A 288,358-nucleotide genomic window follows, 5' to 3' on the forward strand; every position below is an offset into this window, starting at 1 on the left:
GTAGGTAGACCATTACGTTGAAGCTAGCTAAAAATTTCAAATTGCAACTCTGTTGCATGTTATATATTTAAACAATTTGTGGGAGCAGCTGGATAGATGCACACTGGCAATACCACAATTGGAGACAATAAATTTATTAATCGGGAATTTGACATTGCGATTAGGTTTTTAAAGCACTATAGAATTACAAAGTTGGTTCTCTCTGCTACATTCAGAAAGAGGAGGAAGGGCCTACTATGTGATAGGATAGAGACAACAACAAGTACTACTGCAAGGCAGAGTCCACTGCAATGTATTGAGAAGTAGTAAACACAATATTCTTAAACCACAATTCAATCCATGTCAGTAGTTGCCATGAGTAGATGTCACGGATCACTGAAATACTCGTACGTTTCACGCGCTCATGTTCTGCTGTCCACACGTAGTGTCCAGGCCTGAGACTAAGACAACACTAATTGCCGCCCTGTACGCGCGTCTCAGCGATCATGCCAGGTCAGCGGCCAGGTTCGGCCTGCTGGAGAGGAACAACCGATCGCGTATGGCGGCCAGGGATGATTGGTGTGGTAGGAATTCGGATGTTATCAATACCTCCAGCGCCAACACTAGTGTTGGTGCTGGTGGTATTGGAGGGACTTATGTACCCAAGTCACTTGCACAGACTGATGTAAGGTTTGTCGCCCATACTGTAGGAGGACCAAATCCCATACACTATCAGTGACAAGAGAGGGTTCCTCTGTCGTTCCTTCATGAATAGTTTGGTACTCTGTTTTTCTGCTGTAAAACATTGAAGCAGTTAATGACTATAGCTCTGTACACGACCATATGCTTTGTTTTTCTATCACTTCGAGATCTGTGTCAAGTGGTAAACCAACAGGAACACTTTTCAATCCATTGGCTCTCACAGAAAGCTGGTCATCACGTGGTGTAAACTATGTTGCTCCTACATTTCAGAGGATGGTCGAAATAAAAGACAGAGGCAGTGTTTCTTATTGACAAAAATGTGGAGGACATCGCGACATATGGAAACTGGAAGAGTTTGCGGTATTGAGGAGCGTTTCCAGACAGCTATCTGAAAGTGATAATCTGTACATTTAATCTTACTTTCCACAGCGATGGGGTAGCAGATGCCTCAGTATTCCGTTTTTCGAAGAGGCTCTGTGCATTCACTCCTCATATTGGTGGTGTAAATTGCACCCAGGTATATGATCCACGTTTTACTGTCCTAGGCGGCAGTCATCCTGATCTTCAAATGTTTGGACACTGTGTTTTTCGTTTTCATGACTTATAGTGCATAGCCACATGTGAAACAAGGGGATATTCTGCAAGTCTTAAACGCATAGAACACGGATAAGCACTATCAGTTGTCAATCTCACTGGTGGAGGAATAGAATGCTTTCCATACACTAAGGCAAGTATGTAAGTACCTTTTTTGTCGTATCTTCATCAGTCTTCCATATTTCCATCAATTTTCGAAACTTTATCAGGTTTTCCATGATTTCAATGCATTTTACTTAATTAGTCGAGGTGCAAACCATCACTCTCGACGAGTTGTCATATCAAGAAATGACTCATTTCATCGTTCTTATGATGCTATCAACCAAAGACATTGCATGATGGATCAGTTCCTGTATCATTTCTAAACCGCCCTCTCCTTTAGCTTGCAAGAGTTATATACATGTGAAGAGGGGTTGTAATGAGGTACGATTTAATGGTAGACCAATGATGCACTCTAAAGAGAGAGATGTTGTGGCTGGTCATTTATCATGCATTTAATCATTTTTCCCATTGTTTTGCGAGGTATATCAGTTGTGTGGTATAACATGTGGTTGACTTGTGCATGGCTGTGTGTTCTGTGTGTGATTTAGATTGCCATCTACTTGCAATCTTTAACAGCAAACCTGTCCATACGACTGTCAGCAGGGGATTTCCAAAGCATGTGTTATGAATGATGCCCATCGATGGAAAACCTGTTACAACACCCTTGTATATATGAATGAAGATGTATGTGAAGTACTCCATTTCTCTGTCAAATCATACACATAAATTGTGTCTTGAGTTTCATAACTGCAGTGACTCTATGTTAGTGACAGGGGTTTGTGAGGGACTGCAATCCCTATGTATATGTTTCATTGACAAAATTTTTGTGTGTGAAAGAGAGTGTGTTCTTTTCATGGAATTACTGCAGCAAGGCATGTAATTTCACATATCAAACACCGTTGCTATGTGTATGTGTTTATGTTCTACAATCATTTCTCCCTCCCCAGCACCTTCTTGGTATGGAAAGCAGACACTACAATAATTCTACAGAATTGATAGCACAAGTGATTTATGTTAAAATGTTTGAAACTCCTTCCATCTGGAGCTCCAGCTTGCATAACTCAAATTTTTATTCTTCTTCTCTATCTTCTTCTTAATCGTCTGTCACATAATCACAACACTCTCAAATGTATCAGGCTCATATCTACTATACACCAGTCAGGAGTACTAAACTCCTCAGCACACAAGCATCTCGAGAGACCGTGCATAATGGGATGCATGGCGTGAGTAAGATTGGTATGGACAAGTCTTCACAGAATGGCAGTCATAGTATTGGAACGAGAAAACTGGTCTATATCACTGGCACTGGTCAATACAGGTGTTATACTCTTTGTGAATGTAACGGTTGTAGTACCCTCCTAGTTCTGATCAGTTTCAAATTAAATTGGAGACAGTGTTATAGGGGTTGCTTAAAGACAGAGGAAGAGTTAAGAGATGCATAGAGAGAGGCCATATTGAATTTTGCTATTTGTCCTTAGACTATTGGTTGAATGAAGCGATAGGTTGTTTCGAAATAGAGGGCAAAGTGCTATAAGTTTGGATTATCGACTTTATCGCATAAATTCAAGAATACTTTGCGACTCCACACACATAGGGGAAGGTGGCAAATCGTAATAAAATCTTACTGAATTTATAAAGTGCTTCGGCTGAGGAATGTAGTTTTTGCACCTCCTCTCTGCTGACGACTATTTCCTACACTAAGAAACAGTATTTGTGTCATGTGATGTAGGCTGTGTAACAGGGTTTGCTATGTGCCCCCATGTATACAGGGTGTACATACAGTCCGGGAAAACTTTCAATTATCTATTGCACAAGAACTGAAGGTTGTATACATGTCATACATATTGCATTTTGAAGAGAAACTCTGAAAGTTTTTTTACAAACATTCGATATGCGAACCATGAGTGACTCGGCAGATGTCAATATGGTAATCGAATTCCTGCCATATCCATCCCAGCATGGCATCGTCAACTGTGGCGGTCGCTTCCTGTGTTCTCTCTCAGAGCTCTGCTACATCAGGTGGTAGATGCACTACACACACCAGATGTTTAATGTGTCCCCACAGAAGAAAGTCACACAGAGTGAGATCTGGTGATCAGTGAGGCCATTTCATGACACAGCTCGCTGCGCACCTGAACTCGCCATGTTTGCGACTAGCACTGACTATCGGCAAATTACCAAACTACGCTGTAGCGGTATACATGAAAATAAAACTTTCAGGATTTCTCGTCAAAATGACATATGTACGATGTCTGTACAATGTTTGGTTCTTCTGCAAAAAATAATGGAAAGTGTTCCCAGTCTTTATGTACAACCTGTATAAGCCCTGCAAAGTAATGGAGAGGGTAATTTAACAATAATACAGGAAGTGATAACCATCCTGCAATGTCTTAGGTTGATAGCATCATAAGAACGATGCGATTAGACTTTTCTTGACTTGACAACTCGTCGAGACTGATAGTTTGCACATCGAGTAATTATGTAAAATGCGTTGAAATCATGGAAAACCTAGTAAGATTTCGAAAATTGATGAAATACGTAAAATCGATGAAGATACGACAAAAATGTGGAGGGATGAGGGTACTTAATGCTCGCCTTACTGTATGAAAATCATTCCATTCCTCCACAGGTGGGATTGACAACTGTTGGTGCATGCTCTCCATGCTCTATGGGTTTAAGACCTGCAGAATATCCCTTTGTCTCACATGTGGTTATGCACTGTAAGTCATAAAAATGAAAGATGCAGTGTCCAAAGATTTGAACGTCAGGATGACTACCACCTAGGACACCGAAACATCGATCATATACCTGGGTGCAGTATGCATCACCAAAATGAGAAATGAATGCTCAGGGTCTCTTCGAAAAACGGTATACTGAAATACCTGCTACCTCATCACTGTGGAAAATCAGATTAAATGTATAGATGATCACCTTTGAACGGCTGTTTGGAAATGCTCCACAGTACAATATGTCGCGATGTCCTACACATTTTTGTCAATAAGAAACACTCTCTCTATCTTAGGTGTGGCAGCAGCATAGTTTACATCATGCAATGTCCAGCTTTCTGAGAAAGCCAATGGATTGAAATGTGTTAATATCAGTTTAGCACCTGACACAGATCTCGATGTTGTTGTAGAAAAACAAAATGTATGGTGGTGTACAAAGCTGTACTCATGCTTTGCTTGGATGTGTTACAGCAGAAAAACAAAGCAATAAAATGTTTATGAAAGAACAACACAGTCATTGATAGTCTGTGGGATGTGGTCCTTCTACAGCATGGGCGACAAAACTTTATACTGTTTTGTACAAGCAACTTGGATCACTGGACACCTGCTCCAATGGACCAATAGATGTGTATGTAATAGGATTGTAACATATGCTCGATGTCAGCACACAGATGGTATTTGTTTTCATTATATCGAAAGAGAGGGATGTGGTAATATCTTATGACCAGATGATGTTGAGGAAGTTTTTATAGTTCATAGTTCTTCTCTGTTGGATGCCACAAAGTAACGAGCAGGGAGAAAATGTTTGGGTGACAGACATGAATGCACCCTAAGAGATATAGATTTCATTTAGACATGTATCTGTATGTACTCAGTTTCAAAACATACCACAATGCAGTAGCAAAATCATCGTCCTTCTTCCAGTTCCCGTATGATGTGAAGTCTTCCTAATTTTCCCTAAGATACACCACAGTAACTGCTTGCACTGTTTTTTCTACTACCTCTTGCTACAGGAGAAAACTTCATTTGGTATATGCCTTACGCACTGTACATGGTTGGTGGAGCTATGACAACATGTTAACATTTCCACCAAGTGGTCAAAACAAGGTCCTGTCGCATTAACTCAGTTCACCCTGTTTCTCCACGGCATGCAAAAGGTAGTAGATATAATGCTTTCCGACTTCCACTCAGTTTCAACTCAAACTGGAAAATCATATGGACAATGCTGCAGGGGGTATGGGGCAGAGACTGAGGAACAGTTAGGGAAAGAGACTGTCTAAAACATTGCTGGGTTATGCTGTATGGAATCTTTAGCAGATAGTTTCAGAAAGGTGACTTGTTTCAAGATATGAGAGTGCCATGATTAAACAATGGCCATACTCATTAAAAGACACCTCCATGGCATTCGATTAAATTGTGTGGTTGAGTGGAGAGAGTTAATTCTAGATTGCAGACAGAATTTCTACCAGAAAGCGTAACACTATAGATCTGGAAGGCTAGTGTATTGGCCATAGGCTTTTGTACATTTCTTATGACTTCAATACAGCGTTGCATTTTCTAAGTGGTTCCTCACATAGCATACCATATACTGTAAGTGATCATACTCAATCAACCATTGTCCTCCCTCAGCTATAACTCCATGGATATTTCGCAGAACCTCTGTTACACTGTCTACATGACAGTCAGATAGTATGCTTTACAAATATTATTTAGTAGTGTGTGAAATATCTAGCACTGACATGAGGGAGTTGAAAATATCGGCTTAATGCCACGTTGCTTAGCCGAATCACTTTCTAAATTTGGTGAGAAGGGTGATTTTATTAGGAGCTTACACTGCTGGCGACGTGCATCAGCACTTTCGGTCTGTTAATACACACCCCATCTACATTCAACGTCGCAGTATTCCTGTGGAAGACCACTTCATTTAGAAGCAATACCATACCTCGATTTGTTAAGCATGTACTGTTTTTAACGTGGATATTGTTAGCAACTCTTTTGTGTGCCTGTAGAACCAAGACCGCGTTTCATGCAGGGTGACAGTAAAATAGTCGTTGCAATCGTGTTTTTAATAGCTGGTCGCTTATAAGACGATTACATCTCTCTTCGCAAGACACACTGCCGGGCTTTGTGCCCAAGCGGTTCTAGGCACTTCAGTCTGGAACCACGCGACCGCTACGGTCGCAGGTTCGAATACTGCCTCGGGCATGGATGTGTGTGATGTCCTTAGGTTAGTTAGGTTTAAGTAGTTCTAAGTTCTAGGTGACTGATGACCTCAGAAGTTAAGTTCCATAGTGCTAAGAGCCATTTTTGAAAAGAGGAAGGCTGAAAGTTATATAAGATATGGCGGTCGACTTTGTACCAACGATGCGACAATCTATTACCATCAATCTAGAATAATGACATTAGTCAGAGATAGACTTACAGTTGGCCCCACATATTATATGTTGGTACCCTCTATGTGCTTTACATAAACGGTCCCTCCACAGCCTGGCACCCAGTCGTTGACCCACCTCGGAAGATGTTGCCTGCAGTTGGTAACAAAATGTCAGGAAGAAGTTATACAGATCGACCATGGTCTCTCAGCCTGGAAGTTTTGACTAATGGGGTTAAAATACCCATTTTGAACAATGCCGGTACGATGGATGCAGGCATACATCTGTACGCTGCCTATTCCTGAAACAAAAGGGTGAAGATACAAGAATTAACAAACTGAAGAGCTTATTTCTTACTTTGTTTCAGACAGATATTTAACAATGTATCGAAACGTTATCCTTGCCACAAAACAACTAGTTAATTTACTTTTGGCGGTGTCTTTGGTTTATAGCTAATTCAAATATCATATAGCTTATATATAAGAAAAGAAAAGAAAGAAAATAATATGATTCAATGGGCATGGTCTTTCAAGAATATTCATTTGAAGTAATGCACATAGCAGGAAAACAAAATATTGTAGCTCATCCATGGTATAGACTGCCACAAGATCAAACCGAAAATGCAGAAACCCTATAACAAGTAACAGACTATCGCTATCTTACTCATGAAAGACAAACACTACCGATGCAGTGTATTGACTGTTCCAGAGTAATATCAAGTGCTGGCACGTCGGCCAGGAATATTACAGCAGAGAGGGCTGTGAGAAGACATCAGCCAGTTGTAGGCTGATTGACCCCTCTCTAGGGCTACAAAGAGATGGTAGCACAATCTACATGAAGAGAACATCAGCGTCGCCCCGCCTGACTGTCTCCGAGATGAAGTCTTGCCGATCTAAGAACTCTACAGCAGTGACTTATGAACATTATTAGTGGACTTGTTTTTGGAGTTGTATATACTGAAGAGATTGCTTATGTTTCATGTCGCCCTTTGCTTGTGACATCCCATTGTAAATTCACAAAGTTAATTATTGTCAATTATCTTACTGTAATAAAAATCAGTTAATACTGTTTGCTTAAATTGTTGTCTGACGATCCGAGAAGCAGGTTGCCTAGGCAACTCATATTAGATAAGTGGGCAGAACACAACATCGACAGGTGCAGGAACATGAAATAACTACAAGAAGCAATTCCACTTTGGCGCAAGGTGAGAAGGCAGCTGAAACAGAATAGTGCAAGCAGTTTGGAATAATGTTACACCTTGTTGTATATGAAATCATCTGAAAATGTAGATAAACTTATTTGCTATACACATCATGCCTGAGGACATTACAGTATGACAAAGTGTGTAAGGAAACTTAACCTATTTTGCTAGTTTCCCAAAATGTGACGAAAAGAGGAGTACATCGATTACTAAGCACTTGTGTCACCTGTCAGAAAGCAAAAGCCATCAATCAAATTAATAGGATTGAATTGCGCTCTATTTTGCCTAGCAAAACACTTGACATATTTGCTCTTGAAGTTGCCTGTCCATAAATTACTGAATTACGTGATGTTTTTTCAAAGTCTGTAAAGTTATATACTGCTACAGCCCCTTTGCCCAATGAACTAAAACACATGAAACATCACAATCCTGATGCTCATTCCAAAACAGCAATGAGCATTTTATTTGCAATATGTGTACACATTAGTGAACCACGATCTATACTAGCAGGAGTCGTATTTATACATTTGCATGTGTAGACTTGTATTAATATGAAGAAGATGTGCATTGCAACAACTCAGTATTATCTATGGTTTTTCCATGTTTATTATGATACTAATTATTTTCACCTGTATAGGTATAACGTCGTTTTCTCTGATTGCAACGGTGCATCTCAGACTTCCACGTTGCTGAATACCTTCTATGTTTAACACGTTTCAATATTATGACACTTATTTTGTTGAAATAGTAAAGGATGGTCATGAAATGATGAAACTCAGCAAATAGCGAAACACCAGAGAATGATGTCCCATCAATAAGTGAAAGTATTTATACAGATATACTGTATTGTGTGCCATGTACATCCAAATGTAACACAGTCACATGTCTTTACATAAAGTACTAGCCTATTCATAAAATAAACATCAGCAGTACACCCTTACGAAATGAATGGTAGTGTACTGTTGATGCAAAACTTAGAACTAGAAGTTTTTTCCTCTGGTCCTTTTTGGTGAGCATCAGGCACTGTGCTATTTGCACTCACATACTTCAGGGAGTGGTGTGCTGTAGTCACTGAGTTGACTTTTATGTGTATATAAGAAAATGAAATATTAGCTTCATGATATATGAACCCTACACCCAGATTCTAAAGTATATTTTAAAAGACTGGAACTAGGATAGGTGAAATTTATAAAAAATATGTGACTGGTTAAAAAACGGATTTAGTAGATGGTGTAACTTGGGCAGAAAATCTTTAAATATTGTATAAGAAATAACTTATGAAAATACCTGAACTTCTATTATAGTGAAAAAAAAAGACTAGTAGTGTTTAAGTGATAAACAATGACCAATTGCATATTGGGGTAGGAATTAGTGCATTGTGTCTAATCCTGAACTCTGGACGGGTGCTAAAGGAACATTAGGACTAGAAAACAGCATTTCTGTCAGATTCTGAAGTACCCACTTGCCACAAGGAAAAACTGAAGCTACATCCTCCAAGAGGGTGTGCTACCAAAGAGCAATGCACATTACTAGACATTCAAATACACATGCTAAAACATGTATATGTAAATGAAGATGGACACACTAATATTCGTGTCAACTTATCAACTTCTAACTCTTGTAGATAAGTGGCATATTATAACGATAAAAAAAGGAGAAACGAATGTTTAATTTCGTCTGAATTCAAACTGTGCTTTTACGGTGGGCGATGTCAAAGTTTCTTCATTAAGAAATAACTCATATTGTTCATAGTATGGAAGTCCTAAACTCATGTTACTGCTCAAACTTTACCTATGGTATATGTATTTATCTCCATATTTTATCTCTGTATGCACTGTAGAAGTGCATCTTTTTCAAGAGACAGATAGCATGATACAAATGTTTCATTTATTCTGTAACTTTGGAACTGTTGCATGAGAGTAAGCAGACACTGGGGTGAGAAGCAGTAAGACAGTACTGTGTACATGGGCCTCAGATGTACTAAGGAAACCAAACTGGCTGACCTGACGTCGCCTAGGTAACGATAATGCAACCTGTGCCTAACGCCACAACCTACTCCTGAAGTCACAATCCACGTCTGATGTCACTCCTCTGATAGACTTACAGCCAGCATTGTGTCATGTACACAAACCCACAAGTGCTTAGAATCAACGAACATCCTCATAACAACCTGTTGCTCATTTATGTTGTTGACCATAATCCTTTGCCAAGGATGAACGAACTGAAAATTTATTGAAACGTTTCTTATCGAACAAGTAACATAAATACATAGCCATTAGATTAACTATTCTTTCTAGATATATAAAAGTTGAATGACTGCTCGAAATAAAGCAACCCACCGTTTTGTAGTCATTCAAGGGGGCACTATAAGGACTCCTTTATTTGAATTATTTTGTGTGCGTGTGAAAATTTCATGTGTCGATTAATAGTCAGAGATTTCTTGTTTAAATACTTCTGTAATAAAAGAAAACACAGCCTTCAAAATTTTAGATAGCAACTAGAGAAGCCTGGCTATCTGTGTTTGTCTATTTCCAGTCATTAGAATGTAAGCATTGTGGGCCATAGTTATTAAGGATTTCTGATATAAGCAACTGATTTTGAATTACTGAGTGTTGTATCTTTATTCATCCTCCAAATCACATGTTTATGTCAATATTTATTGTATTACAAATTTATTTTTCAACTTTTCTCGGACTGTTTCAATGTGGCACCAATCTCCCATTAGTGTGATTTTATTACAAACGTACAATGTCCATTTCTGCCTATTGCACATCTAGAACCTGTAGTCATTCACAGAAGAAATCCGAGATGTTTTCAATCAATCATACAGCATAGAGTGGTTATCAATTTGCGATATGCAATGTGCATTTTCTAAAATTCGATCAGTCCGTATCTCTAGTGTGTCACTCCCAACACCAATCTGTGACACTTACAGAATTGATTTCACATAAGTTTTTAAAAAAAATGTTTTAATGAGCAGAGATGGAAGCCAACTCGCAACACCATAATCCAATATTAAGCACATTAAACACTTCAACCAATATTAATAAGGCACTAAACAGAGTCTGTTTACATTAGCCATTTTTCCTTATGTATCTAATAATGTCGCAAATAACTGTATTTTTTTGGTTCATTAGAGTTGACTTATTTGCTTCAAATGTTATTTAATAAAATTGCATCATCAACTTATGTTCTTATTTATACACAGTGTGGGTATTATATCTGCATCTGTTATTGTAAAATCTAAATCATTTTTCGCTTTCAAGTATCTAACCTCGCTTGTGGAAGAACACTCAATGGAAAAGTATCATAGTCGTCATGGAACATTTGCAATATGCCACGAAAACAAAGCGAAATAATAAAAAAAAATTAAAATGACCAAAAAACACGAATTCCACCATTCCACTACTATAATGTGAGTGTGTGCGATGAAAATAGGTTAACGTCCGACATAGGCAGACGATGACACCATCGAAACTTTCTTCCGGAGAAAATTCGACAGGAATTGGCATGACATGACGTGACGAGTCTGTCCGTTGAGCGTTAAGGAATGTTTTGACATGATGTGATGTGAGATGATGTCAGTGTGAATTGGCCTTTAGCTGTAACAGTTAAAAGTACAATCGGCACTAGATCCTGCTGACCATTTCACTACCAGAATGTACGATTTGCAAATTGTAAGCACAGGGATATGACAATATTGTATGGAAATTTTTGACTGAGTATAGATGCAAGTAAGCATTATCACTAAAATCAAAGGCTTACACTACATGTCAAATAAAGCATATCTTTGACTCTATTACAGATTTTTTCACTTCTAATGATGTTTAGGTCATTCTACATATTATCAATTTCACTTGAGAATTTTAGAATTTTATACATTCTGAAATGCATATTTTGCCAGCTGGTGTGGCCGAGTGGTTCTAGGTGCTTCAGACTGGATCTGCGCGACTGCTACAGTCACAGGTTCAAATCCTGCCTAGGGCATGGATGTGTGTGATGTCCTTGAGGTAGTTAGGTTTAAGTAATTCTAAGTTCGAGGAGACTGATGACCTCAGATGCTAAGTCCCATAGTGCTCAGAGCCATTTGAACCTTTTGAAATACATATTTTAGCAATAATTTTAGCTTACCATTACAATCAGCAGTGCACATATATTCAGTGCTGATGTCTGTAAAAAGGAATTTCAACAAAAATGAGTTATACACTTAAATTATTGTTTTATATACAACAAAACAATACTCCAATGCTTTGTGAAATTATATCTTTATTTCATGTACACAAAACAAAATAATCTTGCAACTTATTAACTGGTGCACTTTATCACAAATCTAGCTCACTACCCTTCAAGTAGAACTAGATTGTTGTAGTTGCATTTGCTTTTGTTTATGTGAGAAAAGACTTCCAGTATTCTCACTGCATGAGTCTTATTAAACTATAATACTGAGTGATTATCAACTGACCATTGATGTCTCGAGTTCAGAAATAGAAACTTGTTTAAACATTTACTCATACCAACCATTAAATCAACAGAATTCTGTTGACTTACACATGGCACCACTAGTGAAAGCAGGTGCCCCATTTTGCTATCACTTATTGTTCTAGGATGTGGCAAGCAAGTATTAAATATAACCCTGACATAATAATATGCCCTTGTAGAATAAAAGTTAAGGTTTGATGCATAAGACCGTCAAGTTGAGTAATATTTTGTAGGAATGACAGAATATGTTGTCTTGGCAAACTGATGTGATAACTCTTACACTGGATACATAATTAAGCACTGAAATACCATTCATCTATGTAGTTCTTCTTCTGCAAGACCTTTACCACATGAATCAAGTAACTAGTTTGCTGCCTGAGGCAATAATTCGCCTGCTGAAGAAGCTGGATTTTCTTCATATTTTGCACATTTATTTCACACATAATATCTCGATATGAACGACAGTGTCATGAGGTGGTGCACCTGGATTGCAGAAAACAACTTTTGACAACACCAAAAAACAAACAAATGCCCATGTCAGTGTTTTTGATGCACAAAAATTGTTATTACTTTCTGGAGCAGTTGTTCTCAAAATAGAGAAAACTATTTCAGCACGGCAATCAGTGCAGTGCAGAATGATCACATATGCAAAAAAAAGTATCAATATGTTGAAGTTTTTAAATGAATAATTTGTTTTCTAGTCACAACATTCACTCAGTGGGTTATCTGAAATGTAAAAATTTAAGTAAAGTATACAATACATGGACAGCTGCTGTAACACCAGCTGGCAACAGCAAAGGTATACAAGTTGAACATCAAATTCTGTCAAACAAATAGGTATCATACACTTGAAACATTAGAATTATTTACGAAAAATGTTGTGCAACTTACCTTCTACATATGATTCTTCAATTTCTCCAGGCATATTTTATGACGAAATAAACCTCAGGTGAACAGCCTGGTATGAGTGTAAATAGGAAACAATATTTCGGTAAACGACCACCTGATGATGGCAACGTGGTCGATTGCCGAAATATTGTGTCCTATGCACACTCATAGCAGGCTGTTCACCCGAGATTTATTTCGTCTTACCTTCTACTTGTATGAAAGAAACGATGAAAAAATACAAGATTCTGACACGAACATATGATGTTGATGTTCGATCAAACTGAGATTTATGGAAAAGCTCTGATTATATTGTGCTGTATTTAACTGCGCTGTCCTTCCCAGACATACATATCATAAACATTAATGTTTGTGAGTAAAAACATCGAAACATATAATCCATATTTAAACCAAGAGAATCATTTCAGCTACAGCATTTACTTGTAAAAAGTAACAGCAGACATTCTGCTTCTCTTTGTCCATCCAAAGGTAACACAAGCAACAATTTTTACACAAATCTGCATCTGTTTTTCGTTGAAAAATATTACAGCATGCACACGCTACTCACATTGTTTTGGTCTTCAACATATGGTGGAGGGCATATGTTGCTGGCTTCATGTTTATAGCGTTAGGGAATCTCCATAGATTCCAACCTCCTGGGGAAAAGTCAAATATCAGTTTTTTCTCCTCATACTAATAATTCATATACATAAAGAAACGATTCAAGGTCTTTGACATTGAATGAATAAATGCAGAATAAGAGGAAGCCCATCTAGTGGCAGCTGCTGAAGCTCTTGGGCGGTGGTGGGGTTAGTTAGTTAAAAATATGTTATCTGTTAATGCCATATGTGCACTTGAAACTGAGCCAGTAGTGCGGAATGACACACACTGTTTCAAATAAATTGACTACCTATGTGGAAAAAGACAGTTCGTTTTTGTCGATTAGTAAAGGCCAAATTACATTAACAAATTAACAAAATTAACTTCACTGTTCATGATGACGTTTTATGCTCGATCTGCTATAATAATAATAATCTAGTGTGGCTCAGTGTCTGGGTACAAGTCTTTCTGCTGGATACCACTTCGGTGACTTACACATCCTGAACATACACCAGTGATCTGACCAGGGAAACGGAATCGACAGTTTAATGTGGGGACCGAACTATAAGTTGTTTCTGGGGACTCTTCATATCATTGAGAGGTGAAGGCTAGGCTAAAACTAAAACTGAAGAATCCGTGCTCGGAGTGACGTTTTATACTTCAACCTCTCTCTCTGTTTACAGGCGCACATTTTACCGTCAGATCATCAAGCCCGACGTTTGAACTGCTAATATAGTGAAAATAGTCTTCTGTAAATATGAGGATGTGTTTTATTCCCCTTGATAGCTCTGCCACAGAAATCTGTTTTGTTTTCATTTTATGTGAAAGGTGTGTGTGAAGTAAAAACAGAAAACAGGAAAATAATGATATATACATAACTTAATCATAGCTAACACTTGGTTTAAGAATCATGAAAGAAAATTGTATACATGGAAGAACCCTGGAGATACTAAAAGGTATCAGATAGATTATATAATGGTAACACAGAGATTTAGGAACTAGGTTTTAAATTGTAAGACATTTCCAGGGGCAGATGTGGACTCTAACCACAATCTATTGGTTATGAACTGTAGATTAAAACTGAAGACACTGCAAAAAGGTGGCAATTTAAGGAGATGGGACCTGGATAAACTGAAAGAACCAGAGGTTGTACAGAATTTCAGGGAACAATTGACAGGAATGGGGGAAAGAAATACAGTAGAAAAAAATGGGTAGCTTTGAGGGATGAATAGTGAAGGCAGCAGAGGATCAAATAGGTAAAAAGACGAGGGCTAGTACAAACCCTTGGGTAACAGAAGAAATATTGGATTTAATTTATGAAAGGAGAAAATATAAAAATGCAGTAAATGAAGCAGGCAAAAAGAAAAACAAACGTCTCAAAAATGATATCGACAGGCAGTGCAAAATGGCTAAGCAGGGATGGCTAGAGGACAAATGTAAGGATGTAGAGGCTTATCTCACTAGGGGTAAGATAGATACTGCCTTTGGAGAAAGGAGAACCACTTGTATGAATATCAAGAGCTTTGATGGTAATCCAGTTCTAAGCAAAGAAGGGAAAGCAGAAAGATGGAAGGAGTATATAGAGGGTCTATACAAGGGCGATGTACTTGAGGACAATATTATGGAAATGGAAGAGTATGTAGATGAAGATGAAATGGGAGATATGATACTGCGTGAAGAGTTTGACAGAGCACTGAAAGACCAGAGTCGAAACAAGGCCCCTGGAGTAGACAACATTCAATTAGAACTGCTGACGGCCTAGGGAGAGCCAGTCCTGACAAAAATCTACCATCTGGGGAGCGAGATGTATGAGACAGGTGAAATACCCTCAGACTTCATGAAGAATATAATAATTCCAGTCCCAAAGAAAGCGGGTGTTGACAGATGTGAAAATTACCGAACTATCAGTATAATAAGTCACAGCTGCAAAATACTAACGCGAATTCTTTATAGATGAATGCAAAGACTGGTAGAAGTCGACCTCGGGGAAGGTCAGTTTGGATTCCGTGGAAATGTTGGAACACGTGAGGCAACACTGACCCTAGGACTTATCTTAGAAATAGATTAAGGACAGGCAAAATTACGTTTCTAGCATTTGTAGACTTAGAGAAAACTTTTGACGATGTTGACTGGAATACTCTCTTTCAAATTCTGAAGGTGGCATGGGTAAAATCCAGGGAGCGAAAGGCTATTTACAATTTGTACAGAAACCAGATGGCAGTTATAAGAGTCGAGGGGTATGAAAGGGAAGCAGTCTCTATATTGAGCAAGCAATAAAGGAAACAAAAGAAAAATTCGGAGTTGGCATTAAAATCCATGGAGAAGAAATAAAAACTTTGAGGTTCGCCGATGACATTGTAATTCTGTCAGAGACAGCAAAGGACCTGGAACAGCAGCTGAACGGAATGGACCCTGTCTTGAAAGGAGGGTATAAGATGAACATCAACAAAATCAAAATGAAAATAATGGAATGTAGTCGAATTAAGTTGGGTGATGCTAAGGGAATTAGATTAGGAAATGAGACGCTTAAAGTAGTAAAGGAGTTTTGCTATTTTGGGAGCAAAATAACTGATGGTGGTCGAAGTAGAGAGGATATAAAATGTAGACTGGCAATGGCAAGGAAAGCGTTTCTGAAGAAGAGAAATTTGTTAATATCGAGTATAGATTTAAATGTCAGGAAGTCGTTTCTGAAAGTATTTGTATGGAGTGTAGCCATGTATGGAAATGAAACGTGGACGATAAATAGTTTAGACAAGAAGAGAATAGAAGCTTTCGAAATGTGGTGCTACAGAAGAATGCTGAATATTAGATGGGTAGCTCACATAACTAATGAGGAGGTATTGAATAGAATTGGGGAGAAGAGGAGTTTGTGGCACAACTTGACTAGAAGAAGGGATTGGTTGGTGGGACATGTTCTGAGGCATCAGGGGATCACCAATTTAGTATTGGTGGGCAGCGTGGAGGGTAAAAATCGTAGAGGGAGACCAAGAGATGAATACACTAAGCAGATTCAGAAGGATGTAGTTTGCAGTAGGTACTGGGAGATGAACAACCTTGCACGGGATTGAGTAGCATGGAGAGCTGCATCAAACCAGTCTCAGGACTGAAGACCACAACAACAACAATAAAATTAGTTACGTTGCGAATGCCCTTTCTCACCCAACCCCCATCCTCCCAAAAATCTCATACAGGTGTACTGATGCGCAAACTTGGTAGATGGGTGCGTCAGAAAATTTTTTTTGGGTTGGTTCTGGCTGCTTGCTGCTCACTGTTTAAACGGCTAACAGCCACACTCCTAGTAGCCAGAAGTTGTAGCAGTTCTTGCATAGATGTGACTTCGGCCATGCATATGCAAGTGAGCCCACTCGCAGGTGCTTCAATGGACTTATCACACAGTGCCATGAGCAAGTAGGGTGTTTTCAGAGGCCCATTGTCTGCCTAGTGTGGCAGAGGTGGGAAGCTTCTCGTCGCCCTTGGGAATACAGCTTTAAGGCAGGTTTCCACATGGATGAATTTCTTACAAGTGCATCTCCCCCCCAGTACATTACATGCAAGTTAGCGTTTCGACAAGCCGAATATGGAAATGCTACTTACATGATTGTTAAGTCGATGACAGCTGAAATTATTTCTATGGCAGTTGTACTGCTTTTTGCTGTAGAGATTATATAAATGTCGCTGAAGTAAAATGGAACTACAAATGTCTGGTATGGAAATGGGCATCTCATAAGAATCATCAGGGAACATCCAAGTCCCTAATAAGGGAGTTATCTGCCGAGGACGACTTTTAGTTCGAAAATTGTTTTTCAGTGTGTAAAATCAATTTTGAAATCTTTTTGAGCCGTATTTGTGACACTATACAAATGTCTAACAAATATGTATACATGTGTGAGATGCTGTGCAATTTTGCATTTAATTATGAGGGCTATCCAGAAAGTAACAGACGTTTTGGTCTATCGCAGACGTAGTGGGGGCTGCAGTCCCATAACCTTCCTATACTCAGTACGCATCCAGCGATGGTAGCGTGTGGTCTGTGTCTCTGCTACTTTGCTTTCTATGTTGGGATAAATGTTTGTTGCATGATAAAATTCCGACACTTGTGAGGTGCATTCTGTGGTTTTTTGTTGGCAAAAAGTTGCAAACCAATTGAAGTTTATTCTTACCTTTGTGATGTGTATGGAAAAGAAATAATAAGTGAAAGCCGAGTGAGACAATGGTGCCTTGATTTTAAAAATGGCGATACCAGTCTTCAAGATGAGGTACACCAGAATGTAGGGTTTTTATCTCGACATTGCAGCTTTCTTTCTATTTTCAGAGTTAATCAAGGTTCTCATAAGTCACAGGCGCTGTAAATACACACTTGTTTTACCAGTACAGTACTCAATTTTGTAACCATTTGATTTGGTTTCTGCAGGATGACAAAAACAACAGTGATCTTAGATGACTGTTGCCTGCATTGAAACTGAGTTTATTGTGCCTTTTTTCTCCCTTTAATTCTACTAAAGCCAAGTTATGCCCTTCAGAAGTAGTAGGAGACCCTCTCCTGGTTCCTTATTAGAAATTATTTCTTCATGCCCTATCAACAAGAATATTCAATATCATTTGCCCTCCAGAGCTTCAGTCTGGAGGATTAAATGTGTTGTGGCTATATTCTTCCTCACCACATAGACTACCCTTTGGGGCTGCTTCCTCTACATCCATTGTGTATGCTTGTTCCTTACAGTTCCTATGATCAGTCATTAATCCTTACACGAATTGGAACTGTTTCCTGTTCAGATTCAGAATTATATGGCTTTGGCACCATTAACTTGCCATGCATTTGTTTTTGGACTGTAGTCCAATATTCTACAAGCACATGTTGCATCCTAATCCAGCTACATAGTTCTGATTTTACCATCACCTTGTGACGGTTAGGATAGGTTCTGGCCCAATAAATGGAGTCGTCGCACCTGTACTGGCCAGTCTATCAGCTTGTTCATTGCCACTAATGCCTCAGTGAGCAGGGATCCACAGCAGCTTTATCCTGCTGTTTTCCCCTTTACTGGTAGAGTTTCATTGAAGACTTTGAGATTCCAATATTTGTGTTAGATCTGGTTCCCCATAAATGGTACTGCAACAGATTTCTTGGGACTGACCCTAAGATACTGTTTTCTGCACCACTTTGATACAGTGTCTAATGCATATTGTGCCATCGTTCTGACAGTACTACTAAATTTGTCAAGTATTATTATGCCTAAATCATCTTTGTATCCTAGGAAAAAGTAGCCTCTAGTACTGAACTCTTCAATGAGTTCATTCACCAATAGCTTCCACAGTAGTAGTTTCAAGACTCCCTCCATTTGGATACTCCCTGGTGGTGTTGATAGAGATTTTTTCATTCATCGTGGTGGGTCCTACCTTTCGTCTACTTAGCATGGCCTAAATGCATCTGCATATGGTGGTCTCTGTGCCATGCTCTTCAGTAGCTCTGACCACAGTTCCAAATGTCATGCTACTAAAAGCTCCCTAGACATCCAGGAAGAAACAGAGAGCTATTTCCTGAAGGTGCAATAATTTTCCCACTTTCCCTACAAGCTGGTGAAGTGTTGTTTCACATGCTTCACCTGGGTGATATGTATGTTGGGTTACATTTAGAAGAATCACAGTTAACATCTTCTCCCTAATGTGCACATAAACCAAGTTGTTTAATGTCTTTGAAAGAAAGGCAGACAGACTGGTTAATCTCATATCATTGGCCTTGGTATTATCAGTTCTTCATGGCTTCAGAATGAAAGCAACCCTCTCTGTCCTCCAAGCATTGGGAGTGATTGCTGCTGCTGGTCTGACTCTACACAATCTACAAAGGAATCGAATTACATCCTCTCCTGGTGTTGTAGCACAGCTGGAAAGATACTTTCTGGGCCTAGTGACTGAGCAATTGAAATATCCTCACTACCCACTGGATTTTTTAAAAATCAGCACTTTCTCTGGCAGATTCCCTGTTATCCATTTGATTACCTGTAAACTGGTGTCTTCATTGACTCACTCCTGACCTGCGTTCTCTGTCAGCTTGCATTGAGGGAAGTGAGGCTTGAGGAGCACATCCAGCATCTCATTCACTGTCCTTGTATACTGACCATACTTCATCCATGAAGCACCTCTTGGATTAGTTGGTATTCTAGTGAGGATTTTTTTTTTTTGCAAGGCTGAACAGTTTTCTTACCTGCTTCCTGCACTCTTCCAGATTGTTGTTCCACCAAGGACATTCCTGTTTGTGCACTTCTTGGTGATAGGACAGTCTTCTAAATGTGGGGTCGTAATGGCTGACTTCACTGCTTTGCCATCCCCCCCAGAATCTACTGGATTCCTTATCGAAGTTCTGACTCTAGATAAGATTGAGTTTATGTCTTTCCTATAGGAATCCCAGTCTGTTTTCTCAGGGTTCCTATAGGTTATGGTCTACTTAACACCATTTTCAACCTCAAACTTAGAATATATGTTGTCACATAAGGGTGGCTCCTTCACCATACTGTGATCTGTTTACATAGTATTTTAATGAGGGTCAAGAGTAGTTTAAAACCTCTAAAGTCACAAATAAATTTCAGTTTCACCATAGTATTTACTCTCAGTGACTGAAGCAAGAAATTGTTATCATTGCAACGGGATAAAAAATATTGTAGGTGATGGCGGACGAAGCAATATTGTGTAAGTCGGGTTTCCAAAGCCTGAATTTCTTACACATGCATCATTCCACTGCTACACTTAAATGAAGATTAGTGTTACCACACGCCAAACTTGTAAATGTTACTCACGTGTCTTTTGGGGTGATGACAAGTGAAATTATTTGTATGGGAATTGAGCAGATCTTAGCTTAAGTGCCTATAGTGGCGTTGACGAAGATAAAACGTACCCACAAATACTGGATATGGAAATCAGCATCTCATAAAAATCGTTCGGGATCTTCCAATACACTAGGGAGGGAGTTATCTCCCTAGGACTATGTTTCAATCAGAAGTCATTTTCAAATGAGTAAAATCAATTTTGAAATCTTTTTGAACCATATTTGTGGAACTGTACGACGAAATATCTGGCAACTGGAGTCCCTGAAATAGAAGTATTGCGTTCCAAACAGCAGTATTTCTAAATTTTTATGTTATTAACAATACACTGAAGAATCATCGGAAAGTGAGATTTTTGTCTCCACAGTTCAGCTTTGTTTTTGTTTATAGAGTTAGGCAAGGTTATGACAGATCCTAAGTGCTGTAATTATATGTTTGTTTTACTGGTACAGTAGTTAATTTTGTAACCAAAATTTGTGCTACTGTGCAGAACACTCATTACTCAAACATAACTCCAATTCGTACATTGTTACATTTAGGTAGGATCATAATGAAGGTCAAGATTAGTTTTAAATCTCTATAGCCATGAATAAGTTTCCATTACACTGTGTTATTTACACTCAATAACTAAAGCAAAAATTTATGATCATTATTTAAAAAAAAAACACATTTACATTACTGGCTGTTCTGCAGTAATTCGAACCTCAGCAAGTTCGCTCTTTCAGGTACAATACTTTTTATCAATTTCATCGCTTCAAACCATGGCATGTTACTTTATGACAGATTAGTAATAATAAGAAGTTGCTGAATATTAGAATGATATTTATATCACAGCACTGATGAACATTTTGCTACTTGAGAAAAGATTAATTTACATAGTTGTAGACTAAGCAGGTTATTTTGGCATGACGCTAGCTTTTACGTGCATAAACAAACGATTCTAGACCTGTGCTGTCGAACGAATCTGAGCAGAATGACAGCTGACCCATCCACTGGTCGCTGCCGAAGCTCGTGGGCGATGCTGGGAGTAGCGCCATTATGCAAGAAAGTAGAGCACTTTTTAACTTTCGTAACTTACGTGTGAGTTGGCATGACTGTGTGCAAATTGAGTTTCTCCACATATACGTTGACTTACAGTACCTATCCAAAAGGAGGTGGAGGTATGCACTTTTAAGGAAGTCATGCCGGTGGAAACCTGGCTTAAGAAAGTTAAAGCACCTTTCAGCTTTCGTAACGTGCACATGACAGTGTGCAAGCAGGCTGCTTTCACATGTTGCTCGTCTTACCCAACAGGTTGTGAAGTTAACGTGCGTGCAAGTAATACATGCCTATGGAAGCTAAGCTTTTCTATAAGAATGTGATTAGTATCTTTGCGTTGATAAAGTTAAATGTATCTATTATCTGTGTATTTTGAAGTGTCGCTGTCAATGTTGCATGGTTATATGTAACACAATACAAAGGCCATGGAGGAATTTACAGAGGAGGATTTAAAGCTGCCGCCTGTGAAATATGAATGTGAGTGAAGACCATTGTGTCCGAAAATGATCAGTCGTCAGTGGCTGGTGTGTAACAGCATTTCTATTTATACTGACAATGCAGGTGCAGTCTGGATTTGGCTGCATGTTAGTGTTTCAATTTTGAAGTGTTACTAATAGGAGGTAAATATAAACATGTTATGATATGTTTTGCGCTGGGAAGAGAGTCACGCACAAGCATCTTTATCATACATCACAGATGTATTTGTATGTCGTCTGTGATGGCAGCCCTTGAAAATCGCCGTAGAGGCATGCCTTGATAGAAGAGGCACTTGCCTTCAGAATACGTGCCGTGTTGCGTGAGTACCAGATTGTTGTATTTGTATTGCAATTACTTATTTTATGTAATAAATTGCAGCCAAATATCCATATACAGTTCCTTTGCTTAACATTTTACATTTACATTTTTACATATTCATTTGTCGATTTCGCTCTTTCACTGCACAGTTCTATGTGATATCGTTCACAGGCTTCGTTACACAGTTAACATACACATGTTGTGGTTGGGTTGTGATAAGTTTTGTTTTTGCAGATTAGATGATGAAAGCCGTGATTAGAAAGTGTAGTTTCGACATGTCGCTGTTCGAACTTTGGTGCTGTCCATGAGCGGTTCGTCATTGCTTCGGTGCCATATTTTTTCTCGTTTGCCCTCCTTGATATTCAGTTGCTTTCTGGAAGCCCTGGTGTGTGGCATAATATATCGAAGTATGATGTCTTCAATTAGGAACGTCTCACTCGGTAGCAGGTACACCAGTCTAGGTTTTGTTGTCTATGAGAGACCTAGTGCTCTTTTTAGATAAGTCGATTTTACCTTTTCTAGTGTTTCTAGATTTTTTTTCTGTCAGGTGGTCCCATATAACCTCCATCTCATAGGCCAGGATTGGCAAGATTTTTGTGTTGAATAATTTCATGGCTGTTTCTAGACTGAGTAGGCGGATGTTTTTGATGTCCTGTATTGCTATTATTGCTTGGGCTGCACGTTCTGTTGTATGTTTTGTGAAGCATTTGGCTGTTGGTTGCAATGTCACTCCTAGTTATTTAAAGTCTGATGAGATTTTTATTTTTTGTCCTCTGATGCTGATTTCCGCCTTCTTGGGTGTTTTGCCTCCTTTTTTGAAAATTACCATTTCTGTCTTTGTTATGTTTATCTGTAGTTTGTGTTCCCTGCACCATTTGTCTATTTTTTTCAATGATTCTCTGCAGCTTCTGTATATCTGTTGAACTTAAGGCTATGTCGTCAGCGTATGCATACGCATATACATATACATCGTCTTCACTTTCTCCAGTTCGGAGTACTTCAGTGGCAAGAATGTATAGCAAAGGGCTCATTGGGTCACCCTGTAAGACTCTGTTCGATTGCAGAACGGGGTTCGAAAAAGAGAGGTTGTCTGATATTGTGATTAAGTTGTATTCGAGGATTGACTTGATTATTCTTGCCCATACACTATCTTCTCCCATTGTGTTTTCCAGTTTTCGGTTATGAGATCTCTTTCCAGTAGGTCTAAGGCTTTGGTAAAGTCTATGAACACTGTGTAGAACATTTGCTTCTTTTGTAGCGCTTCATCGATGTTGTTTAGAAGAAGCCTGACTGCCGTAAGTGTTGATCTTCCAGATCTGAAACCCATTTGTCGTTCTGGGAGATGACTGTCCGCAGAGGCTTGGATTTTTTGTGTAATTATCTTTGAAAACATCTTGAATTGAGGTTTTTCTAGGGCTATGCCTCTGTACTTCTTTGGGTCCATTGGGTCTCCTCTACCTTTGTAGAGAACTTTTATTGTCGAGTGTCTCCGTTGTGTCGGAATTCTTCCAAGTTCCAGGCATTTGTTAAATAGTTTGGTCCATATGTGTTGGAGAGCCTCTTTTGCATCTTTTATATGTTCATTATGGGTCGACAGAAGTGTCCGATCCCACGCGTCGGCTTTGACTCGTGACGTAAGGGTTTTGTCGTGTGTAACATCATGACGGCGCGGAGTTTGGTTTGAGTGTGGCTGTCTCCAGTTCTGTTATATCTTATTTTATTTACTTTTCTGATCTGTTCGTTCTATCTCGTGAGATTTTTTTTTTTAATTTAAAAACACTTATTACTTATTTTAATTATCTGTTTCCTCGAATTTCTGTTTTAGTTTATTATATTTATCTTTCTGATCTGTTCGTTCTATCCCGTGAGATTTTTTTTAAAAAGACAAACACTAATCAGCTACTGAAGCATCTTTATCTTCTATGGTTTGCAGGGGTTACGACCCTGGGGAAGTGGGTGGGTATTCATGCATGGCTGTCTTCACTTACACGTTGTAGCTACGCAAGGCGTCTAAATTTGTTTATATTTATTTTGCCCCCCACCCAAAACACCCCATTTCCCGCGCTTGTCCCGTTAATGTCATTAGGCTTCTTGTGGAAAGTGTGTGTGTTTGTTTTTGTTTCCGCCATATTTGTGACATCATGGGTCAAAGCAGACGGGTGGGATCAGACGCTTCCGTATTTCCGTTCATTATATATATTTTTGGGTCCTGTTCCTTTCTTGTTCTTCAGTGCTTTTATTACTTCTTTCACATCTTCTTCATTTAGAGGTTCCCATATATTGTCTTTTTCTTTAGTTTGATGTTGTTTCTCTTTCTTTGGGGGTGTTTTAATTCCTCGTTTGTTCGGTATCTTACTGAAGTGGTCTTCCCATTCCTTCATGTCTATATTTGGTGTATGAGCCATTTTTCTTGGTCTTGCTGCTATGTATGGGTCTTTCTCTGCTTCATCCACTTCTCTTTTTGCCTCTCTTTCTATGTATTCTTTTTTCTTCTCTTCTATTAGTTTTTTGTAGATTCTCCTCTCTTCTGCGTACAGTTTGTATGTTTCCTTGTCGTGCTGGTTTCTTAATCTGTGGAGCGTTCCTAGAACAGTGTTCCTTTTGCTGTAGCATTCAGCATCAAACCATCTTTTTGCTGTCCTTGTTTTTGGGTTTGTTTGTATCACTGAATTTTTTAGGAGGTCTTCTATTTGGTCTGTTGCTTTTTCAAGGTCTCCTTCCTCTATTACAGTTTCTATATGTGTTAATTGTTCTTGCTGGTTTGTTAATTTTTCTGTATCAATTTTTCTTTGTGTGATTTGGTGGGTCTTTCTTACTGGTGGTAACGTGACGATATTTATTTTTATCTTCATTGGAATATGCTTTCGTATAGGAGTAATGGAGTCATGCCGTTTGGTTGAATACTTCCTTCTATTTCTCCTCTTGTTAATACGATATCAATGGTGCTTTTCCCATTGTGGCATATGTATGTAAGTATCTGTCTATCGTTAAGTAGGGTGATACCATCTTCTTCTAGGGTTTCAATGACTAGTTTTGTTTTATAGTTTTCTGAGTCTATTCTGCAGTTGAGATCGCCTGCAATAATGGTGGGTTTGCTGTCGCAATGTTTGATGAGCGTGACTATTTCGTCAATTATTTATACAGCATTTGTGTGCAGTTTAAAATAGGCTGCAGTTATATTTATGTTTGCTGCTTCTACTAGCATACTATTTTCTTGTTTTATGATTTTTTTGGTGTTGGTCATCCAGGGTTTCAGTAGGTTAGATATTCCTCCCATGGGTTGTCCTCTTTCTCCCTTCTTTGCCATTAGGTGATGATTGTAGAAATCTGTATGTTGCCAGCTGTCTATCAGGAAGGTTTCTGTTAGAATTGCCAGATCTGAGTTTTGCAGAATGTCTGTTGGTGTTAGATTAAGAGCACTTTTTACTCCCTCTGTATTCCACAAGACTGCTTTTATTTCTTGCTCTTCTGGTTTTCTTCTTAGTGGAGTTGAGCTCTGCTCCCTCTTACATTGATCGTCTTGGGAAACGAAATCGACGTACTTTTATGTTTTCTGGCCAGAATTCTGGTTCTTGTGTGATTTGTAGCTTTTCAAACGGAATGCCTACTTTGAAAGCTTTTTTGTCGCCCAATGTGCGCAGTTCTTCACATTCTAGTCGTCCCATTTTATTCTTATTACTTATTTTATGTATCTTCATTATCCCCATATTATATGTACATATGATTCATACTGTGTACGTAGTTTGTCAAAAGAAATATTTTCATTCATGAAATACCCCCCGCCCCCCCCCCCCCCCCCGCCCCCCCCCCCCCCCCCCCCGCCCCAAATGAACCATGGACCTTGCCGTTGGTGGGAAGGCTTGTGTGCCTCAGCGATACAGATAGCCGTACTGTAGGTGCAACCACAATGGAGGGGTATCTGTTGAGAGGCCAGACAAACATGTGGTTCCTGAAGAGGGGCAGCAGCCTTTTCAGTAGACAGTCTGGATGGTTGACTGATGTGGCCTTGTAACACTAACCAAAACAGCCTTGCTGTGCTGGTACTGCAAACGGCTGAAAGCAAGGGGAAACTACAAGCCATAATTTTTCCCGGGGGCATGCAGCTTCACTGTATGGTTAAATGATAATGGCGTCCTCTTGGGTAAAATATTCTGGAGGTCAAATAGTCCCCCATTCGGATCTCCAGGCGGGGACTACGCAGGAGGACATTGTTATCAGGAGAAAGAAAAGTGGCATTCTACGGATCGGAGTGTGGAATGTCAGATCCCTTAATCGGGCAGGTAGGTTAGAAAATTTAAAAAGGGAAATGCATGATTATATGATAGCGGAACAAACACTGGTAGCAGTTACTTCTGTAAAATATCTGGGAGTATGCGTGCGGAACGATTTGAAGTGGAATGATCATATAAAATTAATTGTTGGTAAGGCGGGTACCAGGTTGAGATTCATTGGGAGAGTCCTTAGAAAATGTAGTCCATCAACAAAGGAGGTGGCTTACAAAACACTCGTTCCACCTATACTTGAGTATTGCTCATCAGTGTGGGATCCGTACCAGATCGGGTTGACGGAGGAGATAGAGAAGATGCAAAGAAGAGCGGCACGTTTCGTCACAGGGTTATTTGGTAACCGTGAGAGCGTTGCGGAGATGTTTAACAAACTCAAGTGGCAGACTCTGCAAGAGAGGCGCTCTGCATCGCGGTGTAGCTTGCTCGCCAGGTTTCGAGAGGGTGCATTTCTGGATGAGGTATCGAATATATTGCTTCCCCCTACTTATACCTCTCGAGGAGATCACGAATGTAAAATTAGAGAGATTAGAGCGCGCACGGAGGCTTTCAGACAGTCGTTCTTCCCGCGAACCATACGTGACTGGAACAGGAAAGGGAGGTAATGACAGTGGCACGTGAAGTGCCCTCCGCCACACACCGCTGGGTGGCTTGCGGAGTATAAATGTAGATGTAGGATAGGTTAAAGTTAGATATAGTGGGAATTAGTGAAGTCTGGTGGCAGGAGGAACAAGACTTTTGGTCAGGTGAATACAGGGTTATAAATACAAAATCAAATAGGGGTAATGCAGGAGTAGGTTTAATAATGAATAAAAAAAATAGGAGTGCCTGTAAGCTACTACAAACAGCATAGTGAACACATTATTTTGACCAAGATAGACACGAAGCCCATGCCTACTACAGTAGTACAAGTTTATATGCCAACTAGCTCTACAGATGATGAAGAAATTGATCAAATGTATGATGAGATAAAAGAAATTATTCAGATAGTGAAGGGAGGCGAAAATTTAATAGTCATGGGTGACTGGAATTCGATAATAGGAAAAGGCAGAGAAGGAAACATAGTAGGTGAATATGGATTGGGGGGAAGAAATGAAAGAGGAAGCTGCCTGGTAGAATTTTGCACAGAGCATAACTTAATCATGGCTAACACTTGGTTCAAGAATAATGAATGAAGGTTCTATACATGGAAGAACCCTGGAGATACTAGAAGGTATTAGATAGATTATATAATGGCAAGACAGAGATTTAGGAACCAGGTTTTAAATTGTAAGACATTTCTAGGGGCAGATGTGGACTCTGCCCACAATCTATTGGTTATGAACTGTAGATTAAAACTGAGGAAACTGCAAAAAGGTGGGAATTTAAGAAGACGGGACCTGGATAAACTGAGTAAACCAGAGGTTGTATAGAGTTTCAGGGAGAGCATAAGGGAACAATTGACAAGCATGAGGGAAAGAAATACAGTAGAAGAAGAATGGGTAGCTTTGAGGGATGAAGTAGTGAAGGCAGCAGAGGATCAAGTAGGTAAAAAGACGAGGGCTAGTAGAAATCTTTTGGTGACAGAAGAAATATTGAATTTAATTGACGAAAGGAGAAAATATAAAAATGCAGTAAATGAAGCAGGCAAAAAGATATACAAACGTCTCAAAAATGAGATTGACAGGAAGAGCAAAATGGTTAAGCAGGGATGGCTAGAGGACAAATGTAAGGATGTAGAGGCACATATCACTAGGGGTAAGATAGATACTGCCTACAGGAAAATTAGAGAGACCTTTGGAGAAAAGAGATCCACTTGTATGAATATCAAGAGCTCAGATGGAAACCCAGTTCTAAGCAAAGAGTGGAAAGCAGAAAGGTGGAAGGAGTATATAGAGGGTCTATACAAGGGCGATGTTCTTGAGGACAATATTATAGAAATGGAAGAGAATGTAGATGAATATGAAATGGGAGATATGATACTGCGTGAAGAGTTTGACCGAGCACTGAAAGAGCTAAGTCGAAACAAGGCCCCGGGAGAGGACAACATTCCATTAGAACTACTGACAGCCTTGGGAGAGCCAGGCCTAACAAAACTCTACAATCTAGAGAGCAAGACGTATGAGACAGGCGAAATACCCTCAGACTTCAAGAAGAATATAGTAATTCCAATCCCAAAGAAAACCGGTGTTGACAGATGTGAAAATTACTGAACTATCAGTTTAATAAGCCATGGCAGCAATATACTAACACAAATTCTTTACAGACGAATGGAAAAACTGGTAGTAGCCGACCTCGGGGAAGATCAGTTTGGATTCCGTAGAAATGTTGGAACATGCAGAGGCAATACTGATCCTACGACTTTCTTAGAAAATAGAGTAAGGAAAAGCAAACCTACGTTTCTAGCATTTGTAGACTTAGAGGAAGCTTTTGACAATGTTGACTGGAATACTCTCTTTGAAATTCTGAAGGTGGCAGGGGTAAAATACAGGGAGCGAAAGGCTATTTACAATTTGTACAGAAACAATATGTCAGTTATAAGAGTTAAGGGGCATGAAAGGGAAGCAGTGGTTGGGAAGGGAGTGGACAGGGTTGTAGCCTATCCCCCATGTTATTCCGTCTTTATATTGAGCAAGCAATAAAGGAAACAAAAGAGAAATTCGGAGTTGGAATTAAAATCCATGGAGAAGAAATAAAAACTTTGAGGTTCGCCGATGACATTGTAATTCTGTCAGACACAGCAAAGGACCTGGAAGAGCAGCTGAACGGAATGGACAGTGTCTTGAAAGGAGGGTATAAGATGAACATCAACAAAATCAAAATGAGAATAATGGAATGTAGTCGAATTAAGTCGGGTGATGCTGAGGGAATTAGATTAGGAAATGAGACACTTAAAGTAGTAAGGGAGTTTTGCTATTTGGGGAGCAAAATAACTGATGATGGTTGAAGTAGAGAGGATATAAAATGTAGACTGGCAATGGCAAGGAAAGCGTTTCTGGAGAAGAGAAATTTGTTAACATCGAGTATAGATTTAAGCGTCAGGAAATCTTTTCTGAAAGTATTTGTATGGAGTGTAGCCATGTATGGAAGTGAAACATGGACAATAAATATACAAGAAGAGTATCGAAGCTTTCGAAATGTGGTGCTACAGAAGAATGGTGAAGATTAGATGGGTAGATCACCTAACTAATGAGGAGGTATTGAACAGAATTGGGGAGGAGAGGAGTTTGTGGCACAACTTGACTGGAAGAAGGGATCGGTTGGTGGGGCATGTTCTGAGGCATCAAGTGATCACCAATTGAGTATTGGAGGGCAGCATGGAGGGTAAAAATTGTAGAGGGAGACCAAGAGAGGAATACTTTAAACAGATTCAGAAGGCTGTAGTTTGCAGTAGGTACTGGGAGATGAAGAACCTTGCACAGGATAGAGTAGTATGGAGAGCTGCATCAAACCAGCCTCTGGACTGAAGACTACAACAACAACAACAATGAAATAACTTTGTGTACACAATCTGACCATAACCTACAGTAATCTTTTAACGTTATGACACGATTACAGAATCGGAGTAGCTTGAAGAGTTATAGCTATTACTGTGCGTAGGTCTTTACCACATCAGATGCATTTTCAAAAGAATATAACTTCATCCATTCACCATAAATCATTTTGTACCAGAGGAAGATTGGTGATTGTCGTTAACAAGTTTCGCAAGAGAGGAAATTTCCCATGCTCTTCTGAGCTGGATGATGCAAGTTACACCTGCAGAGATTCTACCCTATATGAGTGAGCTTGCTGTATGGTCTATGGCCAACCTTTCACCTTGTTTCCATTCAACTAATACAGCTAAGAAAGCCAACTTCGATTCTTTGCCATCTCTACAGCAAATCTCATGTGTAGGTGTAACGTTTATGTGGTCAATGAACTGCTGCAGCACACTATTGTCCTGCAGCCAAGTTAAAATGCATGTTCTTCATGATTGAAGATTCCTGGTAAATGGAGTGGAGCTGTGTTGAAATCCTCCATGAAAAAATTAGCAGCTGGTGACAACAGGAAAGATATTGGTGTTCTGTCAGTTATGAAATGATTGGCCAGTAAATCTTTCTTCTACTGGTTCTTTGATAAATAGGAAGGAAATCGTGAAGCTGACTCTGGCTTCACCCAGGCTGTTCTTAGCTGCTTTTAGGTTCTTGAAACATTTTAGAATTCTTGGCATTTTCACAGTGGCAAATTGTAAGTGTCAATAATTGACTTACGTGCAAGGTTGGTGGATGCATACTGACCTATATGTTTTTTGCAATGCTACAGTGAGAAAGTTAAATCTGGTCTTGAATGGGCGCCACATCAGTCCTGGCTTCCAGCCCCGAAGAAAAATTAAATGGAAATGTTGTAACCTGTAAAAGATCTCTGCCTGAGGGTCCTAGTGATTTCGCACATTGCAGCAGTTATGTTAAGCAGCTTATGTGGAGTATTGCTGAGCTGAAAAAGCATGTCAGAAACTGGAAAAAGTGTTAACACATTGGAGTTTTATAGTCATTGTTTTAAACTGCTGAGAATCTGTTTGAAATTAGATTGTGGGGAAACTGTAACAGAGACACAGGTCATACACTCAGCAGTTCACAGTAGCAGGTGTTTGTCAAAGGAAACTCACAGATGAACGATCCTGAAGTTTACTGTCTGTTTTGAATGGCACTACAAGTCGCACTAAGCAGCAAGTGCAAATGTAATCTGTGTGCACTGGGGGGGGGTTTGCATTTTGTGTGATGTCTTGACATTATAAGCCAAACAATATGGTGTGTTCCTTGAGCATAAAAGTGGAAGCCTTACTAGTGTTGAAAATGTCAGATATTGCCTTGGAGGTAGCTGAAGGTGGATGATAGGGACTGTCGTCAAGAGCTTGCTATTTTATCTAAGGGCTCTGTCACAAGAGACTTCATAAATATCTCTACATCATATTCTTTAAGTAAAACAATGTGGGGTGGTACTTGTCTCAAGTCAAATATCTTCAGTGTCATTTCTGATACTTTATGACCTAATTATTCAAATTGTGTGTTTGTTGCAGTTTGTCACTTTTGCGTATCTGTGGCAGTATCTGGAAAACATGCCACAATAGTTTCCAAGAAGCCTTGGGAACTGAAGTTGTGCCCTCACTGCGAACGATTCATGTTGAACACCCGAGTGTCGAGGTGCAGAGTCTGCACGTTGACAAGAGAATGTGGTATAACATTGTTAATAGTCATGTTTTTAATTGTGGAAGAAGGTAGGTGGATCAATGATTTTTAATTAAATTGTGGGACAAGATAAGTGGATCAATGTTTAATAAATATATCAAATATGTTACTCTATTTTTAATAAACATTGATCCACCTACCTTCCCTGTAATTTAACTAAAATCATTGATCCTTTTACTCAGTGTGCCTTGACAGTTTGGCATTCAGTATGTATCACCCGCAGTGAGGGTGCTACTTTGATACCCAAGGTGTCTTGGAAATTACCCATGACACAATGAGTGTGGATGATTGGGGCATGTGCCAACATAAAATTCCTCTGATCAAGAATGAATATTTTTGGCAAAACTGTTAGGGCTCAAAGGTAATTGTACCAAATGCCTCTTAGAGATTCTAATACTTTGTACACAAGATGAATTTAGGAAGTATGATGCTGGAAAACCTTAAAATGATGTACATACCAACAAAATGTCTGTTGTATGTGGTATGCAATTTTCATAGCAACAGCTGAACTGTTATCAATTTTGACAATTCCCAGTGATATTTTGGACCGGAGAGGCATGGCAAAGTTGTTATACATTGTTTTGAATGACTTGTAGGAACGATAGACCTGCTGATTGTATACCATATTCCATTTCAAAGGTTGTGAAGTTTTCCTCACTTCCTCTGGTTTTAAACTGATTTCTGTAGTAAGTTTTTAAATTTGTTCGTAGTGATTTTTTGAAAAAATGTATGTCACTCAAAAGTGCTCTTTATAGTCATGTTCTTCTGTACTAAAAACTGTAGCAGTAGTAGTAGGTGTACTTTATGGTACATTTCCACTTCTGTAAATATTCAAATAGCAAAGTGAAACAAAGAGAACAGGAAATAACAAGACGTAGTGAGATGTAAGTGTAACTTCACACATGTACATACTGTTGGTGGGTATATAAGTGAATGGGTTGCAATTCACTCTCCCATGTAGAATGACCACTGGAGTACGTTTAGTGTTGTTCATATTTACATATTTAGTGGTGTTACCCGGCCTGTTAGGGTATATAAGGAGCATGAACAGCTTCACTTGTTGATTGATCAATGTGAAGGACATGGAGATGCTGTGTACTCGTGTGAGACCATGTTATCAGCACCTGGCAGTTTGAAAGGGGTCTCACTGTGGGTCTCCATTTTGCTGGCTGGTTGACTCGTGCGATATCGAGACTTTTGGAAGCATTCTGGTGTGACATTGGCCTGGTGTTGGACTGCGTGGGAACCTGAGGGCAGACATACTCAAGGTTCTGGTTAACCATGTCTGACTACCACAAGGGAGGATCATAGTATTGTGCACCAAGTGCCTTGTAACCCCTTCACATCTGCACTTACCATCTGAAACAAGTAATGAATTCTTTGCAACATTCTGTCTTCCCACTCCATTAGTCAAAAACTAGCAGCAGCCAAAGTAGAGAATTACTGTCCCATGTGTAGGCTGCTATAAACACCACAGCACAAACAGCTGCGTTTTGTATGGTGCCATGACATGGAAGTGTGGTTTGATAAATGATATCATGTTGCGTTCAGTGATAAATTGTGGTTCTGCACTATCACGGATGACCATAGTCAGTGAGTATGGCAGTGACCTGGGGAGAGGCATAGCAGTGTTACGCCTGGTGTCATGGTATAGGGAGCCATCAGGTGTGATTTCTGGTCATGGATGGTAGTGGTTGAGGGATCTCTCGTGATAAATAAAGATACATCATGGACATCCTGCATCTTCATGTCACTTGTTGTGCAACAATATTGTGGGCCATTTTTCAACAGCACAGTGGTACAGTGATCTTCCACAAATGAGAGCGTGTCTATGAAATGAAATGTTTGCGTGGTGTTGAGGTATTCGCATGACTGGTGTGATCTCTGAAAGAATTACGGGTGGGACTAGATTGGATGTCAACTCAGTCCCAATGCCAGTATCTAGGATATCGAGGCCCAGTTACAACATTTAAAGGAGAGGATACAACAGGTTTCCCAGCCAAATCAGTTCATGCATACAGGTTGGAGGGACTGCCAAATCATTGATAAGTGGGTCATACCTCTTCCGGATGCTTGACTTATTTTGTCAAGCAGTCTGTATTCACTGAGATGACAAAAATCAAGGCTTAATGATACGCACATATGCAGATAACAATAGTATCCCATACACAAGGTATAAAAAGAGCAGTGCATTGGTGGAGCTATCATTTGCACACAGGTGATTTATGTGACATGATTATGGCCACACAGCAAGAATTAAGTCTTTGAACATGGAATGGTAATTGGTGCTAGACTCGCAGGACATTCCATTTTGGAAATAGTAGGGAATTCAGTATTATGACCAAATTTCAAGCATTATCTCGTACCATAGACAACACAGTGGCAGACAGCCTCCATTTAACAATAGAGAGCAGCGGCATTTGCGTAGAGTTGTCCATGCTAACAGACAAGCAACACTGCATGAAATAGCTGCGGGAATCAATGTACAATGAATGTAACCATTAGGTCAGTGTGGCAAAATCGAGCATTAATGGTCTTTGGCAGCAGGCGACTGATGTGAGTGCTTTTGCAAACAGCATGATATCATATGCAGTGCCTCTTGTGGTCTCATGACTGTATCGGTTGGACACCAGATGACAAGGAAACCATGACCTGGTCACACGAGTCCCAATTTCAGTTGGTAGGAGCTAATGGTAGGGTCAGTGTATGACACAGACCCCATGAAGCCATAGACCCAAGTTGTCAACAAGGCATTGTGCATGCTTGTGGTGGCTTCTTAATCATGAGAGTTGTGGTTCACATGGTATGGACCAGATCCTCTGCTCCCACTGAACTGATCATTGACTGGAAATGGTTATGTTTGGTGATTGGGGACCATTTGTAGCCATTTACGTACTTCCTGTTGCTGAACAACAGTGGAATTTTTCTGGATGCCAATGCGTCATGTCACTGGGCCTCAGTTGTTCGCTATGGGTTTGAAGAACATTCTGGACAATTGAAGCAAAAGATTTGGCCACCCAGATCACTCAACGTGAATCCCATTGAACATTTATGGGATATAATCGAGAGGTCAGTTCATACAAAAAAATCTTGTGCCTGCAACACTTTTGCAAGTGTGGACAGCCACAGAGGCTCATGGGGTTTCCAATGACTTGTTGAGTCCATGCTACATTGGGTAGTAGCACTAAATCGGCCAAAAGGAAGTCCAAGCAATATTGGGAGGTATCCCATGATTTTTGTCACTTCAGTTTATGTGCCACCACGCAGCACCTTGTGAGTGGTTCAAGATTTTAGTATTTTGCCTGCAATGTCAGCAACTCCATTGAAGTTTTCATTTTGAAGATAAAGAATTTATTTTCTTCTATTCACTGACTAAAACTGGTTGTTTGTTGTGCTGCTCTTTGCATATGCTGGAGTCCTGTTTTTACCAATATTTTTTATCCACCTGCTGGTAGATTTTTCGGGCATCTTGTTTTTTGATGCAGCACAAATAATATTTTTCTTTTTTTTTTCAGATTTGGATCACACTGCAGATGTACAGTAAGTACATATTAATTATATGTAAAGTAATTCCATAAGCATGTAGCTAAAGTATAAGTTCCTCTGAAATGCTGAGTCATGGAATGCACCACATTAGGGAATGTCATGTGTTCTATTTGGAAAGGAAAAAAGAAAAAGAATCCTAGATAATGGACCAAAGATGTCATAAGCCCATTATTTTAAAAATGGCATAAACATTAATCAACAACATTGGAAGTATACTCTTCCTATCATAGACTGGAAATAATGGAGTTGTAGAATAAAGACCAGAAGATCTTGTGCAACTACAGTTTGAAGATATGTAATATAACTACGCAACATACGTGGCTGCAACACGATTGGTATTCACAGTAAACGTGAGATTCCAATGCGATGGCTGTAATGACAGAAGCTGTATGGCAGCATCTGTGCACCTATCCAGTGACATTCCATTACTGTAACTGAATGCAAGCCCTTCCAGTGGCATGTATGTAGTCACGCGACACCAGACAACAAAATGGCCACTTTGGTCACATGCAGCTTTAGTGTCATTCGACAGGCAATGGATACTGCTGTGTGGCTTGTCACTACAGCTATTGGATTGTAATTGCACCTTAAAGTTGATTGTCAAGATTGCTAGGAGGGTGGCCGGCCGGAGTGGTCATGCGGTTCTAGGCACTACAGCCTGGAACCGCGAGACCGCTGCGGTCGCAGGTTCGAATCCTGCCTCGGGCATGGATGTGTGTGATGTCCTTAGGTTTCTTAGGTTCAAGAAGTTCTGAGTTCTAGGGGACTGATGTCCTCAGAAATTGAATCCCATAGTGCTCAGAGCCATTTGAACCATTTTGATAGGAGGGTGGAATGAATTTTTCCTGCACAATATTTAAAATGTTGATAAACATACAAACATAATTGAAAGCGGAAATGCATTATATATTTTAACATCGAAAATACACCCCTACATGGTGGGTGAGAGAATCCTTGCCAGTGACTCCTGGGTAGCAAGAAAGGAACACAGTGAGAAGGGCAGCTGAGAAAGTGGTAGCAGGGGAGAAGATGAAATGGATGGAGGAGTGGACAAAAATGATGATGAGGGCAGTGAGGGTAGTGGGAAGGCTTGGTTAACAGTAAGAAGAGGTGCATGATGGAAAATGTCAGGATGATCACTAAAGAAGGAAAGTAAGTTAAGGTATTAGCTAAAAGTTCAAAGTCAGTATTATGTACTCACATTGTCTCTATACACACTCCTATCATTTTAATATTATTTGTCATATTGAAATTATTATTTCTAAGGTAACTGTAATGTAAAAAAAGTACTGTGTGTCAAGCATGGTCTGATGTAAGAGAGATCAGATCAGATTAAATAACTGAAATAAAAGCCAATGGAAATATGAAATGGACATGAGCAACCTGGGGATGTAAATCAACAGATATCAAAATGAGCCTAACATGGATAGAAGTAGAGGAGCTATAAAGTGTGTGAAAGCACGGTAGGCAGCTGGACTCAATAAAATACATGTGCAAATAGTGAGAGCAGCTGGCATTGTTGGATTGCAGTAGTTTTGTGAGGTCATGAGAACAGTATGGAAGGCAGTAACTGAAGAAAGAAAAAAAAAAGGAATCAAAGGTATTTGAGAAGATCTTGGAAAAAAGCATGTGGTAGGTAGTAGACTAACAGAGGAACATTATGGATTTACACCAGGAAGGTTGACAGTGGATCTGAGTTTTAGTGTAAGCCAGCTACAAGAGACTATGGATGTGGTAAGTGTGGAAGAAAGCAGGCTCTTGGAAACCCATAAGAAAAAGGTGATTGGAAGGCTGATTATGATGAGAATAAAGGAAAAATTTCAGAGAGGTGTGTGTTACTTAAAAATCTTAACTATAATCTAGCCATAGGACCCTCTAACAAAACAAAGTGTGCTCAATAATTGGAAGAAGCGCAGGTCGTAGCTGTCTACACGAGGCTAGCAGAAGTGATCCACAAAACTTCTGTCCAGTATACTTGACATCTATTTGTTGTAGAATCTTAGAACATATTCTGAACTCAAACATAGTAAGGTACTTCAAACAGAATGACGTGCTCTATGCCAACTAGCATGAATTCGGAAAAATATTGATCATGTGAAACCCAACTGTTTTCTGACGTGACATGGATCAAGCGAGTCAGGTACATTTCTGACTTACAAAAAGCGATTGACAGTACCACACCTACACTTAAAGTGTGGTTGTATGGGGTTAAGTGAAATTTGTCACTGGATTGAAGACTTTTATGGTAGGGAAGACGGAGCATGTTATGTTGGATGGAGAGTGGTTGACAGAGGTAGAAGTAACCACGAATGTGCGCCAAGGAGGTGTGTTGAAATCCTTTCTGTTCATGTTATACACTGAAGTGCCAAAGAAACTGGTACAGGCATGCATATTCAAATACAGAGATATGTAAACAAACAGAATGCGATGCTGCTGTCAGCAGTATCTATGTTAGACAACAAGTGTCTGCTGCAGTTGTTAGATCGGTTACTGCTGCTGCAATGCCAGGTTATCAAGATTTAAGTTAGTTTGAGTGTTGGGACAGAGCATCTCTGAGGTAGTGATGAAGTGGGGATTTTCCAGTACGACCATTTCACGAATATACGAATAGCAAGAATCTGGTAAAACATCAAATCTCAGACATCAATGCAGCCAGAAAAAGATCCTACAGGAACGGGACCAACGACGACTGAAGAGAATCATTCAGTGTGACAGAAGTGCAGCCCTTCCACATATTATTGCAGCTTTCAGTGCTGGACCGTCAACAAGTGTCAGTGTGTGAACCATTCAACGAAACATCATTGATATGGGCTTTCGGAGATGAAGGCCCACTCGTGTACCCTTGATGACTGCATGACAAAAGCCTTACACCTTGCCTGGGCCCAGCAACACCGACATTGCACTGTTGACGACTGGAAACGTGTTGCCTGGTCGGATAAGTCTCTTTTTCCAATTGTATTGAGTGGATGGAAGTGTATGGGTATGGAGACAACCTCATGAATCCATGGAACCTGCATGTCAGCAGGGGTCTGTTCAAGCTGGTAAAGGCTCTGTAATGGTGTGGGGTGTGTGCAGTTGGAGTGATATGGGACCCCTGATAAGTCCAGATACAACTTTGACACGTGGCACATTGGACTTGGGCAATTGCAGCAGGAGAAAGCAACACTCCACATGTCCATTGTGCATTCTGGTGGACGTAGGCAATTCTGGCAGGAGAAAGCAACACCCCACATGTCCAGAATTGCTACAGAGTGGCCCCAGGAACACTCTTCTAAGTTTAAACACTTCCACTGGCCACCAAACTCCCAGGCATGAACATTATTAAGCATATCAGGATACCTTGCAACATGCTGTTCAGAAGAGATCTCCACCCTGTCATGCTCTTATGGATTAGTGGACAGCCCTACAGAATTCATGGTGACAGTTCCCTTCAGCACTAATTCAGACATTGAGTCAATGCCACATCATGTTGCAGCACTTCTGCATACTTGGGGGGCCCTACACGATATTAGGCAAGTGTACCAGTTTCTTTGGCCCTTCAGTGTGTATTAATGACATTGCAGTCACTATTGATAGTGACTGCAAATTGTTTAGGTGGTGCAGTTATATGTGAAGTACTGGCTGAAAAAAAAGCTGCACAAGTATTCAGTTGGAGTTGAAAATTTTTAAGTGGTGTAAAGATTGGCAAATTGCTTTAAATGTTCAAAGAAATGAAGTTATGCAACTCACAAAATGAAAGGACATATCGTATGACTAAAAGACCAATGAGTCACAGGTGGAAATGGTCATTTCGTACAAATACCTGAGTGTAACTATTTGTGGGATATGAAATGGAACACTCACATAGGCTCAGTCATATGTAAAGCAAGTGGTAAGAGTCCAGTTTATTAGTAGAATAATAGGGCAGTGCTATCAATTTATATAGAAGGTTGCATAAAAATCACTCGAGCGGCCCATCCTAGAATATTGTTAGAGTGTGCAGGATCCATACCAAATACGACTAACAGGGGACATTGGAAATATACAGAGAAAGGCAACACGCATGGTCACAGGTTGTTTGACCTGTGAGTGTGTGTCACAAAGATGCTGAAGAAATTGAACTGGCAGACTGTTGAAGAGAGATGCAGACTGTCCCAAGAAAACTACTTATGAAGTTACAAGAACAGTCTTTAAATAGTAGTTGTAGGAATATAGTAACAACCCCTACATATTGCACTTGTCGGGATTTTGAGGACAAGATCAGATTAATTACACTGCACAGAGAGGCACTTGAGCAATCATTATTCCTGTGGAATTGAAAGAAGCCCTAATAACTGGTATAATGGGAAGTACCATGTGCAATTGAGTTCAGTGATTCACAGAATAGGGACATAGGTAGAGTAGTGACTTTCACTGTTTATTTCTTGAGAGACTGAAAACTACTCTTGACCTGAAATAAAATCTCATTCACACAACAGCATTCTTATTGGCACAGCTACAATTCGTTCTGCACAATGGTACAAAGTTTGGAGATGATAATGACGTATAGGAATAGTTATGTATACAAAATCGGTGACCCCTCGCACTAAGAATAAAAACAAAACTGTTCTTAATTTCAGATATAACTTCAGAGTAATGCAAATAGCAGCCAGAAGTTCACAAAAACACTAAGAAAATGTGCTGTTAGGAGTGCAGCAAGTCCATGCAAATGTTATATCAAGCATATTACACTCAAATTACACATGCATTGGCAACATGGTTCATGAAGAAAAGGCAGGTGAGCAAGATTCAGGGTCACTGCAAGATAAAAGTTCAAAGAAACATGCTAGGAATAACAAAAATGGATATAGTAAGGAATGAGATGGTAAGAGAAATAGTGAATGAGATGCCATTGCAGGAGACCATAGAAAAGACAAGATGGTATGAATGTGTTAAAAGAATGGGAATTATTAGGGTATCAAGACAGGCTCATGAAATAACAGGACGCAGGAGACCTAGAGAAAGACAGGCAGGGGATTATGTAAGTCTGCAGTCTTTCATATTGGTTGTTATTGATAATAAAAACTTCTGAGTCAATAGAACAAGTCATATCCCACTTCAGACTTCTTCACAGCATGATAGTTAAACCCCTTTGCTGGGATCTTCTTCATGATTCCACCAGTGTCCCTCTACGATTGAACACTATTGAAAGACAGTGTTGCATTAACTTATAAAAGACTACTTTCCCGGTTACTATTGGTGGACAGCCATTTATTGGGTAAATACTGAAAGCATATACTGACTTGTGGTATCCAAAATATTTTTTATTGTGCCACTGTGGTTGTTTCCTGGTAACAGTTTGTTTCTTGCTTGTTGTGACTTGATATTAACTTACTTGATAGCGGGTAGGCACAAAGAAGCCTGTAGCTGTCATCCGTGTTGAAACTGTACTCATTCATCATTAGTATTACTGCTTAATGGACTTTTATTCTATAAACATTAGTTCCTCTGGCAACAATGGTATGTTTTTAAAAATCCATAACCTGGTTATATTCTTCTTGTGCTCCATTTCTGCTGATTTTAGCTTTTGTCTAAAACATGAATGGACTTTGTGTTCTTTAATGTGTCCTTCCAGATCTACAGAAGACCTGACAATACTCTAGGGCACAGTATTTGCAGGAAACCTACTTACATACAGGTATTTAGATACCCCTTTGCATCACCAGCACCCAGTCCAGTAGTAAGCTGCTCTGAGCACTTGGTTTTTTGCAAGCATACCACATTAGTGACAGTAGGCAGTTGTGATCAAAGCTAAATTTTCTTAGAGAAGCATTAATGGCCAATTGCTATGATCTTTCCATAAATAGGGTCTTCAGATTACAACAACAACAACAACAACAACAACAACAACAACAACCACCTGCTGCACGTTCTGTAAGGTTACTGTTTGTGTCTAGAGTAACTGACAGCATAGGCAGATCCATACGGAAGAATGGTTGGAAGACTATGTTCTTCAGTCTACACTAGATGAGACTGTTATCTTGTGTCGACTGAAGAACATAGTCTTTCAACCATTCTTCCGAATACATCTGCCTATGCTGTCAGCATAGGCCTAGCCTACAGCAGATGTGCTTCATAGTCTCTACTCTTTGGGGTTATATGAAGTTATATGAAATGGTGTAAAGGTGTCATTGTTGTCTGGTGAACTCATATCAGTTCCCATTTCTCCAGTATTTTCTTGCAGTTCAGGTGTGGTGACGCTTTAGACAGCTTCGGAAACCAACCCTGGTTTGAAACATGCGGCCAGACACAGCCATGGCCTTCACCCTCTGTCTGCATTGAGGGTAGAGGGCATGGCTGGGTCTGGCACAGTTTGCACCTCTTGATATTTCCCATTTTCCAGTTTTTACATTCCTGCTCAAAATATAAAACAGGAGCTGAAGTAGTTGTGTGCCAGTGAGTACGATCCTCTGATACGGTGCACCAGTTACTCATGTCAGTGGCTGCTCCTTAAGTTCTTATTGAACTGATCCTTCCAGCCCTTTGGATGAGTACCATGAGACCTTCTACTTGTGCTCGCTTCACTATAAAAAATTTGATGAGAAGGTATGCTATTCCTCATCTGACTAATCACATTGGCTTCTATACTGTAAATCTTTGCTTTCTCCAGAACAGTTGCGTGATATGAAATCATCCCATGTATCTCAGCTTCTGTTGGTTGAAGTGTTGTTTCTTAACATCACGGCGATGTAGCATTCAGGTTTCACAATGGTAGAGCAGGGTAAGGACAAAAAGTGCTTGATACACCGTTAATTTGGTGCATAGTATCATACACCATTCATTTTGTGCATAATATCGGAACTTTATTAAGGAACACCCTAATGTGTGAGACATCTAAAAGTAACATGAGCAGTACATTTTCTGTTCTCTGCATCCATTTCCAACAAGAAATTAGTTGGTAATCTAGTTACTAGATAAAGAAAGTGATCTATTTGTTCCAAAATGTGCTGCAAATACAGATACTGAAATCCAGAAAGGCTAGATGTATAGAAATCCAGAAAGGCAGTTCCATTAGCAAGTACCTTCTTTTTTGAGGTTTTGATGATTAGGTGAAAACATTCATATTTGTGTGGCAAGAATATAGCACTGAAACCGGGACAGTAAAAGAATACATTGAAGAGCACGAACACCATACACATTGTAAAACAAAAAGGTAAAATTGGGAATTGCGGAACACCAAGGAGAATGTAACCAGGTTATTGACTTTTAAGAACAAGCACATGCTTGCCAGAGGACATACTATTTGTAAAAGGAAAGTGAGTGAAGCAGTCAAAATAACAAATAACAAATAACAAGTACAATTTCAATAGAGATGATGACTGCAGGCTTCAATCTTTGTGGTTACCATCTATCATAGAAGTAAACGCGGAGCTACAGTAACTGAGGAACATACGGAGACCAGGAAACAAGCAAGGCTGCACAACAATAACAATGTTTTGGGTTTCTCCTTCCCCTCCCCTTCTTCCCCATCAGTATCTGCTTTCAATATGTATGTAATGGATGACATTTCATCAATAGCAGCCAGAAGATGTTTACTCGATAACTACACTTTGTAACTGAGCTGACATGCCTCTAACAGCTGCACCTCTGTTGCTGGGTGAAAAGTAATTGGTGAAAGTAGGCTATTTCAAATGATGATGCTCACACCAGGTTTACAGTTCAAAGCACTTTGATATTAAATAACCTCCTGTTTATGACCAGATTGAGACTCATTCACTGTAATTTAAGCACAGATAAAGGATAAGTCACATACTGCACTTGATTGATGTCCTATAATGATGATTTTTAGATGGCAGTAATTTAACATTGAAATGACAGAAAAGTTTTTGTGTGGAAAGTAAATCATTAACACATTCTCTAATTACTCCTTCAAGTATAACAGTCATATCAACACGAAAATCAGTGAACACAGTAAATAGCATTTAGAAATAACACAGTTCATGATCCAAAACTATCAGCAAAGTTAGCATTACTGAAGATTAACACAGTTCATGAAACTAATATTCCATAGCCAATCATTGTCAAACGGTCACTGTACAAACTCTTGGACATGGAATTTAGATAAAACCTGGCACATTCTTATGACTTGTGATTTGTGCTAACTCTTCTGTGTACATTGCGCAATAATTTTTGAGCACAGAACTTGCTCACATCATACCCTTCCAGAGACTGACGCAAATGGCTCCCAGCAGCCTTCCTTTTATAAGATGACATTGATTAAAAGTATATTTCTCTATTGCTTGCTGGAATTTTACAAGTTACAATTATACGTATGATTCTGAACAAATGAATGGTAAAGAGAGATTCTTCTAAATGTGAACTTTTAGGTACAACAATAATTGATTTTGTACTATGCTGTCTAGTTTGCCAAAATATAGGATTCTACTTCAGTAACAATGTTTTAGATAAAAATTCTATTTACTCTAAAACTAAATGACTGCAAAAGTTGATAACATGTTTGCAGCATCATCTGTCTAGATACTTCAGTTATTTGTGTTTGCTTTTGAACTACTACTTCTGAAAGTTAGCAGTAGATATATGTTTACATAAGAACAGTGGTAATGAAGTTTTATAATACTGATATTTGTAATTAGCACAGTTTCTAGGTAAACTAATCACACCAATGGCCTATAATTAACCAAATGAATGTGATGGATAATAGTAAAGTTGGCTTAGCCCTGAGTTAATAATAAAGATTTTGGGTACCGTACAAATCATAAAAATAACACTATTAGAGATATTTGCAAAAAATAAAATAAATATAGTTTTGGGGGAAGAAAAATGTAGCATGGAAAGAATCCACCTGCTTTGTTATGCCTGTGAAACAGCACAGGTTTTTATAAGTGGATGTGAAACTCTTTCATCAGTATTCAGCCATCCAGGGACAGCAGGGGACTCCTGAAGAAGTCATAGCAGAGGGGTTGAACAGTCAAGCATTGAAACTTGAAGAGGAATAGGACATGGCCTGATGGCTCCGGTGATTTTATCATCAGAGACACATTGATTATTGGGCTGAAAGATTTTGTGAAGAAAAGAGGGCGAGACTGTGACAGGGTGTAGAGGGAAGCATGGTGAGATGACAGGAAAAGTTGGTGAGGTTTACATTCCGAACAGACCCAACCATGAGCTGAAAACTGTAAATGATTGTCAAGACACTGTTTAAGTTATAGCAAAGAAGGTGAAGTAGTTAAAAGCATTGGTTTGAATTCAGACCACTACCTATCACTAAGTTCAAGGTTAGATAAGTGTTTATAAATAAGAACTAATATCACCCAAAAAAGCTGGCCATATAGAAGTTTGTCTGGAGGAAATGATTTCAGTAAGCTTTTGGGAAAAAAACACCTAAGTGTGGGGAACAACTTCAAATAGACAACATTCAGACTGCAGAAGAAACTATTCATTTTAAAAAGAAAATGGAAACATGGTCAGTGGAATGATAAGTGTTAAGAGTTAATTTTAAAGAGACAATGAGCTCAGAATCTGTGGACACAAATAAAAATAAGAACAGGGAAAATTTTATAGAAACTGGGAAATTTGCCTAAAAAGGTCTCAAAAAGATCAGAGTACACCATATAAAAGATAAACTGTCAATTGAACCAGATTTTAAGCAGAACAACTCGAGGGACATTTATTTATAAAATATTAAAAATAGATTAAAGAAGTCCACACACAAAGCTTACAGTTTATAGATCCAAAAACACACAAGACTGCATATAACAAATATTGGGAACTGAAGAATGTTTGTGGATCACTTCAAAGAACTACACAACTATGATCCACCAAAAGAAGAATTTAATTTCTGTAACATAATCAAAATATGATCAGACCAAAGCCACCATCAATAAAGGAATTAGAGAAATTATGAAAAAAACTTTAAAAACAGCATCAAGACTAAACATTATACTCGGAGGTGACAAGTCATGGGCTCATTCCTTGTAAACACAGCCCCCACCCTTATGGAGCCACCACCAGCTTTCACATTGCCTTGTTGACAACGTGGGTCTATGACTAAATGGGGTCTGTGCCACACACTAACCCTACCATCAGTTGTTACCAACTGAAATCTGGACTTGGGTGACTGGGCCATGGTTTTCCAATTGTCTAGGGTCAACCGATGTGGTCACTAGCCCATGAGAGCCGCTGCAGGCGGTGTTGCGGTGTAAGCAAAGGCACTCGCATCAGCCGTCTGCTTCCACAGCCCATTAATGCCACATTTTGCAGCACTGCCCTATCGGATATGTTCATTGTACATTGATTTCTTAAATGGAGGTCGTCGGATACTGTGTAGTCCATGGTGAGAGGTTATGCCTGAAATTTGGTATTCTGAGGACACTCTTGACATTGTGGACTTTAAAATATTGAAGTCCGTAATGATTTCCAAAATGGAACATCCCATGTGTCTAGTACCAACCACCATTCTGTATTCAGTGTCTTAATTCCCTTTGTGCTCCCATAATCACACCAGAAACCTTTTCACATGAATCACTCAAGTACAAATGGCAGCTCTGCCAATGCACTGCCCTTTTATACCTTGTGTACATGATACTACCACCACTTGTATTTGTGTGTTTCACTGTCCTAAGACTTTTGTCACTTCAGTGTAGTTGCTGAATTAGTGACATCTTAGCTCCAACAGAAACTTGGACAACAAATAGCTTACCATTAGAATGAACATTGACACTAATACATCCACAACATAAAAAAGGAAGAAAGCAGATCCTGACCATTATGATGTAAAAGATGTTCTCCATTGCACGTTTGAAGAGTGCTGAAGGAATACTCAACCCGAAACTAAGAGAATATTGAGCAGGATTTAGGAAGGTAAGGTTTTGTCCAGAGCAGATACTAAATCTAAAGAATATTATAGAAATTGAGGAGGTGAAGACAGTGAAATAAGTGATAACTATTGTTGATTTTAAAAAGATATGTGACTCAGTTGATAGAAATGCATTAATCATCATCATAAAGAAATTTGGACATGATAATCAGAGATCTTCAAAAACTTTTAAAAGTTGAAGGAGGAGTTCTAAGGAAACTATGGGAACCGAAAAGTAATAGTAATGCTGAATACAAATTAGGACCAGAGAGCTCTATTTAATAGTGGAAAAGCTAACTGACATATGAGGAAAGGAAGACTATAGTTTTAGGGGCACAAACATTGAATGGAAAGCAAAAGATTGGCAAAGGATATGTCAACTTATTGAATAGCTGCAAAAACTACATAGCTCACTGATATTAACAAAGTTACGGAAAACACGAATTAGAATGGTCATAGTTGATAACAGGATACTTTTTAGAGAAGCAACACAAAAGGCAAGGTTTCAGGAAAGAAAAAAAAATAAGGAAGTGGACCCAGGAAGAAAAGGAACAACAGTCGTGAAGGATGAAGTAAGTCTGGGAGCAGTGAAAATTAAACACAAAGAAGCGAAACCAAAGTTGAATTTTTGTGCCCTCCAAAACGGTTAGTCGATTAACATAGTAACTAAATAAATAAATAAGTGAAGTAAGTTAAGGGATATTCAGAAAGTGCGTAACAAGGGAGTGTTCTGTTGCCACTTTTCATCCCTTCAAAGAATGAAGTTATGAAAGCAAAGAAATAAATAGTAGAGCACAATTGTGAGTCCAGTTTTATCACCTAATGAGGAAGTTATTGAAAATGAAAGTGCACTTATATGCAGTCAATTTACAGCGTTCTTTGTTGGGTTGTACGACTGCATTTTAAGTGTAAAATTTACTTTCGGTGTAGTTTTCTTTATATCGGGCCACTTTGCCAACTTTTTTTTCCAGTGACTGAATTCCACACCTGAAATGCAGAGTCTGATCATCAGCAAGCTACCCATCTGTGGTTACCATAACATCATCTTTAGACTCCAAACATTTTTGCAGCCACAGATTTCTTAATACATGGTTAACAAAGTGAGACAATTACATGTTTAGAGACAGCTTACATAGGGATAACCAATGGGACAGTGAACTTGGACTACCTTTGTACACTGTTGTCATATCCTCTGGTGCATAAGGTGCTAGTTAAGTCAGTTGCTCATAAGTCAGAAGCAGCATGTGCCCAGCTGATGGATGCTGTCATCAGCACCTGACCAGTGTTGTTGCAGTGGTTGATCTCAGAGGTTGTGGTTGCCGAGATTGTTCCCCCACACATCTGCTGCTCTGCATAGCAGCAGTCAAACATCTCAACATAGGACAAGCTTTGGTGTGCCAGGTTACACTGTGGATTCTAAAACTGGAGAGATAACACAGAACCAGGCAGTTGAGAGTTTGCTACCCTTTCAGTAGTGGAAGAGAGGGTGCTCATCTCCAGGCTGAAGCTACAGCCCAGCAGGAGGCCTGCTGGATGAAAGGCACTGAATTCACCACATTGGCCTTGGCACAAAGTGCAGTGCTGCAGCTAGCAGCACTGAAGTCCCCATGGTGGGACTTGCAGTTCCATATAAATTTGTATTTGTTACACACGTAGGCAGCGTGCCGTCACAGGTTCCCCCTTGTAACTGGATGTCTGCTGAATGAATTCATCTGTGAATCAGGGGCTGATTTGGGACCATTGGCTGTTGATGACTTAATTTGTTGTGCTCTTCTTGTTTGCCAGAGCTGTAACACTGTCCAACTTCACCCTTAAGAAGTGCTAGCTAACTTATTTCCCTTTGTCAGATTCCAGAGTGAGCCTTGTAGCAGTGTAAGTCAGTCTTACTTCTTAGTGCAGGGTAACCACAATGATGGCAACTCTCTCCCTGTGACATGTTTTTCCATTGATGCCAGATGGTTCAGTGCCCCATAGTAGGGTGTTTCTCAGCACTCTTACCAGGCTTCTTGTGTTATCAGGAGAAGCATATTTTACCCAGCACAGCGTTTGAAGTGTAGCGACTGAAGCTCACAGTGAAAGCCCCATATAAGATAATGAGATTAAGATCCTGCAAAGAAAATCCAAAACTGCAGTCTGGCGGAGAACTGATCAGCTGTTGCTGCCACAGCCATGTTTCACATTTTGGTAAAGGGGAACAATCACCCCCTTCCATGCTCAACTGTCAGTGATTTTATTATAGTATTAGAAAGTTACTGTTTTACTATTTGAGAGGAATACAGTGAGAAGACTTACCTCTTGCTGTCCAAACACCACTTGCTGTAACCTTTGAGGCAGATTTTCACGCAGGACTATCTTCAGCCAACTGCTTTGACAATAGCTAAATTTCAAGCATGTTGTAGTGGACCGAGGCCTCATTAATAGTAACAAACCTGCACATAAAATCACTTTGATTCTTTCTAAGTTTCTATAACTTGGCCATTAGTGCTCGTTCTTTCCGCGCGCTATACGAGATTGGAATAATAGAGAATTGTGAAGGTGGTTCGATAAACCCTCTGCCAGGCACTTAAATGTGATTTGCAGAGTAGCCATGTAGTTGTAGACTGTTAACATTTATAAATGCAGTCCAGAGACCACTGCTAGTAACTATTCTATATTAGCCTGCTTAAACTATTTTATTTATGCAATGTGTTTGTTGCTTTGGAATGCCTTCTGTACACTTTGGCTTTGTTTTGCTGTTTCTAGACAAAAGTTTGCAGGATGTATACGACCCGGGACAACCAGGAGATCCGGGAAAAACCCGAAAATTTTTTCATCCGGGGGAAAACTGGGAAAACCCAGGAATATTTTAGAATTCTGGGGAATTTTTCATTGTTTTAGTTTTCAATTAAATTTTTGTATCTTTGAATGATAAGAACCGATAGTGTAACAAAGGATATTGCTTTATTTCTCTACTGCAGAATAATACTGTAGCAATAAAACATGAACTAGAGAAAAGAAAATGAAAATAAGACTTAGGTTGCAAAGGAAATGCGCCCTGTACAACATCAAAACACAGTGCTCATACAAGCATCTGCCAACAGCAAAATGTGTCAAAGGCGTTAGGAAGACTGTGCAGTGCCTTATGACAACAAATTGCCTCCAATGAGCGTGACGTCACAACTGCTTACATTAGATTCGTTTGAGGAATTGCGCAGTAGAGTCGTGCACGAGTACCTTCTCCTGCTTCTGGCTGCAGAATGGGGCAGTTAACTGTATAAGCAATAGCAGCAAGCAGCCAGATGCTACCCGGAAACATTTTGCTCACGCGCATAAGCTGGCAGATTAACGCAGGCCCAGATCTAGGGGACGGGTGGCAAACCGGGATATCTGCCCCGGGTGGTAATTCCGCGGGGGAGGGGGGGGGGGAGGGGGCAGATTAATCAGATTCATATTCTCGACGAAAAAGACTGTTTCCCAAAGCGCCTAGCATCCAGCGCACGTTGGTCTATCGATTGCTCATATGATTTTGAAATGGATCCCTGCAGGATTTTGAACATTTTTGAACAAATTCTAAGTTGATTTCTGAATGAATCATAAGTTGATTTTTGAATGCGTGCATAGTATATGGGATGTCTCTGCCAGGGGAATCCCCATCGCATCTGAATAAAGCCGAACTGGTGAATGCCAACCGCTGTTTATATGGTTGACTGGGAATGCGAATGATCCATGTTGTTAGGGTTACTAGCTAAATCCACAGGTTGAGACTACCAGAGTGGAAATAAACGAGTTGCAGGAATAAGAGGTAAGAAAGATTAGATATTATCTTCTCGGTGTATCCAAGAAAATGAAATTTTGACAGAAAAGTTTTAACCAGACCTTTACACTAGTAAGGGCCAGTTGTACAGTCCCCAGCTAGCAGCCGCTAAGGCCGCTATTACACATTCAAATTTCTTTGTCCAATATCTTTGTCAAAGATATTTGATAGTGTAATAGGGACTTTGTCAAATGACGTCCAATATTTGATCAAAGAAATCGCTTGTCTTCTGTTCACTGCAATGTGACATGTAACCACATGGAGCGCTAGCATCGCTGCAGCGTTCTGTCGTCTGTAGTGTTTTTATAACCAGTGCCGGTAAATACAATTGGTGTGTGCCGACAACTACAAAATTAATAGAGATGTCTGAAGCTGATGAGGCACTTTACAACGTGAGGCACCCTGAATACAAAAATAGATTAAGAAGATTGGAGACCTGACCTGACCTTACCTAACATAACATAACCCTCTCTTGTAGCAAGGATTCGGAGTGTTACAGTGAGCCTGTCTTCTGAAGACGTAGCAGTTCTTAAGTGAATATTGTGCTTTGTGATATGAGGATACACTTCACTGAGCACATACAGAGATGTATGCTCATCCATTCTTAAGTAATTGATGTACGACTTGACGTCTTCCACTGTAAGCTCACGTAACAAGTTTTGTTGAATGCTTTTATCGTGTCGTCGTAAAACCCACGGCTTCACCCAGATTAGATTAGTTTTTCGTTCCATAGATCCGTGCTGAGGAGATCCTCGTGGATGTGGAACATGTCAATTTTTTTTAAGCTGAAATAACAATACTAATAGTATGAATAAATACAATACATCATTTGTTTCTATTAAAAATTTTGCCAATGAAGTAGGAGTTGGCCACTAGTAAGTCTTTCAGGCTCCTTTTAAACCGATCATTATTTCTAACTAAATTTTTTATGTTTGCTGGTAAATTATTTAAGATGAGTGTTCCTGAGTAGTGGACCCCTTTTTGAACTAAAGTAAGTGCTTTTAAATCCTTGTGCAGATCCTTTTTGTTCCTGGTATTGTATATATGAACTGAGTTGTTTGCTGGAAAAAGAGATATATTATTTAGGACAAATTTCATTAAGGAGTAAATATATTGAGAGGCAGTAGTTAGTATACCATTCTTTGAAGAGGTTTCTGCAGGACGTCCGTGAATTTACTCCACAAATAATACGTATTACATGCTTTTGGACTCTGGAAACTTTTGTTTGACTTCAAGACTTACCCCAAAATATTATCCCATATGACATTATGGAATGAAAGTAGGCAAGGTATGCAAGCTTTTTCATTTTATGTTGCCTATGTCTGCTAACACTCGAATTGCAAATACAGATTTGTTAAGGCGTTTCTGCAGTTCTGTGGTGTGCTCCTCCCAACTGAATTCATTATCAAGTTGTAATCCCAGGAATTTAAGACTGTCAACCTCGTATGTATGGTTACTTTTTTCCCCCCACTTCTTTTCCGCATGTGCACACAATGCAATTGCGGTACGTGCAACTGCTGCGGTTAATAAGAAGTTGTTGTCAGCCATCTTGAACTTTGACGAAAAATTTGATGACAGTGTAATACCGACACCCCCGGGATAACAAGGCCGTCCAGCAGTGTTAGTGATGTCACACTAAGCGGCCCATAGCCGACGCAGCAGTCCACGGACACCTCCGTACAGACGCGCCTGATGCTAACGATCTTCTGTCCGTCATACAGAAAGGAGCGAACTGTAATTCGAACCAGACCAAATCATATATATTCTTATAAACAGCATAAAGGTTCATAACGAAATACCGATTACATATACGGGCAGGAATAGGTTCTAGAACTCCTCTGAAAAGTATTTATCTTCAGTACCAGAATGAACATCAAATTGTCAGGTTTTCTAAATAGAAAAGCACTTTGTTAGTAACAGACAGCAATAATGAGACTTGCAGTTGGTGATTTCTATGTGGAAAAGCTGCAGAGAGATTGAAAATGGTAAGTAAGAGAGCCTCAGCCTTTTGCTCACATTCTTACATGTAATGCACTTGGTTGTTTTTCATTTCCTTACCTTTCATAACATGTTTAATATTGTTTCAAGAAGTGTATCTTCAATAGCAGAGTGAACTTCAAATTGTCAGGCTTTTCTTAAAGGAAAGAGCAGTCCCTTAGTATCACAGTGCAAGACAGAATCTTGTGTTCAGTGATGTCTATGATAAAAGGAGAATATTTGATATCTATCTTTTGTTTCCATTCTTTATTACTGGGGATACACTTGTAAAAATTCTTGAAAAGAGCTGTCACCATGAACATATGAGTAAATTCACAATAGTCATGTGTTTTATGAGATAAAGCGAACTGTTGTTACCTAATTGTAAACGAAAGTTGTGAGGGTTTTGCTATGTATGACAGTGTTTAAGATAATTTACTTTCAGTGTAATAGCTTGAAAATGTTAAGTCCTGCTGTCAGTTGGCATTTGTCACCACCCTTATGCGAGTTTTAAAGCTAAATAGTGTTCTGACAATTATAAAATAGTGGCAAAGTTCCTAAATCGATTAAACTTATTCCTGCCCGTATATGTAATCGGTATTTCGTTATGAACCTTTATGCTGTTTACAAGAATATATATGATTTGGTCTTTGGTTCGAATTACTGTTCGCTCCTTTCTGTATGACGGACAGAAGATCGTTAGCATCAGGCGCATCTGTACGGTGGTGTCCGTGGACTGCTGCGTCGGCTATGGGCCGCTTAGTGTGACGTCACTAACACTGCTGGACGGCCTTGTTATCCCGGGGGTGTCGGTAATACCCCTTCTAGCACTACGTCAAAGATCTTTGTCAAATATATTTGACGGAATATTTGATCACATCTTTGATCAAATCTTTGACAAAGAAATTTGATAGTGTAATACCGGCCTAAAGTTGTATTCTGGGAGTACGCGGAAAACGTTGTGTACAAACATGTAATAACGCCTAACCGGAGAACCAACGTGGGATAACTAAGCCGGGTTATTGTGGCAGGGTTAGTGAAGTTAACCGGAGAATAAGTTTTGACACTGGCAGGAATAGTTAAAGAATTAGTGATGACAAGGTTGTTTGTTAGGATGAGGAAGGAGAAGAAACGGTGACATCACACAAATTATCGAAAAATATGACGATTGGAAATTTATATAAAAATTTCGTACTACTACTTTTCGATCTAATGCTTGAGAAGCTGGATTGTGTGAATGAAATGTGAAACTATTTCCTAACATAAAAATATTTGCTTGTAGGTGGCCTCATAGGCATTTGATATCGGTACTTCGTGAATTATATTTTGTGGTGTTATAAAAATGCCAAAACAGTCTTGTCTATTTGGCGTGTATTACAATTGCTGCCATATGAGGCAGGCCTATTTCGTTTTATGTAGCAGACAGTAACAAATACATTTAATCAGATGGAGAAACCACACCAGTCTTGGTTACTACTTGCATTAACAGCTTTTACAGTGTTAGACAACGACATTTCGTTTTTTCAAGTAGTAAAATGTTTGACGAACTTTGATGAGGTAATAGATTCTTTACCAGAAAGGAAAGCACGCCATGTAAAGCTGTAGCAAGAGCAGAAAAAAAAGCTAGGTCTTAAGGTTTGTAGAAATGTGTACTCTCTTGCTTGTCTCTTGTTTTTACTGGTTTTATGTATCCTATATTTAATTTTATGTCACAAAACAGTAAGTTATTAGCTAACAAGCAATGAAAAGTGCAAATTTTCTGAAGAGTTATTGTTCTTCCGGTTACAAATAATCCCATCCAATATTAATTGCGAGTTTTTTTTTTTTTTTTTTTTAAGAGGGGCAGGATGTCAAACCAGCCGACTGGGAGCAGGAGAGGCACCACAGGACATTTTAATTTCCACTGTCTAGAATATTGTTTGATGGCATCCATTACAAAAATTATGTTTGAATTCCATAGAGCGAAATACAGTGACATGTGATAGAAAAATGCTGTGTGAAGAGACGTGGCACTGCACTTTGGCACACATACGACCAAATAAAATGTCTCCCATTTCCTCGAACATGTATGTTTCGTGTATCAGATTCTTCAGAAAGATGGGTACTACAGAATGAACATATTTTTTGTTAAGTCGATTTCTTTAAATTAATGGCGCCCTAACTCAAACGCTCAAGTGGGAAGGGGTGGGGGGGGGGTCGCCACTATCTTGTATTGCCCCTGTTCGGAAATATTGTCGGTTCGGAAATGTCGTCGATCCCGGCTGATGCACAGAGCATACTGAGTTGTAGTGGGGAGGTGGGTAGTCTCCATGTGACCCGTGTTTACGTTTAGTGATTTTGCTGTTTCCTCTTCGTCTATTGCTGTCACGTCAAATGAAAACAAAACAGATTTCTGTGACTGGGAGCTATCAAGTGAATTAAAATATATTCACATAATTACGGATGGCTAAAATATGTTATTAGTTTGACTATTTTGTTTCCACCTTCTTGACAGTCAAGCATTAATGGCCTTGCAGAACAATGAAGTTATTGTTGTCGATTTGCTAAAGAAATTTGGCTTTTATTAATCTTTTCCGCTGAGGCAGTCAATTCATTTGAAACGAAGTGTGTAATTCCACATTATTGGCTAGTTTTAACTATTCGCTGAATGTCAAGTGCACGTTTTCATGTTCTAGCATGTTTGGCATTATGCCATAACAAAGAACCAAACATGAGATAGTACAGTACTGGTACTCCAAGATTATTTACATCTGAATCAGGACATGTGAATGTGCACTTTAAGCCGAATTATGCATTTTAGTATGGTCAAAATATCCATGGGTGTACTGCCGGTCTACAGTGTCCAACGGGCACAATATTTGGGCGATCATACACGTCGCCATCATCAGGTGAACTGACGGACTGAGCTCCTTCCGCTGTCCGCGCCCCGCGCCACGGTCGCGCGGTGGAACAGATTGCGACGGCGTCTGAGATGACGGTGTGATGGCTCTGTCCGCCGTGGTCGTCACAACTATACGTTTGACAGAGCCATCACACCGACGCCATCTCAGACGCCGTCGCAATCTGTTCCACCGCGCGACCGTGGCGCGGGGCGCGGACGGCGGAAGGAGCGCGCCGCGGGCGGGAGGATATTTAAATCGGCCGCCACCGCGACCGAACCTAGTTCCTTCTGAGCAGCCATAGCGTACGGATCTCCATGCCGTCACGTTCACGGGAGCTCAGTCCGTCAGTTCACCTGATGATGCCGACATGTTGTTGTTGTGGTCTTCAGTCCTGAGACTGGTTTGATGCTGCCCTCCATGCTACTCTATCCTGTGCAAGCTTCTTCATCTCCCAATACCTACTGCAACCTACATCCTTCTGAGTCTGCTTAGTGTATTCGTCTCTTGGTCTCCCTCTTCGATTTTTACCCTCCACGCTGCCCTCCAATACTAAATTGGTGATCCCTTGATGCCTCAGAACATGTCCTACCAACCGATTCCTTCTTCTAGTCAAGTTGTGCCACAAACTTCTCTCCTCCCCAATCCTATTAAACACTTCATTAGTTATGTGATCTACCCATCTAATCTTCAGCATTATTCTGTAACACCACATTTCGAAAGCTTCTATTCTCTTCTTGTCCAAAATATTTATCGTCCATGTTTCACTTCCATACATGGCTACACTCCATACAAATACTTTCAGAAACAACTTCCTGACACTTAAATCTATACTCGATGTTAACAAATTTCTCTTCTTCAGAAACGCTTTCCTTGCCATTGCCAGTCTACATTTTATATCCTCTCTACTTCGACCATCAATCAGTTATTTTGCTCCCCAAATAGCAAAACTCCTTTACTACTTAAAGTGTCTCATTTCCTAATCTAATACCCTCAGCATCTTCCGACTTAATTAGACTACATTCCATTATCCTCATTTTGCTTTTGTTGATGTTCATCTTATATCTTCCTTTCAAGATGCTATCCATTCCATTCAACTGCTCTTCCAGGCGAAATGTATGATCGCCGAAATATTGTGCCCAGTGGACACTGTAGACCGGCAGTACACCCGTGAATATTTTGACTATCAAATACCCCGGGAGAAACTCAAAAATCACATTTTAGTATGGTTCACGAAATTCTGATGCTCTTGGAGTATTCTCTAATGTCTTATTTCTTTTATGACATAATGTAAGTTCTTTTAATGTCTTACACATAGGAACTTTCGGGCTTCCTGCGGTGACGCCTGATATCATGCGCTCTCTATCATTCGATTTCACAAAAACTATTTGGCCCAAAATTTTGATTTTTACACCTCTTCTTAACTGATGCCTTCCCCCCATAAATGATATAATTTTGTTTCGATGTCCAACACAGTTATTATGTAGCATTAAATGTAGTAAACCATTGCACGAAATTTTGAAGAGTTTGCAGAGGTAAAAGTCCATATCGTATACTTTCCGTATGGTCGATTTTAGTTGCCACAATGTTGAGAATGAAATGTGGACAAGATACCTAAATTTCATATAATTGTTGTTTTGACAAAAAATTTAGAACACAAAAAGTCGTCACTGGAAACATCTTAAATGAAAACACTTATTCCCAACCGGAACAAAGTGTGTGGATGATGTGACTTAGCAAACGAAAGCGTTGGTATGTTGATAGACACACAAATAAAACCACATACACACACAAAATTCAGGCTTTCGCAACCCACGGTTGCTTCATCAGGAAAGAGGGAAGGAGAGTGAAAGATGAAAGGATGTGGGTTTTAAGGGAGAGAGTAAGGAGTCATTCCAATCCCGGGAGCGGAAAGATTTACCTTAGACAGGTATACACTGACGCGCGCACACACACACACACACACACACACACACAAGCAGACATTTGTAAAGGCAAAGAGTTTGGGCAGAGATGTCAGTCTGGGGATGGGGATGTCAGTCTATACCAACGCTTTCGTTTGGTAAGTAACATCATCTTTGTATCACTTTTAACAGTCCTTTTCACAGAACACACTGCAACTGTGTCAACTGGCAAATTCGTCACAAAAACACAGAACTCACTGGATGGTCTTAGGTTTCTTAGAAGCCTCTTCAGTAAAGAATTTAGCACTGAACACCCACGTCAAAGAAACTGACAAGAAACTATAGCAGTGTAAGAAATAACTGCAACAAAGAAAGAGACTAGAAATAACTGCAACAAAGACAATATAAATAAACACTGTAACAACGAAATTAGTAAGAAATAACTTTAATAAGACATACATTACCCTTGAAAGTTGAAAAAGAATGATTTTTTAAAAATAAAAACTGTCCAGCTTAAAAGTGGAAGCTCTCCTTTACAAGAATATAGTACTATATGTTATTAATCAACAGAAAAGAAATGTAACTTTTCTGTATTGGCATTTTTGAAGAAAAAAATTTTTCTGTCAATTATAAAAAAATTCAAAAGGTGACAGCAAAAGAACTTTGATAAATATGTCCAAATGGAGGATACCATTGTAATCATAAAGCAATTATCTTTCAAATAAAAGAATTCTTAACAAAACATCTAGAACTGATGGAGATACAGCATTTTTAAAAAAAATTCTGAAATTTGCATCTTCAAAATGGTGTTTGCAGTGTCGTCTTTGGAGGCCTGTATCTCGGGGCAGGAATTTTTTTGGGGAAAACAAATAAGTTTTTCTTGCTTACTCCTGAATTTTTACATATGCTAAATTCAATAACATCAGAGTCTATGGAGGTAACCTCCCTGCCTGAAGTTATACGGATTATGCCTTACAGTAGTGTCATATATGCTTGAGATCACACAAGTATGAGGATGATGTAGAGTAGTTTGAAATATAGAAGTAAAAACTTAAACAATGAAGATTGCTAATTATAATTTTATGATGAGACAATGGACACTCAAGGTAAGAAGTATCAGCAATGTAGGAAAAGAGCGATTTTGCGCACACACACATGATTACCGACTCCAGCAGTTTGGGCCTGGGCTGCCGGGGTTTGTGGTCATGTGTGCGTGGGGTTGGTTTGCTTGCGTGTATGAATGGTGTGTGTTTCTCTTTTGCTGGTGAAGGCTGTGGCCGAAAGCATTGTGTGTCTTTTAATTGTGCCTGTCTGCAACTTAACATGTTTTCTTTATTGTAAGTAGCAATCTGCTTTTCCTACATTGTTTGTTTATGATGAGTTTCGGCAAATACAAATTGCCATTTTGGGATTTGTAGAGCATATGACTTAAATACAAGCATAATGATGTCAGATTTTCAGTTGTCTTCATTGTAAGTGAAAATGAGCTTGTGCAGTTGGTGCAACATGAATCAAATTTTACATAAATCTTGTGTTATTGACGTGCTGGGGTATTACTTCCTTCATGTTCCTGGAATGACTTATTACAACTTGATATTATATATTACACGTACAATGTAGATTTATTGATGTGTATTTGAATAAGGTACGCTGTTTACAGGATGTCCCAGAAATGTTGCGACAAACTCCTAGGGGAAGTGGGGCATATCATAAGGATTGAGAATTGCATAGCAGTCCATGGCTGCAAATGTTGTCACATGGTGCTCGATGGTGCTGTACATGAAAGTATTGGAGGGGAATGTGAAGATTTCCTTATTCGAATGCTAGCCAGCGTATGAGGAGCCTGGAATGGTATACGAATGGTGAGCTTGCAGGCATGACTTAATGTATGGAATAGCTGATTGCAATGGACAAGCCACTGCCTGCATTTATCAAGAATACTTCCCATACAGATGTCAACTACGTAAGTTTGTTTGCACATCTGTATCTTGCTCTGTGCGAGTACAGGTCATTAAGTGGAAGGGCCAGTCAGGGCAGGCCACTGTCAGCACATTCGGTTGTTAGCGAAGAAAGTGAGCTGGATACCGTAGAGACCAATCAGAGCACCAGCATATGTGTCATTGTCTCGAAATTAAGAATGTCTCGTAGCAGTGTCCAGCATATTTTGAACAGAGTCCTTTTATCTCCAAAGGATGCAGTTACTGCACCCTGATAACCATCCCACACATCTGCGTTTTTTACAGTTGGTTTCTGCTACAAAACCGGCAGAGATGTGCATTTCTCACCTTATGTGTTGTTCATTGATGAGGCCCCATTCACTAGTAATGTTGTATTCAGTCACCACAATGAGCATTTGTTAGCACCAGAAAATCCTCGATACGTGGCACCTCATGGCACAACATGACTGCTTAGTTTGACCATACCTTTTACAATTCCGCTTGACCGCTGCAAATTACCAGACGTTTCAGGTTCTTCCCAGTGTGCTTGAAGATGTTCTAGCAAATGTGAGCCGTAGCATGTGGTTCCAGCATGATGGGGTGGCTGCTCATTTTGGACTGAATGTTCGTAGACATTTGAACAAGTCATCCCGCATCAGTGGGTTGGGCATGGTTGACTGATTCCTGGCCCCCATGCTCAAAGGATTTTTCGAGCCTTGAATTTCTCTCTGTAGGGAGCCATGAAATCTCTCAAGTATCATGATCCTGTGAAATGGATCTTCTTGCTAGAAATGTCTGTGCAGCTGCTACACACAAAGAAACTTCTAGTGTGTTTGAGTGTGTCAAGATGTGCTTGGTGTCTGATGTTGCAAACTTTGAGCCTCTGTTGTACCGTTAGATTTGTATTCACATTGTACACCATGTGTACTCATTTCATCCAATAGTTCTTTCAAGTGAACAACTCTCTTGTTTAGTTTCTGATCTTTGGCCCCTGCTATCACTTGCCCCTGACATTGTGGCCATGGGTTGCTATGCAATTCTAAATACTTACGTGCTCTACCTCACCTAAAGTTTTTCACAACATTTCTGGGACACCCTCTATATCCATGTTGTGCAAATATGTAGCCCATCTATTAGATTCGACCTGATTATGCTTGTATTTTTGAGCTATATGCTTCACAACCCCAATGACAGCAATGTAAATTTGCTGGAACCGCTCATCTTAAATAATATTATAATTAGTGATCTGGCTGTTGCAATCTTAACTTTGGTATTGAACAAACAATGTGTTGTTAGTGTACTTCTTGATATTGCAGACTGTGGCTAACAGAATCCAGAGTACCACAGTGATGGGAGGAGGAGAATTTGCTAAACTAAGATTAAAAATTACTAGAGTTAAATCTGTGTTTTTAAGTTCAATGTCGCTTTGTATTGATGTTTGTCTGAAGGTGAAAAGTCATACATTGAAATACGGTGCAGGAATAAAGTGATGCAAGCAAGATAACAAAGAATTGTAACAGGTAGTAGGTCCCAATAAAAGCTATTTCAGGGTGTATACATGGACAAGGGAAAAAAATTCCTGGATTTCCCAGTTAAAAACACTTTCTCCCCTGTGAGTTAAATCACAGTATACTTACCCTCGGAACTGTAAAACATATCAATCCTTTGAATGGTTATGGTTTTATAACCAGCGTAGAATTTCCTGGCACTTTGGAAAATGAAACTCAGGGGAAAAAGAAAACGGGTTTTTTTTTTGGAAAGATCTTTGATGTGCAGCAACATGTATGCTGCATATTTTCATATTACGAAGTATAAATTCGAATTCCACCAAACACTGCATGTTACTTTCTGAAGTGTTGTAATTGAGATTGCAATGCACTTTTGTAACTCAGTCATAGCTCATGTCATGTGATCTCGCCAGCTGATGACAGCGGATGTTCAGAGCATGGAACACATGATGTAGTCAGCCAATAGCAACATCACTGTTAAGTAGCGCGAAACACAAATAGGAAATGTTAATGGTTTAAATTAATATACATAGTGTTACTACAAGAAAAGAAAAGCTTTCACACATTAGTCTCGAAGACTAATAAACTGCAATAGAAGCTAAGCTTTCACATATAATGTTGATTTTTTTTTTTTTTTTTTTGCACGTGTTACACTATAAGATACATTGTACAAATGTGCCAGTAAAATTTTTAATGACAACATAAATGTCATGGTCTTTCTGAAAGAGTTGATTTTTAAATGAGAGCCAAATGCTCTGTGATTCAAGAAATTCATCGTTCATTCTCGCACACAGTTCATCTTGTGTCAAAGGAAACTAACTTTGAAAGCAACGCTTTTCAAACCACCATTCCAAATATTTTCCCGCAACATGTTAGCAATAGGTTCATTTCAGCAGTTACTAGACAGTGCCGGATAACAGGCATCACTGAGCTTGCGTAGCTACAATGACGTTAGGAAGCCCATTCGTACGTGTAAAACATTAAAAGATCTTACAGTATGTCATAAAAGAAACAAGACATCAGAGGATACTCCAAAGCATCAGAATTTCGTAAATCATTCTAAAATGCATACATTCGAATATCCACATTCCCAATGAAGTAGGCATTGGCCTGATATTAAGCTTTTCAGTGTAGTTTTCGAGACATAAATTCTCTTGGAGTACCAGTACTGTATTCTCATGTTTGGTTCTTTATGCTGCCATAATGCCATACATGCTAGAAGATGTTAAAGTGCACTTGAAATGCAGTGGACAGTTGAAACAAGCTAATAGTGTGGGATTAAGTTCTTCGTTTCAAATAAACTGACTGCCTCAGTGGAAAAGATTAATAAAAGCCAAATTTCTTTAGCCAAATGACAAAAATAACTTCATTGTTGTGCAAGGCCATTAATGCTTGACTATCAAAAAGGTGGAAATAAAATAGTCAAACTAATAACATATTTTAGCCTTCCGTAATTATGTGAATGTATTTTAATTCACTTGATAGCTCTCAGCCACAAAATTCAATTTTGTTTTCATTTGACGTGAGAGCAGTAAACGAAGAGGAAACACCAAAATCACTAATTGTAAACTACCCACCTTCCCACTACATCACAGACTGCTCTGCTCATCAGCCCTGGCTGTACAATATTTCTGAACCAGGGCAATACTGGATAGTGCCCCCTCCTCCCTCGAGCCTTTGAGATAGGACATAAAAAAAAATTGACTTTTCAAATATACGTTCATTTTATAGTGCACATCTGTCTGAAGAGTCTGGTACATAGAACATATATGTTCGTGGAAATATAAGACATGTTATTTAGACTTAAGCATGCCAACGTGCAGTGCCACACCTCTTCACACAGCATTCTTGTACTGCACGTCACTGTATTTCCCTCTGTGGGACTCAAACATGTGTATTTTGTAACGGATGCAATCAAACTATATTCAGGACAGTGGAAATTAAAATGTCGTGTGGTGCCTCTCCTGCCCCCAGTTGGCCGGTTTGACATCCTGCCCCTCTTAAAAAAAAAAATTTCTCGCAATTAATACTGGACGGGATTATTTGTAACCGGGAGAACAAGAACTCTTCAGAAAATTTGTACTCTTTATTGCATATTAGCTAATTACTCTCTGTTTAGTGTGACATAAAATTAAATATAGGATACGTAAAACCAGTAAAGACAAGAGACAAGCAAGACAGTACACATTTCTTCAATCCTTAGGTCCTAGCATCTTTTCTCTCTAATCTTGCTACAGCTTTACATTGTGTGCTTTATTTTCTGCGAAAGAATCTATTACCTCATCAGAGTTCATCAAATGTTTTGCTACATTAAAAACAAAAATGTCGTTGTCTAATACTGAAAAAGCTGTTAATACAAATAGTACCCAAGACTAGGAAACAGTTTCACATTTCATTCATACGCTCCAGTTTCTCAAGCATGAGATCGAAAAATAGTAGTACGAAATTTTTATATAAATTTGGAATTCTCAAATTCTTCCATAATTTGTGTGATTTCCCCATTTCTTCTCCTTCTTCCTTCTAACAAACAATCTGGTCATCACTTATTCTTGTAACTATTTCTGCCAGTGTCAAAACTTATTCTCCAGTTAACTTCACTAATCCTGCCACGATCAGCTGGTCTACTTATCCCATGTTTATTCTCCGGTTAGGCATTATTACATGTTCGTACAACACATGTTCCGTGCTACTCGCAGAATGGAACTTAAGCGGCTGCTAGCTGGGAACTGTACAACTGACCCTTACTAGTGTAGGGCTCTGGTCCAAGATTTTCTATCAAAATTTCTTTTCTTGGATACATCGAGATGATAATTCACATGCTTTCTTACCTGTTATTCCTGTGAGTCGTTTATTTCCACTCTGGTAGTCTGAACCTATGGATTCACTACTAATTATAACAACGCTGATCATTTGCAAACCCAGTCAACCACATAGACAAACGGCGATTGGCATTCATCCGTTTGGATTTATTCCACTCAGCTCGTATAGCCCCATCCCCATTTGTATGCAGGAAAGTTTTTTTCTAGGGGCGATGAGTATTCCCCTGGCAGAGACATCAAGTACACTTTGCTCGCGTTCAAAAGTCAACTTAGATTCATTCAGATATCAATTTAGAATGTGTTCAAAAAGCTCAAAAGCCAAAAGGGATGCGTTTAAAATCACATGAATAACCAATAGACCAAGTGCGCTGAATGCTACGTGCTTTGTGAAACAAGGTTTTTTTCCCTCAAAAATATGAATTTGGCACCCCCTCCCCACCCCCACTCTACCTGCCCCCTGAGATCCGGGCCCGCTGCACATGCATGAATCTGACAGCTTGGGCACACCAGTAAAATTTTTCCGGGTAACATGTGGCTGCTTGCTGCAGCTGCTTATACAGCCATTGGCCACATTTAGAATATCAGTTATTACCAGTCAGAGTTACAAAAATTTAACTGAAAACGAACAATGAAAAAATCCCGAGTTTTCCCAGTTTTCTCCCAAATGAAAAAATTCCCAGATCTCCCGCTTGTCCGGGGTCGTATACACCCTGTATTTATTAAAATTAAAAACATTACTGAGAAGTTTTTCACATTTGCTTTTGCCCAGCATTCAAAAACAGTTTTTCCATATTTACGTACTTGCTGATGTCCAGTACCACATTGTGCTTTACCTCAATGTATACATTCATGGTTACAATTTTGAGCCTTGTTTCATGTTTATCACCTTCAAGGAAACACTATTGATAATGGAGCAGGTGTCTTGTAGTCCTCCTCTGGGTTCAATATAATTTTTGTTTATGATAATCCATTTTAAGCAGGCTATTTTATAATTGCATGGTATTCCAGTTTAATGAAATGCAGCAGGGCTACTCCAAAAGCCATATAAAGGAAATCATATATCATATTGAGTGTGAGAAATTTCTGTCCAATATGTATCAGCGGAAAGGAAATAATTACTGATACCAGTACACTGCTGTTTTTCACTTCTGATGTTCTCTCACTCAGCTGCCAAGCGTGTGCCATTTTGCAACTTCTTGGCAAATTAAAACTGTGTGCAGGAGAAAGACTGCAACCTGGTTAATGTCTTGGCTTGGTATACAGTTTTAATCTGCTAGGAAGTATCTTGACTTGTTTTACCACCTTTAGGAGCACTCCATGTAATTTCCACAAAATAAGCATTAAATGTATGCATATTAACTTGTGTAAAATGTCAAGGTATGCGAAAATCCACAAAGGGAACAAAGCACGGGCAAACATTGTGAGTGATGAGTGGCACATAGGTGTACTTGTGATCAGAGATAGGGTGAGGATTGCCTGGGGATGTGATCTAGTTGAGGCTTAGGCCATGGGGATGCAAGAATGAGGACTGTAGGGACAGTTTCCATTGGTGCATGCTGTAAATGTTAACTCTCGAGAACTTGCACCTAGGTTACATGATCGTGTGTGTGTGTGTGTGTGTGTGTGTGTGTGTGTGTAGCATTTTTTCCCCTCTTACTCAGCAAGCAGTCTGCAGTGTACATAAGAGTAAACTCGTGAGTTTCTTGTTATTTTTGTAATAAGACTCATATTAAAATATTTATTTGCAATTCAGAGCAATCAGCATATCTATATTGTTGGTAATAATATTAGGATAATTAAAACTGCGTCTTCTAAGGCACATATAAAACAGAACTGGAAAAAAGTATTTCTTTTTATTTAACTTTTGTGACTTAATCTTTATCATGCATCTGAGCTTTGCACTTCACATTATCACAGCATGTTCATTACACAAATATTTTTGACAATTAATACATGCCTTTTTTGTCTTCTAATTTTTGCATCGTGGATAGACTTGACATATACCACCGAGTTTTTCAATGTCAGAAACTTCAGTTTAATTGGTAACTTGTTGTAGAGGATCAGACAAATTTTCCATTGTACTCCTACACACAGTTTGTGGTTATGTTAGCACCAGGTATTGTCTCCCAGTAATAATTACATTTGTTTTTTCTTTATATATTACTTGGCTATTTGTGATAGTATTATTTAAAATTGAAGAAAAAAAGTCTCGTAGACCACCTACATGATACTCAGATGCTCCATCACATTGACATTTCTTGTTGTCTGATTATAATATGTGACGATTTCGGGTTTTGCATGTTCCCTTGTTGTTGGATCAGTCTGATCAGTATCATAACTGCATGTCAGAGGAGACTTACCGTGTGTGTGTGTGTGTGTGTGTGTGTGTGTGTGTGTGTGTGTGTGTGTGTGTGTTTTCTGCCACCGCTTTATGAATAGATTTTTTTATCTATACAATTAAATTAAACTATAGTTGTTGTTGGGTCATCAATTCATCAGCCAATGGAACTGAGGTGAGCTTTAATTATCACCTGTTATATTTCTACCTGTATATATTATATCTTGTGATAAACGTTTCATGACAGCAGGTGCAGCATTATCAAATTTGGTGGACCATTTGGTTGCTAGCCCTAGTAAATATCTGCATTACTTTTTGTAAAAGGAATTTGGCTCATACAAAGCATATACCTTAATTGAACAATGTGAGTATCAGACTTTATTCAATGCAACAGATCTCACAACAACATTGCTTTACTAAGCAATGATGAGAAGAATTGGGAATGAATTGTGTTAACTTGGAGAACTTATCAGAAAATATTTTTTTATTGGTATACAGCATATAAATAACTTTTAAGAGCTCACATTTTGCATTTAAAAATGCTTGAGGGCTTAAATAATAATTTAAAATACTTTAAAGTGGTTGCAGCATTGCAGTTTATGCTCAGTTCCAGCCATTTTAGTGTAGGAAAAGGGTATAGGGGCAGACAAACCAACACCAAGGAAAACACCCTGAAACATCATCAGAGGAGAAACGCTCAAACCATCTGATCAGCATACCTCAGACATGCATGTTTCCATGGGGGAACAAACGAGTCTCAATGATCCCAAATTTTATAACTCTGTGGTGGTGTGAAAATATAGTAATCACAATGTGCATTAGATCCACAACAAACTGTTTTTCTCATTACAAAACTACATAAAGCAACTTATCAAAAGAATAATCAGGTATGTCTCATTCATAACGGGTATCTTATTTTGTAATATCGTCTTCACCCTGGCCGTCCTGTAAAGGTATGACCAGCTGCGTGGGATGACGCAGTGTATGGCCATCTGGTGTGTGGAGGATTTTTGTTTTTATCTTCTCAGCTCTCCCAGGTAGTAGTCTGTCTTTATGCCCTTTCTCCACATGGGTCATGTATGCTTGTCTTTGTGTAGCAGAACGCTATCCCCAATGTGGAATATGACAAATCGTCCAAGTAGATCTCCAACTTCATGGAAGTTCCTCAGCTCCAACAGATATTCTTTTGCCCAGTGCTTCCAAAAGCTGTTGGAGAGTTGCTGTATCAGCAGGAATCCTTTTACTAGGTTGGTGTTTAACATACACTGTGGTCCTATTGGAATTGTTAAAGGTACGTTTCCAAGGTGCGACAGTGACCTGCATCAGCGACAGGACCTATTCCACGCTTAGAGGGGCTGCCTGCTCGTGCATGCGCAGTTTGATTTTGGGCTGAGGCGTGTGGCTGGTGCAGCTGCCACCCACTGCTCTGCTGCTTCAGTGACAATGAAAAAAATGGCTGACATCGAAATAAGTGTCCAAGGAATAGAAAAGCAACTGGAGTCACTAAATAGAGGAAAGTCCACTGGACCTGACGGGATACCAATTCGATTCTACACAGAGTACGCGAAAGAACTTGCCCCCCTTCTAACAGCCGTGTACCGAAAGTCTCTAGAGGAACGGAGGGTTCCAAATGATTGGAAAAGAGCACAGATAGTCCCAGTCTTCAAGAAGGGTCGTCGAGCAGATGCGCAAAACTATAGACCTATATCTCTGACGTCGATCTGTTGTAGAATTTTGGAGCATGTTTTTTGCTCGAGTATCATGTCGTTTTTGGAAACCCAGAATCTACTATGTAGGAATCAACATGGATTCCGGAAACAGCAATCGTGTGAGACCCAACTCGCTTTATTTGTTCATGAGACCCAGAAAATATTAGATACAGGCTCCCAGGTAGATGCTATTTTTCTTGACTTCCGGAAGGCGTTCGATACAGTTCCGCACTGTCGCCTGATAAACAAAGTAAGAGCCTACGGAATATCAGACCAGCTGTGTGGCTGGATTGGAGAGTTTTTGGCAAACAGAACACAGCATGTTGTTATCAATGGAGAGACATCTACAGACGTTAAAGTAACCTCTGGCGTGCCACAGGGGAGTGTTATGGGACCATTGCTTTTCACAATATATATAAATGACCTAGTAGATAGTGTCGGAAGTTCCATGCGGCTTTTCGCGGATGATGCTGTAGTATACAGAGAAGTTGCAGCATTAGAAAATTGTAGCGAAATGCAGGAAGATCTGCAGCGGATAGGCACTTGGTGCAGGGAGTGGCAACTGACCCTTAACATAGACAAATGTAATGTATTGCGAATACATAGAAAGAAGGATCCTTTATTGTATGATTATATGATAGCGGAAGAAACACTGGGAGCAGTTACTTCTGTAAAATATCTGGGAGTATGCGTGTGGAACGATTTGAAGTGGAATGATCATATAAAATTAATTGTTGGTAAGGCGGGTACCAGGTTGAGATTCGTTGAGAGAGTGCTTAGAAAATGTAGTCCATCAACAAAGGAGGTGGCTTACAAAGCACTCGTTCGACCTATACTTGAGTATTGCTCATCAGTGTGGGATCCGTACCAGATTGGTTTGACGGAGGAGATAGAGAAGATCCAAAGAAGAGCAGCGCATTTCATCACAGGGTTATTTGGTAACCATGATAGTGTTACGGAGATGTTTAATAAACTCAAGTGGCAGACTCTGCAAGAGAGGCGCTCTGCATCGCGGTGTAGCTTGCTCGCCAGGTTTCGAGAGGGTGCGTTTCTGGATGAGGTATCGAATATATTGCTTCCCCCTACTTATACCTCCCGAGGAGATCACGAATGTAAAATTAGAGAGATTAGAGCGCGCACGGAAGCTTTCAGACAGTCGTTCTTCCCGCGAACCATACGCGACTGGAACAGGAAAGGGAGGTAATGACAGTGGCACGTAAAGTGCCCTCCGCCACACGCCGTTGGGTGGATTGCGGAGTATAAATGTAGATGTAGATGTAGAAGTGTTGAGGCAGTAGCCCTGTGACTGACGCATTCCACAGTCTTGTCGCAAGATTTGTAGCTAAAGAATACTGCAGTGAGACACTCACAGAAATACTCTGTTAGCCTCTCAAGGTCAGTGTTTCTATGATTTAAAGCATTGTGTGTACCAGGATGTTTCCTTCCAGCAGTGTCACAGTTAGAAAACTGCCATTTGGTTAAAAATTCCTTTGCATGTTCTGAATGTTTCTCTGTTAAAGGAACTGGGAAATAAATAGGAGACCAAATTTCTGTAACGTATTCCATAGAGATTCAGTAGAAAAATACTGTAGATGGTTAAGATTCTCCTGTTGGTAACAACATGAAAAAAAATTTAATGAAGCTAGTATTATTTCATTTTTAATAAACCTGTATTTCATGGCATTTTAAACAATATTTTCAAGAAAATGTGTGGAAACATTAAGGACTCATGTCAGAGAAATAAAGAGAAAGCAAGCTTGGAACAGGATTTAATGTCTCATCAAAACCGAAGAAATGGATTCCATATGATCACTCGGTTTTCCTGGATATAGTTCATTTTAAGCATACTGCTGTCTTCTGCCAATAGTGTCTGCTTCTTTGCCTTTGGGACCAATAAATTTGGCCTATTATGGTGCTTGAAGAAAATTTAAGGACAGGTCTGTATCTTGTTGAATCTGCATGTATTCCTAAAGTAACAGGATTTTGGTCAATATTGTACATGACATTATTAGTCATCTTCATTGTGGTTTTCGGTTAAAATTTCACTACTCTAACTTTAATACAGAGAGACCTTCAGAGGTGCTGTACACACCCGTACCCCTAATACCCATTAGCACGTTCTCTTGTGTTGATGCATGCTTGTGTTTGTCATGGTATACTATCCACAAGTTCATCAAGACTCTGTTGGTCCAGATTGTCCCACTCCTCAACGGCAATTCGGTGTAGATCCCTCAGAGTGGTTGGTGGGTCATGTGGTCCATAAACAGCCCTTTTCAATCTATTCCAGGCGTGTTCGATAGGGTTCATGTCTGGAGAACATGCTGGTCACTCTAGTCGAGCGATGTCATTATCCTGAAGGAAGTCATTCACAAGATGTACGCGATGGGGGCACGAATTGTCATCCATGAAGACGAATGCCTCGCCAATATGCTGCCGACATGGTTGCACTATGGGCCGGAGGATGGCATTCACGTATTGTACAGCTGTTACAGCACCTTCCACGGCCACCAGCGGCTTACATCGGCCCCACATAATGCCACCACAAAACAACAGGGAACCTCCGCCTTGCTGCGCTCACTGGACAGTGTGTCTAAGGGAGTTTGACCGGATTGCCTCCAAAATACGCCTCCGATGATTGTCTGGTAGAAGGCATATGTGACACTCATTGGTGAAGAAAATGTGATGCCAATCGTGAGTGGTCCATTCGGCATGTTGTGGGGCGCATCTGTACCATGCTGCATGGTTGCAAAGATGGACCTCACCATGGGCGTCAGGAGTGAAGTTGCGCATCATGCAGCCTATTGCGCACAATTTGAGTCGTAACACGACATCCTGTGGCTGCACGAAAATCATTATTCAACATGTTGGCATTGCTGTCAGGGTTCCTCCGAGCCATAATACGTAGGTAGTGGTCATACACTGCAGTATTAGCCCTTGGACGGCCTGAGTGAGGCATGTCGTAGACAGTTACTGTCTCTCTGTCTCACCTCCATATCGGAACAACACCGCTTTGGTTCGCTCGGAGATGCCTGGATATTTCCCTTGTTGAGAGCCCTTCCTGCCACAAGGTAACAATGCGGATGCGATTGAACCACAGTATTGACCATCTAGGCATGGTTGAACTACAGGCAATGTGAGTTGGTTACCTCCTCCCTGGTGAAATGACTGGAACTGATTGGCTGTTGGATTGTCTCCGTCTAATAGGTGCTGCTCGTGCTTGGTTATTTACATCTTCAGGCGTGTTTAGTGACATCTCTGAACAGTCAAGGGGACTTTGTCTGTGATACAATATCCACAGTCATTGTCTATCTTCAGTTCTGGAAACCAGGGTGATGGAGAACTTTTTTTTGGTGTGTGTACTTTTGGAGATTGAATGTTTTCCATTATGTAAGAAAAACTAAAAATCCTGTTTTTTTTCTGAATAAAATGTTTGCTTCCTCAAAAATTGGTAGTCCTACAGCTGTGAAGTTGGGGAGTTTGATAGATGGCCGTATGAGTGGGTACTTTTTTTTCCAAGTTGTATTATTTTTGTCATTACTATGTTGTAATGAAGTGGCATTAAAATTTCATAGATATAGAACTAGCAGTTTTAGAGAAAGAAAACATGTTAGTCAGAGAAACGGGTTTCTTAGCTCTGTTTACAAAATGGAATCTCCAAATGTATTAGAGCCAGAGCAGCAAAATTTTAACTACAAATCTGAGGTGCTTTGTTTCGTCATAGCACATATGAAAAGAGGAATATGTGACATGTGCATTTCTCTTTCCACATTGATGAATAATGGCTCACCAGGTTCTATCCCTGTTACAGCAAATGGTTTAGCAGACGTAACTTGTTCAGATTGTAGGGCTGCTTCAATTTGTTGCCCTTGTGGGTTCTTCAGGATTTTACATGCAAAGCAAGAGTGTAGCATTCCTTTTGCCAGTTGAGTTCTGAGGCTCTAAAGCTCAGTTTGGAGTTTGGACAGTACAGAATGAATGCCAAAGTGATGGATGTAGATGTACCTCTCTCTCAAATAACCAGTTGTATGGAATGATTGGAACCATCAAGGAGCACCAGATGGTTTTCTTCCCTATTGATGCTAGTGCTCCTCCTAGGCATATCTGTACATCTCCAATGAAAGGGTTGTGTCATTCAATATTTTTACTCTTGACAATGGTAAATTATTTTGAAGTGCATGTAGTTCTCTGGCAAAGGATTCTCTCTGTGCTACTCATATTCAGTATATTCAGGGAGCTGATAGCTAAATGGCTGCAAGCTCTCCCAAAGATTTCTCCTTCTGATGAATGTTGCTTAGAAAATGGAGAGTACATAATGTAGTCTGAAGAAGCCTCCAGCATGATCTGAATGTAGATAGGTTCATGAGGCTGGTCAGTGTAGGAGTAAACAGAACTTGGCTAGGGTTTTTCTTTGTTTTCTCCTCAGGAGGTAATCAATCCACTGTCAGAGTATCAATTGGTCAACACTCAGGAATGCAAGCTGAGGCAGTCCATGACACCAAATTTCCAGGTGATGTATTTGATCTCAGAGAAGTCCTTATGAGAGATCAGATGGGTTGTCTTGTCCTGAGCAGTCTTCATTGTGTGGGGGTCGTGTAAGTTTGTATCTCCATTACATGATTACAAATGGACATCTTCAATTTGTTTGAATTGCAGTGAATCCAACTTAATGTAACTGTAGCATCCATCCACAATATTGCATGAGTGACTTTAAATTCTGTTGCACAGCAAAAGTCACATAGTAGTTGGGTTCCTACTACTGAAGCGAAAATTGCCATAGCACATTATTCTCTAAAGCTGTATGAATGTACAGAGCTGTTCCGTATGCGTTTTCGGATGTCTCTCAGGATGCGTGTACCTGAGTGTATCTTGCACGAGTTGTGTCTGACCATTCTGGGGACACATACCTGTGACAACGATGGTAAGTAAGATACCCAAGCGCACCATGTGCTCCTAGGTCCTAGGGCATGAGTTCATCCCTGGCAATTCCCTGGTGTCGTGTGTCCAGGAGCAACAATTTTCCAACAAGAGAGGGGGGGGGGGGGGTGAAGAAAAATTCAAGTTGATCATAGAACCTAGCTATACAGCGCAAGAGCCATCATTTGGTGACTGGCTCTTCTGATGACTTGCTGGGAATTACATTGGTATTGTTGGTATTGTTGTCTAAACCCAAAACTTGGGTGTGCGTGGGGTTCTTGCCCTTCAGCCTTCCAGATAGTTTAAAGTTGCCCTGAGATGCTGGCCCATTGGGTTTTTCAGTTTTACTAGGGTTAAAAGTTCACAGTACGAGGGTGATTCAAATGAAAACCTGAAAAATGCTATAACATTTTTTAAATATAACAATGACCAAAACACTTCAAATTCATTTCTTGTTGTAGTCTCTCTGACATTCAGTGCATGTATTCCACTGCTAGATACCACAATGAAATAATTATTTTGGTTTTGTGTGTGTGTTCGGGGGGGGGGGGGGGGGGCAATCGTACACTGCAGTTTTCGTCACTTCTAAAATGCCTGCCTCCCATTGCTTCTGTGTATGAACCGAAAAATGAGTCACTAGGAAAAGGTCTGATGAATAAGGAGACTGTACCAGACATTCAAATTTAATTTCCTGAATAGTCTCAACTGTCTTGGGGGCTGTATGTGATTGGGTGTTGCCATGCTGTAACAATACTCCTGAAGTCGGAAGTCCTAGTTGTTTACTCCTGATTATAGGCCTAAGTTGATTTTTCAGTATGCCTGAGTAAGAAGTACTGGTTACCATCACTTCCCTCTCCATGTAATACTTCAAAATTAATCAATTTACCCCAGAAGAGAATGAGCATGACTTACCCAGCAGTCAGTTGAGTGTGGAATTTATTTGGTTTTAATGATGAGTTGCAGGGCCATTCCTTGCTTGACATTTCATTTCTGGTTGGTGATAGTGGACCCAAGTCTTGTCACCTTTAACACTTTATCCCAGAAGTGTATCACTTTCGAAATGGAAACAATGCAAAAGTTCTTCATAGTCATCTATGCGATTGTCTTTCAGTTCAGCAGTCAAGTGACATGGCACTCATCTTGCAGATGCTTTATTGAAGGGCAGTGAATTGTGAACAATATTCTGGACTGAACCAACACTAATCTTCAAATTTAGGGCTGTTTTGTTCAAAGTTAGTGTATGCACTCCTTAACAATCTCCTCCACTAACATAGTATTCTTGTCTGTCACTATACGGTGATCCTGTCCTGGTATTGGAGTATCCTCCACAGAAGTTAAACTGCTTTTAAACTTCCTACACCACTTGTGGTCATTCTTGCGATGAATTTCATTTGGTTGGCACCATTAATCCACAAAAAACGCATTACAGATCCCTGCTCAATTGCGGTGTATGTTGATGGTGGGGTGGGCATTTTGTTGTAGATGATGTTGCCTTCTCCTGTGTTGTAGCATCACTCTGCCACCTGTCGGTCACTTTCTGATCTGCAAGGGACACTACTGCCACGTATAAACTTCATCACACAACTTTTTGAAATTTTATGGAGCTTTTAAGATTTTCATTTGAATCCTCATTTATTGTGATCACCAAATTATGACTTTCTGTGATTACAAAGTCTGTATTGCTGTTTATAAGATGTCCCATGGTGGGAAATCTCTTACAGTTGTTGGCGTGTTCTCTTAGAGTAATGGAGTATAAAAATGGGCTGTAGGTCAGGCTGAATGGGAGCCTAGTGAAGTGCGATATTATATTACGTAGTTTGAAGGTCTCCCGTTTTACTCTGAACCAGAAGAATATGGTCAAGTCTTCGTCTTTTTCATTCAAGACCTGTTGAAGGGACTCCTGCATGATGTCCATGACAGTAACGGTGGTACGCAGTATCAATCACAGTAAAATCTCTAGGATCTCGAGTAAGTAGATTCGTCCTGCCTTTAGTCTCTCATCCAGAGAAGGTGCACAGCTTTCATGAGAGGACACATCTAAGACTATTGTCCACTTAGTCTTCCAATGTTTCTCTTGCCTCTCTACATGATGGGGAGAAAACAGTGCCATCCCTGAGAACTGGGCAGGAATAATCTCTATTTACCCCATCTTAATCTAGTCCAGGATTAAGTTATATTACATTTGCTTAAAGACTTCTGGACATTGAAATACTGTTCTCAGTTGGCAGAAGAGATTCTCTATTGAAGGTGAAGGAACACTCGTTGCTACAGCTTGTGCTGCGGGGATATCGGAAATATTTAAGCTTGCTGCAGATTTTGTGAGCTGTTCCTCTATTTTGTGCAACATTTGAGAAATAGCATGTTTCGCAACATCTATATAGCCTTCACATTTTTTGAATGTCGGCCTCATCTTTGTCATCATCTAACAGGTCTAGAATCCCTTCATCTAGTTCTCTGAGCTGGTCCAAAACATATTGTTGTCACTTCTGCGACAAAGCATTTAATCTTTGACCTGCCTCTCATGTATTTCTTCTTTAGGCCGTGTAATTGTGCTTCTGAATTATTGCCCGCCATGTCCAATCCACCACATTTCTTGGAAATGTATGAAAAGCGTCAACTCGCAATCAGCGGTTCCTGAATCTGTGTTATCTGAGGATCACTACTCTGAGTAGTGCAAGGAACAACAGTCTAGTGGCAGCACTAGTTAGTAAACAGCTGTCAGGTGGCAGCAGTAGTCATATATGCATTTGCAGTAACATTTCTGAATAGTGCTTATTATCGTTACAAGTGAGACAACTGATTTAAACGGTGACGGAAGCACACATTCACAGGCAATATACAGCATCCCTCTTATGTCCTGAGCATCAAATTAACTCATTACTTCCATAGAGCGTGTAGGAGGTATTACACATTTTACCAATTTGCATTCTAGTAGAAATGTGTGCCTTTTCTTGTTGTCCATCTCGTCTTTGTAGTATTGTGTACTGCATCCACAACAAACTTTATTTCTTGTTGCAGAACTACATATATCAACAAGTTGGATACTTACCCAAAGAATAATCAGGTAGTCTCTCACTCTTAAATTATCTCTTTCTGTGGCAAACCTTAGCACAGAGAGACAGCTGGAGAAGAATTTTATTTTTACAATACATTCTATAACTCAATAAAATATGGGCCTACAAAAAACAGCAAAAAGTCACTTTAAAAAAAATACACATTCTGTTAATTTTTGCGAATTTTCATAATGTTATCATTATTTCATACTGGTTTTTCCGTTGTTTCATTCATTTTGTTAAATAGTTTTCAAACCTTTTAAGACACATTGCAGTAAGTTTATATCCGTAGTATGATGCTGGGTGCTGACTGTGACATGAAGATAGATAAAGACTTGAATTCTTCGGAAACAAGCAATGTAGCTCCTATGTTGCATGAATTGCATTCAAAAATGATGACCGTTGTCGGACCTAGAGTGGCTGCTTCTCAGAATGTATTCCAACATATTCCTTAAGTTTGTCATCTGTGTAAAGATACTCTATGATGTTTTTACTATCACAAAAAATATTTCTCTCTCCTATTGGTGGAAAAAACAATAGAGAAAACGCTGTGTGCTACTTGCTTGGCTATGTTCACGTACCCCTCATTGCCATGTGTCGTGCTACACACAAAGCAAATGGCTTCGACTGTTATTGTTGCTTACTTTGTATTCATTTTCGAGGCAGCCTTACAATACAGTACTGAAAACTAGTAAAGATATAATTGCCCACAAACTGAAAAAAAAATGAACTTCCATTTTGCAGATAAGACCAAGGAAGAAACTAGAAATGTATTTATTTTGGCGATAAAACACTCAAGATTACGATTAATGTCAGAAGAAAATTCGGAATTATAGAGAAGATGTATTGTGGATTATAATAAATACAGGGCCGGTGGGGACCAAAGCTTATCAGCTAATGGGCTACTACCCTTTTGAGAGGAAGTGAATAAAGTGGTGGAAGAATGCTTTTTTCACATTTTTATGACAATGGTTGTAAATTTGTATATTTCATACAAGAAATTGAGGCATACTAGCAAACATTTTCTTGAATTTGTTGCTGGTTGGTAGTGGTTTTTATGAAGAAAGGCCTGGGTGAATTCAGCTTCCACTCAGAGTAGTTCACATGTAAACAGACTCAGTGAAAAACATTCTCCTAAATCGCTTCCAGCTACAGAAATGTGAGAATGCTCTCAGAGGATATGAAAGATTTGTGCAGAATGGAGCAAGACAAAATCTGCCAATGTGGCAAGAAAAAATAACAGGTAGTGTTGTGAAGAATATGACATAGGACATTGTTCTCCAAAATCCTTCAAAATTTTTCATACTAAGGCAAATGCAACTAAGTAATTTTCAATGAGAAACTAAATTTTTAAACAATATTTAGTACCAACAGCATCTAATTCTATTTCCATTTAGGAAACAAGACAAAAAAATGTTGCTGCAAAAACAACATGTTCCAATGAAATAAACTGAAGTTCTGTGTGGTAAAATTCAGAAAAATCATGAGGCAGCACCTTCTCTGCCAGTTGAGGTACACCCTAGCTGCCAGTTACTAAATTGTGAATATAATGCCGTGAGTAATGTTTATATGAGAAGTTGTGTAGAATTTTATCTTGACAATCAGTATATTTTTTTATGCATGGTAAAAAGTGAGTGATCAGTGCCAGTTACCTATCACAACGGAAGCTGGCAGGGGATACGAATTAAAATGCCACCCACTCTTGCAGGAAGTATCAGAATTATTTTTTCAATACAACTTGCCTTATAAACATTACTTATGGTCACATATTAGTCTTTTTATCTATCTTCTTGTTACATCATCTCACTATCGAAATAAACCTGTAACTTCCATGTGCATAACAGGAAGATCTGCCAGAAAAGTTGGAAAACTAGTTCACTCCCAGATGTGAATGTTTTACCCATTAACCTTCCGCATGTGTGGAAGATTGCTTCCTGGCAGAAAATGTTATTTTGTAGATACACAGTGTGATCAAAAGTATCCGGATACCCCCCAAAACATATGTTTTTCATATTAGGTGCATTGTGCTACCACCCACTGTCAGGTACTACATATCAGCACCTTCAGTAGTCTTTACACATTGGGGAGAGCAGAATAGGACACTCCGCAGAACTCACTGACTTCGAATGCGGTCAGGTGATAGGGTGTCACTTGTCATACATTCTTACACGAGATTTGCACACTCCTACACATCCCTAGGTCCACTGTTTCCAATGTGATAGTGAAGTGGAAACGTGAAGGCACACGTACAGCACAAAAGCGTACAGGCCAACTTTGTCTGTTGACTGACAGAGACCGTCGACAGTTGGAGAGGGTTGTAATGTGTAATAGGCAGACATATATCCAGATCATCAGACAAGAATTCCAAACTGCATCAGGATCCACTGCAAGAACTATGACAGTTAGACGGGAGGTGAGAAAACTTGGATTTCATGGTGGAGTGGCTGCTCATAAGCCACACATCATGCTGGTAAATGCCAAACGATGCCTTGCTTGGTGTAAGGAGTGTAAACATTGGACAATTGAACAGTGGAAAAACGTTGTGTGGAGTGACGAATCATGGTACACAATGTGGCAGTCCGATGGTAGGGTGTGGGTAAGGCAAATGCCCAGTGAACGTCATCTGTTAGCGTGTGTAATGCCAACAAACTTCGGAGGCGGTGGTATTATGGTGTGGTTGTGTTTTTCATGGAGAGGGCTTGCACCCCATGTTGCCTTGCGAGGCACTGTCACAGCACAGGCCTACATTCATGTTTTAAGCACCTTCTTGCTTCCTACTGTTGAAGAGCAATTCGGGGATGGCGATTGCATCTTTCAACATGATCGAGCACCTGTTCATAATGCACAGCTTATGGCAGAGTGGTTACACAACAACAACATCCCTGTAATGGAATGGCCTGCACAGGGTCCTGACCTGAATCCTGTAGAATGCCTTTGGTTTGTTTTGGAATGCTGACTTCGTGCCAGGCCCTCACCGACTGACTTCAGTACCTCTGGTCAGTGCAGCACTCGGTGAAGAATGGGCTGCCATTCCCCAAGAAACCTTCCAGCACCTGATTGAACAAATGCCTGTGAGAGTTTAAGCTGTCATCAAGGCTAAGAACAGGCCAACACCATATTGAATTACAGCATTACCGATGGAGGGACGCCACGATCTTGCGAGTAATTTTCAGCCAGGTGTCCGGTCCCCCAGTGGGTCTGGGGGTTAGAATAGGCCTGAGGTATTCCTGCCTTTTGTAAGATTACATGGTGCGTAGTATCCCTCATGCGCTGAGACTTCTTGCATCCTTCGTTGACTTGTATCTGCACTTCTGCCCATTCTCCAGCTGTTGGTTGATGTCACCCTCCTGGGTGCATTTTCCTCCATCCTCTGTGCAGTATCGCTTTCTGCGCTGTCGATCACAAGACTTCTTAGTTTGTTTGCGCCTGATATCCAGCACAGTAGCCAGTCCATTGTTGTGGGGTTGCCTTGTAACCTGTTGGTTGTAGCCCCCTGACCACACAGGGATTGCTCTGCTGATGCCTGCGCTGTTAACTCCCCACATATGCCAAGGAGTAGATACCTGTCACCCTGGGGCATCGGGACTCCCGGCAATGGCCATCCTGCCAGGTGGCCTTTGCTGTGGGTGGGTGGCGCCTGTGGGGAGGACCTCTGGTCGGAGTGGGTGGCATCAGGGCAGATGACTCACCATGAAGTGTAGTAAATCATCTCTTGCTGTTGGTCAAACACCAACAGTCTCTAAGCGGTCAAGACCTAACTTCAATGCTAAGAAATACAACCCCTCCCTGCCCCCCTGGCCATACCATGGGAGGAACACTAGGCTAGGGATGGCAGCGAAGCTTATTCACCCCGGTACCTTGGATGTACGTGAGTTGATGGGGAATCTTTCTTGTCAGTGAAACCTCAGTGTTTTGTGGAGCATTTAGAGGACAAGTTTGGGGAGGTGGGGGGCTTGTCCAAAATGCAGTCAGGGTTGGTCTTGATCAAAACAGCATCCTCTGCCCAGTCATGGGTGCTACTTGCTTGTGACAAGCTGGGGGATGTTTCTGTTTCCATCACACCCCATAAGATCTTAAATATGGTCCAGGGTATCATATTTCACAGGGACAATGAGCTGCATGCCAATTTTGAGCGGCGAGGTGTACATTTTATCTGGCGCATCCACGGGGGTCCAAAGGATAATCAGGTTGCCACTGGTACTTTCATCTTGGCCTTCAAGGGTGACACATTACCCAAGAAGGTCAAGATGATGGTCTACTGCTGTGACCTAAAGCCATAAATCCCTCCCCCGATGCAGTGCTTTAAGTGCTGGAAGTTTGCCCATATGTCTTCCTGTTGTACTTCCAGATCACCTGTCGGGATTGTGGACGTCCTTCACATCTCAATAGCCCCTGTGCCCCGCCTTCCATCTGTGTCAACTGCAGAGAGCATCATTCACCATGCTCCCCAGACTGCAGGATTCTCGAGAAAGAAAGGAAAATAATGGAATACAAGACCCTGGACAGACTGGCCTAAACTGAGATTAAGAGGAAATATGAGAGCCTACATCCTGTGCATATGACAACAACCTACACTGCCGCTGTGACAACAGTGCTACCATCTTCCGTTTCGTCATGTAAAGTTGGCTTTCAGAGCTGTCAGACTCCACCTGCCCCCTTGATGGTGGGGACACTCCCCTACCTGTTGCTCCTGCACAACCTACTTCAGGAGCACCAAGAAGGGATCCCTTGCGTCACTCCCTTCCCAGGTTCCTACCAGTGGCAAAGCTGACACATGCCAGTGGCTTAAGCAACCATAGGTATCTGGTCGTAAGGCTTCACGGTCCTCCTCAGTCCCTGAGACTAAAGCAGTGAAGTCCTCCCAGCCGGGCAAACCTAAGTAGTAGTGAGAGAAACCTAAAAATAAACAGACTCTCAAGAACTAAGGCACTGAGGTGGCACTCTCACCACCACTACCTACAAACTCTGTGTCTGAGGATGAGGTGGAGATTCTGGCATCCGCTGAGGTTCTAGATCTTGCTGGGCCCTCAGATACAATGGACGTCAATTGCACAGGCAGCAGGTGACCCTGAGGCGTAAACTGCCTCATTGAATGTTCCATGCCTTCCCAGTCTCACGATGATGTCATCCTCCAGTGGAAATGCGGCAGTTTTTTCCACTGTCTGGCTGAGCTATGGCAACTGTTAAGCTTTACGCCTGCTTTCTGCATTGCCTCCAGGGAACCTGGTTCTTGGCAATGCGGACCACTGTCCTCCACGGCTATAAGGGATACTTAGGAACCGTAGCGACTATAATAGTGTGTCAGGTGGAGTTTGTGTCAATGTCCTGAACTCAGTATGTAGTGGACCTGTGCCCCTTCAAATGCCTCTTGAAGCTGTGGCTGTCAGGATAAGGACGACACAGGAAATAACTGTCTGCAATGTATATCTTCCTCCAGATGGTGCAGAACCCCTCAACATATTGGCTGCACTGATTGATCTCAACTCCCTAAACCTTTCCTACTTTTGGGAGATTTTAACGCTCATAACACCTTGTGGGGTGGTGCCGTGCTAACTGGCCGAGGTTGGGACATCGAAAATTTACTGTCGCAACTCGACCTCGACCTCTGCCTCTTAAATACAACTGCCCCCACGCATTTCAGTGTGGCACATGGCACATATTCGGCCATTGATCTCTTGGTCTGCAGTCCTTGTCTTCTCCCATCTATCCACTGGAAAGCACATGACGACCTGTATGGTAGTGACTGCTTCTCTATCTTCCTGTAACTCCCCCAGCGTCATGCCCACAGATGCCTAACCAGATGGGCTTTAAACAAGGCAGACAGGGCAGCCTTCACCTCTGCTGTCACCATTGAATCTCCCCCACATGGTGCCATCGATGTTGTCATTGAGCAGGTCACAACAACAATCGTTTCTGTGGCAGAAAATAGATTATCTCGTTCTTTAGGGTGCCCCCGGCGAAAGACAGTCCTTTGGTAGTCACCGGAAGTGGCTGAGGCAGTTAAAGGGCATTGGTGAACTCTACAGTGACATAAGCAGTTCCCTTCTCTAGAGCACCTAATAGCCTTTAAGTGGCTCTGTGCCCACATTCACCAGCTTATAAAATGATGGAAACAGGAGTGTAGGGAGGGGTATGTGTCGACCATTGGGTGCCATATGTCACCTTCCCAAGACTGGATGAAGATCAGATGTCTTTTTGGGTACCAGGCCCCAACAGGTGTCCCTGCCATTAACATCAATGGCATGTTATCTACTGACGTAAACGTGATTGCCAAGCACTTTGTTGAGCACTATGCTCGAGCCTCTGCATCGGAGAACTATTCCCCAGTCTTTCGCACTCTCATACGGCGGATGGAAAGGAATGTCCTCTCGTTCACTACACGCCACAGTGAACCCTATAACACCCCATTTACAGAGTGGAAGCTCCTCAGCGCCGTTGCACATTGGCCAGACACAGCTCTTGGGCCTGATCGGATCCACAGTCAGATGATTAAACATCTCTCGTGTGACTACAAGCGACATCTCCTGGTCATCTTCAACCGGATCTGGTGCGATGGTGTCTTTCCATCACAATGGCAGGAGAGCACAATCATTCCAGTGCTCAAACCCGGTCAAAACTTGCTGGATGTGGATAGCTATCAGCCCATTAGCCTCACCAACATTCTTTGTAAGCTGCTGGAATGTATGGTGTGTCGGTGGTTGGGTTGGGTCATGGAGTCACGTGGCCTACTGGCTCCATGTCAGGGCGGCTTCCGCCAGGTTCACTGTACCACTGATAATCTTGTGTCCCTCGAGTCTGCCATCCAAACAGTCTTTGCCAGAGGCCAACATGCTGCCTTTTTTTGACTTGCGTAAAGCATATGACACGACCTGGCGACATCATATTCTTGCTACATTGTATGAGTGGGCTCTCTGGGGCCTGCTCCCAATTTTTATCCAAAACTTCCTGTCGCCCTGATTTTCCATGTCCAGGTTGGTGCCTTCCATAGTCTCCCCCCCCCCCCCCCTTACCATATTCAGGAGCATGCTGTTCCGCAGGGCTCTGTTCCGCAGGGCTCTGTATTGAGTGTATCCCTATTTTTAGTTGCCATTAACGGTCTAGCAGCAGCTGTAGGGCCGTCGATCTCACCTTCTCTGTATGCGGATGACTTCTGCTTTTCTTATTGCTTCTCCAGTACTGGTGTTGGTGAGCAGTGCTTACAGGGAGCCATTCACAAGGCTTCCAGTTTTCAGCTGTGAAGTCATGTGTCGTATCATTCATCCAGAACCAGGAATTTACCTTAATGATGATCTGCTCACAGTATTGGAGACATATCGATTCTTAGGACTGGTTTTCAACACCCGATTGAATTGGTTACCTCACCTTTGTCTGCTTAAGTGGAAGTGCTGGCAACATCTCAATGCCCTCCTCTGCCTGAGCAACACTAACTGAGATGCACATCACTATACGCTACTGCAGCTCTACAGAGCCCTTGTTCAATCCCGCCTTGACAATGGGAGTCTGGTTTTTGGTTCAGCAGCGCCATCAGAGTTATGTTTACCCGACGCAGTGCACTACTGTGGCGTTCGCCTAGTGATGGGAGCTTTTAGAATGAGTCGGGTGACCTGTCCTGGTGGAGGCCGGAGTTCCACCATTGAAGGTTAGTCGTGCACAACTGCTAACCAGTTATGTTGCACACTTTCATAGTTCTTCTGCGCATCTGAGTTACCGTCTCCTTTTCCCGACCATGATGGTTCATCTCCCATATCGGCGGCCCAGGTTAGCGCTTATGATTCCAGTTCACGTCCAGTCCATTATATCTGGACTGGAGTCTTTCCCATTACCACCTCCCCTCGAGGTCCATTCACGTACACCTCCATGGTGTACACCTAAGCTGCAGATTCATCTTGACCTTTCACATGGCCCTAAGGACTCCGTTAACCCTGTGGGTCTTCGCTATCACTTCCTCTCAATTCTTACATGTACTGGGGCCATGAAGTGGTTTACACCAACAGCTCGATGGCTGATGGTCATGTAGGCTTTGTGTATTTTCATGGAGGACATACTGAACAGCGCTCCTTGCCAGATGGCTACAGTGTTTTCAATGCAGAGCTGGTGGCCATATCTCGTGCTCCTGACCATGTCCGCTCATGCCCTGGCGAGTCATTTCTCCTGTGTACTGACTCCTTGATCAGCCTACAAGCTATCGACCAGTGCTACCCTCGCCATCCTTTGGTAGCGTCCATTCAGGAGTCCATCTATGCCTGGAATGGTCCCGTCATTCAGTGGTGTTTGTGTGGACTCCAGGACACGTCGGAATCCCAGGCAACGAACTTGCCGACGGGATGGCCAAACAGGGTACACGGAAGCCGCTTCTGGAGATAGGCATCTCCAAAACTGACCTGCATTCTGTCTTATGCTGCAGGGTTTTTCGGCTTTGGAAGACGGAATGGCGTAACAGTATGCACAACAAACTGCGTGTCATTAAGGGAACTACGAATCTGTGGGAGTCTTCCATGTGATCCTCTCGGAGGGAATCGGTTGTTTTCTGCCAGCTCCGCATTGGCCATATGTGGGTAACCCATGGCTATCTCTTCCGTCGCGAGTACCCACCTTGGTATCAGTGTGTCTCAAAAATGATGGTCGTCCACCTCTTGCTGGTCTGCCCACTTTTAGCTGCTCTCCAGTGGACTTTTAACTTTCCCAGCACCCTACCTTTGGTGTTGGGCGACAATGCCTCAACAGCAGCTTTAGTTTTACGTTTTATTCGTGCGAGTGGGTTTTATCATTTGATCTAAGTTGTAACACATGTCCTTTGTCCCTCTGTATCTTCCACCCTAGTGCTTGTAGGGTGGAAGTTTTAATGTTTTGCAAAGTGGCTGGCTTCTCTTTTTTATTCTCATGGTCAGCCTGCCATGGTAATCTGCTCTTTTGTTTTGATCTTGTTTACATGTTTCTTGCGTCTTTCTGTGGTTTTCTTGTCCGATTTTGACCATTTTAGTGTTTGTTGCCCTTCTATAATTCTTATGGTTTTCTCCTTTCTTCCAGCTGTGTTTTGTATGTCTCGATTATTTTACTCCCACCCTTGTGGAATCATTTTAATCGGAACGAGGGACCAATGACCTAGCAGTTTGATGTCTGGATACTTTTGACCACATAGTGTAGTTAGGTTTTTCCTCAGACTTTGTCCAACATCTCAGTAGCATATTCGCGGTGAAGCTGCAAGTCATTTCGCTTCAATCCTCACACAATTTGAAGTTAGTTAGCACCCAAGTCAAGTCATTTATTCAAAATCTTGTGAACTGTTGAGTGAGGTATGTGTGTGTCTCTTGTGATGCTTGGCAAATGTACTTTAATGGCTATCTTTGGATGGTCTCTCTGATTCCCTCTACCATTTCATGAGATGTGTGTTTTCTGCCATAGCGTGATTGTCTGTTTACATACCTAGTTGTTAGGAACTTGACCTACAAAGCCTTAATTACCTTAATGTCTGGCAGCTCTCTTTGAAATTCACATTGGAAAGTTCTTTGGATTGCTAGAGGTAATTTCATTTCCACTAACCACACTACACATTGGGCTGTCTTGAAGTTCAGTCATTTCTGGTAATTATTTAGCACCTGACTGAAAATGAAAGGAATTGGTTGGAAATTTTTTTTTACACGAAACTGTGTTGCTGTACACAGTGGTACAAGCTGTAAGTATTTGTGTTTGTATTTTTATTTTTTTTTATTTAATTTTTATACAAATTGCATTTGGAAATAAAAGTTTTATGTGGGCATCTGTTGAATTGACAGCTGATGTGTAAACTGTGCCTTTCCAATGGAAATAAATCAGTAGAAAGATAAGAATATTCTTGGAAATCTTTCCTCTTTCTGGAAATGAATATGAGTTAGAAGAGGTGTTGAGGAGACAACAGATGAGCCTTTAGGCTCGAAAGTGTCATAGACTCCACAGAGGCCGAAGATTCCCTGCAAAACGTAGGAGTATTCCTGACAAAAAACTGATGGGTAGCTCTAACCTCAATGGCATGAGAGGCCAGGAGGCACTGTGCATTCTGAATGTTCCAACTATTTAGAGGTGCAACTGTCCTATCATAAAAAAATTACTTTGTTCAGTTTGGGGATGAAAATAGAATTACCCTTGAGTCTACAGTGTTGTTTCTCCCACAGAAGATGAGCTTGCACATTGCTAATGGCAGTTGAATAGAAATTAATCTTTCTAGAAAAATGAGTTACTTTTAATTTTTATGACTTTCATTAACTTCTCTGTATCATGTTTCTATTGTGTGTAAGTAAAGTGGGAATTTGTATGAGACTGAGCATGATGATATTTGTGAAATAAAACAATGGAAATGCCAGGTTGGAATATCAACAGTATAAGGAAAATTCAGCAGACAGGAGAATTTGGTTGAATTGTCAGGAAGTTATATTTCTTTGAGGAGGCCCATTATTTTCATATTTGATATGTTTGCAATACAGTGTAAGAATTCAGATTGAAACTCCTAGTGCAGATATTGCGCAAACACTCTCATCACCAATTTTCTATTACTGCACTCTCTCTCTGCATACTAAAGTGACCATCATAAGGCGTAAGTGAAAGTGGAACATAGTGTGTCTGGTTATTGGCTTAAATATCCAGATAATGAGGCTGTTCAAAACACATGACAAACATTTGCAAGTTGCTGATATGGTGGATCGTGGTTGGGGCCCAAACAATTGGTAGCAGATAACCTCCAAGTCACCGATCACCCCTAGTTGTTTGAAGCTTATGAAGTAGCAAGCAGAGCTGTGTCTGGGTGTGCGACGTTCACCTGATTTATTTCTTCGTTGATAGATCTCAGTGTCAATGTACTGCATTGTTATACTAGTTGAAAATGGGCTTGGGGGGGGGGGGGGGGGAGTTCAGCACTTGACTATTGTAAATGATGTAGCCGACTATTGCGTGTGACAGTTCTTTACTTTCACTGTTCACAGCCCCCCAATATTACACAGTTATATGGTCAGTTCACTATTGGTAAATGTTGATAAGCTTGTTTATAGGTTGCAGGCAACATCAGCATACTGCTACAATAGTTGGCTGTTGAACATCTATGAGCAGTGAAAATCTAACCACACAGCTCAATTTTTGTAGAATAATATGGTACGTGTGACACTATTTTTCAAATAAATTTAATAGACATTGTCATTAACTGTTCTAACACATGACCTATTTGTGTTACACTAATTCCACTCTTAAGTTGATGCATTGTTGTTGGTCTAAAACCAATACATGTTGAAACTTCCTGGCAGATTAAAACTGTGTGCCTCACCGAGACTTGAACTCAGGACCTTTGCCTTTCGCGGGCAAGTGCTTTACCGACTGAGCTACCCAAGCACGACTCGCGCCCCGTCCTCACAGCTTTAATTCCGCCAGTACCTCATCTCCTACCTTCCAAACTTCACAGAAGCTCTCCTGCGGCCTTGCAGAACTAGCACTCCTGGAAGAAAGGATATCGTGGAGACATGGCTTAGCCACAGCCTTGGGGTTGTTTCTAGAATGAAATTTTCACTCTACAGCGGAGTGTGCGCTGATATGAAACTTCCTGGCAGATTAAAACTGTGTGCCGGACTGAGACTCGAACTCGGGACCTTTGCCTTTCGCGGGCAAGTGTTCTACCAACTGAGCTACCCCAGCACGAATCACGCCCCGTCCTCACAGCTTTAATTCTGCCAGTACCTCGTCTCCTACCTTCCAAACTTCACAGAAGTTCTCTTGCGAACCTTGCAGAACTCACAGGTGAAAAGCAATTTGAAAAAATTCATCACTAGAAACAAATGCAATGTTTATTTTAATATTTCACTCTCCCATATACCTGTGTATATCACAGGTGGGTTTATCTGCCTCAGAATTAGACCCTAGGTACTGAACCCTGTGAGGGGTTTTAAATCTACAAATTTCAACATGCAACTCTTGGTTCTAATGACAAATTAATGTGTGGTTGATGGTGAAAAGGAAGCATTTCAATTGCAAAAAGACCAAAATATATACATGGTTAAATTGTAACCCCATGTGGAGCAGTGATTAGTGTTTGTGCTGTGAAGAGAGAAATGAGACACTTCAGACAACTAGTAGAATGCCACATGTGAGGCTAAGAGCTCCTCTAAGACACTGCACCCTCCAGAGTTCACCACATGTAACCCAAATGTTAGTCGAGCACAAGTACCTGTATCTGTAACTGCAACTTACCTGCAAAGGAAAATGTTTTCTGAACCCTCAAGTTTTTCAAAACCAAATGGCCCCTTGTCCACACAAATACCAGAATCTCCAGTTTATTAAGAAAAGAAGTTCAACAAAGAAAACTGGACTAAAATTAGTGAACCAGTGAGAACTGTCACTATTTAACAAGCAAAGGTAATATTATGGACCTCAGTCTCCAAGGAGGAACCAAAAGCCCATTTAGAGTCACGCAGGTAAAGTGGCACATTTCATCTCAACTGAAGGAATGTCCTCAGCTGTTGACTTTTCCGTCTGTTTATCTGCCCCCACGAATCTCCACTCGAGCAACTATGCCCCAATGTAGATATAACTTGCAGACCAGAGAGACCCCAACAGGGATCTACTGAAATCGATGTTGACTAAAAGAAATTGGCTGGTGTGTAGCTAGATTTGAACATACAGTGTCCAGGACAGGGTGGTGTATATTATAAGTGTGATCCATGATGCCACCCATTCATACCAGAGATCACCGAACACCCAAAGAGTTAGGCTGCTCAATGGTAGAATGATGAATGTTGCTTTGCAGTCAAAGATAGGCAGGCTGCACTGCAAAAATAAAGATCAGACCATCAGGAGAGGACCTAACAATACACCATGGTAAGAATTTGTGAATTACGTTTTTCAATCCAGCTCCAAGGATATGGGAGTTGATCAGAAGGACTGCTGGTGTAGGTTGGTTTACATCTAAAGGTTGTTTGTTTTAACTTGAGAGAACTAAATATCTCAGAGGACACATCATACGAAAAAAGTTCTAGGTGAAAAATTAATGTTAATGAAGGGGACATCTGTCTGTTACAACTGGACACCTCCTAACCACTCCTCCTACAGGGGCAGGGCCAGCTGTGTATTTTCAAATGAGCTAACCCCACCCAGAACCAATTTTTATTGCATATTTGGATACTAGGCCAAAAAATATGTATGGTTTACTCAAACCATTGTTTTATTGTATTCTTTTCTTTTCATGGCACTGTAATTGACAAATATCAGATGTGCATGTTTTTGCTATTAAGAACTGATGGATTTGATTCCATATTTCCTTTATGTTGTAAATGTAAACCTTCATGCTCTAATGGTTGATATTTATGTTTGAAATTTACTTTAGTGCTGCAAGTTTGATTGTACAGTACAGTCTGGTTAGATGATGATGATGATGATGATGATGATGATTTTATGGTGGAGGGCACTAAACAGCTGGGTCATCTGACTAGAAACCATGTTTAGTGTGATCTAAGAATGATGATGTGGATGTAATAGTTTTCTGTTCACGTGGAAATGCCTGATATCAGTGAGTCCCCTTGCCTCTCACCATTGGGGTGCTTGATTTCTGAGAGTATCCATAGCAGGTGCACCTCTCACTATCACTTCATGGACATTTTACCTTGTTACAATGGTTGTGGTTTGTTTTCTGCCAGCAGCCCCATGGCACCCAATGAGAGTCACTGCAGTTGGATGGAAACACATACTGAAATCAGTCACCCTGATGGTGGGGTTTGAGAGTGGCCTACAAATAAAGCATTCCCGTGGTTCGGGATCACACCACAATGAACTCTGGCAGAGGCCAATGTGTAGCCATATTATTTGTACTGTACAGTCTCATTTGCAACCCTCAGGTAATGTTTGAACATGAACTGTTAAATGTAGCACCAGATGTGTCAGTTCTTAATTTCAGGAACAGGCACACTTGACATTTGTCATATACAGCGCCATTTACCACAAACAGGAAACAATGGTTTGAGTAAACTGTATGTATTTTTTGGCCTAAAATCCAAATATGCAATAAAAAAGTGGGGGTTCCCATTTGAAAATACAAAGTTGAGCCCCCACCCCCCTCCCCCACCCTTGCAGTAACGGTGATCAGGAGGTGGTCAGCTGTAGCACAGACAAATGTCTCCTTTAATAATATCAACTTTTGACCTAGAACATTTTTAATTTTTGGGGTATTTGTCTCAAGTTAAAACAAACACCATGTGGATTTCACATGTAATTATTTTTTTGTTTAACTTGTCATAGTACAGACAGTGGTTAATATAACATCTGATAGCAACAAATATGCACATTCTTAGGTCATATAGTAAATGCAGATAAAGGTGCATTTGGAGCAGACAACCAAGAAGAATATAGCTGCTTATCTCTGTGAGAGAAAACACTTAGCCTGGTGCTAAGGGTACAGCCTCCAAGAACCAGATGCTGTCGAGTATGGTATGAGGTTAAAACAAAGGAAAGATAGTGCCCATAAGTAGTTACAGCAGTTGCCTAGAAAAGAACTTTGAATGAATAGTGAACAGAAACCAAATGAGTGTAGTCGTAGAAGCAACTCTTCCAGTGTGGATTCAGGAAGTATCATTCGATCCTAGATAAAATGATGCTACTCGAAGTCTCTATACAGGAAGGTTTCCTACCTAGATGTAGATAGCAGAACATTTTATGGACATTCTTAGACTTTGAACAATTGTATGGAAATGAAGAGAAGATAAAATTTCCAGTTTCACAACTGGGGTTTTCATAGGTTACCAGTTTCATTGGAATCCCACTTTACAGAGGGGTAACACTATTAACATACAGGGGACCTGCTATTCGGCAATTTCCAATAAGAGAATCATGTCTCATTTTGATTGCCTCAGTCTTTGTTATTGCCTTACACAGCATAACTAGCACCATGAAGAGTTAAATGTAGACAGTTTAATGCTTTATTGCTCCGTCTTTAGCCTTACATACACAACCTGTCAGTTATCCTTACGTACACAACTTGGCAATTATAGTTGATGCTTAAGAGGCATACAATAGACAGCTCTGTAACTTTTCAGCTGATGACAGTGTGTGTTCATTTTAACAATAGTCTTACAGTTTTAATGAACCAGAACTGCATTTTAATGGTGTCAGTCTCCATTTTAGTCAGTTAGTTAGGTCCCTGTGTCCCATATTTTTTATCTATGGCTAACAAAGCTGTAGACTCTTAAAGAAATAATACTTGAGAAGCTTAAAAATTTTAAGTCTTTTGGTATAAAGGTGATGGACACAGAGAGGTCCTGCCTACAGTATTTTTATAAGACATTTATCTGGTCCCATCTAAACCAAGGGTGTAAGATTTGTGGTTCAGCCTAAGCTTTGTATCCAATAATGTTTGACACAGTGTACAATGTGGGCATTAGACAGCCTTTGTGCCAAAGCTATTGGGAAACCAATTAATATTTGATGAGAGCTTATGACAAGATAACATTCCATCATTCCATAAAAAAATAAATTGGTTAAAGTGTCTTCAGCATCCACAATCATTGCTCATTCTCCACTGTAGTCACTATTCCGGAACTGCTCATAAGCTGCAGTGACATTAGGAAACAGCAGAGAACAACATATTCAGGTATCAGTGTTCTCCCAGAGTGTTGGAGTAAGCAGCCTACTTGACTGAGCAGCACAAGTTTTAAATGACTTGTGTTCAACAAGTTGAATGCGGCTGATTTTATGTATCGGCTGTTGTTCCTTTGTATTTTAAATGAGTCCTGTAATGATGTACCAATTTGTACAGATGACTTCAAGCAGCGGGACTTCGCTGACTGTTCAATTGTTTTCCCAGACAGCATATTAAGGATTTGCCTAACATCAGTTTTCACTTTCTTTGATGCTTTGGACCAGAAGAGCTTGTTCAGAACAGCTACAGTACCCTGTTTTCTCTACCTAATTGCAATTTTATTTATGTAGTTTACAAGTACACATAGTAAACTGATACCAGCTGAAAGAGATTGAGGTAACAATTTTCCATCACAGTTTGATATCCAAAGACTTCAGCCAGTTATTGCTGCAAGTCGGTATGCAAAGCCTATCCAGGCACCCATGAATTTTCTTTACAGAAACAGGATTGAAAGGTATCATTCTATCTGGTTGAAGTTGTGGTACCAATATTACAGATGTAACAGCCTTAAGGGCATGTGATGAAAATCCAGCACACCAGTGCATGAGGGAAAGAACATGGCTGGAAAAGAGAAAAAGCACACTTTAAGTAATTAAACTGAGCACCAGATTTTGTGTACTTCCACCCAGTCATTCAGACAAAGATATTTTAGCTTGTTTCTGTATAGGGCACTGCCCTTTAACCCATAGCATCCTCCTGCCTCATGGAGATCCTGCGGAGTGCAAAACATGTGACATCAAAATGACTGTTAACCCTAATTTTACTGGATGTAAATAGCATGCTAACAAGAGGACATTAAATGGTTTGACTGAAGACATGCCCTCTATCTTAAGCAGTGACAAGTAAAGTTTATTGCAGGTTTCAAAATTTTGTTAGGAATTGTGTGTTCTCAATAAGTTGTTAGGGAGCACATTTTACCTGTTCAGTGGCTGTAGTTTTGTTATACTAGTTGTCAACAGGCCACAGCTATTTGGCAAAACACTTTAGTACTTTTATTAGGCTTATCCTATTTACCCGCCAGGTTAGCCGAGTGCGCTAATACACTGCTTCCTGGACTCCAGTAGGTGCACCAACCAAGAATCAAATCCACCCTGCAGATTAATGATGAGGGCCAGTGTGCCGGGCAGCCTGGATGTAGTTTTTAAGCAGTTTTCCACATCCCACTAGGTGCATACTGGGCTGGTCCCCATGTTCCGCCTCAGTTACATGACTCGCAGACATTTGCCGCACATTCGCACTATTTCTTGATTTACACTAGACGCAGACAGTGGGGTACACTAATTCCATCTTGGGGGGGGGGGGGGGTGGCAGAAAGGGCATCCGGCCACCCCTTTAAATTAACCATGTCAAATCCGTACTTTACCCTGCCGACCCTGCACATGATGCAGTAGCAAAAGAAGAAGAAGGAGATTAAGTTTATCCTATTTGTTGAAGCAGCATTTCATCTGAAGACTGCTGCATGTGCCGCTGCCCCCCCCCCCCCCCCCCCCTCTTTTACACACACACACACACACACACACACACACACACACACACACACACACACAGAGAGAGTATTTTGTCATCCCACATTGGTGTGAGCTTTGCCTGTTAGTAAATAATACAGGTAATTAAGTTGAAGAACCTTAGAAAGTCGGTAATTTCCACAGTCTACTCTGCAAAACATACTTTGTGGCACCACATTGCACTTGTGGAAATCCGCTGCATGTGTCTATTGTTCACTGTCCATGAAGTGAAGTGCTTAGGTTCTCCTGCAAAAGTGTGTTAGCAGATATAAAGTGCCCATTGTATACCAGTCGGCTGTCTTTGAGTTAGTGCTACTGTCTGAATAGACTAAAATTCATTTAATTTGTGTTATCAAAGGACTGGATCTGGGGCTGAGCTGTTTGTCAGCATTCTAAGAAAATTTGAAAATATAGATTGATGCAGATCATATTTTCTTTAGTTTTGACTTTGTTTTTCTTAGTTTTTGATTTTATTATTGTGACTGCTTTGGGTCACTTGGTATGATAAGGGGAGGGGGGGGGGGGGGGGGGGAGCGGAGGTAAGGTAAGGTAAGGTAAAGTAAAGCAAGGTAGGATGACATCTCCACTGCTTCCCAAGCCTAGTTACATCCCTGTTGTGTAGGAAAATGTGAATCTCTTAGCAAGAATTCTTAACCTAAATAATTGTTCCATATTGAATACCACAGTATGTAATTTAGCCTAATATCTGGTGGGCTGATATCAGTTTACATATGTAGACTCAGATTTACAATACATTGCCTGCTACCAGCCATTTGATAACGGATGAATGCTGTAGTATTAATTTCAGATATGCCCATTTTTATATGAATTACATATCAGTATTGTAGTTCACAGCTAAACACTTAAGACTAGTGAAAACACCATAAATATTATTCTCCACACAGCTATATCAGACATTTTGCTTTGATGGTAAATTAATGTACAATAGAATTCAAGGCTATATATTCCATGATAATATTTCAGATGTCCCACAAAAATTTAGCTCCACAAGTATGACAAGCAGTCATTGGATTTCCTGCTTTGTGGGTAAATGATGTGCGGAATGCTAAGTTTCACCCTTTGATTAATTTCTCTATGGTGTTGACCTGTTCTGGAGCAACTCTCTTGGTATTTTAGTCACTCAGCTCTTGAGGCATGTTTGCTAACTGGTGAGACTACATAATCTAGAAATTGATTGCACTTTGAAACTTCCTGGTAGATAAAAGGTGTGTTGAACTAGGACTCTAACCTGTATGTTCCCGGGTAATGTCTTATCAATTGAGTTATCTAGGCATGTTTCACAATCCACCCTTACAGCTTTAGTCCTGGTCTGGAACGGAGTTGTAATGTCTTGAGCTTGAACACAGCTCATAAAGTAAGTTACATAATTCAAAATTACCTATTTCTATTTCATATATTTTACATTTATGAAAATATTGTTCTCACTAAATAGAACAGAATTGTCCCAGATTATGCTAAGCCTTAATAAGGAACAAATGGTACCTGGTTGAAGAAGAGCATGGCATACAGCTGTCAGCATTTTAGTATTATAACCGGTTTGTTATCAGCAATCTTCACAGTATAAAAAAAATCAAATATTACTGTTACATCGATCATAGACATGGCAAGGTTATTATTACAGATTTGTATCTCACCACAACTTAAAAAAGAGGAATATCCAACAGACAATAAATAATCAAGATGAAGTACTACGACTTCACATCTTGAACGCTGCCATTGTACTTTCTCTTGATTAATAAACGTGATTATTAAATGTCAACATGACACATAACAATGATTTTTACGCTGTGAAGATAGTTCACAGATTGGTTTTAACCTTCTATATTACGAAACAGTACCATTGTGATTTTTATTTGTGTGTTTGGGGTAATCTCATGAACTACTGTAGGGATTTTGATATGTTTTCACTGGCAGATTGATCAACGAGGAAGATTTATATATATAAAATTTATTACTACTAAGTAATGAGTGTGGAATATGTGTTTCTATCTGCTCTATATATAATTGGCATTTGGAGAGTCGTCTTGTGGTAGTGATGAGAGCTGAAAGCTGGTCAGCGTGAGAGGAGGCAGTATTCGGCAGGAAAAGTGCCGCAAAGTAACAGCCGCCGCAAGTCCAGATAGTAGTGAAGCTAACCAGGGTCTAGACATACTATAAGTGTAAGTTCCCACTGCGTCCCCCTCCCCCCCTCCAGTATGCTCAGGAACTACAGAAAGAATTTTGATTGAATTTCAATAGACAGACTGAGTCACGAGGAAGGCTCGTGTATATCATTCACATTAAAAACAATACGTCCAGTTGTAGATACGTAGTGCCATCTGTGTGAAGCCAGGGTGAGTTATTAGTAATAAAAAATAAAACAAAGACTGCTGGATATCATACAATTCCTAAAATATATATAAAAGCTGTTGCCAGTTTGCAACAAAGATGTTTCAATTCTGCCCTAGCCAGACACCTGTACACTCCAATACGACTGTCAAAAAGGTGGTATTCTAAAGAGTGCTCTTGGATACTACTTTCTGCATAACCAACATTTTGCGTTAACTTTAAACAAAAAGTACAATGAGTGACAGTATTATTAGTCCTTTGATTTCCATTTTGTGTATCTCTTTAAATCTACAGCTGTAGTCTGTCTAATTACTGTAGTCTGTCTGATTAAATTCAGACTTCTGGCATCACAAAAGATTGAATAGTTCTTTGAATTGCTCCAAGAACATGTCGTCATTGGCTTTGCATATTTCCTTGGGATATATTGTATGAAAATGAACACAAAATACAATTGCATTAATATTTCATTTATTTGTCACTCCTCCATTTAGAGTCCTTACATTTACTGCAAAAAATAATTCTGTGATTACAAATTTTTGAATATTAATAGTTACTCAATCTAACAAGCTTCTTCCTTTTTTTTTTTTTTTTTTTAAAGGCTGATAAAAATGTGTTTGAAATCTTCCTAAAAGAGTCTCCATTCCTTCGAAACTAACAATACAACCATAGAGCAGATTCAGCTTAAATTCACAGTAAGTAGTATTGATAGCAGTTGATCACTGCCAGGGCAAACACCAGTCACCGGGAGTCAGAGTATGCAGGACTGAGGACTCATTCCCGGACTAGGAGGATGTAACACCAAGATGCTGTTCTCTTAAGGAGGGAGCAATGTCGCAGAAGAAGCTGAGTAGCACAGTCACTGTGGTGTAATGGTTATGATACTAGACTGTTGCATGGAGGGTCGTGAGTTCAAAACTCATCTGAACTGTAAAACTTTAATTTCTGTATTCGGTTCGGTACATTTTTGAAGTATCCACAAATGTCAAGAATCATTATACTGGAATGTTCTATATGTGCTCTCTCATCATACAGACCAAGTACAGGGTCAGTCGTCAGAGCTTTACGCAGTACATGGAAAGAATCTTGTTGAGCACCATCCCAGATAAATTTAGCATTGGCTTTTAACAACTCTTGGAGTGGCCCGGCTTTGACACAAAAGTTTTTGATAAAACGACAGTAATAAGAACATAATCCGAGGAAGCTTCTCACATCTCTAATACTTTTAGGAATAGGAAATTCTGTTACAGATCTCACCTTTTCTGGGTCTGGCCGCACACCTTCGTTTGACACAAGGTGTCCACGTATTTTGATTTATTTTGCTCCAAAGATACTTTCTTAGATTAAGTCTCAGTCTGTCTTGTTGGAGACACTTAAGTATAGCTCTCAGTCTTTTTACATGTTTATCAAATGTCTCTGAGAAAACTATAATGTCATCTAAATAACAGACACATCATCCACTTTAGGTGACTTAGAAGATTATCCATCATCCGTTCAAAAGTTGCTGGTGCATTACACAAACTAAACGGCATTACCTTAAACTCATACAGGCCCTCAGAGGTGATGAATGTAGTTTTCTCACAATCAGCCTCATCTACTTCGATTTGCCAGTGACCCTAGTACATGTCCATGGTTGAGAAAAACTTAGCCCCCTTCAGACAATCTAGTGTATCGTCAATTCATGGAAGGGGGTAAACGTCCTTTTTAGTTATCTTATTAAGCTTCCTGTAATCAACACAAAAGTGCCAACTGCCATCGTTCTTCCTGACGAGAACCACTGGTGACAACCATGGGCTCTGCGAAGGCTGAAGTATCTCATCTCGTCTAGCATAATCTTCGAGAGACCACAATCTATAACTGCCTGAGGAGCTTTCAAAAAGTCCCATCCAAGAATGACGTCATGACTACACTCTTGTAAGATGATGAATTCTAAGGGCTGCGTATGGCCACTTATACCCACACGAATGACCCATCTTCCTGTAGGTTTTACAGATTTCCCACTAGCCACCTTCAGCAGAGATGTATTGTTGTCTACGAATACGGTTTTCTGCAACTGATGACGGTACTTCTCTGAAATGACTGAATATGATGCTCCAGAGTCCACAAGAGCTTGGGCTGGTCAGCCATCCATGAGGATATCGACGTAGTTTCCTATCATTTTTGTAGTGATTGACGGAGGATTTTCATCTTCGGCGGCCTCACCTCCAAGAAAGGTCACACCCTTTAGTTTTCCAAGATGCGGTGACAAGGCAATCGGCTGGAGCTTCTAAACGGTGATGGAGACCCACGTCGTCCTGCACACATCTTGTTGTTCATCTTCGTCGTCCAGGAGTTGGCGTCGGCTAAGATCGGTCTGCTGTCTTCTGGTGCGGGCGTCATCAAATATCTGCTGTCTTTCTCGACAATAGCGTATCACAGTGTCGCAGTGGAAACATACTGGTTGGTTATCCTGGGTCCTCCAGACATCAGTCTTCCTTGGTGCCCAAACAGTTCCCTCATGCGGTATTGTGGGAGTGCAACTTCGCCTTGGTCTCGACTTTTTCACCATTTTAAAGGGAAATGAAAGACAAGAGATTGGGTTCAATGTCTGTTCCACTTCCTCCCTTATGACCTCTTGAAGTGTCTCAGTTTTTTGCTCACTGTGCAATCCAAGTGCCTTCTGAGCTTCCTCTCTCACTATCTGACGAAGAACACTTGTGAAATCAGTTGCTTCCTCCATCACAGACATTGATATGATGTTTGGAAGCCGTTCAAATTTCTTGCTTGTAGTTCTTTTTTGGTGCATTGTCTCGATATACTGGCATCATTTTATGAAGTCGTCTGCTGTCAAAACCTCCTTCAGGTGTAGGGCTTGATGCATGTCCTCAGCAACACACTTCATGAGATGAGATGTGCTTATCTTCCTCCTTCATTCTAGGATCCACTGTTTTACACAGCTCCAAGACGTCATGAATTTAGGATGCTGTAGTTTCCCCTGGACACTGTGCCCTGCACTTTAATTTATCTGCAGCCTTGCACTTCTGTCATTGTGTGTCGATGAAATACTTGCGCAGTTCTGCCTGGAATACTTCCCAGCTTGTGAACTTCTCCCTGTTGTTCTCATACCATTGCTTGGCAGTGCCCTCCAAGTAAAAAAATATGTTAGCTAGACACATGGTGTCATCCCATTTGTTAAATTTGACTATACGCTCATATACCTTCAGCCTCTTGTTTGGATCTTCGTCACGTCACCAGAGAACCCGGAAGGATATCTCGTGTGGTGGCACACAGTTGGTGTCATTGAAACGTCCTCTTCTTCCTGTGTCTCCAATAGATTGCGATCTATTGAATATGGCTTGAACTCTGGTTTCTCGCCACATAAATGGCGGCTCTGTCATGGCCTGATGGGAGCCCCTGTGTCGTCGATAATGTGCGCTGTCACAAGTTCCAATATCCAGTGCCTCCACCAGAATAATGTCACATAGAAGAAGGTGTAATTAGATGAATGATGAACTCTAACTTCACTTAACGAAGGTTTATTCAGCACTTGCCCATACAAGAGCGAGGAGTGAACTGCCTCTGGCCAGAACACATACGGTATATATACAGTTACAGAACATTCCAATAACTATAATTCTTGACATTTGTGGATACTTCTAGAATGTACTAAAACCGAATATAGAAATTAAAATTTTACAGTTCAGGTGAGTTTTGAACTTGCAACCCTCCATGCAAGTCTAGTATCATAACCACTACACCATGCTGACTATGCTACTCAGCTTCTTCTGCGACAATATGATCTCAGTTGTGCAACTGGATTCACAGTTTCCTATCGGAGAGGTGACTGTTTGTAATAGTTGATGGCAAGTCATGAAGTAAAACAGAAGTGTTATAGGCCCTCTGCTATTCCTGATCTATACGAATGATGCAGGAGATAATATCAGCAGTCCTCTTAGATTGTTTGTAAATGAGTGTGTATTTACCATCTAGTAAAGTCATCAGAAGATCAAAAGCAATTGCAAAATGATTTGGGTAATATATCTGTAACAGTGTGAAAAGTGGCAGTTTTCTTTGAATAATGAAAAGCATGAAGTCGTCCAACTTTTGGTGCCGTGATAAAATTACACAAATCTAAAGGCTGTCAATTAGGGATTACAATCACAAACAACTTAAATTGGAACTATCACATAGATAATGTTGTGGGGAAGATGAAACAAGGACTGTGTTTTATTGGCAGAACACTTAGAGAACACAACAGATCTGAAGTGAAACTTAAAATTTTCCTAGCAAACTAAATGTTTGAAGAGCTTTTGGAATTACGACTGTTCATTGTAAACTTCCCTCCATGATATTTCAACTGAACACCTGCCAGTCCTATTCAGGTGAGCCATCAAAGACTGATGAAAGCGTTCTCCCCTCTGTCCTATACGGCTCGCTGAGAGTATTGTGCATGCGTCGGAGACACGGTGACAGATGAACCACACTGCCCAGCGGCAGTCCTTGCTGATGGAACTGCAAAAATCAGCTGTCTTCAGTGTTGCCACTCGCAGCAGCCTTTGGAGTATTCTGGCGTCTTCATCTGCAGCAAATCTCAGATGAGGGAGTCCATCCATTACCCAGCTGGTAGCTGCTGTCATGGTTCATTAGATTTTCCGGGATGCGTATTTCAATGGATTCTTTTATAATGGAGTCTCAAAAAGATGTTGCTGTGGCTAAAATTAATGTTTTTGTCATATTTCATTGAATGCCCATTGGCGATACAATATTTAGCAATTGCAGACTTGCTGGGTTGCAAAAGGCGAGTGCAACATTTATATTCTGTGCCGTGTTCTTCCACGGTGCGTCTTGTTTGTCCTATATAGGCCGTACCACACTGGTCAGGTATTCTGTAAATTCCCACCTTCTGCAATAACAAATTATCCTCCACGGATCCCAGCAGCTCCAAAATCTTAGGTAGTGAGCAGAAAATTACTTTCACTTGAAAATTACTAACGATTCCTACTATTTTGTCAGAAATATTTCCCAGGAAGGGAAGAAAAGCTAGGGACTTTGCCGATGCATTCTCCTCTTTATCCATTCACCGGTTCTTGGTTTTAGCTGAGAATGCACTGTTAATTTGCCAGGTAGAGTATCAATTGTCTCTGAATGCTGTCTTTAAATGTGCAAGCTCTTTAGGCAAACTACCTACATACGATGCTGTATGGGCTCTGTGTACAGTGGTTTTAAGAAAAACTCATGGTTTGGGATGGTGATGGCAACATGAAGAGTGTAAGGACAAATCGGTATGAGTGGGCTTACAACAAACAGAATGTCCCAGAGAGCCATTACTTCTCTATCTTACCAAAACATCCAGGAATGAGAGACAACCATCTTTCTCTAATTCCATTGTAAATCGAATGTTATCATGAATGGAGTTAAGATGATGTAAAAACTTCATTAACTTATCTTCTCTGTGGTGCCGCACTATGAAAGTATCGTCCACATACATCCCCCCCCCCCCCCCCCCCCCCCAAAAAGAAATTGTTGGTTTACGAACCACTGATTCAAGTGCTCTTTCCCCAAAATCTTCCATAAAAAAGTTAACCACGAAGGGGGACAAGGGGCTGCCCATGGTGACACCATCAGTCTGTTCAAAATACTCTTTGTTGAACATACGAGGGTCAGTCAAAAAGTAATGCCTCCTATTTTTTTTTCTACGTTTAATTGTCAGGAAATTTAAATGCAATTACATAGGTTGAAAACCACAACATTGAGGATCATTTTGTCATTTTTCAATGTAATCTCCGCCCATCTCTACAGTTTTGGTCCATCTTTGAACAAGGGCATGTATCCCAGCACGGTAAAAATCACAGCTCTGCTTCCTAAGCCATTGACGCACGGATGTTTTGACGGCCTCCTCATCTTCAAAATGAATCCCACGATGAGCTTCTTTTAGTGACCCGAACAGATGGAAGTCTGATGGTGCCAGGTCAGGGCTGTATGGGGGATGAGGCAAAACTTCCCATCCAATTTTGACAATCTCGTCAGAGGTGTGACGACTGGTGTGTGGTCTTGCATTGTCATGCAAAAGAAGAACATCTGCCATTGATTTTGTTGGGCGAACTCGCTGAAGACGTGCTTTAAGTTTGTTGAGGGTTGTGACGTATTGAACAGAATTTATTGTGCATCCCTGCTCCAAAAAATCAACCAGAATCACACCCTCTGTATCCCAGAAAACTGTTGCCATAACTTTCCCTGCCAATCGCACAGTTTTGAATTTTTTCTTCCTCGGCGAGCTTGTGTGACGCCACTCCATTGACTGCCTCTTTGATTCGGGTTCAAAAAAATGCACCCATGTTTCGTCCCCGGTCACAATTTTTTTCAGAAACTCATCTCCCTCCAAACGGAAGCGCTGCAAGTGTTGGGAGGCTATTGTTTTCCTTGCCTCTTTATTCTGATCGGTTAACATTCTTGGAACCCACCGTGCACAAACTTTTGAGTACCCCAATTGTTTAATAATCGTGATCACACTGCCTTTACTAAGAGAAATAATGCGACACACTTCATCTGCAGTCATCCGACGGTCACCATGAATGATGTCATCAACTTGCTGAATGTTGTGTGGAGTCACTGCACTCACCGGCCTGCCGCTCCGCTTTTCGTCAGTCAACGGTGTTTGCCCTTCAGCTTCCTTACAACGACGAACCCATCGTCTAACAGTGCTGACATCCACTGTCACAACACCATACACCTTCTTCAGTCTTTCATGAATGCGTATGGGCGTTTCACCTTCTGCATTCAAGAATTCAATCACACAACGCTGTCTCAAACGAACATCGATGTCGGCCATCTTACAAACTTCTGCTGTGCTGCCACCTGTTGACACAGAAAGTTACTACTGCAGTGGATTGCAGAAGAAGGTTTGAGGAATGGCGCCAAATTCAAATTTTTCACTTAACTGAATTTCTTTAAGTAGAAAAAAAATGGGAGGCATTACTTTTTGACTGACCCTCGTACAATAGGTTGAGCAAAGAACTTGTCGAAACAAAGCAGTGATGCCCGCCTGAAATTGTTTACCAATCAGTGCCAAGGAATCGGCAAGAAGTACCTTTGTAAAAAGAGATACTACATCAAAAATCACTAAAAGATCTGAACTACTTAGGTGTAGGGCCTGTTGATAAAATTTGCTGAGTTCTGTATATGATGTGGACATTTGCCAACCAATCGACTCAGCAACAAAGCAAGATATTTCGCAAAATCATATCTGGGGCCATCAATATTACTCACTATGGGTCGTAACGGAAGACCATACAGTCTTGGTGGTAATGCTGCCATGTTGTCTTATCCACTTGATGGTCTCTGGAGGTAATGAGGAATAATTCAAGAGTGTACATGTCTTCCACTGCACGTTGTCTTCCATGCAGTGGCAGTCTTAATAAAATGTCATGCTGGTAAATTTTAGTGTTATGCCACGGTTGTGACATCTCGTTAACTTTTTCATTTAGGATTTTGAGGAAAGAGCACGTGAATCAATGTTTCTTAAACCAAGTGTTTTTTGGAGGTACTTGGGTGATACTTTCACAGTGTGTCACCACGGAGAAGATAAATTAATATAGTTTTTACATCATTTCAACTCCATTCATAAGAACATTTGATTTTCAATGGAATTGGAGAAGGATGGTTGTCTCCCACTCCCTGGATGTTTCAGTTCGACAGAAGAGTGATGGCTTTCTGGGAATTCTGTTTATTTTAAACCCACTCTCACCGATTTTTACTTACTCTTAAAGTTGCCATGACCCATTCCAGAACATGAATGTGCTTAAAACCTTAGTACACAGAGCCCATACGGAGTCGTACGCAGAGTTTGCCTAAAGAGCTTGCACATTTAAAGAAAGCATTCAGAGACAGTGGATACTCTGCCTGTCAAATTAACGGGGCATTTTCAGCTAAAACCAAGAACTGGGAAATAGGTAAATAGGAGAATGCCTCAGCAAAGTCCCTAGCTTTTCTTCCCTTCCCTGGAAATATTTTTGATAAAATAGCAAGAATCCTTAGTGATTTTCTACTAAGATTTTGGGCCTGCTGAGACCAATGAATGATAATTTGTTATTACAAAAGGTAGGAATTTACAAAATACCTGGCCAGTGTGGTAAAGTTTATATAAGGCAAACAGCATGCACAGTGGAAGAACACTGCACAGAACATAAATGTTGCACTCGCCTTTTGCAACCCAGCACGTCTAACAGCAGAACATTTAATCTCCAATGGACATTCAATGGGGTAAGACAATACATTAATTTTGGCCACAGCAACATCTTTTTGAGACTCCATTATAAAAGAATAAGTTGAAATATATGTCGTGGAAAATCTAATGAACCGTGACAATAGCTACCACCTGAATAATGCGTGGAATCTCGTCATCTCAGAGACTTGCTCCAGATGAAGATGCGAGAATACTCTGGTGGCTTCAGCGAGCAGCAACGCCAAAGGCAGTTGATCTTCACATTTCCACCAGTGAGGGCACTGCCACCGGGCAGTGTAGTCAATCTGTCACCGTGACTCTGATGCATGCATGCATGCCAATACTCTCAGTGCTCTATATAGGGTGGAGCAGAGAATGTCTGCCTCAGTCTTAAATGGCTCACCTGAAGATGACTGGCAGGTGTCCAGTTGAAATATCGTGGAGTGAAGCTTATGGTGACTGGCCGCAATTCCGAAATTTCTTCAAACATGCAACAGGTCTGCTAAAGACTGCCTACACTATGTTTGTCCCTCCTCTTCTGGAGTACTGCTTCATGGTAGGAGACCCGTACCATGTAGTATTGACAGAGGACATTCAAAAATTTCAAAGAAGGGTAGCGCCTTTTCTTTTTTATCATCTCAAAATGGAGAGAGAATGTCACAGATATGATCTGCGAGTTGGGTGATTAAAACAAAGGTATTTTTCATTGTGGCAGGATCTTTTCACAAAATTTCAGTCACCGCATTTCTTGTCCAGATACACAATTTTTTTCTTTTTTTATGCCACCCTTCATATCTAATAAAATCAGATAAATCAGAACTTACATGGAGAGATTTAAGCATTTGTTTTTCCCATGTGCTGCTAGAGATTGGAACGGTAGGTAAATAGTTTGCAGGTGGTTCGATTAACACTCTGCCACACACTTAAGTGTGAATTTGAGTAGTCATATTGATGTATTTTGGAGCCAGAACAAAATAACACACACAGTAAAAAGATTTGTAAAGACTTATAACATTCTCCACAGTGAAATATAACATTGCAACGTGCAGTGTTAGGTTTAAGGGGTGCAATTAATTAAATTAAAATTTTATGCATTTCCATTGACAGCCAGCTGTCTCTTGACTGCTTTCTCACAAATGGATTTTTCGCAGTTGTTGCAGTGGGATAAGACGTGAAAATTACATAAAAACATGTTTCTTCTGTTTCACAGTGATTCAAATTAACATTTCTCCTTTACTTGTGCATTTAAAGTATGCTATATGTGTGTGATTTCTTTTTTGTTATAGATTGCATGCCTGGGGGGACAACTTGGAAGAAGCATTTGAACAGTGTGCAATGGCGATGTTTGCTTACATGACAGAAATTGAATATGTGGAAATGAAGGAAGCACAAGAAATTGAAGCAACTGGTCATGATATGCTGTCTCTGCTGTTCCACTTTTTGGATGAATTTCTTTTTCTATTTTGTGCTGAACCATTCTTTATTGCAAGGGTAAGTGCATTTACATACCTGAGTCTATTTTAGTCCATTGCACTTAGAGGTGGCATTTGGATATGAAAATCACACTTTGGAAGCTCCTGCCCTTTTATTTGTATCACTTTGGTCCTTGTCGTGACTTGCAGGCTGCATAGGGAACAAGCTCACAAACTTCTTTCTTAGTATCCTTTATTGCTGGGTTCAGGAAAGGTCTGTGACAGTTGCAGGTTAACATAAAAGTTGACTAATGTGGAACAAAGACCACCCACATTCACACAACAGTATATAATTCAAAAAACGTGTGTGTACATGGGGCATGCGCGCACACATTCAATAAACTGATACAGAATTGAAACACTTAATGTACATACATACCTCATATGTGGTATTTTGGACAGGACCTTTCACTTGTATGTGGAAATCTGAAGAATTTGAAACAATGGCAGATTTTTTTTTTTTTTTTTTTTTTTTTTTTTTTTTTTCCAGTTACTGAAGGATATACCAATATTTTGTAACAAAGGAACCAATCTATGTCAATATCTACACTGAATGTTCGGTAGTGGTTTTTGCCACTTGCTCCAACATCTGTGCATTTGATTTTAATTAACTATATTGTGGGATCGGTTGGTAGGACATGTTCTGAGGCATCAAGGGATCACCAATTTAGTATTGGAGGGCAGCGTGGAGGGTAAAAATCGTAGAGGGAGACCAAGAGATGAATACACTAAGCAGATTCAGAAGGATGTAGGTTGCAGTAGGTACTGGGAGATGAAAAAGCTTGCACAGGATAGAGTAGCATGGAGAGCTGCATCAAACCAGTCTCAGGACTGAAGACCACAACAACAACATGAAAATAAGACTTTAAAGTGGAACAGGAGAAATGAAATTTTATGTTTTAGTTTACAAACAAGGTAATAAACTTCAGTATACCTCTGAGAGAATAAATGTATAAGATAGAAAGGGGAACAGTAAATGAAGTTTAGGATATAGTTTTGTCCATAAGTACTCTAACATAGCTGCTCCAGTTGCACATTGATTTATTACAATGACCAATTAGTGGCTAGTCATTCTCAATTAGTATGAAAAACTGTACATCTAATGAGTGTCTGCTGAGCTAATGTCCTCTTAAAATAGTTTATTTCTGAGGAATATACAAGTAGATAACATTCAGTGTGGAGCAGACACTTAAGTTGTTACAGATTCATCATCCAGTGGCGTGTTCATGTGTCATTAAATACCTCAAAAACCACTATTCTAGATGGACACCAATGCTGCAGACAGTCATTAAGAGTACAACTTTTCATACAATCCAGTCATTAGTAACTAGTCAAAACCAGTCAAAGCAATAAATCAGTGTACCACTAGAGCTGCTTTATAGTCCTTAAAAGGAGAAAATTGAGAAATTTTATACTGGAAGCTGTAAGATATTGTTTGATCAAATACTAGTTGGTATGACTGCATATTGAATAATGGTATTAGATACTACTTGTTTCGTTCCGAATATTCTTCTTCCTTTATTGTAAGTGACATTCATTCACAGTTATGTTTGTAACATGCAGGAATAGTGAGTTGTTCTTGCAGTATTAAAACCAGAATTAACAGGAAGAGTGAATGATTGGTTTCATCAGGCCGGGCCTGTTTGGAACATAAGCCTCGCCATCTAATTCTGTTTTCCCACCATATTTCTGTGTTCAATCTGGTCAAGCCTGAGGTTACTTTTTAAACACACACCTCCACACTTTCAACCAGGTAGTCCTTGGTCTTTCTCTTGGTCATTTCCTTCACACCCCCATTTCAGGTATCTTCTTGGGAATCCTCTTTTTTTCCAGTCTCTTTAAGGGCTCATACTATGTTAACCTTGATGTTTCTACCATGCTGTGCAAGGGGTTCCTCTTTCACTATTCCCCTTACCCTTCAATTTCTCATCCTCTCTCCCCTTGTTAATCCTGTTTTCTTTTGAGGAACTTCATTTCACATACATGCAATCTGCTTGCAACTCTTTCCTTTGTTTGAGATGCATGGATCAGTATTGGGATGTAGTAACTTCTATATGTTACTTCTTTGCACTTTTGTGGGATATCTTCAGTGCTTCTGCCTGTCTGCCACATTTACTGACATCTTTCTCATTTCTTCCATTTTCCACCGTCGCACTTCCCAAGTACTTGACGCTTTCCACCTTCTTCAATTATTCACCATCAATCCTTCTTTTGCTAGTTGGTCCATCTTACTTTCTAGATGCAACCAAGGTCTCAAATTTGTTTACATTAAACTAGATTCCATGCTGTTTCACAGTTTCTTCCCAAGCATCCAGCTGTTTCCGAATCTCCTCCTCGCTGTTTCTCCGGATCGTCAAGTCATCCATGGACAGCACAGCTTTCATCTTCTCCAGTTTTTCCTGCCACCTTAGTTGCTATTTCATACAAGACTACAGTGAAGGGGAGATGTGACAATGCACTGCCCTATTTCACACAAATTTGTCCTTTCATTTCCCACTTTCACCCAACTCAAGACTTCCACAGTACATCTCCTCCACTCTTCTTCTTGCCTCTTTCCACTTCCTTCTTTTCTAGTGCTTTGCAGACCTTTCTTTGACAGATACCATTTCTGTATCGAGAATGGCAATTACTGGTCATACCCAAATTCATAGTGGTGCTCCTGGATCACTGCAGATATGAGGTCAGCAGTTGACCTCCCAGGTCTGAAGCCATGTGGCTTCTCTCTCAATTTATTTTTGACCCTTGTTTAGATTCTGCTCTCCAGGATCTTTTTGTATACCTCAGCACAGTGTGGTATCAGTGGACTGACTGGTTTGATGTTTCTAAAGTGATCTCACCACAAAACAGGTGGTTAAATTTTCTCACCCTTAAACATAAAATGCCATATTGTTATATTTATTACATGTGTTGTTTGAAAGATACTGTACTGTTAAGCAGTTTTAACTTACTGTTCAGAAGAAGTGAGAACAAGTTTTATGACAAAAGTAAAAGCCACAGGATTCTATAAATCCTGCCACAAAAGGAATGGATAGTGCAAAGGATTTGTGAACATGAGTACAGGGTACCAATTATGTTCTTTTAGTCTATTAAGATATAAAAGTTAAACATAACTTTAGATATCAACAGTTGTTTCTAGATGTTATCATTCTAATTGAACATTCCTTCCACTACTTCAGTACAAATCATTACAGCTGTAAGAGAGCCCAAACATTAGTCTGGGACTCAAAGAAATGCTGCCAGTAGATCAGACTTAAAATCTTAGTGATCTGCTGCTGCAGGATTTGCAACCAAGTCCCAAAATTTGAAGCAGTGGAACTAGGTACACAAAACTACTAACACCTGAAATTGACAGCAGTGAGATATTCGGGATAATCCTAGTGTGTGTAAAAGGAGAGGTCAGTGGGAAATGGAGGTGGTGTATTTGTAGGCAAGAAATTTGTATCCAGTGAAGTAGCAATTGAAGCTGCATTAGAGTGTTTTGGCAAGATTCAGTATCAGTGGTGGACATACAACCCTCTACCAACCATGAAACTAAAAACTTCGGAGAAAACCTCAGTTTGCTTGTATGTACAGTTTCCCAACAATACACCCATAATTGGAGGAGGTGTTAATCATCCAAAAATCAACTGGGAAATGACAGTTTAGTTGGGGAGTGTGACAGGACATTCTGAAAAACAATACTTAATGCTTTCTCTGAAAATTGCTTAGAACAGGTACGTTGAAAGCCCACTCACAATGGAAATACATTACATCCCATTGCCAAGAACCACTTTGAGAGTGTCCGCATACAAACTGGTACCAGTCACCATGAAGTAGTTTTACCCATATTATCCTAGTACAAAGAGAAACTAAAACAAGGAGAAAAAGTACACTAAGTAAACTGGATGAGAGATATTAGTTTCATCTCTCAAGACTTCACACATTCATCTGTAGGCAGGTTCATACAGCAAACATGCTTAGCGGCCAAAAGGGCAATGTGTGAAGCCTTCAGTGACTGCCATAGTGGAATCATATTAAAATACCTCTCACAAAACTCAAATAATTTCTGGTTCAGTTAAGGCTGTTAGTGGTTCCAAAGTTAATGTTTGAACACTGATGGATGAAACAGGAACCAAAATTTAGGATAATGAAGCAACTGTAGAAATGCTTGTTAAAAATGTTCTTTTAAAGAGAAAGATTTAGCAGTACTGCCATTAAACAGAGACAGTACTACTAGATCTTTCTTACCTCTGCCAAGATGAGTGGTAGAGATATTGTCTGATTTTGTATAGGATTTGCACCTGTGTTAGTCCTTCTCTTATTCAACCCCCCCCCCCCCCCTCTCTCTCCTCCCTCCGTAGGTTGAAGAAAAGAATAGGTCACTGTCTGTGAAGTGAGTAACAGAAGTGATTCACCAAACTTCCATCCAATATGTTTTACGCCCATTTGTTTAGAGAATCTTAGTAGATAATTCAGGCTAAAACTTAATGAGGTATCTTGAACAGATGGAGTGCCTCCACGCTAACAAGTGTTGATTCCAGAAATGTGGGTGACGCAAAAACCAATCTGTGTATGGCATTCTGAAAGTCAGCAATCAAGGTAATAAGGTAGATGCACTATTTTTTTTTATCCCATTAAGCACTTGGCTCAATACAGTACCAACATTCATTGACACACAAGGGTGTATAAAGTGATAATTGTTGAACTGGTGATTTACTGGATGGGGAGTAATCAGCAGGTGCAGAGGTAACTTCAGATGTGCCACAAGGAAGTCTGCTAGGAAACTTTCTGTTCATACTGCATATTAATGACCTTGCAGTCAATATTAATAGTATCCTCAGACATTTTGCATACAAAACAGTTATAATGTAGTACTTTCTGGGGGAAAAGCTGCACAAATATTCAGTCAGATGTTAGTGAGATTTCAAAGTGCTGCAGAGATTGACAACTTGCTTAAAAAAAAAAAAAAAAAAAAAAAAAAAAAAAAACCACTTCCATATCAATACAAACTTATATGAATCCTTGGGAGTAACAATCACATTGCACTCACAGATAAAGCAGATGACAGCTCTTTGTTGACAGCATACTGGGAAAATGTAGTTACGGTTCTGGGTCTACAAAGGAGATTGCTTACAAAACTCTTGAGCGACGCATACTAAGATATTGCTCGAGTGTGTTAGACCTGTATCAAATAGAGCTGAAGGATTACACAGAGGTGATGAAAGTTATGGGATAGTGATATGCACATATGCAGATGGGGTAGTATTGCATACACAGCATATAAAAGGGCAGTGCATTGGCAAGAGTTGACATTTGTACTCAGGTGATTCACATGAAAATGTTGCCGACATGATTACAGCTGCACGATGGGAATTAAGACTTTGTATCTGGAGTGGAAGTTGGAGCTAGACGCATGGGACATCCCATTTCAGAAATCGTTAGAGAATTCCATATTTAGAGATCCATAGTAACAGGAGTGTGTCAAGAATACCAAATTTCAGGCATTGGCTCACACAACACTTCGGCTGAGAGCAGCGGCTTTTGCGTAGTGTTGTCACAGCATTTGCATAGAGTTGTCACTGCTAACAGACAAACAATGCTGCTGAAGTAACTTCAGAAATCAATGTGGGATGTAAGATGAACATATGCGTTATGACAGTGCTGTGAAATTTGGTGTTAATGGTCTATGGTGGCAGACAACTGACACAAGTGTCTTTGCTAATATTTCCTGCAACACCTCTCCTGGGCTCGTGATCATATCAGTTGGATCCTGGACTGTGGGCTGGTCATACGAGTCCTGATTTCAGTTGGTAATGGCTGATAGTAGGGTTAGTGTGTGGCGCAGACCCCACAAAGCTGTGGACCCAAGTTGACAACAAGGCACTGTGCAAACTTGTGATGGCTGCACAATGGTGTGCACTGTGTTTACATGGAATGAACAAACCTCAGGTCCAAGTGGATCTATCATTGACTGGAATTGGTTATGTATGGCTACTTGGAGACCATTTGCAACCGTTCATGAACTTCAGATACCCAAAAAATGATGGCATTTTTATGGAGGACAATGCAGCATGTCTCCGGGCCAAAATTGTTCGCAATTGGTTTGAATAACATTTTGGACAGTTTAAGCAAATGATTTGACCACCCAGATTACCCAACAGGAACCCCATTGAACATTTATGGCACATAATTGAGAGGTCAGTTCATGCTCATAATCCTGCACCTGCAATCCTTTCACAATTACAGACCGCTATGGAGGCAGCATGGGTCAGTATTTCTGCAGGGGACTTCATGCGACTTGTTGAGTCCATGCCACATCGAGTTGCTGTGCAATGCCAGGCAAAAGGAGATCTGAAACGATATTAGGAGGTATCCCACGATTTTTGTCACCTCAGTGTATACTGAATATCTATTAAAAAGGGGGGACAGCCCAGTTTATCTCAAAGGAGAGCAACATGGAAATACAATTAAAGGTTTCACAATTGCATTTCATGGCCACTGGCGAATCTCCCATGCTGTACAGTTATTTCCTCATACATTTCATCCAGAGCTGCTGTGCTTGACATCTTCAGAGGTGCTCCTTGTTCTGCTGAGTCTTGTTAATTGAGGGGTCAGATGTTGGAGAGGGCATAAATACTGTGGATGAGGGTTGTAGTCGAAGTTTGCATGTGATTGTCAGAGATAATCCTTGTTAGAAATAAAACTTAGTTATAGACTGTCATCTGTCACAGATAAAACATATATATTGATTCTGTAGAGCAGGTCTGCCAGTATCACTAAGTTTCGTTGCTTCTTCTTCTCTGATAAATTTATTCTCATGTTTATATATTTTGATGGTTCTCCTCTGTATTGATATTTAGCTATTGAGAATAAGTCTTCACTGTAGAAAAAATTTTGATTTTGGAAAACTCCACTTCATGATTTCCAGACTGAAGAGCACACTCTGATACAGCTTTTGACTCTAATGTTTACAGAGCAGTGGAGAGCAGTTTAAACAAGACTGGTTCACCGTATTTGACACTTATTTAAATAGGAAATGTTTGTTTTATTCATCATTACTTACATAGGCTGATAATGTATTCAATTTGTGAATTACTACGAACTTTAGCTGAGCACAGTGTGGAGTCATCCATATCAAACATTTGTTGGTCATTGTTTCATGAAATATAAATGATGAGTACTTGGCAGTATTACTGTGGCAACTAGATGTGGCAGAAGGAATGTTGCAGTGTTGTAGTACGGTAATCTTACATATGAAGTCCCCTTTACACCGAAGTGATCACAAACCAACAGAGTGAATGTTCATTTGTGTGTACAGTATGCAAGGATTTGCCAGTGTGTACCATCCATACTTGTACTTGCGAATAGGCATTTACACTGGAGTGAACAGAAGAGAATATGAGGTAACCAAGTAGACATGCTATATTGAGTGGTTTTCGTATTTATACATGTATATTCCAAAAGTCCAAAGAATGTCATTTTTAGTATGGTTTGTTCTGTTAACGTGTCGGGAAATGTATGTAAGTGTGAAATGCGAAGAGGTAGTGCACTTGACACTGACTTGCAGTTCCAGCTTTCCTTAGAAGTATTCCAGAACATTCCACACATGCAGGCTGATGCTTTCACTGGTTTAGCGGCACCACTGTTTAAGATAGGAAAGTTAGATTCGGTGTAATATTTCTGAGCACACAAGTTAGAGTATGGCGCGGGCCTGTTGGCAGTAAGTTACACTGACCAGCGGTTACGAAGTAGAATTGAGGCCACAGGGCCATTGAACCGCTGAAAAGAGTAAACGCAGCACTTTGCATGGTGCAAGTTACAGACAGAAGGGGCCCACTTGCCCGACCTAGGTGTTAAGAGTACATGACTCGGAGCGGCGTGTTAGCAAAACAGAGGCGTACAGCCGCGTATAAATAGGTGCTGATTTTTCAACGGGGGATTCAAGTGTGATAGCTCTCCTGGACAGCAGGGCCATGTCACACCACCAGCTACATGCAGCAGCAGCTGGGGTACCAGCATTCCACTCCAAGGTGGGTCGCTGGTTTGACCCTCTGAGGCCAGCGTGGGTTCTGCAGCCAGCCAGTGGCGGACCACGCCATGGCTCACACTGTGGGCAGTCTTGTTGGCTCCCAACACATGCTGGATGCATCCTGAGGCGAGGGCCACAGATTTGGCTCTCGGATCGTAGGTGCTTGTTGCTGCGATCCTAACCATGTCTGAAGAAACACGCAGCAGCCCGCCCTGCGAGTGGTGTTGAGGCAACAGGGACGCAGATCGCTGAGTCGACTGCTGCCGCAGCCTGACGTCGTCACAAGTCTGCGGCTGTAAAAGGCCAACACACCACAGGACGTTGCACGGGTAGCTGAGGCAGCCATTCTGCACAAATCCGTTTCGCAGACAGCAAAGTGGTGCCCTCAGCATTGCGGGACCCGGTGACAGACCGAGAGGAATGGGGGCACTGTAGCTGGAAATAATAAATCACTTGGGAAACGTGGATGAGTTTTAATATGGCGCATCCTGACAGTTTCCGTCCACGCCCAACATTCCTCTACATTTGGTGTCAGAATAGCGGGCATCCGTCTGTACAATATGACGTTTGAGCTCACTGCATGCATTACAGTCACAAAAGAAGGTGAGTATTGGACGTTTTCTTTGTTTGTGTTGTCAGAGTAAGTGTTAGTGTGTTTGGGGCAGTAAGATGCTGTTTTTCATGGCATTTGATTACTTTTGTATTGGTGTATGATGATACGGAGCTGCAGGAAGTCAGGTTATTCTCGTACTTAAATGCTTCGTTTCAGGACTAACTGGAAACTAAAGCAACACAATGGTAAACTAAAGCAACACAATGGTAAACTAAAGCAACACAATGGTAGAGTCAGGGATGTGAAGTGTGTCGGAACCAGAAGCGGTACAGATATTGTTGGAAAAGTAGCACAATCGACAGCGGACAGTACGGAGTTGAGAAGTGAATTAGCATCTAGGAGTGCACGGGAAACCGCATCAGATCAGTCGTTTTTGCCTAGGGCGCCGCAGCAGGAGATTGATCTACCTGCCACGAGTTTGATTATTCCATTTTCTGGCAAGGCATATGAGGATGTGTGTTCATTTGTGGAGGACTTGGAAACTTAAGCTGTGATGAATGGTTGGTCTGATGTACAGTTCTACATCTACATCCATACTCCACAAGCCACCTGACGGTGTTGCTACATGTAGCCAAGATTAGATTATCGGGTGAAGCGAAAACATATGCAAGGTATTCTCAGGCCTTAAGGAAGGCAGGACAGTTTAAGCAGTTGAAGGAGGGGCTTTTACAGAGGTGCAAGAAACAGTATAGTGCTCGGTACTTCAGGGAGAGGTTGAGTACAATGACGAAGAGGCAGGGGGAGATGGTAGAGAAATTTGCGGACAGGATAAGAGAAATTAACAAGTATACTTAAAGAGTTGGGTCAGAGTGATGAAGTGAATGGTTTTCTGTTGCACAAGGCCGAGCAAAGGGCTTTTGATGTATTTTTAAGGTAGTTACTGGCGCATATGTTGCAGAAAGTGCGTGAAGGGACTCCGAAAGATTTGTATTAGGCCATTCATCTGGCAATCCAATGTGAGGAAATAGATGTGGCAATGGGGGTATGTGATAGACAAACAGTGTTCACAACGGGTATAAAATGTTATAAGTGTGGTCGTACGGGACATATGCAGTGGCAGTGTACCCAGTCACCAAGGAATAGAGGAAGGGGTGGAAATCAGCAGCATGGATGATGGAGAAGTGGAGTTAATAGAGGTGGACAATCGTTAAACGGCAGAGGGGGCCCAAGACCCACCTAAGGGGGCTCCTGTTTAATTTCAATGGTACAAATACGTAGACAGAAGTGGGATGTTCAGTGGTAGGATCCATAGGAATTAAAATGTTCAAGATTTTGTTGGACAAAGGGGTGCAAGTCTCAGGGGCTACTAGGAATATAATGGGACGAAGGAAGTTAAATCCACCATGTTATAGATTGCGTGGGGTGGGGAATAAGGAGGTCACGCCTTTGGAGTCGGTGACAGTTGACTTTCATATAGAGAAAGTCCGATTTGATGCATGCATGGAGGTAGTACCATGGGTAAGCAAGGGCTACGACACGATCCTAGGAGTAGATTTGTTGCATCAAAATCATGGCAAAATTGACCTTGGACATCAAACTGTGAAATGTTATTTCCGCGGGAAACTGTTGTGAATGCAGAGCTGTCGTGAGGGGCGTTCTATGTAATGAATAAACCAATTGAACCGCGTACATTAGCATTAAGGCTTAATTCACATGAGTATATGTCCGGTGGCACGGGGAAGTCACTTTGGGTACGGTATGTGTTATTGAACCATTTGAAGATAATGAATTTTTGGATCCATGAGGTCGTTTTGTGAAATGTAGTAATGTACGCATACAAGAGGGAAATGACGGGCGAGCAGTCCTGTGAACGTGGATAATTTTAGCGCCGTAGATGCGGATTTGAGAAAAGGGAGTTCTAGTTTTAGTAGCGAATTTGGATATACCAGATGACGAAGACTGCTGTTCGATAGGTAGGCGTAGCGATCAACCCCTAACTGCTGATAGAACTGCATTGTGTAACAAAGTTAAGCATTTGAAAGGAGGAGAGAAAAAGACCATATAGTAGAATTGTGGGAATTTAAGGATTTGTTTTTTCCACAAGAGCCGTTACCAGCAACTCCATTAGTTTAACATAGGAAATGTTAGGTTAGGATATATTCTGATAAATTTACACATCCTAACAAGGGTGTTAGGTGAATGTGTGTGTTGTAAAATATGTGGGGGGCCAGTTAGTTTGCATGAAGACAGTGAGGTATCAAATGGAACCAGGAAAGTTATCATGACTTGTGCCAGTTGTAAATATCCTCATTCATTTTGGAATTCTGGTAAGTGTGAAGATAATTATTTTGAAGTAAATGTTAGGTGGTTTTATGGATTGAGATCTATTGGCAAAGGACACAGTGCAGCAGAAGCAATGTGTGCTGTGGTGAATATGCATGACCATGTTGTAAAATGGACAAGTATGCAGGATTTATTGGAGCTGCTATGGCATCTGTTGAATGTGAGTCAATGAAGGGTGCTGGAAACGAAGCCGTTGAAGTAAAAGATAGTATGACTGACATACCAGCAGCTTTTGATGGCACATGGCAGAAGCGTGGCTACAGTTCTAAGAATTCTGTTGCTACAGTGACCAGTGTGGAGTGGGCTGCAAAGACGGGTTTTCGGTTTTCTGTCGATAAGTGTGTTTGTGTTCATTTTAATCGTTCTCGTCGTCATTTTACTTTGCCTGCCTTGCATATGGGGGATACTGTCCCACATTTTAGAGACACACTCCAGTTTGACATGGCTGCCACACCTACGTGACTTGAAAGCCAGAACCCTGAAGGCACTGAACATCCTCAAGTGCCTCAGCCACAGGTCTTGGGGAGCGGACAGGGCGCGTCTCCTTCAGTTTTATCGAGCTTTTGTGCGTTCACGGCTGGACTACGGGTGCACAGTATATGGGTCAGCAAGGCCGTCTTATTTGCAGATGCTTGACGCTGTTCACAGTGCTGGGATTCGACTGGCCACGGGTGCTTATTGGACCAGTCCCATACCCAGCCTCTGTGCTGAGGCTGGCGAACCGCCACTTACCATCCGGCAGCAGCTCCTGCTGGTGCGCCCGGCTTGTCACTTTCTTGCAGCTCCCAGCACGCCTGCTCACCATCTTGTTGCCCATCCACCTCTGGACCGCCTTTTTTCCCGCCGCCCCCAGGCTACGTTGCCGTTTGGGATCCGTGTGCAACGTGTGCTAGAGTCGCTTGGTGTGAAGTCTGTACAACTGGTTACTGAAGAGGCCCGGAGTGATTTTAGATTTATTGCAGTACAAGAGAGATTGCACTCCTGCCACCGTTTTTAATGCAGCATTTTCTGCCATTTTATCTGAGCACCACGACTATGTAGCTGTTTTTACGGATGGGTCGAAACAAGGGGATTCCGTTGGTTGCTCAGTTGTTTTTCCTGATCGTGTCCTCAAGGTCCGACTGCCTCAGACTTTTACTGTCTTTGATGCAGAATTGTCTGCGATCTTGCGGGCACTGGAGCAGATGTGACATTCTTTCTCTCCTAAATTTCTTGTCTGTTCCGATTCACTCAGTGCCCTTCACTCATTGCACCATTTGTATCCGGCAGATAAAATAGTCCAGACCATCCAGGATGCCCTCCTCCGACTACAGCGACTGGGGAAGGTTGTAGTTTTCTGCTGGGTTCTGTGGTATGTCGGCATTGCTGGGAATGAAAGGGCAGATCTCGCAGCCAAGGAGGCGTGTCTCGCCCCACAAGTCTCTCAGTGTGCTATCCCCCTGCACGCACTCACCTCGCTGTTGAGCTCCTGAGTCATGCGTTGGTGGGAGGATGAGTGGCTGGAAGTGACCGACAATACGCTCTGTATAGTCAAGCCCACAACGCGTATGTGGTATACTTCCTTTCAGCCCCATCGACGGGACGAGATTCTCCTCACTCGGCTTCGAATAGGCCACAGCCCTATGACGCATGGCTTCCTGTTCCGGCGGGTGGACCCTCCAATTTGTGGTGCTTGTGGCGTTCAGGTCACTGTGCGCCATGTTTTATTGGATTGTGTTTTATTTTCTGACCAGTGGGTCGCAGCTGACTTGCCAGCGGACATGCCATCTCTTTTAGGCAACACTTGGACGAATGTGGTTAAAGTTTTAAAGTTCTGTGCTATGTCAAATGTTTTTACAAAGATTTTGGGGAGAGGATTTTAATTTGCTCACTGTGTGACAAGCTCGCCCATATTTTATGTGAGTGGCCAGCCAATGACGATTTCCTGTGGCATTCTTGTTGCTATGTTTTGCCTTTCCTTAGGTTTTACTTTCTTATGTAGCGTTATCCTTCTTTTCCTGCTTTCTTTGAGTGTGTGCTTCAGTTTTATTAGGTCTGCCCACATTCGTTCCTTTTAATGTGTGTCAGGGCGCTGATGACCTCGATGTTGAGCGTCCATAAGCCCCAACACACACACACACACACACACACACACACACACACACACACACACACACACACACACCAGTGTGGATACTGGAAGGGTAATAATTTCCAGATTTTAACCAAACATTGTTATAAGTGTAAATCATTGAATAAAGGGAGGGCATATCTGTGACAGAAATAGTGAAGGAACAAGTGGTGGTATGGAGGCCTCTGCAGCTGTTGAATTTTTTAGTCGATCTGTGAACAAAGGGGGTGTGTGTGTTACACTAAGTTCTTAGGTAATGGAGACTCAACTAACATTGTAGTAGCCACTCAGCCTTATGGTGAGAAGATTATCACAAAACTGGATTGTGTTGGTCATGTCCAGAAAAGGATGGGCACCAGGTTGAGGAAGTTGAAACAAAGTTTGAGAGACAAGAAACTTCCTGATGGTAAAACCATAAGAGGCAGGCTGACAGACAAAATGATTGATCAAGTACAGCAGTATTATGGAATGGACATTAGAAATACTACTGAGGATTTGTTGAAAATGAAGTAGGCAGTATGGGCTACCTTCTTCCACAGACTGTCAACTGATGAAAATCCAGTACACCACCTTTGCACTCCTGGACCTGATTCATGGTGCAATTACTGCTATGTCCAGTACTTACAGTTCATACAGCCATAAACATTCCATCCCAGCAGTCATAGATATTATAAAACCTATTTACAGAGACTTGGCAAATCCTGAAGTACTGAAGAAGTGTCTGCATGGTCAGACTAAAAATCCCAATGAGTCGTTCAATAATTGTATATGGATTTGCTTACCAAAAAATGTTTTTGTTGGAATGAAGACATTAAAGGGGGACATTGGTAGGGTGAAAGTGCTGCAGCATATGGGAATTAATCCTGGAGCAAACTGCATCAGAGAACTTGAACAGATGGTCAGGGTTTGCATTGATAAAGCAGGGCATGCAGCACAGTTGTCCAAAAAGAAGAAAAAACATGGAAAAAGATCAAGAGGTTGATATGCAGTATGGTGCAGGGAGCTTCTGAGTGACTAAAAATTAAAACAAAATAGGCATATATTAAGAGAGTTAAAGTCTTTTGAAACTTTAGAAGTCGTTCTTGAAAATTTACGTTTTCTGTTGCATTTTCCCCTAAATCTCAGAAACCACTTCGTGTATTCAAATTTTTAGGGAGTAATAATGTACATATCCTGAGAGAACATAATGTTATGTATAATTAAAATTGTGTGTACTTTTTTGTATGTTATCCTAAATAATTTTAACTATTTAATTAAAAAGTTGTATTTCTGAAGTAGTGTCTGAAATGCAATTATTGTACTTCAGTAGACTCAGAACACACAGTTTAATGTCATGTGAAAGTTTCATGTCAATGGGTAAAATGGTTCCTGAAATACAGGGAAGCCAAGTCGTTAAATTTCACATAACCGGGATAGGGCGGTCCATCTCCCCTTAAGAGAAACTTAACAAGGGGGTGTTGCAAAAGAATGTATTAATTTTTTTTATTTTGCCTCAAGGTAAGTATTTTTAGTTGATATTACATATTGTAGACGTCAAAGTAAATGATAATGTTAGAAAGCAGTTACATTTACATTTTAACTTGGGCAAATCCTGACATGTTGATTTTGGACTTCTCAAAGGAAAAAGCCATGCTACTTACACACTTCCCAAACTTGTTTAATAAGATTTCTTTTTGGTCACAATTTTTTTCTCCATCAGACTATTCATATTCATGTAATAATGTCATAGAAGTGATTCCTGGCATGAAGAGGCCCTGTTAAGTTTCATTTCCATATTTCAGCAGCTCTAAAGTTATGTATTTTGAGAGTTGTGTTAATTTCACATATTGATGAAATTGATGATGAGCATCTTTAAATACACAAACTTTTATTTACAAGTAATGCTATACCACAGTTTCACAAAAAACATAATGGCACTTTATAAGGCAGTGTTCTTAACTCTAGGCAGTGTCAGGGAGCCTCCACACAGTTGTTGCTTCACTGAAACATTCATTTGACAATGACAGTGGAAGAAAGTAAGTGTGCGAAGGCATAGGAAGCAATGCTAAATAATAGAAAGTGCAGCTTGAGTTATATCATTGTTTGCCTGCAGAAGAGGAGTGTAGGGTTTTTAAAAAGTCATTATTTGAAACCAAGAGGTGCATGTGGCCACATTTTATCCTTTCTCCTTTGTCATTCAGCTGATCTTCGGAACTCATGGATAATCTCAATATTGAATGTATGTTAAAAAACAGCGTACAAAAAAGGAAATGTAACAACAAATCCAAAATTTCAAAACATGGTTTTTAATCTTTTTGTGCTGCCAAATTGTCATTAATTTTCCATTCAGTTAACTTTATACTGATTGTTTTGTTGCTCTGTTTATAAGCAGACCCTAAAATTGAGTTTGAAGAAAAAGTATCCTTGCTGTACCAAGTAACAGATGGAACCATCAAGAAACAATTTCAAACAATACCATCAGCCCTTTATCTCATCCTTCATATCAACTACTTTTCAGTATTGACAGTTTCTGTGACCATTCATGCTGCCCTTCTTTGTATATGTTCAATATCTCCTGTTGGACCTATTTGGTATGGATCTGACACACTTGAGCATTATTTTAGGCTGGGATGAACAAGTGATTTGTAAGCAATCTCTCTTATGGATCGACAGAATTTTCACATTATCGTCATTGAACTGAAGTTTTAGCACCTGCCTGACCAACAACCATACCTTTCTGGTCATTCCACTTTATATCTGTACAAATCTGTTACTCACGTATCTATGAGTTGACTGATTCCAATTTGCTGTTGTAGTTGTAGGGTACCAAGTTTTTTTCATTCAGTGAAGTGCAGAATTTTAAATTTCTGAACACTGAAAGCCAGTTGCCAGTCTTTGCACTACTTAGAAATGCCTGCAAGATGTATGTAAATGTACGTGCTGCTTGTATCACCCAATATTTCATTATAGATAATGTGACCATATTTTCTGAAGCAGAAAACAAACACTTCTCCACTGATCTTATTTTAAAATTAGTGTTAACCTTAAGTAATGAAATTAATGCAATTAGAAAAAATATAACCTCATTAATGTATTTATCATTAATAAACAAAATGATTATTAGAGTGAGTACTTAACATATTCATTAGGACAAAGGCAACATTATTACAGTATACGAAATAATATTGTGTATTACATTACTATAAATATAATATGACAATTGTTATGGCATTTATATCACTTATAAAAAAAAATGTTCTTTATTGGACATACTTTTCTGAAGAATAAATTTTCTTCGAAAGTTTCTCATTCTGCCCAGAGTTATTGAAAAATTCAAGGCAACTGTATTTAAAATTGGTTGTGGTAAGTGACAATGCTTTCTATTGAATTTTTTTATGTTCATATTTTGCTCATGCTTGCAAAAACACACACACTAGGGGTGCATCAGTAAGCTGGCAGTGATAATCCAAATTCTACTACCTTAGAAAAGCTGCTGAATAACTTTTGAGAAGAGAGATACTGAAACATTCCCTCATTATTCCACTGACCAACCTTGTATGCAGTAGCAATTTGCTTAACACAAACAACTTCGCTGAAAATGGTACTATCATTGATATTTGTTGATTCAGCAGATGCATTTCTAATCTTTGGCATACATATTTCAACGTAAGCTCATTTTAGAACATTGTTACGCAAGATCAATAAAAATGTGAGATAAAATTGTTCTCCTTTTTCTCTGTTCAGCTTGGAAAGAGCCATAGCTACTTCTACATTTCTTTTATGCTCACCTTCTACCTGGAGAACTGGCTGGTGAGAAGTTGTGGCTCGGTTATGGAAAAAAAAAAATGGGTTTTCAAAAAAGGATACCTGTATTATAATTACTGTACTTTTTTCTCTAAGAAAATAGGACTTCAGTCCTTCTAAAAGTGCAAGAACTCTTCAGTCATCTATTGTTCGCATCATGTAAGAAGGCGGTCCAATTTTCAGCCATTCTGCGCATCCCCGTCCACTAGCCACTGGCGGCCAATGATATTCATTCTCTTTCCAAGCGGCTCGCAGATAGTTACAGCTAGAGAGCAAGAATGTCACTCCTACATGTTGCACTGTTGCCGCACTTCGCGACAGTTTAATGATTCAGTCAACTACTAATATTTTTGTTTCAATTTTTTTTTCTTGCAGCAGTATAGCTGTGTGAATGTGTATCTTGTAAATGTTTAAGTACGATGAAAAACAAAAAAAATGTCAGGTGATGGTGAAGTGCTTCACAAGTAAGCAAAGTGGATTATTTACCGCCTTCATAACTTTTTCAAATGTGAATTTAAAAGCAGGTCTACTACTGTTGACATTGAAAAAACACAAGGACAGACTCCAGAACCATGCAAGAGAACTTTAGAGTGAAGTCAGAGCTGTAGGAACTGTAGAAAGAGTTGGTTTCATGTCACCTGCTAAGCATCGAAATCGCAAGGAACCTGTAACACAAAGTGCTTCATGTGATTGATGAATGCCCAACATAACAAAAATGTGTTACGGTTGTGCAGGCCTCAATGTTGACCACTTGGTCGAGGTAAAGGGTTTTAAAGACATTGGTTCCAGATATGTTGAGAAGAGGGTTTTTAGTTCAAAGAAGTGACCTAGGTACAGCATGAACAATATCCCATATAAAGATCCATGATACAAGAGGAGGAGATAGGTCAACAGTGTATTACCTTGATGAAACATGGGTCAATTAGAATCCGTCCAAGATAATCTGCTGGAAAATGAGTGATGGTACTGGCAGTTTTAAAGGGATAGGTTCTCAGATAATTATTCTGCATGCTGACTCTTATCTAGTTTTATTTCTGAGAGTAAACTTGTATTTAAGTGCAAGAAAAACAGCAGTGATTACCGTTCGGCAATGAATGCTGTCAGTTTCGTGACGTGATTTTCACAATTCTTGCCATATCTTGCTTCTGAGTCTGTCAATGCCAGTTATAATTTACTTGTTATAGAGAAACCATCAATTACAAACGCCAGAAAAGCAGATATTTTTCCCCAGCTTAAAAAAAAAAAAAAATATTAAGCACCGTATGAACCAGACTTGTGCCAATCTCCTGCAGCTCGTTAATTTATACTGTACAACTCAGATGACAGAATGTACAAACTTGACTTCCTTGTATGTGAACGGGATCACACAGTTTTGCATTTACCCACATGTCACTGTCATTGTAGCCCCATGGAATTAATTTGGGCTAAGGGTTTTAAGTCTACATGGGAAGGAAGGGGGGGGGGGGGGGGGGGGAAAAAAAAAAAAAAAAAAAAAAAAAAAAAAAAAAAAACACCCACAACATTAAAGATAACATACAGTGAATCGCTTGTGCGTGAGGCAATAGACAGTGACGCAACAGACAAAGTCCCACCTGTAGCATGGGCACTGTGTGTGGCAAGCTGAGAAGCTTCAGAAAGAATACTTTGACAGGGAAGTGATGATGGGTATAAGCCTTGAACCTCTATCATCATAAATTTAAAATCAGATTTTTCGGAAACAGACTCAAATAGAAGTGACGATGGTATTATGATGTAGACTTTGGAACAAAGTAATAATATTTCTTAATTTTAAAGACTCGCGGTTTAAAAAAATGTTTGTCAGCATATCAGTTCCATACATAATAATGAGAACTTCCTAACCATTTTGATTAGGACTTTGTATCCTTTTAATTATGCAGACTATAATGTTAAACACATTGTCCAGGGAGTAGTTGAGCTTCTGCCACCATGTTGCAAACCTCTGTCATTTTCAAGGCACAAACTGGATAAGGCCCTAAAATGACAGTAACTGTTACTTGTCGCAATAATGTTTGTTTATGATGTTATCAATCAGATTCCCTGGAGTTATTTGCAGATGATGGTTGTTCGCTTGTTCAATGGATTATATTGCGGTCTCTCACTGTAATATTGAACGTGTTAGTTTACACTAGTAACGCCCGTTAACAGCAAAAAATATGACAATTTACTGACCATTTTACGGTAGTCTTTCCTACCAGTAATTCTTTTTTTACACGCATTGATTACGCTTAACTATCGTCAAACACATACACATGCACGCACACACCTTACACATTTTTAAAAATTCTATTGAGCAGAAGTAGTTGTTAAGCAGATATGATTTTGGTTTGTGCTTGAAGTTCATTTTGTTGTGTATTAAATGTTTACTTATAGTGCAGTTCAAATTGCATTAAATGGTAATTATTGCAAGCATTTTCAATGTCGCTTTCAGAAGAATTGTACTTCACATCTTCACAAAGCATGTCAGCTGTTCTCACCTCCAGACATCACACAGAGTAAATCTGTGGAGCTGTGGCCGTGAATTAACATTTCTCTCATGACGATTGATCAAAATTGGTTTTAATATGTATTATTCCCCTCATAGATTTGAACATATAAAACAATGTGCCGTAGGCAAATTAGCCTGACTGTTATCTACAACAATGTTGTTCGGCAATGTGGACTAAGTTTGCTCACACTCTGCTGCCGCACATGCGCAGTTATCATCATCCCCCCCCCCCCCCCCCCCCCCCCCGCAATCCACTTCCTTTTCGCTCCGACTATGTGCGGAAGTGCTGCCGTCCTAGGTGACGTGGGCTTTAGTGTTACTGTAACCTAATAACTTTCTGTATTCAGTCTCAGCAAATCTGCAGAACTCCTTCAGTGATTCTGTACGAGGGGTGGTCAGGATTTCAGCCCGGGCCTGAGTGCCAAAGCACTCAGTTTCACTTTACATTTCCCTCACCACCAAGCCGCGCTGTCTGAGCGCAAGGGGATGGGGGGGGGGGGGGCGAACAATGTAGATCACAAACAAAACAAGTTGTCAATATTAATTAATTATTTTTTTGCATGCTGAAGATGTATAATTTTTATCTGGTACAGGCGCAGACTTTCAGAGGTTTGCACTCAAGTTGCCATCTAATCATGACTTATTTAGCTCCATAATCAAAAAATGGCCTTTAACACAAATGTTGATTGAAATATTGTAGCAGTTTTGCAACCTCATTATGGTGACTTGTAAAATGTAGACGTCCAGGATAGTTACATCTGCACATGCAAAGGGTACTTTCAATTGAAACAGCAAATGGTCTTGAAAACAGATGTAAGATTGTCATTGTCACCAAACCCTTTATAAAACTGTTGTAATTCTTTCAAAGCCACAATGAATTCATCAAACCTTGCACTTTCTTTAATGCCAGTGAGCTTAGGAAACTGGATTGCCTTTGCTTCTACAAAGCGATTTTCTTTTTAAATGCATCCCCATCAAATCAGGAGGAAGTTACCGTGCAGTGTCTTAGTGTGGGCAAGTCTACTTAAAATATGAAGACTGCTATCCACTACAGATGTTCTAATTTTTGTTCTTGCACTCTGATCTCCCGATTGTTGTATTTATGAAGAAAAACAAAGTTAAAAAATCGTTCCAGGTGTGCCTCCTTGACTCAATAAAACGGTCCTTTGGAAAGTAATACCCCACTTTTTTTCTCAGAACATATTTATTGTTAAGAGTCAGAATTTGGTGACAATATACATCAACATGTCTTGTCCATGTACTATTTTTCTACAGTCTTCATCACGTTGTATGGCTATACACCAATGCTGTGGAAGAGCACATATTCCCTGCTGGTATAAGCTCTTGTCCTGTAGGCGTAGCCATGTTTTCATTGCATGACTGACACTCTTTGTCATCTTCAAAGTGTGTTCCTCATAGATAATCTTTAAGTGGCCCAAAGAGATGCAAGTCCGAGGGTGCCAGGTCTGGAATGTGGGGTGGATGAGGCAGTGATGTCCAACCCAATTTGGCGATGTGTTCCCAGGTTCTCAGAATTGTGTGTGGGCATGCATTATCTTGTTGGAGCAAGATTTCCTGCTGGATTCTTGTTCAGTTGAACACGGCGGAAACGGTTCTTGAGAGTCTTCATGTAGGCTTCGGAATTGATGGTTGACCCTTTTGACATAACAGCCATGAGAATGACGCAATCACAATCCCAGAAGACTGTCACCATGACTTTTCTGGCAGCGGGGAGGTTGTCTTGAATTTCTTCTTTTGTGGTGAATGAGGATGATGCCACTCCATGGACTGCCTTTTTGTTTCCGGCGCAAAGCGGTGTACCAACTTTGGTACCCCGTAACGATCCGTGACAGAAAGGCCCCCCCATCTGTCTCAAAACACTCAAACAATTCAGATGAAATGGCCTTTCTTTGAATCTTACGGTCCGCTGTGAGCATCACTTTGAAAATCCAAGAGTCTCAATCATTGCAGATGCACTTCCAATGCTGACCGAAAATTGTAGACTCAATTGTGGAGTTATGATGTGCCAGTTGGCATCTGCGCAATTCAGTATGTCTGGAGCAGTGGTTGTGACAGGACATCTCGAGCGTGGCTGATCACGGAGCTCTATTTCTGCATATCCTGAGGTTGTAACTTTCTTTATCCATTGCCCAATTGTAGTCCTATCAACTGCAGCATTGCCACACAAGAATTCAATAACAGCACACTGCTTGTAATGCGAGTCTTATGTACACACTTCATTTCCATTGAAAACTGTTGCAAATGAAAATAGAATAATGGGAGTGACTTCAGAAATGTTTAATATTCATACCACCAGTTTCTTGAAGTGCTCCATGCCTGCAAATTTAGCACAAAGTGCTTCTATAATTTCTTTCTTTTTAATTGTCATTGAAAGGTTTAAATTCCTTACCCATGGTACTATCTCACTTCATAGCAAATAAGCAGTACCCGTTCAATTCTCATCCTTCTCTTCTGTTACTCGCATTTATTTTGAAGGATTGTGATTGATTGCTAGACTGCATTTTTGTGCAAACAGCCACTAGACCTGTGAACGCCATTCATACTATGAACAAATAGCAAAGTGTAAACAGTGCTGACACCACGATTCTGCCAAAGTCTGAGAGTTGTGCCGACTGCAAAATGCTGCACCGCAATACTAAACGAAATGTCATGCTGTTCTGGGTATTTCCTATTAAAGCCAAGTTGCAGGCTCGACCTTGGCCTTCACATGGTACACAACGTGGCCAGCCCTGTTCTATGGGGTGTTTGTGTGAAAATGGCGGTAAATTTTGTCAACCATTTGTACATCAATAGGTATACAATCTGCAGCAGTCTTCATTGTGTTGTGCGCTATATCTGCTGCGCATTAAACCCCAAACATTTTACAAATTGTATACCGTTTTAAGTTTGTGAAAAATATTGCTTGTTCTGTTACGTGCTGCTCCAACGAAGAACTATTGGTATTATTACCACAGAGCATGATTAGTTTGCTATTTATGCTATTTAGGTGGTGGTGGGTTTCAGTCAGGTAGTTGGTAACAGTATCTGCTGTTTCGCCGGAACGTCCATCAGGATCAAAAATTCTGTCGTGGACACCATGTAGTGATAAAAAGTACCTAATCATAACAAGAAAAAAAATCTCTCCCCCCCCCCTTCGCCCATGATTGGAAGCATTTAACACTATCACATAACTGACTTCTTGTCACTCTTTTTGTAACATTTCACAAGGAGGGTAGATATGTTCGAAACAATGGCTTCAGTCTTTGTGTGACTCGGAGAATTTCTGTTCAAAGCAGTGTCATTTGAGCAAAAACTATCATTTTCTTTAGCCATATGGTAAGCACAGGCTCCTTCAATCTCAGCCAACTGCAATTCAGTCTGTTGCTGAATTTGGCTAGAAAAATGAAGTTATGCTTTTGGATGACGCAACAGCAATTTCTGGTTTTTTTTTTTATGTTTACTTGAATTTGGATGTTGCTCCATGACGTGTGCATAACTTAGTGTTACAAATGGTGCAATGAGCATCAGAATCTGACTGCATTATAAATTATAAGTAAAAAAGGTGTATTTGTTGATTTTTTTTTTATGCATAATTATTGCAAGTTAATTCAAAGGTCTCTTATGAATTGCAAGTCCTATATCACATGCTAAGAAATTTACTTTTCTTGCAATGCAGCAGTGAGCATATACTGCCATTTTGTCATCTTTAATCTGTCATGGAACTGCTGAAACAATGCACATCACACTCCAACTGTTACTGAGAGATCAGAATTGAATTGCCAAAGTGAAGCACAGGAAACAAAACGTTGTCAGCATTGTGGTCATTTATATTTGTTTTTCATAACTAATTTTGTCCATCGACACAACTTTCATTCTTAGTAATTATGGACATAAAGGTTCAAATATGACGTGTGTGTGTGTGTGTGTGTGTGTGTGTGTGTGTGGGGGGGGGGGGGGGGGGGGAATTGTTGCTTACCGTTTTAGTCAAGTTTAGTGTTGTCTCCTTCAAAGTAGCTCCCTTCTGATTGCACACACTTTTTTCAGCACTTCTGACATTGATGGTAACATTTCTGGAACTCATCTTCTGTGATATCATCCAACACCCTTGTCACAGGTTTTTGGAAATCTTGTGTTGTTTGAAAATGGTGTCCCTTGACTGCTGTTTTGACTCTTGGAAATAGAAAAAAGTTGCATGGAGCGATATCTGGTGAATAAGGTGGCTGTGGTAATACTGAAATTTGTTTTGAGGTTAAAAATTGTTTCACTGACAGAGCAGTATGGGATGGTGCATTATCGTGATGCAGAATGCAATAATCAGCAATGTTGACATGGACATGAACTCTTTTACGAAGTCTTTCTAAAATCTCTTTGTAGTAATATTGGTTAACTGTTTGTCCAGGAAGCACTCGCTCTTTATGAACAATTCTGTTGGAATCGAAGAAGCACATAAGTATGCATTTCACTTTTGACTTTGACATGCGAGTTTTTTTGGTTGGGTGATCCCTTTGACCTCATGACAAAGCCCTCTGAAGCTTACTGTAAGTAGTCGCATTTTCACCCAATTTAACGCAAAAAGAAATGGCATACCATTGCACAATATTATGTGGTTCCATTTCCGTGACAAGGCACACAAACACGTGTTACCTTATTAACAGCACAACTCACGACTGAGCAGTTGCATCGATGTGCCGCTTGGACTAGCAGCAGCTTATAGACCAAGGTCAAAGATATTATGCCTAGGCAAGCCTGCAGGGTTGCCACATCCTGCAAAGAAAATAAGTCTCATTGCTTTATTGTCGCACCTCGTATTATGTAGTATAACAAAGAGAATAAAAAATAAATGCCATTTTTTAACAAAATGGGACAAAGTGGCATACTGGCAAAATCTTTCAGGACACCAGGAATGAATGTTGAAAAACAGTACTGGCCTTTCCAAAAAAAGGGCATCTGGTCATTTTATCATAGGTGATTGCATCTTATGAGATTACATTAATGTTGTCTGCAACATCATTAATACATGAGAGGCTGCTGAAAAGTAATGCCTATGAATTATGTGATAACCATTAAAGCTTTCTAAATAAAACAAACAATAATAACATTCTACACCAACAGTGTAGGAGAAGACAGATTACTACCTACTGTTAAGAAGACACGTCAAGTTACAGACACACACACACACACACACACACACACACACAAGCATACCTCATGCACACACCACTGCCAACTCCAACATCTCGGGCCAGAATGAAACATCTCATGGGATGCAAGCAGCAATCTGGAGGGGGGTGGGGAAGGGGAAGGGATAGTAGTGTACAGTTGGGGAGAGAAACAAACCCTGTCTTGTCGAGTGTGCAGGGACTAGACTGCCAACAGGCACAGTGTCAGAATTTTGTTTGGCAGGAAGGTGGAGAAAAAAAGAGCAAAGAAGGAGACGAGTGGGGAAAGATGAGCAGATGATTTGGCAGAGGGCGGGTGGGACACGAGAATGGGGAGGAAATGATAGGACAGAGGGGATGCAGGGTGTGGGGACAGTATGTTACCACAGGTTGAGGCTAGGATAATTACGGGAGCAGAGAATGTGTTGTAAGGATAACTCCTATGCATGTGTGTGTGTGTGTGTGTGTGTGTGTGTGTGTGTGTACACTTCCTTCCAACTATTTGACACAGTTTCTTGTTGGAGGGATGTTTGTTATGTATTTATTAAAATGGAAGCTAACTGAACCACAAATTCCATACAGGACGCGACAGAGACCCATAGGTCACTGGAGCCAAGTTTAATTTTAGCTGTTTCTCAACGCCACTGGCAATTAATGTCCATTTCACCCATGTTTGCTGTGGTGTGAGCTGTGAATTAGGGCATTACTTCTCCATTTTCCTTAGTAAAGAAATTTGCAGTAAGATTTGGATACAGTAGTCATTCAAGGCTTCGCACGTTACTCTCTTAACAGCTAAATTTGTTTTATTCAGCATATATCTAGTTATAGCCCTATCCTGTATTTTACACCTACTGTGCAGAAGTCACTATTTCTCTAGAACTTTCTTCATAGTGACTATACCATGGATAATTCCTTTCACGATAATTGTGTTCTATATACGTAGCTATTCATGCATCATCCTTTAAAATTGAGTCAGAGTTCTACTACAATCTCCTGTCTAGAGGTAAATGTTGGTAAAATTGTTCTTGGCTATATGACATGACTGTTTCCTGATCGAATTTATGATATATGTAATTCATCCCACTTGATTTAGCTGCTTTTTGTACTGTAGTTGTCACTGTTGACAACTACCTCACAGTCACTATAATCCTTCAGTATGGATATCCTGGAAGAGAGCAGTCCTACTTTTTGCCATTATGTCTAATATATTTCCAACATGAGTGGGTTTCTGAACTAAATGTTGTTAGTTTTCAGAGAAGGCATTTAGTTACTTATTGCAGGATATCGTGTCATGTCCACCACATTAATACTCTTTAATTTCCCATACCAGTTACTGGGCAAATTGTTGACAGTTTAACTCATAACAACAAACTGCAGTTTTGTCTGAAGTTTTTGGTTATGTCTGTTTTGTTAAAGATCCAATCAAGTTTACGCTCACCTTTGATATTGGCTCTTGTTTGCAGCTTCAATTTCTATCTTGTTTGACGTAAGTTTCGTGTCTGCTGCACCACCTACATTTCCCATTAGCCTGTCCATTCTATATGAATTTAGATTTACCCCAAAATTCTTACTACAGTCAATTTTATACTTTAGCCAGCTTCTGTAACTATTATCATATGAGCTCCACAGCTTTTTAAGGCTGCTTTAAATCCAGGTACTTGACTGTGAAAATGTAATCTTTCACTGGAATCTTGATATATTTGAACTGATAATAGTTAAGAGAGCCCTACCCTTATGTGCTTTCTTCCTCAGGACAGCAGGTTTCTCAACAAATTAAGTGCTTTCTGCAGAGACAACAGTATCCATTGTAGAGGACAAGACTTGAGAGGTGCCTTTTGTATCTCCACTGCATTCCTCTCAGCAACTCGTCCAACACGCACATTCACAAAAATTTCCAATTGCTGGAGAGCAGTCAGAGCAATTTCCAGCTGCTTTTGAACAGCATCCACAGTGAGGCTGCATTATTGCTGCTGCAATGTGCATCAGAACACTAAACAATCAACTTTAAATCACACTCAGTAGTATTTGTTTAAGTTTTGGATTTGTTTTGCTACAAGTATTGCATGTTTCTTGTAAAATTTGAAGCTTCATCACCCAAGAAATTGGTTGGGTAAAATAATGAATGAAAAACCTGGATAAAATTTACACGTATCTTTCTCAAACTTTTTTTTTCCTTCTTCAAGGCAATGCTCACTCACAAACTCGTATAACAATGCTGAGAACAGTGTAAATGTACAATAAATACTGATAAAAATTACTACTATAGAACGGTATATGGTAAGACTGTTATAATGTGCACAAAACAAAATATGGCAACACAGAGGTTGAATTTGTAATTGTGATCATAATACCTCAAACGCTGACTCAAAGAATTGGGCCAGTGAGGTGAAAAAGTGGGAATATTATTTCAACAGAAGGTCAAATTTACTATGGAATGCATTATGCACAACACTCATTAACATCTGAAAATTTCAAAAGTACAACTTCTTCATATAAATAGACAGTGTAATTTGGGGACGACTGGTTATGAGTGAGGATACTATTGTTCCTACAAAACACACATTAAGTTGACAAGTAGTAGAAATTTGAATGTGATCTGGCACACATGGTCACACAGGAAGTAAACTTACATATGTAAATAAATGTCTGAAATGCATGGATGGTTTATTATTATTATTTTAACTCTGCTTATGTTGTGAAATCTATGGTAACCCTTCCACAAGAACTCTTTAAACTTAGAGGACTCTGAATTGCAGCATGTAACTATGGCAGTGCATGAGAAACAATGTGCTGTAATCAAGTTCGATTTTAAGAGTTTGTGCCACACATGGAGTACCCTCTCCTTCAGAATGACAATGCCAGACAGCACCCAAGCACTGCAGTAATCAGACATCTTGAGTTCACTTTCATGGATCATCCTCTTTTAAAAGTCCCAATTTGGCCCCCATCCGATTTTCATCTCTTTCAAAACAGAAAGAACACCTTCAGTTGTGGCTCTGTCAAAAAAAGGTCAAACATTCTACAGTGACAGTTGAACAAGCTGGTTTCTTATTGGGAGAAATTGTGTTCGACGTCAGGGTGACTATTGTTGAAAATTAAATATGTAGACATGAATATATATGTAGAATGTTAATAAAGTTTGTTTTATTTAAAAGCCGCAAGTTTTTTCAAATAAAAAATTCAGAGGCTTCACTTTTCAGCACACCCTTGTACACTAACTTGTTGAAGATGAACACTGCGTCAGTTTATAAAGTGAAAATAATCTTTGAGCACCAACAAGCCGACCTTTCTCTCGGGGTGGCTGACTGTGTTAATTCTTTTCCTAGAGTTGGTACTTTAACCACAATTGCAGTTCATATTTTTATTATTTGCCCTGTACTTTTGAGCTTGTTTCTAATATATTTCTTAATGTCATTCTATATTTTGTCTTTAGTGTATTTTTAATACATTTGCTGTTTTAAGTAAATAAAATGCTTTTCCTCTGAGATCACATTTGTTAGAGAGGCTATAACTAAAATGTAGTTATCATATGTTGTTTAAGAACTGTTGTATAGATCACCTTTTATTGAAGTTTCTCAGTTTTAGACATTTATTCTTGACTTTCTTTTGTTGTTTTAGAAAGTAAAAATCCTTGAATTTGATCGAGCAATTTTCACATTAAAGCTCGAGGATATGGTGAAGAATTCCAACTAGGGAAGCATCCACAGGGCACAGAAGTGAAAGCAATAACCTATTCAAACATGCAGTTCATGATAATGAAGGACAGCATGAAGTGTTTGTAATTATTGATATTTAAAAAAAAAAAAAAAAAATTGCATCAAAGTGTACAAAACTTAGACTTAAGCACATAGCTCATTTTATGAGCCATTCTTATGTACAGAATAGTGATGTTACAGTGGTTTGTGTCACCTGCTCTTGTTTTGTACCACATACTATTTCAATATTATCGTTTCTTCATACATGTGTCAGTTACACTTGCTTGTAGACATGCCCTGTGAATAAAAGCCTTTATGTAAATATGTGCCACATTTCACATGATCCTGACAGTCTGGAAAGCTGTTAACAATTCTTTAAATTCACATTGTGAACATGTGAAAACAAGGTAATATTTGCCATGGTGACAATCATTTGTCAGATTCCTATCATCACACACTTTTTTCCAGCATAATTAAATGACCTAACAAGTCTTTTATTCCTACTTTAGAAATTTTCTGTATTATCTATTTTTATATTGTCATGCAAAGACATGGAGTTGTCACACAGTTATCCATGTATACATTTTTATGTTTCAAAGCTGAACAAAACATCAACCATAATTTCAGAGCTATGGATGATTCTTTAAGAGTCAAAAGGTGCTGAATGGAAATTTAGTTTATTGAAAGCCAATATATAACAAGATACAATAAAATTTCCTCTTGGCCTGAGAAAGGCCATTTTCATTTCAGCACAAATGACTTATCTGTTGTCACAAATCTGGGTAGGGGATACCAGGAGAAAAATCAGCCTTCAAGGATTAAATACTCAGATGCAGTAGGAGAATATGATTGGATAACAAACACTAAGGTAAGAAAGGGGATCAGAAAATATGGGTACATCTGAGAGTAATTAACCATAATAACTGGACAACCAAATACCATGAGAAAATGCAGGTAAAAAGAAGCCACCAACTCTGTTAACATGTAGAATGTTAAGAGGAAATAATTACAACTAAAAATTGTACATTCCAGGAAAGTAAGAAAACTTTAGGACTTCAGAGGATCATCATTCATTTGAAAATATACGAAAATACAAAATTGCAAATTTAGGTGGGCAGGGGCATTGCATTGAAAAATTAATAATTAAATACTGTAACTGCATCACATAAAACAATTTCAATTCCCTATGAGTTGCAGAAGAAATATTACATGATTGTGGGGAAGTTTAAACTGTTAGTGTCAAAGAGAGAGTGTCCAGGGTTGACGACATGTTAAGAAAACGGACTAGGATATGTATTACATACGGTGGCAAAAAAACTAATTTTTCTCTAACTTCATTTATGAATGGAATACCATAGAGAAGGGTTAATACGGTTAGAAAGGTTACCTCAATGGTGCACTGCATAGGTATTTGTATAATGTGAATATATAAGGACATAAATACAAGGCAAAAACCAGAAACTACTTAAAGTTTCCCTGACATGAGTATCCCATGAGATTTGGGGCTTGCAGCCAGATGACTCTCGCCACAATATTTCAGCTAACAACGTACCATCTTCAGATGAGCACCATACTGGAGACTGCTGATGCATTTCGCCGACTTAATATTGAAAATTGGTGTGGTGACACATGCACACAGGTTTTCACTGCATGATCACTCTGATCAATATCACATCACTGTGGTCCCTCCTGTCACTTGCACTCATTGCAGCATGGAAATCTGGCTCATTTACTTTAAAGCTTTCTTTCTTCTTGTTACAACTATTGCCATTTTTATGACTTTCAGTGGCTTCCCCAAACTCTTTTCCACAGTGAGAATTGGGGTGTATACAAATTAAGTAGTCTCATGCAGCACATGCTTCACCATGGCTGATTTCTCCGTCTGTAATACTCGTTATGCTCATGAACCCTTATTGCTGTATCTTCCAGTCATTCCAGCTTGACTTTTCCACATATGTAGCATACGCTTTACGGTGCCCATCACCCTATGTACATATTGGACATATCTTCGTGTGATGTGACACATAAGAACTTGTGGAGTACCCACTGTTTGTCAGAACAGATGTAGTTTGTTGGATTGAAAGAGGGGGGAAAGGGACCAAACAATGAGGTCATCAGTCCCTTTTTCCGAATAAAATAATGCCACAAGAGTGAGAATAAAATAAACGAGACTGACAACTCAAAACAGAATGAAAGGAAAAAAAATCACAAGAATGATGAAGGACAACAAACATGTAAATGGACGAAAGGGGATAAGAAAACCACAGAAACGCAAGAAACGTGATGAAGAGATTAAAACAACAAAGCAGATTACCCTGGCTGGCTGACCATGAGAATAAAAAAAAGAAGCCAGCCACTCTGCAACACATTAAAACCCCCACCCTAGATGCACTAGGGTGGAGGACACAGGACATGTACTAAAACTTAGATAAAATAATAAAACCCACACTCACAAATAAAACGTAGAACTAAATCAGCTGATGAGGCATTGTCAGATAAAATTAGCGGCAACGAGTACAACAGCCCAAGATTTTGTCGCCGGGCAGTCAAAGTGGGACAGTGCACCAGAATGTGGCTCACTGTCAACCAGGTGCCGCATTGACACTGATTCCCTGCAAGAGGCCCACATGGAAGACTTCCACACATTCGTAGTCTCCTTAATGACATGCAGTTTGTTGTGTATACTGTTATGCCATTCCGTCTCCCAAAGCCGAAAAACACTACGGCATAAGTCAGAACACAGGTCAAGTTCAGAGATGCCCATCTCCAGAAGCAGTTTCCACGTGGCCTCTTTGGCCAGCCTGTCAGCAAGTTCGTGCCTGGGACGTCCTGGGGTCAACACAAACACCACTGAATGACGGGACTGGTCCAGGGCATAGATGGACTCCTGGATGGACGCTACCGAAGGATGGCGAGGGTGGTACTGGTCAATAGCTTGTAGACCGCTGAACGAGTCAGTACACAGAAGAAACGATTCCCCAGGACATGAAAGGATATACTGCAGTGCATGAGAGATGGCTATCAGCTCTGCAGTGAATACACTGCAGCCATCGGGCAAGGAATGCTGTTCAAAAATGGCCTCTGTGGACATAGCCGAAGCCAACATGACCATGAGCCATCGAGCTGTCGGTGTAAACCACTTCAGAGCCGCAGAACACGTCAAGAATCGAGAGGAAGGCACAGCGAGCGGCAGGAGTAACTGAGTCCTTAGGGTCATGCAAAAGTTCCAGACAAATCTGCGGCCTAGGTGTACACCATGGAGGTGTATGTGGACGAACCTGGATGGGAGGTGGTAAAGGGAAGGACTCCAGTTCAGACAGAAGGGATCGCACGCGAACCGCAATTGTTAGCCCTGATCTGGGCTGCCGATGTGGGAGATGAACTACCGCAGGTGGAAAAAGGAGACGGTAATTCAGATGATCAGGAGAACTACGAATGTGTGCAAATTAACTGGTGAGTAATTGTGCAATGGCCTCCACCAGGACACTGGTGGCAGGATTCATTCTAAAAGCTCTCGTCGCCAGGTGAATTCCACAGTGGTGCACTGGGTCAGGTACACACAATGCTGAGGGTGCCACTGAACCATAAACCAGACCCCCATAGTCAAGGCGGGATTAAACTAGGGCTTTGTACAGCTGCAGCTGAGCAGAGCGATCTGCACCCCAGTTGGTGTTGCTTAGGCAGCGGAGGACATTGAGGTGCTGCCAGCACTTCCGCTTAAGCAGACAAGGGTGAGACAGCCAAGTCAATCAGGTGTTGAAAACCAGTCCTAAGAACCGATAAGTCTCCACTACAGTGAGTGGATCGTCATGATAAATCGTACAACACCGACAGAAGTGCATGATACACAACTTAGCAGCCGAAAACTGGAAGCTGTGGGCTAGAGCCCATGATTGCACCTTGTGGATGGCTCCCTGTAGTTGCCGCTCAGCAACACCAGTACTGGTGGAGCAGTATGAAATGCAGAAGTCGTCACCAACTTGGACACTGACAGTGCGGAGTAACAGGAAATTCTGGATAAAAATCAGGAGCAGGCCTGTGAGATCCCACCTGTATGTGGCAGGGATATGATGTCACAGATGGTGACATACGCTTTTTGTACATTAAAAAAAGACGGCAACAAGGTGTTGGGGTCTGGAAAAGGCTGTTCAGATAGCAGACTCAAGGGACCCAGTGGTAGAGCGACCTAGGCAGCAGCGGCCCCAACATGGAGCCAGCAAGCCATGTCTCCAGGACCCAACCCAACCACACCATACGTTTCAGCAACTTACAACCAATGTTGGTGAGGCCAATGGGCCAATAGCTATCCACATCAAAGAAAGGTTTTTATTGTGTTTGAGCACTGAAACGATGGTGCTCTCCTGCCATTGCGATGGAAAGACGCAATCACACCAGATCCAGTTGAAGATGATGATGAGATGGCGCTTGTAGTCAGACGAAGGATGTTTTATCATCTGACTATGTATCCAATCCGGCCCAGGAGCTGTGTTGGGGCAATGTCCAAGTGCGCTGAGGAGCCTCCCACTCTGTAAATGGGGCGTTATAGGGTTGACTGTGGTGTGTAGTGAATGAGAGGACTTTCCTTTCCTTCCGCCGTTTGAGGGTGCAAAAAGGCTGGGGGGTAGTTCTCCGATGCAGAGGCTCGAGCATAGTGCTCAGCAAAGTTCTCGCCAATTGTGTTGGCGTCGGTACATAGCACGCCATTTATGTTAACCACGGGAACACCTGTTAGGGGTCTGGTACCCCCACATTTGATCTTTGTACATACTAGGAAAGGTGGTGTATGGCACCCAATGATCGAGACTTATCTCTCCCAACACTCCTGTTTCTGTCTTTTAATAAGCTGGTGAAACACAGGAATGGAGCCATTTAAAGGCTATGATGTGCTCCAGGGAAGGGTGTTGCTGTAGAGGTTGCCGGCGCTCTTTAATTGCGACTTCCAGCGACCACTAAGGGACTGTCTTTTGCCAGAAGTGGGGGGGGGGGGGGGGGGGGCACTCCACAGTGCGAGGGATCACGTTTTCTGCCACAGAAAAGATTGTGGTAGTCACCTGCTCAACGGTGACATCACAGGTGAAAGTTTCCCAGTCCGCCTTGTTTAAAGCCTATCTGGGCAGGTGTCTATGGCAGTGACAGGAAGATGGGGAAGTGGCCACTATCACACAGGTCATCATGTGCTCTCCAGTGGATTGATAGGAGAAGTCCTGGGCTGCAAATTGATAAATCAGTGGCAGAGTAACTACCTCAAGCCACACTGAAATGTGTGGTGGCCCCAGAATTTAAGAGGCAGAGGTCGAACTGAGACAGTAAAGTTTCGACATCTCTGCCTCAGCCAGTAAGCAGTGTCACCCCAAAAGGGGTTATGGGCATTAAAATCTCCCAAAAGTAGAAAAGGTTTAGGGAGTTGATCAATCAGTGCAGCTCATGCATTCAGGGGTACTGCACACCATCTGGCAGAAGATATACATTGCAGACAGTTATTTTCTGCAGTTATTTTCTGCATTGTCCATATTCTGACAGCCACAGCTTCAAGAGGGTTTGAAGGGGCACAATGTCACTACAGATGAGTTTAGGACATAAACGCAAACACACTATTATATTTTCTACAGTTCCTGTAATATCCCTTATAGCTGCAGAGGGCAATGCAAAAAGGTGTAAAGCTTAACAGTTGCCACAGCTCAGCCAGGCGGTGGAAAAAAACCGCTGCAATTCCACTGGAGGATGATATCATGAGACTGAGACTGGGAAGGCATGGAACATTCAATGAGGCAGTTTACGCCTCAGAGTCACCTGCTGCCACTGACTTATTGCCTGAGGAGCCTGTATTCATTGTGTGAGGGTCCGGCGAGATCTAGGTCTTCAGCAGATGCCAGAATTTCCACTCCATACTCAGACACAGAGCTTGTAGGTAGCCATGGTGTGGGTGCCACCGCAAGTTCCTTGTTCTTATGCGTCCTTATTTTTTGATTTCTCGTGCTGTTCCTTGGCTGGGACGGCTTCACTGATTCAGTCTCAGGGACTGAGGAGGACTGTAAGCCCTACGACCAGCTGCTTTTGGGCTCTTCAGCCATGGCAGGTGTCATCTTTCCCACTAGGCAGAAACCTGGGAAGGGAGTGACCCAAGGGACGCCTTCCTAGTGAGAGGAGCCGAAAAAACCTTACACTTCTCTGACTCAGAAGTGGGGGCTGTTGGTCGCGAAGTAGGCGGTGCGGGAGCAACAGGGAGGGAAGTGCCCCCCCACAATCAAGGGGGCAGATGTAGTCTCCCAGTTCTGAGAGGCGACGAATTCGAGGAACTGATGGGGCGACAACTGTTCTCGTAGTGGCGGCTATGAAGAGGTCCCACAGGATGTAGGTGCTTAAATTTCCTCTTAGCCTCAGTGTAGGTCAGTCGGTCCAGGGTCTTATATTCCACGATTTTCCTCTCCTTCTGTGAAATCCTGCAATCTGGCGAGTAAGGTGAATGATGCTCTCCACAGTTGACAGAGATGGGAGGCGGGGCACATGGATGCGATGGACATCCACTATCTCGACAGGTGGGGCTGGAAGTACAGTGGGAAGACGTATGGCCGAACTTCCAGCACTTAAAGCACCGCATCGGAGGGGGGGGGGGGGGATATGGTTTGATGTCACAGTAGTAGACCATCACCTTGACCTTCTCGGGCAATGTGTCACCCTCAAAGGCCAAGATGAAGGCACTGGTGGCAACCTGGTTATCCCTCGGACCTCGATGGGCACACCGGACGAAATGAACACCTCGCCACTGCGTGCAGCTTGTCATCAGACTGCAAAAGAAGGTCCCTGTGGAATATAATACCCTGGACCATATTTAAGCTCTTATGAGGCGTGACTGTTACAGAAACATCCCGAAACTTGCCACATGAATGCTTAGGAAGGGCACTGAGACACTCGCCACACTGTTGTGTTAATAACATACACAATTATTGAAATGAAGTTGTGTGTGTGAGAAATGCTCATAGCAAGCTTTCTCACAGGTTAAGCGGGTTGGGAAGGATTTTGTGTAAGGTGTCCCTGATTTAAGGGCATAATGATAGATAATCAAAGCCCTGATGAAAGATGTGGTTCAGTTGTTCCAGTCTGTGATGGTACTGTTTTGTAATTGGTTCTTGGAGGTTGTGGGAAGTTTGGTGTGTATATATAAGGGGTGGCCTCCCAACACTGTGCCTGGAAGCCGTGTCCTCCCACATGGACTGCACGCTCCACCAGACAGTGCTGACTCCTCCCTACACATCTGTACCTGCTATCCCTTCCCATTCCCCACCTCTCCTTGATGCAATACTGTTGCATTCTTGCTGAGCAAATGGAGATAGCGGTCACCAGAATGCGAGGTGTGCATGCTTTTGTAAATGTGTGTTTTTCTTTTCCTTTCTGTAGAAGGCTTTGGCTGAAAGCTCAGTGTGTAACATTATTTTTGTTATGCCTGTCTGCAATTCAATGTGTCACCATTATGGTGAGTAGCACCATATCATTTCCATAACACTGTAGAAATGAATTGATTAACATGACATACCAACACAGCACATGAAACCACATTCTGAATAGCTCTCCTCTGGAGTTTGGTGCTCTTAACGAGAGCTTCAGCTCTGTAGACAAATAACGGCATCTGCGGCATTGAAATATTGATATCTTTTCCAAATGAATAGTGACTCCCACACACAATAACAGTATACGACTCTTGGCCATACTATGGTTTTAGTGTGAGTGATGCAGGTAATGTAAAGTATGGGAAAGTTAGTAGTTCAATACAGTTGTAGTAGTTGTTGTTGTCTTCAGTCCAGAGACTGGTTTGATGCAGCTCTCCATGCTGCTCTATCCTGTGCAAGCTTCTTCATCTCCCAGTACCTACTGCAACCTACATCCTTCTGCATCTGTTTAGTGTATTCATCTCTTTGTCTCCCTCTGCGATTTTTACCCTCCACGCTGCCCTCCAATACTAAATTGGTAATCCCTTGATGCCTCAGAATATGCCCTACCAACCGATCCCTCTTCTAGTCAAGTTGTGCCACAAACTCCTCTTCTCCCAGTTCTATTCAATACCTCATTAGTTACATGATCTACCCATCTAATCTTCAGCATACTTCTGTAGGCACCACATTTCGAAAGTTTCTATTCCCTTTTTGTCTAAACTATTAATTGTCCACGTTTCACTTCCATACATGGCTACACTCCATACAAATACTTTCAGAAATGACTTCCTGACACTTAAATCTATACTCTATGTTAACAAATTTCTCTTCATCAGAAACATTTTCCTTGCCATTGCTAGTCTACGTTTTATATCCTCTCTACTTCGACCATCATCAGTTATTTTGTTCCCCAAATAGCAATACTCATTTACTACTTTAGGCGTGTCATTTCCTAATCTAATTCCCGCAGCATCACCCGATTTAATTCGACTACATTCCATTATTCTCGTTTTGCTTTTGTTGATGTTCATCTTATATCCTCCTTTCAAGACACGGTCCATTCTGTTCAGCTGCTCTTCCAGGTCCTTTGCTGTCTCTGACAGAATTACAATATCATCGGCGAACATCAAAGTTTTTATTTCTTCTCCATGGATTTTAATTCCTACTCCGAATTTTTCTTTTGTTTCCTTTACTGCTTGCTCAATATACAGATTGAATAACATCGGGGAGAGGCTACAACCCTGTCTCACCCCCTTCCCAACCACTGCTTCCCTTTCATGCCCCTTAACTCTTATAACTGACATATTGTTTCTGTACAAATTGTAAATAGCCTTTCGCTCCCTGTATTTTACCCCTGCCACCTTCAGAATTTGAAAGAGAGTATTCCAGTCAACATTGTCAAAAGCTTTCTCCAAGTCTACGAATGCTAGAAACGTAGGTTTTCCTTTCCTTAATCTGTTTTCTAAGATAAGTCATAGAGTCAGTATTGCCTCACGTGTTCCAACATTTCTACGGAATCCAAACTGATCTCCCCCGAGGTCGGCTTCTACCAGTTTTTCCATTCGCCTGTAAAGAATGTGTGTTAGTTATTTTGCAGCTGTGATTTATTACACTGATAGTTCAGTAATTTTCACATCTGTCAACACCTGCTTTCTTTGGGATTGGAATTATTATATCCTTCTTGAAGTCTGAGTGTATTTTGCCTGTCTCATACATCTTGTTCACCAGATGGTAGAGTTTTGTCAGGACTGGCTCTCCCAAGGCTGTCGGTAGTTCTAATGGAATGTTGTCTACTGTTTCACTTAGGTCTTTCAGTACTCTGTCAAACTCTTCACACAGTATCATATCTCCCATTTCAACTTCATCTACATTCTCTTCCATTTCTATAATATTGCCCTCAAGAACATCGCCCTTGTATAGACTTTCTATATACTCCTTCCACCTTTCTGCTTTCCCTTCTTTGCTTAGAACTGGGTTTCCATCTGAGCTCTTGATATTCATGCAAGTGGCTCTCTTTTCTCCGAAGGTCTCTTTAATTTTCCTGTAGGCAGTGTCTATCTGACCCCTAGTGAGATAAGCCTCTACATCCTTACATTTGTCCTCTAGCCATCCCTGCTTAGCCATTTTGCACTTCCTGTCGATCTCATTTTTGAGACGTTTGTATTCCTTTTTGCCTGCTTAATTTACTGCATTTTAATATTTTCTCCTTTCATCAATTAAATTCAATATTTCTCCTGTTACCCAAGGATTTCTATTAGCCCTTGTCTGTTTACCTACTTGATCCTCTGCTACCTTCACTATTTCGTCTCTCAAAGCTACCCATTCTTCTTCTACTGTATTTCTCCCCCCCCCCCCCCCCCCCATTCTTGTCAATTGTTCCCTATGCTCTCCCTGAAACTCTGTACAACCTCTGGTTCTTTCAGTTTATCCAGGTTCCATCTCCTCAAATTCCCACATTTTTGCAGTTTCTTCAGTTTTAATCTACAGTTCATAACCAATAGATCATGTCAGAGTCCACATCTGCCCCTGGAAAAGTCTTACAATTTAAAACTTGGTTCCTGAATCTCTGTCTTACCATTATATGATCTATCTAAAACTTGTCAGTATCTCCAGGCTTCTTCCATGTATATAACCTTTTTTCATGATTCTTGAACCACGTGTTAGCTATGATTAAGTTATGCTCTGTGCAAAATTCTACCAGGCGGCTTCCTCTTTCATTTCTTCCCCCCCCCCCCCCACTCCATATTTACCTACTATGTTTCCTTCTCTCCCTTTTCCTACTATCGAATTCCAGTCACCCATGACTATTAAATTTTCGTCTCCCTTCACTACCTGAATAATTTCTTTTATCTCATCATACATTTCATCAATCTCTTTGTTATCTGCGGAGCTAGTTGGCATATAAACTTGTAGTACTGTGGTAGGCGTGGGCTTCGTATCTATCTTGGACACAATAATGCGTTCACTATGCTGTTTGTAGTAGCTTACCCGCATTCCTATTTTCCTATTCATTGTTACAGCTACTCCTGCATTACCTCTATTTTATTTTGTATTTATAACCCTATATTCACCTGACCGAAAGTCTTGTTCCTCCTGCCACCGAACTTCACTAATTCCCACTATATCTAACTTTAACCTATCCATTTCCCTTTTTAAATTTTCTAACGTACCTGCCCGATTAAGGGATCTGACATTCCACGCTCCGATTCGTAGAACGCCAGTTTTCTTTCACCTTATAACAACATCCTCCTGAGTAGTCCTTGCCCGGAGATCCAAATGGGGGACTATTTTATCTCCGGAGTATTTTACCCAAGAGGATGCCATTATCATTTAACCATACAGTGAAGCTGCATGCCCCCGGGAAAAATTACGGCTGTAATTTCCCCTTGCTTTCAGCCGTTCACAGTACCAGCACAGCAAGGCCGTTTTGGTTAGTGTTACAAGGCCAGATCAGTCAATCATCCAGACTGTTGCCCCTGCAACTACTGAAAAGGCTGCTGCCCCTCTTCAGGAACCACATGTTTGTCTGGCCTCCCAACAGATACCCCTCCCTTGTGGTTGCACCTATGGTACGGCTATTTGTATCGCTGAGGCACGCAAGCCTACCCACCAATGGCAAGGTCCATGGTTCATGGGGGTGGCTGAATACAGTATTATGCACAAAAAGAAGCAGGTGGAAGGTACTGGAAATAGTTTGTCTGAACAAGCAGTGAAGGAGACGAAGGAGAAATTTGGGACAGGAATTGAAATCCAGGAAGAAAAAATACAAGCTTCGAGGTTTGCTGATGGCATTGTAATTCTGTCAAAGTTGGCAGAAGAACTAGACGATCTGTTGAATGTAATTGATAGTGTCTTGTAAAGAGTTTGTAAGATGAACTTTGAGAAAACAAGTGTAATGGAATGTAGTCTAATCAGGTAATACCAATTGTATTAAAGTAGGAAATGAGACACTGAAAGTAGTTGATTCTAATGGTATTTGGGCAGAAAAATAAGTGATGATGGTAAAAGTAGGGAGGACATTAAATGCTGACTTGCAACTGCAAGAAGAGGTTTGGTGAATGTGAGATGTGGTAACATACAAATTTAAGTATTGGGAAATATCTTCTGGAAGTGGTGTAGATTTGAATGAAAATGAATGTGAGATATGAACAGTATCGACAACAAATAAATAGCTTTTAAAATGACTGTAACACACTTTTGCTGTCATGACCTAATAGGATCGATACAGCAATTGCCTATGGTGCCATCGTGAAGTGCTCACATCAATGCGATATCTCAGGGGATTTTCCAATAACTTGGCTCAAGGGATGATGTGGAAATTAGTCGTCTACTGGAATGTAATGTATAGTGTGCAGCACACTGTCAATGAAATTGAAACTGTACATATGTCCATCACATCTAATTTGGCCCTTTTGGCCCTTACCAAGCAAGTTGATGTATTAAGGCCCTGTGTTCATATTTGGTGTAAGTGGTTCAATTTACAATTTCTTAAATCAAATATGGTGAGGTGATCCCTTAAAAAGGAAGATTTTCCTTCTCTATTATTTCATATTCTGAGGTTGTGTTCTGTCTTAAATGGCCTTGCCCTCAATAGGGTGCTAACCCCCTAATCCCCAGCTTGTCCCCAGTGTTTAAAATTTTCTATTATAAGACAAAATAAATAAGTACATACTTAACTTGAAAAGCAAGTTTTCAATTACAATTCATATTGTTAGAAACCTTTGCGAACATCTCCTTTCAGAAGTAATGTAGGTGTTTGACTGAACTCCACAGGGTTGCGTGTGACAAATTCAGTGCAGTTTTCAGCTAATGTAACTGTACCCACCACTTGAATCTTGCTTTGCAATTGACTCTAGGCGTAACAAATTCAGTCCGTACACTGGACAAGCCGTAAAGGAAACCAACGAAAAATTTGAACGAATTGAAGCTCAGAGAGTAGAAATAAACACTTTGAGGTTTTGGTGATTACATACTTCTGTCAGAGACAGCAAAAGACTTGGAAGGGCTGTTGAAAAGAATGGACATTGTCTTGAGAAGAGGATATAAGATGAACATCAATAAAATAAACACAACTGCAATGGGAATGTAGTTGAATTAAATTAAGCAACACTGAGGGAGTTACATTACGAAATGAAACTCATATAATACTTTGAGTTTTGCTATGGGCCAGTAAAATAACTGATGATGGTCGAAGTAGAGAGGATGTAAAACACAAGCTGGCTATACCAGTGAAAACATTTCTAAAAAGAGGACTTTGTTAAGTTTGTTAGTAACTATCTTCTGAAGGTATTTGTCTGGAATGCATCCTTGTACGTAAGTGAAATGTGGATGATAGGCAATTCAGACAAGGGCATTGAAGTCTTTGAAATGGGGTGCTACAGAAGATTGCTGAAGATGGGGTGGGAAGATCGCTAACTGATGAGGAAGTACTGTATAGAATTGTGAAGAAAAGAAATTTGTGACACACCTTGATACGACAAATTAAGACATTGTGTGTCGGAGGGGGGGGGGGGGGGGGGGGGTGCAATTGTAGGAGGAGCCCAAGAGACGAATAAAGGTGGAGGTTTAGGCTCAAATGGATGTAGGTTGCAGTAATTAGAGATGGGGAGGCTTGCACAGGATTAATAGAGTAGTGCAAACAGCTACACCAAAGACGACATGCCATCCATGTTTTAATGAAATGCAAGATCTCTTTTGCTACTATTGTACTGTTAATCCTTTGGAGAAGGGTTTTTAAATGCACCGAACCCAAATTTGTTTCTGTTCTTCCAAGGTGGGATTAGCAGTTATCGCAGGTTCTTAGGGGAGTTTATCTGGCATACAAGCAGCTTTGGGATTGACTGAAGTGTTGTCCAGTGTTCTTTAGCTGAAGGGAATTAAGAAGCCAGTCCAGTAGACTTCAAACAGTTATCACATTGTGAACATGTTAGTGTCTAAAATGCATGCCATTTTGTCATTTAACAAGTCTAATGATTGAGCACACAAAAATACCTCCAGAACATCATCACCATGCACAGAATAATTCCATTGCAAAATACTCCGTGAAACCTTCCATTACTCCCCTAATCTCGCAAAGTCATTCAGTTTCATAAGAACAGAAACAAGAGGACCATCATATCTTGATTGGTGGTTCTGTTAGCAGCCTATGTAACTATGCTGCAAAGGAAATCTCCAGTTGTAGCTGGTTAAGGCCCTCTGATAACTAGTTTATAAAGCAAGCTCTCAATTTTATTGACCAGTCTGTTAATTTTGTTGGTTTGCCAAAGCACTGTTTGGCTTTCCCTTTCACAGTATTTTCCAGTTAACAATATCACCATTAACAAAGAACCTGGAGACATATAATACCTGTAAAATATAATGAAATGGATTCATACAATATTACCCTATACACACTCATCTAGTCCTCTCCTGCCAGAAAAAAATGTCTATGCAGTTGCTGCATTGACTATTATATGTACTGAATATGTCAACATCACATTTACTACCAGAAAAAAAGGGGAATGGAAGGTACCATCAGAAAACTTTCCAGCAATCTCAACTGAATGACAGTTGCATATTGTCATCTTGGATTCATTTACTGTACAACTTCTTAATAAATCTATATTTGCAACTATCTACAACACATCAGAAACAGACATTCACTACCACCACAATGTAAGTAAAACTCTTAAAAATGACATAGTTCACTGACAAGAAGTGATAATAAATACATCTTAGTTACAACCAATTTGTCTTAAGACATTTGAAGTAGTTCATAGAGGCATCCACACACAATGTTAGAACAAGACAGTATCTTTAAAGTGGTGTCTGTGTGGTAGGTAGTTTCCTGTTTCAAAGCAGCTCTGTTCAGATATGAAACTTCCTGGCAGATTAAAACTGTGTGCCCGACCGAGACTCGAACTCGGGACCTTTGCCTTTCGCGGGCAAGTGCTCTACCATCTGAGCTACCCAAGCACAACTCATGCCCGGTCCTCACAGCTTTACTTCTGCCAGTATCTCGTCTCCTACCTTCCAAACTTTACAGAAGCTCTTCTGCGAACCCTGCAGAACTAGCACTCCTGAAAGAAAGGATACCACATGGCTTAGCCACAGCCTGGGGGATGTTTCCAGAATGATATTTTCACTCTGCAGCGGAGTGTGCGCTGATATGAAACTTCCTGGCAGATTAAAACTGTGTGCCGAACCGAGACTCGAACTCGGGACCTTTGCCTTTCGCGGGCAAGTGCTCTACCATCAGGTCCCGAGTTCAAGTCTCGGTCAGGCACACAGTTTTAATCTGCCAGGAAGTTTCATACCAGCGCACACTCCGCTGCAGAGTGAAAATCTCATTCCATCTCTGTTCAGTTTACATCATGCCACTGAGGATGTTAGAACACAGCATGTATGTAAACAGTTATTTTGAGAAGAGTGGAACATTGGAAATTGTGGTTCAGCAGGTAGTACAGCACAGATTTACTATACATATTTTGACAAGTAACATCATCCACACTAATTATTGACTGAAAAGGTAATAAAAGAAGTACCCTCATCCACAATGAACTATTGGTACAGAAAATGCCACACAGTATAAAGAAAAAGAAATGTGATCTTTTTGATGACTAATTGATTAAAATTCATCTAGATGACTGTAATACCAAACATGTTAGTACTGACAAGCTGACTGTGCCTACTCACCGTCATTCATTTCCTTGAAATTTAAGGTATGTGCAGGGATTGGTTAGAAATGAAAGTGACAGAATTGGGAAATTCAGGTGACATTTAGAGAAAACAGGATTTTGGAGCAGGTCAGGAAAGATGAGCCATTTATGTTAACTAGTCTCCAGGTAGTGCTTGGTGCAGTGGAAGAAATTTAAAATTGGAATCCAAGGGTAGTGGGATTGAATCCCCATGTGGAAAGTTTTTATTTCACTTACACTGCAAATAAACAAAAATAATGCTCAATATATTGTATTTACTTTTATTTTCACAAGAGGCATGAAAAGAAAGGGCAAAGGAAAATTTAGGACTGAAATACATTTCCAACAAAGGATTGTACTTACGGCATTCACAAGGTCCTGCAGATAACTTTCCAGGAAGTAACTGTAATTAAAGTGTACATGGCATCTTATTCCATTAGTTTTATTCTGTACTTGACTAGCTCTCTAAAGGTGCGCATGAACAGTAGGTTTCCAACGCAAGTAAAATCGGCCCATTGACTGTTGGGGACAATGTTAGCACTTGTGAATCATCACCTGTAAAATAAAAAATACTTGTGTACACCCTTACAATCCCTTCCTGGAAATTTGTTTACAATCCCAAATTTTCCTTTGCCTTTCCTTTTTGGCCCTTTTATGAAATAAATGCAATATATTGGGTGTTATTTTGGTTTCTTTGCAGCGTAAGTGATGTAGAAATTGAAAATACGAAAAAGTTTCCAAACAGGTACTCGACTATGACCCCTGCTGTGCGAAGTGCTGCCTGGACAGCTGGCTAACATAAATGACTCATGCCTAGCTCAACCCATGCCAAAAACACTATTTTTTCTAAACATTTGGCCATCTAGAGCTCACTGTTCTGTCACTTTCATTTCTAGCCAAACCCTGCATGTACCATAAATTGTAACAAAATTGGCAATGACCTCACGTGTTGTCCCCATTTAAGTTAAATTCAACAAGGGGCTCTCGTAGTTTATTTCCCAATGGAGCTATTTCAAAATTTGGAAACATATGTCGCTCTCCCCTCATTTATTGTGTCCATGTACAGTTTTTTTCCATGGGGGTACTAAAAATTTTGCTCTATTTGAACTTTAGGCACCCTGAATGCCATAAATGTATGGAAGTGTGTCAGTGCATACCACAGCATACACTTTTGTATTACATAAAAAATTAGCAATTTAGTCTTATTAATGTGTCTTGCTCAATAAAAAAGTGTTACTTTTCAAAATACTCTCTATGAGCACTTACAAAATTTTCCATCCTTTGAAACAACTTTGAAAATGTCTATCCACACATCTTTAGGGACGAAATTACAATGAAATTCAGACCATTAGCTGCTTACAGGCATTGATAAATGTCAATGGGGACAGTTGAAAATGTGTGCCCTGACCGGGACTGGAACCCAGGATCTCCTGCTTACATGGCAGACACACTATCCGACTGAGCCACCGACGGCACAGTGGATAGTGTGACTGCAGGGACTTATCTCTGGCACGCTCCCCATTGAGACCCACACTTCCAGCTTACTGTCCACACACTACATTTGTAGTGGCCCTGCCCACCACACTCATTCCTCGCAGCTGTCAATCTACTGATTCCCGTAAGAGTTTTGGCAATGTGAGTGCATCCACACTGAAGAAGATCATTGGCTCAGAAGCCTTGTCTATATGAAGATGGTATCTGTTCTTTCGGACATGTCCTGGTCGGGGCACATACTTTCAACTGTCCTCGTTGATATTTATCAACGCCTGTAAGCAGCTATTGGTCAGAATTTCATTGTAATTTCATTCTTCAAGAGCTGCAAGATCACCAATGGTATCTGTTTTTTCGGACATGCCCGAAAGAACAGATACCATCTTCATATACATCTTTAGGGAGGTCACTTGAAAGCAATGTTCCATGCTACAATAGCCTCTTCATCAGATGAAAAATGTTGCCCATATATTTTCTCCATCATTGTTGGAAACAGGAACCAGTCACATGGACCTAATACAGTGAACAGGTTGGGTGCAGTAACAATTGCATGTTTTCCTTCTCCAAGAAGTCCACTATTAAGACTGCCGAGGGTGTGTGCTGAGGCATTGGCTTGACGCAGAAGGTGCCCAATCTTCAACTTTGGGTGCTGTGACCTCCATGTGGCGATGACTTTTGACAAACATTGTCACGTACCACTCAGTATTGGCTGTACAATGTGTGTCCAAGGTCGCTGAGGTGAGATGACCCAGCCTGGTGAAGAAAGTGGTCACTATCTTCCTTCCAGAGCTCTTACATCTCCGAAATTTTGTGGGTGGTTCGTCACCTGGGACAGCACCACATTGAAGACTGCCTCTTCATTTCAGAATTATAATGGCACATATTATGAGTGTCTTTAGACTGCTGCTTCTCGAATTTTTCAAGCATAAAAAGACAAAAATCCATTCTTTGTGTTTTTCAGGCTTCTGTCAGTGAATGTGGCACCCAACAGGAACATCTCTTAGGCATATATTATTGCGCTGCAGGTGCAAAATTGCAGCTGCAGCTTATCCAATATTTAGGGCCCCTTCAATGTTTTCTTGGGTCACTGTCAATGCTGTGCAACTGGGACAAGCTTTATCTTTAAGAGATTTCCATCCCTCAAAAATTCATGTAACCAATTTCCAACAGTGGCCCTAGGAGGAGAAAACTCACCAAAAACATGCACCAGAGAATAGCAGCATTTTTCTGCACCTAACTTCCTTTGGCAGTCATATATCATTGCATGACAGATCCCTCTCCCTCTTGCACTGTGTCTGACTTAGCACTGCCTATGTCTTCAATCACCGTTCACAGCATTGTTTGAAATGCTGCTAAAAACTTCCGGCACAGCTGTCACGTTACATTCCTAAACCTTTTGAATACGAACACAATGAACATTGATATGCTGTAATCACTTTGTCAGGCAGAATTAATTAAGAAATATTTGCAGATTACAAAATGAGGCAGGTAGACAGGTCACCTGAACGATATCCAGAATGAGTAAATGTATTGATGCAATTTTTGCTACAGTATAGTGCCTTATGTATTGAAGTGATTTCTAACATTCATAATAGTGGCATCACGAACCCCTGTCCCATCAGGAGAAAAGGTCCCATACACATCTGCCATTCTTTACCAAATGTAAGCAAACTCTTAACTCTGGTATAGTTTGTGTGATTGAAATCCATATGGCTGTGCTTTGCCTCGGTAATGTGATGAGACAATTTGCTCGTGAAGCTAGTTACATTTCACAGTGTCTACAACAGTTGAAAACAATGATATGGTTTTCCTTCATGGTAAATGATAGCAAAGTGTCAGCACACGCGCGCATGCTGCCCCCCCCCCCCCCCCCCACACACACACACACACACACTTACTTGGGGTGGGGTGCGTAAAAAAAAAAAGACAACAAGGAAACACTGACTGAAGACACGAAATGCCAAATTACATGGGCCTGTACTGTGATATGTCCAAATCAAAGTCAATGTGCAGTACTGTGTAGAATCGTTTTATAGTGTATATCAAAATAATAATAATGATAATAATAATAATAATAATAATACAAACCATAGCCGAGTTGTGTGTATGCTTATATATGTTCCAGTAAGGCAGACATTTGTGGGGCCTCTTCTCCTGATGGACCACCCTGTAACTGCACAATTTTACATTAAAAATGAGACTGTCATTACAAATTTCATTTTTGTCAACAAATGTGGAATGAAAAACAGAAACATGAAATTATCTTTACACATAAAAATGGTAATAGTGTAACTCATGTAATGAAAACTCTGCAGTTACTAAAATAGATACCAACTCAAAAGTTAGTACTCACAATAAAACAGTTAAGACAACACTATGCGTACAATACAGCATTTAATGGCATTTGCAGATGATGGCAAATACTACGTGAACAAAATGTTGAGTTCTACTGAGAGATGACTCTGGACTTAAGGGTCAAAGTAAGTAGAAAGAAACCCTGATATTCATGAAGACTTCTTACACAATAGCTCATCACCTTAGTCTCTTAGTCGCACATGGGACAAATGAGAACATCGAGAAGCATGACATTCACAATCATCTGATTAAAAGAGCATTACAATATATATTTTTCTTTCCTTTTTATCTCTGCTAAGTTTAATTTCTGTTACCAGTAGAAGCATTACTACAGCCACAGATCAAAGCTAGCTACATTAATTGGCTCTATCCTTGTGTACATAACCGTAACAGTGTAACTGAAAAGAAGAAGAAGAAGAAGAAGAAGATCTGGGTTGGAGGGAATAAACGAAATAATGGAATAGTTAATGGAGAGAATGGCTTTCTTAGAATGATCTTCCAAAGCATTCTTGCAATCATACTTTGATTTTTACACTACACATAAACATTTTCCACAGAAAGGTTACATATAGGGCTCACTACAACAACAAACACTTGTTGATTCTACAAGCCTTTTAGCCTTTCTCCCTCAAATGGTGATATTATAGTAGATATTGTTTAACAGGTAAACAACATATCAATAATGGGATTGGAGTCACATAAGCTGATTAGTTTGAAACAATTGCTGTAAATGGTAGGATATCCAAGATCAAAGCAAAGCAAGATTGCTTTTCTTATATATATATATATATATAAAACACAGCTGAACTCAAGGAGAAAATAACCCACGAAAACAAAAGTACTATTCCTTATTTGCCCAAAATCTCTTTGAAGTAAAATATAAGCATTAGCTGCTACATCACAAGTATGACTTCAAACCACACCTGAAACATACATTACAAAAGACCCTTCCCACAACAGCCATACACAAACTCTTCATAAATGTGTTGCATGACCAAGATAAGGTTCTCAATAATAGTGAATGACTAAATTAGCAGTATGCAATGACAACAATCAACAATTCTGCTGTGGAAAACAGAGTACGCCTACCTTCAACAATAGAAAATCCAAGATGGAATGTAACAATGTTGAAAAGGATAATTGCTACTCACCATATATTGGAGATGCTGAGTTGCAGATATGCACAACAAAAAGACTGTCAGAAAATGAGCTTTTGGCCAACAAAGCCTTCATGGGCGATAGAACACACACGCATGCACCCATGCACACGTCCAAGCAGCGTGCACTCTTGATTTGTGTTTTCTATCCCCCCCCCCCATGAACCATGGCCCTTGCCGTTGGTGGGGAGGCTTGCGTGCCTCAGCGATACAGATGGCCGTACCGTAGGTGCAACCACAACGGAGGGGTAGTATCTGTTGAGAGGCCAGACAAACATGTGGTTCCTGAAGAGGGGCAGCAGCCTTTTCAGTAGTTGCAGGGGCAACGGTCTGGACGATTGACTGATCTGGCCTTGTAACATTAACCAAAACGGCCTTGCTGTGCTGGTACTGCGAACGGCTGAAAGCAAGGGGAAACTACAGCCGTAATTTTCCCGAGGACATGCAGCTTTACTGTATGATTAAATGATGATGGCGTCCTCTTGGGTAAAATATTCCGGAGGTAAAATAGTCCCCCATTCGGATCTCCGGGCGGGGACTACTCAAGAGGACGTCGTTATCAGGAGAAAGAAAACTGGCGTTCTACGGATCGGAGCGTGGAATGTCAGATCCCTTAATCGGGCAGGTAGGTTAGAGAATTTAAAAAGGGAAGTGGATAGGTTAAAGTTAGACATAGTGGGAATTAGTGAAGTTCGGTGGCAGGAGGAACAAGACTTTTGGTCAGGTGATTACAGGGTTATAAATACAAAATCAAATAGAGGTAATGCAGGGGTAGGTTTAATAATGAATAAAAAAAATAGGAGTGCGTGTAAGCACAGGGTTATACACACAAAATCAAACAGGGGTAATGCAGGAGTAGGTTTAATAATGAATAAAAAATAGGAGTGCGGGTTAGCTACTACAAACAGCATAGTGAACGCATTATTGTGGCCAAGATAGACACAAAGCCCGTACCTACTACAGTACTACAAGTTTATATGCCAACTAGCTCTGCAGATGATGAGGCAATTGATGAAATGTATGACGAGATAAAAGAAATTATTCAGGTAGTGAAGGGAGACGAAAATTTAATAGTCATGGGTGACTGGAATTCGTCAGTAGGAAAAGGGAGAGAAGGAAACATAGTAGGTGAATATGGATTGGGGGGAAGAAATGAAAGAGGAAACCGCCTTGCAGAATTTTGCACAGAGCATAACTTAATCATAGCTAACACTTGGTTCAAGAATCATAAAAGAAGGTTGTATACCTGGAAGAATCTTGGAGGTACTAAAAGGTATCAGATAGATTATATAATGGTAAGACAGAGATTTAGGAACCAGGTTTTAAATTGTAAGACATTTCCAGGGGCAGATGTGGATTCTGACCACAATCTATTGGTTATGAACTGTAGATTAAAACTGAAAAAACTGAAAAAAGGTGGGAATTTAATGAGATGGGACCTGGATAAACTGAAAGAACCAGAGGTTGTACAGAGTTTCAGGGAGAGCATAAGGGAACAATTGACAGGAATGGGGGAAAGAAATACAGTAGAAGAAGAATGGGTAGCTCTGAGGGATGAAGTAGTGAAGGCAGCAGAGGATCAAGTAGGTAAAAAGACGAGGGCTAATAGAAATCCTTGGGTAACAGAAGAAATATCGAATTTAATTGATGAAAGGAGAAAATATAAAAATGCAGTGAATGAAGTAGGCAAAAAGGAATACAAACGTCTCAAAAATGAGATCGACAGGTCGTGCAAAATGGCTAAGCAGGGATGGCTAGAGGACAAATGTAAGGATGTAGAGGCTTGTCTCACTAGGGGTAAGATAGATAATGCCTACAGGAAAATTAAAGAGACCTTTGGAGAAAAGAGAACCACTTGTATGAATATCAAGAGCTCAGATGGCAACCCAGTTCTAAGCAAAGAAGGGAAGGCAGAAAGGTGGAAGGAGTATATAGAGGGTTTATACAAGGGCGATGTACTTGAGGACAATATTATGGAAATGGAAGAGGATGTAGATGAAGATGAAATGGGAGATATGATACTGTGTGAAGAGTTTGACAGAGTACTGAAAGACCTGAGTCGAAACAAGGCCCCGGGAGTAGACAACATTCCATTAGAACTACTGGTGGCCTTGGGAGAGCCAGTCCTGACAAAACTCTACCATCTGGTGAGCAAGATGTATGAGACAGGCGAAATACCCTCAGACTTCAAGAAGAATATAGTAATTCCAGTCCCAAAGAAAGCAGGTGTTGACAGATGTGAAAATTACCGAACTATCAGTATAATAAGTCACAGCTGCAAAATACTAACGCGAATTCTTTACAGACGAATGGAAAAACTGGTAGAAGCGGACCTCGGGGAAGATCAGTTTGGATTCCGTAGAAATGTTGGAACACGTGAGGCAATACTAACCTTACGACGTATCTTAGAAGAAAGATTAAGAAAAGGCAAACCTACGTTTCTAGCATTTGTAGACTTAGAGAAAGCTTTTGACAATGTTGACTGGAATACTCTCTTTCAAATTCTGAAGGTTATTTACAATTTGTAAATAAACCAGATGGCAGTTATAAGAGTCGAGGGGCTGGAAAGGGAAGCAGTGGTTGGGAAAGGAGTGAGACAGGGTTGCAGCCTCTCCCCTATGTTATTCAATCTGTATATTGAGCAAGCAGTTAAGGAAACAAAAGAAAATTTCGGAGTAGGTATTAAAATTCATGGAGAAGAAATAAAAACTTTGAGGTTCGCCGACGACATTGTAATTCTGTCAGAGACAGCAAAGGACTTGGAAGAACAGTTGAATGGAATGGACAGTGTCTTGAAAGGAGGATATAAGATTAACATCAACAAAAGCAAAACGAGGATTATGGAATGTAGTCAAATTAAATCGGGTGATGCTGAAGGAATTAGATTAGCAAATGAGACACTTAAAGTAGTAAAGGAGTTTTGCTATTTAGGGAGTAAAATAACTGATGATGGTTGAAGTAGAGAGGATATGAAATGTAGACTGGCAATGGCAAGGAAATCGTTTCTGAAGAAGAGAAATTTGTTAACATCGAGTATAGATTTAAGTGTCAGGAAGTCATTTCTGAAAGTATTTGTATGGAGTGTAGCCATGTATGGAAGTGAAACATGGACGATAACTAGTTTGGACAAGAAGAGAATAGAAGCTTTCGAAATGTGGTGCTACAGAAGATTGCTGAAGATAAGGTGGGTAGATCACGTAACTAATGAGGAGGTATTGAATAGGATTGGGGAGAAGAGAAGTTTGTGGCACAACTTAACTAGAAGAAGGGATCGGTTGGTAGGACATGTTTTGAGGCACCAAGGGATCACCAATTTAGTATTGGAGGGCAGCGTGGAGGGTAAAAATCGTAGAGGGAGACCAAGAGATGAATACACTAAGCAGATTCAGAAGGATGTAGGTTGCAGTAGGTACTGGGAGATGAAGAAGCTTGCACAGGATAGAGTAGCATGGAGAGCTGCATCAAACCAGTCTCAGGACTGAAGACCACAACAACAGCATCTCCAAATAAGGCCTTGTTAGCCAAAAGCTCATTTTCTGACAGTCTTGTTATTGAGCCTAACTGCTACTAAGCATCTCTGCTATATGGTGAGTGGCAACCACCTTTTTCAATATTGTTACAGCAGTACCGTCGCCACACATGTAATCTGAAACCATGTTTAATTTGAATCCCACTCTCAAAACTAGTGCTGCTTCTTTTTGGCACTGGCCCTCCAACTGTACTGGGCTAACGGCCAGCTACTTTGTCTTAATTTATATTAATGCTTTTTTATTTCACTCAAGTTTTCTTTCATCACTTTAATTCTATTTTAACTCGCTTATTTGACCTTCGATTAACAGTATTCTGGAATGTATCTCTATTATAAGTCCACTGCCATTTCACTCACTCTCTCTACCTCATACTCTGGCCATCCTGATTTAGGTTTTCCGTGATTTCCCTAAATCGCTTCAGGCAAATGCCGGGATGGTTCCTTTGAAAGGGCACGGCCGATTTCCTTCCCCATCCTTCCCTCACCCGAGCTTGCGCTCCGTCTCTAATGACCTCGTTGTCGACGGGACGTTAAACACTAATCTCCTCCTCCTCTACCTCATACCTCTTCCGATTTCCAGCTCCTGTGCACCCTTTCTCTTATTCTCTATCTTCCCTCTTCTGTTGATAAATTATTATTTCAAGAATATGATTTTTTTATTCGTTGATGCAGTACGAACTGCACTGGATACACTAAAGTCTTCCAAGATGACCAACAGACCTGTTAAACACAGATTTTGATTATGCTTGGGTATGTGGCAGAGGGACCTCTCCTGGGTGCCTGGCTAGCCACCCTTTCATGCGACTGCCCCCAGTTTCCGAGACGAGCGATGTTCAAATGTTATGCTTATCTCCTATACCGTCACATAAGCAATATTTCGGCAAAGCGAGCATAGCACAATGGCTACAGTCCATGGCTACCATTATGGGTATAAATCATGATCCTGAATTTTTTTCTTTGGTTTTTATCCTGTCAATGAAATATTTCATAAAAGTACATTCTTTAATTCTGCACCAATTTAGCTCACCTGATTGCATAAGAATCATAAAATATGCAGGGGTCACCTCAAAGTTGATGGAAGACAGAATAATCTCTTAGAATTGAATGAAAATATTTTTTTTTCCAATATTGCTTCTGAAATATCTGTTTGCTTGCAAGGCAGTAGCTTTCATTAAATGTGTATTGCATTCTACAAATTTGTGTTTCAGTTCCTTCTATGGTAGATACCATTGAGAATTCTGTTTTAGCCCAGCAAGCGATAGTGAGTAAGGTGAATATGTAATCTGTTCTGTAACAAATGGAATATGCATTTGAAGAAAGTTTCTTCTAACGCTCGATACATCAATGAAACTACTATAGAGAAAATTTTGATCGACATATACTAATTTAATGATATTCTGTACAATGACATTGTACAAAAGAATAAATAAATACATGGGCATGATTTGAACCCGCACTATGCTCTCTCGGATGAAATGTGTCAACCACTACAAGTGTAAGCTGAATGGTCACAATTTCAATACTGATTTTCTCCGAACCAGGGGCTGTTGCAGGAAAAGCTGCTGGTACTCGGGACAGGTCCTTCCTCATCAAACATGTCTAATGGTCCCATTGCTTAGACTCTTGGGGAAAAACTGGTGGTAAATTGCTTTGCCTGATCTGTGTACATTTTACACACCAGCTCAATTCTTTGTTTTCTACACAACATATTATCCTCACAACACACTTCCATAAAACAAACATTTTTTACATCTATGACGATTATAATGCCATAACAACATTAGTAAATGAAAGTAGGAAAAGTAAGTCAACTTTTGACATTTTCATCTCCAAAATCTGACACTCATATCATGTGAAGCTATACATCTCAGATTTTTAAGAACTGTAGTGCAATTTTTCAGCTCAAGTTATCGATATAAATACCCAAAAAATTTAAAATACCGTTTCATCTATTGATTTAACCTCCTACACTATTTCTAATGTTGTGGTCAGGCCATGTGCAGCAGTGAATTTGCATGCACTGGGTTTTATCAAAATTCCATGACAGTCCAGCAGCACAAAGCCAATTATTAATTTTCAAGGAAATATATTATTTACAGTTTCATATCTTCATTACAGTACTTGCATCATCAATGTAGTGGTCTATTTCTCCTTCTTGGATATACGGACTGAAAAATAACCGTTTCGTAAAGAGAAACTTCTGAAATCCACAGCGAGACTGACTAAATTTAATCTTAAGACATGTTATAGTTCTTGCATAACTTTTTTCCCCAATACCTTCAAGGAGGAGGTAAGTAGCAAGACTGGTCAGTAATTATCTTGAATATTGTTTTGGCACTAATAATGTTTCAGAATGGATATCATATGCAACATCATTATCATATGATGATGTTGCATATGCGAAGAACAGGTTTCTTAGTAGTTTACATGAGACACTGTCAACTCTGTAAGAGTTTTTGGTAATGAGGAAATTAATCATACACATAATTTCTTTGGCAGAGCATAGAGTAACTTTAATTTGCCAGAATGTCTGAGACATTACTTTTGGCATATATCCTATTACTTTAGCTCTTCAACAGTTCATGCCAATGTTCTGATCTATTTCAAGGAAGAGATCATTAATCATATTGGTTACGTGACTGATGTCATTAATAATTTGTTATTAAAGAAAACAGCCAAAGTCGTCGCATTTCTTAACTGATTTCTCAGTTTCTATTATAACTGTTGGTCATATACACTTAATTTTACCATCTGAATGACTGATTTCAGACATTATACACAGAGATTGCTGACATGACTATAAATCAAATAAGGCCATGATCCAAAGCATAATTCTCTACCTAATGTTTTGTCTTCTTCTGCCGGAGACTTCATCAGAGGCTTTAAAGATTCAGAAAGCTGTTAGAGACTCAAATGAGTGCTGCAAGCTGAACTGTTTAATGTAGCCATGCAATGGTCAGTTCGTGACATCAACAGACTGCCACCTAAGATTGCAAAGTTGTGCTGATGTGTGCTATGGAGTTACCTTTATAAAGATAACTGCTTACAGCTGTCATATTTAAAGTAAAGCATCTTGAGCCTTCAGCTGTACATATGGAGCTATATATCTCAACCAGCTTCACTTAATATAAGCATTAGGCCTACCACTGGAGAAGAAGTTTCACAGTGAAAAATCAAAACAGCTAGGTCAATATAAATATATGTCATGACGAAATGCCCACAAACAATAAAACTGACTTCAGTTCAATCCATATATGTAGTGGCAATGAAACTAATTGTATGAATCACAATGAAATTAGTTTTATTGTTTGTATGCACTTCATCAAGACATTTATTTATACAGGATGTTCAGAAATTCCCATCACAAACTTATAGGACCTGTAAAGTGGAGTGAATACATAATATTTTTAATAATGCCCAGAAACATCATCCAATGATGCTACAGACCATGAGTAGGCACCGGCACCTGTCGATGTATGTATGTATGTACAGCATAACGATGTTACAAACTTTCAAGAATAATGGAGGTGGTTAAGTGTATCAATTTGGGTAAGGGTGCCTGGTTCGGAAACGAACGAATTGAAAGTTACGAGCGAAAATCATCCTGATAACCCTGACAGTGGAATATGTACCGGTACTGTTGTTGCTAAGAATGTAGGCTAAGTAACTTTCAGATGTGGTAGTATGGACCAAAACAAGAAGAAGGAAAAAATGTTTACCTCACATTTTTTCTTGTTTTGGTCCATACTATCACCTCTGAAAGTTGTGTACTCTATTTTTTAGCAACAAATATTACCAGTACATATATTCCGCTGTTGTATTAGAATGAATTTCGATTTATTTCACTTCTAAAGCAGGGACCATTACCTCAAATTGATATATTTATCTGTCTTCGCCATCCTAGAAAGTTTGTAATATCATCATGGAATGCCCAGTTGCATTTTCAGGAGATGGCATTTATAATTTTGATACTCTGTAGGTCGTTGGATGATGCTTCTGGACATGGGTTCCTATTCAAAATTTTATGTACTCACTCCCCACTACAAATCCTAAAAGTTTGTAATGGCAATTTCTGAACACCTTGTATAGAACATAAGATCACACCCTATTTGATGTTAATGTTATTTTGAATTCTCACTACACAGCTTTTTGTCCAGTGATGATTGTTGTAATAAGTGAAACCTGTTGAGAAAGTTGCGCACGAACAGCTGAAGGCTCAAAATGTCATTATTTCAGAGTATGCCAAGGAGCTTGTAGTGAGGAAGAGTTTGTGCCATTTGTTTTATTTAACATAAGGGCCCACAGCTCATCTAATTTCAGCCCTTCTTCTTCTTCTTCTGTCAAAATTTTGTGCTTTTGAATTTCTGTGGCCGCTCTGTACATCCTAGCATAGCAATTATTAGATCTTGCTAAATCTTAAGTGTCAGAGAAACAAATTTGTTGGTTCCCTGGTCCTAGTGTGTGATCTGTTACTACTGATTTATCCATATTGCCCTGGGGACAAGATAAGATGACAGCTTTCAGTGATTTAAATACTGATAAAGACGTTCTAATTTTTTGCTAGATAAAGGCAATGCTACAGTGGTAACGAAGAAAGAAGACCACAGTAAAATTTGGGCTTGATTAGAACCAGGGAGATACAGAGAAGTTACGGAAGATCCAACAACTTCTGTTCTCAGAATAACTTATAAGCAACTAAAGGCAGCTTCGATTTCTCCTACTGATAAGAAAGGTCTATCAAATCAGAAGCATGGCTACCAAGACTGTATGGTTTACCAAACGTTCACAAGCGGGGAATTTCATTGAGACTGACTGTTAGTGCTATTGGTTGTCTGACATATGGGATCGCTAAACACTTAGTAACCTTCCTACAGCCCTTTTATAGGAAAAACTGAGACACACATTAACTAAATCCTGAAAGGGGTGGAATTTAATAGGAGAAAAAAAAAAAAAAAAAAAAAAGAAACCCCTCAGGAAAAGTTTTTCCTTCTGTTTGTAAAAACTATCACAGATCCCATCAACAGACAAAACAAGTACTCAGAAAATAAAGTATTTAAACTAAGAAGAAAGGTGCATGACTATTTGAACACTACAATGGACCTACACCTGCCGTTTGCCACATCCAGTGTATATAAAACCCATGCACTTGCTATGAAATGTACATAGAAACTACAAAAAGAAGCCATAACACTTGCCTCAAAAAACACAGGCAATTACCGCCTGGGCAAGATGGTTAATTTGGCAGTAGCAACCATGTACTAGGACCAGGAAACCAGCATATTTGTTTCTCTGAGACTGTGATTTTAGCAAGCTCTAATAATTACTAAGCTAGAATGTACAGAGAAGCCATACAAATTCAGAAGCACAGAAACAATTTCAACACAAAGGAGGATTGAAATTAGACCAGTTGTGGACCTTAGTGCTAAATAAAACAAACAGTACAAACTCATCTTCATCTATACTCTGCAAACCACCTTTAGGTGTTTGGCAGAGGGTGCATCCCACTGTGTTATTTGTTTGTTAATAGCCTTTTTCGGGATAGTTTACGTGTATCTTCAAAAGTCTTTCAGTTCAGTTCCTTCAGTATCTCTGTGACACTCTCCTTCGGATTAAACAAATCTGTGACTATTTCTGCTGCCCTTCTCTGTACATATTCAAATCGCTGTTAGTCCTATTTGGTAGGTCCCACACACTTGAGTGATTTGTAGTCTCCTTTGCAGACTGATTGCACTCTCCAGCATTCTACCTATAAACCAAAGTCTAAAAACTGGTTTACCCCCAGCTCAACCTACATGATCATTCCACTTCATATCCCTACAGTGTTACACCCAGGTGTTTGTATGAGTTGGCCGATTCAGTGACTCATTGCTATTATAGCCATAGGACACTATGTTTTTTCGCTTTGTAAAGTGCAGAATTTTACATTTAAATCAAATTGCCACTCTCTGCACCATGTTGAAATTTTATCAAAATCTGACTGAATATTTGTGCAGCTTCTTTCAGATAGCATTTCATTATAAATAACTGCATCATCTGCAAAAAGCCTGATTTTACTATTAATATTGTCTGCAAGGTCATTAATATATAACATAACAACAGGGATCCCAAGACACTTGCCTGAGGCATACCCGAAGTTACTTCTACATCTGACAATGACTGTCCAACCAATATAACACTCTGCATCCTCCCTAACAAAAAGTCTTCAATCCAGACACAAACTCCACTTGAAACCTCTTATGATCATACTTTTGACAATAAGCATAGGCTTGGTACTGAGTCAAATGCTTTTCTGAAATCAAGAAATACTTCATCTACCCGATTGCCTTGATCCAAAGCTTTCAGTATGTAACCTGAGAAAAGTGCGAGTTGGGTTTCACCTCCGTTTTCGGAATCCATGCTTATTAGCATTGTGGAGGTCATTCTGTTCAAGATACCTCATTATGTTCAAGCTTAGAATACATTCTAAGATTCTGCAACAAATCAATGTCAAGGATATTTGCCAGTGTTTTGTGGATCACTTCTATTAACCTTCTTGTACATGGGTGTGACCTGTGCCTTTTTCCAAGAACTGAGGATGGCTTTTTTTTTTCCTCCTTCCTTCGAAGGATCTACAATAGATTATAGTTAAAGAGGGGTTAACTCAGCCTCAAGTTCAGTGTGGGATTCCATCAGGGCCTGGACCTTTCTTCAATTTTAACGATTTCAACTGTTTCTCAACACCACTGACACTAATACTTATTTCATTCAACTTCTCAGTGGCATGAGGATTAAATTGGTGCAATTCTACTGGGTTTTCCTTTGTAAAGAAACATTTGAAAATGGGAGTTAAGGATTTCAGGTTTTGTTACCCTCAATTTCAGTTCCTGTCCCATTCACTATGGACTGCACATTAATTTTGGTGCCTTTACATACGAGCAGAAAGCTCACTTGAAAGGTCACTTGACAATAATCTGCTACAGTAGTCACTGAAACAATCACACATGGCTCTGTTGACAGCCAAACACATTTCATTCAGCACCTCTCTCTCCACAGTCCTAAGCTATGTTTTACACCTCTAATGTAGTAATCTCTGTTTCTTTCAAAGTTTCTTTGCAGTGACTGTATACCATGGCAGAAACCTCCTATTATGAACTGTTCTTCTGAGTACATATTTACCCAGTGCATGGTCAACTATTCTTTTAAACTTGACCCACAGTTCCTCTACATGCTCTTGCCCTGTACTGAAAGTTTCAAGTTCCTGGCTAAGATGTGATTTTTTATCTAGTTTACTGAACACATGTATCTTTCTGCTTGTTTCAGTTGTCCTTTGTACTTTGGTAATCATTGTTGCCACAACTGCATCATGGTCACTGATACCAGTTTCAATGTGGACATCCTCAAAGAGGTCAGGTCTATTTGTTGCCATTAGTTCCAGTGTATTTCCTCCACGAGTGGGGTTCCTAACCATTTGTTCTAGGTAGTTTTCAGAGAAGGCATTTAGTAGTGTTTGTCACAATGTCTTAGCATGCCCATCACTAACAAAACTAATTTTCCCAATTGATTGTTGGATGAGAAGAATACAGTAAGCAGATTTAGAAAGATGTAAGTTGCAATAGTTATTCAGAGATGAAGGGGCTCGCACAGGATAGAGTAGCATGGAGAGCCGCACCAAATCAGCCTTAGGACTGAAGACCACAACAATAAAGTAGATGAAGATGAAATATCCCTTAGCATAAAACAGCTTTTATAAAGTAAATGGTTGCGTGCCCATTATAGAAGATTACCATTTGAAGTTAATCTAAGCATCTTACTACCTAAAGTAAAGCAAACACCCTTTATTCACAAAACATAAGCAGATTATCTCATATTTTCTTGTTATTCATAGACAGCATAGCACAATTATTATTATTATTATTATTATTATTATTATTTTGTTTTTAACTGCTGCTAATTTCTACTACCATATAAACACTTTTTCCACATCCTTGCTGGTTCCTCCTCCTGATGACACAAAGTGTAAATTACACATTTCTATTCTCATCTGTGTCTCTTGCAGTTAATTACAAACCATTTCTATATGAGATGAGAATAGAAATGTGACATTTACGCTTTGTATCATCAGGAAAAGAAACCAGCAAGGGTGTGGAAAAAGTGTTTATATGCTAGTAGAAAGTAGCAACAATTAAAAACAATGTCTCATTGGTTAGTCTGGTGTTGGAACTGAATACAGCTGCCACAAATACCAAATTCTGCATTAAAACTTTTACAGACGTTGATGCTACCATACCAGTGTGTGACTGACAGACTCCTAAATGAGATACCCATCAGCACCCCTGGTACTTAAAAACAATTAACAATATTCCAAGTGAAGCTTCATGCCCCAAATGAATTCTAGTTAGGGTGCAACTCATTGCTTTGCATAAAAAAGGCAAAAGAAAATAGGCAGAGAATTACAGACCAACACTGCTCATCATATCTCTCTCTCTCTCTCTCTCTCTCTCTCTCTCTCTCCTCCCCCCCCCCCCCCTTCTTCTTCAGCCACAAATAACATTCCTGCAGGAACACAAAGTTCTCTCAGATAATCAGGAGAGATTCATGAAAAACCACTCATGCGAAATGCAGCTTGCTTCATTCATATTATATATCTTGCAAATAGTAGATTCAATCTTAGATTTCCAAAATTCATTCAAGACTGTAGCAGAGTATCTTTGCAGATATGTGATTGGCTCGGCATCAGCAGGGCAATCAGATTGCTCTCTGGCAGTGCTGTTGTATACATGGAAGTACCTTTGTTGGACAATCACAAGAAAATGCAGCGAAACTTTGCCAAATTTTTCCTTGGTATAATGGATGGGAGCTCTCTTTCAGTAGGAATCAGTGCAAGATAATACCGACAACAAAGAATCTGGTTGTATCTGGTTACTTGTTTAGTAGTGAACATCTCGAGCACATGTTGTTGTTGTCGTCGTCGTCGTCGTCGTCAGTCCAGAGACTGATTTGATGCAGCTTTCCATGCTACTCTACTCCATCCAAGCGTCTTCATCTTCGAATAACTACTGCAATCTCCATCCTTCTGGAACTGCTTAGTGTATTCATCTCTGTCTCTCTCTACAATTTTTACCCTCCACCTTTCCATCCAATACAAAACTGGTGAACCCTTGATGCCTCTGAACATGTCCTATCAACCAATCCCCTCTTTTAGTCAGTTTGTGCCACAAATTCCTCTTCTCCCCAATTCTATTCAGTACATTCTCGTTAGTTATGTAATCTTATCTTCAGCATTCTTCTGTAGCACCACATTTTGAAAGCTTCTATTCTCTTCTTGTCTAAACTATTTATCGCCAATGTTTCGCTTGCATACGTGGCTACACTCCATACAAATACTTTCAGAAAAGACTTCCTGACACTTAAATCTATACTTTATGTTATCGATTTTAACAAAATTCTCTCCTTCAGAAACGCTTTCCTTGCCAGAGCCAGTCTACATTTTACATCCCTGCTACTTCGACCATCATCATTTTGCTCCCCAGATAGCAAGATTCATCCCCTACTTTAAGTGTCTCATTTCCTAGTCAAATTCCCACAGCATCACCTGATTTAAAATGACTTGAGCACACAACATCTTATAAATATTTAGGGGTAATAATAAGAAGTGGGGTGGCCAAGCAAAATCAGTGTTAGGGATGGAGAATCTATGATTTAGATTTACTGGATGGGATTCTACTCTACACCTACATATGTTCTCTGCAAGCCACCATATGGTGCATGACAGAGGGCACCTATTTTCCTGTTACATTCCAAATGGACCAACAGAAAAACTGCTGGCTATATGCCTCCACATGAGTACTACGAGGGTGGTTTGAAAAGTTCTTGGAATCACCACGATAGGTCAGCACTAGCGCAACGTGTTGTTCACATGATATTCATTGGACTGTTGCCTGTAAACACATGCCATGTCAGTGCTCTTGGAAGAGAGCTCTGCAGTGCATGGCTCTGTTGTTGTTCCTGCGTAGTGATTTGCATATTCAGCTGTTGCCAAGTGGACAAATGAATTTAAATTTGGTCAGGAGAGCTTAGATGACGATCTGCGCAGTGGTCGGCCAAGATGTGCCACTACTCCAAAAATCATTGCAAAAATGCACAAAATGGTCATGGAGGATTGCCAGTTGCAAGTGCGTGAAATTGTTCATGCTTGCCAGATGTCATCTGAAAGGGTATATCACATTTTAACTGAAGAATTAGAAATGAAAAAATTTATCTGCAAGATGGGTGCCACGACTCTTGATGCTGGATCAAAAATGCATGCCGTCACCATGATAAAATTTTATGAACTAAGGTATGAACTGTTGCCACACCCACCTTATTCACCTGATATGACGCCACCAGACTTCCATCTCTTCTGAAAACTGCAAGTTTCTTGGTGGATGAAGATTCACTTCAAATGAAGAACTGATAGCCGGAGTTGACAACTATTTTGCAGGCCTGGAGGAAACTCATTTTCAAGACTGGATCAAGGCAGTGGAACATCATTGGACCAAGTGCATTAATCTACAAGGAGACTACATTGAAAAATAAAAAAAGAGTTTCACTGATGTAAGTACTCTTTTTTAAGTCCTTTCCGAGAACTTTTTAAACCATTGTCTTATCTTCTCTTCACGGTCCTTATGTGAAATATAAGTTTACGGCTGTAGAATCGTTCTGCAGTCAAATGTAAACAGTGGTTCTCTAAAATTTTCTCAGTAGTTTTTCGTTAAAAGAACGTCTTCCTTCCAATGATTCCCATTTCAGCTCATGAAGCACCTTCATAATACTGCCAAGTTGATCAAACCCGCCGGTATAAGAAATCTAAGACCACAACTTCGAACTGCTTCAATGCCTGCCATCAACCCGACCTGTTGGGAATCCAAAACAATCCAGCAAAACAGTCACTCTAGTGTTCTATATACGATCTCCTTTACAACGAACCACAGTTTCTTAAATTTTTTCAATAAACCACGGTCAATCATTCACCTTCTCTACTACCAGTTTCATATTGCTTTGCAGGGTTATCCCTACATATTTAATCACCATGAATGTGTTAAGCAGCACGCCATCAATACTGTGTTCAAACATTATAGGGTTGTTCTTCCTACTCATCTGTGTTAACTTACAATTTCCTGTATTTAAAGCAAATTCACTGTCATACTTCCCTGGGACAATTCTGACAATACCCATGTCTCTGAAGAACACACTTTGTCCAGTACAACATACTGGGTTCTATCACTTAAGAATTCTTCAAGCTACTCAATATCTGATACCTATTGTGGAGATCTACGAGTATGGAATCTGCCTGTTGCCCTTCATTCATGGTTCACAGGGTATTGTTTGATGAAAATGGCAAGCCGAGTTTCACGAGTGCAATGCTTCCGAAATCTGTGCCGATTTGTGGATAGAAGCTTTTTCTGTCTCAAGGAATTCTAGAGCAGTATTTGTAGTTCATATCTACTCATAGGGCTATACTTCTGCCTTAGTGATGTAAGGGAGCCTTGAGAAAACGTGTCAAGTCAATTCTCCCTTTCTTTCTAATTCACAATCTGATTAATCCTTTCTGATTAATTAAATTGCCATCAAATGTGTATGTAATATCTTACACTACATGACCACAGAAGCATGAAAGCCAAGTGACTGCCAATGCCTCCGCATTGCCCTTTTTACACGTTGCTCTTAGGACAACAAAGTGATTCAACCTTGATCCAGACATGAGGTAGTGTTGCTGGGTCAGCATTGGCCATGGGATGCAGGTTGCAGCATCAACATCTGTGCATAGGGCAGTTTATGGTAAGTGGCCTAATGTCAGATTACCATACACACGTGCCCTCAGTGAACATTGGTAAAGTTTCCACTTTCACCAGTTTAATTCTTGCAGAGAGAGAGTAATTTGTTTGACCACATAGTGCAGCTTTCGACAGTGTAGTTCTGAGTTTTTGGCAACTTTGAGACATAATATCTCTGGCAGTATTTTCTTAGAAGAAACAAAACTACGCCATCTTGTACAACTTTTTGCACTATCTTAAGTGAAATAATAAAGGATTTCATGAGCAAGATTCATATGGATAATCTGAAGCAAAGTCGGTCGGAAGAAAATAGCTACTTGAAGTTTAGCCTTTTTATTTCTCCGAAAGTAATAGCAGGACAAATCTGAAACTTTGCAAGTAATAACTTACCAACACAACCAATATACAATTTCAATCTCCTACCATTTTCCAATAGTTTACAAATTGAGGGCAAAGTTGACAATTTTGTAAAAACACCAAAAATAGGTATTTTTGGCCACTTAATACAAAATATTTTCTGTAGTCTCTTTTAAACCATTTTCATTAGCTACCCCATGTTCCAAACCATCTACAAAAAAAGCTAGACTTGATTTTGCAATGCAAACACAAAAGATCGGTGGAGGCACAATGAAAATACGCTCATATTCCATTAGAACTCAAATCTGACAATTTTTGTTTTAGAATTGTCTACTTGTGTTTGAGGATAGTAAAATTAGAAGTCTTGTTGAATTGGAAGTGAGATCTGAGTCTTAAGACATCTAAAAACTGCAAAAATGTATTTAAATCCTCTCCAAAGCATTTGACTCTCGTAAATACTTTTTATAAAAAAAAAAAAGGCATAAAATCCAGCAAAAAAAGACAGTTTTATATTTATTGTTTTTCTAACAATCTGAGGTAATCTTACTTGAAAAATTTTTTTGGATTCTGCCCTATCAAACGTTTTCCCTACACCATCAGCCCTATGTGCATTAAGTAATACAAACGTTCATGATCAATACTAGAACACATTTGACACTCTACAAAATGTGTATTTTATGATTTATGTAAAATTAGTCTATTAAATAGCTATGTCTGCATTTCACTACTTTTAAACTAATATACTAATCTTAATTATTTAACTGATTTATTTCACATGGAAAATATCACAAGATACACATTTATTTGTTCAAACTATCTGCATTTTATTGTTGTGTCTGCAGTATAGTGAGTGGGTTCTCTTGCCTGAGTATAGTCCTTATGAGCTTCATATAGCCAAACAAGCTTTAGAATCTGACCTTTGTTTGTAATTATACTTTTTTTGATTGTGACAATATTACGAGAAGGAAAGTTGCTACTCACCATATAGCGGAGATGATGCTGAGTCGCTAATAAGCACAACAAAAAGACTCTCACATTTAAAGCTTTTGGCCGATGGCCTTTGTCAACAATAGGTGCGCGCGCGCGCACGTGCGCGCCGCCCTCCCCCCCCCCACGCACACACAAAACTGCAGTCTCAGGCAACTGAAACCACACTGGGAGCAGCAGCACCAGCACCAGCGAATGATGGGAGTGGAGACTGGGTGGGGTAAGGTCCATCCTTACACAACCTCTGCTCCCAATCCCTTACCTCATGGCTCATACCCCTGTAATAAAACTAGATGCAAGACCTTTCCCATAAATCCCCCACTCCAGTCCTGTCACACACATCACCTATCCCATCAAAGGCAGGGCTACCTGTGAAACCAGTCATGTGGTTACAAGCTAAGTTGCAACCACTGTGCTGCATTCTATGAAGGCATGACAACCAACAAGTTGTCTGTCTGCATAAATGGCCACCTACAAACTGTGGCCAAGAAACAACTGGACCAACCTGTTGCTGAAAATGCTGCCAAACATGATAGCCTTAATTTCAATGACTGCTTCACAGCCTGTGCCATACGGATCCTTCCCAACAACACCAGCTTTTCTGACTGGTGCAGGTAAGAACTTTCCCTGCAATACATCCTACGTTCCTGTAAACCTCCTGGCGTCAACCTTCGTTAGTCATTGTACTCACCTATCCAGCCCCTTCCCTTCTCTCATCCCTGCACTACACAGCCGTCATTCCACCACCACACCCAATTGTTTTATTTATTTATTATTTTTTAATTTATTTCTCTTCTTTCTTGCTACCTCCCCCTAACCGCCCCCCCCCCCTCTGCCTAACCTACAGCACTTCACTATCCACCATCCCCACCATACTATCCCTCCCCCTCCCCACCCCCCACTCAGTTGCCACTCCCATCAAGCACTGCTGCTACTGCTCGCAGTGTGGTTTCAGTTGCCTGAGACTGCAGTTGTGTGTGAGTTGCATTTGCATGAATGTGTGTGTGTGTGTGTGTGTGTGTGTGTGTGTGTGTGTGTGTGTGTGTGTGTGTGTGTGTGTGTGTTGAAGGCCTTTAGCCAAAAGCTTTAAATGTGAAAGTCTTTTTGTTGTGCCTATCTGTGATTCATCATTATCTCCGCTATATGGAGACTAGCAACTTTACTTCTCATAATATTATTACTTCCCATCCTGGATTTTCCATTGTTTGTTTTGATTGTGAATTAGTTACAGTTTTGTTGTTAGAAGTTTTATTCTAGTGTTATACAAAGTGACTAATTTCATCCAATTGCAATCTGAACCAACTTTGGTGTTTTGCAAGTAATCCTTCTCTGATTGAGTACAAATGGACAGAGACCGGAGTAGCTATCTCCCTGTTAAACTGGGCAAGGAGGTAGAGCATCAAAGTGCTATGTAATTTTGTATGCAAGAAAAGCTACTTTGACATTATTTATGGATGTTAATGACTGTCAACAAGAGTTACTAATCCAACACACTGAATCAAAGCTGGATGATACATCCCAAGTTTGTCTGCACCACGAAACTACATTGCTAACTCAACATGAGTGGCTCAAAAATACATAAATAAGTTAACTAAAAAATGTTGTAATCTCTTTGGCGAAAACAATCATAATGGAAAGACAGGAATTTGGATACCGGATACAGAAACAGGAGATAAGGTTTGTGCTCTGGTGAAGAAGCACCCTATTCGTAACATCAGGTCAGTAAATTTGTCCAGCTTGCAAGACTGCAGTAAATAAGTATCTGGAAGCAGTTTTCTCAGCCTTATTTCCAGTCTGATGAGACTTGGCACCAAATGAAGGGCTACACACTAACTTACCATTATCATCAATTGGTATTTCATCACTGAAACTAACAGTTTGCATCAGAGACAAGCCTCAGTGTGTGAAGCAGAAAACAAATTGCAAAATGTAGGATTTATAAAGAACAGATGCAAATTTTAACAACTTAACCTACAAGTTCAGCAATCAATGAAACAGTAATATGTTTTGGAATGTCAGAAAGGCTGGTTAAGCATGCTCAAAAACTTAAGGCACAGGAAGGTGTTCTAGCACTCTTTGCATATTTTCATTCAGTAATGTCATATGTAATAATGTTCTGGGGTAATTCATCTAAGAAAGAAAGTCTCCATAGCTTAAAATGTGCTCCAAGAATAATTTATGGTGCTCACCCACAATCATCTCACAGACATCTGTTTAAGGAGTTAGGCATTGTAACTATTGCTTCACAGTACATTTATTCCCTCATGAAATTCCAATGCAGTTCAAGAGGAATATTGATGCACAGAACCACAACACTAAAAGAAAAAAAATGACATTCATTATTCCACATTATGGTCAGCTTTAGCACAAAAAAAAGGTGCAGAATGCTGCAACCCAATCTTCTGACCACTTACCCAGTGGTATAAAATATCTGACAGACAGACAAGTAAAATTTGAAAACAAACTGAATAAGTTACTCCTTGACAAATCTTTCTATTCCATAAAGGATTTCTGTTGTTGTAATGCGTGAAAGGTGCTGTGTAGGAACTACTAACTCGCGTCTGTATGTTTATAAACGTTGTGAGTGGTCAGCAGGGAGCTAAATTTACAGATTAATTTGTGAAGTGAATGTAAAATGACTAGTTCCAGAAAATTACAACTTTCATGCAAATGATCCATGGAACATGAAACTAACATGAAAATGGAAAAAGAACACAATTACCAGCAGAAGTCCCTAGCAGAGTGCCAAATGAGGTCACAATGAGTCGGGGGGGATGTGTTCTGACTCGAGTTTATTTCCTACTTGTCAGAACTTGGGTACCTAGCCATTGTAAAACACAATAAAAGAGGTTAAATTTAATTCCAATATCAGCTATATGTGCGCATTTTCACTATGCCTCCAATTTCTTGCCTTTTCTTAGGGCCATATACCTTTTGTCACTTAACAGAGTGAAAAATGTTGTACAAAATGGCCTAATTTTGCTTTTCTAAAAAAAGATTATTGCCAGAGATATTATATATCAAAGTTGCTGTAAACTCAAGTCACACAAAAGTTGCTTTATGATGTCAAATGACTATCTTGTGCAAGTATATAATATGTGATCTTAAATCTTTAACAATGTTTGCTGGGAACATACATTTTCTCAAAGTTTCATCACAATTCTTTATCGTCACACAGGAACCACTAAATCACTGGATGGGAATAATCTCATTAGGCCTACTGTGAATACAGTCTCATGCTCTCAATTGATGAACTGTTCCCAAGTTAACTTCGGCATACCTTTGCCTGCCTTTGCTGCGAACCAGTCTGTTTGGTGGTGGTGGTGGTGGTGGTGGTGGGGGGGGGGGGGATGTACAATTTAATGTGGACTGTAAACCATTATGCACCTTGGCATTTTTCTCATTAACAAATGTGGAACAAGTAGAAAGTAACAAATAAATGTAGGACTGACTGGTCCTCTGAATTTGTAATGGCACTTACCCAGCTGACAGCAGGGCAAAATAAAAATAATGGCTGATGACCACTTAGTTATTTTAAAACAGATATAGAACAGAAAATTCCTAATTATCAAACACTAAAAACAGTATGGTACAATTTTCGAGCAAAGCTACTTGCCTGATAGCTCTTAGGAGTTGACAGAAACGAGTGTAGTAGTTTATTCTTCATAAAGTGTAGGATAACTGGCTAAAGGTACCTAAGTAACTTATAGTTTTCTTGCATAACAGTGATTATTTTGCATAGCTTGTATTTTCTGCACTGTAAAAACAAAAATTTTTAATGGATTCTGTCATAATATTGTTACAAGCTAAGTACACCTACCTAATATTAACTTTAGCACAGTTGTGCCCAGTAGGTCCTACTTCATGACTCCCAACAAAATGCTGAATTAGAAATGTCAAAGTATTACAAATATCTGACCATGGACAACCAGGAATAGCTCATAGACTGCTATAACATAGCAGCATAAGAGAAATATATAGTAAAAAATAAAACAACTGCACACACACAGTAGCAAAGAGACAAAGACCTCATAAAATTTACTGCATTGCTGCACCATCTACACCTGAGTACTCTGTGTTCAATATATGTACTACTAGTCTACAGCTGTCGATCTGCAACCTACTGCCCACATTAAAACAGAAAAACACCGAGCGATTTATATCCACTGTAGGATTAATTTGCATGCCATGTATATAACATACGTTAGTTAAAAGGTTTGTACATTGGTAGTGTTGAGATATTTACCATTACATATTGCAGGGCTTGTGACAATCTCATGCAGACCTAATAAGAGCTTTGGTCTATGCTTACCTTATGAAACAAGGCATGCAGTTGCAACAGTAAATTTCGCTCTTTGCAACAATGATCACATTTCAATCGTTTCTAAAGAAATTTGCCGAATGTATACATGTGCAATTTTTACACAGCACAACTGATCGTAGGCACCATTCTGAGACAAAATTGACTCTTCGTTCATAATTTGCAAGTAGTAACAACGTTGAAATTGTCACGTAAGCCTCAATAATTACATACGTATGTGAAAATAACTCTATTTACAGCATGAACAAAACTGTCCTTTGCGCCCGAATTTCAGTCAGAGCCAGAAGTAGGGTGCGTGGGCATACGTAATGGAGAAATCGATAAAAATACTGACGAGGAATTACACATATTGCACCGTTGTATATATAATAATGAAGAACTGGCGGTTGACCCTCATACACTTTAAAATTCTATTTCCTCTAATGGTTTACAATCTGGCACTAAAATCCGTATTCACAATTGTTTACTATGCACTCTCTTCCCGTTATCAATCGTTTCTCAACTTGACACCTTGGATTTAATTAATTAATGCAATAATACTAATTCTTTATCGAGCAAATAATTCTGATTTATATTATACGACACACAAAGCACCTTTAAACATCAGACTAAATCATCTGCTACCACATGTAAAGTTCCGCCATGTTGCTCCGCTGCTGTCACCTGGCGAGCAACTTTTCAAAACTTTGACCGAGCATAACGACCAATTTTTGTGTTAGATGTGCTACTGCTGAGTACTCGGTCTTTATAAATTAGAAAATATGACTTAAGATTTAACTTATATTGTCTATGCGATATTCCGAGCTCCAAAACCGTGTGATTCTGAAGTTAATACAGTGAATCGTACCTACGTTCTGGGCCCCGATTCCAGGGCCGAGACCGAATGTACGTTATTTGCGGGAAATACAAGTTCGCGCCACATTCATTGTTGCTACTGGCTGTTTGCAGCAGATGGCTGGATGTGAGGGAGGTTGTGTGGTTGAAATATGTGGAAATTTGGAGCCTGTTGATCGTATTACTTGTTAATAAGCACGTGCCGTGTATGATTTTTGAGTTGGTTTTAGTGTGGGCATTAAATCGAGTGTATTGAGGAAAGTAAATGAACGTAAATTTGTAATTATGGCACGGTGACTGCGGCTAACCAAGCCAATCACAAAACAAAAGACTACACCTTCAAATGCTCGGCATCATTGCATCCTTTTTTTGTGATCATGTAACATTTTAAAATTTTAGTGAAGAGTTGCAGTTATACTTCATGCCGTGGCTGGATGTTTTTGCTTTTCATTAATAGTAAGTATAACGAGTTACAGTTTTTGGTAAAGTAGTGTGGGTCGTAAGTGAACTCGTAAGTTTGAGTTTGGTAACATGATCGGCCTTTCTCAAGCAAAGAAGCGTCCTGTGTGTAATGCGAAAATTGAAAATGTTAACCGTTAACATTCAGTAGAGTGGGTAGTTCATATAGCACGAGAAACGAAGTAACGTGAAATGTTAAGACAGTATGATGCATCGTCTATCTTCGTGATAGATATTCGGATAACACGTTTAGTTTCATGCTAGATTTTGGAATAACGATCAGCGTCGAGTGGAAAGAAAGAAATAACGATATTTGTAAGATGCTAATTACTGAACCACGTGTCGTGTTGAATGTTTCTGGGAAAAAGCAGTCGTATTAGATGTTAAAATATTGACGTGAAGTAAAACGCGTGCCACAGTTTCTTGATTGGAGAGTTGTTATATACAGACGTGTGCAATTATTTGGGAGTCATTTGAACTGCTATTCTTGTCTTGAAAGTCTATGCAGGCACTTCAGTACGCCACACGTGTTCGATTTTGTTGCATATAGATTTCTGTTCTTGCAATAGTTCAGTGTACTTGTTTATGGTTATATTTTGTATTCATCTGTGATACTTGTAACTTAGAAAGTATGTCTTTTTTTACGTATACCTTAAATATCTTCTAACGTGCAGCAACAAAATTGGGCAGCATATTGTAATGGAAGCTTGTTTTTAGGTACATTAACATTGCAGAATTTGTTTATAAAACTTGAATAATTTGTTAGAAAACGAAGATATGTGATGACTATAATTATTGCAACACAGACTTCAGTGTGAGCTTGAGGAGTTTTTGGCATAAAAATTGCAGGTCAGATCTTGTTACACGTTACTTGTTGCATTGTTACTTCCTTTTAATATCTCTCTCTCTCTCTCTCTCTCTCTCTCTCTCTCTCTCTCGTGTGTGTGTGTGTGTGTGTGTGTGTGTGTGTGTGTGTGTGTGTGTGTACAAGCTTTTTTCTGAAAATGCTTGGCATTATTGTCTGAGTTTTAAAAGATGTACTTTTGTGGACAGCCTACTTTACAGTAACAGTAATCACATAGTTCAGAAGATGTCTTTTTGCAGTTGTAGACTGGAACACAAATTTACATACTAACTCATGTTTCTCTAAATTTGAGCCTTAAAATGAGGCTCCATCCAACAAAATATAAGTTTTACAAAACCGTATCTGGCTTGCAATTTAAAATTTTTATATTGCACTTAATCTTTTGAAATTGCAGTGTAGTGTGGGATAATAATTCTCATACATGAAAACTGGGGATAGTTAATTGACAGCCTCATCACACCTGCAGGAATCAAAGTTTCTGTTAAACATTGATTTGGCATTGCCTAAGTCTTTCTCAAGCAGTTATTTGTGTTTTAAGTTAAATTATTAATCGTATTATTTTACTGGAATGTAAGTTTAGGAAACAGCAAAAAAATTTGTGCTAAACTTTTTGTTTTATCACTTAAAATTTAATTTCCCATGGTACCAGATCATCAACAATAGCTCAATTTTCACCAGAGTTACCAGCCTATATTAAGCCATATTCAAGCCAGACATAAAATTCCTGTACAATTGTGTAGCAGAGAAGTGAATTAAAGGGAAAAAAAACCTGGTGTGTTTATATTTGTTAGGGTATTTTCAGGCAGCGTATTGTGAGTGGTCCTAACAAATAAATTTGATTTGTTTCAGGCAAAAAATTGTCAAGTGTAAAAATGCCACTCTTACGCAAAGATAGGTAAATCTTACCCAGAGGACTAACTACTAACAGTTACTACTGAAGTGAATGAAAATTCCTGTGCATCGGAAATCATCATGATTTCCTTCCAGCAGGCCTGGTTGAAACTTTGTGAACGATATGCATCCATTGGTTTCTGTCCTGATATAGCTTTTCCCTCCACTACATCCCATGTTTCTCCTCTCCTCTTGAGATCTTCCTTAACCTGGTCTGTCCATCTCTTTCTGGGCCGCCCAGTTGGTCTTCTTCATGGTACCTCCATCTCCGAATATTGGTGTGGAGTTTGTCAGGTGCATTCACTTCACATAACCGAACCACTTCAGTCTCAAAGCACTCATTCTCTCCTTTGTAGTCAGTGTCACCTGCAGGTCTCTCCTTGCATAATCATTCCTGACAGTCTCTCCTAGTTTTTTGTAGAGCTGACCTAAGGAACTTCATTTCACATGCTTGTATTTGACTCTCTTATTTATGACACACACCTCTAGACTATACATCATGATTGGCAGGAGATAAATTTTATACATGGTCTATTTGATTCCTTGAGGGAATTCCTTGTTCCAGATTAGATTTCGTACTTGGTGGAAGAAGCTACTGCCCATTGCATCATGTTAGTCACACATCATAAAGTTCACTGGTGCCAGTGCAGTGGCAAATTATAGTTATGCCATAATTTAATACATGATATTTTAAATCTTTGGTTTGTTCTGTTATGTTAAAAAGTCTCTGGGAAGTGCCTGAATGCTCTTGCAGTCAAAATTAAGCCCAGTTCAAGAAGAATATTTGATACCAGTTGTTGACTTGGATCAGTGACATAATGTTAATGACTGTTGTGGCACCACCTTTTGGTTTGTATTTCCACAGTTTGGTTGTTAGTTGACAAAGCCAACAAATGTGGAAGTGCAAAGCTTGGTTGTCATGACAAATTGATCTCTAGCTTAGCCTGAGTTCTAGTTTATGTTGGAGGACGACAGGTTTGGTTGTGGGTTGGAAAAGCAAATAAGCGTGATCTGTAGCATAGTCTCTTAGTTCGAAAAAATTGCCACCAATGTTACATAATAGTCACCACATTGTTTACAATGTTTGTCACACTTTTCCTACATCACTGGTCAAAGCTGACAAGAAGTATTGATATTCCTCATTATCCAGAGATTTACACAATTCGCTGTGCTGAACTCCAGATGCCTTTTTGTTTTTTAATTTGTGATTTGTTGGAGATTAAGGAAATTTTATCCATATAATGGGTGAGATATCACACAAAGTATTAAAAAATAGAAACCCAAATTATAGCAAAGGTTACATTTATGTCTGAAAATTGCTGCAGGGTACCCTACACATAGCTTACAGAAGAATCTAGATTCTCACATTGGCCAATAATGATTGAAAAATTTTGTATATGGACCGGCTTTGTACTTGTGAAATTAAGTGATGGTTAAATACCCCTCAGGTATGTGACCATGAAGGCTTTCCTGGCGTAATAAATGATAAGATTCCTCTCGGTTGTGCAGCCGGATCATAACGTCTTCATGACACAATATTTCCACGGTCCAACTGGCCGCCATCTTCAGGTGAGAGTGCTGGTGCACGATCTCGCCGGAACTGTCTTCCCAGTGCATGCCTATATAGGCCGCAGAAGGCCCACAACGTGTGTGCGCGAGAAGGTGCCGTTTTGCTAGAGGTGGAAACAGGCGAAATCGAGATATCGCTATCAAAAATTTAAAAATTTTATTCCGACGATCGAAACACAGACTTGTTTTTTAATGTCTGATAACACAGGGTCCCAAGTCTTACTTAAAGGATAACCATTGTCTCATTAATAAGATCTTGAGATAAACGAACCTCTATGGATTCTTTTAAAACACAGTCCCTATAGCGAGATGCAGGGGCAACCATTTGTGTCTCGTCATACAGCATTCTGTGTCCCTCGGTGAGACAGTGCTCCGCCACTGCAAATTTCTCAGGCTGGAGCAACCGTGTGTGCCGCTGGTGCTCAACACATCGGGTCCTGAATGGTCAGGATTGTCTGACCAATATAAGCCTTCCCACAGTGGCAAGGGATCTTGTACACACCTCAAACCCAAGTCATCCTTAACAGAGCCAAGAAGTGCTCTAATCTTGGCTGGCGGGCGAAAAATACTTTTGATATTATATCTTTTCAGAATTCTTCCTATCTTCGAGGAAATGCTCCCAGCAAAAGGCAGAAAAGCCACCGATTTGCAGGTATCTTCTGGTGGTTCAGGTGAAGGTCCAAACTGGAAAACACGACAGATCTGTTTATTGGTATAGCCATTCTGCTTGAACACAACCTTAAGATGGTCCAGTTCTTGTGTCAAGCTTTCTCCATCTGAAATGGCATAAGCTCTTCTCGCCAACGTCCACAGGACCCCCATACGCTGGAACGATGGATGACAGCTAGAAGTATGCAGGTGAAGGTCCGTGTGCATAGGCTTGCGATAAACACTGTGTCCCAGTGTCCCATCATCCTTTCTGTACACCAGAACATCAAGAAACGGAAGCTTTCCATCACTTTCCACCTCTATGGTAAACTTGATGCAGGGAATTAAAATTATCTAGGAGCCGGTGAAGAGCTTCTCTCCCATGAGGCCACAGCATAAACGCATCTTCAACGTACCTCCATAAACAGGTTGGTTTTAAGGACGCCGTCTTCAGCGCCATGTCCTCAAAATCTTCCATAAAAAGATTGGCAACTATTGGGGACAATGGGCACCCCATAGCGACTCTGTCCGTCTGTTCAAAATATTTGTCATTGAATAAAAAGTATGTATTTAGCATCTGTTCATTTCAAAAGTATTTTTTGTCCTCCAGCCAAGATTAGAGCGCTTCTTGGCTCTGTTAAGGATGACTTGGGTTTGAGGTGTTTACAAGATCCCTTGCCACTGTGGGAAGGCTTATATTGGTCAAACAATCCTGACCATTCAGGACCCGATGTGTTGAGCACCAGCGGCACACACGGTTGCTCCAACCTGAGAAATTTGCAGTGGCGGAGCACTGTCTCACCGAGGGACACAGAATGCTGTATGACGAGACACAAATGGTTGCCCCTACATCTCGCTATTGGGACTGTGTTTTAAAAGAATCCATAGAGATTCGTTTATCTCAAGATCTTATTAATGAGACAATGGTTATCCTTTAAGTAAGACTTGGGACCCGGTGTTATCAGACATTAAAAAACAACGGTCTGTGTTTCGATCGTCGGAATAAAATTTTTAAATTTTTGTTAGCGATATCTCGATTTCGCCTGTTTCCACCACTGGCAAAACGGCACCTTCTCGCGCACGCGTTGTGGGCCTTCTGCGGCCTATATAGGCGTGCGCTGGGAAGACAGTTCCGGCGAGATCGTGCACCAGCACTCGCACCTGAAGATGGCGGCCAGTTGGACCTTGGAAATATTGTCATGAAGACGTTATGATCCGGCTGCACACCCGAGAGGAATACTATCACCCCCTCTGGTATGTATACATACAGTGTCACTTGACACTCTTACGTGGAGGGCGTGAGAATTCCACAATAGATGGAATCTGTTACAGTTGCTGTGACCAGCTCACACTTGGAATGCAAAGTTATATTATACTTGTATTACGTGCATGATTATGTATGTGCTGTGCTGTTGATTAAATTTGGTGGCTTCCCGACAAAGTTCATATTGCCAACAGCCAAGATAGGAATTTGGTCTACTGGGGTATAATCACAAACAGTTCCCAATTTTAATGTCTTGCTATTAATATATTTGCCAAGAGGCTGTATTGCGTTACTGAATTTTCATTCAGTGTTGTACTTTTACTTCTCCAACCTTGGTACTGTCTACTTAGAGGCTGAAGTTTCAACCATCATTAATGACTTACATTCTGATAGTGGTAATGTGTCAACAGAAACCAAAGGTCATTGTTCGTTACATGGAAAAGTGTCTTGTCAGCTCTAATTTTATAACTTCAAATGATTGTTCATGTATCATATGTTTTGTCCCCTGCCACCTTGCTTCTCAAATCAGTAGTTTGTTATTGATAAAAATTGTTCTGGAATTTTCAGGATAGTGTGCCACTAGCGGCATGCCTCGTGGGAGAAGGCCTGCTGCATTGACTAATAATGGGACCCGAAATATCAGCACACCAGAAGCTAAACTGGGTATGATAAGCTCTGAACAACACTCATCTCTGTAAATTATTTATTTTCGAGTGATGGTAGTGGTTTTGTGTGGGTCGTGGTGTGTGTGGGGAAAGGGGGGGGAGGGGTTCTACTACTTGCTGACTTTGCATGTTCCAAATTAATGTGCTGTTAATTTTTGATACATTATAACTTTGCTTCCAATACACAGGTGAGCAGCATTATGTTGATATCACAACTGCAGAAGAGGTGACAGTTGTTACACCAACTTCATATCATCTGCTTGATCATGAATATGGTCAGACACCACAGAACCAGATAATAAGGTGCCCTGCAGTTCCACCACCCAGGAGTGAGGTGAGTTTGAGTCTGAATAGACACTAGTATGCAGGTTTGTTTGAAACATTCATCATTTTGAAGGGAGTTTGTGCACAGTAAACAGGCAGCTGATGATTTAACTATTGTCGTGGTTTTCTCTCTCTCTCTCTCTCTCTCTCTCTCTCTCTCTCTCTGTGTGTGTGTGTGTGTGTGTGTGTGTGTGTGTGTGTGTGTGTGTGTGTGTGTGTGTGTGTGTGTGGGGGGGGGGGGGGGGTGGAGAGTGGGAGGCACTTCAGTTACTAAGAGATTGGTGATAAATTGCTTGGTGGCAGCACTAGTTGGGTTTCGACATAATGTTTGATCTTACTAATAAGAGTTGTATAGCAGTCTTTTTCATCCTCCAAATTATGCTGCTGGTATACCCATTTTCTGAGGTGATAACCATATTAAAGAACATGTGAACATATCAGACCCAGATAATTTAAGATTTGGGTGGAGCTGTTTACAGTTTAAATTTGTTTCTAAATCAAAATGCAAACCTTTGGCTCTGTTTTCCAATGCTTGCACCCTGCCACATGAAAGTTCCTGTCAATTTGATTCAGTTATTCAGTAGTAGTTGAAGGAAGTTAAGCGTTATTCAGCTTGCTCAATTTGAAAAGGCTGTGGAACTCAATATTACACACAATTTTGCTGGTAAAATTGTTTGTTTCTTGTAACATATCTAAGCCAGAAGTGTTACTTATTTCACCTCATTGGCCACAGTTTGAGTGAAAGTGAGTGGAAAAAAGGTAATTTAATTTGTGTTGTAGTAACGTATGGCTACTGGCCACTTCGCCAACTATATTCAGTTTTTATTATATCCTTTCTCACCATTAATTATTAGCATGATGTAATGGAGTGTTCCATAGCAAGCATTTATGAGAATGAAACGTCTGGATTTCAGTAGTGAATACTCATCGGGAACATTCGCTTGAAATGGTACTCCAGAGCTATTTTCAGTTTTTGAAATTACAAGTAATGTCCTTACTGTAGAAAGAATCTTTAACTCTGTACTGGAGAGTTTTTATTGTGAAACTTCCTTACAACAGAAACTGACAGATGAAGAGTCACACAGAGACTGCTATAATCGTGCTTCCCAAACATTACTCATGGTCCTCTTTCCCAGCTTCAATTCCACTAGCGCCTCCCCCTTACTTTCCAGCAACTCCTGTGTAATTTTCTGGGCTAGTGGTTTTGGAAGAAAGAAAATTGTGGAAAAAATAGCCAAGTTTTATGTTAAAATCTTGATTGAATTGATGCTCTCCTCAAATTGTTCTTTCCTTTTAGGAGTGTCCCTTACTAGTTCTGGGAATTTGCTCCCAATTTTGTGTACAAAAATGATTGCTGATTACAAAATTGTGTGCTACCATATAGTGTTTTCTTTGTCTCACTGCAACTCGTACTCTTTTCTTCCTGTACGAGAACATGGAAGTTTGTTTATAGCAATATATGACAATAGAAAACTAACTTAATGTTGACAAAGACGTCACCACCTGTAATTCTCTCCTCATTTGAAGAAAAACTGAAAATTTGTCTGGAGTGTAACCTTGTATGGAAGTGGAACATGGATGATAAACAGTCCAGACAAGAAGAGAAGCTTTTCAAATGTGGTGCTACAGAAGAAAGCTGCTGATTATATAAGTAGATGTGGTATCTAATGAGGAAGTAGTAAATCAGCTGTGGGGAGAAAAATTACAGCATAGCTTGACTAAAAATAGGTATCAGTTAATAAGAATATTCCTGCAGCATGAAGGAATTGTTAGTTTGGTAATGGCAGGTAAATACAGCAGAGGGAGACGAAGGATTGAATGCATAAAGCAGGTTCAAGTACAAGCAGGTTGTAGTAGTTACACAGAGATAGTGAATGTGAGGATAGACTAATGCGTACAGTTGCATCAAATCAGTCTTTGGAGTAAGGACAGCAACAATGTTGCCAAACTCAAAACAATTTTTGGTTTTCACTATTGGGAACTAGGCACTTGTCCACTGTGCACTATGGTGTGAACTCCTCTGAAAGTTCCATTTTTGGTAAGCTTCCAGCAAAAGTGTTATATATTTCTGACGAGCCCTGTATTTTCAGGTATGTGCTGAAGGCTTTCTTGTTGCACACATTATTTATTCTATGTAGGTGTGTGTTACAGTTCTTGATTTCTTTCGCCATAAACTGTTTCTTAATGGACTTAATATCGCAAGTCTTTTCTTTCCGCATTGCTCTTGATAAGGAACATGTAATAACTTATACCTTGACTGAGTAGTTTGGCTCTGATGGTCCCACAGGACCTAATGTACTATTTTTCTTTCTTTTCAAGGCTAGGGTTTTGATCCAGAAAAATAATACGTAAGTAATTGTAAATTTTTACTTCTTTGTTATGTGTTTGTTTATCTAGGTCATTATGATGGATTATCTTATTTTCTGGATTATCTTATTTTCAGAATGTTAAACGGCGCTTAAATCTGGAAACATCACCAGCAAGTGATGCTGGTTTCAAGACTCCTCGCTCCAAAACTCGTTTGAGGACAGCATCCAGCTCAAGTTCTTGCTCATATGGAAGTCCAATACCAAAAGGTACATAATGAAGAATATAACTTAGTAAGAGGGAAAGCAAACTGAATCTTCCACTTTGCAGTGACACTAATGGTAGTGGTTGATAGGAGCTAAGAGTCAAACTGTAAGGCACATTTGGATGGGAGTTACATATGCATTTGGATGATGCTGTAATAAGTGTTATACATATTTTACGACTACAGTGATATTGTATTTTATACTTTTCAGAGGACTTAAAAAAGTTGTGGGAAAATGTAAATGTTGGGAAATTCCTTTTTAAGCACGTATGCAAGTTTTACGTTTCATTGACATGTTGGTAGTTTGTGCTTTTGAAAATAAATAAATAAAAATATTCTGTGTTATAGTTTTCCAGTTTCTTCTACTAAAATGTTTTGTCTGGTTTTCTAGTTCATTAATTCATCCGAAAGTTTATATGTGTAAATAAAAAGTTTAACAAAGTTGAGAGACATATTCCAAAAGAAGCGCCAAAAGTGTGTGACCATTAAGATTGTATTTAGAATGATTGGGCTTCCTATTAGTTCCCGAAAAATGACCACTTCAGAAATTGTTACTCTTGGAAAAACTGTATACCATACACCACTTGATAACGTCTCCCTGCAAACCAAAGTGAATGCCTTTCTAAATTGTTTAATTTATTTTTAACAAACTTATTACTAGCAGTTCCCATGTAGTTTGTACTGTTTTCAAAAAAGGTCCCACATCTGTAACAATTGAAAGTAGTTCACGTGTATTATTCAGAAGATGCTCTACCGTAGCTTGTTTGTTGTTGCCAACTGTCTTTCTGTTCAGACTAATACTGAACTATTTTTGCTCAGCCCAATATTTTATTCAATTATACAGCTACAAACCTCACTATATACAGTATAGTTACTTCTACAAACAGTGTTAGGTGACAAATAGCTAAAGTGCGCGTCATTTATGTTGGCGGCCGAGTTTAGGTTCGTTCTGCGCATCTGCCGTCACAAAACTATCAGCCAATGAACAGAGAACGACGTTGCCAGATCTCGACTGCAGAGCAGAGCACGGACGAGTGTCTCCAGTTTTAGAAACATTCAGTCATAAATAAAGTAATAGAACAAAAGTAATGTCTTGATAGCAGGCTTTCTTATATAGAAAACTTGGAAAAAGCATTCTTTATACCAATTGCTTCATATTCTGTTAATTAATTAAACCAAACAAGCAATAAGACTCATAATTCAGGTGATAGCAAGGAAAGGTGTTTGTATCAATCTCACGAACTGCTTTTTCGCAATAAAGAACAGAGGTAATTGTTTATTTCCTATTGTACTTCGACGAAGTGTGAGTAATTCATAGTCATACCAACAGTGTTTCAGTATTTTGCGTGACCTATTAGTCCCCTCATGGAGTTACATTGTAAGACGAGTTGCGTTAGCGTAACAGTTAAGGCATTGGGTTAGTAAGCGAAAGGTGATGAGTTCAAACCTTGGGCGGTGCTTAATATTTTCTTTATTTAAAAACAACATCGAAGTGTCTTACTTTACGAATTTTATTCGTTTGAATGCGATTTTTTGAAATTTCTAGTGCTCTATCTCTTCATTAACCCTTTCGCTGCTGCATTCATGTGCTCCCCGCATTCTGCGCTGTGCACGATTTTGTCATCACTGCACTGCTCGCCTGTGCAGACACATGGTGTTCCCACTGCTTTGACACACTTATCATTCGATTTCACAAAAACTATTTGGCCCAAAAATTAGATTTTTACACATCTTCTTGACTGATACCTTCCCCCATAAATGACTTAATTTTGTTTCGATGTTCAACCCAGTTATTGTGCAGCATTAAATGTAGTAAACCATTGCACGAAATTTTGAAGAGTTTGCAGAGGTAAAAGTCCATAGCGCATACTTTCCGTATGGTCGATTTTAGTTGCCACAATGTTGAGAATGAAATGTGGACAATATACCTAAATTTCATATAAAATTTACTGTATAACAATATCTCATTTAATTTAAGTACCACATAGGTGTCGTATGTAATATTGAGAAATATTCCGTCTTTCGCAACTAATAAAAGTTTTATTTACACCAGGCGTGTTTGGCATTATTTTAAACCACTTCAATCAGTGAAAGGTATGGCACATACACTATTCCTCTTCTGCAACTGTAATAAGCAACTTATTTAGACAAGACGTGTTTCTCTCTTTTGAAGCATCTTCAGTGGACAGTATTTTGTCTCCTTCATTGCCAAGTCACCTTTTGTAGTTTTGTGCTGCGGTAACACAATATTCAACGTTTGTGTCGGCTGATCAGTGTTTTAGCAAATAAATGCTGTTTGTGTGTGCCACACACAAAAATTATATTTGACATAGCTCAGAGCACTTCACTGATAGACGGTATATTCAAGTCCTAATGGTTTTGTAAGTCCACAGTTTTGTTTAATGTATTTTGTCTACTTCCTTTTGATTGATTGAAGTGCTTAAAATAAAGCCAAACGTCCTCGGTGTAAATAAGACTTTTGTTACAGTCGCGAAAGACGGAATATTTCTCAGTATTACATACGACACCTATGTGGTACTTAAATTAAATGAGATATTGTTATACAGTAAATTTTATATGAAATTTAGGTATATTGTCCACATTTCATTCTCAACATTGTGGCAACTAAAATCGACCATATGGAAAGTATACTCTATGGACTTTTACCTCTGCAAACTCTTCAAAATTTCGTACAATGGTTTACTATATTGGATAGTGCATAATAACTGGGTTGAACATCGAAACAAAATTAAGTCATTTATGGGGGAAGGTATCAGTCAAGAAGAGGTGTAAAAATCTAATTTTTGGGCCAAATAGTTTTTGTGGAATCGAATGATGAGAGTGTCAAAGCAGTCGGAACACCATGTGTCAGCACAGGCAAGCAGTGCAGTGACACAATCGCGCACAGTGCGGAATGCGGGGAGCACGTCTCTGTAGCAGCGAAAGGGTTAATGCGGCCGTGGTGGCTTTACTTCATGAACTGCGCGTTCCCTCCTAAACGTAAGTTTGCGAACTATGCTATACTATGGCGCTGCTTCCCTTGGCGCGTGCGTCGTGTGCAACTGGCAACGCAGCAATCTCCTGCGTCTGGGCAGGCATGCGCGAACTGCCAAGATAAAAGAATTGAACTATAGTAGCACGAGTTGTTCCAACTTTTGACTTTTACAAATTCAGAACTAGGGAGAAGAGAGCTCAAGAATATTAGTTGCACAGTGTTTGTGAAAATTGCTTAAAAGCTTGATTATGTCCCCAGTGCGCTTCCATATTCAGTAGCACGAATGTAGTATATAACCTGTCAGATATCTTAAACCTTCAGCTGAGCATTCAACATCTTCTGCCGCAGCAGGCTCACAGCCATAATTTGTCTTGTATTTCTGCTTCTCCATCCAGCATCATAAATTTGTTTTGTTGTTTTAAGTCTGTTTTGTATTTTATTAATACTTGAAAGTTTTTAATTTACTGTGTAGTTTGGTTCGATCATGTAAATGCTGGCATACCAAGTGCCATTGATCAGATGCTTTAAAAATGAAAGAACTGCAATTTCTACTCTTTCAGGGAAAAATGTAGAACGAACGCGATATGATACATCCCTTGGCCTACTGACAAAAAAATTCTTAAATTTACTCCAGTCTTCACCAAATGGTGTTGTTGATCTCAATAAAGCATCAGAATCTTTGGATGTCCAGAAGAGGAGGATATATGACATCACTAATGTGCTTGAAGGCATTGGAATTCTGGAAAAGAAGTCAAAAAACAACATACAATGGAGGTTTGTTTGAACAACCTATTTCTTCTTAAGATTATTCATTATATTGAGTTGGGGACAGGTGCAACAGAAAAATGTTTTAAATGCTGACCTTTCAGCCAAAGCATTCTTCTAGAAGGAAAAAATACACATCATGCACACGGCCACTCTCTCTGTCCAGGATGTAACTGCGGTGTGTGTGTGTGTGTGTGTGTGTGTGTGTGTGTGTGTGTGTGTGTGTGTGTGTGTTCCTTTCTGAAAAAGACATTGGCCAAAAGCTGAATATGTAAAGTCTTTTTGTTGTACGTGTCTGAATCTCAGCATGTCATCTTTATGGTGAGTAGCAGCTGGTCTTTCTCATAATATTATTCATTACAATAGTTCCCCATAAGTATTCCTAGAAACCTTTTAAAACGAATAAATTACTGAAGCTTGAATGCACACAATACTGGTTTTTATGTTTCCTGTACACCAGAGTGTATGAGTTGTGCCACCAGGTTTCCACTGCCTAATCCTTGGGACAGTATGTTCTGGTTCATGATTTTAAAAGGCCAATTGAAAAAAAGGAAAGGGAAGGTGGATTTGTGTGTGTGTGTGTGTGTGTGTGTGTGTGTGTGTGTGTGTGTGTGTGTGAGTGTAAACTTACTAATACTGTCATTTGTTTGAGCTGTCCTTGTATGTTCTGGTGATTCACGGAAGTCATCTGTTTCTCAGGTAAATGCCTTTTCTTTCCTCTAAAATTATTCTTCTGTCTTTTGATCTCCATTGTGAAAGAAGTTAGTCTTCAGTGACGCTTAGTGTTCTCTTAAATTTGCTCCTACTCAACTACTGTTTTGTAAAATTCATTTGTAATTTTCCTATTGAAGTTCTTAGAGTTTGTGTCCAGTATGATAAGTGGGTACTGCCTGCTAAAGAGGAGGGGCGGGAGGAGGAGGAGGATGAAGGAAAGGAAAACAGGTCATATATGAAATATTTTGCAGTGCGCTCTGATTAAAACTACTTAACATTAGTCATGTGGATGTCAGCTGCACCTAAGCGAAGATTCCCATGAGAGGACCAGAATGTGGTTTTGCCTGCAGTAGTCAATGTCATTTAAATGAGCTGCCAACAGTGCCAGATGGTGAATTGCTTATGTACACAACTATGTGAAAACATTTTGCTGTGGCACACTGGCGGCAGCAACAACCAATCTGAATATGATTTTCCGAGCACAGATTGAAAGAACTAAGTTCAAAGGTGTGATGTGTCAGCTAACAAGTATGGCATGTGTTGGCTTTGTAAACAATGAAACAAGTTGGCAGCTGTCTGGCTCAATTCAGTCCTCCTGCTCCTCCTCTTTAGCAGAAAATCACAGGACACGTGATATCATCTGGCCTAACCTCACATTGCTTTGCAAAACTGTGTATTTCTTGAAGTAAAAAAAAAACCAATGCAGCACCACAAAGAAATTGGGGGGGGGGGGGGGGGGGGGAGTAGGTAAGTTGGAATCAACTGTGCCAAACAAACCAGTACCTCATAAATGTGCACGCAGACGATGTTTCCTGGCATGAGTGAAAATCAGACTTAAACTACCTTATGTGAAATCAGTATATTTTACAACAAACTATTTTTGTTCTAAAAAGCAAGCAAAATTGTTTCATTGCAGATCACTGATAATGTTTTATTTGAATAAAAGGAAATGTGTTTGGTGACAAAATAGGCGTTTTCTTGTAGTTGCAGAGGACAACTTGAAATAATTTGTGTTTATGGTTTATATAGCAACTAAGTACAATATATAGCCCCACAACTGAAGTTACTGTCTCAAGATTTATTTGCAAACAATATTGTAGAAAGGAAAACTATGACTTCACTAATTGTGGTTGCTGAGGAACCCAGTGGCACAGCTCACAGGGAGCAACAATGTTTATTCTCGTACTTGTCGAAAATATTTGGCTTATTTCCAATATGTCAAGATTTCTATCAGTCATGTGTGGGGCCATTAAAGCTGCCAACTGTTCTGCAGTGCTATTGACTTTCAAGGTTGGCTAGTGTTAAAGTTGGACAGTTTCTGATGATGATTTACCTGTAGGAAGCAGCGAACACTGTTGTTTTCATTCAGTATGCTTGTATTGTCTGCGTTGTAAGAACCGTAAATTGTAGATGCAAATTAGAGCCATGACTCAATTGAGAAGTGTGGATCTCAGTGTTCAGTTCCCAACTGGTTCTCACAGACAAATCAAATCTAATTTTAAGTTAATGGTGATTTGTGAAGCAGAGGCTGCAAACAATTGTGAAACAGAAAATTTGGTGTCAGAGAAGTGAAAGATCATTGTGGCATCACATGAAGAATAAATTAAAAGAATTTATTATTTATTTTATTTGATTTACACGTCAAGTTCCATAGAACCAGATTGAGGAGCAAATCTCTAAGGTCATGGAACGTGTCAGTACATGAAATTACGACGTAAAAGTAGTAAAAGATGAAAACAAAATGTTTATGAACCCGAAAAAGTCAAGCTGTATGTTTAAGTCACCGCAATCAACAGTACAACAAGAATCAGCTTGATTTTTCAAGGAACTCCTTGACAGAATAGAAGGAGTGACCCATGAGGAAACTCTTCAGTTTGGATTTGAAAACATGTGGATTACTGCTAAGATTTTTCAATTTGAGTGGCTGCTTATTGAAAATGGATGCAGCACTATACTGTACACCTTTTTGCACTAGAGTTAAGGAAGTCCGATCCAAATGGAGGTTTGATTTCTGCCGAGTATTAACCGAGTGAAAGCTGCTTATTCTTTGGAATAAACTAATCTTGGTAACAAGAAACGACAATAAGGAATATACATATTGAGAGGCCAATGTCAAAATACCCAGACTCGTGAACAGAGGGCGACAAGAGGTTCGTGAACTCACGCCACTTATTGCACGAACCGCCCGTTTCTGAGCCAAAAATATTCTTGTAGAATGGGATGAATTACCCCAAAACATAATACCATATGACATAAGTGAATGAAAATGAGCAAAGTAGACTAATTTAAGTGTCAAAGTATCACTCACTTTTGATACCCTTCGAATAGTAAAAATGGCAGTATTAAGTCTTTGAACAAGATTCTGAATGTGGGCTTTCCACAACAGCTTACTATCTATATGAGCACCTAGAAATTTGAACTGAACTGTTCAGTTTCACTAATCATATGCCCGTTCTGTGAAATGAAAATGTCAGGTTATGTTGAATTGTGTGTTAGAAACTGTAAAAACTGAGTCTTACTGTGATATAGCATTAGTTTATTTCCTACAAGCCATGAACTTAGGTCATATACTGCACTATTTGAAACCAAGCAAATGTTGCACACAACATCCTTTACTACCAAGCTAGTGTCATCAGCAAACAGAAATATTTTAGAGTTACCCGTAATACTAGATCCCTGAGGCACCCCCCACCCCCCGCCCTCACTTGGCAGTACCCCACTCAGATCCCACATCACAGCCATTATCAACATTGTGAATAATGACCTTTTGCTGCCTGTTGCTAAAGTAAGAGGTGAACCAATTGTGAGCTACTCCCCTTATTCCGTAATGGTCCAACTTCTGGAGCAATATTGTGAGATCAACAAAGTCAAATATCTTAGTTAAATCAAAGAATACGCCAAGCGTTCGAAACTTTTTGTTTAGCCCATCCAGTACCTCGCAGAGAGAAGAGAATATAGCATTTTCAGTTGTTAAACGACTTCTAAAACCGAACTGTAAATTTGATAGCAAATCGTGTGATATAAAATGATCAATTAACCTTACATACACAGCCTTTTCGATAACTTTTGCAAACACTGATGGCATAGAAATGGGTCTAAAGTTATCTACATTATCACTTTCTCCCTTTTTATAAAGCAGCTTCACTACTGAGTACTTTAATCGCTCAGGAAACTGACCATTCCTAAAGGAAAAATTACAAATATGGCTAAATACAGCTCTCAGAGAAATGTGTTATGGAAAGCATTGTATTTATCATCTATATTATCGGCACTATAAACATCTTGCCACTCTTGTTCCTTGACAAGTTTTAAAAAACTCTCTATTGTTGTTGGATTAACTTTCCTATATAATTTGTAATTATATATGACATTGGTTTGAGTACAAAAGCCTTTTAGTGTTAAAATTTGTGCATCCTGGTCTGAAAGGCCATTCATCCTTTTACTAACAGAATGCCCATCTAGTAATGAAGAATTAATAAAAATACTGTCTATGACTGTACTACTGTTCCCCTGCACCCTAGTCGGAAAAAACACAGTTTGCATTAGATCATATGAATTTAGGAAGTGCCTCCAACTAAGGGCTCACCTCCAGAGGATGTAATGTTTCCAAGTAGAGAAGGAATTAGCATTTTTCATCAAAATAAGAGGCATTAGAGATAAAGTTAGTGAACTGCCAATAGATGCTAACTCTGAAATTATTGGTATATCTGAGCACCACTTAAATAATTTGATAATTCAGAGGCTTCCTTTACGAGGCTACAGATTAGCTGGCTGTTTCTCAAGGAGTGCCTTGCGGGTTGGGGGAGTGGTTCTGTACCTTAAAAAAAAAAAAACAGTATTTCATTTGAGACCATAGACATATCACGACACTGCACTGAACAGATATTTGAAAGTTGTGCAGCATTAGTTGAATTTAGTGAAACTAAACTTCTAATTGCTGTTGTTTATAGGTCCCCTAACTCCGATTTCCAGAGCATTTTTGCTTAAGCTAGAGAGGGTTCTTGATTCACTTTGTAGGAAGTACCAGAAAGTAGTTATATGTGGTGACTTCAATATTAATTTTGTACACGATTGTGCAAGAGAAAGGATGTTGGTAGATCTCCTAAATTCATATGATCTGATGCAGACTGTGGTTTTTTCCAACTAGGGTGCAGGGGAACAGTAGCACAGTCATAAACAATATTTTTATTCATTCTTCATTACTAGGTGGGCATTCTGTTAGTAAAAGGGTGAATGGCCTTTCTGACCATGATGCACAAATTTTAACACTAAAAGGTTTTTATACTCAAACCAATGTATTTAATTACAAACTACATAGGAAAGATAATCCAACAGCAGTAGAGTGTTTTTCAAAACTTGTCAAGGAACAAGAGTGGAAAGATGTTTATAGTGCCGATAATATAGATGATAAATACAATGCTTTCCATAACACATTTCTCATGCTCCTTGAGAGTTGCTTTCCATAAGAACATTCTAAACGGGGTACTAGCAGTAATGGACAGCCTGGTTGGCTGACTACTGGGATAAGGATATCATGTAGAACAAAGCGGGAATTATATCAAAATGTTAGAAGTAGTCACAATCAAGCTACAGTAGCCCATTACAAACAGTATTGTAAGGTGCTTAAAAACGTTATTAGCAAGGCAAAAAGTATGTGGTATGCAAATAGAATAGCTAATTCACAGGGTAAAATTAAAGCCATATGGTCAGTTGTGAAGTAAGTGTCTGGTCAGCAGCACAAGGTTGACGATATAGTCAGTTTGCAGTAATGATATTTCTGTTACTGATAAATCAGATATATGTACAGTATTTAACAACCATTTTCTGAGCATTGCTGGTGAACAAAATAAAAATTTAGTATCTACAGGAAATCGTATAAATTTCATAGCAAATGCCTTTCCGAGATTGACGTCTGAAATACTCCTCTGTGATACAGACAAGAGGGAGATTGATACAATAATCAAATCACTGAAGACTAAGGACTCTCATGGTTATGATGGAGTGTCTAGTAGAATATTAAAGTACTGTGCTGCACATGTTAGCCCTGTATTTAGCCATATTTGTAATTTTTCCTTTAGGAAGGGTCAGTTTCCGGAGCGATTAAAGTACTCAGTAGTAAAGCCGCTTTTTAAAAAAATGAGAAAGGGATAATGTAGACAATTTTAGACCCATTTCTATGCCATCAGTGTTTGCAAAAGTTATCGAAAAGGCTGTGTATGTAAGGTTAATTGATCATTTTATATCACACGATTTGCTACCAAATGTACAGTTCGGCTTTAGAAGTCGTTTGACAACTGAAAATGCTATATTCTCTTTTCTCTGTGGAGGTACTGGATGGGCTACCGTATTTACTCGAATCTAAGCCACACTTTTTTTTTTCCATTTTTTTAAATCCGAAAAACCGCCTGCGGCTTAGAATCGAGTGCAAAGCAAGCGGAAGTTCTGAAAAATGTTGGTAGGTGCCGCCACAACTAACTCCTGCCGTCGAATATATGTAGCGCGTCAGAGGCATGCTTTGTAGGCACAAAGATAAATACTGGCGCCAAAACCTCTGCGTCAGTAAATAAATTTAAAAAAAAGGTGGAAGATGAGCTTTTTTTTTCTCCGCCCCGAGTTTCGACCGCTGCATATTCATACTTTATCCAACGAAGTAAATACAAATTCCGTATTGTTCATATCGAATGTAGCAGAATTTCAATGTACTTCGAAAAGCCGACTGGCAAGACTGTTTGGGATGTTTGTCAATATGGCCAACTCTACGTTCTGAATTTTTTCCTACCTGTGAGAAGAGATGGTTGCTAGTAGGACCCTGATGAAATGTGAATCACATGCAGTATTCTCTTCACCATAAGACTAATAAGAATATAAACATTTTGCCATGTATTCTTTTGTGTTTGCTGCTATCTCATTTAAATCCTGTCTGCCCAATAAACTACGAAACTAGAGTGAGACAACAGCAAACGCGGAAGAATATATGTATCGTGTCATGTTTATATTATATGGTGAAACTCTGCGGACTTTATCAATAGACTGAGAACACTACAGCTGAAGGATTCGGACTTGTTAGTAAGTTTCGATGTCGTTTCACTCTTCACGAGGGTCCCTCTTTTGGATTCATTGTCACTTATCGGCAATAAGTTTATGGCCGATATAATGGAGCTGTTTCACCATGCCCTGTCCTCTACTTACTTTCTATTTAATAATGAATATTTTGAGCAACTTGACGGTGTTGGCATGGGCAGTCCTCTGTCCCCTCTGGTAGCAAACTTTTATATGGAAGACTTTGAGGAGAGGGCTCTCGATTCGGCAATGTTGAAACCAACAATCTTCTGGCGGTACGTGGACGATACCTTTGTAGTGTGGCCTCACGGTGAAGAAGAACTTTCACGGTTTTTACATCATCTGAATTCCATCCACACAAACCTTCAGTTTACGATGGAAGTTGAAAAGGATGGTTGCCTACCATTTCTGGACGTCATGGTTAAACGCAGGATGGATGGGTCATTGGGGCATTCTGTCTATAGAAAACCCACGCATATGGATCTGTACCTGCAGGCGTCAAGCTGTCATCACCCGTCACAAACTATGGGCGTCCTTCGAACATTGGTGCATAGGGCACATGTCGTGTCTGATAAAGACAGCCTTGCAGACGAATTAGAGCACTTGAAATCGGTATTTCAACATAATGGATATTCTGCACCTCAGGTCAGTACTGCTTTAAGGAGGAAAACACGTGACCACCCACAAGATCAAGAGGAGAAGGAGGTGTTTAAGTCCAGAGCATTTCTCCCATACGTTGGGAACATTTCATCGAAAGTAGGCAGAATTTTAAAGAAACATCGTGTGAAAGCAATCTTCCGGCCACCTACAAAGACTCGTGCTCTTCTGGGCTCAGCCAAGGATGATCTGGGATTACGGAAGGCTGGAATTTACAAAATACCTTGCGAGTGTGGGACAGCCTACATTGGTCAAACCACACGCACAGTACACGACCGCTGCATTGAACATGAGCGCCACACTCGCCTTTTACAGCCCAGTAAGTCGGCCATAGCCGAACATTGTATTTCCACAGGACATACTATGGATTATTCAGCCACGAAAATCTTGGCCCCATCGAGATCCTTCTGGGATTCAGTTGTGAAGGAATCCGTGGAAATACGTTTAGTGGAAAATCTCATTAATCATGATGGCGGCTTTTTATTGAATAAGACCTGGGACCCGTTTGATTTCTTTAATTTCAACCAAAAGAAAACTTTTTATGGCTTCTGACATGTCGAGCGACAAGTAATTTTAGTTTTGAAATTTTGCATTTTATTGTTTTGGACACGTCTGCGTGCATGTTTTACTTTTTTCACGCATTCGTTTGCGCTCCATAGATGCAGTAATATTGTAGAGGGCCTTGGAATCGACAGGTGGCGCGCATGCTACGGTAACTTGCGCCTGCGGCACTTTTACGTATAAATAGAGCGACTTGCACTAGCAATCTCCAGTGCCAAACACTCGCCTGAAGATGGCTGTAAGGTTGTCAACCGAAATATCGTGGAAAGAAGTCGATGAGATCCGGCTGCAATCCCGAAATCTTGTGGAAAATTCGATACGCCAGGAAAATTTCAAGAGATACTGGGTCCTATTACTTAAAAAGTCTTAAAGTGACTCTCATACCTGTGAACCTTTTCCATGTGCTTGTACCTTCATTATTTCCATGTGCTTGTACCTTCATTAACACCTGTAATGGGGCACCGTGTCAAATGCTTTACAAAAGTCTAGAACTATGGAATCTGCCTGTTGCCCTTCATCCATGGTTCCCACTGTATCTGAGAAAAGAGTAAGCTGAGTTTCGCACAAGCGATGCTTTCTAAAACCATGCTGGTTCATGGACATAAACTTCTTAGTCTCAAGAAAGTTTATTGTATTTGAACAGATAATTTGTTCAAGGATTCTGCAGCAAACAGAAGCTAGGGATATTGATCTGTAATTTTGCGAGTCCTTCTTGTATACTGGAGTCACCTGCGCTATTTTCGCATCGCTAGGTTAGGTGCCAATGCCATAGGTATTCTTTGTAAAATTGAACTGGGATTATGTCCGGACACGATGATTTTCTTTCAGATGTTTCTCTACTCCAGGTATGCTTATTACTATGTTATCCACAAGGGAGTCTGTCCGATGGTCAAATGATGGCATGTTTGGACAATTGTCATGTGTGATTGATTTCTTGAACGTGAAATGTGAAACTTTAGCTTTCGTTTTGCTATCTTCAACTGCAGCGCTAGACTCTGCAATAAAGGACTGAATGGAAGCCTTAGACCCTTCTGTAGCCGGTGGCAGTGCAGCACACACTGGTGATGCGAATGCAGTGACTTCTAGAATATTGCTTGTAAACTTTTTCTTGTTCATTGTGCTGACTGGTCGAACTGGAGCGTTCTGCTGTACTGTCAACACGTGCCATTTGCACTTCAAACTGCTCGCTTGTTGCAGTGTAAACATAGCAGGTTTCATGGAAGGACGTATATGCACCGAAGTTTTGCTTCACATGTGTTACTTATTTATACCAGCGAATATGAAATAACACTTAGCCTGTGTTTCTCTGGCCCAACAATCCATTATGTTTATAACAATTTGTCTCCCATCACGAGATATTAAAACCCCATTGAGGACTGCAACAAAGACAACAAGCCATTGCACAACTGTTCACTGAACACGACCTGTTAATAACGTTATCACAAGGAGCAAATGGAGTAGCATATGATGGCTTAGTCAGTAGAGGCACAATATGTTGCAGATTCTATCTAGAGGCTCCGAGCAGAACTGTTGTAAGTAAAATTAACGCACGGTAGTGAAGAGTGCAGGAGATATAAATTAAATCAAAGTGGAAGCTGCGGTCACTCCATTTGCTGTACCTCAATCACATCAGCCATATTTTGGAACAAGCCGCCTATTAAGCTTGCTGTTTATCACTCTCTATGCAAGAAGCCACTGCATTAGTATGACGTCACCATGCTATCCAGCTATTGGCTACAGCTGGGAAGCAAACATACAAGATGCTGTAATCCAGCAGTTTTCTGTTTATTTCACCATATAGGCTATAAATTTTTGCTATTTTTGAGGTGAACATGAAAGAGCCTTCAAAACGGCGTCTTTTAAGGTTTAATTTGTGGTAATAGTGTGTTGGGAAAGGCTGAATTACATCGTACATCATTAGCAAAAGTGGTATTCTTTTTAATCATGTACCCTACAGTATTACTAGTGGCAGTACCCTCTTCTTTCTTAATAGATCTATTACTAACAAAGAGATAGAGGGGCTGGCCAGTACTTACCTCAGCTCAGTACAGCCGATAGATACACAAACAGAACAGAAAATTTACATTCCTAGCTTTCGGAACTTTGTTCCTTCATCAGGGAGGAGAGGGGGGGGAGGGGAAAGGGAAGAAGGGAAAGTGGATTCAGTTACTCACAACCCAGGTTATGAAGCAACAAGGAGGGTAGCAAGGATGGAGGCATGATTGTCAGAGGGAAGCCAAAGATATTCTACTGTTAAGTACTGTGCCAGCTTCAAACCAAAGAGAATGTATGCAGAAGTAAAGAGGTATATAGTATAAAGATAAACACAACTATGTAGGATGAAAAGATGCGTGAATGGCTAAAGAGGAGAGGGAAAAAGGACAAGACTGAAGAGTAAATGGGAGTGAGGTTGGTTAACGTAGGTTCAGGCCAGGGGGATGGCGGGATGAAAGGATGTGTTGGAGTGCAAGTTCGCATCTCCGCAGTTCCGAGGGACTGGTGTTGGGTGGGAGAAGCCAATGGCACTATGTTGTAGCAGGTTCCTAGGTCCCTAGAATTATGCTGGAGGGCATGCTCTGCTACTGGGTATTGGACATCTACAACGTACGTGCCATTTGGCTTCTCCCACCCAACACCAGTCCCTCGTAACTGCGGAGATGGGAACTTGCACTCCAACACATCCTTTCATCCCGCCATCCCCCTGGACTGAACCTACGTTAACCAACCTCACTCCCATTTACTCTTCAGTCTTGTCCTTTTTCCCCTCTCCTCTTTAGACATTCACGCATCTTTTCATCCTACATAGTTGTGTTTATCTTGATACTATATACCTCTTTACTTCTGCATGCATTCTCTTTGGTTGGAAGCTGGCACATTACTTGACAGTAGAATATCTTTGGCTTCCCTCTGACAACCATGCCTCCATCCTTGCTACCCTCCCTGTTTACCTTTCCCTGTTGCTTCATAACCTGGGTTGTAACTGAATTCACTTCCCCTTTTTTCCCCCTCTCTCCTCCCTGATGAAGGAACAAAGTTCCGAAAGCTAGGAATGTAAATTTTCTGTTCTGTTTTGTGTATCTATCGGCTGTACTGAGCTGAGGTAAGTACTGGCCAGCCCCTCTATCTCTTTGTTAGTATTTGTTTCACATCTTTATATGAGATTTTCCTTTAATAGATCTATTATATGACATAAAATTTTGAAGTTTCTTTCTTGATTGTGTAAGGATTTGCAATTTGGTTATGTTCAGTTGACTTTAAGAATGTTAATAAAATTGCTGCTTAAGAGGAGAAGAATGACATTCTGGCTCCGGTTTTGGTTTATAGCATCTGTGCCTGTTAATACTGTATAATCCAGTATTTATGGAATCTCAAATGTTTCATAGGCTAAGGCCTGTAAAGAAGTGGGTTTGATTGGTACAGGGTGGTGATAGTAGTGATAAGCACAGAGAGGAGGTGAAAAGAATCTTGTGCAGGGCTAAAAGCACATTTCTTATGCAGAACAGCTCATGTACAAGGTCTGTTCAAAAAATTCTGCAACATTCATAGTTTTGCGTCAATGGTTTGGTGTTATGAATGGTCCACACGTTATAAAGCCAGACAGAAGTTAAAAATAACCCTCGTTCAGGACGCCATTCGCCGTCTGCTGATGAAGCTGATGTCAGGAATGTCAACAAAATTGTGCACGCCAATTGAAGACTGACTGTCCAAGAGATTGCCGAAGAATGTAACATTTTGTTTGGCTCATGTCATGAAATCCTGACATGCTATCTTGGAATGCATCATGTTGCCAAGTTTGTCCCATGAGTCAAGACCAGAAAGACCTTCACCTTGCAATCTGTGTAGAGCTTTTGGACCGAGCAAATGAGAATGAGATTTTCCTTAAGAGATTGGTAACTGGTGATGAAATTTCGGTCTACGGTTATGATGTTGAGACCAAAATTCAGTCTTCACAATGGGTCAGGATAGGTTCTCTAAGACCAAACAAATGTTCGTCGAGTCAGGTCAAATGTCAAAGCCATGCTGATAGTTTTTTTTTTATTTTGAAGGATTGGTTCATCATGATTTCGTGCCACAGGGACAGACTGTTGATCAATGGTACTATTGGCCTATGTTGTGACACTTGCTAGAAAATGTGAGAAGGAAACAGCCAGAAATGTGATGAGACAATTCATGGCTCTTGCGTCACAGTAACGCACTCGCACAGTCATTCTTGTTGGTGTGTGACTATTGCACAAAAAATGAAATCACTGTGCTGCCTCATCCTCCGCACTCTCCAGACCTGCCTCCTGTGATCTTGTGCTTATTTCCAAAGTAGAAAACCCTGCTGAAAGGAGGAATATCTGCAATGATAGAAAAGATAAAACAAAATTCGTAGATGGTGGTTCACACGATCCAGAAGGAGTGGTAGTAAGACTGCTTCCAGAAGTGAAAATAGCTTTGGGAGTGGTGTATCAGTTGTAAATGAGAGTATTTTGAACGAGACCACACACAATAAGTAAACGGTAAGTGTAGAAAAACTTTGTAGACAAACTTCCAGAATTTTTTTTTAACAGACCTCATACACTGTTCTGCCGAAGACTATAAATTACACAAAATGTCAGCACTCGGAGATTATAATTGTGCAGTGAAGCTAAACATTGGAAAGTTGTGTTGCCAATGGCAGTTGTGGATTGTCAGCATCTCCTCCCACCTGCGCTGCAAACCCTCTGTCTTTTGTGCCACTTATAATTCACTCTGTCATAGCGAATGTCAAAAGGGAGAAAGTGGGATGAACTCGGAAGTGAGATGTTGAATAAGAATGTAGACTCGGGTTAAACCTTATTGGGAAGAAACATAAAACCGGGAATTCCTAGCGTTGATCTTAAGACTTTTCACAGGGGGGCTACAAATTTATGTGTAGAATCATGAAAAATGTGAAAACGGTAAATGTAAAATCAAAGTTCCACTGTATAGAGCAATAAAACAATTTGTAATATTGATTAGCCAGATTGAAACTAAATTTTTCCCAAGGATCATCTTATAAAAAGGTTGCCTCATATTCAGTGTCTTCTTGTACTTAGATAAATACGGTAATTTTAAAAAGACAACTTTCTAATACCGAGCGAGGTGGCGCAGTGGTTAGCACACTGGACTCGCATTCGGGAGGACGACGGTTCAATCCCGTCTCCGGCCATCCTGATTTAGGTTTTCCGTGATTTCCCTAAATCGTTTCAGGCAAATGCCGGGATGGTTCCTTTGAAAGGGCACGGCCGATTTCCTTCCCTAACCCGAGCTTGCGCTCCGTCTCTAATGACCTCGTTGTCGGCGGGACGTTAAACACTAACAACCAACTTTCTGATAGTGAAACATATACTAGCAGTTGCATCCACATTACAACTGAAAACAGCTTTTCTTTGTATGTCGCTGTTTTTATGCCATGTTGTGCTAAGTAATTTGATTTTAGTATGCATTGTATCATTGTAATATTTGTACATTTTGTACCCATTTTATATTCCACCAAAATCAATATTGGAGAAGTAGTGCAGAAGTTTGATTGTGAGAAAATAAATTAAGCAGTAACCACAGTCCCAGTGAAGTACTGTTTATAGCTGTGGATGTTTTCTTACCAGAGGTTTTAGGCAGTTATTTATATTACAGTTCTTAGATTTTGTCTTTTTCTTTAGATATTAGTAATCTGTACCCTTATTCTTCCAGGCAGTTTTGTTACATGGAGATAGAAACCAGATGTCAGATATGATTCATTTATTGTTAGATACAATCCTGAGACCGAGCATCTTCAGATATTTGTTCCTGATGGCAGCACAGTAAAGGTTTATCTCCTGTAGGCAATGGGTGTGTTTGTTAATATTTTCACCATCTTTCCACAGTTGATTGTGGAAATTACTTATTCTTGTAATGGTTGACTGCTTTCTGGTGCCGATATAGACTGAAAACTGCATTTTGGTTACGTTAGTCCGACAGGAATCTGGGCAACAACCACATTTTGACACTCTCACAATACCAGTTTAAGATGAATGTCATAATATTGTGTGGCAAAATGGAACTGATGCAAAGAGACCCTCAGAATGTACTGTTCCTTTTGCCAGTCATGCTGGGAGAGCCACCATATATGCAAATTATTGTCGCAGATGTTCATTAGATTGCTATTTGTGACTTCTTAGTATTAAAATCACTCTATTTGTATCATAGTATGCATTGAAAATTAATTTTTGATGTGATTATGGGGCATGTAAAAATATGAATAATTCCCATATTTGGCGTATATTCCCTGCGACATGATTGTATTAAAATATTAGAAGAAAGTGTAATTTATTGACAGCCCTGTTAATGAATGGTAGATGTATAGTGAAAGTTTCTAATGCAAATTTCTTTTTCATTTTGAAGAGGTGGCAGTATGGTTGGCAGTTCGGGGCTGTCATCTGCAAGTAAACTGCAGTGTGATATAGAAGACTTGGAAGCCAAAGAAAATGATCTTGATGCACTGATACAAAATGCTGGTAAGTGTATCATCTTAAGATGCAAGAATTGCAGAAGTATGTATTTAGTGCTTACTGTCAACATAATAAGTTAAACAGTGAAACACTATTATTTTTATAAATGAAAGACCTTAATCATTACATATTAAACGTAACAAAAGTAATTATATGCTTTTTTAATTTTTGTTTCTGCCTTTTTAGTACCACAGTTTTTACCCGTGCCACTGAAACATGTTTGACAGCCCACTTGTAGTTGACTATACCGTGATGGAGAGTTCACAGTAGTTGCCACTCCACAATGCAACGGATTGTCACTCGGTGAATAATGTCGTTTTGGTGACATTTGTAGTAAACAAAAACTATGGTGGAAGCTATACAAACTATATAAAAGCAGGCGGTTGTGCACTGACAGCACATTGTTTACATAGAAGCTGGCATCGTGATACCATCAATGCTGGAGCCTGCTTCTATTGCTGTGCTGTAATTTGTTCAAAAGACACAGCACCTAATGTTACTTGTTCGTCAGTTGACTTGAGGGCTTGTTGAGTGATGCAAATCACACTTAAGTGCCTGACAGATGATTCATCGAACTACCTTAATAATAATTCTGCTATTCCAATCTCAAACAGCATTGGGGTGGGAGGGACGCCTATATCTTTCTATTTTTCCTTATTTCATTATGATGATCGTTTGTCCCTATCTAAGTTGGCATCAACAGATACTTCCATATTCGGAGGAGAAAGTGGCTGATCGAAATTTCGTGAGAAGATTCCGCCATAACAAGAAACGCTTCTGTTTTAATGATGTCCATCCCAAATCCTGTATCCTATCTGTGACACTCCCTCCCCTATTTCACAATAATACAAAACATACTGCCCTTCTTTGAACTTTACGATGTACTCTTGTTAATTTTATATGGTAAGGAACCCATATCGTGCAGCAGTACTGTAAAAGAGGATGGACAAGCGTATTGTAGGCAGTCTCTTTAGTAGCTGTTACATTTTCTAAGTGTCTTGCCACTAAAATGCAGTCTTTACTTTGCCTTCTCCCCAACATTTTCTTTGTGTTTATTCCAATTCAATTTGTTCGTAATTGTAATTCTTAGGTATTTAGCTGAATTTATGGCCTTCAGATTTGACTGATTTATCATGTAACCGAAGTTTAACGGATTCCTTTTATCACTCATGTGGATGACCCTACACTTTGTTATTTAGGGTCAGTTTTTGCACCTTACAGATATCTTTCCTAAATCATTTTTATAGATAAGGAACAGCAGAGGTCCTATAACATTATCTTGGGGAATGCCAGAAATGAGTTCTGTTTTACTCGACTTTCCGTCAGTTACTACTAACTGTGACATCTCCGACAGGAAGTCATGAATCCAGTCACGTAATGGGACAATATTCCAAAAGCATGAAAACAAGCTGCTTGTGTGATACAGTGACAAAAGCCTTCTGGGAATCCAGAAATAAGGAATCAATTTGAAATCCCTTGTCAATAACACTCAACACTTCGTGTGTGAAGAGCTAGTTTTGTTTAACAAGAATAGTGTTTTCTGCATCTGTGTTCACTGTGTCAATAGACCATTCTCTTAGAGGTAATTCATAGTGTTTGATCACAGTATATTTTCTACAATCCTATTGCATATCAACGTTAATGGTATGGTCCTGTAATTTTGAGGATTACTCTTACTACCTCTCTTGTATATTGGTGTGACCTGTGCAACTTTTCCGTTTTTGGGTACAGATCTCTCTCTGAGTGAACGGTTGTACATATAGTTAAGCAAGGAGCTATTGCATCAGCATATTCTGAATGAACCTAATTGGTATACCAGTCTGGACCGGATAAGTTGCTTCACTTCTCCGAGGATACCTACTACTAAGTTACTCATGTTGCCAGCTTTTCTTGATTCGAATTCTGGAATATTTACTTTGTTGTCTTTGGTGAAGGAATTTTGGAAGGCTGTGTTTAGTAACTCTGCTTTGGCAGCACTGTCATCAATAGTATTTCCATTGCTATTGCGCAGAGAAGACATTTATTTTGTTTTGCCGCTAGTGTACTTTACGTATGACCAGAATCTCTCTGAATTTCCTGCCAAGTTTAAAGACAGTTTTGTTGTGGACACTATTATAGGAATCTCACATTGATGTCTGCGCTAAATTTTAAGCTTCAGTAAAACATCGCCAGTCTTTGAGAGTTTGCATTCGTTTTAATTAGGCATCTTCTTCTTCTTCTTCTTCTTCTTCTTCTCTCTCTCTCTCTCTCTCTCTCTCTCTCTCTCTCTCTGTGTGTGTGTGTGTGTGTGTGTGTGTGTGTGTGTGTGTGTGTAGTAATTATTCTAATCTTACCCTCAAGATCCCTATGTGAGAGATACATAAGGGAGTTGTAGAATATTCCTAAAATCATCATTTAAAGTAGACTTTCTCAGGATAGTTTACATCTATCTTAGGAGTCTTCCAGTTCAGTATGTCTGTGAACCTCTCTTAAGTGTCAAAGTGACCATTCATGCTGCCGTTCTCTGCATGTGTTAGTCCTATTTGGTATTGGGGTCTCTCACATCAGCAATATTCTAGAACTGGTCACATGAGTGATTTGTAAGCAGTCTGCTTTGTAGATTGTTGACTGATTTGCACTTCCCCAGTATTTTGCCAATAAACCGAAGTCTACCCACAACTGAGCCTATGTGATCATTCCATTTCATATCCCTACAAAGTGTTACCCAGGTATTTGTAGGTGTTGAGCAATTCATCGATATTATAGTCATAGGAAGCAATGTTTATTTGTTTTGTTTCTTATTCTGTGAAGTGCACAATTTTACATTTTTAATGATTTAAAGCAAGTTTCCAGTCTTTGCACCACTTTGAAATCTTAAGATCTGGCTGAATATTTATGCAGCTTCTTTCAGGCAGTACTTCATTTTAGATGACTTCATCATCTGCAGAGGTTACTATTAATGTTGTGTGCAAGGTCATTGATATACAGCATGAACAGCAAGGGTCCCAACATTTCCCTTCATCTGACGGTGACTCCCATCCAAGATAACATCCTGTGTCCTCCCTACCAAAAAGCCCTCAATCCAGTCACAAATTTCACTTGATACCCTATATGGTCATACTTTTGACAATAAGTGTAGCTGTAGTACTGGGTGTGTCTACCTCATTGCATTGATCCAAAGCTTTCAGTATCTCATATGGAAAAGTGGTAGTTGGGTTTCATATAAATGATATTTTTGGAATCTACGCTGGTTGGTATTGAGAAAGTAATTCTGTCTGAGATACTTTGTAATGTTAGAGCAGAGAATATATTATAAGGTACTGCAACAAATCGATATCTAGGACATCAAGTGGTATTTTCTGTGGATCACTTCTACTACCCTTCTTATAGATGGGTGTGACCTGTGCTTTTTCCAAAAATTGGGCACGGTTTTTTATTCGAGGGATTTAAGATAGATTATAGTTAGAAGAGGGGCCAATTCAGCAGCAAATTCAGTATAAAACCTGGTAGGGATTCCAACAGGCTCTGGAGCTTTGTTTAGTTTTGATAATCTCGGCTGTTTCTCCACATCACTGACATTAATACTTACTCCATTCATCTTTTCAATGATACGAGAATTAAATTTGGGGTAGTTCTCGTGGGTTTCCTTTGTAAAGGAACATTTGAAAACAGAGTTAAGCATTTGAGCTTTTGCTTTGCTATACTGAGTTTCAGCTCCTGTCTCATTCTATAGGGACTGCACACTAGCTTTGGTGTTGTTAACACCCTTTTTATATGACCACAATGTCTTTGGATTCTGTGAAAGATCACTTGATGATATTCTGCTATGATAGTTATTGAAGCATTAAGCATTACTCTTTTGGCAGCCAAAAGTGTTTCACTCATCATGTGTCTGTCTATAGCCTTATGCTTTGTTTTACACTTCTTATGCAGTAATCTGTGTTTCTTTCAAAGCTTCTCTACAGTGACTGTATATGCGGGTACATTCCTATCCAGTGCATGGTCTATTCTTTTAAACTTGAGCCAGAGTTCCAGTATGTGCTTTTGCCTTGTGCTGATAGTTTAAAGTTCCTCGTTGAGATATGACACAGCTGATTTTTTTATCTAGTCTACTGAAGTCTTTCTGCTTGTTTCAGTTGTCCTTTGTACATTGGTAATCATTGTTGCCACAACTGCATCATGGTCACTGATACCAGTTTCAATGTGGACACCCTCAAATAAGTCAGGTCTCTTTGTTGCCATTAGGTCCAGTGTATTTCCTTCACAAGTGGGGTTCCTAACCATCTGTTCTAGGTAGTTTTTAGAGAAGGCATTTGTTTTGGAGTGTTTCTCACGATGTCTTAGTATGTCCACCACTAACGAAACTATTTTCCCAATTGATTGTTGTATGATTAAAGTTTCCACCAATGGTTACAGTATGATTGGGCAACTTATGTACAAGTGAACTTAAGTCTCTAAAGTTTTTGGTTGCATCAGGAGATGAGTGGTGGGCGATAGGATTCAATTATTTTATGCCCACCTGTCATTTCCCAAACAATCTTTGTGCAGCATCAGTTTCTGTCTCGGTGGATTTGAGTTTCTTCTCTACTGTGACAAATACCCCACTTCCATTTCCCTTTTGCCTATCCTTTCAATAAAAACTCAGATACTCTTCAAAAATTCATCAATTTCAGGTTTCAACCAGCTTTCTGTTTCTAGTATTGGGAGAGTTTGTTTTTCAGCAGTGCTTCAAATGCTGGCACATAGCTTTAAATGCTTGAGCAGTTAACAACTAGGATTTTAATACTCTCACCTGTGGAAGGCCTTTCTTTTGATCTTTCACTGATACATCTGGCTTTCGTCCAGCTGTCGTACACCTGACCCATTTAGGGGCTGCGTACAGTTCGCAACATTATGGGACAAGCCCAGGAAATCACAATCTCAATTGTTACAGAACCTTCGAAGTCTCTGTTTCAGTTCTTCCTCTTGATTTGGAACCAAAGGGCCAGGATCAGTTCTGATGACAAATTGTGAGCCTCACTGAAACTCCATGCATAAGGCTGGTTTTCTCTGCCAGTCACTGGGCTGACCCAAGTATTACCTTGGAGTCCAGACAACAGGCATCATTTGTTCCAGCGTGTGCCACAATCTGAAGTTGGTTGCACCCTATTCCCTCAGTGGCTGTCAGAATAGCCTCTTCAGCATTTTGAATGGGGCCCCCAGGCATACACACTGTGTGCATCTGGTGTCCTTTCCTGTCCCTTGCTGCCATTTCTCAGAGGGGTACTTTCATTCATCATACAGTTGAACGGACAATGATTAATAGACCCCCTACGCTGGACAGAACAGATTTCCCCAAAACAGGTAAAGTGAGTCCCACTGGCTCAGTTTCAGTGAAGGGCAGCACCTGAAATTTTTTGGCTAGGGGAATCAGTACAACACCCTGAGTCATCCCTGATCCCTGTCCACACAGCACAGGGTACCTAGGTCTAAAGTTGATATGCCACTTGCAGACAAATGGATGAGTAATGACAGATCCTGCTGATATATGATTCTGTAGAGAAACAGTTCTATATATCATCACACACAAAAGTTCTCTGTGGGAGTAGTTTGATCTTCACATGTTGTCCTGAATTAAGAGTCATTATAAATACTGCATTGAAGTTGTACTTGAGTTCACCTGTGTTGCTGGTGACGTTGTTACATGCACTTCATCTCCAAAGCTGTCTTTCCTCCGTCCCCTCTTTAAAAATGGGCGCCACATAAGATTAGAAGGCTGAAGAAATTATCACATTTTAACCAAGTCATCCATCACAGGTTGCCCAATTCACATCTGTGACATGTCCTCATTAATACTTCAGTGTGTGAACCTTGTATCTTACTGGAAAATTGATTAGTCAAAAGTCATCTGAATAGTTGTGCAAATAGCTGTGCCTGCAACATGCAGAACTAAGATGTAGTTGTCGCAGTCTCGTCAGCTGTGGGAAAAACCATTAACATTCCTCTCCCATGAATTTTATCTCCAGGCATTTGGACAGTTTACTCCTCCTCCTCTTGTGCCCTTGTTTCACACTGGTGTAGGGCTGGCATTTATTAACGAATCTTGCATGGTTAATTGAAAGGAGTGGTCAGGTACTGACCTGTTGCCACCCTGCTACATCCCACAATGGAATGTGTGTACCGAAACTGTCAGTGTGTAGTGTTGGCTCACGTGAAAGTTTTCTAAATGTTTGTGGGTTGTGTAAATGAGATGGGACTTTTTAGGTAACAACGCAGTATTTATGTAACAGGATGTGAGAAAGTGTAAAAAAACATCCAGACTTGCCACTACACACAGAACCTGGGCATTAATCTGTTGCGCTGATTTGTTCTGGAGCGGTACACCTCCCCATCCTGGAAGTGGCACTTTAACACACACATAGCTAACTGCTCAGTTTTTATGACAGTTTCGTCAGCAACATTAGTCGTAGTTAAATCTTTTGCTTCAAATGCTTCCTGCACTAATTGATTGTTCATTCCTCCCCCCTCCCTCCCCCTCTTGCACCCTCTCCCACATTTCATAGTAGCCAAGTCGTAATTGTAGCATCGTAAATCCTTTAACTTAAATTAATTGTGACCAGGTGTGTTTTAAGTTCAAAAGGAACTGATTACGAGTATATATATGTGCTTACCAAGTGCTTTCTGAAACTTCACACAGATTGTAGTTAATATTGTGAATTTCTTTACGGATTTCGAACTAATTTTAATACATTTAAAATTAGGCATGATTCATACATTCCTGAACATTTGCAGCTATTTATTCTTGTTAAACACCTCTCAGACTTGCCCTTGCTTCTGTGCCTTGCAAGTACCCATCAAATTTCTCTTTCCTGGCTGCAACATTTAGTCCTCTAGCATGTCTGCCCGCAGCGCTTTCTTCTTTATGCATGTATGTTAAACTACAGTTAGCAGATGTTCCATTACATTTAGCTGAAGCTCAATTCCTATACATATTCAGTGCCACTGATGTATCATCAGTGAACAAATAAATATCATGGTGACAGTGAACTTACCTTCCATCTTTGTTGAATTTGACTTCTTATATGAATGTCAGTGCAGACAATTCTAATTTGCTTTGAAGAAAGAGTGGATTTCCATCTCCCTGTGTAAAAAAAGGAAAAACATTTTGTTTTATCGCACAGTGTAAAACGGGTTTCCATTTTTATAGTGCCGCAATAAGCTCTGAGACATGTCGTTTGAATTTTTAATATGCTTCTCCACTCCATATACAAAACACGTAATGTTTTCACTGTGTGTTTGTACAAGGCAGCCACATGCACTTGGCAGAAAACAGTTGCTTTCTCTGATCAAATCTAAGGTGGTAGATTTGATCAAATAAATTTGACAAAAGGTGCGTATAACACTACATCAAATACATTTGACAAAGCAACTTTGCCAAAGAAATATGATATTGTAGTAAGGAGTAATGGTATAACAGAAGCTACCGTACTTACTCGAATCTAAGCCGCATTTTTTTTTCCGGTTTTTGTAATCCAAAAAACTGCCTGCAGCTTAGAATCGAGTGCAAAGCAAGCGGAAGTTCTGAAAAATGTTGGTAGGTGCCGCCACAATTAACTTCTGCCATCGAATATATGTAGCGCTACACAGGCATGCTATGTAGGCACAAAGATAAATACTGGCGCCAAAACCTCTGCGTCAGTAAATAAATTTTAAAAAAAGGTGGAAGACGAGCTTTTTTTTTTTTCTGCGCCCCGAGTTTCGACCACTGCATTTTCATACATTATCCAACGAAGTAAATACAAATTCCGTATTGTTCATATCGAATGTAGCAGAATTTCAATGTACTATGAAAATCCGACTGGCAAGACTATTTGGGATGTTTGTCAATATGGCCAACTCTACGTTCTGAATTTTTTCCTACGTGTGAGAAGAGATGGTTGCTAGCAGGAACCTGATGAAATGTGAGTCACATGCAGTATTCTCTTCACCATATGAATATACACATTTTGCCATGTATTCTTTCGTGTTTGCTGCTATCTCATTTAAATTCTGTCTGCCTAATTAACTATGAAACTAAGAGTGAGACAACAGCAAACGCGGAAGAATATACATATCGTGTCATGTTTATATTCGTATTATTCTTATGCCTAATAGTGATACAGTCAGAAATGAAGCACAGCAACTGACTAGATTTATAAACCTAAGATGACTAATTTCTGTGCAGAATTTGATGTACTAAAGAAGCGGCCGCAAAGATTTTCAAACGGAGAAAAATTTTCGCCTAACTCTCGTTCAGAACATGTTCTGTCATACGCAGTCTATTATTTGGTTCTTGTTGATCATTATCAAAGAAAGCAGCAGTGTAAGTAACAACAAATAACATCCTTTTGCCATTGTTTCGCTAATGAGACAATTCCTCTCTTTCTTTTTATTGTAAGCGGTGTTAGCGCGCACAAAAGCAAGCCGTGCCGCGAGCGGCAACAGGCCGTAAACAGGCACTATCAGAATGCGATAAACAATGCATGACAATGTACGGTGACGTAAACACCTATAACAAAGAAAACGGAACTTATCAGATCAAAGCAAAATAAGCAAGCGATTCAAACCAGACGAAGCACGCGAAAAAGGAAGGGTACCCGTATAAGTAGAACGGAGCACCAGACGCATAGCAATGGCTACCTGGTAAAGCTTAACTGCTAAGCTTACGACTCGAACTAAACTGCTGTCGCTGTATCGTCATTCATTCGATGTAAATTGTATCTCATATTACAATGGACCAACTTTGTTTCAAATTGGAGATGCGGCCTAAAACTTTTCTCTCCCCTTGAATTTCAAGTCTCAAATTTCACGTGCGGCTTAGATTCGGGATTCCACCCCCCCACCCCGAGTCTCTTTTTTCAGGTGCGGCTTAGATCCGAGTGCGGCTTAGATTCGAGTAAATATGGTAAATAAAAGTATTGAACATACAGATACATCCGGGAGATGCAAGAGTAGTAACAAAATTGGTTTTATTTACTGACAATAAAAGATCTCAAAGTCCATCGTGCATAAAATTGGTAAGCAACCTTACAGCAGCTGTTCAGATTTTCATTGTCATTGTGAATGACAATGAAAAGTGTGTTTAATGAAATTTTAGCACTAAATAAATGTTTCCCAGCTCCTTGTATCTGTGACTGAACACAGGTATAAATGGCTGCAGCAATGCATTCCTTTTTGTTCTGAAGAGTATTCCCATGACTGTGTCGTTCTCAGTAGAAAGTAGTGATTGGAAACTAATGTTCACCAGTGAAACAAATAAGGTTGGTGTTACTTCAAACTATATTGAATTGACTTAGCGCACAAAGATATTAGGTCTCCTGTTCCTTGAAATTTTGTTTAGATATTTAACTTACTTAAACACTGCACATAGGTCGTGACCATACCTTTTATATTGTATGTTATCTATGGGTCAAAAGCTATTATCCAGTTACTTATGGCAGCAAATATGTTACTGGTAATATGTTGTCACATGAAGCAGTGGTTTGTAACTGTGCTATGTGGATTGTTTTGCTAGAAAAACCTGCCAGTACATATTATGTTTCATTGATGGGCAACCATTCATAATACATTCCTAAATTAAGTTGTAACTCTCACAGCTTGTCTTATTGTGTTAAAAAGATCTTAATGGCAACTTGGAGCAATATTGGTTAACTTTTGAAATACGGAAAGCAAGGGATTGGGTGACATTTAAGGTGTGTGAGGTATTCAGTCACAGTAGTAGTGTCGAGACCTGTCGCTGAAGGAGGTCATTGTGGAAGATGGAATTGGTTGCAGCTGGAGATGGGTAATTTTTTTTTTTTTTTGGGGGGGGGGGGGGGTCTATAAACAAAGTGACAATTCAGGAACAGTATATGGGACTGAGTTGTTGCTAGGAATAAGGAAACTTTACTGTATTGACACAGCTGGAATGAGCATGGGTTCATTCAGTGGATGATAAAAATATGTACATAAAGTAGAAATATGTCAGAAAAAATTTCACAATATGCACCAAAACACGAAAAAATCATGAAAAGAATGAAACATATAAAGTATGGGCAAACAAGATGAAATCTAAGGGATTTGGCCAGTAGTGAAAGGCAAAAACAAAGTGAAATCGACATGAGAAAACTGAGATCAAAGAAAAAAATAAATAAAAAGATTGTAATTTGGGTTGCAGGTATGTGGTGGGTGGATAAGTGTGAAGAAGGGGGACAGCAGATGTATTTAGATTAGGTGAAGTTAGTTTATGCAAGCTGGAATAGAGAGGAGGAGGAGAAGGGGTTGGGAAGGGGTTGCTAGGGTGACATAGAAGTTAGTGTGGCACAGGCGGGTGCGGAAAATAACACTAGAGAGTGGGGCTGGAAGTGTGATAAATTTCAAGGTCTAGGATTAATGGTATCCGTGGAAGTGATGTGGGACATGAGATGCTGCACCAACAATCAGTGCAGTCTCATAGCTGTCTGTTGTGTGTGGCCGAGACGGTTGATACAGTGTGGCTCGTAAGTAGAGCATGCATCGTTATTTGGAAGGTGACAAATGAAACGCAGGAAAGTAGAGATAGGAGGACAGACACTGAGTATAATAATATGTTACAAAATAGCACTGGTTTATGGGATGGAAGAAAAACAGACGGGAAAAATCAAGCCATGAAAAATCCCGGATAGAATGATGACTGTGTGTGTGTGTGTGTGTGTGTGTGTGTGTGTGTGTGTGTGTGTGTTTTCTGTTCTGACGAGGGTCAGTTTTGGGCCAAAAGCTTTGTTTGACAATCTTGTTGTTGTTCTTATCTGTGGTCATTATTCCATCCTTGGTTTCCATTGTTTGTTTTCGCATGATGAATTTCCTTCCATCCCATAACCCAGTTGTTTTCCTTTGTTATTATTTTCTAACACATTACTATACTCAGTGTCCACCTTTCTTTCTCTTCTTTCCTGTGTTTCATTTGTCACTTTGCAAATCACACTGCATGCTCTACTTACAAGCCACACTGTATCAACCATCTCGGCCGTGCACAATGGGCAGCTACGGGACCACACTGATTGTTGGTGGAGTACCTCATGTCCTGCATTACTTCCACTGATATCATTAATCTTTGACCTTCAGATTGATCACTCTCATGTATCTGTGCATGTTATTTTCTGTGCCACACGGACTTGTATCTCACCCTACCAACCCCTACCCGCTCTGCACTTCTCCTCTCTCTTCCAGCTCAGACAAACTAAATTCACCTAATCTAGTCACAAATGCCGTCCCCCTTCTTCACACTTATCCACCCATGGACCTGCAACCCATAATACAACCTTTCCTCCCCCCCCCCCCCCCCCCCTAGTGCTTTCACGTCAATTCCAATTAATCTTTGCCTTTCACTATCGACCTACTCCATCACGTGTTATCTTGTTTCCCCATACTTCATCCATTTTGTGATTCCCCCCTCCCGTTTGGTGTATTTTTGCAAACTTTTTTGAGTGTGTTTCTAAGTTAATTAAGAGTTTTTATCCTCCACCATGAATCCTTTGTTCCTTCCATGTGGGTCAGTACAGAAGAGTTTCCTTATCCCTAGCCAGAACAAAATCCCATATACTGTTCCTGCATTGTTGTTTGGCTGATGGAATCCCCCCAGATGGCCTTACCATCGAATTATCCATCTCTGACTGCAACCCCTCTTTCCACAATGACCTTCAACTGTTCAGACTCTGCCAGTCCTTAAGCCTTACCACCATAGTCCCACAAAACCATGTCAATCGGGCCCAAATATCCTTGCAGTACCTCCTCTCCATATGTAAAATTCTCCTGCTGTACAATTCCAAATTCCTGGATTCCATATCACACAGTGAAACTCATGCCCTCCAGGAGCTAGAGCAGCATGCACAATGCCGCCTTAAAAACACACACTACTGTGTTCACTTCCTATTCCTGCCTTGGACTACCACTATCCGTCACCTCTACAACCACTTTCAAACATCCCCTCACTGCTGACAAATCTGCCTTGCAGAGCTGCTACATTTACCCAAACCTCAAAAATTCCCTGCTGCTACCACCACACAGAGTCCAGGACCTAGAGAGACCTGAAACATATTTGTGAACCCTTTCACAAAAAGCTTTAGCCCCACAAAAGTATCAGCCCTTTCCAGAGGCCTTGCCATTTACCCCTCTCACAAATTCAACTATGCAGGACTTGGTAAAGACCTTCTCTCCTTGCCCTGGTCTGTTCAGTGGAAACACTTTTTGCCACCAGCCCTATGAGTCTGTCCTTTTCATAATATTGTCATTATTTGATCTTGGGTTTTCCATAGTTGAAAGCTTTTGGTCTCTGTAGTAAATTGTTGACTTTGGGTGCAGTATGTCTGCATATTCAAAGTCAGTTGGTAAGAGTTAGAGAGACACTACACGTAATAAGAAAGGTTGCTGTTGCATTTAGGGAAACTGTCAACAAAAGGTATTTGTATTGCCAGAGAGAGAGAGAGAGAGAGAGAGAGAGAGAGAGAGAGAGAGAGAGAGAGAGAGACGTAGCAGGCAGGCTGCTCAGATTTCTGAGGAACTACTTGTGGCATATTAACTGCATAGATTTATTGATCTCGCTGTACAACATACACTGACTGGGGGGGGATCATAACACCAAGGAGGCATTTTGCCACAAAAACAGAAGTTGGTAGGTGTGTTTTTACATGTGGAAGATGTCTATTCAGATATCACGCCAGTCGGATAAAAGTGGTGCTAGTAGTGCCACTACAAGGATGCAATTTAGGTGTACATTAAATACTCTATGTAACGGTCATGAGTGTTATCTTTGAGGTTAGATGTGGTGTGTTGATGTTAGTCAAGAATGCCTTCAAGATGACAAGAATGTATGGTTGCAAGAAGACCAGGCTCCAGACAACCACTTGGCAGTACTGAGAGGGAGACCATCATGTATGGCATATGGATCTGGCTCATTGTACTGCATCTGCAGCAACAATTTGAGCAGCAGCTTGCACCACAGTAACACAACAAACTCACAAATTTGTTACTTCAAGTACAGCTCCAAGCCAGTTGCCCCGTAGCATGCTCTTCACTGGCCCCAAACCACTTTCATTTGCTACTTCATTGGTATCAAGCGAGAGCTCATTGGAGGGCAGGGTGGATGTCTGTTGTTTCCTGATGAAACCTAGTTCTGCTTTGGTGCCAGTGATGGCCTTGCATTGGCTAGGAGGAGGCCAATTGAGGACCTGCAACCAAACTTTCTGTGTGCTAGACACACTGGACCTACACTCTGGAGGTATGGTCTGCGGTGTGATTTCGTATGACAGCAGGCGCACTCTTGTGGTTATCCCACACATCCTGACAATTGTACGTCAGCCTAGTGATTTGACCTGTTATGCTGCCGTTCGTGAACAGCATTACAGGCGATGTTTTCCAACAATATAACACTCACCCACATACTGCTGTTGTAACCCGCCATTCTCTACAGTGTGCCAACATGTTTCCTTGGCCTGCTCGATCACCAGATCAGTCTCCAGTTGAGCACATATTTGAAATCACCAGATGACAACTCCAGTGTCACCCACAAATAGCATGAACTGTTCCTGTATGTCTAAGTGCAAGAGGCATGGAACCTCATCCCACAAACTTGACATCTGGCTTCTGTACAACACAATGAATGCATGTTTGCATGCTTGCATTTAAAATGCTGGTGGTTACATCAGTTATTAATGAACCAGCATTTCACATTTGCAATCACTTTTCTCGCCCTTACATTGACCTGTGATCTCCCAATGTTAATCACTCAAATATATTACCTGGACAACTGAATTCGCGGAATTTCATTACTGTACATTAATTATTATTTGGTGTTGGTGATGATTGTTTTATCTCCCTCAGTGTAGTCTCATTGATTTCTTGTCAGGTCTTACACACATTAATTTCTAGGGAAGCACAAGAACATGGCTATAGAGTCAATCAGTTTTTATGCAATATAACAGTGAATGCATACAGATAATGATCAAAAATTGGTGTCCCAATAACCTAGAGTTACTTAATAATCTGTACAGTCATATGTGGAATCAGTCTCTCTCTCTCTATAGAAATTGGACAAACATCATCTGCTTTACTGCACAGTACATTGGATTGTGTCTCTAACAAGCAGAGGCCACGACGTTGGATCAGAACATTGGTTCAAACTTCATTCACCTTTAGTAGGCCATTAAAACAACATAATGGGCAAGTAGCAAGGTGCACTACTCCGACAATTTTGAGAAAATAGCAAGAGTAGTTCTGTGTGTCTGTTACGTAATTGATTTATCTACGCATAGGTGCCAGTTGACGTTAAGAGTTTTTGGTGGTCAAGTGCTTAACCTTAGATCTTTGCAGGATGAACGTGTATGATGCGATAGTCTGACTTCCACTCAAAAATATATATTAGAGGGAAACATTCCACGTGGGAAAAATATATCTAACAACAAAGATGATGTGACTTACCAAACAAAAGCGCTGGCACGTCGATAGACACACAAACACACACACAAAATTCTAGCTTTCGCAACCAACGGTTGCTTCGTCAGGAAAGAGGGAAGGAGAGGGAAAAACCAAAGGATGTGGGTTTTAAGGGAGAGGGTAAGGAGTCATTCCAATCCCGGGAGCGGAAAGACTTACCTTAGGGGGAAAAAGGGACAGGCATACACTCGGGCGCGCGCGCACACACACATCCATCCGCACATACACAGACACTAGCAGACATTTGTGTGTGTGTGTGTGTGTGTGTGTGTGTGTGTGTGTGTGTGTGTGTGTGTATAATAGAGGGAAACATACCACGTGGGAAATATATATCTAAAAACAAAGATGATTTGACTTACCAAATGAAAGTGCTGGCAGGTCGACAGACACACATACAACCACAAATGTACACACAAAATTCAAGCTTTCGCAACAAACTGTTGCCTCATCAGGAAAGAGGGAAGGAGAGGGAAAGACGAAAGGAAGTGGGTTTTAAGGGAGAGGGTAAGGAGTCATTCCAATCCCGGGAGCGGAAAGACTTACCTTAGGGGGAAAAAAGGACGGGTATACACTCGCACACACACACACACACACACACACACACACACACACACACATATCCATCCATACATATACAGACACAGTCTTTAAATATGTCTGCTTGTGTGTGTATATGTGTGGATGGATATGTGCGTGTGTGTGCGTGACTGTATACCCGTCCTTTTTTCCCCCTAAGGTAAGTCTTTCCGCTCCCGGGATTGGAATGACTCCTTACCCTCTCCCTTAAAACCCACTTCCTTTCGTCTTTCCCTCTCCTTCCCTCTTTCCTGATGAGGCAACAGTTTGTTGCGAAAGCTTGAATTTTGTGTGTATGTTTGTGGTTGTTTATGTGTCTGTCGACCTGCCAGCACTTTCATTTGGTAAGTCAAATCATCTTTGTTTTTATATATATATATATATATATATATATATATATATATATATATATACACAAAGATGAGGTGACTTACCAAACAAAAACGCTGGCAGGTCGATAGACACACAAACATACACACAAAATTCAAGCTTTCGCAACAAATTGTTGCCTCATCAGGAAAGAGGGAAGGAGAGGGGAAGACGAAAGGAAGTGGGTTTTCCCTCTCCTTCCCTCTTTCCCCTCTCCTTCCCTCTTTCCTGATGAGGCAACAATTTGTTGCGAAAGCTTGAATTTTGTGTGTATGTTTGTGTTTGTTTGTGTGTCTATCGACCTGCCAGCGTTTTTGTTTGGTAAGTCACCTCATCTTTGTATTTATATATAATTTTTCCCACGTGGAATGTTTCCTTCCATTTTTTTTATATATATATATATATATATATATATATATATATATATATATATATGCAGCTGCACAATTCATTGTTGCTACATTAGCAACATCTCAGTGCTGTGCTTTTCTTATGTACTATTGCTGGATTCACATTATGCCTTGCTCACTGTCCATTAGTAGGTTCCACTTTTAAGACATTTTGTAGGTTGCATGTGTTTGTAGAGAGCGATCTGTCATAGGTGAATAGGAAATCTTATACAGCCAAGATCGCTTTGTTGTTTTGTTTCAGTGGTCGCTTTGGACGGGATCTTGATATCATCATAGGGTGTATGCAGTGGATGAATGCATTAGTTTACATACCTTACATGTTGCATACATCCACTCTTTTGCCAATTAAGCTATAACTAGAACTTTAGACATAATCTTATAAACAACACACAGGGCATCAGGTCGTTAATACATATCTCAACCATGAACAAATGAGGTATACTATTTTACAATTATTCATTCACAATTGTAAATATTATGTACCAAATGTTTTGCTAAATGTTGATATATAACAACAATTTTACAGTAAGAAAATAACCCACAGAAGATAGCACAAAAAGTGCTGAAACCTGGGTAAAACAAAACTAAAAAGGTGTCTTGCATAAGGCGGAATTCCGTGTCCTAGTTATTAACCAATTTACTTTAAATTTTAAATGATAGTCTATTAAACAGACAGACTATATATTCTGTTAAAACCAACTGCGACAATGAAAGTGCTATGCTGTAAAAATTTTAAGTTTTGTTTCCTTCGTCACAGCCAGTTTAGGCATTTAAACTGTTGGATAATTTGTTTCTCTCATGTATATTCTTTTTTAACAAAATATGCTGTTGTTTTCTTCCTTGCAGATGGTTTTTGCAGAAAATGGGAGTTCTGTCTGACTTACTGACTAATGAGTATGATCTGAATTCGCAATAACAATAAACAAGTTTCAAGGATGTGGGGGGGGGGGGGGGGGGGGGATGGACGCAGAGAGAGGAAAACAGTTGGTGGATTTGGGGGGAGATTAGGGCATACATACAATTCTCATACACATTAAGAATGTATGCTTTCTCTTCTCTTTTTCTTTTCCATTTAACCAGACTTGAGTAACAGCAATGTTATAGTGGGATACAATAATGATCCAAGTCGTTTCAATAAAGATATAAAAAAGTAGAGATTCAAACTCGCAACCTTCTGCATGTGAGAACTGTGCCTTAACCAATATATCATTACACTACACAGTCAGTAAAAATAACATTCTTTTTTTTATACCATCCCACAACATTCCACGGTTTTTCTGCTTCGTCGATTACTCCCAAAGAAGAGCTTACCAGGCAGAATTGCTGCAATATGTGACATCGCCATATAGATGATTTCAAGAAGTAGATTCCACTACTGGGGACTACTACTTGTGAGTCACAACTATGTCCAATGAGAGCAGTAGTCCTGTGTTGGTGGTGGTGGTAAGGGGGCAGCATGGGCCTGGGGGGGGGGGGGGGGGGGAGGGGAGGGGGGGTAGCATGTATAAGTGGACAAGGACTAGCAGATGTTGCTAGGGGGACTTTGCAAATGTAGGATATTTTGCAGTGAGGGTTCCCAGCTGCGAATTTCAGGAAAGTTGTGTTGGTAGGAAGGGTCCAGATAGTGCAGGATGTGAAACAGTCATTGAAGTGAAGCACATTGCGTTGGGCAGCTTGTTCAGCAAATGGGTGGTCTAGCTCTCTTGACCAGCTTGTCAGTGGCCGTTCATGCGAACAGACAGCGTGTTATTCATCATACCCACGAAGAAAGCAACTCTGATTTTGCTTAGTTTCTTAATGTGTAAACCACACAACTGCTTTCACAGGTAGCCCTGCCTGTGATGGGATAGGAGATGCCTGTGACCAGGTGGTGGGGGGAGAGGGGGAATGTATGGGAAACGTCTACATGATTTGTCTGGAAAGCAGTGAGTTGTAAATTTATTTATTTATTTTCTATTGTTTGGATAGGTTCCATGACTTAAAATTCTTTGAAGTCTTATCCTTTTGCATCAATAAATTTTTGCCAGTGTTATTTCCAAGCGCCTTAAGCTTTCTTGAACTCTTCACTCAGAATGCTCTTCAGGGAAACCATCGAAGTAGCTTGCACATTGTCCACTCACCCGAGGTGCTTTCCTTTGAGGTCACTTTCCAGTCAAGGGATTAAAAATGTCTGCCAAGGCCATGTCGGGACTGTAGGTTGGCTACAGCATTGTCGTCACACCGATCCGGTTCAGGTAGGGCCTGACAACAAGACTGGTGTGGGCCAGCACATTGCTGTGGTGCAGTTTCCACTAAGTGTGGAACTCCTTTTGGAGTGAGCCTGTCATTCAGTCTGTGGAACACTTCCTTTTAAATTGAGCACTGGCAGTTTAGCCAGGAGGCATGAACTAATGGTAACTATCCCCCTTTATATCGAGAGCGGTGGGGCAGGTGGTATTTCACCCAGGACTTGCTCAAGCGAGCCTTCTTCTGGTGCAACAGTGATGTGTGCCATTCCGGACTCTGCATCTTTGACTCCAAATCATACTAAAAGATCCATAACTCATCCCCAGTGATCACATTGTCCAAGAAATTGGTGTCATCTTCATATCATTGCTCGAGTTCTGCACACACTTTCATTTGGTGTAGATTTTATGGTTGGTCAAAACTCTGGGCACATGTTTGTGCAAATCTTCTGCCTGTCCAATTTTTCTGATACAGTCTCATCGTTTTTGCCAAGTCCCAATAATTCCAACATCAAGCGAACACTCATTCGATGGTCTGAATTCAGTAACTGGGGTACATGAATCATACGTTTGTCTGTTCACAATATTTCAGGGGGTTTTATGCAAGCCTCATTAGCAACATCCTCTCTAGCTTGTCTAAACATCTTGTGCTATCTATTAGACTGCAAAGTGGAATGTGTCCAACCCAAAAGGCTTCCTTAAGCGTTCCATAAGTTTCCAGGAGTGTCTTGTTGAGCTTCGAGCAAAACTTTGCTGCATAGCATTTTTGTAAAGTTACCTCCATCGTAAATTCAACGTTACCACTGCATAGAGGTTCAGGGTAGAAGCTGCCATAACACTCAACAAAAACTAAGGTTCCCCCCCCCCCCCCCCCTCCCTCCCCAACTCTTTCCGCCCTCATGAAGTGGTCTGACTGCTGTGCAGCTCATGTTGCAAAGTGACAAATGTGGTACTGAGTCACAAGGTGAGTGCTCCTTTATGGATGGTGAGTATGTGGAGCTGGTAAGTAACTGGAGAGAGAAGGCATGCGAGATCTGTTTCTATACAAGGTTGGGAGGGTATTCATCCTGGACTTGGCATAGCCAAGCCACATTAATTTGACCACTGCCTGTATTTGATGTCAACATGTAGTAACAACTCATAGGTGACAGATGGCAGCACTAGCATAAGAGTACATAAAGTGTGTTTGGGGGCACAGGAAAAAGTGCTCTCTTTGTTATAATGCAAAAGCTTGATAGTTAGCTTTCTGACCAAGGATGGAAGTGTTACCTAAATGGCTAGTTTGGAAACTATTTACTTTATAGCAGACTTAAAGTGCTCCATGAATGGAAAATTGGGATCATCCAAAATCAACACCAAGGCAACACTGGTGATCGTCGGCCATAGCTGACAGGGGTGAATGACGGCTGCAGATGTGTGTACAGACGAATAGACTTGTAACTCTGAGTGACTGGCCTCCCAGATGAACCAAGTGTTTCTTCAACAACTGTATGTTATTGCATATGGACGTCCACAGCAGGCACCTTGTTCATGCGCCTATGCTAAATAGTGTTCATCTGCGATGAAGGCTGGAATTTACACGCCAATATCACAACTGGACAGGTGACCTTGTCAGATGAATCCAGTTTCATGCTCGATCCGGCAATGGCTGTTGTGTGTACGGCATGAAATATTTGAAAGCAAACAAGGAAGGAGTCTTATGGTCTTAAGAAGTGTTTTCGTGGCATTTGAGTGATCTCTTCATTCTGAAAGCCCCATCTGAAAACCCACCTACCCTTGAGCACCATGCACACCCCTACATGCAGTTTTGAGGACCATAACCCCCCCTACAAGCAGTTTTTTTCCTCAGCACTACTGCATCTATCAGCAGAACAGTGCAATGTGTCACACAGATTGCACTGTACATATGGGGTTCAGAGAGCACCAGGATAAGTTTACAATATGCCCTGGATGTCAAACCATTCAAGAATCTGTGGGATCACCTCAGTCGGGCTGTTTGTTCCATGGATCCTCAGCCGAGAAACCTTCCGCAGCTGGCAGCGGCAGTGGAACCAGCATGGCTCCACATCCCTGTCGGTACCTTCCCGAATCACATTGACTCTTCCTGCCTGCCTGCCTGGCAGTGGTCCGTGCTGCAAAGGGTGGTTATTCAGGGTTTTGACAGATGGGGTGTCATTAATGTGACTGGGCAGTATATTATTTATGAAGTCTTATCAACTCGCATATCTGGGATCCTAATCCATGTGTTTGAGCCTTTGTTAGGCCTGTAATGGAGCACCATGTCAAATGCTTTCCAGATATCTAGGAATATGGAATCTGCCTGTTCACAGTATATCGCGTGACAAAAGGCCAGCAGAGTTTAGAGTGATCAATGCTTTCTATATCTGTGCTGAAGTGTAGACAGAAGCTTTTCTGTCTCAATGAAATTCATTGTATTAAAATTTATAATATATTGAAGAATACTGCAACAACCTAGTGTCGCTCCAGTTCTTGGTGGTGCCGAGTCACAAGGGGATGCCCTTTTGTGGTCTGTGATTTTGCTGATCCTTTCTTTTGCCCTTTTTATATGCATGAGTTAACAGCGATTTTCTTCAATCGTTCGGATTTTTCACTGGGTGAGAATTCACAATAAGTGTAAGCTAAGTAAAGGGACCAATACTGTAAAATATTTTCTATAAAACTGAATTGGAATTCCATCTGAACCTGATGACTTATTTTTTCAACTCTTTCCCTTGCTTCTTTAAGGCAGGATTGCTTATTACCATTCCTCCATATGGGAATTTGTCAGTCAGACAACAGTATGTCTTTATGAACCTCTTGTGCTAATGATTTCTTAAAAGTAAAATGTAAAACTTCAGCTTTCCTTTTGCCGCCTTTAATGCCATACCAGACTAGTCAATGAGTGACTGCATAGAAGCCTTCAACGCACCTAATTATTTTATGTGCAACTGCAATTTTTTGTTGTTGGCAAGATCTTTCGTAGAGATATGACATTGAATTTCTATTAGCTTTTGTCTGTCAAAATTTCTTTGTCAATTTTTTAACCGAGAGTGCAACAATCCCTGCTTCCTTGGCATTTTCTGAATTTTTTTGTGAAACCGTGTTGGGTCTTTTCTGTTCTTGATCCACTTATTCTGGCCATACTTCTTCAGAGCATGATTTTCAATTTTAACTTCACCCACAATTCCTATACGTCCATAATATTGGAACTAAATGATGTCCATTCATTGTCTAAGTAGGATGTAGTAACTTAAGTAACCATTGTCATTACATCACGATCACTTGTGCACACTGTTTAGCAAACTGAACTTCTACGACAGTTCAAACTCGTGTCTGCAGATTTTGATTTTCTGCGATTTCCCTAAATTGCTCAAGGCAAATGCTGGGATGGTTCCTTTGAAAGAAAAAGGCCAATTTCCTTCTCCATCCATTCTTAATCCGAGCTTGTGCTCTGTCTCTAACGACCTTTTTGTTGACTGGATGTTAAAAAGACTAATCTCCTCCTCCACCAATCCTTGTCTCCATACTGACACTGTTGGTGAGGTCAAGCTTGTTAGTGCATGCCTGTGAGCAACATTGGAAACTAATTGTGAAACTTTTGTATCTAGTTTTTGTAGTTGCCAGTGAAGAGTTTGCTTGATGCAGTATTCATTTCAAGTTAAGGAAATATTCTTAAAACATTCTATACCATTCCTTTCAGCTCCCTCCCTGTCTTTATTCTTCTCTGTATCCTGTTGCTGGTCCTCTTTCCTTCTGTCCTTTCTGTTCCTTCCAACAATCCCATCCCTTAACCAGGTCCTGGAAACAGTTGTCGCCCCAGTCTGAATGTAATGGTAGCGGACAATAGTGTGTATTCGAAAGTGTGATACATTAGAGGTATCTTTGCACACAACTGAAATGGGCAATACTATTGGCAATTCGTAGAAAACTGTATTTATAAGAGGCTTGTCAGTCAACTTGGAAGATAAAATTGAGTGTTCAAGGAAGCACTTGAGAAAGAAGTTCTGGCAGTGTGTAGTAGCCTCGGGGAGGGGGGGGGGGGGGGATGAAAATGCAGAGATAATTGTATGAAGAAATTTCAGTATAAAATACATGCAAAAGTGATAAGGAATAGTAACATCTACATGGCTACTCTGCAATTTACACTTAAGTGCCTGGCAGAGGGTTCATCGAACCATTTTCATACTACTACTCTACCATTCCACTCTCGAATGTCACGTGGGAAAATCTTTCCATTTGAGCTCTGATTTCTCTTATTTTATTATGATGATCACGCCTACGTAGATGAGTGTCAACAAAATATTATCGCATTTGGAAGAGAAAGTTGGTGATTGAAATTTCATAAATAGATCTCGCCGCAAAGAAAACAGCCTTTGTTTCAGTGACTGCCACCCCAACTCACATATCATATCAGGGACACTCTCAACCCTGTTGTGCGATAACAAGAAGCGAGCTGCCCGTCTTTGCTCTTTTTCGATGTCCTCCGTCAATCCTACCTGGTAAGGATCCCATACCGCGCAGCAATATTCCAGCAGAGGATGGACATGTGTAATGTAGACTGTCTCTTTAGTGAACCCATCTTCTAAGTGTTCTGCCGACAAAGTGCAGTCTTTGTTTCACCTTCCCCACAATATTATCTGTGTGGTCTGTCCAATTTAAGTTGCTTGTTGCTCGTAATTGTAATTCCTAGGTATTTAGTTGAATTGACAGAGCTTAGATTTGTGCGATTTATCGTATACCCAAAATTTATCGGATTTCTTTTAGTACCAATGTGGATGATCTTGCACTTTTCTTTGTTTAGTGCTAATTGCCACTTTTTGCACCATACAGAAATTCTCTCTAGATCATTTTGTGATTGGAATTGATCCTCTGATGATTTTACTAGACGGTAAATTACAGCATCATCTGCAAACAATCTAAGGGGGCTGCTCAGATTATCACCTAGATCACTTATATAAATCAGGAACAGCAGAGGGCCTATGACACTACCATTGTGGAATGCCAGATGTCACTTCTGTTCTACTCGATGATTTACCGTCTTATCACTACGAACTGCGACCTCTCTGAGAGGAAACCACGAATCCAGTCACACAACTGAGACGATACTCCATATGCCTCAATTTGATTAATAGTCACTTGTGAGAAACAGTATCAGAAGCCTTCTGGAAATCTAGGAATATAGAATCGATCTGAGATCCCTTATCGACAGCACTCGTTATTATATGGGAATAAAGAGCTAGGTGTGTTGCACAAGAATGATATTTTCTGAATCCATGTTGGTTATGTATCAGTAAGTCATTTTCTCAAAGTGATTCATAATGTTAAGAGTACAGTACATGCTCCAAAATCCTACTGCAAATTGAGGTCAGTGATATTGGTCTGTAATTTAATGGGTTACTCCTATTTCCTTTCTTGAATATTGGTGTGACCTGTGCTATTTTCCAGTCTTTAGGAACAGACCTTTCGTTAAGTGAGCGGTTGTATATGATTGCTAAGAAAGACGCTATTGTGTCTGCATACTCTGAAAGGAACCTGATTGGTATTTCCTCTGGACTGGAAGACTTGCCTTTCTTAAGTGATTTGAGTTGTTTCACAACACCTGAGACATCTACTTTTATGTCACTCAAGCTAACAGCTGTTCTCGTTTCGAATTCTGGAATATTTACTTTGTCTTATTTCGTGAAGGAATTACGGAAAACCGTATTTAGTAACTCTGCTTTAGTGGCACCATCATCGGTAACATTTCCATCGCTGTCACGCAGTGACGGTATTGACTGTTTTTTGCCACTGGTGTACTTTACATACGACCAGAACAGTAGAAGGAAAATAGAATTAAGCCACAAAGTACAACTTATCATTTTGAAGGGCATGGTAAATAAAAAAAGAATAGTGGTGAAACTGTGTGAACGGAAATTGTGTAGGAACTGCTGATGCCCTGAGATACTGTTTCTGCTGTTAGAAGTGTACCGTATTTACTCGAATCCAAGCCGCACTTTTTTTCCGGCTTTTGTAATCCAAAAAACCGCCTGCAGCTTAGAATCGAGTGCAAAGCAATGCGGAAGTTCTGAAAAATGTTGGTAGGTGCCACTACAACTAACTTCTGCTGTCGAATATATGTAGCGCTACACAGGCATTGCTTTGTAGGCACAAATTAAATACTGGCGCCAAACCCTCTGCGTCAGTAAATAAATTTAAAAAAAAAAAAAGGAAGGTGGAAGAGTAGCTCTTTTTTTTCCTCTACGCCCCGAGGTTTTGACCACTGCATTTTTCTTACATTATCCAACGAAGTAAATACAAATTCCGTATTGTTCATCTTTGAATGTAGATGAATTTCAATGTACTACGAAAATCCGACTAGCAAGCCTGTTTAGGATGTTTTGTCAATATGGCCAACTCTACGTTCTGAATTTTTTCCTACCTGTGAGAAGAGGTGGTTGCTAATAGGAACCTGATGAAACGTGAATCACATGCAGTATTCTCTTTGCCATGTATTCTTTCGTGTTTGCTGCTATCTCATTTAAATCCTGTCTGTCTAATAAACTACGAAACTAGAGTGAGACAACAGCAACGTGTGTCATGTTTATATTCATGTGTTATTCTTATGCCTAATAGTGATACAGTCAGAAATGAAGCACGGGCAACTGACCTAGATTTATAAATCTAAGATGACTAATTTCTGTGCAGAATTTGATGTACTAAAGAAGCGGCCGCAAAGATTTTCAAACGGAGAAAAATTTTCGCCCTAACTCTTGTTCAGAACATGTTCTATCATACGCAATCTATTATTTGATTCTTGTTGATCTTTATCAAAGAAAGCAGCAGTGTAAGTAACAACAAATGGCAGTCTCTTGCCATTGTTTTGCTAATGAGACGATTCCTTTTTTTAAAAAAAAAAAACAAAAAAAAAATTGTAAGCGGCGGGTAGGCGCGCACAAAAGCAAGCCGTGCCGCGAGCGGCAACAAGCCGTAAACACGCACTATCAGAATGCGACAAACAATGCATGAAACAGTACAGTAATGCATTTTCAGCTTAGAGTGACGTGAACACCTATAGCAAAGAAAACAGCACTTATCAGATCAAAGCAAAATAAGCAATCGATTCAAACCATACGGAGCACGTGAAAAAGGAAGGGTACTCGTATAAATACGGGACGAAGCATCTGACGCATAGCAATGGCTACCCTGGTAAGGCTTAACTGCTAAGCTTACGACTCGAACCAAACTACTGTCGCTGTATCGTCATTCATTCGACGTATATTGTGTCTCATATTACAATGGACCAACTTTGTTTCGATATGGAGGTGCTTCCTAAAACTTTTCTCTCCCCTTGAATTTCGAGTCGCAAATTTCAGGTGCGGCTTAGATTCGTTTTTTTTTTTTTTTTTTTTTTTTTTTTTTTTTTTTTTTTTTTTGTTTTTTTTTTTTTTTTTTTTTTTATCCCCACCTTTTATTTCGAGTCTCGTTTTTTAGGTGCGGCTTAGATTCGAGTAAATATGGTATTTGATATGCCCACAATTTGAAATAGTCTCTTCTTACTAACAAGCATGCATAACTGTGCAGTTAATAAACCACATTTAGATATTTTGTGTAGCAATAAAAACAGACTATCCTCGATTTTACAAGAATATCAGTTTTGTCAACTTTCATTCTACTAATTGTAAAGTATCCATCAGAAAAATAATTGTGAAACAACAGTTTGTTTAGGATATTGCATAACACCCTCACAATTATATATTCTAAATTATTGCCTGCTGGTATTACAGAATTAATATAGTGATGTTAAACAACAAAGTATGTTGTATGATAATGTTCTCAGTGAGGCAAATTTCTTTTGAGAGTGCAGAATGTTTTGTTTCTCTCTGCATGCATTACAACTTTCTTCACAGAGGCCAATCTACGCCAAATGAGTGAAAATAAACGTTACGCTTACATCACATACCAAGATTTAAGGAGCATTGCAGAATACCGCCAACAAACGGTGATGGCTATCAAAGCCCCACCAGAAGCAAAACTTGAAGTACCATCAGCAAGTGAGGTTAGTATGCCTTAAATTTCAGGTTTTAGTCACTTAATGTATTTACATGACTAATAATTTTCATCTACCATTTTTTTTTTTTCCCATGTAGGGCCTGACAATGCATATGAAGAGCCAGCATGGTGAAATTGAGGTTTTCCTTTGTCCAGAAGAACCAGCACCTCAACCCACTCCTGAGCCTGTAGCCTCATGTAGTGCTGGGGGAATTTGGTCTTGGTCTTGACAGTCTGGAACTGTCAGAAGATTTTGTAATTAAGGATGAAGATCCAATAGGAAGGGAATGTGACGAAGACATATTACCAGGTCCCAGCAGCCTTGGTCCTCTTATGGGAGGCAAGCAGTCAGATCCACATCTTCCTACAGGTAACCAATCAAAAATTAATTTACACCATTTTTATTGTAGAATGTATTTTTTCTTTGTGTATATGCGTGTGCATGCACAGTAAACATGTATTCAGTCACGATACGAACATACCTCGTGTGTCTTGTACAAAAATGCCTTCAATCACTTTATTTCTGGAGTTATATTGTCATTGCTTAAATAATCAGACTAAGCACTGCTGATGTAACACAACAACAACAACAACAACAACAACAACAATAATAATAGTGTGTGATAAATTGAACACCCATAAACTAAGAGAGTTCAGCAAACATATCATTACGTAGTAAATGCTTGGAAGTGAATAGCGTAAAGTGACTGTAGTTAAGTTTATCCCAAAAACTCGGCATGAAAAAGTCATCAGAGTACTGGTATCCCTGGAGAGATACACAATATTATGACAGAATATTACTCGGTGTTGAGAGCCTGTGTAATCCACATTTTGTAATAAATGCTAATATAGATACAAATTTTATCTCAAAATACAAAAAACACACAATTATCTAGCAGCTGCTGTTTCATTGCGAACTGTATCCAGGTGGACTATTTTTCAGAGATAGTTTTAAATAAAAATATCGAAAATGTAGCTAATTTTTGGTTGCTGGTATTGCAATTCATCTGGCTAAGCCCAGTTTGAAAGGATCGTGTGCATAAGAATGTATGTGCAAAATATAAGGTGCACGAATGCTATGGCTTATCATTGTGCTTTAGGTGTAAGTTTCTCCCGTAGCTCAAGTTCAAATATAGGTATAAAAAAGTAGACTTTTAATGTGGCTCTTTTAGGCAGCGGGTGTTGTGCATTGTGGTTGTCAAATTCCAGTAGAGGATGGGCCTCAGCTACCTTGTTGACAGCATAGCCAGTATTTGCGTGGTAGCTGTTACCAGATGATTTGTGTTTTGTCTCCATTGTTTTCTTTTCTTATTTTGAAATCCTGGTCCATCATGAAATTCCGTTATGACCCTGACGACATTAGAAAAGATCAGCAATCCCTGTAACCCTGTGTCAGTTCTGCGGGGGATTGTAGACCACTGGTTTAGGCTGCTGCCCTGCGAGGGGATGCGGGGCTTGTTTCACCACTCTGCTTCTTGCCCCTCTGGCAGTCGTTGTTGTTTGTTGACACCCATGGCTGACTGCCAGTTTATAATGTCCACACTATACAGTATAGTGGACTGAAAAACAAAACCTTGAAATGTTTTTGACTGTATGGAAATAAGTTATTTTTTATTCTACTTCTACACTAAATGCCATGTCAGTTCTATCTGTAATGTTGTCTAGCGTGGGGCGCATTGCTGTGAATGCCCATGAAAGATTGAAGTATGTTCTGCAGATTTTGCTGTTATAGAGTTGGGGGTGGGGGGGGGGGGGGGGAGATGATCTCCAGAAATACTGTAAATCAGATACGAAGTTAACTGATGTGAAAGTGTTGCTGCTTCTCAACAGAAACAATCATCTGTTAAGAAATAGAGCAAGAAGGAGTAAAAGTACAAAGACCATTTTGGAAAGGGGGAAAAACACTTGAAGTTTTTGCTAAACAATCATTAAAGTATAAAAGCTTCCCCATCACCAGAAAATTATTTCAAAGCATTAATGCATAATCTTCAGTCCATAGCATGATGACAACCTTTTAAATTTGTACTTCTCATATTTACACAAAGACAATATTATGAAAAGGACAGGCTGCTACTCCCCGTATAGTGGAGATGTTAAGTAGCAGAGAGGCACAATAAAAGGTTGCTAAACAAGTAATCTTCCAGCTAAAATGCCTTTTACACACACACACACACCACACACACACACACACACACACACACACACGTGTTCATATTAATGCAAATGCAATTCACTCACACGACCCCTGTCTCTGGTTGCAGAGGCCACCCAGAAAAAAACATCCAAATTCCTCCAAAAATAGCTGCTACATTTTCAGGTCCTACTCATTGTAAACAGTGTAAGTCAGCACAGGGTCTGTTTTGAGTGACTCTCAGTATGTTAATGTTATAAAACTGCTTTTTGCTCTCAGGGACATAATCTTAAAATCTGTAATTTTGCTACTGGTGCTGTCCCACTTATACCGTCGGTTGCAATGTCTTTCTGTAGGAAAATATTTTTATGCAGGTGACTGTAGTTGTGGCAAATTATATCACACATTTGAAGAACTGCAGTTTTCCTCTTTCTTTTTCCTGTACTACGGTTGAGCTGGAGGAAGAAAGCTGTTACTTCTCTAAGTGCACTTTTCTTCATAGAACTGCTTTAAGTTTACAGTACATTGAATGAGATTGGTATGTATCCCTGGGCTTATGTGTATCGTTCATATTAATGCAGATAAGAAATACACAGCATTGCCATATTTATTTCAGGATAGTTAAATCTGTACATTCTTTTTAAGTATGCTGAATGCTGATGTTAACTTTATCATCTTCCAATAATAACCACTTCTTTCTGACTGTTCATTGAAAGAAAACAGTGAGGTGATATGTAGTTACAAGTACACTTGAATCTACATTTATAATAGAAGGCAAAATTGTGTTAATGATGGAGGATGTTTTGTTTTTTCTTTGGTGCATCCCATTTGTTTTTTAATAATAGAGTTAATTACCTAAATTCAAAGAAATGACTTTGACTGTAAAATTCTATTAAGGGCATATATATATATATATATATATATATATATATATATATTTTTTTTTTTTTTTTTTTTTTTTTTTTTTTTTTTTTTTTGCAGGACATGAAAAAAATTATATTCTTAAAGTTCGAAATTTTTGTTTCCGTGGAGAAATAATTCGATTTCCAATTTATTGCATTCATATGATAAACATTTGACATTGAATGTCTCTTGGCAGCTGCTGCTGTAAAGCTCTTAAATGGAGGTGGTTCTTTGAATTTTGACATCGTAAATGATATGCCGGATTGTTACTTTGTGTGAACATAATATGTTCTCTCTCCCTTTACCATTGTAGTTCTTCCTCATCATCTGATATTACTCTCTATACTGCTTTGTTTTCCAAGCTGAGTTCTTTCTCAATGCACTAAACATCCATAGTCCTTGGTTTGCATGACATTGCTTTTCGTTCTGTTGCCAGCCTTCTTTCCTTCCTACTCCTGTGTCCATTGTTATATTTGTGTGTATACTGCTTTATACAGCCAGTTTTTGAGAAAAATATTGTAAACTTGAAAATAAAAATTTATTGAGTAATTGTTGCTTGTTGATAGGCAAGTGCCTAACTGTTAATGGATATATCAAATTTAAGCTCTGTTGAAACTGTGTTCAAATGTTGGATTAAAATAATGGCCTACTATAATCACTAACTGCACTTTCTGGAGGAAAACTACTGTACTGATGTGGTAGTGCCAGATCTCTGCCTGTGACTTTGTGCTGTCCTTCATAACCACATCACAGACAGAGTTCTAGTTACTACGAGATCAAAACCTATCATTGGAATTTTGTACATACCTCTTTCCAGCCTGCAAACTTTTAATTATTTACATGGTTTGTAGAAGAATCTTAACATCGGTGTTTTGCTCATAACTTTCTTCTTAGAGTTAGGACAGTCTATATTTCAAAGAAATTGTATAATAAATGTTTTATTTGTGTTGTGATCTGTAATGCACATTGTTAAAATTCCTTAAAAAGCCTTTGGAAGAGATGAATCAGTGTGATTGACTTAATAGTTTTGTTCTTAAAACAGAAAAGATGAAAAAAATAGAGGCGCCAATACTGACAACATACCAAGAAAAACCTCTTAAATATGAAATCAGAAGGGGAAACAAGGTCTAATATAGAGACAATACTTATGAAGGTGTTAAAAAAGACAACGGGGAACTCAGAGGGTGGTACAGCTAATAAAACAAGAGTTGGGTTAATCAAAGTGTTGGTCATGCCCTATTTTGAGTGTATGGAAGGTAAAAATACTTAGTCAAGAAACAAATGCCAAGGCCCTTTTTATCTTCTATGCCATGCCAAGCAATAAGAGATTGGATGTTGTTGGTATATAAAATTTGTTTGTTTGGGGCTGATTTTGATTGAAGTATGGTTGGTACAAAATATTGTTCAAAGTTGCCTTTACATTAGTTTTATAACTGTCGTGCTTGCGTGTGGTAAAGAGCCATATTTTGTGTTTATATGCTGTACTGTGGTCAAGTCCTATCAGTAATCTTAATTCAGAAATTCATTCTCAGTGAATGTAATAAATCTTAATAGGAGTCTGTGCTTTGTCACCCATAGATTTATGTTACCAGGAGTAAAATTAAAAAATAGCTAATAGAGTTTTAGAACAACCTCTTGTGATTGAGCGATAATATTAGTGAATGTTGGAACACAGATTCAAATTGGTACTATTAGCTTAAAGCTTTATGTACTGTAAGAGCAGTTTAATATTGTAGGAAGAGCAAACACCAATTGTGATTGTACTAGTTACCATGCCCAATTTGCAAATTATAAATGGAGAAATAAAGATTGTATATTAATATAAAATTGAGGAATAACATCATCTTATACATGGGTGGGCAAATGCAGTATAGTATGGTAAGGAATGGAGGCATAATTCTTCACAAAAACTAGCCCGAGGAAAGAAATAACAGAAACTTAATTTCTATTTTGAACAACTGTAGCAGACACCCCCTTTCTTTTCTCACCCCCCCTTTCAAAATTAACCAAATAAGATGATTACTTCGAAAAGGCCCGGGTAAACCCTATTGCCAACATTTTTAGTAATCTGGTGAAACCCTGTGTGACACTGTCCAGGTAGAGATTTAAATTGAGTTTACAACTTGATAAAAATTAGCATTGGTGTGAAATTAAAGAATAAAAAAAGGGAAATCTTTGAGAATGTGAAATCTTAATACACTAAGGTAATTTAATGTTTCAGTTATCACTACCTCCAATACAAACCTTGATGGTAGTTCCTATAAAGGAGTGGGGGAAAAAGGTTGCCAACTCAAGCCCCATACTATCATTACCTCAGGTTCGATTGTCATGGTGTCTCAGATCGCATCATTTTCAGTCCAGATATGTTAAATCACATTAGAGGCTTAACAAAGATATTGACAAGTGTCATGTTCAAAGAGACACATAAACACAAAAACTGGCCAGTGTGTGTAATGCAACTAAACACATTCTTTCGGACCCCTTCCCCAACCCCTCCATCCCACCCCATGCAATAATTGATTGTTGAAGTGTTTACGCTCAAAAAAATTAGATACCCGAGCATAACATTAGGAGTCGGTGGTTGAGTGAATCTAACAAATAGGGAAATTTTCAGCATGTAGATTGTCTGTCAAAAAGGTAGATTGTTCCTCGTAATGGAGTGTTAATAGTGGGTAAAAGAAATAAGTTACACCAGCAGCCAAGTTACCAACTGATAAGCGGTCCTCATTGGGATTTGGTTGCAGATAATAGGCGATAGATTCCAAACAAAAGAAAAAGAGTAATAGCAAGAAAAATAAGAGCAAATAAAAAAAAATTACATTTAAACCGGTTAATTGAATGAAAATAGTAATCAAAATCTTTTGATTAGGTTTAGAAATTAAAAAATTTTGTTGCATTTGACAAGACTCAAACCTATGACCTTTTACATGTCATATTTGTACACTATCCACTGTGCTATGACATCACACTGTAGAATCCTATGTACATTTATGTCTCTGGTGGCCTAATCGAAATGAGTTGTAGCCTTTAAAAATTAGGCTTTTTGCAGTGTTGTGTGAAGTTTACCTAATGTAACCTGATTTCTGGAGTGGTTTTGAATCTCGTCTTGTACAGAAGTATCCAATAGTGTTTGGTTAGGGCCGTGCATGAAATGTGTGTTGTTAGCATCTTTTTCTTGGGGGGGGGGGGGGGGGGGTTAAGTGTGATGGAATGAAATGGGCAGACCCAGGATTTGGATCCAAACACATCAAGAAAAGATGCCGGACATGGAATTGGAAGTGAACAGATCAATTGTTACGGCAGTTCGGCAACAGTGAGCGGTTCGGGCATGAAAGTGTGTGTTCTCTGATTGGAGGAAACCATCTCCAATGTGCGAAGTGTCAGCTATCAGATAATTTTAATTGAAGTATGGAAACTTACGTGACTGAACTTTTGTAGACTCAAATAACTGACATAGACAGACTTGTACAAATGTCTTATATCCCTAACATTGAACCGAGGTGGTGCAGTGGTTAGCATACTGGACTCACATTCAGGGCGACTACGGTTCAAATCCACGTCCGGCCATCCATATCCCCCTCCCAAAAGTCACTTATGGTAAATGCGGGGTGGTTCCTTTCAAAGGGCACGACCCATTTTCTTCCCAATCCTTCCCTAATCGAAGCTTGTGCTCAGTCTCTAATGACTTTGTTATCAAAGGGATGTTAAACACTGATTTCCTCCTCATCCCTAACATCTATTATTTGTGGCATCCTGAAGCATATTCTGTACTCAAACATGATAATTGCCAAGAAGTAGTGCCTTCTCTCTTTAAATAGCAAAATTTGGGAAACACTATTTTATTGGGAAACAGGTCCCTCTTTTAACACAGGATGTAGAATAGCCAGCACTCGAGATATTGACGTGGTGGTGGTGGTAGTGGTGATGATGATGGACTGAGGGTGTTTCCATTTCATTTGATGAGGTTAGATCTCATTAAAGGGGATAAACATAACAAAATGTTGATAAATAAAAAATCACTCTTGATGTAAGAGCTTATTGGATTATTTCAGTATGTAAGTGCACTCATCAGAAATATGAAAAGATGCAAACCTCTATTCAAGATTGGTGAAGGTAAATGGAAGATTTAGGTATGTTGAGAGAATTTTAGGAGAAAGGTCAGTCTCTCTCTTAGAAAACCACAGAAAATACTTTTGACAACATTTTTGTTATTGGATTACTTTTCCATCGTTCAGGCCCTTACCAAGGTGACATTGACGAAGACAAAGGTTTCATAAGTGATTCTAGGGCAAGGTGGACTTACAGATGGTCAAGAAATTTAAACAGGAATCGTGAGAAAAAACACTGTTCTTGCATACCACTGCTATAATTAACACACTATTTCCTTAGTTTGCCAAATTTTTTGAACCTATTCCTTATGTCATATCTGAAAATTTACATTATAGTGAACTGGTTTCTGAAGGAGCTAATGGAAGTGCATTATTCTCCCAAATAATAAAATATACTAAACCAGCAAAAGATTTTAGACGCATGTTAATGCACTTGTTTATTGTGTTGTCCTGTAACAGTTATGCATTTGTGATATTTTAAGGTGCCTACTGAGAAGGGCCTGTGTCTATTAATGAAAAATATAAATAGACACATGTGGTGCCATTTGCTTTGCTCTGTGCCCTGAGCTTAGTTGGAGCCTGTGTATGCTACGTATATTACTACCGTAGCACCATGGGATTCAGCTGAGTTCGGGATTGCTTAGACTGCCGTGTTACTGACACAACTGCTTGCTTTGGGAGCTCATTTACTTTCTGCTGCATGGCATCTTGTCTTTTGTTAAAGCTTGTAATGCTTGCATGTATGGGTACGTATGTATGTTAAATCTAACATTCAGATGACAGTGAAATAAAATTACTGGAGTAGTAGAGACGATTAATATTTAGTTGCAAGATTGGTATGCTTTTGTGATCTGATGTCATAATTTTCTCAGCTGCAGAACCAGATACCATGCTGGACATGGGATTTTCGTCATATTGCGAGCCTTTCCTGTCGCTGGAGCCTCCACTGTCTGATGCAGACTATAACTTCAGTTTGGATGTGGATGAGGGGCCTTATGGATCTCTTTGATTTTTCTTAAAACCAGAAGTGCCCTTTCTTGTGAGATGCTGTGTTACATATATGGGTATCATTCCTGTACATAAATTGTATTGTCTAATGCATTCTGTGAATCATACTATATTCAAAGTGCTGTAGATGTAACAAATCATGTAACTGTAACGTTGCACTGGCATGCTGAAACACTATTTTTGCACGACCAGTCTTACCCATTTCTAGCAGTTAAAAGGAGAGATCTTTCATAAAGAAGTGATTGTTTAATCTGGGAAACACCAAAGAAATTCTTAATTTTACCAGTGTACAAAAGAAAGGAGATTACTCCATAATTTCCCTTTATTGCAATGAACTTCATTGTAAAATTACTGCAATTTTTTATTATTATTATTTCCTTGGCCCTCTAAAGGGTAATCTGTGCATCAGTGTTGTGGATTTGTGGATAACAATATCAGTCTCACAGAAAGTACTGTTATTTATGTGACATGAGGTTGTTGTGCTTATTGTTGAATGTTTTTTCTGGAACATTACATGTGTGCTGTTATGATGGGAAAAAAATGTTAGCATTGAAACATTTATTTTTTACACAATTGCAGTGTTAATAATGTAACTTTTAATCTTACCTGTGCCATTATTTTTTAAAGAAAAAAACAGTGAGTAACCTTTGTGGTCAGGGATAAATTATAATACGTTTTGTAAATTATTTACCGTAATACTAAATATTTAGATTTAATTTATAAGCATAGTTAATTTATTTTGCACAGAAAAATTCAAATCTATCTCATGAGTCTTCTATGTAAAGTTAAAGCATCATTTTTAATATCGGGAAGTGGATCAAGTACAGTAAATACTACTACTACTATAAATTTGACTATTCTTAATTATTTGTTTTTCACTATGAAATTTGCTGTTCCAGTTGAAATGAAATACTCCAAGTACATAATGAATTGGAGGTTCTTTATTTGATGTTATGATGCAAAAAAAGTGTGTTACTGTGGAAGGTGAAGCGATCAGAACAATTTTTGGGCAGTTCTCTGTCATCTAGGCTGTGCAAAATGTATCCATTGTGTTGCACCAAATGTCTTTTTAAATGCCATGATTGTAGTTGACCTGGAATGAAATATTTTTTATGTTATTTATGAGTGTGCATCCCTGTATTATAGCTTAACAAACTTGCACTGTACATCAGCTAATAATAGGCTGTGTTTTGTATGTAACTTTTTTTATTTTTCCCCCTGTCATTTGCCTTTTATCAGCATTCCTTCTCCGTGGTCCTATCATGTTGCACATTTCATTGTATTTTGTAATTACCTCAAGTTTATCTGGAAGATTCAGCCCACATGATGTTGCACTTATTTGTGTGATTTGAACTATTATATGTTTGTTATAGTGTGATTTTATTTTCTATTGTTCGTGATATAATATCCAATAATATTCTTATACAAAAAGATCTTTTACTTTTGAAAATAAAAGAACTTATATTTCTATTTACGTGTGTCTTTTATTTAGAAGTGTCTCATTGAGTGATGCAGGTATGTGTGTATTGAGGTGGCAGAGTGCCATTATATCCACTACATAAACATTTTGTTGATAAGAGTGTCTGCTTGTAGATTGGTATGAGGATCAGAAACCATACCTTTTCAATCTTCATCCATTAACCACAATTCAGTATTTAAAGGATATGAGATGGTGATATTATTTCTCCTTGTCTGAACCTCTGATAGCAGTGAATTTGGGTTAGACATTATGAAATACTACACAATGCAAATCCATTGTTCATTAAATAAATCATCTTTAAATTATTGTCATATTTATATATATTCTCTCAGTATCTGAATTTCCTGCTGAGACCTTCAAAAGATGACTCCACCTCCTTGTTCTCCAAAACTAGACCTCCTATGTCTTGGTTGTCAAAAACCTACTGTTGAGTCATCAAAGTTCATGGTGCTGTGTTTTGTGCCCCCCCCCCCCCCTCCCCCTCTTCTCCACCTCACTCACCATTAATTTATCAGAAACTTCTGATGACAGTCTTCTCCTCCGTAGCTAGAATTCTCAGGGACTCCCACTGCTGCCCCCCCCCCCCCCTCCCCTGCACACACACACACACACACACACCACTGCCTTCAGGTCAAATCCCATCACTGGCAATGCCATGTTGCCTCCATCCGCAGGTGCCAACTATCTTCTACATAAATGTGTTTGATATGTCTCAACCTGTTGATGATATTGTAAGTAACACTTGTGATTTTAATATTAATTGACAAAGGTACAATCTGCCTAATGTTGTTAACTGTTCTATTACTGTGTATCTTGAAGTTTTTTCTGCCAGATAGAATATTCCACAGTCTATCATTGTGTCAAGTGGTTTCAATTTGACATCGAACAGCTTTGAAGATGGCAAAATTGTTCAGCTGAAATATTGGAAGAAAAAATACTGCTACTGTTCCACATGCAGTTGTGGTTGTTCTTACTGCACCCATATTGTTCATTTCACAGTGGAAGCAACATTAAATTTTCTTGATATCATTTCATTTGAGAAATTGGATATCACTTCAAGAAATAGGGCTAATGCACCTCAGTACTCATTCCTTTGAAAACACATTTTTATAGCTCACAGGAATGCAGGTGGATGAACTTGTCAACTCCCAGTCATTTTGAGCAGCAGCCTATAATATGTGAGGGCTAGTATCAAGGCAGTGTGCCACTATTACTGTAAGCTTGTGTAACGCTTATTTTCCACACAGTGGTCGAGATAGTATTATTGATGTATACAAAACTGCAGTTGGAAGGGAACTGACACACCTGCCTTTTGTAGACACAAATCGCCTTTTGCAGGCAGTGCGATGGTGGTTCCACCACCATCCTGATTTCCAAATCAGTTACTGTCTGTTGCTTATTATACCTGATCTGGTGAAAAGTATACTTTCAGTGAGTCAGTTAAACAGGCAGTTGTTTAGTCTGTGATTGCTTGGACACTGTGCATTAATACACGAAGTATCCCTTCATGATGGGCAAGATGGTGTAAACGCTCATTGAGGTACAAACCAGCATACCGCAATGTCCTATCATGCTACCTCCTGACTCTCACTGAGTAAAGACAGACAGTATCTTTCATCATAAAGTGGATTTTTTGGTGGATGGAGTTAGGATGTGGAAAGCTTTGCTTGCTGTCGGTTTATATTGCAGAGCACCTGCAGATTAGGTTGCAGTTCCTCTCTTGCTGGCAGAGGCTACCTGTCAGAATATCAGGTGCTTTTGAAAAGTTTACCGGAGCTACTTTCTGCAAATTTTTACTAATATATCAGCTGATTATTCTTTGGTCTTTATTGGAACTTTCAATTTACATTGTCTTCTGACATTTCTTATTCACTAGTTTTCTTCTTACTGAATGTAACAGGCTGCTTTGTGATATTTTTCCAGCGTACTCTATCCTATAATTTCTTTCTGCAAGTTTTCCTTCCAAATTGTTCCTTTGTTGTTATTACAATAGTGGGACGCGGGGTGAGCCATAGTTGCAAGAAACAATGTGCTGTATGTCACTCCACCCAGTGTCATTCTTCAGTATCTGTAGTGTGCGTATTGGGTTGTACAGAGAACATTTAGCTTTAATTTTCATATTAGTTTGCATTTGTTGAGCAAATGTAACCACTGCAATGTCAACTGAAGGTCACTTTGGTATGTTATTTTTTTTAAATAACCCAAACTGTGGCCACCAGCAATATGTGGGACTAACAGTTCGCGTGTAACGAGTAATGGAATATGAAAATGTTGTGTATGGTTTATGAAGGCCAGCTATAACATTGTGTAGCTTAGGATGACAGTGTTAGGGGCAGCTGAATCACACTCTATTTGTGTAGAGGAAACATCTTTGAAGTCAAGGGTGGTCCGTTGATGGTGACCGGGCCAAATATCTCAGGAAATAAGCATCAAACGAAAAAACTACAAAGAACGAAACTTGTCTAGCTTGAAGGGGGGAACCAGATGGCGCTATGGTTGGCCCGCTAAATGGTGTTGCCATAGGTCAAACGAATATCAACAGCGTTTTTTAAATAGGAACCCCCATTTTTTATTACATATTGGTGTAGTACGTAAAGAAATATGAATGTTTTAGTTGGGCCACTTTTTTCGCTTTTGTGATAGATGGTGCTGTAATAGTCACAAACATACAAGTACGTGGTATCACGTAACATTCCACCAATGCGGACGGTATTTGCTTCGTGATACAGTACCCATGTTAAAATGGACCATTTACCAATTGCGGAAAAGGTCAATATCCTGTTGATGTATGGCTATTGTGATCAAAATGCCCAACGGGCATGTGCTATGTATGCTGCTCGGTATCCTGGACGAAATCATCCAAGTGTCCGGACCATTTGCTGGAAACGGGAAGTGTTCAGCCACGTGTGAAACTTCAACCACGACCTGCAATAAATGATGATGCCCAAGTAGGTGTTTTAGCTGCTGTCGCAACTAATCCGCACATCAGTAGCAGACAAATTGCGCAAGAATCGGGAATCTCAAAAATGTCGGTGTTGAGAATGGTACATCAACATCGACTGCACCCATACCATATTTCTATGCACCAGGAATTGCATGGCGACGACTTTGAATGTCGTGTACAGTTCTGCCACTGGGCACAAGAGAAATTACGGGACGTAGACAGATTTTTTGCACGCGTTCTATTTAGCGACGAGGTGTCATTCACCAACAGCGGTAACGTAAACTGGCATAATATGCACTATTGGGCAACGGAAAATCCACGATGGCTGCGACAAGTGGAGCATCAGCGACCTTGGTGGGTTAATGTATGGTGTGGCATTATGGGAGGAAGGGTAATTGGCCCCCACTTTACAAGTGGCAATCTAAATGGTGTAATGTATGCTGATTTCCTGCATAATGTTCTACCGATGTTACTAAAAGATGTTTCACTGCATGACAGAATGGCGATATACTTCCAACATGATGGATGTCCAGCACATAGATAGCGTGCGGTTAAAGCGGTATTGAATAGCATATTTCATGACAGATGGATTGGTCCTCGAAGCACCATACCATGGCCCGCAGGTTCACTGGATCTGATGTCCCCGGATTTCCTTCTGTGGGGAAAGTTGAAGGATATTTGCCATCGTGATCCACCGACTACGTGCGTCATTGCATTGTCAATGCATGTGCGAACATTACGGAAGGTGAACTACTCGCTGTTGAGAGGAATGTCGTTACACACATTGCCAAATGCATTGTGGTTGACAGACATAATTTTGAGCATTTATTGCATTAATGTGGTATTTACAGGTAGTCACGCTGTAACAGCATGCGTTCTGAGAAGTGATAAGTTCACAAAGGTACAGGTATCACATTGGAACAACCAAAATAAAATGTTCAAATGTACCACCGTTCTGTATTTTAATTTAAAAAACCTATCTGTTACCAACTGTTGGTCTAAAATTATGAGCCATATGTTTGTGACTATTATAGCGCCATCTATCACAAAGCGAAAAGTGGTCCAACTAAAACATTCATATTTCTTTACGTATTACACGAATATGTAATAAAAAATGGGGATTCCTATTTTAAAAAACGCAGTTGATATCCGTTTGACCTATGGCAACGCTATCTAGCGGGCCAACCATAGCGCTATTTGGTTTCCCCTTCCAAGCTAGACAAGTTTCGTTCTTTGTAGTTTTTTCGTTATATATATTTGATTTACATTGGAAAAAATGTTAGTTCCAATTTTGGCCACTAGGTGCAAATCTGCTAATGTGAATGCAAGAAAACCATATAGACATTTCCATATGTAAAGTATTACGAACAGGATGTGGCCAGAAAGGGTTAAACAAATGAGAAAGGTGTAATGTTGATCTTATGATTAACCACTGCTTACACAATTTGTTCAGTGTGAGCATCAGGGATGTCAGTGGGGTGCTGGATGTGTGACATGACAAGATCGGCATTTGCCTGCAGCAGTTTGGTGGAATACTAACATCATGTTCCTGTGTACTGACTGGCCTTCAGATCAGATAGAGAATGAATTAGTCCCTGAAACGCGTTCTTTCAGGAGTTCCCAGAGCCTAAGAACATGTGATCTCTGGAGATAACGCATTTGTGGATGGTTGCATTAAGCAGATCTGTCACTGGGCAAGAGACATGACGTGTTGCCCAATCTTGCATGAAAAAGATGTTTTCCACTTATCTCCACTCTTTCAAACCAGGAATCACAGGCTGTAGAAGGCTGTCTTGATAACACGCAGATGACTGGCCCTCTGGGTGTGTTCTCTTCAAAGAAAAATGGACCATGAATAAAGGTGCTTGTGAATCCACACCAGAGTCGACGTGTGGTGAGTGTAGTGGCTCTTTGTGAACATCAGGTGGTTTAACGGTGCCCAAAATTCAGCAGTTATGTGTATTTACTGCATCCTACAATACAAAATGTGCCTCATCACTCCATAGAATATTGTCCAGCCACGTCATCAACTTCAGTCCGCACCAGAAATCGAAGAGCAGATTCAGACTGTTGCTGCACTTTCCCCTGCATCTTGCATACGTACCAATTTAAAATATACCATAAAACTTTCTATACTGTTGGCCATGACATGGGCAATACTCATGACACTGCATGAGCACTAGCACTACCCAAGACATCTGCTGCATGATTAGTTACAACCACCTCATCAGTAACTCCCATTGGGATAGGACTCCTCTCTCTTCCAGGTGCCACACCAAGCTCATCTGCACTTTTGTATTTCATTAACATCTTTGAACCATTTAATGACATCGGGCCTCTCCTCAGACCCTTCAGCAATGTTATACTCTCAATGCAGCACTGTAATTGCTGCCATTCCTATAAAATAGTTTCAGTAACAGCACACAGTGTGTCTCTTTCATAGCCATACCATTCATGTATATTATGCCATGTCAAATGACAGCGTGGATGTCGTACAAACTGCATGCAGTGTAAGATTGGCATGTGGTGGGCAGAGTTAGAACTCTGTTTGCCAGCATGGATTGATTCCACATTAGCATATCTATACGTTTCACTGCCACACAGTAGTTACAGACCCCACACTAGACCTCCATGAGTAGCTACATTTTAATGATAAGTACGCTGTGTATGGAAAAGTTCTTGACTGATTTACTTCCAATTTTTACACAATACACCAATAAACATTCATGCAGACATAAGGCTATCAATTTTTTAAAGTAACAGTGAGTAGGTTTTCTGGTAAAACCAGCTTTGAGAAAGAAATTGCTCTGCTCTGAAAATGTGTGGTTTTGTTTTCTTTCTCCCACTCAGTTTTTAACTATGATAGCAGGCCATTTAATTTCTTCCATAGATCTTCATTCTTATTTATAATTTTAGTCAAATTTTGAACTCTCAACTAAGTGCTTTTTTGTTTTGTTCATCATAGTTTTAAAAGAAAATTGTATGATTGGTTTATCACCTTCTGATTAGAGTACTACTACGGAATCTGTATTGTGCAAAACTGTAATCCTACCCATCTGGAGATTAAAGTTATGTGAAACACTGTCATTGAAGCTGCTACCCACACTAATACAGCAACAGAAGATAGATCTCGTGCCCCATATACCAATGACTCCAACTGATTTACTCATTTATTTTAAGTGCATTCAGTTCCCAGTCAATTTTTCGTTAACTGTAACAGTACAAGGGTTAATGTCAGTGAGAGGGGGCCATGATGGAAAGAGAAGTTGGAGGAGACTGGCGGAGCGGGTAGGAGATCAGGATATTTATGCAATTCCTTTACACGAACGTTCCTTGTGGACCATGTATTTACTACCCTATAGTAGTTCATGAGATTAGCCTTCGCATAGACAGAAAAACATGGTAGAAGGTATAGACAGGAAAATCAAATTGTGCTGACTAAGCAGCAGTCTGTTTACCAAGCAACAACAAAAACTCGTTTTGGGAAGTAGTGGTTCCTTAAGCTGGTAAGGGAAAGGAAACGAAAATAATTTGATTCATACTAAATGTTCATGCAGATCCCTGAATCAAGGGCTATAGCTGGATAGTGCAAGATGGAAACTAGTGAGGGTTTTTCTAAGATCAAATGATTCAATAGCTCATGAACCAATAAGTTTCGTTCAGTTGTCTGATATGGTTTACTTCATGTTCTAAATGTGCACACATTACTGAGATTATAGGGTTAAAAAAGTGCTGTTGTGAGGAAACAAGTGCCTATTCTATATTAATACTTTGAAAGGATCTCTGTGTAAAAAGTGGAAATTGTTTCGGGAAAGAATGGGATAATTACTGTCCGATACAGTCTCAGGATGTGTAGAGGAACCGAGCAGATAATAATTTGAATAGAGACCCATGTTTGGAGGAGGGCAGTTTTTATGCTGTGGAACAAACACACAAAACAGTGAATTCAACTCTCCAAATTATGCTGCGTGTAAAAGCAACAGTAATTTACTGTAATACTGCAAATTAATAACTTGGTTACAAGTTTTCGGTGTGATAACAATAAACATGAAATGTACTGTTTTCAAGCATTCCCTGGCACTGTCCCTTCCGTCAGTGGTGGTTTGCATTCTGTATGTTCACATTTGTGAGTCTCATTGTGAAAGACATAGAATTTTATAATGGAAATTTTCTCCCTGTTTGTCACTTTCTGTACTAGAATTTTTAGGGAGAAGGTCACACTGAGCATGTTAGTTGTGAAATACTTAATACATGTTACATCTCAGATTTCCATATTGCTCCAAAAGATGTTTTTTTCCCCTGGGCATTGCAGTTATCCACATTTGTACTGCAGGAAATTTCAACAAAGAAATTACATACTAACTGCTCATTACAAGATAATGTTATTAAGGCATGTATCTTTAGGACAGTATGTGCAAGAGGGGAGGGGACGGGACGGGCCGTCCTTTATTTTGGCTTCAGAAACGTTTTCCTAGGACAGTTCATAATGTACATTGTCTCAATTTCACTATTATCTCAATTTTGTTTATATGAATTTTTAAATTAATCGCTTGTGTTTCATTAAAATGGAACACTGTTTATCATAAACATTTTTGTGAGTGAATTATCAACCACTGAAATTCATCCAAAGTTAGTGAAAGTCTTCAAGGAGTCTACTCATTTATTTTCAACAGTTAGGTAATTGGATTAAGACATGCCATAATCCTCGTGAAGATTATCTATGAGAAAGATGTTCAAAAGCAGCAACCATAGACGAAAGTGATGAGAAAATTTGCAGTATGGTATTGCACAATTGGAAATTAAAGGGCACTGAACTAGCTGATGCATAGGCACATTAAAAGAAATTGTGTGATATATTTTTGTCAAACAGTTACTATTTAATAACTGGTAACAGCTAAGAAAATGCAAAAAAAGTGTCGCCAATATCAGGTGTTTTGAAGTTAAACTGATTAGATACTGTGAATGAGACATGTCTCCTCCACATCATGACAAAACTGAAACAGCAGTCAAAGCAGTAAGTGAAAGATGGTGGCTCTTAACCAAAACTGGTGAAATCAGTGTGATCTGGTGGTAATTAAGTGCTTTCTGCAAGTCGAAACTTCTTATTGATTACCTTTGTCAGTGTGAGACAATAACTGGCAATTAATACACAAACGTTTAAACCAAGTGGCTGGAAAAGTGTATGAGAAGGGGCATGTGTTAGGAAATCTATAATAGCCTCCAGTTTGCGGATTTTTGCTCACTCAAGTGTGCTGCGCTTCGGCGTGGCTTGTTCGAGTATGAATGCTGGGAGTGGGGTGAGCTATGGGGCAGAGGCCACCCAGCTTGGTACGCTCGCCTCTGACATGGCCATTATAGCAGCTCTGTTTGTCTGTAGGCTGGTGTTGCTTCTGATATTCTCCCACTAACTGAACTACACTCATGTCAATTTAGCTACGCCATACACACATATTTCTGCATAGTAGTACCTAACTTACGCAGCAAAGAAAATTTGGAAACAGTTAAGCCTCGTGGAGCATGTCAGTCAGTCTGTGAAACAGCCACGTCCGGTCATTGTCGCAAGCAGTTGTACCTGACATAAACTCTATTTCAGCCATCTTAAAACTTTTGCAGGTATGTAAGTAGATATGTAAGGACAGTTTCGGCACAAAGTGTGCCACCTCTGACGTCGTCAAAGAGCATGGTGGTGATTCTTCAGGAAAACCTGGAATTATTAGGAAACTACTTTTACTTGGAAAATCGAGGAAATTCACAAAATCTCATGGATTTCTGCATTTGTAACCTATCATTGAAATTGAATTATATTTAGTTTTATAAATAACAAATTTTAAAATACTTAATATCTCAAACTAGTAATTATGTGAATACTATTCCATGCAAATCATCGGTGTTTAAAAGCTGTTGCTAAGCCACTGTTAATGGCTGGTATACAGCTCACTGGGAAAAGAAGTCATTACTGTGGTGTGCTGTCCGTCTCCCCTGCTCACCATTAATTTGTTAGGGGCCTTTTGACACCATCTTCCTTCTCACACCTGGATTTATCAGGGATTTTTTTTTTTTTTTTTCCAACTTAGAGTATCCACTGTGATGAGTCGTGGGATTTCCTCATCTGACAAAGGTCAGTTGCCCTATCTGTATAAAATGGCGGGAAAGTAGGGCTGTTTTAAGTATAAATTGGTGGGAAATTCAAAAATCTGAGATGTCTGACCAAGAATACTGGTGCACGCCCTATGATGTCATAATTCAAGCCCAGGAATACTGGCACTGGTTCTGACATCAGAATCCAGGTTCTAGAATACTGGCACTGCAGGTCCAGGCCTGTCAGCTGAACAAAGGATTTCCTACTTGAAGTCTTTTTTTCCCCAAGCAGCATTTCACGCAGAGGTGTATGGTCACTGTACACTGCTTCTCTTAAGTTTGGATCTCTGCACTTGTGTCTTAATTGAACAAATACCAGGGGAAGGGAAAGGGTCTTCTGGACACATCACTGTGCTGTCACCCTGATCTATTTCCCTCAGTTACGGTTCAAACTGTATGCTGTGTAGCAGGAACACTTGGGTGTTTATTTAAACAAGTAACTTGCCAAAGCGATCTCCCTATTCCATGGTCGAAAAGTTCATAATCAGAGAATGGGTCAAGAAGTCCGCAACTGCCCTGTTTGCGGTACCCTGCTAAGATCCAAGTGAAAGTGCACTGCTGTTGCTCCCAGAAGGTTGGTCAGGGCAGAACCATCAGTCATTGTTGTTGCCATACTGCATAAAATGTATGAATCTAACTTGCCCTGGAGTCGCACAACTGTACACCGCAGACAGCTCCATGCAGACACACACCACACGCATACTGCTTATCCAATAACCTCATGTGAAATGAAGTGTAGAAGTTCCAATTCCCAACATTAGTGTGCTGTTGTGATGGCAACACAGCCACAGCCTTCATGACTTGAGTTAAAATTACGGGGAAACTACAAAAATGCTCCTGATGATCAAAAAATTTGGTATAGAATTTTATTTTCGTCCTTGCACCATGCCACTCCCCAGTGAAATCCTAGGAGCTGATTGAGCTTTATTCAGTGGGACTCATCTTTTTTTAGTAATGTTATTCTCTCCTAAAAAGAGATTTCGACTCTCCAATGTCAAAATTGAATAATGGGTGTGTCTGCATAATTCACTACTTTCTGCTTGCTTTCTTAGTGAGTTGTTGTTGTTTTTTTTTTTTTTTGCTGAAAGTAAAAGATCCATGAGCGTCTCTCACTTTGCTGCCCGAAACCAAGGGGACTACTGTGGCGAATTGCTCCATTATGCTGACATAGATTGCAGGATTTTCGATTATGCTCATCTTGCAATATTTTCTTTCCATAGACCTTTTTGTGTGGTATAACGAATGATTGACAATCAGGAACCATGTTTCACTGGTTGCTACTTATACTGCAGCTTCATACAGGAACCAGTACATCATTGCCCCAATCATTGTCATATTCTTATTTTCCCCACCCCATACATCCACAAAGGTGTATAGTTTGGTGGCAGCATCCAAATGGACATGAAGCTGAGGCAGTCTAGTTCGACCCCTTTGCAAACTCGTTCTCCACCCAAATATAAGTCACATTTTTCCTTCATCTGAGTGCTTGTAGAGGAACCACGGCGAACTGTGAAATTATACATCTGTCTTGAATAACACAGGTCTGCAAAAAAAATTTATGTCAACTGCATGAGATATTTTTACTGAATTATATGTTTTAGAATGTGCTGATTTCATAAGTGATGTCAATTGTTTTCTATGACACAAACACAAAAAATGGTAAAAGCACTCGTTTATTCAAAATTATCAAACACAATATTTTTTACAACCAAAGAAACATCATTTTGAGACATGGTAATAATATTATACTTACTCATGTTTTTTATGAAACTTTTCTTCTTTTCCTTGATACTTCACTGAGTCCTTTTCTGATTTCAATCTTTAGTTTCCCGCTTAAGCATCCAATAGTAGTCAGCAAGCATAGTGACATCCCATCTTCCTTGGTACAGTGTCTCAATATCATGGACATCCTGGTGAAACCGCTCCCCCTGTTCTTCACTGTAAGCTCCCAGGTTTTCAGGAAAACTGTCTATGTGGGAGTGTAAAAAATGGACCTTCAAGCTCATCTTGCAGCCTTGAGCTCCGTATGCTGCTAGCATCCATTGAACAATGGTTTTGTAGTCCCAAAAACTTTCGCACTACATCCTTGAACGATACCCAAGCTTCTTTTTCCTTTTACCCCAATTTGTTTCTCAGTGTGACCAATCACTTTTAGTCCAGTGCTGTTCTCTGGCTCTAGTATTCCACAAGCATAAGAAGCATGGGTATTTAGTATAGCCTGCCTGCTGACCCAAAAGCATCATGAGTGTTTTGAAGTTCCCACAAACCATCCATTGATGGTCCTGATGTTTGATTTTTTCCAGGATAATGGCCAAATCATTATAATTTTCGTCCATATGCACAGAATGTCCCATCGGAAGCGATGCAAATTTATTTCCATTGTGCAATAATAGTACTTTAAGACTAGTTTTGGATGAATCAATGAAAAGGCGCCATACAGATGAGTCGTACTGCATATCAAAGAAATGCGTGAGTCCCACATCATTGCAAAATCTAAATTTCCTTCTTTTGAGAAAAACTGGGTAAATTCTTTTTCTCAGTGTCTGTACCATGAAAATGAGGTGCCAGATGATAGAAGGTTTTTATTTTTTCATCTGGAACCTAACAGTTTGGCTGCATCTTTTGGAAAACCTAAATCTCTTACTAGAGCATTGAGCTCACTTTGAGAAAATAGTTGAGGCCTTCGTCTGAAGAAAATTCTGAGTTTGATTCACCCTGAGGAGTTAATGTAAGTTTGTCCTCCAACTCACTCAGGCATTCATCCAAACTGGAAGGTGGCTGTAGGATAGGTATTTCAGAACTATGGGGCACTGGACTTATAGCTGAGTCAAGGTTAGGATAACTTATGCTTCTTTTGTTTTTTGAATTGAATCCCTTTACGTCAACTGAACAGAAGTAGCAATAAGTGGTATGGTTTTTCTGTGCACACCATATCATAGGAATTCCAAATCGAAATGCATTTTTCTTAACCTTAAACTACAAATGAAGATCTTCTACACACATTATGCAGGGCCCATGGTTCATCTTGATAACCAAGTTTTAATGCAAAGTAAGTAAAATAAACTTTCCTCGCAATATCAGTTATGTTTCTCCGTTGACTTTTAATAGTGTATTCACCACAGATATAACAAAAACGATTTGGAGAAATACTAACCTCTTGTAGCCATGACTAGACAGAAACAGCACAGTTCACTTGAATAGCAATATGTCTACTGAGAGTTTATCTTCATTTCATGAAAAATACAAATCGTCATTTGACTTGTCGCAACACGATAAAACTGAACAATAAGATTGTTTACATCTGCTTCTGGTGCCAAGGAGTTCACAGTAAAACCTGCAAAGAATAGTTAACATTGTAAATTTTTTAAATGTATTTTATCAATTTATCATTGATATAATTTTTAATAATTATTAAATTAAAAAAACACATGGGTTTATTACTAATGAACATAAATACCGCAATATACATAAAAACTTATGTGATAGAATTTTTTGAATATTTTTCCTGTTTTTGGGAGGTCCGAATCGATAAGAAAATGTTAAAAAATCCTATGTAGTTTTTTAGCCACAGACCTGTGTAATAGATAGCCTGATCTGGAACTTTTGCAAGGACTAAATTCTTTTGGCAGTCATAACTTAAAATGAGCTGAGATCAATGTCTTCCATCAGTGTCTGAAAACATTGCTTCAAATTTTGTGATCTGTGAGTTAATGTTCCAGTTTTTTCCTTTTCAGTTGTTTATTTTCCAAGAAAATGCTACTTTGTAGTGACAAACATTTGTGAACATAAGGTGCTCCAAAGGTAATATAAAAATATTGCAAATGCTGTCCAGTCATAGTCATACTTTACGTCCAGATTGGGATGTTTGCCATAGAAAATTTCCCACATACTTTTATGTTCAACTCACTGCTCAACATTGGCGATGAGACGCTTTTACTTTAGAATAGTGACTTTCGATAGGCATGAATTGTGCAGTGTGTCTGACAATATCGTTGTACAACAATGTTCGTTTGTTACCTTCCCTTCTTTCACCAGTTGCAGGTGAGGAATCGTTCATCATACCATGGCAGATTTTGTTTAGTCTTTTCCTTTTTCCTGAAAAAAATTTAATGGATCTGCTGTATGTCTTGCATAATGAGTTCCTTGGGTTTCAGCTTTCCAGCGGGATGTTTACAGCTTGGCCTCTGCAGAAACTCTTTCAGTTGCTACCTAAAGATAAGCGAAAATAAAATTATTTGAAACCCAACAGATACTACAGTCTGCTCACCTAGAACTGGGATGAATCAGAAACAGTCTCACATGACTGACCTCCACCTGTTCCAGCAAAAGCAGGGGTGTCGAAAATTCGTAGAGCGCGCCTGGCTGATGTCACAATGAAGAATGCGTCTCTCATGAGAAACCCTTTATTACAAACTTGGGCACAGTGGAACGAAAGAGGAGTAAAAAAATCGACAAGTGGCATAGCAGATTCAGACACAGCCGATTTTAGTAACAATACCAATTAGACTAGCATTAAAGGAACAATAAAACTGGGTTCATTCTGTAAAACTTGAATTGCTTTCATATAGGTTTATAACAAAATGCTTTGCTCTCCCTTCTCTAATGCAGTCTAATTTCCATATTTGAGTTTCACTCTTTTCCACCACATAGAGGACACATTGTTACTCTCTTCTGCTTGTTCTAAAGTTCTTTAACTTCCAACATTGTATATGTACTGTTTTTTGTTGCAACACAGCCTTTGATTCTGTCCCAAACCAGCTTGATGGTGTTTAATTCGCAATGATAGAGACGAATTCGAAAAGCACCTTTCCCTGTTTGGCATCGACAAGTACAAACAACATATCTCCGTCAACACAAGTTCTTTGACACTGTAACATAACGGCCCACGGCACCTTGGTTGTTCAGTTCGCTGTATGATTTGTTGTAATGTGGACGTCTGTATGAAATACATCGAGTATTACAGAAATGAGTGTGTTTCCTTGTGCTACATTTCAACCGAAATCCCACAGTGGTGACCCCAATTGAGTATTCGCGCGCCGTTTCCTCGTAGTGCAAGTATTTTCGCGTCTACCTCACAGGCTTTGTATACGCTTTCATCCGTTCTGCTTGGCCATGTATCCTGCCACTCAGCGCGTGGATACCGAAGCTCCTGCACCTACAACAGGGCATTTCGTCGCTTTACCACCACCTGGATTCTACAACACGTTTCCTGCAGTTTCTTCAACACTTTCGCCATCTGACAGTGCAACATGTGACTGCAGACTCAGGCCTTACCTCTCCAGCAAGTGTGCATCGACATATGCATTTCGAAAACGATAACAAGGAGAGCAAAGTTCCTGCATTTCATCATGGTGATGTGGATTCTCCATTTCATGCACAAGCTATGTATCAGACAGTGGCCACCCGGGCGACCATTACGGCAGCGCAGTGTGCAACCTTGCCTTTGGTAGGACAAACCTTGCCTTTGGTAGGACACCACGTGTACCGATTGCACTCCCACGATGTCCGAGTACTTTACTACTTTATTGGTTTACAAAGCAGACAACGCCCAGCGTGTATCATGAACATTTCCAGGCCTGTTTTCGCCCCCAAGTGACTGTTCAGCTCCTCAGTGCACTTTACAGTAAACTTGCAAGGGGTTTTGGCTGCAGCCGTTCACCCACTCGCTTTTGACATGGCACTGGCCATCCCTTCCACATTGGATATCCATGCCACAAACGTTGCATCGGACAGTTCTAGAGCACTATTTCATTCTCATTCGCTCCAGCAGACTGCTGACTTGCACTCTATGCAGTGCTGTCTGTTTCGACCGTGCTGGCCCAGCATCAACATCATATGAGTGACACAAGAGACTCGGGTACAGAACTAGTTGTGCCTTCATCAAGAGCACCAGGCCACTTACTGACCCTTCCCCCGCTATCCGAGGACAACACAGCAACATTGTTTGCACTGGTGGAGAACTTGTTCGAACTGTACAGCATTACCAATGACAATTCAAAATTCCTGTGCCTTACGACTCAATTGCACAGGCACACAGAAGTGATCTGCAACCTACTACTGATGACGATTTTACAAAACAGACTGTCATCGATCTCTTCTCGCATTCTCCACAAGAGGTTATTCTGTGAGTACTGTACGAGGAACATCTCAGTGACCACATATCATTCCAGCTTTGGCGCCGGCTACACCTCCTGGTCAGTGAGCAGATCATGCCACACGAAACCCTGTGGTCGGTGTGGTTATCAAAACTGCCTACAGACCTCCAGGTTCATCTCCTCCCCCATGCCCTGAAGTCCATCGGTTTGTGTCTGTGGATGGCTGACCGGGTTTATTTGCTCACACACCAGTGCCACCAGCAGGAGCTCATGCAACAGGTTGGCACTCTTGGTCCAGTAGAGCTCTCCACCACAGGCCACGGTTGCCCTCCCCCCCCCCCCCCTATACTGCTGCACCACCCAGCACGCACACTCTCTGCCTGCCCAACTGCTTCATATCACGTCTGCGCCGACCACCTCGGTGTACAAACACATAGTGGAAGACCGGCTGCAACGTCTCCCAATGTACACTCACTGTTGGTACCGCACCGTAATTGGCGTTGACACAAAAAAGTGCCGTTCCCTGTGCAAGCGTCCGAAAAGCCAATCATCTGATAATCGCCAATTCACGCTTCATTCCGCCCATGCCTCTGTCCTGTCGAACAGGTGCCCTTACATCAGTGACTATTCTTCAAATTGCAGCTTCCTTGCGGACAGCGGCGCTGACATCTCAATCGTACCTAAATCGATGGTCACACATAGTCACTCTCTCTCTCTCTCTCTCTCTCTCTCTCTCTCTCTCTCTCCCCTCTCCCTCTCCCTCTCCCTCTCCCTCTCCCTCTCCCTCTCTCTCTCTCTCTCTCTCTCTCTCTCTCACACACACACACACACACACACACACACACTCCTGCAAGCTGTGAACTCATCTACACTCCAGACCTGTGGCTCTGTCGAGCTTCAACTCTGCCTCTCTAACGGCCTCTCCCTCCCCTGGATCTTCCATGTGGCGGACATCGTGGAACCGATCCTGGGAATTGACTTTTTATCACACCACCACCACCGGCCTCCAAATGACGTTCGAGGGTCTCTGTTTCACCATACGTCTAACTCACATCCTTTGTGACTGTGCTCCACCACCTGCTCCAAGTATAAACGCCGTTATATGTTTAGTGCATCAGTGCGTGGCTCCCGCGAGCAGGACTTGTACAACCGTGAATCTCATCCTGGCGGAAAGTGTCAAGACATGCACCCTTCACTGTGAGAACGCCGTTTTGAAATATCGCATTGCATGCATTGAGGACGAGCTTGCCGCATTCTTCATCCCACCCGCATCAATTCACACTGCTCGGCAGCGCCATCACCCGAGCCTTCTTCTGCTGCACCTGACAGCTCTGTCAAGAACAGCAAACAGTTTAGCAACACCATACCTGTCTTGTGTGACTCCAGTCTCAACCACACAGTGTTACTCCCGCCCCCATCAAGTGTGTTCGCTCAACATCTCTTTCACCTGTTTCACAAACTGACACTCACTTGCCTCATGACAATCCAGCTGGCCAGGCTCCGACCACGCCTACTGCCATCACACGTGCGCCCGCCATATCTGCTGATACACATAACCTCCCCCACCCCCCAAATCTCGTGCCTCCTCACGTGGCTCGCTCCATATCTCCAGCAGTGCCGCCGCCGCCAAACGCGCCTGTCTTGCACACTGCAGACAATAGACAGCCTCTACGCGCACCGCTCACGCTCGGCACTCGCAAATTGCCATCTGTGCCAGCGTAAACATAACAAAAATGTGACGTTTTCGCTGTCATTCCCCTCTCGAATAGATAACTACGCTGCTTTCAAGCCATGCGCCCCTAATAAATCAACTGACACCACGTCCCGCCTACGCAGTCATCGAACATTCGGTTTCCGCTGTCATGAACTGAACTGTTCATCACAACATCACGTCTGAGGTCCCACCTATTCACCACATGGCTCGCCACCCGTACCCACTCCAGTTACCCTCGGCTCATCAGCAAATACAGAAACGTCTTGAGGCGGAAATTTTTCACCTCACTCCCAAACAGGACAGCTCCTTTCATATGCATAGTGATTAAAGATGTTTGAATGCTGGAACTGTGATGGACAATTATCCTATACCGAACATTTCCGACTTCACTTACCTTCTTGTGGGTGCTACAATTTTCACTGTACTGGATGGCAAAAGCGGTTATCACCAAATCCCAGTCGCACCCAACGACATTCCGAAAACGGCGATTGTCACGCCTGTTGGGTTGTACCATTTCATGCCATTCGGGTTAAAAAACGCTGCCCAGACGTGGCAACGCTTTATTGAATCTCTCTTGCTCCAGTTTAACTTCTGTTTCGTATATCTCGACGACATCCTGATCTTCAGCAAATCCGCGCAAGATCATGAACACCACATCGCTCTCTCATCAAACGGAGTCGAGATCAACATCGACAAACTGCAAGTGCGCCAACAATCTGTTCAATTCCTGGGGTACACAGTCTCGGCTGCCGGTGTACACCCCCCTAAATCAAAGGCGCAATCAGTCTTATCCATGCAACTCCCTACTACAGACAAAGAGCTTCATCAGTTCCTGGGAACAATAAACTACTACCATCGTCATTTGCCTGCACCAGCTGACACACAGGCCGCCCGCACTGATACCCTGACAGTAAGCCATCTTAAGGGATCTACCCTGTTCCGTGGACAGAACCAATGTGCACAGCCTTCCAGGCTCTGAAAGACACTCTTGCGTGAGCCATCACCCTTGCTCATCCAGTCTCATATGCCAAACTTCATCATCACAAATGCCACTTCAGTTCTTTTTGAAGAAACTTTCATGTGCCCAACAAAAATACTCAGCCTTCGACATTGAACTTTTAGCAGTTTATGAGGTGGTGAAACACTTATGCCCTGATGTCAAGGGCTGACCTTTCCACATCCTGAGCGACCATATCAAAGTTGCCAACAACATCATTACAGATTTCCTTTCCCGCATTAGCACCATCTCAATGGTGGTCGACCTTTCCGACCTTGCGTCCCTACAGAACCAGGACAGGGATACACAGTAAATTCTCTACAGCACCTCCACTTTGCTGTGTTTCACCAAAGCAAAATTCACCGGTGTCCGAGAGGAAGCCTGGTACAACTCCAGCAGCACACCCCAGAATTATGTCATCGACACGCCTTTTGTCCGAATGATTCGTGTGGCGAGACATGAAGCATGATTGTCATGCCTGGGCCCAGAACTGCGTCACCTGCCAGCACAATGAAGTCACCAGGCACTCTGTTCCATCTCTCCACAAATTCGACATCCCCTCTGGCCGCTTTCACCATGTATACCTGGACTTTATCGACCCCCTGCCCCCCCCCCCCCCCCAGAGGACTTCTGTTGTGATCTTTATTGCAGCGATCATTTATCTCGGTGGGTAGAGGCCATACCTCTCACCAACATAACCGCCGAAACCATAGCTAAGGCTTTTGTTTCTTCCTGGATTTCTTGCTTCGGTTACCCGACAACCATCACCACCAACCAGGGCTGGCAGTTTGAATCAGCACTCTTCACCCAACTCTGCTAGCTGTGTTGCATCAACAAATGTCGCATGACTGCCTACCACCCTCAGGCAAACGGACTGGTAGAATGGTGGCATCGCACTTTCAAGACACCACTGCGGTGTCATGACAGTCTTTGGATCAAGGTCCTCCTGTGGATGCTCCTTGGCCTGCAGTCGTCATACAAACCAGATATTGAGGACGCACAAGTGAGTTTGTGGTGAAAACCCTGTCCTCCTTGGGGATCTGTTGCAAGCTACCTCCCCTGACAATCCTACCCCCCTTCCCAACTTTGTAAGCCAGATCTGAATGCATTTTGCAAATGTTTCCCTGAGCCCCCATCTAGCCATACCCCCCTCCCCCCCACTCCTACATGCCCTCTGATCTCCTTTCATGCAAGTTTGTTTTTCTCTGTGATGACACCATCCGGGCCCCACCTGCCCCACCATATTCAGGTCCATATGCCATAAACTGCACTGCTAACACTACGGACATCTGGGTTAAAGGTTCACCACTCAATATTTCTCTCCACCATGTGAAACCAGCACACCTTGACCCAGCGTCTTTCACACCCGATGATGTTATGCAGCCTCCCAGCATGGAGGACACACGCTCAAGTTATGACCCCTCAGAGATGCCGCCACAGCCCTCACCCGAACATGCATTTGTGTCACCATCAATGCCATTCCTCGGATTCTCATCCTCTCTCTCTCTCTACACCTCCTCCCCCCTACCGCCACTAGTAGTTCTGCAAACCAATGTCCTGTCCAAACTTGTGGAGGATGTCACCATCCTCATCAGCGACAACCACATCTTCATCCTGCTGCGAGACAACTCGCCTAACCCAACTGGGGCCCGGTTTGGCAGTCGGTTACTGGCTCCCAACCGCTTCCACCTGGGGTCGACATCACGCTCCCCTGGTTACAGTCTGAATGCTCCCAGCCAGTCATGCGAGGAATACAGTCCCTCCCCACACCTCTGCATCCTCAGTGTGGTCCATGCCACAACAACTTCTGGAGATGGACATCCCCATCACATCACTGCCGTCTCCCTCACTGCTGCCTTCCACTGTGCTCAAACTGTGATCCAAATTGCGGGGGTGGGGGGGGTGGGGGCGGCGTTGACAGGTATGAACGACATATTTCCGCCATCGCAGATTCTTCGACTCTGTAACATAAGGGCCCACCGCCATTATGGTTGTTCAGTTTGCTGTATGATTTGTTGTAATGTGGACGTCTGTATGAAATATACCAAGTATTACAGAAATGAGTGTGTTTCCTTGGGCTACAACCGAACCGAAATACCACAACTGCATTCTTAGCCATTTTATCTAATGTGTATTCATTGTGCACTACTCTGGGGGTTTTTTCTTACGATTTCCAGTATTTCTTTCTTCAACATACCTTTTCCAAACGCGATATTTTTAGATTTTAGCCATTATGATATCTTGTGCTTATTGGAATTTGCATTAGGAACTTCTTCTTTTCGAGGAGAACGCTACAGCGCGTTGTGAAGAACAATAATTGCGTTTTTCTGAAGCTGAAAAAGAACACCTTGAAACCACTTCTCGTATGTATCGGCGCCCATCTCATCATAGTGGTTTCCACTGTTCTTGGACTCAAAAATCCACAAACAGCCGTCGACGAAATCTGCCTCATTCCCAGTGTGTGTGATAGTCAGGCATTTTCCTTTATATGGTGGCCCTTTGTTTCCGTTGGATAATCCGAATATAAACGCATGCTTCGAGGATTTATGGCGTTATCTATGCAGCCATTACTTCAGATATACCCTGCGTTCATCCATTTCTCCTCCAAGTAGAAAATGGTCTTCCTCCATCTCTCAACAATTTAATGGTTCATAGATAACACTACCTCCATAAAATATCATCCCTGCCTGTTATTATGTTACTGTATTCATGCTGAATATATTTAAAATTTATTTCTTTTAGTAATTTATAAAATGTATTTCTACGAAAATTGCCCAAATCTGGATCTTCGTTCATGGCAGCAAGCACATTGACAATTGTTAGCAGTTCCTTACGAAAAAGATTCGTGTACTTTCTTTCGTACTGTCTTACTATGTAAGTCACCAACACTTTCTGAAAGCTTTTGTCGTGATTTCTTTCTTCTGCGAACCGTGTGTGGCCTTGTACTCACCTATCGCACAATACACTGAAGAACGAATTGTTTTCAAAACATCAGTCATTGACTGCTAGGTATACAAAAACTCCGTCTTACACACACGAAGAACCATGTGTTTTTCTGCAAAATTTAATGATTTCTTCTTTAATCGCTTCCTGGGTGGCCTCAAAACTGACATATTGACCTCGCTCCCCGAATTCGTGTAGGATTACATAACAAGTTTACTCGTACATCTTACGAATGGGAAAAAAGAATAGTTATTCGGTGGGCAGAGCAACAGTGACTGCTGACTGTGATTATAAACACTGATACTTAACGTTAATAATCAAAAACCGGTCTTGCAAAGGTGATGAACTTTATAATCAGATTCTAAGAACACTGTTATAAAACAAGACACACTGATGACTTATATCTGGATAGAAAGCGATCATATGGAGCGAGTAGCCCCCGCCTTATACACCCCTTGGCGGCAGCGCTATGGTTATGCGTCTTCAGGTGTTTACATGCCGGGAGTGTCTCCCGACAGTACGCACTTGGCTGTTTTGACGTTTACTGACCGGAAGTTGGTTTCACGTGACGAGGCATCCTGTTCGAAGACGCCATTCATGTTGATGTTTGCCTTGTGCTCCATTTAACTGCTTTCGTTGTTTGTTGCTGCTTCTTGTTATTTCGTTGCTGCTGTTACGTTTTGTTATTGTTTCTTGTTATTGTTTAGTTTGTTTTAGCAAACATGAGTGATTCCCAAGAAACGCTCTATAAGTGTGAGGAATGCAGTTCAGAGTTTAAAATGCGAAAGAACCTCTACGTCCATATGAGGAAAGTTCATGAACTTGATATCCATGTGTCTAAAAAAGGAAAAGGCAGTGAATTGTGTCCCCAGTGCGGAATTGCATTTATGAGATGCAGTTCATTAAAACGTCATCAAATAACTGTGCATGGCATGAAGTCGGTGGAAAACAGTCGGAAATGCCGCATTATTTGCCCACAGTGCTCTCTCTCGTTTCTCACCTATGACACACTGAGAACACATATTCAAGAGAACCATGACGTTAGTTTTGAGTGCCAGGAGATAGAATTTGGTTGTCTTGCAGGTTTGTTTTTATATTTATTGTGTTAATCACGTTTTAGTAAATTTTGTTGATCCCAAGTATATGACTTAAAAATACTGTCTTAACATTTTTTCAGACTTTGAAGAGTGGAAAATTTCTTACGAAAAAGTAAACCATGTTCGTTATGTAATGAATTGTTCGGAGCAGGAGCGACTAGAAAAACGTGTTCGATATTACCACTGCCATCGCTCTTTCAATTTCAATTCTAAAGGAACAGGTGCCAGGTGTGTCAAAAGTATGGGCACGAATAAAATAGGCAGTACTTGTCCATCCAACATGCAAGTGACAATAACAGAGGACAAATGCTGCTTAAAATTTTTTCCAAAACATATGGGACACACCCAAGATGTTGGAAGAACATTTCTGCATGGGAACGAGAGGGCAGAGTTGGCAGGTAAAATGGATTATGTTACACTTATGTACATGAAACATGAAATTATCATATTTATTTGTGTGAACAGACGTAGGGTCTATCAATGTGCTTCATTTTTATTTCCTTTTTTTTCTTTTTTCAGGACGGCTGTCACAGGGTGTACCTGTTGGACGAGCCTTACAAGATGTCCGAAGTGCACCAATCGCTGCAAGTGTGGAGAGAATCTATCTCCTTGAGAAAAAAGATTTGCATAATATAAAAAGGGATTTTGATATTGGTTATGCAACGAAGAAGCATGAAAATGATGCAGTGAGTGTGAAATTGTGGGTTGAAGAAATGAAGAGACAAAGTGACAACCCAGTACTGTATTTCAAGCAGCAAAAACAAGTGGATCCTAATTTTCAAGATGAAGACTTCATTCTTATTATAATGACAGACTTTCAGGCCGAACAACTTCTAAAGTATGGAGAAGATAAAATATGTGTGGATGGCACTCATGGCATGACTGCATACGATTTTCAACTTTTTACTATTGTCGTTGTTGATAGATATGGTGCTGGAATGCCAGTTGCATTTTGTTTTTCAAATAGGGGAGACATGTGCTTACTGTCTTTTTATTTCAAATGTGTGAGAGAAAGGGTGGGCACTGTAAAGACCAATGTGTTTATGTCTGACGATGCACCAGCATTTTATAATGCATGGTCAGCAGTAATGGGACCTGTGCCAAACCAGTTGCTATGTTCTTGGCATATACAACGGAACTGGTCTCAGAATTTAAGGAGAATTTCTGGGGGTAGTGAGAAAAAAATCAGCAGTGTTTTGTTCACTAAAGCGACTTCAGACTGAACTGGATATAGATGTTTTTAGTTGTAGTCTGGAGAAAGTGGTGGAAGACTTATTGAATGATCCGGATACTGCAGAATTTGGCAGGTACTTTCTTAAGATGTACTGCCAGCGAGTGGAAAAGTGGGCGTATTGTTTTAGGCACCGATTGGGCATTAATACAAACAATTACTTGGAGTCCCTACATAAAGTTATTAAATACAGTTATCTAGAAGGGAAAAAGTGCAGAAGGCTGGATAAATCATTAAATGCTTTGTTATGTTTAGTGAGAGACAAAGTATATGAGGGCTTAGTGAAGCTCTCAAAACGTAAGCAGTGCTCTAGGGCGTCAAGAGTGAAAGCAAGGCACAACGATAGCTCAGCTATAACAAATGGGATGATTTTATGCAGGGGTGAAGGGTTGTGGGAAGTGCTTTCTTCCACTGGTTGTGAAGTGTATGTTGTAAAAAATTCAGAACTGATATGCGAAAGAAAATGTTCACTTAAGTGCAACACCTGCAACGTATGTGTACATTCATATAAATGCAGCTGTTTAGACAACATTTTAAATTTTAACATATGTAAGCATATACATGCATGTGCCAAATCATTGTCTGGTGCTGTCCAGGAGAGTGAACAGTGTTCCTTGCCCTCTAGTGCAGACAATGAATATGTGTCAGCATTGCTTTCTGGCAATTCAGAAAAATCTGCTGACACATTTGAACAGGATGTGATGTCTCACTGTGAAACTATAGTTGCACTCAGCAAAGGAACACAGTGTGGACAGGAGACTAAGGCCAAAGTATTGAAGGATCTGAAGAAGATCATTGGTAATCTTAATAAAGATTTTTCTTTCTCAGAAGAAAACACAGTAAATGTGAATGCCAAGATTGAATCTCAGGCTAGATTTTTTTCCACAAAGCAGAGAAGGATTTTGTGAGGGGTGATTAAGTGTTTAAAAAAAAGTAAACTCCAGGTTGGAATATCAACAATATTAGGAAAAAAATAGTTTGCCACTCACTGTAAAGGTGACATGTTGAGTTGCAGACAGGCACAATGTAAAGAATGTTACACATTTAGTTTTTGGCCAAAGCCTTCTCCAGAAAACAAAACACAAACAGATTAACACTAGCAAGCACACATGACCAATATCTCCCACTGCAGATAGTGGAGATGTGTGCAGGTAGTGTGCTTGTGTGTGTAAATCTTTTTGTGTTTTCTTTTCTGAAGAAGTCTTTGGCCAAAAGCTAAATGTGTAACAGTCTTTACATTGTGCCTGTTTGCAACTCAACATGTCACCTATACAGCGAATAGCAAACTATCCTTTTCCTAATATTGTTAATGCACATAAAGGTGGTCTTGTACATTATGTCAATTTGTGTGTGTGTGTGTGTGTGTGTGTGTGTTTGTGAGTGAGAGAGAGATTCCATGTAGTTGAAGGTGAATAAAAATTTAAATTTACTTGTGCATTTTTTGAGTTTTGTTAATCATGGTATACTAAAATAATGCTGTCCCACCATCTTGGCTCATTCAAACTGTATTCTATAATTCAGTGATATCTAATTGTGTAAATAAAACTGAATTGCACAGTGAAACATTATAATTGGTCTGTATCAGTGTTTGGTAAAGGATTTGAGTTAACAAAAGACAACAAAGAAAGTAATGGAATTTGTCATGATTTTACTACTGTGTTTGAGCACAAAAATCAAGGATTTAGTGTCACGCTACAGCAAGTCTTAGTTTCTATGTAAAAGAAAACTGGCTGAAATTCTCAAAAGTGCTTAAATGTCATGTCTGTTATGACAAAGTACTTTACCACACACAGAGTTTGCCTGTGTTACGACATTTTTTGGTCTTCTGTGGATAGCTATAATCAAATTTGGTTTTGATGGTCTGAAATAACTCTTTAAATACATTAATTACAGCCATTTCTTGTAATCCCACCTGTGAGTCTACTGCAGTTAGCGCTGTTTGAAAAGAGTTTAATGTTTCCTTGTTAATGATCCTTTTTGTGAATACATAATTAGAATGCTAGGAAACAGCTGGTTGATTATTAGTTCTCTTTGTATAAAGTCCCATGACTAGTGCTCTGTTGGCAGACGTCATTGGGTCAACTAAAGTCATCTCATAGTCCCATGTATTTAGATTTGGGATAACAGTGTCAAGGCAGGCATCACCTCTTGTTGGTAAATGACATGCTACAAATAGTTCATAAATTTTTCTCCTTAGAACTCTCCTTGCAAAAGTGTACATTGAAATGAACACCCAGTGCAATTTCTGATTTCAAGTGCATAAAATAGCAGAGCCAAGATTCTATTTAGATGAGAAAATTTTCAAAGTTGCCATCTGGAGAATGGTATACTAGACAACAATTATTATAATAAGATTTAATAAGTCTGAAGCAGCCAACTCAAAATCTAGGTCCACACAGTAGCTTTTTAAATCAATTTCTTTAACACTAGAGTTTCTGTTGGTATATTTAGATACATCACCGAAGGAAGCAGGTGTTCTGCACCATGCACTTATTGAATTTAGGCATTCAATTCAGTTATACTACCCTGCTTCTTGTGCTGATAACCAATGTTTACATACACAGTAAAATTGGCTTCACTTCTATAAAAAGTGATAACACATTGAGTTTAGTTCTAAGATACAGACATTATGGGAGTAACATTTTGAGCACTATGTGACCCGTTTACACTTAATTCTTCTTTCTGTTTGTCACAGAAAAGATTATTTCACAGGAATATTGGCGACACTATGGAATAAAAAAAAACGATACATCACAATATTTTTGGGCCATGTAGCAGTGTCCATTACATTATATCGAAGATCAGGGTAAACACTTTCAAGATTTTCACCCCCCTTTTTTTTTTTTTTTTTTTTTTTTTGCTGGAAGCTAAAGACGTTTTCTAGAGTTGTACAAATTATGACTCTGTTCAGGTCTAGCCATGATCTTTTTTCACCATACAGCATTCCTTATGCAGGTTTTCAACAGGGCTGGAACTATACTATGGCTACTTAAAAGCCGCTTTTCGTCGTCCAAAATATTAAAAATACTTCATATTCCCCGGTTTGGTCCCCCTACATGTGAATGCGAAATAAACCGAGGTAGCAGACTTATGAGCAGTATAGCCTTGTGTTAACCTTTTAACCACATTTATTTTCCATATTTTACGCACATTTCGTTATAACAACTAAGATCCACAGAAAGAAAGGGAAAAAAAACCTGACACTAATCGGCAGAATATTTCGGCGAATCTGTACGCACATATATCAATTACGTAAATATCAGTATGGGCCTAGTGCGGAAATTTTACACTATTCTGTTTATTGAACATGAAGGACTAAATCATAAGATGGAAATTACTTCGTGCTTAACTAATTCCTTCAGTATTCACGTGTGCAACTCAATGATCTCCATACTGATGCAACTGCACTGCATGAAAACCGTCCTCGCAGCAAAGTGTTTACTGAAGGGACAGTCACGTGACTTCCGGCAGTCAAACGTCAAAACAGCCAAGTGCGTACTGTCGGGAGACACTCCCTTTACATGCCATATCTCGTTTCGGTGAATGGAGTATAGTTGTATGTCAAAACAATCAAAAGTTCATTGTTTATATTTTCAGGTACACTGTGTTACCATGTAATGTGTGTGAAGGGAGAATCATATTTTAGATTTGCAGAAGTTACCCAGCAATGAAGAGATTAAGAACAGGATTAGTTATATGGCTAGGTCATTAATTCTAACAATATTACCGAGTGGGGTAGCACTGCAGATAGCACACTGGACTCGCATTTGCGAGGACGACGGTTCAAACCTGAATGCACCCATCCTGATTTAGGTTTTCGGTGATTTCCCAAAATTACTTAAGGCAAATGCCTGGATGGTTCCTTTGAAAGGGTACGGCCACTTTCCTTCACCATTCTTCCCTAGTGAGAGCTTGTGCTCTGTCTAATGACTTCATTGTCGTCGGGACGTTAAACATTAATCTCCACCTCCTCCAACAGTAAACACGTAACTTATAAATATTTGAATATTACTATAAGAAATGGTTTTCCTTACTACTTCTTTTTCTCAACATTTTGTTTCCATTGCTCTGTATTCCTTCGTCTCCTCCTGGAACTACAATTTCTCGTAGTGTCTTCCCTGTCATCACTAATGCCGCTCAGCATTATTTTCGTTGGGCTCGTTGACTTCTTCAATGGTAGAAGTTTCCTCTTCATTATCCTCGTCCATTACGGACTGTCCTACAATAAAACTGACCACAAAGTTGTTCTACACTCCTGGAAATGGAAAAAAGAAGACATTGACACCGGTGTGTCAGACCCACCATACTTGCTCCGGACACTGCGAGAGGGCTGTACAAGCCATGATCACACGCACGGCACAGCGGACACACCAGGAACCGCGGTGTTAGCCGTCGAATGGCGCTAGCTGCGCAGCATTTGTTCACCACCGCCGTCAGTGTCAGCCAGTTTGCCGTGGCATACGGAGCTCCATCGCAGTCTTTAACACTGGTAGCATGCCGCGACAGCGTGGACGTGAACCGTATGTGTAGTTGACGGACTTTGAGCGAGGGCGTATAGTGGGCATGCGGGAGGCCGGGTGGACGTACTGCCGAATTGCTCAACACGTGGGGCGTGAGGTCTCCACAGTACATCGATGTTATCGCCAGTGGTCGGCGGAAGGTGCACGTGCCCGTCGACCTGGGACCGGACCGCAGCGACGCACGGATGCACGCCAAGACCGTAGGATCCTACGCAGTGCCGTAGGGGACCGCACCGCCACTTCCCAGCAAATTAGGGACACTGTTGCTCCTGGGGTATCGGCGAGGACCATTCGCAACCGTCTCCATGAAGCTGGGCTACGGTCCCGCACACCGTTAGGCCGTCTTCCGCTCACGCCCCAACATCGTGCAGCCCGCCTCCAGTGGTGTCGCGACAGGCGTGAATGGAGGGACGAATGGAGACGTGTCGTCTTCAGCGATGAGATTCGCTTCTGGCTTGGTGCCAATGATGGTCGTATGCGTGTTTGGCGCCGTGCAGCTGAGCGCCACAATCAGGACTGCATACGACCGAGGCACACAGGGCCAACACCCGGCATCATGGTGTGGGGAGCGATCTCCTACACTGGCCGTACACCACTGGTGATCGTCGAGGGGACACTGAATAGTCATCGAACCCATCGTTCTACCATTCCTAGACCGGCAAGGGAACTTGCTGTTCCAACAGGACAATGCACGTCCGCATGTATCCCGTGCCACCCAACGTGCTCTAGAAGGTGTAAGTCAACTACCCTGGCCAGCAAGATCTCCGGATCTGTCCCCCATTGAGCATGTTTGGGACTGGATGAAGTGTCATCTCACGCGGTCTGCACGTCCAGCACGAACGCTGGTCCAACTGAGGCGCCAGGTGGAAATGGCATGGCAAGCCGTTCCACAGGACTACATCCAGCATCTCTACGATCGTCTCCATGGGAGAATAGCAGCCTGCATTGCTGCGAAAGGATGATATACACTGTACTAGTGCCGACATTGTGCATGCTCTGTTGTCTGTGTCTATGTGCCTGTGGTTCTGTCAGTGTGATCATGTGATGTATCTGGCCCCAGGAATGTGTCAATAAAGTTTCCTCTTCCTGGGACAATGAATTCACGGTGTTCTTATTTCAATTTCCAGGAGTGTAAAATGAACAATGGCATAAACATGCCAGCTGGTCAGTTCATCATTAAAAAAATCTACTCGCATTTTCCTTCTTATGAGGGAGCAATAGAAGCAAAACATACAAGATTATCCCTAGTTCTGTCAACGTAAACATTTTAGTCACAGGTTACTCAAGACTGCAACGATTCTCTCCAATACTGCCAACCGAAACATTTTAGTCACAGGTTGCTCAAAAATTCAAACTTATGAAGTGGCAGGGTGCTGTATGGCAGGGCGACATGTATGATTCTGCACCCACACAATTTACCTCTTTTGCAACCAATTAGGATTTGATCGGTTTTGCAACCCAGTACACTGAAGACATGGCCGCCTTTCCACTGCGTGCGATTTTCGCACCTCATTTTAAACGTCAGAATAATTTTTGCAGCCTGATCGATACAGCATTAGATAGCCAGTGAAAAACGGTACAAGATGGCGGCGCTAACACAAATTTTGATTTTTGGTCACATAGCTGCGTTTGCATCTTGGGTGTTCACTTGTACTTTAACCCAAATGACGGAGCCAAAGTTATGTAAATATAAAATAACCCATACGTACATATTGCATGGAAATTGAAAAATCTAAAGATGCACATTCTTTCTCCTGGCAAAGGACACTTGTATGGTGGCTCTGAAGCCAAAAAATTAGGTTCAGGTTTTGTGCTTGTAAAATTCATCATAAAAATTTCTATGTGGATTCGATGGTGCCTGTTTCATCGGCAATAACATAATCAACCGCCACAGAGCCGTCCAACAAATGAACTAATGTGTGCCAGGCATACAACAGCAATTTTTGATAATGGGGAATGCTTATATACGAGTCGAATTATAGCAATAAAAAATTTGGCAAATGGAAATAATGGGAATGTATGATATTTTCTACGAGAATAGTGGTTGGTAACATATTTATTTTTGTGAGTAAAATTTTGTGTATGCAAAAGAACATGTAATTGATGTTTTGATTGAGGACCAAAGAGTCCATATGCCAATACTTATACTATCTGTAGAAATAAGTAGGGGTGTGGCCTTCAGTTTTTCTTAGGGCAGCTAGGAGATACCTGGCTGTTCGCTTTTGTCTTTCATCATCCCGATCTTATTATGTAAGCATTGTTCTCTGTAGCCCTGAATAATTTGTAATATAGTGAACTAACTTTTCCCAAAATATGTTAAAATACTTTATTACGATACCAGTCTACATTTTTATGTTATAATCATTGTGCTGCTAGTTCCATTTTTCAGCTTTTTGTGGGAGAGACACCTTTCGATGTGGCAGGGATCTGCCATTGGCGTGCCCTTGTTACTAGTTTTCAGTGTCTTGTTTTCTCTTATTGTACAACCTGAATCTGCAGTCACTGGAAGAAGTTTGAGAATTTAGACTAATTGCACAGCATAGGGCGGTTATCAGATCATGATATTCAATTTGCATTTTCAAAAATTCCATTGGTCCACTTCTTTTATTGCACTGTTCCCAACACCAACCTGGGATAATTATAGTATGCATTACTTCACTGTTTCAGTACTTATTTACTGAGAGGAGGTGGAAACCAATTCACCTGCGACAATGACAGGATTGGTTTGGAGCCAAGTGGAGGGTCTTAACCAAAGTGTGTTGACTGTGACGCTCTTGGCTGCAGGTTTCTCGACCTGCGTTACCAGTTGGGTATTTGTAGGAGTGCCCGTGTGATATGTCAAGGGTGCACTACACAAAGGAAGCAGCTTCTCGGGTAGCAGAGTACCTGTGGATTGCACATGAGGGTTTTTTAGGCTAGGCAGTAATTTGAGGTATTCTGATTAACAGCCGGCCGCGGTGGCTAAGCGGTTCTAGGCACTGCAGTCCGGAACCGCGCTGCTGCTACGGTCGCAGGTTCGAATCCTGCCTCGGGCATGGCTGTGTGTGATGTCCTAAGGTTTAAGTAGTTCTAAGTCTAGGGGACTGATGACCAAAGATGTTGAGTCCCATAGTGCTCAGAGCCATTTCGATATTTCTGATCAACACTCTCCAGTCGATAAGCATGCAGGGAAGTCAGACTGTATTCAGAGTAAAGACTGTTCGACTGTCAAAATTTTATCAGTAAATTTTCGAATTATTCGTAACAAACTGCCCTCCAGGAAAGTTCTCGCGCTCAAATTATTCTCGGGACCGAGAGCTGGCTGAAATCCACAGTAGAAGGCTCTTAGATATTTAGTGAGCCATGGGGTATATATCGGAAAGACAAAATAGAGGCCATAGGCGGTGGAGTGTTCATTGTAGATGACAAAAATACTGTCTCCATTGAGATCGAAGTTGAGTGTGATAGTGAAACCAAGTCGAGGTGAAAACAAGTTAATTGTTGGATGTTTTTTATCACCCACCCAATTCTACTGTGACAGTTTTAAAATCATTCAAAGAAAGTCTACAGTCAGTAGGTCGTAAATACCCAGACTATGCAATACTAGTTGGAGGCGACTTTAGGCTACTGAATATAGACTGGGATGTCTATAGATTCATTGCAATGGGCAAAAATGGTTCAAATGGATCTGAGCACTATGGGACTTAACATCTGAGGTCATCACACACATCCATGCCCGAGGGAGGATTCGATCCTGCGACTGTAGCGGTCGCACGGTTCCAGACTGAAGCACCTAGAACCGCTCGCCCACACCGGCCGGCCGCAATGGGCACGGAAGGACTGAGATGTGAAGTACTTTGGAATACATTTTCTGAAAACTTTCTTGAGAAGCTAGATCGGCAGCCTGCAACCAACAGAAATATCTTAGACCTAGCAGTTACAAGTAGGTCGGACCTTATCAACAATGTCAGTATAGAAACTGGGCGTAGCAATCATGATGTCATTATAGCAATTATGGTTACGAAAGTTAACAAATCAGTTAAGAAGGTTGAGAGTGTTTCTGCTTGGAAGAGCGCGTAAGGTGTTGTTAGCATCTCACGTAGACAGTGAGACATCATTTAGTTCCAGTAAATTGGACTTAGTGGAATTATGTGCAAAGTTTGAGCAGATTGTAACTCGTGGCCTAGAGAATTATATGCCTTGTAAGGGGATCAAGGCAGGAAAAGATCAAGTATGGTTTATTAACGAGATTCGGAACATACTGAGGAATCAGAGGCTGATGATCTCTCAGTTCAGAAGAGAGCACGCAAATGATGACAAGCAAAAGTTAGTAGAGATTTGTGCGTCTGTGGAAAGATCTATGCGTGAAGCGTACAACTACTACTACCGTCATACATTAGCAAAAGATCCGCCAGAGAACTCGAGAAAATTCTGGTCCTATGTAAAATCGCTAAGTCGGTCTAAGGCTTCGAGCCAGTTACTAGTTGACCAGTCTGGTGTGGCAGTTGAAGATAGCAAAACGAAAGCAGAAGTTTTAAATTTCACATTCAAGAAATCGTTCATGCAGGCGAATTGTACAAACATACTTTCGTTTGACCATCAGACAGACTGTATGGACAACATAGTAACAAGCGTCCCTGGCGCAGACAAACAACTGAAAGAGTTAAAAACAAAAAAAGTCTAATTTTTAGTTTCTCTGCAGAACTATGCCTTTCTTTCAGTGGTGTGCGAAAAAGTGTACTATGTGAAACATAAGAGATGCATAGTTCTGCAGAGAAACTAAAAATTAAACTAGAAGTATTAGTGTCTAATGAAGAAAAACACCGAAGATGTGCTACCACACGGCATTTCCCGATGTTGGCGAGAAACCAAGCGGAAATCACCACCACAGATGACGCTTTACCTCAATAAAGCGAAACTCATCTGGCGAAAAAAGCACGCATTTTCTTGTAGTTGCAACGACAGAACGAAAATACTCTCAGGAATTGTAAAACAACTACGGACAACATAGCCATACAAATTAAGAAAGGAAATGTTTATGTGCAGCTGCTTGGAAACCATTTGCAGCCATTTGTGGACTTCATATTCCTAAACAGTTAAAAAAAATTAGAACTACTTAAACCTAACTAACCTAAGGACATCACACACATCCATGCCCGAGGCGGGATATTTAACCTGCGACCGTAGCGGTCACGCGTTTCCTGACTGTAGCGCCTAGAACCGCTCGGCCACCCCGGCCGGCTCCTAAACAGTGATAGAATTTTTATGGATGGTAATGCGCCATGTCACTGGGTCAGAAGAATTCGCGATTCGTTTGAAGAACATTCTGGACAATTCGTGCGAATTATTTGGCCACCCACGTCGCCTGACAGTAATGCCATCAAGCGGTCAGTTCGTTCACAGAATCCTGTACCGGCAATTACGGACGGCTATAAAGGAAGCATGGTTCAATAATTCTGCAGGGAACTTCTAATGACTTATTGAGTCTGTACCACATCGAGTTGCTGCAATGTGCCAAGCAAAAGAAGGTATGATACAATATTAGGAGGTATCCCATGACTTTTGTAACCTCATTGTAGAATTGACATACAAACGAATTGTAAACTAAAACTGAATGTAATAAACTAAGAAATAAAATAGACAAAGAAATATATAAATGAGAAATTAAGAAGCTGAAGCGGAATGAAGATATTTAAGGTAAGAGATAATTCATTATTGTGTTGTACTGTTTGAAGTAGTGAGTGCTAAGCTGTGATCTTATGATTTTTTATTTAAGTACCTCAGCAGTACATTACTTTTCTATCTTAGTTAGTCACAAACACTCACTCATACAGTATAATGCAGTTAACAGTAACAGAAGTAACAATATGCAGTTTTGTTGGTCCAAGATGGACAATCTCGTTGTATCTCACACATAATGGCACGTTTCGGTATTGAGGTAAATGCAGTCTGTATCGTGGTCATTTTTGCAACAGTGTTAATATTTTCCTTGAAAAAGTAATGTTATTTATTTCAAAGAAAAGCTTGATTGCGATTTATTAATCTTCCAAATTATGGTCAAAATTGGAAAGGAACAAAAAATGGCAGAAACAAATTCTGGTAACATATCTTGAGAAGAAGAAAGTAACGAAATAGAAATTAATCCAAACTAATGCCGCTGTGTGAGAAACCAACACACTCGGAAAGTGACACATTACAATCAGACGTTTAATCAACTACAAGTTACGTACAGACCACGAATGCAACAGTTTGACCTTTAGCTGACCTATTTTTTCCGCCTGTGCAAGTTTCTAATGAACTTGATGTACAGAAAATGTTCCAAAAGATGTTAGTTAATATTACCGTTAACGATGAAATACTACACTGGTGTCCAAAATCAGAGCAGCAAACCGAAATTCTGCAACGTTGCGTTTATTTTGTCACAGAACAGTATAAATAGGTGATAGGAAAGTAGAAACTGTAAAGCACAGAGAAAGTAAACAACTGAAACATGCAGAAGAGCAAACGAAAAAGTTCAAACTTAATAACACACACTCTGACAACTTATTAATGTGCTCACTATGGTGTTTGATCACATCTGCCAGCAATAGAGGCCTGATAACGACGGAGCATGATGTGAACAACGTCATCTATGTCATTTTGAGGCAGTAACGCCTATTGTTCCCGTGGAACTGCTTGGAAGTCTTGAAGAGTGGTTGGTGGATGTTGATGTGATGCAACCCATCTCCCTAGGGCATCCTAGACATGCTCTATGGGATTCAAATAGGGAGAGCGAGCAGGCCGCTCCATGTGTGCTGTATCGTCCATTTCCAAGAAAACATCAACCACTTGTGCTCTGTGAGGTCGAGCATTATCGTCCATCAGTATGACGTGTGGGTGCGAACCTCGTAACAGTTATACATGAGGCCCCAAGACATCGTCACGTTACCTGACAGCAGTTAAACCTTTCCGATTCACCTATACACTTTCATGAAGAGGTGTTCGAGTGGTCAACACAATCACTGCCCACATCATTAGCAATTCTGCTGGATATCGGTCTCTTTCCACAATGTTCGGGTCTCGAAATCGTGTTCCACATTGCCTTCAGACGCAAATCCGTCGAGAATCACTCTCCAGACCACTTTGGGATGCATCTGTGAAAAGAACATTGGCCCACTGTTCGACTGTTCAAGTGGCATGTTGTTGACTCCATTGTAGATGTTCCCTTCAGAGAAGACGTGTCAGAGGCTCACATTCGGCAGATCTCCAATAGTAAATGTCACTCTGTCGAAGCCTTCTCTACACCATTTGCCTCAATAATACATTTCCAGTGGATGCTGCAAGGTCAAATGGCAGTCGCTGCGCAGTACTAAGGTAGTGCGAATATGCCCTTACAGCCAAATAACGGTCTTCTGTTTCTGATTTTACTCGTGGTCGGCTGTACCATGATGTTCGAAATACAGTTTAGGTCTCTATCAACTGTCTCCACATCCGAGATACAACAGAACGAGTCACATTAAGTCATCAAACCACATAAGTTTGCGACTGTCCTGCTTCCACTCTTCCTATGGCCCTCCACCACAGAGTGTCTGTTAGATGTTTTCTCTGTGTCATACTGCAGCGTCTGTGACTTTGTACACAGCGATTGTTTGATCAGTGCCCTGACGTCATCGTTGGCGTGGTTTTCCGTTGACCGAAATCCCATCTTCCGTGCAGAACACGATCGCATGGACATTTCTTGATGCTGCATTATTATATTATGAATTAGACACAAGGTGGGGAAATAGCGGTTTGTTGCTTTAATTTTGGACACCATTGTATTTTTAAAAAAGAAACTGCCACAATTATATCAGACGAAATGACTCAAAGTTCGAAGAAACAACAAATAATATCACAACACAAGGTTCAGAGCTTTCATCGACTGTATCTGATTTGCAGTCACAGTTTAGTATGTTTTCCCTGCATATGGGGCAAATATCCCAACTGAATAAAAGTAGTGTTTGTCATACTGTGCCTGCTAATACAGGAAGCACATTGGCGAAAATACCATTCTCTGTAACTCTTAACATACACTTCAATCTCAAATAGCACATTTCGCTACTGAATGGGCAAAAGATTCAATGTTGTAATTCGATGTCCAAATATATATGTTTAGCATTAGTTATTCCAAATGTATAGATGACAAAGATAAGCACATTGATAAATGTATTAGTGAAGAGTTACTGCAAGTGCTGCAATGATTGGTGAATTAATACTTTGCAAGTAATGAGATTTCAAAACCTGAACAGTCATGAATTTTAACAGTTCAAACAAACATTTGACAAAGATCTGCCTGTTTTGCAACAAAATCTGTCTTCACAGTTGTCTAATTTGCAAAAGTAACTAAAAACAAGTGCAGGACACTGTAACACACCCACAGTTGCACCCACACCTGAAAGTTTCAGTCACATGCAAACTGCACGAAATTTTGGCAATGTGAAAATGTCTGGTACTCAGTTCCCCACTAGTGTCATGTTGTATAGTAGGGGCAAATAATGAAATGGTCTCATATTTTGATGTTCTGCAATGTTTTGTTCAAACACAAAGAGATCTGAAACGATGTTCAAAGAATTTTGTTGCTAGTTGATCTTGCAGTCGTATGGGAACTAGCTCATTGTCCACATGGCTATAAGAAAAGAAAGAAATTAAGTCGGTATCAGCTAGACTTCCACTTGCATCACGACAACTTACCCAAGTTTTAGATCATTTATAAACAAAAAACAACAGCCAACTTAATTTGTTGACTATATAGTACTGGCTAATCAGTTGTCAAATACGAATTTGGCCCCCTCAGAGCTATGGGCCGAATGTGCCTAATAAGAAAGAGTGCAAGCCGTTTCCATGCAGGATGCAATAGTAGTCATAGCAGACATAGCTAGTGGAATAGGAACAGAAATGACGATGGAAACCACAACTACTGTAACCACCATAATAACAGCAGTAACAATAATAATAATGATAACAGTGACAACCAGCATAGTTCACAAGTAGCACGCTAAGTCGTATGGTCCAAGGTGACTGGAGAACACAGCATCCTCATGTTAACGCAATAAAGCTAGCGAATCAGCGTCAACCTTCAAATGACGGTCCATCAAATTAGATCCGGTCTCACCTAAACCCCAGATGATGACTGGGATCATAATGTGGGCAACAACCTGTTACAAGCTAATAACAAGAACCAGAATAAACAAAATAGTAATCAGACAGATCCTGTATTCCTGTCGAGGGGCAACAAAGACATAGATCTTCACAATGAGTTAACCAAAGAAAATATGAAATGCTGTGGCACACAAAATGAAATAATACAGACCACAGCACATTAGGATGGTGTACCGATCACATTTGTTATAGATACAGAGGTAGCAATATATACTGTATCATATAATTTTGTGTACGAATATAAGAGGATTAGGCTCCATTGTAAGACATTTCCAGGGGCAGATGTGGACTCTGACCATAATCTATTGGTTATGAACTGTAGATTAAAACTGAAGAAACTGCAAAAAGGTGGGAATTTAAGGAGATGGGACCTGGTTAAACTGAAAGAACCAGAGGTTGTACAGATTTCAGGGAGAGCATAAGGGAACAACTGACAGGAATGGTGGAAAGAAATACAGTAGAAGAAGAATGTGTAGCTTTGAGGGATGAAATAGTGAAGGCAGCAGAGGATCAAATAGGTAAAAAGACAGGGCTAGTAGAAACCGTTGGTTAACAGAAGAAATATTGAATTTAATTGATGAAAGGAGAAAATATAAAAATGCAGTAAATTAAGCAGGCAAAAAGGAATACAAACGTCTCAAAAATGAGATCGACAGGAAGTGCAAAATGGCTAAGCAGGGATGGCTAGAGGGCAAATGTAAGGATGTAGGGGCTTATCTCACTAGGGGTAAGATAGATACTGCCTACAGGAAAATTAAAGAGACCTTTGGAGAAAGGAGAACCACTTGCATGAACATCAAGAGCTTTGATGGAAACCCAGTTCTAAGCAAAGAAGGGAAAGCAGAAAGGTGGAAGGAGTATATAGAGGGTCTATACAAGGGTGATGTACTTGAGGACAATATTATGGAAATGGAAGAGGATGTAGATGAAGATGAAATGGGAGATATGATATTGCATGAAGAGTTTGACAGAACACTGAAAGACTTGAGTCGAAACAAGGCCCCCGGAGTAGACAACATTCCATTAGAACTACTGACAGCCTTGGGAGAGCCAGTCCTGACAAAACTCTACCATCTGGTGAGCAAGATGTATGAGACAGGCGAAATACCCTCATACTTCAAGACGAATATAATAATCCCAATTCCAAAGAAAGCAGGTGTTGACAGATGTGAAAATTACCGAACTATCAGTTTAATAAGTCACGGCTGCAAAGTACTAACGCAAATTCTTTACAGACGGATGGAAAAACTGATAGAAGCTGACCTCGGGGAAGATCAGTTTGGATTCCGTAGAAATGTTGGAACACGTGAGGCAATACTGACCCTACGACTTATCTTAGAAGAAAGATTAAGGAAAGGCAAACTTACGTTTCTAGCATTTGTAGACTTAGAGAAAGCTTTTGGCTATTCTGATTGGAATACTCTCTTTCAAATTCTGAAGGTGGCAGGGGTAAAATACAGAGAGCGAAAGGCTATTTACAATTTGTACAGAAGGCAGATGGCAGTTATAAGAGTCGAGGGACACGAAAGGGAAGCAGTGGTTGGGAAGGGAGTGAGACAGGGTTGTAGCCTATCCCCGATGTTGTTCAATCTGTATACTGAGCAAGCAAAAAAGGAAAGAAAAGAAATGTTCGGAGTAGGTATTAAAATCCGTGGAGAAGAAATAAAAACTTTGAGGTTCGCCGATGACATTGTAATTCTGTCAGAGACAGCAAAGGGCTTGGAAGAGCAGTTGAACGGAATGGACAGTGTCTTGAAAGGAGGATATAAGATGAACATCAACAAAGCAAAACGAGGATAATGGAATGTAGTCGAATTAAGTCGGGTGATGATGAGGGAATTAGATTAGGAAATGAGACACTTAAAGTAGTAAAGGAGTTTTGCTATTTGGGGAGCAAAATAACTGATGATGGTCGAAATAGAGAGGATATAAAATGTAGACTGGCAATGGCAAGGAAAGCGTTTCTGAAGAAGAAAAATTTGTTAACATCGAGTATAGATTTAAATGTCAGGAAGTCCTTTCTGAAAGTGTTTGTATGGAGTGTAGCCATGTATGGGAGTGAAACGTGGACGATAAATAGCTTAGACAAGAAGAGAATAGAAGCTTTAGAAATGTGGTGCTACAGAAGAATGCTGAAGATTAGATGGGTAGATCACATAACTAATGAGGAGGTATTGAATAGAATTGGGGAGAAGAGGAGCTTGTGGCACAACTTGACTAGAAGAAGGGATCGGTTGGTAGGACATGTTCTGAGACATGGAAGGATCACCAATTTAGTATTGGAGGGCAGCGTGGAGGGTAAAAATCGTAGAGGGAGACCAAGAGATGAATACACTAAGCAGATTCAGAAGGATGTAGGCTGCAGTAGGTACTGGGAGATGAAGAAGCTTGCACAGTATAGAGTAGCTTGGAGAGCTGCATCAAACCAGTCTCAGGACTGAAGACCACAACAACAACAACAACAACAACAACAGGCTCCATTCCATATTTTCCTGTCCAGAAATGCTGAATCACGAGTGCAGTAGACGTTAAGTCACATGGGGCTAGAATGCATATTTTTGTGATAATTGAGCTGGGAAATGTGGTGATGGAACACCTGTTTCCTAGTAACTGATCATTTAGTAACTAATTACCTGATAGTCGGTAGCTTTTCTGAGAGAGAAAGACACAATAATCGACATCTCCGAAGGAAAATGTTTCTCGACACACAATGGCGAAAAGGATGAAGTAATTCTGAACAAACACACGTTAAGTCATGGCAAACATTTCCAGAGCTACCATTTACAGTTCTGGAGCAACGGTTTATTTATTTACAGGTGAAGTTCCGTAGGACCAAATTGATGAGCAAGTCTTCAAGGTCATGGTACGTCTCAGTACATGAAATTACAACATAAAAGTAATAACAGTGAAAAATGAAATGTTTATGAACTCGAAAAAAGTCAATCCATAAATTTCAGTAAACACAATCAACAATACAAGAAGCATCAGCTTAATTTTTCAAGGAACTCTTCGACAGAATAGAAGGAGTGACCTGGGAGGAAAATCTTCAGTTTCGATTTGAAAGCGCGTGGATTACTGCTAAGATTTTTGAGTACAAGTGGTAGCTTATATAACATAATAAAAAATATGAAAAGAAGTCAGGATATATGGAATTAATGAGATTAATTTTTTGGCATTTGGACAAGTAAAATAAGCTGGGCTACGCCTGTAAATGGATTCATATTAGTTTATATTAGTTCTGCATGAACGAAACATTCTTTTTCTTGTCGTGTATTTGTGCTCACCAATTAAAAGTACTACGTCCGATCGCCGTATCCACCTACAAAATCTTGACCGTGTCCATGTTGCGTTAATCGGATCTTTGTCAATACTCCGAAGTACACAGGTAACCTTCAGTTCTTCTTATTACAGTACTACTTGGAATAATGACTCATACAGTCTTTCAGTTAGTAAATAATACTATATTCTTTTCTTTGATGCACATTAAAATACTGGTTTTTCACTTATTCCTGTAACTAAAATGGCTATCTTTGATGAAGCTCTAAAATATCGTGCGTCTACCTTCATTCATTAGCAGAGAGCGAGTCCTTCCTCTTACCCAGGAACAGGAAAAACATCTTATGTTTTTTTAACATTTGAAAATCGTAGATACATGACATAGGCGCAGGCTCTACGCTGGGCTACTGCTTCGCCTTTTCTTCTTGCCTTTAAAGAAAACGAAAACTTAAAAGCAAGAAATGCAAAAGGCACATCACAATTGCCCCCTACTGTATAGTCGGAAATAAGTCTCTTTATTTAGAGAGACAGTATACAGTAGCCTTATATACATTGGGGCTCATAGTTTGGTCACTTAGTGGACGTCAGTGGAGTTTTAATACCCTGATGCTACTACAACTATATCTACAAAGCTTCATTTCTTTGTCTACTGCCAATTCATACATATAAATACATTCACATATATTTATATTACACAATTGCACGTCCATGTTGCGCTAACGTCTTAGTCTGTTATTTATTCTAACATTTGTTAAGCTGTATGGTGTGAACAGAGGAAAAATTTTAAAATTCTTAAATCGTCCTTCCATCCTGGTCTTAAAAATTGTTTTTCTCACTTGCTTTCGGTTTATTGGCAATTCTGAGGTGTCCTATCGGCACATGTTACCTCATTGTTCGCTACCACCAGCAGCTCATTGTTTAACGCAACGTCCACAGTGACACAAGGGCCATGTGAGCAGCAGCACTGCCCGCGCATTCATCAGAATGTCGCTCCAGGCTTATGAAGTCGGTGTTGTACATGCCCTCCAGTCCGGAGACTGGATACAACAGATTCAACTCCAACGCTCAACCCGAAGAACACCAATACCTCATCTCACACCTGGATGAGGTTTTCAACCAGTGGAATTGAAGGTGTCCGTCCCTGGTAGCCGAGTGGTCAGCGCGACGGAATGTCATACCTACCGGCCCGTGTTCTGTTCCTGGCTGGCTCGGAGATTTTCTCCGCTCAGGGACTGGGTGTTGTGTTGTCTGTATCATCATCATTTCATCCCCATCGACACGCAAGTTGCCGACGTGGCGTCAACTCAAAAGACTTGCACCAGGCGAACGGTCTACCGTACGGGAGGCCCTTGCCACACGGAATTTCCATTTCCATTGAAGGTAAGGGCCACACTGCAGAACTCGGCATTATCTTCCGTTGTGCATTGTAGTTCGGCGGTCCTCACACATTAACTAGTTGTTATACGGATTTCTTCTGATTTCTCCGTCGCGCACGCATCACACTCACTGTAATCACTTCGCTTTACTGTAGCGTTTACTCTTATCACGGCTCAGCCTTTATTGTCACTATTATCAGGCCTTACTATTTTTCTATCACTTCACACGTGCGAGTATTTTACTCGTCCATCGCGTTGCACTTCACATACATCCATAAATGGTTCTTCTTCGAGAATACAATTTCACATAAAATTCACAATAGTACATTCATTTCACATAGACACAGACATTGACAATAAAGTTGACAAATGAATGTCCGATTCACATTCACATTTCATATATAGGCTCCATGACATGCATCATCTTACACACTAATACACAACTGGCCTTTAAAATCGCTACACCACGAAGATGACGTGCTACAGACGCGAAATTTAACCGACAGGAAGAAGATGCTGTGAATGATTAGCGTTTCAGAGCATTCACACAAGGTTGGCGCCGCTGGCGACACCTACAACGTGCTGACATGAAAAATTTCCAAACGATTACTCAAACACAACCAACAGTTGACCGGCGTTGCCTGGTGAAACGTTGTTGTGATGCCTCGTGCAAGGAGGAGAAATGCGTACGTTTCCGAGTTTGATAAAGGTCGGATTGTAGCCTATTGCGATTGCGACTTATCGTATCGCGACATTGCTGCTCGCGTTGGTCGAGATCCAATGACTGTTAGCAGAATATGGAATCGGTGGGTTCAGGAGGGTAATACGGAACGCCGTGCTGGATTCCAACCGCCTCGTATCACTAGCAATCGAGATGACAGGCATCTTATCCGCATGGCTGTAACGGATCGTGCAGCCATGCCTCGATTCCTGAGTCAACAGATGGGAACGTTTGCAAGACAACAACCATCTGCACGAACAATTCGACGACGTTTGCAGCAGCATGGACTATCAGCTCGGAGACCATGGTTGCGGTTACCCTTGACGCTGCATCACAGACAGGAGTGCCTGCGATGGTGTACTCAACGATGAACCTCGATGCACGATTGGCAAAACGTCATTTTTTCGGGTGAATCCAGGTTCTGTTTACAGCATCATGATGGTCGCATCCGTGTTTGGTGACATCGTGGTGAACGCACATTGGTAGCGTGTATTCGTCATCGCCATACTGGCGTATCACCCGGCATGATGATATGGGGTGCCATTGGTTACAGGTATCGGTTACCTCAGTTTCGAACTGACGGCACTTTGAACAGTGGACGTTACATTTAAGATGTGTTACGACCCGTGGCTCTACCCATCATTCGATCCCTGCGAAACCCTACATTTCAGCAGGATAATGCACGACCGCATATTGCAGGTTCTGTACGGGCCTTTCTGGATACAGAAAATGTTCGACTGCTGCCCTGGCCAGCGCATTCTCCAGATCTTTCACCAATTGAAAATGTCTGGTCAATGGTGGCCGAGCAACTGGCTTGTCACAATACGCCAGTCACTACTCTTGAGGAACTGTAGCATCGTGTTGAAGCTGCAGGGGTAGCTGTACCTGTACACGCCATCCAAGCTCTGACTCAATGCCCAGGCGTATCAAGGCCATTATTACGGCCGGAGGTGGTTGTTCTGGTTACTGATTTCTCAGGATCTATGCACCCAAATTCCATGAAAATGTAATCACATGTCAGTTATCTACATTTCTTCTTGGTGTAGCAATTTTAATGGCCAGTAGTGTATGTAAATCAGAAGGAATCTTGCGTTTATTCTGAAAACTTGCATCTTCTTGTCTTGTCTTGCAGGGCAGACCTCCTGCGCGCTTTTACCTACACAACTACACGTAGAAAATAGTACATACATTTTACATAGACATAGACATTGACAGTATTAAAGTTGACAAATAAATGTTCAATTCACATTCACATTTCATATATAGGCTCCGTGTTAGGCACCATCTTACACACTAATTAGTAAATTAGAAGGAATCTTGCATTTATTCTGAATATTTCCATTTTCTTGTTTTTTCTTGCAGGACCAACTTCCTGCGCATTTTTACCTTCACGGCTACACATAGAAAATACTTTCCAGCACTACTCACTACAAAGAAAAAAGGGGATTTGCTAGGGCCTGCTTCAGAGATCAAGTTACTTCTAGGACTGATACTTGTAGTGCGCCGTTAGTGTACTTTTTCTATCCTTGGCATTTGATAAATATGTACAATATTGACAAGTGCTCATTTGTCAGCGAGTATGGGGGATGTTTTATCCCTTGACAATCCTGACTTCATCACTACTGGTTAATCGTCGTAATAATTCACATTCATGTACACATATTTCAAACTGCATTTCCGCCTTATTGGTGCTACGATGTATACATGTTTACCTTCGTAATGTCTGACCGGTAATTTTACTGTATTTTTGTGATGTGTAATTCCACTCATAATTAATTCCGACTAAAGAAGAATGTGCTTAAGCTAAATGTACTTCTTTCGCTTCTCCGTGTGTCAAGAGCTCAATGTAGAAAACATTGTTTCACTGCATTTTGTGTTCATCCCTCGTACGAATTGTATATCATATTTTCATTTACATTCACCTTATAGTTGCTCTAGCTGTAACAGTTGCCAATGAAATATGCTTCATACTAAGTTGATTTACATTATGATGTGTGTGAAGCAAACTACTGTGCTGTGGTGTATGTTAAATGTACCGTGTACCTTTGTTACTATTGACTTCACTGTTTCTTCTTTACTCTTCACTGCTTCTTCGAGATGTTTGTTTTCACAATTACTTACCGTACACATATCGTCATACTTCACTTTTCACACTCATACAATCATTCTTTCTAAGACTTAAAACTATGTAATGTTTTCTTTCTTACATCGTCTTTGTGCCCTTTTCTAGGTATCCCTGTAATATTACTCTTCATATTCATCGTCATATACCCATATAATTATTCATTAAAAGTCTTCCACATAAATCTACACCCCCATGAACCATGGATCTTGCCGTTGGTGGGGAGGCTTGCGTGCCTCAGCAATAAAGATAGCCTTACCATAGGTGCAACCACAACAGAGAGGTACCTGTTGAGAGGCCAGACAAACGTGTGGTTCCTGAAGAGGGGCAGCAGCCTTTTCACTAGTTGCAGGGGCAACAGTCTGGACGATTGACTGATCTGGCCTTGTAACACTAACCAAAACGGCTGAAAGCAAGGGGAAACTACAGCCGTAATTTTTCCTGAGGGCATGCAGCTTTACTGTATGGTTAAATGACGATGGCGTCCTCTTGGGTAAAATATTCCAGAGGTAAAATAGTCCCCCATTCAGATCTCCGGGCGGGGACTACTCAGGAGGACATTGTTATCAGGAGAAAGAAAACTGGCGTTCTATTGATCGGAGCGTGGAATGTCAGATCCCTTAATCAGGCAGGTAGGTTAGAAAATTTAAAAAGGGAAATGGATAGGTTAAAGTTAGATATATTAGGAATTAGTGAAGATTGGTGACAAGAGGAGCAAGACTTCTGGTCAGGTGAATACACTTTTTCTTTTTTTTTATTATGAATTTGGCCAGCTATGGACCGCGTACAACTTAAGACTTATGGTGTTTCTTTTTCTTCCGTTCTTCCCAGTACTTCTTCATTTTCTCGCCAACTGCTCGTCTCTGCTCATCTGTCCACACTCTCTTGGGTCGAGGTTTTGGCGCATCTTCTTCATAGTTTGCGTTTTCTATAAGTAGCCTAAAGTTATTCCTGTCACGTATTATTTCTTCTGTAACACCTATTTTGTTGGCGTCTTTCTTTACTGCTTCTATCCATCCTACAGTGTTTTTCAGCTTACTAACGTAATTAAAAATTTTCTTTGTAATCCGTGTTTCTTCCATTCTTTTTAAATGTCCACAAAATTTTAGCCGTCTCTTCCTCATTGTATCTGTGATCTTTTCTGTATTTTTGTATAGGTCTTCATTTCTCCTTTTAATCCACCTGTTGTTTTTCTCAGGACCTAGAATTTTTCTTAATATTTTTCTCTCTCTTTTTTCTAGTTCTCTTAATTCGCCTTTCTTATTCAATGTTAAGCACTCTGATCCATATGTTGCTTGTGTCCTAATAACTGAATTATAATGTTTAATCTTTGCTTGTATGGATATTGATTTCTTATTGTAGTAGTTTTGTGTTAATTTATATGCAAATTCCAACTTTTTTATTCTTTCTTTATTTGTTGTGTTATCCAGTCCATTGGCTTGGATCCACTCCCCCAGGTATTTCAATCTATCAACTCTTTTAATTTTTCCATACTTTGTTTTCATGAACTTTTCTGTATTATGTTTGTGTTCTATATACTCGGTTTTTTCGTAGGATATTTTTAGCCCAGTCTTTTCAGCAATCTCGTGTAACATATCAAGCATAACTGTTGCGTCTGTTCGGTTTTCAGTTATCAATGCCATATCATCCGCAAAGGCTAAACATTTTACTTCAAATTTGTTCTTTCCTTGGCCCATGCTTATACAAATTATTATAAATACAAAATCAAATAGGGGTAATGCAGGAGTGGGTTTAATAATGAACAGGAAAATAGGAATGTGGGTAAGCTACTACAAACAGCATAGTGAACGCATTATTGTGGCCAAGATAGACATGAAGCCCACGCCTGCCACAGTAGTACAAGTTTATATGGCAACTAGCTTCGCAAATGACGAAAAGATTGATGAAATGTATGATGAAATAAAATAACAGTCATGGGCGACTGGAACTCGATAGTAAGACAAGGAAGAGAAGGAAACGTAGTAGGTGAATATGGAATGGGGGTAAGAAATGAAAGAGGAAGTCGCCAGGTAGAATTTTACACAGAGCATAACTAAATCATAGCTAACACTTGGTTCAAGAATCATAAAAGAGGGTTGTATACATGGAAGAAGTTTGGAGATACTGGATGTCTCAGATAGATTATATAATGGTAAGACAGAGATTCAGGAACCAGGTTTTAAATTGTAAGACATTTCCAGTGGCAGATGTGTACTCTGACTGCAATCTATTGGTTATGAACTGCAGATTAAAACCGAAGAAACTGAAAAAAGGTGGGAATTTGAGGAGATGGAACCTGGATAAACTGAAAGAAACGGAGGTTGTACAGAGCTTCAGGGAGAGCATGAGGGAACGATTGACAAGAATGGGGGAAAGAAATACAGTAGAAGAGGAATGGGTAGCTCTGAGAGGTGAAATAGTGAAGGCAGCAGTGGATCAAGAAGGTAAAACCTTGGGTAACAGAAGGAATATAGAATTTAATTGATGAAAGAAGAAAATTAAAAAAATGCAGTAAATTAAGCAGGTAAAAACGAATACAAACGTCTCAAAAATGAGATCGACAGGAAGTGCAAAATGGCTAAGCAGGGATGGCTAGAGGACAAATGTAAGGATGTAGAGGCTTATATCACTAGGGCAAGATACATACTGCCTACAGGAAAATTAAAGAAACCTTTGGAGAAAAAAGAGCCACTTGTATGAATACCGAGAGCTTAGATGGAAACCCAGTTCTAAGCAAAGAAGGGAAAGCAGAAAGGTGGGAGGAGTATATAGAGGGTCTCTACAAGGGCGATGTACTTGTGGGCAATATTATGGAAATGGAAGAGGATGTAGATGAAGATGGAACGGGAGATATGATACTGCGTGAAGAGTTTGACAGAACACTGAAAGACTTGAGTTGAAACAAGGCCCCGGGAGTAGACAACATTCCATTAGAACTACTGACGACCTTGGGAGAGCCAGTCCTGACAAAACTCTACCATCTGGTGTGCAAGATGTATGAGACAGGCGAAATACCCTCAGACTTCAAGAAGAATATAGTAATTCCAATTCCAAAGAAAGCAGGTGTTGACAGATGTGAAAATTACCAAACTATCTGTTTAATAAGTCACAGCTGCAAAATACTAACGCGAATTCTTTACAGACGAATGGAAAAACTGATAGAAGCCGACCTCGGGGAAGATCAGTTTGGATTCCATAGAAATATTGGAACACGTGAGGCAATACTGACCCTACGACTTATCTTAGAAGAAAGATTAAGGAAAGGCAAACCTAGGTTTCTGGCATTTGTAGACTTAGAGAAAGCTTTTGAGAATGTTGATTGGAATACTATCTTTCAAATTCTAAAGGTGGCAGGGGTAACATACAGAGAGCGAAAGGCTATTTAAAAATGGTTCAAGTGGCTCTGAGCACTATGGGACTCAACTGCTGAGGTCATTAGTCCCCTACAACTTAGAACTAGTTAAACCTAACTAACCTAAGGACATCACAAACATCCATGCCCGAGGCAGGATTCGAACCTGCGACCGTAGCGATCTTGCGGTTCCAGGCTGCAGCGCCTTTAACCGCACGGCCACTTCGGCCGGCTAAAGGCTATTTACAATTTGTACAGAAACCAGATGGCAGTTATACGAGTCGAGGGGCATGAAAGGGAAGCAGTGGTTGGGAAGGGAGTGAGACAGGGTTGTAGTTTATCCCCGATGTTATTCAATCTGTGTATTGAGCAAGCAGTAAAGGAAACATAAGAAAAATTCAGAGTAGGAATTAAAATCCATGGAGAAGAAATAAAAACTCTGAAGTTCGCCGATGACATTGTAGTTCTGTCAGAGACAGCAAGGGACCTGGAAGAGCAGGTGAACGGAATGGACAGGGTCTTGAAAGGAGGATATAAGATGAAGATAAAAAAGCAAAATGAGGATAATGGAACGTAGTAGAATTAAATCGGGTGACGCTGCGGGAATTAGATTAGGAAATTAGAGGCTTAAAGTAGTAAAGGAGTTTTGCTATTTGGGGTGCAAAATAACTGATGATGGTCGAAGTAGAGAGGTTAAAAAATGTAGACTGACAATGGCAAGAGCATGTTTCTAAAGAGGAGAAATTTGTTAACATCAAGTATAGATTTAAGTGTCTGGAAGTCGTTTCTCAAAGTATTTGTATGGAGTGTAGCCATGTATGGAAGTGAAACGTGGACGATAAATAGTTTGGATGAGAAGAGAAAAGAAGCTTTCAAAATGTGGTGCTACAGAAGAATGCTGAGGATTAGATGGGTAGATCACATAACTAATGAGGAGGTATTGAATAGAATTAGGGAGAAGAGAAATCTGTGGCACACCTTGACTAGAAGAATGGATCACAGTTGGTAGGACATGTTCTGAGGCATCAAGGGATTACCAATTTAGTATTGGAGGGAAGCGTAGAGGGTAAAAATCGTAGAGGGAGACCAAGAGGTGAATAAACTGAGCAAATTCAGAAGGATGTGTGTTGCAGTAGTTATTCGAAGATGAAGAAGCTTGGACGGAATAGAGTAGCTTACAGAGCTGCATCAAACCAGTCTCTGGACCAAAGACCACAACAGCAACATCACCCATGTCTTACCTGTGGGATTCTCACACTAGCACTACCGCCTTATTTATTTCTTCCCGCAAAAATAAATAAACTCATATTACTCTAGTAGACTTTCGTTCTCTTCCTAGTTTCACTCCATGTATGGTATGTCACCACAAACGTAGATTAACTAATTAAGACCTCCAGTTGAATCTAAAATCTCTCACACTCTCACTACTTCCTAGTATTATCCAGCAGCTAAATTCATTTATTTTTCCAGCTGCTTTTTACGCATACAGTACTTACCTCAGTTATTTTGTTTATGTTCATGTAATTACGTTGTGTGCGTATTGGTTGGTTTTCGTATTTAGTATCTTATCTCCTGCTTGTTGTACGATTAATGTTCCCAGTTTTATTTTGCTGCTTATGTTTTTCCTATAAGGTACCATGTAATTAATAGCAACTAACGTAAATGAGCTCTGTAATAGCAAATTTGTGGGTATGTATTCTCCATGTATATCAAGCTCGCTACTTCTAATGTTGTCTGGAAAGAATTGTAGCTCTATAAGTGCACAACTGCTGCTCTCGCTAAATCTTATGTGATATATTGTTTTATAGTTTACGTCTCAGCCACATGCATTTTTCTATGTGTATATTTCACACTACCTTTCTCATCGTCGCTTACTTACATACTGTATGTAAGTCGCTTAGTTCTTAAGTTCTGTACAATCACGTTCTTTTAAGTGTACATGTTGTTACTTCTCTTTTAAACTGGTTTTAATCCTGTTGTGTATAGTCGAATAGGTCATTTCATGTGTATATTCGCTTATACTTTGAACACTTATACTTATTTCTAATTATGTACACTCAATAGCCTATGTTAAGTTCACAAGTCTAGCGTATTATACACTTCTTATAGTTTACTTTCGCCGTTGCACTTCTTTTCCTAAAACTACGTATGCTTAACCTAACGATGTACTCTTAAAATTAGTGTTTTTTATTGTATCATCTCCAACTTGGGAATAAATGTCACTATTCATTTTGTTTGTGTAACTGATTTACGTCATAGTAATCAGCTGATAGGTACGCCATTTCGTATCGCTTCTGTTTTGTCCAGTTGGCTGTGAGCTGCCGATGCCAGTTCGCTTAAATTCTAAAATGGTTTCCGTCACGGTGCGCAGTGTGTCGTTGCGCATCTTAAAGGGGACACTGAACTCAACTTTGCATTGTGCATACTCTACTCCTACGATCAGCTGTTAGGCACTTCGTGTATGGTTGTTAATGTACACTATGCCTTAAGCGCGACTGCGCATATCAGTACTTCCCCGCTCATGACTCTCGCTTAAAGCTCATGTGCTGTGGATTCCTTTCTTTTCCATCACTCTTATTCAGATTTTTTCGCCTGATGTAGTATAGCTACGTCATCTAATGGTTTTCACTTGTTCAATATTGTTTATAGTTGTTTTAGTTCTTGTTGTATATTCCGTGATTCCTTAAGGAATATCATAAGGTTTCCTTTGCTTCTACAGATATTTAAGTCTTAAGAAAGTACAATATTAAAATACAAGGAAAATTTCTATTCACTAGGTTGCATCTCATTCTCTGAATGCTAGGTAGTAGAAGAAAATTGAACATTGCTTATTGGCCAGACAGGATAGTAGAAGAGGGAGAGGGTACCGGAAAGATGAGTATTGTACCCCCTAGCTGGAGAGGAACTGAGCGCCAGTCCATTTATTTGTCAAAGGGCGACAAACCTCCTACCTTCATGTGTTTTATTCATATAACAGATAACGAAAGAACGAGAATTGAATTTTCATTTAATAAATTTCCGCAACTCTTTATGTGGATTCATTCAACACCGACTCAAAGGCGCTTGTTGGTGACGTCACGTCAGCTAGGCACGGCGAACGCCAGGTCTGTTGCAGGCAGAAACGCCTGGGCGTGCTTATCACTATAAATCTCTAATTTTCTGACAAACTGTTTGGTATTGTTTTGGATTCTGTAGTTTTATTTAGATGAAAGATTTCCTTACTATCGTAAAGCTACAAAAGAAGATCATAGTTCTGTATTACTGAATCCTGTCGAAACAAACGTAGACCAGTATGAGAAGATGTTTTGCCCCATTGCAAA

At 40.2% G+C, this 288,358-nt stretch overlaps 3 protein-coding genes and 1 long non-coding RNA gene across 5 annotated transcripts; 3 read left to right on the top strand and 1 right to left on the bottom strand.

Moving 5' to 3' along the window:
- The first annotated feature begins 21,783 nt into the window (after positions 1 to 21,783).
- LOC124777849 (protein archease-like) lies at positions 21,784 to 132,570 on the top strand. Its single transcript, XM_047253387.1, is given in 6 exon segments — positions 21,784 to 21,910; positions 35,231 to 35,255; positions 103,904 to 104,108; positions 132,170 to 132,194; positions 132,197 to 132,301; positions 132,304 to 132,570. Coding segments are annotated over 6 exon segments (456 nt in total). The 5' UTR covers positions 21,784 to 21,858; the 3' UTR covers positions 132,348 to 132,570.
- On the bottom strand, positions 132,254 to 173,925 carry LOC124777850. 2 transcript variants are annotated; one of them, XR_007015790.1, is made up of 4 exons: positions 173,330 to 173,925; positions 150,929 to 151,013; positions 147,713 to 147,904; positions 132,254 to 132,543 (listed from the first exon to the last, which is right to left on the bottom strand). It is a non-coding gene; the product is annotated as an uncharacterized LOC124777850 (long non-coding RNA). The 2 variants fall into 2 exon arrangements; XR_007015789.1 differs by lacking the exon at positions 173,330 to 173,925 and adding an exon at positions 171,207 to 171,326.
- Positions 173,926 to 174,060: 135 nt separating this feature from the next.
- LOC124775343 (transcription factor E2F6) lies at positions 174,061 to 237,350 on the top strand. The gene is made up of 10 exons (XM_047250174.1): positions 174,061 to 174,628; positions 180,436 to 180,531; positions 180,722 to 180,867; positions 183,301 to 183,433; positions 186,985 to 187,198; positions 201,566 to 201,678; positions 227,584 to 227,732; positions 227,824 to 227,909; positions 227,959 to 228,095; positions 235,741 to 237,350. Exons 2-10 carry the CDS (start codon positions 180,456 to 180,458, stop codon positions 235,875 to 235,877), a joined length of 1,191 nt encoding a protein of 396 aa, XP_047106130.1. The 5' UTR covers positions 174,061 to 174,628; positions 180,436 to 180,455; the 3' UTR covers positions 235,878 to 237,350.
- A 21,376-nt stretch (positions 237,351 to 258,726) lies between these two features.
- LOC124777406 lies at positions 258,727 to 260,507 on the top strand. The gene is made up of 3 exons (XM_047252801.1): positions 258,727 to 259,270; positions 259,365 to 259,682; positions 259,804 to 260,507. The coding sequence occupies exons 1-3, from the start codon at positions 258,910 to 258,912 to the stop codon at positions 260,505 to 260,507; spliced, it is 1,383 nt and encodes a 460-aa protein (XP_047108757.1). The 5' UTR covers positions 258,727 to 258,909.
- Positions 260,508 to 288,358: the final 27,851 nt, after the last annotated feature.

This window comes from Schistocerca piceifrons, chromosome 2 (genome assembly GCF_021461385.2).
Source record: "Schistocerca piceifrons isolate TAMUIC-IGC-003096 chromosome 2, iqSchPice1.1, whole genome shotgun sequence".
NCBI classification, from domain to species: domain Eukaryota; kingdom Metazoa; phylum Arthropoda; class Insecta; order Orthoptera; family Acrididae; genus Schistocerca; species Schistocerca piceifrons.

Bases quoted from the DNA above. Each gene is read 5' to 3' on its own strand.
- LOC124775343 (XM_047250174.1), top strand. From the start codon at position 180,456: ATGCCTCGTGGGAGAAGGCCTGCTGCATTGACTAATAATGGGACCCGA. The intron at 183,434-186,984 runs GTACATAATGAA...CTACTCTTTCAG, and splicing joins TGGAAGTCCAATACCAAAAG to GGAAAAATGTAGAACGAACG. The intron at 227,910-227,958 runs GCCTGTAGCCTC...TGGTCTTGACAG, and splicing joins GCACCTCAACCCACTCCTGA to TCTGGAACTGTCAGAAGATT.
- LOC124777406 (XM_047252801.1), top strand. From the start codon at position 258,910: ATGAGTGATTCCCAAGAAACGCTCTATAAGTGTGAGGAATGCAGTTCA. The intron at 259,271-259,364 runs GTTTGTTTTTAT...ACATTTTTTCAG, and splicing joins AGAATTTGGTTGTCTTGCAG to ACTTTGAAGAGTGGAAAATT. The intron at 259,683-259,803 runs GTAAAATGGATT...TTCTTTTTTCAG, and splicing joins CGAGAGGGCAGAGTTGGCAG to GACGGCTGTCACAGGGTGTA.